A 221,341-nucleotide genomic window follows, 5' to 3' on the forward strand; every position below is an offset into this window, starting at 1 on the left:
GACCCATTCATCATCTATTGACCCTTCAGGTTAATCTGGTGACCCTTTGTTTCCATGTCAGGAACTACTGAACTGGATCCCTTATCAGTGACGCAGGTTGTGGTCCGAGGTAAAACAGGCCTGAAACTGTCAAGAGGGCAGCAGAGGGCTGCTTTCTGCGCCTGGTATGAAAAAACTCTTGAAGTTGACTTGTCGAACTTCGATCAGTTGCTTACACATTCAGCAGGTAAAGAGCAACATCAACACTCTTTTGAATCTTGTTTGTGTACACCTGGCTCCGTCTCCACCATGTCCTGAAGGAAATATCTTTCTCTTTAACTGCTCTATTCTGTCCCTTAGCTATTCAATAACTGTGTCTAACCGACGGCTTTGTGCTGAGCAGGTAGTGTAGAGCAGGGTTTTTAGAAATGTTTTGGCCTAAAATGAAGCTTTGAGAGTGAATAAAAAATATCTATTATAGCCACTTTAAGTACATTTCATCCCAATCCTTCTGTACTTTAACTCAATGAAAAGTCTTTAACTATAATAAAGCTTCTTTTTTTTACATTGTTGAATTGCTACTTTTACACAAGTGAAGGATCGGAGTACTTCCTCCCCCACTGGAGGGGGGCATGTTTTTTGCTCCATAGGCCAGCTGCTAAAACAATCAGTGAGTGTGTGGAGGTGGAGGAGACATGGGGAGAATAAAGAAAGGGAGACACACAGCAGGACAAGGAGGGGGGGGGGGCACCATGTAGACCACTACTCCCCATGGCCTTTTTTCTTTGAGTCAAGGGGAATCTAAAATGTATACCTCCATCCTTCTAGAATTCGGAAGCCATTCCCCCATCCTGTCTGTAGTCCCTATCTGTTGTAAAGAATCTACCACTGCATGTGCCCCCTCCTCCTCTGCCTCCTTACCCCGGGGAGTACGGCTGATATCTCTGTCAGATGGCTGGGAGTTTATGTCTGTAACAGTGAACTGACCCTCGAAGGAGAGGAAAGAAACATTACTGTGTAGGGAGAAGCTATCAAGTGCTGCCTGCAAAACACATCGCACAAGATGCGTTGACTTCATGTACTTTGTGGAGCCTCCACACGACTGTACGGAGCAGAGCCAAGAACCACACATGCCTGAATAATACTGTGGTGTTGTGGGCAGTAATATAAAGCTACTGAGGAAGTGATACTGTAGCCAAGCATAACGGATGTACAAGGATTTGTGTTTTTTTTTAAAGCGGTGTGTACACATACCTCCATGCACTTACAGAGATAAACACTGCATATGTAGTTTAACAAACTACTACATCCAAACACACACTTCAGCGAGCGGCTTCAAGCCAGCAGCACGCCCTTAGTGATTGGTTGATGGAGACGATTGGTGATGTTGTGCTCCCACCCCAGGGTGTTTGGGCCAAGTCATGTGTTCTAAGATTAGCCTGCTCCACAGCACAGCATGCTCAGTACAGTACGTCGGCCATCGATTGTTAATACGTTGACTATGTGTTCGTATATAAGTTGTAAATATTGAAGCAGTTGGAAGTGGACAGAGAGCATGTCATGTTAATTATACATGCAAGAATATAAGATGATAAGGTTTGGTTCATATTCATAATCATGTAGTAAAGATGTTATAATTCGGATAGGTTTTAATCGATGACTGGTTTTAATGATTTAAAATATATTACAATTATTTGATTTATGTGATTCTAAATGTAATATTTTGTAACTTTGGATTGTTGACAGGACAAGACATGATATTTTGAGGATATCACTTTGGACTTTAGGAAATTGTGATGGCTATCAGTCACAATTGTTTGAATTTGTATACATCAAATAGCCAATTGATGAGTCAAGAAGATAATCAGAACTTGAATCGTTAATGAAAGTGATTGGGTCAATATACCACCAGTGCAATTAAGGGTTAACTTTGCCCACTTTGCATGGTGTGTGACAAGGGGCAAAAACGGTTTTGTGCTTCGGAGAAAAGCACTAAGAAAAGCACTGTTGACAAGGGGTTGTTCTGACTCTGTGTAAGTGTTGTTTTTTTAAACAGTATTACTGCAAGGCTATTTTTAACCCCAACTTCGACTATGGCTACAAGCTGTTATAATGCACTCTAGTTCCTTTTAGAACAACACATAAAGTAGGTTAAAGAGATGAAGATATCAGCATAAACATGTTTTGATTAGGTTTTGTCTTGATATGTTTCTCTGTAGGGACGCTGAAGGAAGACTGAAAGAAAATAGCCCAAACTGACAGGAGAGGGAAGTCACACTTACAAAAAACAGATTGTGGGTGTTTGTGTGTGTGTGTGTGTGTGTGTGTGTGTGTGTGTGTGTGTGTGTGTGTGTGTGTGTGTGGTTGTGTTTGTGTTTGTGTTTGTGTTTGTGTTTGTGTTTGTGTTTGTGTTTGTGTGCGTGCGTGTGTGTCTGTGTGTGTGGAGAGAGCAAAAAAAAAGAAAGTGGGAAACTATGTAAACCTGCTTTAACAGTGAAGAAAAAGGAAAGAGGACAGCGGAAGGAAAAGACGAGGAGATGTAGACACAAGATTAGAAAAAAAATTGCAGATAAAGAGTAAGGATGAGAGAGGGTGGATCTGACATGGTGATAGAAGGAAGAGCAGAAGTCGGGGTCAGCAGTAATAGACCTCCTTCATTTACCTACTCTTAGATGTGTCCAACTCAGAGCAGCAGGTATGTGCCCTCCTGACCCTGATAACCTTGCCTCTCCCTGATGCGACACAAACCAATCTTGTCTGGGATTTTTATTTTTATTTTAAATCACTCCCGACGCTATGCAGCACTGCCAGAGAGGAGAGCGTCTCCCTCTGACTGTGATTAGCACACAGACAGACAGACAGACAGACATTATGAAGGGGGTCCTGATTCCAGACACTGATACAGCCGCCAACATGAAGCTGCCTGTGTGCGATGAGTTGATAGGAAAGCAGACATGGTGAGAGAGACGTCACTGAACTGTAACTGACCACTGCTTGCTTGTCAGTTTTATTTTTCTTCCACCGCTTCTGATAATGGAGGTAGCAGAGCCTCATCACACAGATAATAACAACATTAATTAGCGTGTCCTCTACCAGCAGGCTGTCCTCTCTCTTTCTCTCTCTCTCTTTCTCTCTCTCTCTCTCTCTGTCATGGTTTATCTGGCAAGCAGCGACAATGTAAATATTGAGTGAACTCAGGCATCCATATGGCAGCTGGTGATAAAGGACGGAGCGCGTGGGAGATGCGCATACTGCCACTGAATTCCATTTCCTGTCTCTCACCCACCAGGTCTAACTAATTTCACAGATGACCAGAGGCCTCTCTCGCAGAGGAGAAAATACCTTACAGTCTGTGTGAGCGTGGAATGTGACGCTCACCGGAATAGATGGGTTTTTAATTCGCTGTTGCAGAGTGAAGCTGATAATCAGCAGCCTAGTAATCATAGTGGTGGTATACCTGCATAGAGTGGACACAATATCATGTACTCTATATTACAGGATGTTTTGACATAATTTGTATTCATGGTGTTTGGATTTTGTACAAGACAACTAGGCCTATGCATTGATCACTGCCATTAATACTTGAATATTGTAGTCTTTTAGTAAATGAGCATAGCTATTTTGGTCAAAGTGTTGTAAAATCTTTGTAAAAATGCTTGAATATTAAAGGAACACAAACATCCATAATAGAGCATTAGACTGAATTAGTTATTAGTTAGCATTAGTTACTGAATTGGGCAACTAAATAGTATCCATCATGCCCTAGTCTTTGATTAGGGCACTATCAAATCATATCAAAGTGTCAGAGCATTATCAGAATACTATAGTGACGTAAAGGCATACATGCAAAGTCTCCATGTGGTGACATTGCATTTGATTGCATTGAACTGTAAGGTGATGTTCATGTTATTCTGTCCACCCCCCTGCACTGTACATCTGGCCATGGTGGACCTAGCACCATGTATGGTTGGAGCGAATGTGGCTCAGGTGGTAGAGCGAGGTCGGCCATTGATCCAAGGGTTGGCGGTTCGATTCCCGCCCAGCCACCTTTGTCATGGTTGTTGTGTCCTTGGGCAAGACACCTCTCCCACCTTGCCTCGTTTGAATGTGTATGACTGCTGTATGTTTGAGGTGGTAATCGGAGGGGCCGTTGGCGCGGAATGATGTGGCTACCATTGTAATTTACCACCACCGGTATGACTGTGTGTGAATGAATGGAACCTGGAACCCTGTAAAGCGCTTTGGGTCCCTAGGGAAAAAAGCCCTGTATAAATCCAATCCATTATTAGTATTATTATGTACAGTATGAGCTCAGAAGTGCTGACTTTTTAAACAAAAATTAATTGTATCCTTGTAAAAACTTAATTGTGGATCAATTCCACTAATTGACTAATATATCACATCAAAAGAACATCTTCTTAAGTTGTACAAAAAAAAAATATTTAAATTAAAATCACAAGATAGTGACAGAGACACAGAATAGGAGGATTATCATAACATTGCATTGATGTAAAAAAAGGCCTGTATAATGTTAATCAGATATATGAGAGGAAGTCAATAGCAGGCCTATACAGCAGGCCTATACTGCGGGCCCACAGAGCCTATTTAGAGCCCAACAGTGAACCGTTGTGCAGGATGCGTAACGTATAATTCATGAATGGGAATCGGCAGCAGCCTCCTGCTGAATGGCTGACAGCTCCGGGTCCAGAAAGCAGGAGATGAATGGGAGGCTGCGCGCAGAGTCACGAGACGGTACACTGATTCTGTATCATCTCGAGCGGCCCTGAACGTCAAATCACTTCACATCACATCACATCACATCAGGCCTGCTCTGAGCCGTTCTGTGACTGACCAGACTTTACTTCCTTTAAGGCTATTAAATGGATTACCTCTTGCAACGCGACCCTCCTCATGTCCAGGACGCCTCATTCACAGCTTATGTGCTCAACGTCACCTAGAAACAATGATCGTAATAGCCTAATAACGGAGCGCTATCCTCAGCCGCATGCACTTGCTCTCTGAAGCTGATTCTAAACGCAGGATTCATCACGGGGAGGGGGGGGGGGCTGACTTTGTGGGGATGAATCGGGTTTAATACCAAAACACAGCAGCCTCCCTCTCATCTTCCTCGGCACCTGGAGGTTTGTTGTTGTTCTCCTGATGCTCGCATGTAGCCTGCCTATCCCTTGACAACATCAACAAATGAAAGGGGCTCTGCAAAATGTCTGATTATAAATAGGCGCCAGGGTGGTCCAGACGAGCTAATAAGAAACAAAAACGCAGCGGCGACGGCGGCTCTCACCTCAATGCAGTGCTGGTTTCATCATGAAGCCGGTGTCTCTGGGGCTATCCTGGTTTGGCCTGTGAGGGTGTTTTCTATTCGCGACCCAACCTGGTTATTCCCTCTCCATCTGACGTTTCTCTCCTCCGGTTTATACGCACGCACGGTCGGCCAGCTCGCCCTCCATCTCTCCGCTCGACGGACTGGGCTTCTGTAGCTATGGCTCTGCTGTCCACAGACAAGAGACAAGTCAGAAGGACTCACGAAGTAGGCCAAATGCTACTTCCGGCAATACTGTCAGAATAAAGCCCCAAGAGGCTCATAGCCTTCATGCGTAGGCCTATTTGTTGTGTTTTGTTTTGGGGGCCCAGAGTGAGCTGTAGTCAGGCGATAACAATTTTAACAAGTTTTCTCACAATTTAGTAGGCTACAATTTGGAGATGTTATGTTAGGAAAACAGAGACAATATTCTTAGATAGTATGTTCATGTTAGCTATGGGCCTGCAACTACGTTTTTATTAGAAATATTATTGCCATGACTAGGCAATTAGAGGGAATTGACAAAGGGCTGCTTTAAGTCTTGAATTTAACTTTAGTATTAAATATCTATCTGTTACTGGCAGGCTGTTTTGGGATTTTGCAACATTCAAGTGGTTCAGAAATAGTTTATTTCATTAACTTTTTATTTTGTCTAGATTCTTTGATAAAGTTGGGGTTCGGTGAAATTACCAAATACTGACATACGGAAACCCTAACATGGTTTCCATGACGCTGACCTGTTATTTAATTTAGTTTCTGTTTCATCACTTGGATTACAGAACACATTGGAAATGTAAGTTAATGTTTTCTTCTAGCCTTAGATATTTCTGAGGCTTTGAAGCTGTCATGTAGTTGATAGTAGACAGGTAGATTCAATTAGCACATGAGGCACATTTTAACCTCAGACGACCTCTTAACTGATTAATCTGTCTGTGCTCTGTATATTACATGCTGCAATACAAATAGTCTAATAAATCTGATTTTCACACTTTTTTACTATTTTTAACTTACACAGTTCATGGGCTTTTGTAAGTTACTCAAGCTCACGTGGACATACTGTAGTGAACCGAGATTGTGGTCCACATAAAAAAAAACAAGTTGATTCTCAGTTCCTTAAAAGCTGACATTTAAAAGAGAACCTACCAGAGAGTCCTTAAACCAGATTAAGCAACCAGAAAAATCGTTATGTTGCTTAATTTTTTGTATAGTTATAAGTTCCCTAAAACACGAGTGGCCTAAAGGTGGAGTCAGCATTTCTGGAGAATGCTTGCTGTCAAAATAATTTCTTGTCAAAATCAGTCTATATCTCTTCATGATTCGCTACCTATCTGTACTGTTTGTGCGCTGAAAAAAAATACATCCTAGGCTCTGTAAACCATCAATCATATATTCCCTTATTTTGAAAGAAAAGTGATTTAAATGTTTTACAACAAGCTTTCTCCAGAGTAGCTGACTCCTTCTTTAATATGACTGTGAAAGCTTTTATTTTGAAAGCACACTCATATGCTGACATATACTGCATGTCTCTGTCAATTGACCATAGCTTCCTTCAATGGGGGGCGCTTGCATGTGTGTGTGTGTGTATGTGTGTATGTGTGTGTGTGTGTGTGTGTGTGTGTGTGTGTGTGTGTGTGTGTGTGTGTGTGTGTGTGTGTGTGTGTGTGTGTGTGTGTGTGTGTGTGTGTGTGTGTGTGTTTCACTGATCTATTTAACAGCCACAGATGACTGCCCTTAAAGGAGCCACGCCCTTTTATTGTTACCATAACTGACTGACACAACACAGTGTGTGTGTGTGTGTGTGTGTGTGTGTGTGTGTGTGTGTGTGTGTGTGTGTGTGTGTGTGTGTGTGTGTGTGTGTGTGTGTGTGTGTGTGTGTGTGTGTGTGTGTGTGTGTGTGTGTGTGTGTGTGTGTGTGTGTGTGTGTGTGTGTGTGCGTGAGAGAGAGAATTTGTATTAGCAAATTAATGAAAATTATATCACTGTCCATGATCCACTGAAATCTGCTTTATCTCACACACCAACACTTATCTCAATGTTTGCTCCTCCGTATCCTCTTGTGTTGATCCGATCAGTGTCGGTCATTGACATCAAACTATTAAACTAAGCCAGGCTGGAGGGGGGAAACACAACTAGATACAAAAACAACCAATAACAGAAAAAAAGTTACAGATACAAAAACAAATAGAAAGTCATTTTATATGAAACAAGCATATTTTCCCATATTACTTTAAAGGTGAAGTAAGCGGTTTATTTATGTTAATTTAAGTGTTAAATCGCTCTTTATTCATACAGTGATCAATTACATCATGTGCACGTTTCATAGAGCCGATCTCTCAGTCAGCTGCTGCATGTAATAGACAAATAAACTTTTCGGGGGATCCCGAAATTAATATCCAATCACAAGAGAGAACGCTTCAAACCGACACCCGTCTCCGTCTCACACATGGTCTCACTGCCGGTGCACGCCAGAGCCACAGATGGGTGAATGTTTATGCGCCTACAATGGCGGAGCAGGTAAAAATCCTTCCCAATGTCTGTTTTGATGGTTTTTATCATGTTTTATCACACTTATGGATCTGAGATGATGCTAGAGAACTCGCTGCTTGAAGACCACAGTGCATTAATGTGGTGACGTAGGGACGGGCAAGGGGACTGCTAACTGCAGTAACTGACAGGAAGTTAGCTAAAAGAACCATTCCGCTTACAGCACCTTTAAGTTTAAAAAAATACGTTTTCTTTTTTTCTTCTTCTGTTTTGTTGTTATTACTATTATCACATCATTGAAAAAACTCACATTTGAAACTAACAGTTTACAAGAGGATCAGGGTTAAGTTCTACAGACTGACACCTTCACATACATGTTGTTTGGCAGAATGAGACTTTTCACGTGGCTCAGTGTACTACTTGCACATCTCTATTACTAATCCTCCCTGAGAGGATTGACTCTGTGGCTTCCTGGTCATGCCGAAGGCTCATCATCTAATACCAGTGATTAAAATGCTGCCGGTTGTTTGTTTTTGTTGTTTTGTTTTTTTGCCCTCTATATTTAAAGTGTCTTCAAGAAAGCAGTTCAGAGATCACAGGGTCCAACCCATTACCACAAATATTTCTCTTAGTTGTGGAATTTAAGGCCAATGGACCTTGTTTATATAAAAGTATGCATGTTTTGATTTAGACAGTCAAACCAGGCGGGAAATGACCCCACCTGATTTGACTGTTTCCAAGGCAAAAAGTATAAATAATCACTAACCTCAGTGTATCAGCTTTTTACTCAACTTCATCCTAACTCATTACCTGACATAATAAACATTAGTTCAACTTTCAGAAATTTACTTTTTAGAATTAAGTCACTTAGGATGTGTCCCTCAGTTGTATGTGAGGCAGGTATGGAGTGATCTTTGCAGACATGCATTGCATTTAGTTGGCTTTTAAATGGCGCAAAGTCTGTGAGAAATTATCTGTTTGTGTGTTTTGTTTTCTTAACTATTGCTTGACCCCACACATCAAAGGCACAGGTGCGTGTCTGTGTGTGTGTGTGTGTGTGTGTGTGTGTGTTAGAAGCAGTATAGTGTGACATTTTGCCCCATTGCACCGTTGTGCGCTGCGGGGTCATATTGACCCCATAAGACAACCGGTGTTATTAAATAAAATAAAACACCCATAATTTGATCAAAAAACTTCAAATATTTTATTCATCAAACGCATAGTACTCAACAACCCCTGTCATTTTCAGACCATTTGGTGAATGAAAAACATATATTCACGCAAAAGATTTCTTGTGGGATCATATTGACCCCAGGACAACAGGAGGGTTAACCTTGAAAAGAAGAAAAACTAGCCTGCTAGAAAAAAAACACCCCCCTCAGTGTTGTCATGGAGATATGAACTAAACATACAGACTAGAATGCTTTTTTGGACCAGGCCTTAAATAGGTTTAATAATGCTGTGAAAATGGCATATTTACCATGGGAGTCAACGAGAAATTGCTCTGTTTTGAAACCTGCCCCTAGTGGCCATCTGGTGCAACTGCAATTTGTGTCACTTCCGCATTGGATGCTGGTAGAACTCGCTGTGGTTGGGTCTTGATTCAAATGCAGAGCAGAGCGAGGCGCTGCCTAATCAAACAAAGAGAGACCTGATGGGCTGGGCCAGGCTTCTCTCTCCAGAGGCCGTCGCTCCTTATTGATCCTCACACACTTCCTGCCGGAAGGATGAATGGAGCCTGGAGGGGGCAGCGGGCCGCTTCAATCTCCAATAGACCCTTCACTGTGTGTCTCCACATCACCTCAACATCTAAACCTCTCAGTTCATATTCAATCATCACCTGATCACATTATGACATCCCCCCATCTCACCTCTGAAGGGTGCAATATTCAATCCTTCACAGGAACTTTTCCATTTATTTTCTTTCTGTGCAGACATACAGTGCAGTCCAATGGATGAACAGGAACCTATAACATAACACTGCACACAAACAACACCGCCTGCTCAGTGGAGCGTCATCGATCCAGAGTTCAAATACATGCCTCATTTAGACCTAGAGAGGTGAGTCAGGGGAGGGTTTGGTGGGAGTTGAAAGACAAAAGAGAGAGAGAGAGAGAGAGAGAGAGAGAGAGAGAGAGAGAGAGAGAGAGAGAGAGAAAAAAAAATATGCTGATTTCCTGTGAAAGCATCTAAAGTGGTTGAGATGGCGATTGGTCTCCTGAGGCGGTTTGAGGATCAATGTGACAGCGGGCTTTAATAAGAACTGTCCCTTTTTGTTTCCTCGGCAGGAAAATACCCATGAGGTACACAGAAAACTCTTTGCTTTCATAGGATGTACTCCAAAACTGTGGCCTCTCCCTGCATTTTCGAGAAATGGAGTGAATGCACTGTCTTCCTGCTATGAACTGCTAAAAAGCATTTTAAATTCCGTAATCTGAAGCTCCAGGAAGAATACAGAGAATTATATGCCAGAGAAGGAATAAAAAAAAATTTAAATAAAAAATACAGTATATGCCTGACCCTGTACCTTATGTGCAACCTGCTGAATGCAGTGAACACAGGGGCTTTTGGAGACAGTTTCCCACTTTGCCTGGTTGGTATTTGAGCATTGCTTGCATGAGGAACTGGAGTATATACGGTATCTGATGACAAGTCATGTCTCTCCTGTACGTTATGTAGCCTACTAACTGGCTTCAGCCCCAGTCTCAGAAGTGTCAGTGTGCACGCTCAGTCCCTCCAACTTTCACTTATTGTCGCTTCAACGATGTGACAAACAAATTAGCAGCTCTGATCCTCAGATTACTATTACTGTGTGTGTGTGTGTGTGTGTGTGTGTGTGTGTGTGTGTGTGTGTGTGTGTGTGTGTGTGTGTGTGTGTGTGTGTGTGTGTGTGTGTGTGTGTGTGTGTGTGTGTGTGTGTGTGTGTGTGTGTGACCCCATACCTGAGGTTTTGGTCCCTCCCGCTGAGCTGGCAGAAGATGATGCATGACGTGTGGGGCAATGTCATCTGATCCACTCCAGAGCTGGAGCCCAAGATAGCTCAGCAAAGCACACTATCAGTGACACTGTAAACAACACGAGGAAAAAACATCAGGAAGCATAGCACGTGAGTCAACGCTCTGACAATACACTGTTTGGTACATCAGGAAACATAATGGATAGCCACTTACCACTTAAATATAGTTTTCAGGTATTTGTATTGTGAGTGTTTCTATTTTGTGTGACTTTATACCTATGCTCCTCTACATTTCAGATGAGTGATTATGTTCTTTTTAATTGGATACATTTATTCCACAGCTATAGTTACTGATTACTAAGTATAGTAAGATTGTACTAAGTGACAGGGAAAATAAGTACTAAAACAAGCTAAAGCAATAATATGCAAATGTATGATTCAATAATACATATCCACATTATCATATAACTCACATGTTGACATGTTACTGCAGATCGAGGACTTTACTTGAATACTTCTTATATTTATGAAAAACAACACTGTTAATTGGATATATGCAGGCAAAGTTAGATTAAAAGTCCAAACATGTTTCAAGACAAATACTTGGCTTTGAATTATAAATTGTATCCGATATGTTTTATTCACAGAAATGTAGGTATTGCATTTAAAATTCTTAAAATACAAATGCTACTTATCCCTGAATGAAGAACTAATTGTTTAACTGCTGACCTGAAACTACTAGATACTACTGAAACGTACATTTTTCAGTGTTTTTGTACTGGAGGTTTCAAGTTCACCACATCATACAACTTTCATATTGAACCAACATTTGAGTCATAATCTGCTCGTACACGCAGGTAATGAGCACCAGAGAAACTTTCCCCCTTTAGCAGGTGAGAATGAAAACAAACTTCTAGTATCAATCTCTGCACAATCATGGTCAAACATAAAGGTGGGAAGGAAGCAAAACAAAAAAATAAAAAATTAAAACTTGGCAAGACCCTTCAAATATTGTTTATAGTCTTCTGGTGTTAAAACTCAATTTATATAGAGAACTACAGATTATTATCATACTGTTTACCCATGAACTGGGCATCCACATTTCAAACAAAATGTCTTTACATGTTATGTACTGTATATACAGTCATATGAAAAAGTTTGGGAACCCCTCTCAGCCGGCATTATAATTGACTCTGCTTTCACAAAAAAAAAATATAAAAGTGGTATGTCTTTAATTTACCAGGAACAGCTAAGTACTGGGATGTTTTCCAAACAAAGATTTTTTGAAAAGCAGTATTTGGTTGTATGAAATAAAATAAAATGTGAAAAACTGGCTGTGCAAAAATATGGGTACCCTTGTGGTTTTGTTGATTTTAATGCCTGTAACAGCATGTAAAACTGATGACTTTAAACACAAAGTTGGTTGGATTATGTTGTTAAGCCTTGAACCTCATAGAAATGTCTGTTTAATCGTGAGAAAATTTATTTTAGATGCCTAAATGCAAGTTGCACTTCTCTTTGACTCTCTGCTGAAGTGAGACAGAATGGGATCATCAAAACAGCTCCCAAAAGATCTGAAAAACAAAGATTGTTCATTGTCATGGTTTAGGGGAAGGCTACAAGAAGCTTTCCCAAAGGTTTCAATTGTCAATTTCGACTGTAGGGAACGTTGTCAGGAAATGGAAGGACACAGGCATAGTGGCAGTTAAACCCAGGCATGGCAGACCAAGAAAAAAACAGGAGCGGCATAGGTGGAGGATTGTGAGAATGGTTGCACACAACCCACAGATCACCTCCAAAGACCTGCAAGAACATATGGCTGCAGATTGTGCTTCTGTACATCGTTCAACAATTCAGCGCAATTTGCACCAAAACATCTGCTTTTTATAAAGACCAAATAACTTAATTTTTGTCTCATAAGTCCGAAGCATTTTCTTCCAATATGAATCTGGCTTGTCTAAATGAGCTTTTGCATACTCCATGCAACTGTATCTGTGGCGTGGGCGCAGAAAGGGCTTCCTTCTCATCACCCGGCCATACAGATGTTTTGGTGCAAATTGCACTGAATTGTAGAACCATGTACAGATACACAATCTGCAGCCAGATGTTCTTGCAGGTCTTTGGAGGTGATCTTTGGGTTGTGTGCAACCATTCTCACAATCTGCCGCATATGCCGCTCTTGTACTTTTCTTGGTCTGCTAGACCTGGGTTTAACTGCAACTGTGCCTGTGTCCTTCCATTCCCTGACAACGTTCCTTACAGTAGAAATTGACAATTGAAACCTTTGGGAAAGCTTCTTGTAGCCTTCCCCTAAACCATGACAATGAATAATCTTTGTTTTTAAGATCTTTTGGGAGCTGTTTTGATGATCCCATTCTGTCTCACTTCAGCAGAGAGTCAAAGAGAAGTGCAACTTGCATTTAGGCACCTAAAATACATTTTCTCATGATTAAACAGACAATTCTATGAGGTTCAAGGCTTAACAACATAGTCCAACCAACTTTGTGTTTAAAATCATCAGTTTTACATGCTGTTACAGGCATTAAAATCAACAAAACCACAAGGGTACCCATATTTTTGCACAGCCAGTTTTTCACATTTTATTTTATTTCATACAACCAAATACTGCTTTTCAAAAAATCTTTGTTTGGAAAACATCCCAGTACTTAGCTGTTCCTGGTAAATTAAAGACATACCACTTTTATCTTTTTTGTGTGAAAGCAGAGTCAATTATAATGCCGGCTGAGAGGGGTTCCCAAACTTTTTCATATGATTGTATAAATACAAAAACATAGGCTACACATCTTCAGTTTGCTAAAAAAAATCAAAACCAAAAAAAACACTACATTGATTTGAGTATAGAAAAATCTATTGTTATTTATGATGTAATCATTCTTTCTCTCTCTGAGCCTCAATATGGATGAAATGCCATTTATAAGCATTTTTATGAAATTATGAAAAGTCATTAAGCCGACCCAACAGCTGTTAAAGAGGGTCCAGGAGCCCAAACAAACCATCAGGGTTAAATTATTATAGAATTGAAGATTTGAATTATATGATTCGAATAGGTTTTCTCCCACGTTCACAATGACTGTAGCCTACAGCCACATATTTTGTATGTGAATGAGCACGTTTTAAACCCACCCTTCACTTCCTGTCACCTTGCCCAGATGAGGTGAGACGGGGGTGGGGTGGAGAATCTATAGAGGTGGGGTGTGGGGAGGGGGGCCTGAAAGAGAGAGAGAGAGAGAGAGAGAGAGAGAGAGAGAGAGAGAGAGAGAGAGAGAGAGAGAGAGAGAGAGAGAGAGAGAGAGAGAGAGAGAGAGAGAGAGAGAGAGAGAGAGACCAGCTCCATATTCAACATCCGGACTTGCTGATCCGGGATCACGTGGCCGAGTGAATCAGCCAGACGATGTCAGAGCAAATCAGAGCGCAGGGAGAGCCTTCAGCATGGAGCCACCTGACAGAGGAGGCCTGTTTCCATAGCAACACCCATGGGGGGAATGGGGGAGGGAGGGGAGAAGAGAAGACAAGGGAACAGAGACACCTCCAAAGGGGATTATGAGAGGCTAAAATGTTACTGAATGATTTATCTAAAATAAACACCTCCCACACACAACACAACACAACACGCATGCGCACACACACGCACACACACACAGTATCCATGCAACAGTCCTTGTCAGTTTATGATCTGGGCTACTTAGCCACACAAAGGAGAAAATATCTGAATGGTGTGTTAGTTCAGTGAATGCACTGAATGAGATATTCTCAGCCATAGAGAAATGAATTGAGAAGTTTCCTCTGAATGGAAGCAGCAAGCTGGATTTATATGGAGGGCTTACATAGTTACTCAAACCAACCTTGGCTCAAGGTTTTGAGTAAGAAAATTACAAAAATCAACATTAGGGGAGACTTTTCTGCCTAAAAACAGTCGAAGTTCAAGATGTCTAGGCCAAAAAATAAAATAATCCATTTTGAAAAAAAGATGTGTAAATGCTGCATATAAAACTTCTCCTCGTGTGATTGAAAGTCCCACATGACATGACCTTAGTGTCCTCAGTGGAAGCTACTTTAAGCAATGAATGAAACAAATAAATCAACAAATCAAACAAAAGATAATTGTCCGTCACAGTCACAAAAAAGTTTCTTTCCTCATTCCAGACATCATTGGAGTCAGCTAGTTCACAGTCGATGCTAGAGGAAGGCAGCATAAAACTAAGTTCACACAAATGAGCCATTAAGAGAGTTTAAAGTAAATATCCTGTTTGTATGTCGAGCCACGTTGAAGATGATTTTCTGTTACGACAGACAATACATTTTTCTGAATCTGAAAGCCAGGACAGAGTAGGATATTTTATATGCTGAGTTGAGTCGAGGAGGAAAAAAAAAACTGTCTGAAAGACGTATGAGGCGAAGCAGGAAGAAGCTGCAAGCAGACACAGACATGAGGGAATCAGAGGAGTCAGCTAAATAATTCATATTCATAATGAAACATAACTTTACTGCCCTCTGCTGAACCCATGACGGAAATGAAAAAGCTGAACTATGGAGGAAAGATTGAATAATCCAATATTCTCATCTTTCTTCCACAATGCTACAGAATAGTTGTTTTTTCTCTGGCTGCAGGGTGACATTTGCTCCTTGGAACTTGGTCTAAAAATAAACATGACAGTGCAGAAAATTTAAAATGCTGACCCATCAGTGTGCCGTCGTTAAAGGAAGCTCTCCGGCCGAGGATCAGTCCACGTGAAATGACCCTTCTACTGCAGTAAAGGCCATTAGGCTTACATAAGACTTTCCTTAGTCCATAGATGGAGGTTGTTAATATTTATGGAGGCTGAGATTTAAGGATATGGAGGAAGGAAAGAAGGGGGAGGTAAAAAGGTGTGTGCGTCTAAGTTTGGGGTTAAAGGTGAACGGCGCTGTGGAGGTCAGAATGATGCTATAATTGTGCTGATATAGCTCAGTCTGCTCTGATTGATGAGCAAACATGGGGTTTAAGATAGGAGGAAGGTGGAGGATGTGTGTGTGTGTGTGTGGTGGTCTGCCAGTCTCTTTAGTCTTTAATGGCTACGAGCCGTGGCGCTCTTTAAAAGGAGGCCTCTCATGAATAATGCAGTCTAATCCAGTCATACTCAAATGCAGGCAGCCGTCAGTGAGACTGCTAAGGCCTACTCACTGATCAGCACATTCATTCCCTGTGTGTGTGTGAGTGTGTGTTTGTTACCCCATCATCCTCCTGGTTCAGCTGTTAAACAGGCCTCTCAGTCCCAACTGAGTGCTTACCATTGGCCCACATTCGTGTCTTTACCATCAATTCAAAATACAGAGAGACCATCATAATAAATGACTGATTCCATATTTGTCTGATTGTTTCTCAAGGGATTTTTTGACAAACACAATTAACTATGGACTTCAGCACTGAGCCCATTCCTACTAAACTCATTATCCTTTAAAAACTTGGTTATGAATATGCATTAAGTGCTACAAGACAACGTTTGGGTATTTTCATAAGAACAGCTGACAATAAGACAGCAGCACTTAAACCAAAAATGAATTAAATAGCCTTGCTGCGAAGCGCAAACCAATTCTTATTCATAGGGTCTTGTGCCGCGCAGTGTATCTTCACTGTTACACACAACCGGGAAAGGTATTCATTTGAAATGACAATGATGCAAGGAAAATCACTGCATAGTCTTTATTTGGAATAGATCAGTCAGAAAGGGAGGAAGTAAAGCAGGTAAACATGCACAGTCATTTGTCTTGGAGATGGATTTGAGCATAAGAGACTCAGTTACCCATTAGTGCTTTACTGCTGCAAACCTCATCTATCAGCTGAGGAAAAAAGGATCTCTTTATAGCAAGTAACAAGGTGAATTCTGCCCCAAAGACACAAGTCATTAGAAAACTTATCAATTAGTCATTATTATATGTTCAACTAAAGCAGGGCTAATTTCTAAGTTATTAACTTAACTTATAACTAGTGTTTATATATTGTTCCACCACCATAACCTCCCCAACTCATCTTTTACAGTTAACTCTCCAATCAATCAGTAAAACATAAAGTTTACCATATTACCTATAATGTTATATCAAGTTTATTTTAATCGATTAAAGTATTGCATATATTCCCTCATTAATTTAAAATTCCAGCTAAACCCCAAAGAAAATACAATATGATCTGACAATTGTGATCCCTCTAGTGTGGGAAGAATCTTAACTTCATATACTATAAATGATTGTTTTTTTTAGTATTATGTTAATCTGACAGTATAACCAGGAACCCATACACATATACTGATTGCAACTCTATAAAGATCAAGAATTTGGACATGTAAACAAGAAGCTACTTTGAAAACCAATCAACCGTTTGATTTATGGTTTACAACCCTACACTGCCCCCTAGTGGAAATGTTAGCTAATGCAAGAGGAAGAAGAAAAGTTAAAAGCTCTGTCTTTATGAGGAGCAATATGGTAATTAGGAAAGTTTAAACTTCAACTTTTATGTAGGACATGCACGCTGCTGAATGTTGAACCAGCTTCATCTCACTGGGCAGAATGGGTGACACTGCTGGACAGCTTAAAGGTTTTGGTCGTTCTCATGGAAGCGGTGGAGGTGGTCAGAGTACCTAAGGAGTAACGGACAAATGAAGAAAATAAGAAGCTTGCATCGGGAACTCGCAAAAATAGGGGAAAAAATGGTATATATGCAGTTCATTCAGGTGCAGGTTGCACGCTCACTCACTTCTTAGCACAGAAAGCGGAGCAGTCTCTGCCGATACTCTCGCTCCAAGCCGTCTTGTACAGCACCTGGAGAAAAAAAGACAAACAGTCAAACGGTTTGGGTTCATTCATTCCTCTGTGGCTGAGAGGAGACGTACCAAGAAGACCAGACAATGCAGGAACAGGGTGTAGAAGAAAGCAATGGTCCTGGCCATCTTGTTGGAGAGAATCACACGACCCTAAGAGACACGAAAACAGGAGCATTAGACAAGAGTGTGTGTGTGTGTGTGTGTGTGTGTGTGTGTGTGTGTGTGTGTGTGTGTGTGTGTGTGTGTGTGTGTGTGTGTGTGTGTCTGAGGGTTACCAGACTCAGGGTGGCCTTATCCCAGGGGCTGAGGCTCAGGTAACGGCGCTGACGCTCCTGCAAACAAGAAGTAGTTGGCATCAAAAAAATATATAATAAAGCACTGTCTTTGCTAAGAGTAAATGAAAAATTTTCTATCACTAATGGTACTAGTAAAACATCACTTGCAGACTGTGCTCACTGCACTGGTTACAGTCTTCTTTTTTAGCAATCAGGAAGAATTTACCTTTGTAGAATATTTTATTTTGTCTTTTGCAACCTGCCTCATCAACCCCTAATTCAGCTCCTATATAATTTCCCAGAATTACTTGCAACAAAGGCCCAGAAGTTGAGACAGTGCTTGTTGCTTCTAAGCCATCAACCCCAATTGCAAGACAGTGTTAAAAAATGGGAATAGTGAGTCATCCCCGCGAGGCTGATAAACTTGTCTCTTATTCCTAACAATCATAAATTATTTCTGGATGACTGTTGAATGTTTGTGAGTCTGTGGGACTGATGCTAGCTGGCAGTTGTTAGAGGAGAATACTAAAGACAGCAGTCAACAAAATGGGCGTTTAGGATTGTCATCAGTGTGGTCTTGTACCTTCTTGCTGAAGGAGGCAAACGGATCCAGTTTGTCCTCATACTGGGAGGAGTAGCGCATCACAGTGTCATCACTACCTCCAGCCTAAAGCACAGAGAAAAACAGACAGATCTATGTAAGTATTTCAGGGTTCAGGTTCCACTAACACAACAATGTATAACAAAAACAAGAACGTCGACCATGTAGCACATTCATCCCTTTCATTCATGAAAACGCACTCTGCCAGGGTAGCTCTGCAGGAATTTGATTTTCTCGTAGAGTTTGATGTTGTCTGCTCTCAGGCTGTCCAGTTCACTCTGCAGGGCCGCCATGGTCTGCTGCATGGAGCGGTTCTCCTGTGGAGAGCAGAGAACACACAGAGTTAAAGACATGAATTCTCCCAGTGTGTGTGTGTGTGTGTGTGTGTGTGTGTGTGTGTGTGTGTGTGTGTGTGTGTGTGTGTGTGAGTGTGTGTGAGTGAGTGAGTGAGTGAGATCTTGACTCACAGCTTCCAGCTCCTGATTGCGGGAGCGAAACCTCTCCCTTTGGCTGGAGATGATGGAAAGCAGAGAGTCCATCTGACCCTGAGGCAGCTCTGGATTGGGGCTCACACCTGAACCTGGACATCACACACACACACACACACACACACACACACACACACACACACACAGAAACAGACAGACACATACACACATTTACTTCCTCCAGAGATATCGTATAAAAAAATGGTGATATTTAAAATATACTATCTGGTTGGCCCTACAGAGCCTCAGCTCCGGGTTTCCTTTATTTCAATCAGAGAAGTTGTCAGACTTCAGCATCGTGGCTGTTTGTCCTGCGAGGACCGACGCTACATTCATGTGCTCTTTTTCAAACCAACACTTTTCGGTGTGGTCATTTCACATGAAATTAAAAAAACTATCTATCCAGCAATTTTTTTTTGCCTTTTTAGAGTTAGGATGCGGATAAGAGTCTGTGCCTGGTTTTCTTCAGAAGGCATGTTGGGATCGTACTCATGTTGTCGTGTTTACAGACCCCAAAAACCATAGTTAGAATAGTGTTTGTTATTGAATACATTCGGCAACTGCTAACTCCTCTCCTATAATGCTATGGTGGTGACAATACGACAATCATTATTTCAATCACAAACTTAACGCAATATAATAAAAAACGTTACAGCCTGAGGAGAAAACTCTTTTGCCTTCTATCTGAACCCTTAATAAGATTTAAATGAAGGAGTCTTACAGTCTGTTATTCTGTAATAATACAACATTCAAGTGTCTTATCATTATGAAGATATTGCTGGAAGACTATTGCAAGTTTCATCGCACCTAAAAGGGAAATGATTGGCTTGTGAGACCTACTTCATTGCCCAAATTATTTTAGTTCCTCAAAAATTTGAAAAAACGTTTTGAAATCCAAGGGTGGGGCGTACCAGCAAACATGGCGGTGGCCTCTTTGACGGGGTCTGGGATGTTTCCCATGTCGCCGACCTCTGAGCCGTCTGCAGCGGGGCGGGGCAGGGAGGACATGGCCTGGATGGTGCTCAGGTCCTGCTCCAGCTTCACGATCAGATCCTTCTGTTCACCACTGGTCCCCACAGCAGCCGAAAACTCCACCTGCAGCTCTGCATAGCGGCCTGTGGATAAAAGAGCAGTTTTTTATTATTATTATTATTTATCCAGAGTCTCTCGTTATGTCTTTAGATTGTATTTATGGTGTAAAAAATAACTCACCTGCAGAGGCTTATAAAGGGCAGAAGAAGTCCAACATGAATCCCAAACATGACTCTTTAAAAAAATCCCCCTGTCTATCTTTTCTTCCCTGGCTTTTCTAGCTAGATCTCTTTCTCTGAGAATACTTATTTTCACCATCCATGAGTTCAACAGAAAAATAATTCCACACATGAATATTTTTTTATATGGCACAGAAATAAAAACTACCAAAGCACACTTTCAGTATTTGTATAAAAGAGATTTACTTCAATTATCACACCTAGGGTGCATGTGAATAATAATGATGATGAATCAAATGTCAATCATAACAAATACATTGTGAAACGTTTCATACAGTGATATTGCTTTTCAATGTTGTAGAAGGGACTGTTTTACAGTGCTGAGAACAAACAACATGATACGTTTTAGTAAATAGAAAGATAAAGAAAACAATGATACATGAGGAGAAACGAAAGGGAGGGAAGACCCCGAAAAAAAGGGAGAATAAAAGCATCTCAGGAGTGACAGAAGTGCGAAGGGAAACAACTTTCAAAATAACATCTTGACCATCCCTTTACAGTCATGCAGCCTTTTGTACTACAACACACATGTACGCGCACACACTCACAGAAAAAATAAAAAATGCAGTGGGAGAATTTATGAGAATTATTACTTCCACATATGTTGATGACAGGTTGATAGAAAAAAAAGAAAATCATCTAAAAACACTCTGAACTCGCTAAAGCCTCAACAAGCATCTTAAAGCTTTCCAAAGGGGGGAGGGTGGGGGGAGAGGGGAAGGGGGGAGAATATCTCTCCCCTAGGTCATTTGGTTGTCAGACTACACTGTGGTTTGAAGCTATAGGGGTGAACTGAAGCGACTACACGAGGTATCAACATTCAGAAAAAAACACAGTCAGCAACCTTTCAACAGAGGTGTAGGAGATCTATTTCACTATTTGGCTTTTCGCTTCCTCTTTTTTTTCCTCCTTAGTTTTTTTAAGTCTTGCAAGCTTCTTTTATTTTTCGCTGAAATGTTTATTGTTCCAGAGTATTGTTCTCTGTGTTGTTACACATATAATACAGTTAAGCATAAAACAACTGAAGAGATGAGAGGAAATTCTTTAAGACTTAAAAAATGAGCTGGAGCCAATGTGAGCGAAAACGAAGAACAACACGCAGGTAAAGTGGACGGGGTGGTGGGGAAGGAGGGGTTGAAAGGATGAGTGTATTGTGCTGTATTATGTGTGTATGTATTACTGAGTGTGCTATGCATACAGCACCACTGATTCGGAAAAGTGTTTCCTTACAAAACCCACTTCATAAGATATATTCTAAAAGTATTACAAAAAACATCTGAGGTTTTTCCTTTCTTTCTTTCTTTCTGTTTTTTGTTTTCTTTTTTGTTTTCCTGAATATGGTGACCAGTGCTGCTGTTCGGGCTTCCATTACAACTAATATGTCAAATGAAAAACCACTACTTCAACAGATCATACAGTAAAGCTTTACAACTTCAGAAAACATGATATGATATACAGCATCTGTTACACCTTTACAATGTTATTCAACAGTGTATAGAATCATCTGATTTTAATTTGTAGAAAAATATCTGTGGATCATGGAAAAGTCCTGAATCGTCCCTTCTCTCCTCCTGCCTTCAAAACAAAAGCATACTGTGACAAAAGTGAATCAATAGCTACTTGATCGACCGTATTTACATGTCTCTTTTCCAAATAACCATTCGAATTGGCACACGTCATTATCAATACCTGTAGTGCCGTTATTAATGTCACAGCAAACCTGACACAAACAGAAAAAATACAAAATGCCCTATGAATAAATTCAGTGTTATTACAGTGTACGCTGTTTCTGCATGCTTCCTCCTTCATTCAATGCTCTGGCCTTTTTTAAATTGTATTATTCGCTGCTAAGTTAGGTTATGTACAACATAAGAAATGCATTGTGGGAAAACAACCGTCTGAAATAGGACCCGGAACAAAAAAAGTGTCTGCAGGTCAGTCATAAGAATATGCAAGTTCATTTATCCTCCTTTTACTCTTTTTCACGGCACTCCAGCGATTATATACAACCCTCTCCGGAGAGCAGAGAAAAGTCGACTTTAAAGTACCAACATGAAACGTGTGTGTGTGTGTGTTTGTGTGTGAAATAAATTTGGATTAAAGATGTGGGGATATATCACGTACAAATCCGGTGAAGTCGTCTACATCTAATGACATCACTAGTTTGGTGCCCTGCTTGGCAGTTAAAGGCACAAATCTGATGATCTCACATGGTTTAGGTGAGTAGATGGATCTGGCTATAAAATGGATAATGGGTTAAGTGCTTATACTTTTACAGTAGCAATTCGTCACCATAAACAAACTGTGGCTGTCCAGACCCAGCAATCCGAGAGAAAGGCAATGAGCCTTGAGGATTCTGTAGAAGACAGATGTTTCACATCAGTCGTCCACAGGAAGAGCCAATGTTTGTGGAGTTTTACAATTGGAGACATTAGAAAAATCCAATTTTAACTAATGCGTCTTCATGAGGTGCAGAGGTGTAATCAGTAACTTTTGACAGGCTGCCAATGGGAAAGGGGAGGAAGGCTTCGATTTGGGGCAGAGAAGATTTTGGATAGAAACCAAAACAAGCGATTACTCACAATATATCTACAATTGTACAGAACAATGGCCCTTTCAGTCACACAGTTATCTATAGTTTGAAATATGAGGGGGCTACAGTTTATCATGTAGAAAACATGGGTACAGTTATTTTATGTTTTTCTTTTTAGTGTTAAGATGCAGATAAGAGTCTGTGCTTGGTTCACAACCACTTTTTTTTTCTTAAAAAGGCATACATGTCCCAGGATCCCGGGATCATACTCGTGTTGTAGTGTTAACAGACCCTGTCCTAGGTACGTCTTCAAAAAAGAACCTAATAAGTGCTTTGTTACGGACTGCAATAGAAATTCTGCATAATCATAGGCTGGCTATCTGTTCAATCTGGCGTAGCACACCTGCTCGCTGGTACACTTCTCTAATCTCAATTTGGCAGATATGACCTCTTTCAAGTTAACTTGTGTTTTCAAGTTTAGGTGATTTCTTTTGACCTATTTGACAAAGTGTATACATTTGGACCTGTTAAATATGTTAATGTGATTAATGAGTGGGCGAGCGCCATCTAAAGGAAGCTGCGTGCCCTGCCGAGCGTTAGTGTCGGGGCTTGCCCAAGAAACAGCCAAAATAATAATAAAACATCATCGAAGAATAGAAAACAGGAAAAGAGATATGCTATAATATATTCACTGATCTTGATATGTCCTTTGATTCTCTAGCTAGCAATTTTAGAGCATAACTGTCGTGGTAAAAGCTTTATGCTTACGGGAGCATGAACTGTAGCAAAACGCGTTCTTTTTTTTCCCAAAGCTATTGAAATGACACTAACTTTAGGATTCATGAATATACAAACAAATGAGAACTAGTACATCTTTGTAAATATTAACCAATACTGCCGGCAGTCTATACGTCTAATAAAAATGTTACTTGCCCTCAGGAACAGTATAATCCCTTAAAAAATAGACAACTCAAATGATAAGACATTAAATGAAAAATACAGCACCTATAAATAAGCAGAATAAAAACCAAACTATAAATGCAAAATAGCAATAAAACCAAGCTACAGTAAATCATAGTATTACACTACTTTGTGAGAAGATTAATGTAATGGTAACGCATCAAACAGCTTAAAGAAGGGTGTCAGTTGTGCACTAGTAGTGTGTGCAAGTAGATACGAAATATGACCCCACTCATTGGAAACACTGAACACTCCTCAATCGCGCGCACACACACTTGTGCACACGCATGTTTTTGACAGGCATGTGTGTACATGCACCCATGCGCGCGCAACACACACAAATACACACACACACACACAAAGGGGAGGCAGTAGGCTGACAGGCACTGAGGGCTTGTGTGGGACAGGGAGGAGGTGATATGCCTTATAATTTGTAGTGTATACAGTAGAATTCAATGCAAAAAAGACTTACATCCCTGGACACAGGATAGACTGGAGGAGAGTGGTAACTACTCATACCGGGGTTGGGGTGAATTCACTTAGACAGATTATTCGAGTACTGTACATTGCAATTAATTCGCTTTTTCAGTCACAGAGTTTCCTCATTGATAAATCTACTTCAATTGATTTCTGAGTGAATTGACCTCGACCCTGACTTACATGCAGGCAAATACAAGACACACGGACAGACACACACACGCACGCACACACACTCTTCCTGATTTGGCCTATAAAAAGATGTGTGTTTGTGAACAGAGAAAAAATGTTTTCGGTGGTGCAGACACACACACAAACACCCAGCAGGTCCAGTGCTGGGTACAAGCTGTGACGTGCACAACCGTAAAACAAGAGACATGTATAGTATCACCATGTCAGACAGCTACAGTACTACGTGAATTCATTGTATCGTACTTCAACAACGCAACATTATTCCATTCTAATTTGTTTTTTTCTTTTAAACAGTAACTTGTTATTCTCTCATTTTCTGTTCTTATTTTTTGTACTAATTAAAAATGCTTTCTAAAATTCCCTATTTTGTACTCTTTAGAGTCAATAGACTGTGCAATCTCTTATTGGCAACCAAATTGCAATATCAAAAAAAGAGATCATCCTTCATCCTTAAAAGAAGGGTTTAAGGAGGCAAAAAGAGGGTTCCTTCCTTCCTCTTCAGATGAGTGCGTGTGTTTGTGAGGAATTAAGAAATCCTTCTGGCCATCACATGGCTGTCAGCAGGATAGGATATGGGACACAACAGGTCAAAGTTCATCTTTCTTACATCAGTAACCATGGCAGCTTAGCCGGCAGGCCTTCAACTACCCTCTTAAGAGTGTAGGAGTGAGATAAAAAAGAAAACATGCTGCCAGAAGAGAACACACACATGGGTGTGTATACACACACAGACAGGTGCACACTGACACAACCCCTGAAATACAAACACGCACACATACACACACACACACACGCAGTGAGTGAAAAAGGCAAAGGGTTTGTAACAGTCACTCTACAGTGTGAAAAATGAGGCATCTCACTGAGTGAGGGGAGGTTTGTGGACACTTGGGAGGTGAGAAGAAGAGCGGAAAAAATCTCCTTTAAGAAAGTGAGAGTTCTTGTAAGAGAGTTCCTGTCTCTATATATCATCTATCAGTGTCTATCACTGTGACAGCTGCTGTGTCAGGCCTTGCCTGTGTTACTGAGTCCAGGTTTCAACCCCAGCTGTGGGTCAGACCCCAGCTCAGGACTAACCAGTCTGGTGCACCAGTGGCTGGTGATAGGGGAGGTACAGCAGGGCCAGAGGCCAGCAGGACGGCTAAGTGCTTTTCTCAGTACAAAAACAAAACTCAGTTAAAAAAAAAAAAAAGGGAGAGACACATAAGTTCTCTCATTTTGTTCTTCTAGGTATTCAGTAAATCTTCTCTTGAAGGGTTTTGCCAACCACTCTTTGTTTCTTTCCTCTTTGCGGAAAGCTTATTTGTAATAAAAATGGCTGCTGAGCTTGACTTTGGCTGTGTCCACTCTCCAACTGGAACAGAGCAGGAGGGGTCCAAGGTTAGAGGTTGTGAGGTTATGAGACAAGAGGGATGAAGGATGGTCAGGAGGGAGCTAGAACTCCCACTCTGAGGGATCCTCTTTGCTGGCAGCCTTCTCCAGCCTGTGGATGATGTTATTGAGATTGGCTGCTTTCTTCTTGCGCAGATTGTTGTCCCTGGGGTTTCTGGCCGGGCCAGAGGCTTGGGGGTTAGTACTAGAGGCAGAACTACTGGAGGATGCCTCCGTGAGGCTGAAGAGCCCCACTCCACCCTGTCCACAGCTGGAGCCTGGCCCGGCTAAGCCTGAGGTGGTGCAGTCTAGCTGGGCAGGGGAGTTATTAGAGCCCCCTGCCTCAGACTCAGCCTCCATGTCGTGGTCTTTGCAAGCCCCTCTGTGATCCTCCAGGCCCATGCCTAGTCCCTGGCGTGTCTCCACTGTGCCCTCAGATTCTGTCCCATCACAGCTGTCCCCCTCTCCTGATTTGGAGCCACGTAGGGAAGGGGAACCACCCTCACTGCCAGGCCCTATCCCTCCAGCTGCCTGGATCTCCTCTATGAACAGCTCTCGTCGGATACGTGACCTAGTGGAGACACATGGGTTCAGTCACACTCACACTACTCAAATCCCGATATTCAATTTATCGAATGCAACACATCTTATACCCAACTTGTATAACAATATGTTATGAGCGTAACTGATAACTTAACGGATCAGGTTATGAGCTGCAATACTACAAATCCTCCAATCCATTAACCAATCAAACAAACAAGATCAAGCAACAGAAATATTTTCCTATGGAATATGATTTACTTAAATAATCTCAAATGCCCTTTGAATAACAGCCAGTGTTGCAAACACTAGAGGGAAATATGCAAGTGTGTCTCTTTCACAAATACTGACCTGTAATTATGGAACCAGTTGATGACAGTACTGGTCTTGAGGTTGAGCTGGGAGGCCAGCTCCTCTATAGTTTTGGGGGAGGGATAGGGCTTCTGCTGGTAGGCCCGTTTGAGCGCCTCCTTCTCCTCAGGGCCCAGCACCACCCTAGCCTTCTTCAGGTGCTGTTGTCCTGGGCTCTGGGAGCCTTGCATGTAGTCCTGACCCACTAAACCTGCGTCCACAGAATGGCCATCACTCAAGGAGCTCAGCCGCCTCTTCATGTAAGCTGAACAGTCACACAAAAACAATAGAGGGAAGGGATTCAGTATCTCAGAAAACACATTTATGTAATGAGCACATGTGGGGAATATCAATACTACAATCATATCATTGGTGATCTGTGACTCTGTGCTCCAGTTAAATAAAGCTGGTATCTTTTTTGTTGAGCGTGAAATTTAATAATCATCATATTTAAAACTAGTCAAGGGCATACAGCTATCATGAATGAGGTGAGAAGAGATGGAACAATGGCCTTTATTAGTTGATCAACATAAAATGAATCAACACCACTTCAATTTTATATACAGAAATGGTAAACCTTTGAAATAAAAAGTGGACAGTTTTAACAGTTTTCTGTCATTTTACAGACCAAAACATTTAATGGTAGTGTAAATATTAATCTTTAGTTGCAGATACATGGATTTTTTAGGCTGTGGTGGAATATTTTGCATTAGCAGCTTCAAACAGGAGTTTATTTTATATCATGAATCAGCATAAAAACACACTGTCCTGGGCTCAACTTCAGTCCCACATTAGACTGTGAGTAGAACATGTTTTCAAGATTTGGATCAGAGGTTCTTGTTCCTTAAAGTTGGTCACAGGGGATGTTTAATGTTTGACAAGTGCATGGCACCAGACACAGTTCTGAAAAGTAATCCTCTTAAACAGCCACTAGATGGTGCTATCGTCTTACGCACAAATTCTAACAATGAAAGCATCTCTTCCATTTTAAAGCACACAAGCAGCACCATCCACTCCGGGCACCAGCAGCTGAAAATGAACAGCTCATGGCATCTTTGCATGAGGTTGACATTTTCTCAACCCCAAAACACGCTGCCAGATATATTAATGTTGCAGGGAAAAACCCCTCAGAGCAAGGTTAGACCACTCGGAAAGTTGTGTGCTGCCTCACAGCCTTGCACCACAAGGGTGAGAGGTCAAATACGGTTACTCTAGACAAGGTCTGTGTCTTTGCTATGGGCCCTGCTGGAGGCCAGGACTCTTCCCCTTTGCTATTTGGATGCATTACTTTGGGGTCAATAATCTAAAATGAAGTTGAACGGAGAATTACCCCACTGGTCCAAGCCTCAAACACGCTGGTGTAAGGTCGGCTTGTTTTTTTTTGTTGCCCTTGTGTGTAGTTTGCGATATCAGGAGGGTAAACTGATCCCGGATGCTTGTGCCTACTGGCAGGTTCAACTATGTGTATCCCATCTCTACGGAGAAAGCTTCAAGTGGGCAGTCAGGGGTAGCTCTGAGTTCGCTCTTGGCTTGGCCCATTCTTAAACGCATCATGCAAACAGACGGGGGGAATAAAGAAATGATGGAGTGATGGGCTGATGATAAAAATACGAGCTTATAGACACTGGTGATTATTATGATGATGACGATGATGAAGAGGAGTGCTGATGAGTGTGAGTAAGCAGGCCCCGCGGCAGTCCCCTAGCTGTCACATCTAATCCAGTATGTGATGTCTGCGGGCCTGATGGGTACTGACATCACACCAAGATGACTGTGATCTGCACAACATGCTTTGCTGTCCTGCACAAAGGATATTTGTTGTGTGCAGATGTGCAATTCGAAGGCTGCTCTTTTGGTGTGTGAATGTATTTATAAAATAAATGCATATGAAGCAGATAACATGAAGAGTATTTATTTTGTTTGTATTTCTGAAGGCTTGCTGCTCTAGGTTACTGATGTCTACGTTTGTTTCTCATCATTGAGCTATGATGATGACTACACACCTTTCTTCTCCAGGCGTTTCATGTCCATGAGTTTCTCCACACTGTGTGGGTCCTGGAGCCAGAGCTGCATGCGGACAAAGGGCTCTCTGCCCTTCAGGCTCAGCTTGTGCCAGGGTTTGGGCCTGGCCAGCAGGTCTGAGACAGAACCCTGAGTCAGACCCAGGATCGTCTCCCCAAACAGACGCTGGCCTGGTTAGGCAAGAGAGAGAGGGGGAATAAAATGGTCAATTATTTATCCACAGACAGAAAAACACAAAGGCCAACTAGAACAAAGTAGACAGCATCCGTTGTGTTTCTTCTTACCGAGGTTATTATCAGTCAGCACCTCCTTAACCTTCTTGGTGATGGCGTACGTATCGAGCTCAGGAGACATTGCTACCATTTCCTGGATGCTGAGACCAGAGTGACCGGGTACAGGCAGCGGGGTGCCGGGTTGAGACTCCCCACCTGAGGGATCCTCACACAGAGACTTGAGACCAGAGGACTGTGAAGTGAGGGGGTCGCCTGCCAGACCGTTGACTGACTCCTCAGCTGAACTGAGGGGAGACTCTGGAGCAGGGCTGCAGCTTGCTGATGTCTTGGGGGTACCCTCTGCATGAGGAGAGGAGACAGGGACAATAGAGCGCACTGTTTAGTTACACATTCTCAGTCAGTTTCTCACTCTCTCCCATCTCCTCTCCCTGCTGCGCTTAGGTGGGACCTCAGTCACACGGCATCAACCATTTTGATTCCTTTTAAACAAACAGCAGAAAGGTGCTTAAGTTTTTTAGTTTGATGCTTTTTTGGCTTCCTCCTTCTATTCCTTCATCTCCCTGTCTCTGTCTGTGTAGTACTGCTGTGCAGCTCAGCAGGCTGGAAGAGAGCAGTCATGAGGAGCTGTCAGTGTACATTAGCTGCTGTTTACACCCCCAGAGAGAAAGAGAGACACGCACACTACACACACACACACACACAGAGCTGCCATCTGGCGCTGCAACACTAACTTGTCTATGACATGACAAACCAGCAGCTTGCTGGCTGACACTGCCACAGCACTGAGGATGGGGGGATGGTGGGAGGAGGAGGGAGCTGGGGGGGAGGGAGGGCAGGCGGGCGGGCGGGATGGGGTGAGTGACGGCCTGACAGTAACAACTAGCCACTAGCTCTAATCAGGCTTTTAGAGTAATGCTCTAGCCCAAGGAAGCTTGTTGTGTGAATCCATTGACTCTTGTGGGCATGTGATTTGATTTGTTTACCTTGGTTCTGGGCTTGCTGGCTGTGTGCGTTTTGCCCCTGGTCTCCATTGAGCCACGGCTGCATGCGGAGGTATGGCTCTCTGCTCCTCTGGTTCAACTTGTTCCACGGTTTGTGTCGAGACAGGCTGTCACTCAATATTCCCTGAAACACAAAAGCAGGAGAATGGCTCAGACAATTGCCGCCACTGCAGAGTTACATAACAGAGTAATAACAACAGAGCAAGAGGAGAAAAAAGAAAAAGCACACAGGCAAGCATTTATTTTTATTTATGTTTTGCCTCCCTCACCTCTTTGGAGTCCTCCTGGTTGTGGTTCTCCTCTCCTGTGTGGCTGCTGATGGCCCTGCGGGGGTCAGTGTGCATGTTGCTCCACCACTGCTCTCTCCAGTAGCCCCCGCCTCCGGAGCTTCCGGAGCGAGCCGCCGACGCCTCAGAGTTCCTTGCCAGTCTGAGAGCTCCGTCCAGGGACATGTCCAGCCCCGTAGACGCCCTGCCCTCCCTGTCCCTCTCCCTCTTCACACCGGAGCTGAAGTCCAGTATGGGAGACGGGGACGAAGGCGAGGACAGGAGGGAGCCGCCCGGAGGCTTCTTGAGGGAGAGTGCCAAGGGGTTGTAGGGGGGCAGCGGGGCCGTGAGGTGAGAGCTCAGCAGGTCCCTCTGAGACAGTGAGGCCATGGAGGAGGAAGACGAGGCTTTGAGGATAGGCTCCAGCGCCACCTGCTGGGCCTCCATCTCTCTGCGCGCTTGTTCCAGGATGGAGCGGATGGCTTCGTCCGATCCGCCGCCGCCGCCACCACCACCACACCCAAACCCGCCTCCGCCTTTCAGCCCCGTGTACAAGGGTTGAGAATGGGACAAGTCTGTAGAGGGAGGAGGGGGGAAACAAAGAAAAGAAAAGGGTCCTGTATGAGAGACACCAGCGACTAACACCCGCAGCCACAATGTATCATCTTCAAACGCTATGAATCCTCCAGAGAGGTGGAGAAACTAGCGACTCACCAGCTTTCTGCACCTGCAGCTCCCTCTTGGCCTGCTCCAGAATGGACTTGATGGCCTCATCTGAACCGGCCTCGGGGGTGCGCACGCGGGCAGTAATGTTACCTGGAGTGGAGGGGCAGAGGGAATGGGAGGATATGGAAACTCTCGGTCAGATTAAAAACGCAGAGATAACCAACAGGGGAGCATGTAGAGGGAACAAATTACGGAGCCTACGAGGACGTAGAATAATTACAACATGAGCACGGCACAAAGAACAACATTCCCACCACTGAGCTACAAGGCAACTGACACTGGAGGGGGTTTGTCATCATTTCTCTGGTCCCTTTGGAGCCCACACATGCACACGTGCTACAAGGGTTTCGTACAGTAAACGCTCCCCACAGAATAAAATCTACCAATAAAATCCCTAAATACACATGCTGGCTTTTCCTTTGACGCAAGTCACTGGAACTGTGCGGTTACCTTCAAGGCACGTGTATATCTGTATGTCTTCTCGCAAATTAATTAATAAGCGCCAACTCTCTCTCACACACACACACACTCTCACTCATACACACACAATAGACACAGTTTACCCCAACACAAACATGCCACACCGACAGAACGTGCTAGAATCTGTGTGTGTGAAGGGGGGGACAGACCTGTGTGTGAAGCTGTATTGGAGTAGGCTCTCCGCTTCGGAACATCCTGAAACATTCGGCTAAGCTGGGGCTGGCCTGAGCCCTCTGTTAAAAACAATATACCACACACTATGTTACAGCACTTGTGGGTTTTTTATATCTGTTCTTCTACAGCTAGACTATGGTGCCCTATTATGATCTGCAACTATATGGAATGTATGAACTCTTCCATCAAATGTACACATTAAAGTACTATAAATGCATTGATCTGCACTGTCTATGGCCTCGGTAGAAATCTCTTCCTTTAAAATGAATAATAAACTGCTGCAAAAACAGCACAGTGAGGTTCTTCTTTAACGGCACATATTAAACAGTACATATAAAACTGCAGCCTTCTTTTTAACACCGACATGTGGCTAGGACTAGGGTGGTAGACTTTGCTTTATTTATTTCATTTTTTATTTTTTGTACCACTGAGACCACCTTCACAAATCAGAAATGTCCTGATGCGTTAACAAAAGCAGGCCCAGGCAAATCGAATCTACCCGTAGTTAACAGTACCCCTGCCTTCCTCCTAGTTCCCACGGATCAATACTATTGATGTGTGAAAGGTTTCTGTATTGACCACGATGGCTACGAGAGGCTCTTGGGATCAGTGCGTGACTGGGAACTCACTCAGAAACACACAGGTGTGGCACAGGATGGGAGTCAGGAAAGAGAAAGCAAAAGAAAAAAGCTAGTCCATATTGACAAGCTAATCAATGGCTATGTGCAGGGCTGCAACACACACACACACACACACACACACACACACACACACACACACACACACACACACACACACACACACACACACACACACACACACACATGCAAGACACACACACACACAAACACGCACACTAAAGATAGCCAGACCCACCTCTCTGCCGTCCCTGTATGCTGCGCAGTGCGAGGATGTTCTGCTCATCGGCGAGGAACTGCCTCATCTTGTGGAAAGGCTCCTTTCCCCGGATGGTTAGCTTGTTCCAGGGCTTTGGTCTGGCCAGGATCTCACTGACTGAACCCTGGGACAGTCCCAGCACATAGTGGCCAAACACGCGCTGGCCTATGTTGTGCTTGATCAGCTGCTCTTTCACCTGCCGAGCGATCTCCGCCGTGTCCATGTCCTCCCCGTCCAGAATACTTCCCGTGGTGGCGTCGGAGTGGCTGGGGGACGGGGAGGGGGCGCTGCCGTTGACAGGGGCCGTGTCTGGGCTGGCTGGAGGGGGCTGGGGGCTGCTGGCTGCCAGAGGGATGGCAGCAGAGCCAGAGCCAGGGGTGGAGCTAGGCAGGGAGCTGAGGGTCGGGGTGAAGGGGGTGAACAGTAGAGCCCCACTGGGGATTCCAGAAGACTCCTGCAAGGCTTTGGAGTAGAAGGTCTGGAGCAGCTGCCGCTGGATCAGAGAGTTCAAAGCCATCTTACCACCCACCAGAGGGAAGACGGGGGAGTAAAAGTCTTGTCCAATGCCCGTAGGAGTGAAAGGGTGCGTTTCACTGCTGGTGGTGGTGGTGGCAGTGTTGAGGGGATCCATGTGGGCGCGAGACAGGGGACGATGGGAGGAGGAAGGGAGAGAGGGAGGGGGAGGAGGGGGTGAGGAAGACGGGTCGCTGGGCATCGTCTCCTCCTTCAGTGTGGACGCTTCTGTCCCTTTGCGCCCGGCTGACCCTACAAGAAAGGTCAAACACACCATGCATTATGGGGGAGTCAACAAAAAAGGGGTTCCAAAAAAAGAGAGAGAAAATAAATTAACAAAAGCTGAAAGTTATCTTAATCCAGTCTCTTCCAAATTAGTGAAACTTTGTTTTCCTTTTTTGCCAACCCCCCCAGACAAAAGTGCCCATGCATTTGTGATTTCAACCTTTCTTGTAAGCCACAGCCTGGAAGGAAAAAAAGGACAAACAAAACAATTGACACTGTGCCACTTAGGCAGATTAGCTTGGCCCAGAGCTCAGTTGCTCTGTCTCTCTCTCTCCCCCTGGCAGGCAAAGTGGAAGTTACTGGACAGGGTAAAGCGATGTCCTTAGATAGCCAAAAGTCCTCTTCCATGCAGCTGCGGAGTGTTCCTTAACGCTGGATTATTCCATTGTAGATGCAATATCATAGTCTTTAGTTCATAGAAAATACATCCAGGAAAAAATTGGAGCAATAAAAGTCTTTAAAAACATTGTTTATAGCTGAACAGAAAACAGATGCATTAAACAGTACAGCTGTTTTGACTCTGAGTAAAGGACTTACTGCATTCACTCATTTCCTGAATAAGACTGATCCAAGTTGTATATTCACCAAAACAAATAGAGAGAAAAAAAAGCATTTTCTTACTACAATAATCCATCTTGATTTAAAGTGCTGGTAGAAATATTATTCTAATGCATAACAATTGAGACTGAAGATGATTGAGTAAGACAGTAAGCTCCCTTTACTGTGAATGTTAATCAATTCAAAGCTTTTCAACTATTCAAGCCTAAAGCCATGACATTTCAAACCCATAAACACTGTTGCAGAGGGCACTAGGCCTGCTGTAGGGGAGGTAGTGTGTGGTGTCCTCATTTTGATGTACTGTTCAGGTTGAACTGCCCCTGGAGTATCCAAAGACACCAGATATGCCTTTTCCTCTTCTCCAGTAAGTGTGGGACTAAAGCAACACAATTCTGTACCATGGTGATTTTTTTTTTTTTTTTTTTTGCATATTGGAGGGCCCAATATTGCAAAACCTTCCAAAAACATTCATAAATGGTTAAGTATTCTCAGAGAAAAGGGATCTATATGCATGCATACAGTAGGTAGTATGCACAACCCTGATGCAATCTCAACCTTACCTGAGCACTCATCTAAGCTCCCGTGAAATCTGGACTCTTCTTTCACTTTTGCCTCTCTTGTGAGTGAAGGTTTTTGAGAAGACAGCCAGGCCAGCCAGCCAGCGCTGATGAACCCTTGACTTGATTATAACCTTCATATTGGGAAGACTTACCACTGAGCTCAGTGTTGGCAATGCGCAGAGCGGCACTCTCAGATTGAAGACTGCGGTTCCTCTCCAGCAACAGCACCTCCAGAGGTTTGGATGAGTCCTGATGAACGGAAACATTTGAAGGAAAAAAAAGTTTTCAAAATTACTTGACTCCCTTCAGATCAATTCAATTCCATTTCTATAGACAGTCACTTTTACCTGCATAGAGTCAGATGTTCCAAACTCCATGGACTTGAGGATACTGTGGAGAAAGAGGAGAGAAAATATTCTATAAAAATCCCCCCTAGAAAGACACATGCGCTTGCTTATCTATTTCTGTCTCTTGAAGGACAAAGAAAGGAGTGAGAGAAATGATAAAGCTACAGACATACTGTACAAGCTTCACCTTCATAGGGGCGCTCAATTGAGTTACACATTGTAAATAAAGACCCACGTCTTGTTAACATCATTATAGACATCAAACACATGCAATAAATAGATCTGTGCTAAAAACACACAAACAAAGAGACACACACACACACACACACACACACACACACACACACACACACACGTCCTCTGTGTGCTCCTCACCTCAACTCCTTCTTCACCTCCTCATAATCAGCTTGCTTCTGCATCTTCTCCTCCAGATCCTTTAGATTAGAGATGAAATGACATTACATTAAATAATAAAAGCAATCCTTAGATCTTCACGTTTCATGTACTCATCTTGGTGACTTATCTCTAGATACTAGATAGATATTAAACGTGTGAATATAGTTACAGGTGTGATCAGAACAACCAATAAAGCAGGGGAAAGACAAGGATACAAAAAAATAAGTGGTGTTGGAAATGAATTACTAAGCTAGTTGAAAACAACTTCCTTCTTTGCAAAAGCAAAAAAAAAAGAAAGAAAATGAAATAACTGCAGCTGTGTGTTGTGCTGGTACCTTGAGGGAGGCAGACTTGTCGTTAAGCTGCTGCTCTAGCAGTGCTATCTGGGAGGTGGTGGTCTCTCGTAGTTTGGTCAGGCTGGCCTGCAGTCTCTGGACGTCCTCCACCAGCTGGGCCGTCTCCCTCTCTTTGGCCCGTAGCTCCGCCTCCAGACCTGAGTGGGATGTGGCCTCGGCCGGCTGCTCCTAAGGGCCAAACAGTAGGGGAGAATGAATCTAATGGGATAAAACCTTCAGGAGTACTGATAAAAAACTCTCCATACAAATGTCCAGCCATCGGATCCAATCAATGAGTCTTCACAGCAATCAGTACTTTAAGAGGCGGATCTAATGTATTGGTTATTGTTCAGATCAATAATCAGCAGCAGTTTATCAACCAATCACAACCGCCCAACACTGAGGGATCAATGAAGCAGTCAGTGGAAGTCCATTTTTCAAGTTAACTAAGTCTCACCTCTCAATACAACATTCACCTATTGCCATCAGGGCAACTTCTCTCTGGAAAAATCAATACCTTACTGGTCAACAAATCAATGCGTTATTGGTGACCCAAATGCCTGACCTTTAAGATCAGTGACTACAGTGATCCATAAATTGAAGCTTTAAGCAGCTGATCGCCCCTAGCAGAAAAAGGCCAAGCTGATCTTCAGCCCCATCGATACCTCTGTGTCAGCCCATCCGGTAAATAAACCAAGCTGTGAAATGTGTTACCGTGTCGGGGTCGGCTGTGGCCGGGCTGCCGAGCGGCTGGGATTGGCTACTCAAGGTCATCTGATCTTTGAGTGACTCCGTCTCCCTCTGAGCTGCCTCTGCTCGCTGGAATGGAGGAGGAGGAGAAGTTAGTGGAGATTCCAACATCGTCAAAACATGATCAATCTAATGGTCAATTAAGTGCTACTGTGTGGTGTGCTTTTTTGGTGTAAACAAGTCTTAATTCTCCACTAGAGAACAGTTGGAAACCTACTTAATACGTGTGGATGGAAAGCGCAGACTGTAGCAGCAGGCTAATGGTCTTTGCAGGATGATGTCGTTAAGAGATACGTTTTTGGTGATGAAATGGAAACATTCATTGTTTTTAAGTGGCACCCAGAAAAAAGGCAATACAATTAAAAGGAATAAAGTTTTCTTCTACCAGCCAACTGTGCGTCTCTGTGTGGATAGTAAGCCCAGCATAAACAAATACACTAGTGTAAGAGCGGAGGAGGGCAGAGAGAATGCAAAGTGAGTAGTGTGAAACAGTGGCCGAGGACGGGTTTTTTCCTTAATTGAGAAATATTACATTAGTCCTGAGAATGGAGATGATACCCGATGCACTGTGTTTGTTGCCAAACTCCCATGCTCCGGTTGGGAATCATCGGCAACACTGGCCAACTTGCCATCATTAGGAGTTACAGGGAGCCGATCCCACAGTGTTCCTAATTGCAACCACATTGAGAGCTGTTATTGACTGGGTGGGAGTTGGACCGCTAGTCGCAACAACAAAAAAAGAAAAGAAAAATCCTGTTTTCCATTTTCTCTTTATAAAAGCATATAAAAAGTCTGTGACTGAGCTGGAGGCCATGCTGTCATCCTCTGTAAACCTCAAATCAGAAGTGTGAATAGTGTGTGTGTGGCATTATAGTCGGAGCGCTAACCTTTAGGCTAATATTAACATTACATGCCTATGCTACCCCTTTAGCCACAAATCATACTCTTGGGCTAATAATGAAAGTTAACAACAATGACATTAACAGATACCACAGGAATATTTACAACGCAGGGGCAGAGGGCGCGCTAGGGGGCTTTTAACCAGCTGGATGAGTTTAGAAGGTGTGTAATAAACATGTAAAACAAGCAGCAACCTCACAGCGATAAACAAGATGTTATTTGTTAAAAGACGCCACATTTCATATATTCTGAATGGAGAAGAATTTTTATTTTAAGGATAATATAAGTTGTACTTCAACAAATCAATTTATTTAAAAAACACCAAAACAAACTTGACTTTTATCGCCATATATCGCCTATATCACCCCAAGTATGCTTGTTCCTATTGAAAATGGGAATCATAAAAAAAAAAAAAAATGTGTCAAGAATACTTAGCTTAATTTTAAGACAAAGCTATGTATATATTCTAATTTTATAAACACTTTATAACTTATAAACTGGCCAGTATCATTTTTTAACAAATGCCAGTCAAACAGGAGTAAATAGTGTAATTTTTGGGGACTATTTTCTGACATAAATCAAAACATTTGGTGCTGAAGTGGATATGAACAGCAGCAGGACTGTGTCTGTATATGTGGGACTAGCTCAAAATAAACTACAATACTTAACATTATGACGAAAAACAAAAACAACTATAGCGGATCCTTCAAATCCAATTTATTTGCATCAGTAAACACACATTTGTTACGCAACAATTTTATTTGATAAAAAAAAAAATTAAGATAGCCTGGTGTGATGGACAAATCGGGCAATGCTGTGTAAATATGTACAGTTAGGATGTTGGGCAAGTTACCTGATTCGCTCTTTCCAGGTCTGTCATCACCATCTCAATCTCATCAGCCCTGAGAAAAAGAAATACTTTTGTGATTATGTGACACCACAAATACTATCAAGGGATGGATGAATGAATGGATGATTCCCAGGATGAAGGGTGGACACGCACCACGTGTGTGTGATTGTTCATAGAGAAACACGTTGAGAGAGCCCCTGTGTCGTGTCCATTAAGCGACCGTCTATATTTCACCTTAATCCATTGATCGCAAACTCCATAACCCAAACAGCTTGTATGTGTGCGTGCATACATGTATTTAAGTGCGTGTGTTGTCTATGTGTGTGGGTGTGCACGAGTAAGCCCCTAAACCCCGGCCACACTAAAACAGAGGGATTACATTAATAGAGCTCTAAGTCCTAATACAGCAGACTAATCTGCTATGAAGCTGTGTGATTGTGTCTGACTAATGGTCTGGATGGAGGCCATGGTTCACCTCTCACTTGGCTAGAGGTCAGATGGCAGGAACACATCCCCGTAATACCACGTATCATTGGAATTTGGGAAGAATTGTTTAGTAAGCCCCTATAATGAGCGACTTGAATATTCAACACTTCTCTGCAAAGAAATGACAGGAGGTGTGGAAGGAGCTTGGGGGACAAGGACGAAAACAACACTGAACACGGACACGCAAGGAATGTACATTTTTCTAGTTAGATTTGCATTAGCATTTAGGTTACACATCGTGCCTAAATATGATTGCCCTCGCTATTAATTAGTTTCAGTGTGTGTTTGTCGAGATACATTTTGAATACATTTCACAGCGGGAGGAACAACAACAAACAAGCGCATAAGAGTCCTGAAAAGACAACTTGGATGGTGTTCAATGCCGCGCAGAGCAGTGTGTGCACGTCAAACATATCTTGTTGATAAGAACACACTGGTGGCATTGAATGCAAAGAGGAGAGAGCGTGTATGTGCACTGCTGTGTCCATTAGGACCTTTTGATTTCACTGCAGTCCCTTTGATAGTGAACCCAATAACCCACGCAGCTTTTGTATTTGTGTGTCACAGTATGAGAAACAGTGTTATGTCCCATAGGCTTGCGTACGACTGATTTTAACATGTTTAACAAAACAGACACAGTTGATATTAGGTCAACATTGTGCCACGGGCAATGCAGCAGAAAAAAATGAATCCAATGTGGGTGGGAGAGCTTTTCACTCTCCGCTTTTATTCTTTCCCTAACAGTTAAAAGGATCTGGTGTGCATTTAAGCAACATAATAGCTACCTCGCCAGCTTTTATCCAGTCTTAAGCTATAGTGTGCGGGACCCACGTGCGCACTCAATCGCGCTCCCGCACACTCACAAATGTTAGGGTCAGAGAGCCAACAAGCCAGCAAAGCTTGTAATGGAGAGCGTTTATGGGTAGTAATGCAACCCAAATACATCACCACTCCTGCTCCAAATGTGATCATTTAATCAAAGTACAGATGCACAAAGTCTTCTTAAATAACCTTTGGATTTGGCTGTATTTGGGAATTATAAAGGCAAAGCTAGGGCTGAGGGCCAAAGCAGATCACAGGGAAGGGATTTTCTGCATATCCTGATACAGTCAGTCGCTGGGCAGGGCAGGAACTGTCCACAGCCAGCCAATGCACCCATAGGGATTAATTCATCAAACACTGAACAGTAAAGGGAGGGTCCACCGTATTAGCAAATCCCCCATTTTGGTGCCACCAAAAAACACTTATTTACAAACCTCTATGTAGCAGCCACAGGGAGGAGCCAAGGAGTAAATGCACAGCTGCACTTGAACATTTGAACACACAAACAAAAACATACTCACACACACTCTTTTGTACCATGAAAGCAAAATGGGTGCACCCAGTGACATCAGTTAGTACTGTAGGACTTCTGAAACAAGCCCAGAGCCTCTAAGCCCCTACTGTACTTCCTCCATCTCAGACAGGCCTTTTCATCTCATCATCTTCTCTCTCTCTCTCTCCTCACTCAACCGCTCCTTTTCTTTTTCAACCCGGTTCCTGCCTCTTTCCTTTCCCCTCAAACCCGTTCACTTCCCACTGCCCTACACTTTTTGTCCTTTCATCTTTTCTTCCCCCTTCCACCTCTCTCTCTCTCTCTCTCTCTCATCTCTGGCCCTCTCTTTCTCGGCCTCTGTCCTCGGTGCCAGCAGGATATTCCCCTGATTTAGATTTTCATTTCCCTCCTCTATCACACTCTTATCCCCTTTTCCTCGCTGTAGCCTCCAGCCCTGACGCGCTTTTTGCCCTCCAGCTTTCATCACTCCATTCCTTTTCTTTTCCCTGGCTTTCTCCACATTGCGTTTTCACAGTGTGTTACCTTGGGGATTTCAAGGAGGCTTAAAAAGAAGCTAGCTGGTCGAGTGTGTCAGTGTGTGTGCAGTACGTGGCCCCCCATTTTGTGTCTGTGTGCAGTTAAGAGATGGACACAGGAAAGAAAAAAAGCCTATTGACTGTTGCCTAATTATCAGCAATTAAATGCGTTTTCCCCCCAAAATGGTAACAAGCCTTTACATGAATAATAAAGCGCACACACACACACACACACACACACACACACACACACACACACACACACACACACACACACACACACACACACACACACACACACACACACACACACACACACACACACACACACACACACACACACACACACACACACACACACACACACACACACACACACACACACACACACACACACACACACACACACACACACACACACACACACACACACACACACACACACACACACACACACACACACACACACACACACACACTCCTGTGGGGCAGTGGATCAATATATGATTAATCTTTAACAGAGACTAAACGGGTAAAACGCGGCCAGCCAGACCCTCACCGCGCCAACACAGGGAGGGGGCTACGCTGCATCTGCAGGCACGCCTCCCGCTGAAGCTCACACACTCTGGGCTCTGCAACATCGACCAAATTCGACTGTGTGTGTGTGTGTGTGTGTGTGTGTGTGTTAGTGAGTTTTTTTTTTTTAAAGGCAGATTACCCGAATGCAGCAAGAGGATGGGGGATTTGTCACGCAATGTCCTCCTTAGTGGGAAGTTTAGAGCAAGTGTGGGTGTGAGTGTGTGTGCGTGTGTGTGAGAATAAAAAGTGCATGATATCTGCGCCGTTTGTGTTTTGCAGTGCCAAAATATATGCAGTCAAAGGGTTAAGAGTTGTGTTCAGCCAAACACTGGCGATTTGCTCAGCCAAGCAGTAAACGGGGGAAGGACTCCAAGGACTGGGAGGGTGCAGGGTTAGAGAGGGTTTGTGTGTGCTTTAAAGCGTTGCATTAAAATTTCAGATCACAGCACGCCACATAGTCAAGGACCCTGACTGCCGCAGGCTCACAAGTGTGAGTGTGTGTATTTGTATGGGTTGTGTGTTGTGTGTTGTGTGTGTGTGGATGGCATGCGTTTATTAGCTTCTGTAAGCAAATGGGGGCCTACTGTATGTGTCTTTCTCTTTCTCTTTTTTTTCCGACATAAAAGGAATAGACGGGGAAAAAGGAAGAACCAAAGTGTAAAGTAACGGAGGAACCATGGGGGCAAGAAATGAAGAGGAAAGGGGGGGAGGTCTCTTTGATAAACATATTGATTAGTGTCATTACACTGCATGTAATATCTTCCTGTATGTAATATCTGGCCTTTCCTCTCACACTCACAAACACACACTGTAGCATAGAAAAGACAAAGTGCGGGCGTGAGAGGGAGGCAGTGGGAAAAAAGGTGGGGGGAGTACTGTGAGAGAGGGTAGGGGGATCGATCTGTTTTTAACAGCCAATCAATTTAACAACTCTGTTAATGGAGAGACGGTAGGTTTGGGGCATGGTAAATGGGGTGGGGGGGGGGATACTTGAAAGCCAAGTTGATACTCTGGCATACAATGTGTGTGTAGGGCCCATGCAGGACTCCTTTGACTATTTTATGAAAACAATATTTGAATTTTGAAGAAAGAGATCATGCTTTTGCTGTACATCGGTTACAAATAAAATGCCACCACAGGCCTTTGTTCATTTTCTCAGCATTTGAAACTTTCTGAATGCGTTTTTTGTCGAAATGTTCTGGTTCCCACTGCTGAACCCCCGAGGGAAAGGAGGGAGTGTGAATGTCATAAAGTGCCACTTCACAGTGTGGAGTGCCGACATGGAAAAGCTTCTGTTCTCGACTATTAGATCAATAATGATAGATGCCCACAGCTCAAGTAATTGAAGCCACTCTATCTTACAGGTCCTGTTAAAGAGGGCCCTGGCGCGTGCCGGCTTTAATGCCACAGATCTCAAAGTGACCCTGAGTCAGCCCTCTCTTCCCTTGCCATGACCTGGATGAATCAGAGAGAGAGCAACGCTTTATCCTACGCCACACACAAAAACAAAAATCTATCTATTTTGGTGCTTGCTGTGGCGGCAGAATGCATTACAATCCCCTGTCAGTATTTACAGTGCGTGGGTAATGCTGGGATTTTGGATGGCCGCTGAGTGTTGTGGGAGACAATCCAGCTGTTAGGGAGAGAGACAGAAAGGGGGGAGTTTCCAGGCAAAAGAGAGAATTCACTTAACAGGATGATTATGTCAGGGAACGGAGTGTATGGAGGAGCCAGAAGGGGAGAAGTCGCACACAAACACACACACACACACAGACAGATCAGCAAGACACGTACTTTGCTGTGGATTCCTCGTCATACTTGGTCTTCAAATCAAAGAGCTCGGCCTGAGTTGTTTCAAGTGCTGTGAAAGAGGGGAAGAGAGTCAGTCATTGAGTGAGTTAGTTTCTGTGCTACAAATACGTTTTCCACTTCTATCCAAGTATGACCAACACTTTTTTTAAACGGCCCCTGAAAATATGTTTTCTTAAACAGCTTCTTGCTATGGGCAACGGGCTCCTTACATGAACACACAGTTTCCTCCTGACAAAGACAAATTCAGTTTTTTTCACATGAGAGATTTTACAGTTTGCCGTTGCCTTTGCTTCTCTCACCGTTTTAAAAAAAGTGACCGTTTTTTTTTTTTTTGCTTATGTTTCCCGGCTATTGTCTATTCAATCGAACCACAACCCCCAAGACCAGATAGGGCAGACTAGGTTTAAGAACAAATACATATTTGAATGAGAAAAAGTTAAGGATTAAAAGTGTAGTTTAGTGGCTTTGGAGCCAGCAGTAAAATCATATTCAGTGATGAGGTTGCCACTGTATCCAAGCTGTTTAAAACCTGTGCCCAGATGTGTGCAGCAGTCTGGTACCTGTCTGTAGGGACTGGGCCTTGTGTTCGGCCTCTTCCAACCTTGAGGACATGGAGTCCTGGCTCTCCTGGAGTTTCCTACAGAGGTAGACAGAAGTCAAGAGGAAAAAAAGAGAAAGAAAAGCGGGGAGCAGAAAGTCACAGAAAGAGATACTGAGTCAGTAAATGTCGGGTTCACACTTTGTGGCCACTGCAACTATTCTCCTATTCTCCATTTTCCCACCATTTTCTGAAGTGTTTTCCCCACTAAAAAAATCCTCCCAACACAACCCACTCCTCATTAAGCAGCCCTATTAGGCAGGAATGTCTGGCCACTGGGGCACACTGCACCCGGGGGGAGAGAGAGAGCGAGCGAGAGAGCGAGCATGGGTTGAATAAGAGAGAGAGAGGGAGGAGGGGTGAAGGGTGGGGGGGTGGGGCTGCGTCGACAGAAAACCACAAGGATAAAATAGATTCATTCTTGGCATATAAAAAGTTGGGCTCTGCTGAGAAATTGCCACTGCGTGTGAAAACATCAATAATCTCGCACAAAGACGGTCTTTATGGCACTCTTTGATGCCCCCCTTCTCCGCCAATCTGTCTCTCCTGTCATCTCTATTTTTCTGCCCTCTCCTTTCGGCCTTTCATCTCTCGCCCTCCTTCCCTCACTCGCTTGCTCCTTTGCCGGATAAAAACGCGGCAGCAGAGGTGCCATCCATTTGCTGCCCCCTCTCAGACACAGGAAGTCAGGCTCTCTGCCGACAGGAAGGGGCCTATAAAAACGCTGACGTAAAGGAAATACAGTCGGGACAATTGATCTTCTATTGTACGTAGGAAAAAGGGGCAACAAGCTTCAGCGCAAGTCAGCGGCAAACAAGATGAGTGACACCAGGGGAGATAGGAGCTCTGTACTGTAACATTTAGTAAAACCAGACTTCTTCTAAAAGTGTCTAAATGACTGTAGTAGTGGAGTGTGGAAAAATGAGGAGCGCTCGTTGGCAGAGTGCTTAGGATTTAAAGCAGAGCATGACACAACTCTAAGGAAGTCATTTAAAAAGGACTGCCAATAGTTTCTTAAGATAAATGATGACAATGACATTTTAATAAGCTATATTCAAGGTGACTGAAAAGGGGGGATCGCACCAGAGCATTCCAAATGCTGCTCAATAATCAACCACCACAGAGGAAGTCATTTCCTGTGTAAACAAATAAACCGACGCAGTGGAAAACACAGGAGACTATCTTCCACTTTACTTTTTTTTTTTAAAGGACATGTGGAGCCCATCTATGTCTGTTTGGAGCAATTCAGAAAATTAGTCTTAAACACTTAGTATAACAGCCACAATCTGGAGTTAATGTAAAAGCATTACATGTGCATGGTGGAGTGTAAACTAAAAGCTGAACATGTGCATAACCGGAGGAGCTTTTCTGTGTTGTCGAGCTCGACGATGTTACACATTTTATCTGTTGCTCCAGAGTCTACTGGTCTAAAGAATTTGGCTATTCTTTCTTTGCTAGTGAAGATACCCTTCCAGGTTTGATATATCCATCATAGCTTTTAGCTGTATCTTTATGCCCGGAGGCTGCACCAAATATCATATGAGTGCACATCATTTTTCATCTCAGCAGGACATGTTTATTGATTCCCCAATAATTCAAAATAGGAGCGGATAGTTATCCTAGATAACTACATTTAAAGAATTGGTCATGATTTACAGAGCTGATGCAGCATTAAAAAGGTGCCCAAATCCTGTGTCTAGTGAAACAGTGTCATAGCTGCATACTTTACGCTACGTTGAATGAGTTCCATCCCCCAGAAAGGACAGTATCAGAGTGACTCTAGGTAATTCAAGCCTTTGTAAGAGTCAATAGAGCATTTCCGAAGTCACGGTTCTTTATGCATGTTCCTAAAATATCTAGCAACAATTTTTGAGTTTATTTATTGCTGCCTCAAGCTGCTTGCTAATCTGAAAATCACACCCTTCAAAAAATGCTTTGAAAATGGGGTTTGAAAAGGAAGTAACCTATTAAATCAAAATATATTACTTTGAGTCAAAAAATAAAGAGACACGTCGGCACATTTTTTTTGTCATTACGGTTATTGGGCGGGTTTCATTCAGTTACTGTATATTTTCAGTCCCAGTAGAAGGCTGTGGCAGCAATTATCCCAGACAAAAGGGCTGAACCGTATTGTGGTTAAGACAGAAAATAGGAGTATGAGGTGTTGATTCCCATCAACGCAAGAATGGCAAGCACCCACATGACAAAAATGCTGGCATTGTCGTTTATGTAGGTTATTTTCCATTCCTGCATTCATCTGCAAAAACAGGGAGGTGATATCGGGAAAGCAATAATTTGTTGATTTAACCGATAACCATGAGGAAAAGGACTATTAGCTCAGAAGAAGTTATTAAGTTGCGAATAGGTCTGCTAAATAAAGTCAGAAAACGTATCATTCAAAGATTAGAATCAGAGCAGTTCTGCCTGGGGGCACAATGACCAAAAGGTTTTAAAATGGCAACATAATGCAGAGGTTATTACTTGAAACAAAAACACATGTCTACCTCTCCTTCTCTGCATAGTCGTTGTGTAGCTGGAGCTGCTTTTCTTGGGCCAGGTTCTCGGCTTGGTTCTTCAGAGACTGCTCGTACTCGCGGATCTTCTCCTTCAAGGCCTTAATGGTCACCTCTGTAGATACATTAAAAGAAAAGAGAAGAAAAACGTCAGGGGTTGCGAGAAAAAAAAAAGGAAGGAAGGGTTGAAATATGAAGTAATTTGATAAATATGTAGAAAGCAGACTCTGGCGGTTTCCCTAGATGTGATAAATGGCAGTGATGACGATAAGGCGTTTGACGGGAGGGTTTGACCTTTGCTTAAGGAACAGCGCTTCATATCCAGCATTCTTCCTCTGTCAGCACGGACCAGGGCCTTGACCCCCCCCCCCCCCCCCTTCCCTCTCCCCATGGCTCCAGCCTAATCTTCACCTCCACGACTGGTATAGAATATTCGCCCGTTCACCAACAGCAGATATGCTGTATTCATTAGGACTGCATTAGAGCTGAAACCCCATAACCTGTTGACGGCTGAGCCCTGTATGGGGCAGCCTGAAATAAATCTAACACATAACTGGGGTAATAAATAGGCCTTCGTGTGTGTGTGTTTCTCGGAGAAAGATATAAGTGAGTGAGACAATGATAAAGAGAATTGCTGCTTGCTGCCTTTGACTGAGGGCTCTTAGCACTGTGTGTGTGTGTGTGTGTGTGTGTGTGTGTGTGTGTGTGTGTGTGTGTGTGTGTGTGTGTGTGTGTGTGTGTGTGTGTGTGTGTGTGTGTGTGTGTGTGTGTGTGTGTGTGATTTAAACTCCAGTCTCACTCCTCTGACACATAATCAATAGAGGAGAGTCCCCTCAGAGCCCTCTTACCCCTTAACTGCTTAACTGAACTTTAAACATTTAGGTTGCGGGGATCAATGGCCCCTGCACTTGCTGCACGTGTGTGTGTGCGTGCGCGGGCAAGCGTGCGGGTGGGTCCGTGTGTTTAACAGGAGTGGGAGTTCCACAGTGTGTTTTGGGGTTTAAATATCCCCCATCTATTGAGGCGGGAAGGAGGGATAAAGGATGAGGGAACAGAAAAATCAATGGCAGAATGGAACCCTGCCGCTATCGAGCGGTTCCAATTAACTCTCGCTGAGGAAAAGGGGGATTCCAAAACATTCGCCCGCTCGCTCGCTCACTCGTCCTTTTCAACTGAAATTACAGCACTTTTATTACGGCTTCTCACTCATCTCTCCGCCTTTGTCACTTTTTCCATCTTTCTTTACCCTGAGGTGGCCTGTCGTTTTTTATTCATGAAACAGTGCCTCGTGTTTCCCCCCCCCCCTGAAAACACGAGGCACTGTTTGAAAATGTAAAACCGTGTACAATTTTTTTGTGTTTCTCAAACATTTATGAGGCATTAAAATATGTTCGAATGTGGCCTCTTCCTTTCACACACGGTTTATAATTTGTCTGTGTGATCTTCTATTGCACAAAAGAATCATTTACATATCATCAACACAGACATAATGGTGAGGTACTCCTCGAGTATGTTAATATTATCAATAATTGTTCATTATTTTTGTTCAGAAATAGAGACTATTTGTCTCCGTTTCAAACAAAACTTTTGCATTTATAGTTATAGTTTATATATATATAGTTTTTTACACATTAAAAAATGTATTACTTTTTTTGTTGTAGCCAAAACCCAAATTGAAAATTTGCAATTGTGCAAAATGCACTAATTGTTTGTCATCTTACGTACATTATTTCCAAATAACAGCCAGTGATAATCCAAACCTTTATATGACAGAACCTTTCACTCTTGGAGTGTGTAGATCTTGTCGTTTGACTTTCACACCACATCACTGACTTTAATATATTTTTACAGGGACGGTGTATATCGATCAACTTCAGTGTAAATGTGCTAGTGTGAGCCAAAAGACAAAGTTTTAACTGCTGTCCATTGGCCAGATGGTAAATTGAACAAATTGTGCATTATGTGGTTGTAACTGGTCATAATATAAAAGGGAGATTCAGTATACAATTCAATATAACATTAAAAAGACAGCAGAACTACGAAAAAATTGGTGGTCAATCTTTGATTAATTGCGTGGCCTAGATCCATGGCCCTCTCTCTCAAAGTCAGTCCCAAAATGTGTGTTCCTCTGCATGTGTCCTTGTGTCCTAACCTTGGTTTTTGACCTCTGCAAACTCTTTGTTGTAGTCCTCCAGTGTCTCCCGGAGTTTGGTGTTCTCTGTCTCAATGTCGTGCATCCTCTGGAGCTTCAGCTGCAGCTGCTGAGCCAGCTCCAGCACAGGTACAGGATCTGGTGGAGACAAACGCAACAACACCACGTTAACAACACACACACACACACACACACACACGGCCAAAGCAGATCACACAAACAAGGGCGTTAGGGCACGGGCGCGTTGGCGTAGCGAGCTAGGAATAACCACACTCAAGGCCCCTGTGAGAGCAAGCGCTCGCTGGCCCGGGTGACGTGTCCTTGAGCAAGGCAATGAATCTCTCTCACACAGCTCCAGGAGAACTTCTTTCTGAGCTGACCCTGACCTTTGATCTCCCTGTGGAGAATTACTGGTTCTATCAAATATCAAAACATTTTATTAGCAATATCATAACATGGTGAGTTATATTTAAAAGTGACGGGTGCGTATTATCACAGATTATTAAATGATCTGTCTATTTTCAAAAGATATGCAAAGAGAAACGGAAGTACATTAAATTGAGCAGTATATATTTCACAAGTCATATGATATAAATATGTAATAATTTATTTTCAAGCCAGGTTTACCGTTGCCTGTGGTCCTCTATTTAAGATACTGTCATAAATATTCCACCATGGAAATGGCTTAAGCATGAACCAGCCAACAGCCACATTGTAATAGTGGCCAACATATTGTTATTGGATTTGAACTATTCCCACATACTGATATTGACCTTTCATTGGTCAGGTTCGCTGTCTAAAATGTAAGGGCACTCAACTGATAAGAAAGAAAAGAACAGAACAGAGATTTGATCGCTACAACAGTTTACAACACACAACACGAAAAGGTCATGGTTAGTTTTTACATTCTGTATCAACAAAACTTTATTAAGGTTATTGAATGATACACTATCAGTCATTGTATCAACAGAGACTATTGTCGGCGATCCAGATAAAATTTGGTTTTGTTAGGGGGACAAAAAAACAAAGAAATGCGTCAACTGCTGACACAGCAAGAGAACCGGATAAGCGATATTTGTCGAGAGACACAGACAGTGCCGTAGATGAGACAAATTAACAACAGAGATTACAGGGCTGTGATCACTTAAACATGCTCACTGTGATGAAGCTTGAAAGCACCAAAAAAGAAAAGAAACAGACGGACGGACAAAGTGGAAGCCGTGAAATAGGCGATGTAAAATAGGTAAACAAGAGATTAAAGAAGCGGAGACAGAAGCAAGGAAGGCCACTTTCTGGAGGCATTTTACCAACGATTCGGTGAACACACAGCGGGGTTAACTGTCAGTGTGATGAAGAGAGCCCTGTCAGTCAGGCCAATCACATCTGATTGGTGCTCATGGGTGGCAGACTGGTGACAGGCAGCCAAGAGACGCAGGCGACGCTCATCAGCATGCCAGCTAAAAGAGCAGTTTGTGTGTGTGTGTGTGTGTGTGTGTGTGTGTGTGTGTGTGTGTGTGTGTGTGTGTGTTGTACAGATAAGAGGAACTGACAGCTTACAGCTGGGGGTAAGGGCTGTGTGTGTGTGTGTGTGTGTGTGTGTGTGTGCGTGTGTGTGTGTGTGTGTGTGTGTGTGTGTGTCTCATGTCTGACGCAGTTAGATATCTTAACTATGCTAATGAGAGATCAGCAGAGAACGATTGGGGAATTTCATGCTGATTTTGTGCTGTCAAGGTGACATACCATGCAGGGTTAAAGCTCTGATACACACACACACACACACACACACACACACACACACACACACACACACAGGCACGCACGCACACGTATATAGAGTCTCAAACAAATATACACAAGTACAAACACACACTAAGGAACATAACTGTATGCCTTGAATTTGGACTGCTATCTTCTTGGACGCCCTTGAAAACCAGCTTTCTCTGCCTCTTATCAAACCTTTGTCCTTCACTTAGGCCCGCACTCCACATCAACTGCACAGCCTGTTAAAAGCAGTTTGACTCGTGGGCCACTGGTGCTGAGCGCTCTTGCCAGACACCTTTAATCTAAAGCAGAGCACACTGGGCTGACTAACCAGGCCTTCAGCTGATAGAAGACAGAACAAAACACACTGTTTCCTCTTTCAAGACTGCTGCATTAGTCAGGCTGGTCTGTGTCTGTGTGCGTGTGTGTGCATCAGGCATTACATCATTGTCTCGCTGCAAGTTAAGAATAGCCCCGTCAGAGCTGGCGCTGACTTATTGGGAGCAGTACAATCCAAAGATATTACTGTAGGTCTATCCATGTGGGAATATGATGACCTCCTTACGCTATAGATGAACTCAACTCCTCCTTTCTTCCCACATACAGCAGCCCCTCCTCCAGGGCTATACCGCACAGCTGAAAAGCTCCAACCAGTAGCTCCCTGACTGTATGTGTGTTCTGTGACACTGCACGGGCCTCAGTGCGTCGAACGTGACTGCTCATGTGTGCGCTCCTCGCCGAGCTAATCGTGGGCGCACTTGTCATCCATATCAGGACGCACCTTCGGTTAAGACCCTCTAAAGGCAGAACCAGTGGGGTTGAGATCTCGTGGGGACATATTAAGGCGTCGCGCACGCCTGGATGCACAGTGAAGGAACACCAGAGGGATGGTGTCATGCTTTTTTTTCCCTCTCTTCCCCTGTTGGTGCTGTCTGCATGGATAAAAGGGGAGTGGGTGAGAGTGCGTGGGGGGGCTCTTGATCACGTTCCTTGGACTCTGGGTGGTGTCTAGAAGTTAACACTTACACAGACATCTGCAGAAAGAGGCACACAGCACAGAAATCAAACGTGATCTTACCTGGGACATCGATTATTTTCTTGTACACGTTCAAAAAGGCGGCCTCCGCTTCTTTACTTCTCTTGCTCAACGCATCGATCTGCAAGGAGAGAAGAAAAACAAATTAATGGTTAATTGTCAGCTTTGCCAACCTCTTATCCGGGTGTCACACCCATAACCCTCCAAACAGGCTGGCCCATTAATTTCACAGTACGACTAGTCTACATATCTGTCTATCCTCACTATGCGTCGGTATGTCGCATGAGATCCCTGTCGTCTTGACAGTGGCTGCGTTGGTGTTTCCTTCCCGTAAAGTCACTTCAGCTGTTCGGCCGATGACGGATGCATTGCGTTTGCCGTTTGCTGCGTGCCCGTGCGTGTCTGCGTCCGTCTGTCCTCAAGCGTGTGTGCCTAAGTCTGTCAGTCGGCTGTGTGTGTGTGTGTGCGTGGATGTGTGTGTGTTTGTGTGTGTGTGAGAGAGTGTGTATGTGTGTGTGTGTGCGTGTGTGTGTGTGTGAGTGCGTTTTCCCCTCCAGCACGCTGACATCATTAAACAGCTGGCTCAGTCTTTCCAGCCACAGCAGGGGCAGATTATTCAGTCAGCTTTTAGCAGCAATACAGTGTGTGGATCCATTACTGATGCAGCCATTAACACAAGAGGGCACGGCATGCATTCCATCACTGATATTATTGAAATGGACAGCATTAGAAAGGATCCATAAGAGATTAATTCTAAAATCAAACTGGAGGGGTGGGGGGGGGGGGGACTTTTACACTTTTTTCAAACGCTGAAACACGAGGCAGCGAGCTCAACTGTAGTCTCTGTGTCACGCGTCAATATGAGAGGCAGACGGAGTAGGCGAAACGCATCTGAAAAATCAAGTCTAAATCCAGGGAAACAGATGCCAAATAAAGACATTCAGAGGGTGCTACTGTACTGGGCAGAGCTACAGCTGACTTCTCTGGCTCACGCACTCAGACTAAACAGCCTTGTGTTTCTCTTCCAGCTCCTCCAGCACACTCGCAGGGAGAGAAAAGGAATAAAAGACAAAAGCCTATATAAGTCCAAATATAAAGTCTTCACATTCCCAGCCAAGCCAGTAGTGTAGTTGATGGGTGGTTTAGGGGTTCTTGCCACTGTAAACAGAGCGGGCTACATGTAATACTGCCTGGGCTCCTATGGGAACCTAATAAATCTCTTCACATGGCTTTGATTCATCTCTAGTTTTTTAGCCGCAAAACATCTGGCCCTGCGTAGGCTGGTGCCAGCACCCCTCCCTCTCCCCCCCACACTTTATTTCTCTATGTCTTTCTCTCCGTCTCTCTCTCTCTCTCTCTCTCTCTCTCTCTCTCTCTCTAAAATTCTCCCTCTTGTCACTTCCACGTTCTCTGACTCACTTATTTTTTTTCTTTTCCCCCATCTTTTTCAGTGTGAGTGTTTCTCACAAGTTTTTCTGTCACAGGCTCGTCTAACCGGCATGCAGGGGGCTGCTACTGTCTTGCTAACTCTCACACAAACACATGTATGTATACATACATACAGGTCCACTACTAGATGTCACTCTCACAGCATGCTACATCATTTCCTCTACCCTCTTCATGTGCTGTGTTGAGCGATCGGGAGCCTCAAATGCACGTCCGCTAATGGGAGATTACTGATGCCGAGTACTAATACCTCTCACACACACCAACACTAAACCTGTTCATCAGGGTCTGAAATGTGTGTGCATCGTGTGCGTACAAGAACGTATATGTGACCAGAGGACAGGGTTATCGCAACATGATCCACGCGATGAAGAAAATAAAATAAAATGATCTGCCAATGGCGGTGAAGGAAGCTGGCTGCGTGACTGTACAATGACTAGGCCAAGGTCAGTGGTACAGCAGCTTTATATAGCCCAACATGGGAGGCAGGAAATAGACATTTAATGTAGGACACACCCTACAGTTAGAGGCAGGTTAACTGCAGGACCAGAGCCATTAGAAGACCACCCAGGATTTGCAAATACAACCCTGCTGTTCCAAACTGCAGCTCTTTCAACCAATCCCAATGACATCTGCTATTACACGCTCCCCTGCCCCCATCCCACACACACACACACACACACACACAGAGACCAAGCAAAACAAATGAAGTGACACAAATGATACCTCACCAGTATCAGTAGGTTACCAATGAGAAGTGCTTGCAATTGCAAAAGGTATCCCTGACACATACACACACACAAACCCATACGTACATACGTCAGCACCTTGTGCCACCATCACTCAGCACCGCCTCGCTCCCCTATCTAACCCATAGTGTGTGAAGGGCATCGGGCTGACCTGCGAGTGTGTGTGTGTGCGCATGGGCGTGTGCGTGCCTGTGTGTGTGTGTGTGTGTGTGGCCCCGGTGGAGTCTGATAAGGGGTGGCTATGGGAAGCAGAGACTGAAGCCTTGGATAATGGAAAAGCTTATCTGATCGATGGACCAACAAGAACACTGAGCATGCAACATATACACACAAACACAAGCACACAAACACACATAACCCGTTTACCAAAACTAAGGAGGCCTAGTGGAAAACTGTGCTGTTATTGGTAATAATTATGACCAGAGGACATCCACCTTTCAATGACAAAGATTAAACAGAGAATCAAGACCTCCAAGTTCCTGGGCTAAAACTTTTTTATTGTGCTGCCGTGGTCCCACATTCAGTAAAGATTCACGCCCCTGGGTAAAGAAAAAAAAAAGTTACTGTGGGACTTCCAGCAGGAAGACCCTCTGCTTTTCTGGTGCTGTCTTGTCCTTGATCAAAGCACTGAGGGGTAAGCAAACAAAGCCGGGCTAAAATTACACATTCTGAGAGCTGCTCATGTTGTGGCATGCAAGCGTGCAGAATAGACGACTGATTGATGGGCTGCTCTAAGACTGGCGCGGGTGTACAGTATTATCTCAATAATCATAAGATAATGTCTTTCTCAGTTCCTCGACCACCCACTACGCGCCTCGCCGTGTTCTGGTGTGCACGCCGCCGAGGTGTGTCAACACGGGGATGGTGGAAACAGCTGACAAAGCCCCAATTATATTGCTGCCGTTTCTATTCTCTAAATAGACTGTGGATCATCAGCAGAACATGGTGGAACCGCTAGAAATTACAGCATTTTTTTAACATAACCACTGGCTGTGGTCGCTGCTCTAACACAAGAATATGGAAAACTAACCCAGTGTTAAACTGTAATATTCTATGGCCAGTAGCAAAGAGGCCCTGTCACTATCCATAGAGATGATTTTTGTGTGCGTGCTTATGGATGCGCTTGTGTGTGTGTGTGTGTGTGTGTGTGTGTGTGTGTGTGTGTGTGTGTGTGTGTGTGTGTGTGTGTGTGTGTGTGTGTGTGTGTGTGTGTGTGTGTGTGTGTGTGTGTGTGTGTGTGTGTGTGTGTGTGTGTGTGATGGGGTAAAGATACTGTGGGCTGAATGTCTACCGACTCTAACCCCAAATAACGGCCCAGTCTAAACCAGACGCTTCCACTCCTTGCCTCAGACTTTCACATATGGGAGTGAACTGGAAATGCATGGCTGCCAGAGAGGAGGAGTCATGATGGAAATAGGCCAAAATGATGGAGGGGAGAGATAGAGAGAAACCATGGGAGTACACACACACACACACACACACACACACACACACACCATATAGGTGAAGGTAGATAGAAACTAAGGGCACAACATTATATCGAAAGTAATTAAATGCGTGGCAATGAACAAAAATGGCCCATGATTCACCAAATCAACAAAAAACTAAACAAATAAGCCCACCGAATCATGCAGATAAACAAAGTCTGAGGAAATAGCGTTCGGTGAGTTGTGACTGGCTACAGCCAGGGTTTGTGGTGCTTTTTTTTTCTCGCAGGATGCAATTTAAACACACCCTCGGGCAACAGGACTTCATGAATAGGACAGAAAATCAAGAGCAGAGCAGAGAAGAGAAAAGAGGGAGAGGAAAGAGGGGAAATGAGATAGTGGCAAGAGAAAGAGTATGAGATGGAACAGAGGAGAGAGAGAGAGAGAGAGACAGAGAACTTAGTGAGGAGAGATGGCGATTCAAGAGGAACGACAAAATTGGTTAAAACAGGATAGGAGAGAGGGAGAGAGAGAAATAGAGAGAGAGAGAGCGCAAGACCAAGTTACCAAATGTCATACTGGGTTCATAAAAAAAGAAAAAGAATTGTTGTAATGCTGTGCTTGAGTGTGCAAGTCTATCAATAAGTCAATGTTAATTCCCAATGACACACTCACCTCTCCTTGGAAGCTCTTGAGCAAAGGGGCAACCTGTTTCCGAAAATCCTAAAGAAAAAAAAAAAAGAGGGAGAAGAGGAGGTTAGTGAGACTCATAATTGTATAGATAATTAACGGATCGACAGTAATCCAAAAAAACTGAATGAATACAGAAATAAATAATACTAAAAACTAATTCTATAATTATTTACTTGATCATGTTGTGATCAAACGAGATGCTCATTGAATTAGCAATCATTTGATGTGAAGAGAAAGCATTTTCTCGCCAAAGCCGGCGAATCCTGAGTGATGCGTGAGCGAGTGATGAACATGATGGTGGGTGGAGGAGGCCATGTTAGTAGCCTGAGGTGCACTGGCGGACTGCGCTCCCCATCAGAACAGGTGCAGCACCACCTGGGCCACCCAGAGGCACCAATAGTGCGTGTGAGGCAGAGAGAGTGAGTGAGCAGGCCTGCAGTTCATGCAAATTGCCTCAGTCTCCACGCACCAAATATATATATTTTTTTAAATTGTAAAAGCAAATGTTTTCATCCCGCTAGTAGTCCCATTGCATGACTTTCCAGTACGAGTCAGCGGTTTCAGATTAGATAGCCAGTCGAGTATGTATCAGGGGAACATGCAAATCACCATGCTGCTAGCTCTGCCTACATCCTGACAAACTGAACTGGAGCGTATGGTGAGCCGCGTAGGACATTCTGTACACTACTACAGGAACATTTGATATGCACAGTTTGTGGATACTACACATACACACACTCTCACACCAAACTGCCTAATGAAGATGTGAATCAGGGCAACGACAGATGTGCTTGCGGGGATTACTCTGCGCCTTTTAGAAAAAAAAACTCCACCCAAAAGATGCTGCGCAGAAGCGTGCATCTCAAACTGGCCTGGGACCAGTGTCTGGGGGCCAGGGTTGGTCCAGACAGGCCGCTTGTCTGGGCATGAGGACAGGTCATGACCTATGGTGACCCTGCCCCATTGTTACCTCATCAGGGGTCGTTGTGGCTGTTTGTCTCGGGCCAATTCAATATTCCCCTGCTGGAGATAATGACATCCAACCCCACCCCCTCTGCGCGAACACACACACACACACACACACACACACACACACACACACACACACACACACACACACACACACACACACACACACACACACACACACACACACACACACACACACACACACACACACACACACACACACACACACACACACACACACACACACACACACACACACACACACACACACACACACACACACACACACACACACACACACACACACACACACTACCAGAGAAATGGCAGTTGTCAGTAATTTGCATTAGATTTTGATTATATCCTTATTGTCGATGTATTTCCCTTCAGTTAGTATTAGATTACCTGGATTAGTTATTGTTCATATTCATGAAAATAATCTTTGCTTTTATCTTATTTTGTTTCAGTTTAGGTTCCATTGTGTAAATTGGCAAAGAATCTCTCGTTTATTTTCACTACTGTTCACTTACAGTTTGCTACTATCACTGTGAATATGTAAATATAAACATATGCACAGTGTGCAACGAAAGGAACCTATAATGCAAACCAGTCTAGTGTAATCATAAATGTTCAACTTTTGTTGAGACTGCATCTGCACTGCCTCCATTTATTTTTAACAATAGTTTGAAGTTGCTGTTTTAATCATATTGATTTCTTAAGGTAAATAAAAACCTAATGTGGTTGAGTTTAGATGTTTACCCTTTCATCTTGTATTTTTGTAGTGGGTGTTTTGGAGGTCACAAACACTGGGGCTTGATAAGCACAATGTACATACAAACTCACTGAACACTAAACACACTGCACCCAAAAACAACAACAAGAAACGCATTCAAATAAAATGTAGAGCCACTGCTTCTGCAGAGCTCTGAACCCCTCAGGTCCACTCTCTGCTGCTCCACCCCCCTGCCCCCTCCACTTCCAAAGATTTATGACCATATAACATAACAATGCACACAGACACCATGGTCAATCTGTGTGTGTGTGCGTGTGCGTGTGCGTGTGCGTGTGTGTGTGCGTGTGTGTGTGTGTGTGTGTGTGTGTGTGTGTGTGTGTGTGTGTGTGTGTGAGTGAGTGAGGGGAGTGAGAGGAGTGGAGGGGGCCAGGCAGCAGGAGATGGATGGCTGGTGTGTGAGCTGCCGGCAGACAGCAGACAGGCCAGCCCGAGGAATCCTCCAGGGAGTATGGAACTCCCATTCGCTGTCTGTCTGCCCTGCAGCTAAACACAAACGTGTGTATGTGCGTGCCTGCGCGCACATACGAGCGCGCACAAAGTTGTTTTACTACCACTGCCTCTGGCTAGCAATCTTTGGGACATTTTACAACCATTCCCACCAAAGCCTTTATAACCGTGCGGTAGAGGAGTCTTGACTAACTAAAAGGAAATTAAGAACTGGATGAATAATTCAAGCAACTTAGGAGGCACAGTGAGATGTAGTCTCAAAAGAAAAAAAAAACTCCACACTGTGTCGGTCCTAATGAATAATGAAACTTTGTTTTCACGCCGCATTTCTTTGCACTACTTTCAAAACGCTACAAAAGCCTGCGTGTGTGTGTGTGGATGTGTGTTATTATGCAGACCATGAGTGCAGTTCAAGCCGAGTACAGCTCGGCAGACTAGACACAGTCAACGTGGGCCGGTCTCCTGGTTGTTGAATAATGGATCAGAGACGGACTCCCGCTCAGCCTAATGCAGTCTGATCTGATGTGACTGTGATCTCCGCTGACTGCTGCAGACCACAGAGAGCTGACAGCCCCGCTCTATAGGCTGGTCAACCACACACACACACACGCACACACACACACACACACACACACACACACACACACACACACACACTGACAGAGCCACAGCCACGCAAGAGGCAGAACACACAGCTCGGCGAATGCACACAAGGCGGTCGGAGCATTATTTTTTTTCTTTTTAATCAAGCGCAGGCCATGGCGCGGTACGAAGCGGCCTGTTTGGTATAGGCAGCCTGGATGCTTATACACCTCCAAACGCCTGGAGTTTTTTAGTGCTGATTCCCATTGAGCCTGTTACAGCCCTGTAATGAATCCTGTCGCTCGTCTGGCCTGGCTCAGATTCCTCCTCCACATACCAGGGAGATGCCAGGGGCCACACAGACGCCAGAGGAGCCTTCCTAAATCACAGCCTTGTTACACTGATGAATGTGTGTGTCCTGTTCTGTGATCTAGGTTATCTGCCTCTGTGTGTTTGTGTGCGCCTCTGCATGTTTTCTTTGTGCTTCATGTTTCTCTCTGCCTGTGTGTGTGTGTGTGTGTGTGTGTGTGTGTGCGTGTGGTGTGTGTGTGTGTGTGTGTGTGTGTGTGTGTGTGTGTGTGTGTGTGTGTGTGTGTGTGTGTGTGTGTGTGTGTGTGTGTGTGTGTGTGTGTGTGTGTGTGTGTGTGTGTGTGTGTGTGTGTGTGTGTGTGTGTGTGTTGCTAGGTATGTGGTTATACCTGAAAGGAGATTACAGATGAATGTGAAGGGTAAAGTGAAATTAGCGTCTTTCCTATGCAGGTAGATTTCCCTCTGGTGTGTGTTCCTCTACACAGGGTGGGCTACTGCTAGGAGCCCAAGTCAATAGTCGCAATCCTCATCCATTGGTAACTATAATAGGCCTACTGTCAACTCCACTGAGAGTTGACGATTTTTCTATCCACCGTCTACTCCGTTCATACATAATTCATGGTACCATCAATAATTCACAATGGTGACATTACCAATAATAACACAACAATACTTTGTTTTCGCTGTGTGGTTTAAAAATGCGTTGCCTTGGTAACAGAGATGAAACAAAATATTCCCAGGAGGAGTGATGGGAACACAGGAACAGGACAGAATTCCCTCCTGATCCCACTTAGTAGTGTTGTCACACTCTCTTTCTTTCTCTCCCTGCTGCACTGCCTCTCTCTCTCTCTCTCTCTCTCTCTCTCTCTTTCTCTTTCCTCGTTCTCTCTCTCTCTCTCTGTCTCTCTCTCACACACACACACAGTCGCGGAACACACTTTTCTGCACACATAAAAAAACTAGGTCAGATAATACAAACTCCTGAGGGGTTTTCTGTTTTGTCTCTTTAGGATTTCAGGGAAACTAATGGAGACTATTTTTGGGAGCCGAGCCCGCATCTCTGCGCCGTGTACTCCTCCCCTGTTTTCTCAGTAAATAATCATGGCTGCATTAACAGTAGGAGAAAAGATTCAGGGAAACGCTGAGACAAACCATGATTGCCCAAAAAAAAGGATCGCATGCTTGTGTGTATCGGTGCGTTATCTTCAGATCTGGGATTTTTTCTCACCTCCGGTGTGTTCTTCTTGAAGTCGCGGCTCAGGTCGATGAGTTTCTTGCGGGACTGTTCGCTCTCGTCCTGTCGGTTGGCAAGCTGTGTGGCGGTGGCGTCTAGTTCTTTCTGCAACACAAAACACACAACTTATATTTTATATCAAACTTTTTACTATATGTCCACTTGTCATTACATTCAGCACCATTCAGGATATAAAGACAGGAGTTGTTTTTGTGATTCGGCAGCAGACTCCTTGACCCATCTGGCATGCAATGCAGCAGATTACCCATCCTGCCTCAGCTGAACTCGCAGCGGCACACAGGCAGAGAAAAGAACCACAACGGAGATGTCCCGCAAAAAGGAAAAACCCATCTACACCAGCAGTTTGAACTGCTACTAGCACAAGCAATATCTAAGCCACTCAGCAGCCTGTCAGTCTATCAGTTACCACTGTGCTGGCCATGACAGCCTGTGCAGCAATGGACTACTACTATCACTCCTCCCACTACAACTGCAGACACTCTTCACTACAATTATTGACTGTCTTGCTCCAGTCAGACGACCCCTCCCCTGCTCCACCACATAACGACAACAGTGCAATTATCAACAACAGCAGTGTTGTCAAGGCTAAGGCAGGGCCCGCCTTTATCCACATCCATTTTGCATTGTTATTAATAGCTATTTATGGGACTTGTTCCAGATGATGGGCCAAGTGCTGACATTAACAAGACGTTCAGGCCTTGTAAAGATTGTATCTCTCTCCGTTGAGTGTGTGAGTGTTGCTGGATTATGTTTCTGTTGGATTCTTGCCTGCTGTCACGCTCACTCCTCTTTTTTTTCTCCCCCTACCTCTTCATTTTTCCATACTCTCTGCAGATCATCCACTCACTCATTCAACCAGCAGTAGCCTCTCCTCCATTTAAATCTCTCTTTTCTCCCTTCACTCCGCCCTCTCCCCCTTTTTTTTACCCCCTCCCCTCCCTTCCCATCCACCTCCTGTGAGGCCGCCCACCCCTGAGAGTGATTAAACGCTGCTGAAGGGCCGTTATGCTAACTAACACACTAATCATTTAATACACACATTACCACAGGGGCCCTTGTGGCTCAGTCTGCTGACAAGGTCCCAAAACACACTCACGCGCACATGCCCACCCCCCCCCCCCCCCCCCCCCAAAACACACTCGCACAAAAAAAATACAACCCTCTTAAGAAATAGTGTAATCAAGTACTAATTAGGGAGTCGTTATACTTTTTTATCCTATCAGCGTTAAATTGAATTCCCTGACCAGCTGTGATCTGGTCTTATCCACAAACAAAATAAAATATATATATTTTAACAAATGCCGGTCGACTGTACTCTGCAATGGATTTTATTTTACACAGTAGCACAGGACGTTTGGGAGGGAAAAAAACTGCTCACTTGCTTACATGCCATCTTGCTCTGGCTGCCCATGGAGCAGTTGATGTAGCAGCCTGTCCGCCCGTGGCCATGGAGCAGATGCACTATCTGTTAGTGAATTCGAGCGTGCGCAGAAGCTTGTGCAACGCTTGATGAAAGGAGGAACCTAATACATTTTAATCATGTTAAATTAATTGTCAAAAAAAAACGAGTGCTGTAGTTCACGAATAGAAGGTGTAATTATTATAGTGGTGAAGATTAGCTACAGGAGCAAGAATACAAGGCCCATACGGTTCATGATATGAACAGATATATTAGGCGCTGGCAGATCACAAATCATTTATCATAAGTCATAAATCAATGTATTAAGGTTACTTTATTAGATCCTTTCAATATTATAAGCTCAGTGGAAGTGACACGTTAGTTTGAATCTTGTTCTGAAATAAAAACGCATACGCAAGCAACCACGACAATTTTAGGTACATCCCAGCAGGGATAATGCTATTAATCATCAAAGCTATGCCGTTAAACACTAGGAATTATTTTTGGAAAATATATAATTTCCATGATCCTAACCACAAGAGAAGTATAATAACGCGGATGACTAATAGCAGGTGTTTGATTATGTTACACACATCAATGCCTGCATCAACTTGAAGAGTAAAGTTTGCATAAGTGCATTAAAATAAAATATATTTTTAAATTGAGTTTGGTTTGCATTGCTCCATCTTAAATCATTTTTGAAAGATGGTGCGGCTCATATATATTTTAATCCTATCTCATGGAATTTTTTAGAAATTTAGGACATGGCCTTCAGGTCACACTACATCACAATACTATTACATTGTTCATGTAGGTCTTTCTAGTGAATGCACAGCTCATACCATTGCCGATTGAGTTTAAATAAATAACCTTGTAAGCAATACCTGACATGCGAAATAGCCCATGCAAACTTGATGTACATTTATTTTCAGCTAAATAAGAGTTATCGGAAATGTCTAAAGGAATTCATCCCAATTAGCCAAACTATTCATTTGATATTGATTAATGAGTTCTGTTTCACAGCAAAAACACAAATAACCACAATCCACCACGGGGTTGTGCTTTAGGAGGTCATGTGCCAATCCCTGACGCCCTTGATTCTGTCCAATCCCCTTTCAAAACCCTGCACATATCCCAGTGTGTTACCAAATCCTCATCGCCAACAACATTTTTAAAAAAAATGCTCACCACTAAGCTAAATAAACACAACACACATGGAAGAGGATTGATTCAATGCCAAGTGGGCAAGTAATTATGGGCATGGTCTCATGGTCTCAGTTCAAAAAAGAAAAAGGAGGACCCTCAGACCCAGTCAGGTTTTGACTATGCAGCAAACTCTCTCTGCCCACATCAGCAGACACAGGCAGACTTTACACTCATCTTGCTGATGGAGCGTAACATCCGAAAGTGCACAATCCCCACTGCCTGCCCCTTGTTCACGCACACATCAAAATCATATTGACCATTAGGAGAGCAACACTATTCCCATTTTTCTTTTACTAACAAGCAGGATAATAAGTTGTCATATTTTAAGTACCTTTCGTCAATCACTGAACAAATATATTTGAGCATTTTTTTCCTCTACTGAATGCTGCTTTTGTGGTTCTTTGGGAATGAATACTGGACTGCACCGTGGCCGGTTTACATGCTACAAAAGATGCCGACTCAAGCTAGAAACACACAGAAGACGTTCTTTTTACCCTTAAACGTTTGTTCTCTGTTTCAACCAACTATAAAATCTGTTAGATGGGGGTTATTTTATGAGTTTATAAAAAAATATATATTAATAACATATTGAAATACAGCTCCATTGCTCACGCCTAAAATTGGTTGATATGGAATACCAGATTGGAGGTATATCATCATACTACGGATAACCCTTCTGAATTCTATGCAGTGAGGACTGTCAGTGCCCAATTGGTCCAGCTACTTGATCCTTGAAGTTTATATTACGGCTGACTCAAGATAGCAAATTAATAGATAGTTAAATAGGAAGATGAAGACCTTATATTTGTATAATAACAGCTGGCATCTGTCACTATCCATCTATTGCACGTTTCAGTTTGAACAACGAGGTCAGCAGTGCAAACAAGCCAGTTTGAACAAAAATATCAATACATCCCCAATTTGGGAGTTAAGCATGTCTTAGTTTGTGTTGCAACAACATTTCCAACTAGGAGTAGTAGTGCATTACAGGGTTTGTTTGGATTGTATTAAGAAGCATCAACTAACAGTAAGTCAATTCGGCTATTTTGTTGGCCTCGTCAAGATCTACATTTTTGGAGGGGAAAAACTGTTAACTTTGGGCAAGGCTGCTCCACAGGGGCTCTGCCATCTGGCATACCACTGGGGTTTTCTCGCTGTCATGTTTGACATCAATGATTGACATCATGCTTGTTTGAAAAAGCAAACAAATAGTTGATGAGGAGCCAAGACACAAATAAAGAAAATAATAAAGAAAATTAAACAATACATGGTAAGAGATAGAATGGGAGTCTATATTTTACAATACATGACTAATGTTATTATAAGAGATATAATTGCATTGGCAATTGCAAATACCAGTTTACTCTTCTATTTTAAGGCCTCTAGTGCACCAAACACCATGCATGAGGAACTCTGGCCTTCAAGCTCCGAAGTCAACACTCTCCGGCTCTCCTTGGCCCGACTTTGAAATGTTTTACTTTTCCAATCTGAAATCTGAAAACAGTTTAATTGACCAGTTGTTTAATCAATTTAACCATTCACATTAACTACAGAGCTATTTTTGCATCTGGCGAGGGCTGGTTGGGACTGCGCTGTCTAGTTTAGCAGACGATGGAATATGGTGTGTGCAGGGGAGCATTAAGTGGGCTGTAATGTCTGTGTGATTGCTGTAACAGCCCTGCTTGGCTTGGCTGGACTGGCCCACAGCAGCAGTCCCTGTCCTGGTTCATTTGGTCGTCTGGTCAGCTGTAAAGACGATTGGAACAGATTGCCAACACTCCCTAGAGAGACTTCAACACCGACTTGGCCAAGAAGCCTCCCGCACGCTGCTCCACGCGCGTGTGCTCTCACATGAATAAACAGACAGCCCAGCCGTCGCAGTAACTTGGGGAGCCCAGTCTTTCCACATTCTTTTGAACTCAAAAAAAGGAGGAAGTCCACTAACATGTTCGGCCCGGCGAAAATTTGGCATAGGGAGCCATGTTTCGCAGCTAGGAAGGACGATGGGCCAAAACCAAAATGAGTATCTCTCTGTCCTAGCCACTGTGGGTGATAATACTAATCAACGATAACAGCCATGGGTAAACAAATCCTGTTAGGACCGGCCATCAGACCTAAGGTGTATGCGTGTGTGTTCATCTCTCCTAATGAAATCCCTTCCACTCGTCTGCAGGCAGAGAAGAGGCTTTCTATCTGAGCAAATCGCTCTAATTACTCTAATGAGCCACAGGTGACGATACAGTGAGACTGATTAATTAAATGGGAGGCACCAATCAGGCATGTCTGATTATGCCAATCATATCGACTACAGACTAAATTGAGATAACCGGAGACAGACACACTTTAATTGAGGTATCAAAACTTTGTTGAATTCCTTACGCCCTCACGCTCCGACGATGCCGAGACAGATAGGCTGCTGGAATGACAACAAGGTTATTGTTATGTACACAGTATGAAGTCAAATCCGCAGCTGCTGTCTGTGCTGCCACGGTGACCACGGGTGCACACGGAGGAGAGGGAGAGAGCACGGGCATGAGCACTTTGCCTTCAGATCTCATTCCCTGGAGAATAATTGGGAATGTAACTGCAAGAAACGCTTTGTTTACACCTCGTCTGCCGTCACACATGCCAAGTAGTCTGCCACTACTCCTTTAGTCCAAACACAATGTAGGTTAACTGCTCCACATGCGGCACATGCTTTACACATTGATCTAATGGAGTACCACTCTTGAATTAGAGCCAGGCATAGGAGGACACAGACAAAAATACATTCACATCTTCTCAGTAATAATAACATCATATTAGTCACACTGCGGAAGAGGCTAATATTTAAAAACAAAACTCGCCTGTGTGCATTATTACAAAGTAGTGAGAAGTCTTGTACAGCCTCTTCACTTGGCATCATGACATAGATGTTTAAGAGATGAAGTTCTCAGTGCTGCCAATGCAGTCACTAATCTCTCCTTTTATCTCTGACATGTCTGAGGCTGTTATGTGGTTATGATAGTAAACACTAAAGGCGTCTGGAAAGATGTTTTATCTAAAATCTACAAGGCCTACCTCTGAACCCCCCCTCCTCTGTCTCCCCTCATGGCGTTTCCTCCTCCTATGCGGCTGACTGTTGTGTATACCAGAACCTACTGTGTGGGGGTGGAGTCGTGTGGTGGCGGCTCAGTCAGGAGCGACAGCCACGCTTGCTACAACGACACGGTACATGATCACAGATCACAGGCACGCCCCCTCAAAACACAGCACAGCAGCGGCGCAGATAACATACTACAATCCCGGCTGCCTGTATATCTTCCTACCTTTGACATGGCGGGGTGCGGAGCTTTAAATGTGCCAGCACGAAACCACACAGGATCTGAAGAGGCATGCCACATCCTACCGAGTCTTTTTTTTGTGTGTGTGTGTGTTGCTTTTCCTCTCACCAATTGGAGTCGTAGCCGCAAAGTTTTCCTAACCACAAGCTAACACAATAGTTTCACCGTGACAACTGAAGCCTTAACACTTTTGTGTGCGAGTGTGTGTTCTGCGTGTGCACCTGTGTTTGTGCGAAAAGCGGTTGGGGGCAGGAGGTCAGCCTAACACTCTCCACAGCCTAACAAGACGCTTGTGGTCCCTGAGCGTTTTGCTCCTTTTTTTTGAAACACAGATCCATATCTAGCAACAGCAGAGGAGCTGTCAAGACTCACCTCAGTGACGCTGACGCAAGCCTGGATCAAAAACAACCTTTTTACACCGCGGCCTCGTTTGTATTGATCCGTGTTTCTCTGCTGAGAGACTGGTTGTTGTTTTATCTCCCCAACATCCATGCCTTAACTCTCCCGAAGCTCGCTGAGAGCTAGTCATTATTTCGCCCGACCTATTGTCTGACAAGGGGTTTCAGAGGCCAGGCCTGAGCCTAAACACAAATATAATGAGACTAAGATGGTTTCTGGCATGGAGGAAGTGAAGCTCGCTTGGTCTCATTTTGCGGACTTTGAATTCAGCTAGAGGCCTGTGTCACGAAGGGTGAGTGGTGTGGAGGGTGCAACTTGGAGGAGAGAGGGGCATGGCGATATGCTAGGGTGTAATGCCTTGGTGAAAGGGCAAGATTTTTCATCCTTGCGTTTACAGGGTGGAACGGCTAGGATATTGAGATCCGAGATAGGATCAGAGGGTAGTGAGCTGTTTCAGCCACGATAAAGGCCACGCATTACAAATAGAGAGAGGGAGAGAGAGAAAGAGAGAGAGAGAGAGGGATAGTATCACACCTCTCATCCCTGAATTAATGCTTCCATTCTGCCAGGAAGCCATTCTGTGCCAGTGAGAGGAGATTGGGGAGGGGATGAGTGCACAGATACGGACAAAAAAAATGGATACTGCGATTGTGGAGAGGGGCGATAGGGATTAATCAAGTCTGGGAGAAGAGTGGGGCTCTCTCTCCGGGCCCTGTAGCACACGTACAAACCTAGGCCCCGACAATTTAACAATTGACATCGCCACTATTTGTTTATATTGCACCAAATACACACACAGTTACACACACAGACACACAGTTACACACACACACACACACACACAGACACACACACACACACACACACACACACGTGGATAATGAGAGTCACAGGTGCAGGGCTAGCAACGTTGCAGACGTCCACTCATCATCCCACACTTGTATGCGAGCTAGTCCATCTGGCCTAGAAAGTCTGTGACCCTTGACAATGGATCAGTGTTCAAAGTTGCACTGATTTAGTTACGATCCGATCTATTCTCAATCCGTCAGCCTATTTGATTTGCTGTAATTCACTTAGCCGTCCATTTAAGGTATTTAAGCAGCTTCCAGTTTTCTGGCACAGTCGCCGGACAGTAAGGATGGTCTGCATCACTCTCATGTGCCTCTGGTACATTAAATCTTTGCGCTGCATGGTGCCCTTTTCCAACGTTTTAATTTAGCCTTGTTTATCCGTTGCATCCAGTAATTTTCTAGACGCCTGATGATGACACATCAGCAGGCCAGTGCCTATAAAAGCTGCATGCTGACTGCTGTGCATAAATCAAAAGCACATATCAAAATGCCCCATTACGTTAGATATATCCGGAGAATGTGTCAGGTTAATGTGCTGTCACTATTTTCCAGCGTGGCCCAGCCTTCTGACTGAGTTTGACACCCATGGTCTATACGATCAACGTCAACAGAGCATGTCCCGGGGCTAAAGGCTTACTCAGCCTTTATGAATAAGAGTTTTCTGTTCTGCTTGCATGACTTTTTTTTTTGTTGATGGAGGAACAGGCAGAGAAACGCAGAGAGAGGAGAGAATGAGCATAGCTAATCCTTACAGTAATGACAGAATAATTAGCTTGCATTAGGCTATGTAATGTGCTGTAATTATGTCATTTATTCTGTGTTGCGAGAATGTGATATGAAGCCGGTACAATGAGAGAAGAGGCATCAAGCTCAGTGGGAAGTAGGATGGAGCATGTGTAAGAGCTCAGGCTCTTTCTATTGATTGATCCAAACATCAAACGAAACCACTGGAGTAATGGGGGGGGGGGGTGGGGGGGGGAGTGAAGGACAGCTAAAAGCTATTTGGAGCTTTCACTGCATAAAAGACTTGACCTGTTCCACACAGCCTACATATCAAAACCATCAAACAGCAATCAATAGACCAAAGCGGTCAACTCAACAAACCGTCACCCTACTAAAACATCAAACCCGCGGCCCAAGCGTCAGATGATAGGCTACACTCAGCTTATCCATTACCATCAGATAAAGAGGAGATAAAACACAGAGCCTAATCCTTTCATGTGTCGTGACAGCCACAGCAGCCTCCGAGGCATTCCTTCAGTCTGGCTCTCAAATAGTTTTATGGCGGAAGGCAGCCATTCAGCCAGCCAGCCAGCGAGTCAGGGCTGTTCTGGTCTGTTTGTCTTATTTCACAGTTTACACGCTGTTTTATAGGTAGTTATTATGGTCACCATGGTGATGCCATACGTTTTTATGGTCTTTTGGTCTGAGGGCAGAGAGTGTAATAAACGGGAAAACACACACACATGAAAACAAAAGACTCACAAAACACACCCCTGCTGTGGAAAGGTCTCCTCTCACTCCCCTCCCCTCCCTCGCTCTTTTCCCTCACTCTTTATCAGTCTCACCAAATGCCTATCTCCCTGCTTTCGGCTTCATGTGAAACATGGATGGGCTAACGTCAAAGAATTGTCCTCTCTCATTCCACATCTGGAGCTGATCAGAGGGCCTCCTGGAAGTTGAGGCCTCTGGGCCTATTAATAACCATACCGCTGAACTCAGGGTCAGACAGCAGTCAGCGGATGAGCCTGTGTCTACTAAACACATAGTCCCTTTCGCCCTTCCCCCCTTCCTCAAGAGGACCGCTCTTACTTTTAAAAACGAGAAGCCAGAGCTGCCGAGCTTAACAGTGTAGCACATCTAGCACTGCGCCTCTGATATAGGGGCATACAGGGACCCATCCAACTCAAAAAAGATATTAGTCACACAAAAATAGTAAAGGTTTTACTTTGAATTTGGACATCATTTAAAAATTAAACAATACATTAGCATATAACCAGCCTGGGATAATTGTGAGACAATTTTCTCTCTCCAGTTTGTTTTTCTTTCCACGTCCAGGCAAGTTCAAGTTCAAGGGGGCTAGACCTGTTAAAAGGCCAGACAGATGGTAAAGTCATCATGGGTTGGCTCTGAAGGTTAGGCCAGTCAGACAGCCCAGGTCATAGCAGGGTCTGTGGGGTCAGACCACCTCTCAACCCTGGCTCCAGTCTGACAGCTGCTAAGGTCAAATGTCAGGAAGAGGTTAAGGTACCGTCTGAGGACGACCAATGAATTTAACAGATACTGGACTGTGTCATTTGGATGGAATTTCTCCCATGTTTTGGTAGTCGTAGCCATTGACCCGTCCTACGCCAATTAATCGTGCATTAGGCAAAGCCTTTATGGGTAATTTTAGCAGGGTGCTTGTAGTTAAAACTATTTAATCTCTTTCCTAGTGCAATTTCAATGAGTCCATCAAGCATGACAATGATTCTGGTTCACTAAACTTAAATGACACATCCATCCTTTCCCTCCTTAAATGATCAGACCTAAAAAACTGAAAACACACTTCAGCTGTTTCAAAGATCCTCTGCAAGTTTGCCACCGTTAAACTAGATCAGCGAGTATGGCACGAATGCAGAGAACAATTTGTTAATAAACCACCCCCATCACGCGCGCGCACACACACACACACACACACACACACACACACACACACACACACACACACACACACACACACACACACACACACACACACACACACACACACACACACACACACACACACACACACACACACACACACACACACACACACACACACACACACACACACCTGTGAATATCGGGTAGTTGAATCATCATAATCGGTGGTAGTTTTCTGCTGAGCCCAGCCAGCAGTTGATGTTATTTTTAGAGGGCTGACACAGAAGCAGGCCGTCCATTTACTCTGTGAGCTGGCAGCAAGACCATCACAGCTCTGGTTGCTTTTAAACTACGAAAACGGGAATGAGCTCAACATAAACACTGCATAGGTGTGGACACTTACAGAAATGAAGTTAGCCCAGATTTAGAGCCATTACTCTAACATTAGGGCTCTTTATAAACACAAGGTGGTGTGTGCAAATGCCACATCCGCACACACATTAAACCATCAAACCGTTCATCATCTTTGGCCTGTGAGGATGACATGTGAAAAGTTTGTTCCATCGCCTATTTCAAAAGCTAAGCGAGAGGGCAATACTAGGAGACACTGCTCGCCTTTGCATTACTTCAAGTGTGATAGAATTCCTGGCAGAAGCTGATCACAGACTTATGGATGAATTAAAACACAAGACAAGACAAAAGCAAGCGAGAGAGAGAGAGAGAGAGAGAGAGAGAGAGAGAGAGAGAGAGAGAGAGAGAGAGAGAGTATCAGAAATTGCAGCGAGAGCTGAGGCTAAAGGTTGAAGGCTGTTCCTATCAGCCGTGACGGATGGCTTGAGCCTGAAGGCCGGCTATGGATCTAGCAACTGAAGCCATGATTGACATAGAAAATTACACAGAGTGAGCTATTAGCAGATAGCAAGCCATATCATAATTCAATCCCTACACCATCAAAGTGCACCAATATCATAACTCAATACTAAGAACCATTAGCCTGCAGAACACCAATATCATAATTCAATCCTGAGGCCATCAGCCCATGCCAATATCATAATTCAATACTTGGACCATTAGGACACACCAATAGGCCCTATTAGAATTCAATACCTATGGTCAATGATCTAACAGGACATTGATACCGGAGTCATGGGTTGCTAAGGGATGAGGTTTTGGCTCATAAGGATCCTCACAGGCCTTATTTAGCCCAGACTCCTTGATAACAGTGAGATAAACAACACTAAAATTAGGTAGGGCAAGTGGTTCACCAATAAGCTTGGCTACACCAGCAGCTGAAGACCACAGAGTGTTTGCCAACAGGAACAACAACTCATTGAGAGGGACACGTTTGTTGAGCAAAACTAAGCGCTGCATTAGCTTCAAACTCCGCAGTGCGCTCAGCCAAACTTGTCAAAAATTGTTTCGAACACTGGCCCCTACTGTGCGACCGGTCTGCAGTCGGTCTAAATTTTCTCATTGCGGTACCTCGTGGAAACGGGACTCTCATTTTCGCTCTCTGGTCCATTGCCTCTGTTTATTTTTCCATGTTAACATCTTGTTTAACTCCTCCAAATACTGAAAATCTCATCCAGACTGGGCTTGCTGGGTCATCAGAAAAAATGTGCACCGTAACAAACCAATCAAATGGTTTTAAAAAAAACAGCTCAGGTTTCTTCGTCTGCTTTCAGTCAATTTCTCAACTAAATTGTCGTTGTCATTATTCAAAGTTATTCTCACCACACATTTCTTAGGTTCCCTCACTTCACTATACTCCTTGTGTAGTGAAAAATGACACCCAGGGGTGGAAAAATATAGGAGAGAATGATGTATTACTGAAAAATACTGGAATGATTAATGAGCATCTATTTTGACAATCGATTTACTGTTTTTATAGCAAACGATGGTACCACGGTCATTGGTTCCACCTCCTCAGTTGTGGGGATTTTATGATGTTCTGCATTTGATATCATTGTGAACTAAATATATTTTGTTTTTTGATTGTTGACAAAAAACGTATGAAGATGTCAACCTGGGCTTTTTAAGACTACTTCTAATACTTTATTACACTGTGCTACACATATACACTGCATGAATGTGAAAAATGTTTTAGTTATTTGCAGGTCTGAAAAAAACAACATGTATTGACTTTTCAGTAAAAAGCTGGCATTTGAAATGAGATCACCCTGATGAAGGTGAGATAGCTGAAAGCATGTGGTGGAGGAGTAAAAAAATAAGAACAAAAGCAACAAGAGTGTGTGACGGGATGTAAGCCCAGTGCTGGACTTCACCTCGCTGTTTGGGCACTTTTACTTTACCAGTCAACCACAGACAAGAACAGAAATTTTTTCCATGATTTTTGTTTACAGAAAACCCTGGATTTAATATTACAAAGATGAACAATAGACTATACAAGATTACGTCAGCCTTGGAGACACATTTTCAGGCCTAAGGTTGATTTTTAAATAAATTGGACATCATCCTCAAATGGTAACAACAACAGCTAGCGTATTCCAAAGCCAGCCAAAAGAGAAGTGTCCAGTCACTGACGCCAAGGCCCCTCTCCACTGGAATACAGAGCAGCAGAATAATGGATGCTTCTGTCATGAGATACGGTGAAACTCTATGATGCTGTAGGTGAGAGAGACTCCAAGTGGGTCTGTAAATAATGCCTGCCACTTGAAAATAGGTCTCTGGAAAATGCCCCCCCTGTGCTCTTGTTGCTGGTTGTTGGGTGGAAGTTTTGACTGTGCCGTGCCGTTGCATTAAGGTGTTTTAGTATTGTATGTGGTGGGGAATACTAAAAAAATTAAGCAACGTTTCTGTCACATGCTGTTGCACAATTAGTCTATCTGAATGTTGCCTTAACTAAAGAGCTGCTTTAGGTTTATTTTGTAAGACAAACTACTAGCTGGTAAAGATAGAGTACCATCCATACACACATTTAGAAGATTTTCATTCAGGTATTGATTGAGTTATAGCTCATTTTACTAGCTGTCGAAACCCCTAAAAGACATGTTAATGACTTCTTTATAGAGATTAACTACTGTACTAAAACTGGACGCTGGACGTCTCAGTGTGTTTTACTGTGGCAGTAGTAGCAGTATTTTTGCTTATACAGTATATGATACAGGAATTTCACATAGGCCCCTCTAATATACAGTGATGTCCACAATCGGCCCCTGGAGGAATAGTGCAGCTTAAATCTAAACTGCTTATAATGAGCCTGTACTGAAATCAGTTGTGATGATGAATCATTATAAAGTGTAAGAAGACATAAAAGTTACTGCGGCAAAAAGTCAGTCTAATGTGTTTGTGGTGTCAATTGGCCGAGTTTTCGGCCAATAACTAAGTAGTTATAATACATACTACATGTTATAACCAGAATTATTATTAGGGATTTCTATACTGGACAAGACAGGAGAAAATTACTTAAAATGTGCATTGTGTATTAACATTTGGACCATCTTCATCACTACGGGCTGTTCAAATGAAATGCAGCCACTCTTAAAGCTTTAGGGTTTTGCTAAGTCTTAAATTACCAACTGTTGAAAAAAAAAAGCAGATCTGTGGAATATTTTTTTTATCAGGAAGCAGAGCCTTCCACACCTTCGAAATGTATTAGGGAACATGTCGACTTGTCTCACACACGTTTGCATGAAGCCTGCATTAAGAGCTGCTGACTCCATCTGTTTGGGTACCCCTATTTTTAGACATCTGGTTAAGTGCTTCTTATCTTTTGTTAAAACATCAGACGACATCGGTCAAAATCTATTTTTCCCATGAAAGGTGAATTTGTTTAGTTGACCACTTGCGATATTGACTTTCACACAGTAAACTAGATTTACTTTCTGTATGAAAATCGGTCGAGTGTGTTGGAGACACTCCTTGGAGCAGAGGGAGGGTGAAGAAAAGTGAGCATTAAAGTGGGACGTTCACTAAATCACTGAAGGGTTTGGGGAGTAGGGGCCTCCACTGAGAATTAGCCACTGATAAGGTAGATGAGGAAAAGTTTTTTTTTTTTTTTTTACTTTTCCAGTTTTCTGAGGGGCTGCACATTCCTCCCAGTCGTACGGACAGAGTGTATCGTCCACACGGATAAACTATAACCTCTTCGGAACAAAACGTGGGATGACATAGCCCTGACCAGAGTAGACCGAGAGGGCAGACCTGACATGCACTCGTCCCTCTCTCTGACTCATGCTTAGTCGCTCACCACCCACCGACACACAGTGAAACCTCAGTCCCAATGCCAGGTTTTGTCACTGGGCAGAGAAGTGGTTGGCTACAGTAAAAGCATGACGTGATGCCCCTTCCTCTATGCTCCCCCAGCCTGTGCAGCAACAGAGGGGTAAAAATATCCCACCAGTGAGTTCAGACAACCAGCTCATAAATTAACACTAAAACTCCTACAGACAACAGTGGGACAGTCGCTGAGAGATTTTAAAACAACTCAGGTTGCCGCTGACCATGGCTCTGCAATCAGCTTTAAAAAAAAAAACCTTTCCCCAAAATTTGGCGGTGTTCAAAATAGACAAGCTCTAGATCAGTCTTCATCGAAGTCCCTTTTTAACCAAACGCTTACATAGTGAACTATTTTTCAAAATGGCTCTAGGGGTGCTTTGTTCCTGGAAATGTTATGAGGTGAGACGTAGGCTATTAGGGTCTAAACTGGGAAATTGTGTATAGCAGAAGGTCTGTTCTCAATTTTACAAGCTTACACAGAAAAAAATAAAGTATAGGTTAAGCCTCAGCTATTCCCTCATATCTTATTAAGGCTTGCCCTTAATGAAGCGCAATCTCTCGGCGCTCCCGAGCAGAAACACAATGTTCTAGCAAACTGCTTGACTGGGTCAAAAAAAAAGAGGAAAAAACAACAGGAGAGAAGAGTGATGATCCCCTCTAAAGAAACTCAACTCTGTAATGGACGGACAGGGATTACAGACGTTAAAGCCTCCTCCATCTGTAATTCACTGTAACCCTGCCATCATCTCTGAATCACTGATCCATTTTGCAAGTGTGCAGGACCTTGCTAAAAGCATCACTGTTGCACCCATTTGTGTTTGTAGTGATGGTGGGGAGAGAATTTTTTTTTTTTTAAAGGCTCACAGAGAAGACAAGTTAACAGCTTGCTGTGCTGTTTCAAAGCACTCTCTGTCCTGTAACAACCACCTAGCTAGTCTCCCCACACAGGGAACGGGACACGCTGATCAAATAGGATTTTAATGAACATCAGCAGTCGGAGCCTGAGGAATAGATGCTAGGATGGCTTAAAGCTACCGACATCTAGGTTGGGTCGGATTTTCATCATCAAAAAAGAAACGGGGGGGGGGAATAAATTCCTTTACTGGTGGCCACACACAGGCCTGCGAATGTGAAGTGAACACTGTCTGTTCGATCACTCGGAAGAAGCAAGTGACAAAGCAATTGGCTGACGAGGCCACGTGTAGACAATGATCATATCATACTAACCCCGCATTATCCTCAGAAACCGGATGAGAAAGAAAAAAAGGTTCTTCTCTGAAGGCTTTCCTCTAGGAGCCTCTCAGTGGGAGGGAGAGTAAATAAGATGTCATCAATAATAGACAGTGAATGTTCTGAGCAGCACAGCACGCACACATATTTACACCACACACACATACTAAGGCTCACGCACGCACACACACACACACGCTCTGACTGATTTCTATCCTGCAGACAGGCCTGCCAACCGCCAGGCTTTTTGCACACGCTCAGATTCACTGTCCTGACTAATCGCTTGTGATAGGGGCCTTTGCCATAATTACCCAGGGCCTTATCACAAACTTATGCGATGCATTTTTCATGTCCTGGCTGCTGGCAGTGCCTTCACTGTCCGTGCTGGCAGTCAATCTACGAAAAAGACTGATCTCGGAAGAAATTCTCACACACACACACACACACACACACACGTTCTAGCAGGGCGAAATGGGTGAAGGCAGGGTGAAGGGCCAGGGAGGAGAGAGGGGGAAAAAAAATAAAAAGAGGGAGGGAAAGAGGGGGGGATATTGTAGGGGGGCAGGAAGAGGGTGGGAGAAAGATAGTGAGGACAGAAAAGAGAAAGTAGTCTCAATTTTTTTTCTTCTTTTTTACATAATGCATGAACAAGGGGGCACGAGTAGGAGGACCAAACAGGATCAAATAAATAGGAGAAGTGAAGCCTTGATGATGTGGCATAAGTGCGACACAAAGCCCGCTGGGAAGACTTGTTCACTGTCCTTTTGTCTACCCAGTCATAGGGGCATCATGACCCAAATAAAAGTTTAAATCCCAAGCCTGCGCGACTCAATTTACACAAACAAAAAAAATATGTATGAACAATTGGGGCTAGTCAACACAATGCAATCTTATGTTAATGACGACGGCGGCTGGACTACTAATATTCATAAATTGTGATTTGAAATTCAGCAATGCACGTTAAATGCCACGGGGGAAAACACAACAGTGCCATTGTCTCCGTGTCTTGTGATAGGTCAAACACGCTCTAGTATACACAGGGCCATATTCACACACAGTGAAAAAAGGGCCCCAATATTTCCTGTTCATATCCTTCACTGCTGTGTGCCGTGGATCTCCCGCGTGCACGCCGAGATTAGCTGCGTGCGCGCGAGACTGGGACATTTCTGGAGTTCATCATAATCAACAAGGTCATGATATTTCACATTTCCTACAACCAATTTTTTAAATATTTTCATTACTATAATTTTAATTGCATTGCGTCAACAAACCAAGCACTGTCGCCGTCCCGTCTACTTTCACAGACGTGGCAATGTCTGTGTGTAAAGAAGAAGAAGAAGAAAAAAAAAAAAAAAAAAAAAAAAAAAAACTCACTGTGTATAATTGCCGTCAAGGGAAACCGAGAAAAAACGGCCGAGTTGATCAACCACAATCCCGGAGACGACTTCAATATAAACTGCTTCAAACCCGTTAGCCGATAAGGTTGCTAATGTTTTCATTCGCCTTCAAATAAACTTAACATTTCACAGTTAAAAAGCAATAAAAGAAGAAAAAACACACAAGCCAAAGCGCTGTTGTGTGTCTGGGCTGCCCGTCTCCACGGTCGGTGTCACCACAGCGCCACCGTATAATGAGTCGCACTTATTTTTTTCCCCCAAATTATCCAACCTTACCTCGGCTAAAGCGACGGGCTAACTACGGCTACTCGCTCCGGTAAAAGTTGAAGAACACGCAATAAAGATAGCTGACCGAAAGCTTTCCGCCAAAGCCCCGCCGCTTTGTATTTATTTCGGCGCATCCCCGCGGCGTCGCCCCGGCTTTGCCCAATTCCAGTGTCCGATCGATGTTGAATTGAACAAAGAGGATCAATTTCTGATCAGCGAGAGGAGCCACTTTCATCAATGTGAGGAAGAGGGGTCTTGTATTTCTCTTCCCGAAACACCTAGCGAGCCGAGAGCCGGGGAAAAAACGCCAAAACACAGCAATCGAAAGAGACGAGACGTCCGAAGCGAATAGAGGACATACGGTGTTGAACAGAGGTTGAACTGACCTGTAGTTGTTGTAAGTCAAAGAGCTTCCAATATTGAAACATCGATCCTGCATTGGCCGCCATCTTGAGACATATTGAGACAGGAATGAGATGCTGATAGAGAGCGCGGGGGTTGGAGTTCAGTGGAGAGGACCGGGCGGCGGCAACACCCGGACCGGATCACTCCCAGCGTTCAACCGGGGTAACAGCTGGCGTACGGAAGGGAGTCAGCTTACACGAGTGTTGCCTTAATAACGCCATTATAATTGCTTAAATAGCTTTTTATCAACATTCAGTTATTACAGGTAAATAACCGCAATGGCATTACATTACTCTTCGTTTTTGTTACGTTTGAAATTACACGACATTGAGAGCGACGGACGAGTCCATGTTTAATGTGGTGGGTTCCGTGTGATCATTATGTATTATGGAGATCAAAGATCATACAAAAATAATGCCAGAGAGGAAGCCATAGCCTATCTAAAGAAGAATAAATAAATAAATCCCACCAGCGGAGCTTTCAGGAACAGTCTTTCCTCTGAGCTGTGCACGAGAAGATCATTTATAACAACATCTCTCATAATGTATTACATCAATGATAATTAGGCTACTCCTCCTTAATCAGCATGTCCTACAAATAAAATAAAAAGTTGATTGGTAAGAGGTGATTTGTTGTCCCTTTCATAGGCTCACATTTATGCTTATTTTGTTAAGCTATAGGCTACATTCATACCGGTCACTTTTCTCAGCCTACACCTGAATAACTGCCGGCTAAAAAAACAAAACTGACATTGATTTAATGAATAGGCTACTAGCCTATATTGTTTTTGTCTTGTATATTTTTGTTGTTGTTTTGTTCCATTATAAAAATGTGTTAGTAAATGTAAACCTTATGTATATAATCCGGGCTAAAAGTGTCTATTTGTTAAAACAAAGCATTAAACTCTAATCAATAATATTTATAAAAAAAACACAATAAATGAATCTTCCATGACAAATTTAGCCTACTCTATGTTATTCTGTAAAAGGGTGGATCTACAGACTCAGCATAAGCAACAAAGCAGAGCTGAGGACCTGCTGAACTTGGCCTTTTAAAGAACAGGTAAAAGATGGAGTGGAATAACACCGGGCACACAAGGCATTTCCAAGTTCAGGATTTCCTTCAGTTTATAATAATATTGAGGAGAAAGAACACCTGATATTCTCACGTATGGCATTCTTTTGCCAGACTAGGTATTAATAAGGTTTTCCGTGTTGTGAATACAGACGAGTCAGTGCACTGCAGCTGGGCAGCCCATGTGCTCAGACAGTGTCAATGTGCGTATACATATCTTTTGTTGAAGTGACCTTGAGCAACACACTGAACCCAGGCTGCTCCTGAGGCGTCACTCCTACTGACCATGTCCTCTGTCCTCCCCCCCTTTCAGTTTGTGGATATGCAGAGAATTTTTAATTACATTACTGTACTGTAGTATGAATGGGGAAATGCCTGTGCCGCCTTGTGCACCTTAAAACCCAGCACGCCTCAGCTTCGGGCCCCCAATTTGCTCGGCACACCAGCCCAGAGCCGGAGCCGCACAGGGTTTATCAGGGTGACACATCTGTTGTGCACATTGTTTTCATTTTTAGCTTTTTGTGGGTTCCCAAATTTGACGATTTGTCGAGTGTGCTGTCGAGGCCCCGGATATGTGGAAAATCCACGCCTGCATTCTCACTAGGGAGGGGTTTGTTTTTTACCCCCCTTTTCTTGAATGCTCAGAACCTGGCGCATTTCTATGAGCTCAGACTTTAACGAAAATATTTAGCTTTTCTCTCTCCAATAATTTTTATTTCTTTACACCCATTGCACCTAATTGCATTCATTTAAAAATAAAACACACATACAAGAATTTGCCATGGATAATAAGGCCTCTTTCACATGCCCTTGTGTGTATACAAAGGTGGGCATTTTTGTGCCTTGAATTAGCTCAACGTTCAGGTCATTACTTGATTTGATTTGAAGCTGTTTGTGTCTCCCTCCTTCTCCATGTATGAATGGTGCTCAGTGCTCCAGTGATATGTAGCCTCAATAGCTTTGCCTTATTTTATACTCCAATTACAGACATAATACAGTGAATTAAAGGCTAGCTTAAATTCACCCACCACACCCAGTCACGTTCTTTTGATCGAATGTACTGAATTACGCTGCACACAACAAACAGGAACAGCTGCTTTAAAAGAATTACAATGAATAAGGACATAACAGCAGCATGATGTGTACTCCAGTGAGAACAGAGGCTTTTTTTCAACATGATTGTCTTTTTCGAACGGGAGTGCCTGCACTATGAGAAACATAATTAATACTTTTTAGACAAAATGCTGAATCTATAAATCCTCGGTTTAATCCTCTCATTTCCTTAGCTCGGCCTGCATGACTTGTGATGCTACCTATCATTCAGCCAAACCAGAAATACAGGTCTGAGATAATCTGTACAGGCTTAGCAGCTTTGCAGCTTGTCCATTATGCTGTGTTTGTATAGTTTTCTCTTACTATCATACAAAGAAAGTGCATAACTAAAATACAATATATTTATTATGACGCTGATAATACTATAAAAGGGGAAGTAGTCAACAAGAATTTTTTCAATCCATAATACATTTTACTTTGGACCTTAAATGTTTTAAATGTTGTATTAATTACTTTACAATGCTATTATTCGTGTCACGCACATACAAGCAACCAGTCCACAATCATGTATCAGGCATGAACATGATTTCTTCCATGTGAAATTGTACCGCAAACTAAGAACTTGACATTCGGTTTTAAGCTCTAAAAAAAAAAAAAAAAAAACCTATCCCTTTTATAATCATCCATCCAAAAGAATTCTTTAGAAATGAAGAAGATTTTACTTAACAAAAGTGCGACCCTTAAATCAACGCACCATGAATGATTAAACATGAAATGGATTTCATCCTTGACCTCACCTAAAACACATAACAAACTAAACATTTTCTTTTGAGGGAGACCATTAAACCTGTCTGTTTTCTATGGGTAATGGTGAATGAAATGTACTACACGCAGACATCTTTGACTTCACATAAGACTTGTGTGCACTGCACATCCGCATGTTGATGCTAAATTACATTAAATAGTAATTTTATATTGTGAAAATATCTTAATACAAATGTTAGCAAGGACATGAGAAATCTGTTGGTTTTGTACTGCCAGGCGCTCCTTTCAAACTTGTCTCTCCATAAGGATTTGACTGTAGCTTCACTAGGCTCTGGATTACTTTGAAGCAGTAGGGGGTACACGGTATAAGTCAGAACAAGTTAGAGTGTGACGTTATCAATCCGGGTAGAAATTATAATGTTCTTGCTACAGACGCTCATGCATGTCTGGCATGAATGGCTTGAGATGGGTTTTTTTTCCCTCTCTTTTTCCCATCGCTTGTGTCTTTTTATTACAATCTACAGCTAAATTACAGAGGAGGAAAATAAACGACGTAAATTATTCTTGACAAGGACAACAGAGGAAACATGTTGGTGTCCACAGATTTAGCCTCTAAAAGCCTCATCAGTTCATGTACATTTGGTTAAAGTTTAAAGATGGAGAAATGAACACACATTCTTTGTGTCAGCGCCATTACACAGCTGGATGCATTGTATACACCACAACAGAGCTACAGGGCACTATTAAGTAAAAAAAAAGAAAATTATAAAAAAAAGCCCTTCTGTCCTTTAGCTTTCCCAATTTTCCCTGTTTGTGTCCCTGTTCCTCCTGCTCATTTGACTCTGCCTACAAGGTGCTTTTAGCGGGCCCTTGTGTGGCCGGGTTTAGGGATGGATGCGTGGCCCTTGGGAGCCGCAGGCAGAGAGAGCAACACTGATCATGTCAGACAGGCTGGGGAGGCTGCATAAGATCATCATCACCCAGCAGTGGAGTGAATCGCCGCGGTGGCACTTTCACACAACCTCTGACCTCCGGGGCAACCTCCGAGGTCATGATCAAGGTCAGGGGTCAGCCAGGGCCTCTGTGATCAGGGAGCTCGCAGCCCCCCCCCACCCTCCTGCCGCTATCGTCCTCCTTTTTTCTCTCTCTGCATTGAGTGTATTCTCTCCCTTATTTATTTTTATGCCTTACCCCTTCTCTTCTCACTCGTCTTCTATCTGTTCCTCTATCGCTCACACTCTCCTTCGCCGGGCCGGGACCAATTGAGACATCCCATCCCCTGGGAGAGCAAAAAAAGGAAAGCAAGAGAAAATCAATAGGGAAGATGAGTGAAGACCTGGGGGTCCCATCAAGAACTGAATGCCTCTCTCTGTGCTGGTATGATTCACACACACACACACACGCACTCACAGACACACATAGACACACACACACACACACACACACAAACACACACACACTTGTATTACCTCAGACAAACAGGAAGGTATAAACATGGTCATGGAAAAAGTATAAACTACAGAGAAAGATGCTTAGTTTTTTTGGTGGATAAGAAGGCTGATATTTTCCAAATGAAATGACCTGAAGAGCCCTTTTTTCCTGTCTAGCTGCCTGTGTTGCATCCAGCCTCCGCAGTGATGTTTGACCAAAGAAAGATGCATTCTCAATCTCAATCCCTCCACGAAGATTCAAGTCTTGCGAAAGCAAATTTGAAGAGGTTTGCTTGATGACAAAATGTAATTTTCCAGCAAGAAAGAAGAGGGAAAAAATAGAGCAAACATAAATGCCAAGCTTTGTGTATCGTCCCGGCTGTAATTTGAGCTGAACTAAATGTCACCATATCACCAATCAGTGCAACTTTAATTATAGCATATTTCCAGCAACACTTTGCCCAGCTCCATGCTGCCTAAAAGAGAAAAAAAGCTATTAAAATAAACAAGACGGAATGGAGAGAAGACAAACAAAACTCATTCCAGTGTGTCATTTCCTGACCTCAGCCACCTCTGCTATTTTCTGAGGAAAGACACACATGTGTTTATAATGTTGGGCCTCCTCGCCATGTATCCATAACTCATGAGTTTGCTGTGCTTCTTCCCAACACAAGATAACCCCGGGCAGGACATTAAATGATCAGCCGAAAATAGAACTAGTTCAGATGAAAGGGAGGATAAATAATTCAGAAAGAATACAAAACCTCTTATGGGGATAACTAGTCGCACACACACTAACACGCACGCACATAAACACAAAAAGAAAGAGGCTTTTTTTTCTTTTCTCTCTCTTCCCTTCACGGTGAAGAAAAGTGAATGGATGTAACAGGAAGGAGGAGGGCCCAGTGGAGACACACATGCTTCTTGCTTCATCTCCTCCCACTCCTCCTCGTCTGCCATTTTTTTCCACTCACATTCAGACTTCATGACATACTCAGTGTCTGTGGGGAGGAATAATGTTGTCCCAGTCACGCCGTGTTTTTCCTGCCCACCAGAGATCAGACACAACACACTACAGCGCAGGATTTCCAACCCCGCTGCCTCATCATTTTTTCATTAGTCTTGATCAGAATAACCCATAACGACGACCTGGACTGCTGGCTTTTATACACCGAAAGACTATAGTGTGACACTGTCTGAGGGCTTTTGAATTTTTTCATGTGTGTTTGTTTTTTTAACTCCTGTATTTGTTCAGGTTAGATCACCACATTAAAACTGTGAGTCATTTATTAGGACTTCTGGTTAGAGGGTGGGTCATAGCTGAAAAATAAAACATCCGAGACAAACCTTTTCAAAGCCTAGGCAGCTCCCTGCCTAATTTCCAGCTGAAATGTTTATTCATTGGACAAATTAAACATGCATGTTGTGTTGAAAAAATTACAACGTTCACTTCACTGCACATGCAGGCCACCTCACAGGGTTGCGCTTGCTTGTGTAGGGAGACACCTGGTGGTGAATGATGTGTGTGGCGTTTGTAGCCTATAGAGAGAAATGTAAGATTGGGGTCCTCTTAGCAGGGTTCATTTTGACAACAAAAAAGTTGCTAATAATAAGCCAATGGGATCCGAGGACTTTTTGCTAATCAACTCAATGACTCAAGCTATAGCACTCCAAAATAGGCTCCAATAAATCCTATTCTCATAATCCCCAGGCTCCTCCTTTGACCAATAGCCTCCATCCTAAAACAAAATGCTTTTATTGTAGGCCTACTCATTTACAAACTCAACGAAAATATGATTGACCTCTGTTTATTTCATCGCCAGGACACCGCACCCTGAGCCAAAGTGTTTACCCAACCTTAAAGAGCCTGGGAGGCCAACGGGTAGTCAGCAGGCCTTCACAAAAGACCCATTCACCGGTAACAGGAACCCAGACCAACGCTGCCACGTCAAAATGTTTGAGCATACAGCGCTGCTGCTTCTGCAAATGTTTCCTGTTTGGACCAAGCGTGATATTTAACTCACTGCCACTATGGAAAACGGGTAGGACGACAACAACGCAGAGAGGCTTAGCGGAGTATATTGGACTGACGCACACTATATTGTTAAACAAGTTTGACGTCACGTGACCTTCTTATCTCACCTGAAACAACAATAACGATTAAGTATTTAGGTAAGGTGTGTCCGCGGGCTGCATTGACAGCAGGGGCAGGTGTTTGCCTTTATGGCTACTACATATCCTGGAAAAGTTTCAAGATGTCTGCACCGGACAAAATGTAATTATCTTATAAAAGAGATTGTTGAGCTTCTTGGGGAGGAGTGGGGAAACCTGTAGGGTGAAGGGCGTCGATGGAAGCTTGGGCTGATTTGAGAGCAGCCAGGCGCCCCGGTTTGTCCCAGCTGAGGAAATGTTGTGTGCTTGTTCTCAAAGGGACCTGCTCCTCTGTGTGCGCGGCTACCGTGTTTTTTTTGTTCCTCCTTGGAGTCTGCCTTCTCCACCTACCGGAGCCGTTCACGTTGGAACCGTTGGTTTCAGAAGAGGACGGCGCGGTGACGCTGCTGATATGGACGCATCCATTCAGTCGGCACCGGAATCTTCCGGACTGTTTTGCGCTCTATCAGATTGGCGGGTGCGCGCTCACCGACGACAGGCGCGCGTACCCGCAGGCTGATGGTGTGATCATTCACCACCGGGAAGTTGCCACGGGGAACGCTGATCTGCCCCCGGAACCGCGGCCACATTCGCAAAAGTGGATATGGATGAACTTCGAGTCCCCCGTGCACACTCCCAAATTGTGGCGTTTCGAGGGCGTTTTCAATCTCACCATGACCTACCGGACTGATTCAGACATTTTCCTGCCGTACGGGTATCTGGTCCCCCGTGATGAAAACGGGCAGCGTTTTGCGCAGCCTCTGCACGCATCCTTGCGCTCACGCCTTCTCCGGCCCCGCCTACTGGCCTGGGTCATCAGCAATTGGTCAGAGTCGCACGCACGCGTGGGTCTCTACTACCAGCTCCGACAGTATATCCAGGTGGATGTGTTTGGGCATGCGGGCCGCCCGGTACCGGAAGATACCGGCGGCAGCAGCGTGCTGCGGCTGATCGAACGGTACCAGTTCTACCTGGCGCTGGAGAACTCGCAGCACACCGACTACATCACGGAGAAGCTGTGGAACGCCGTGCGCGCCGGTGCCATCCCGGTGGTCCTGGGTCCGTCCAGGCAGAACTATGAGCGCTTCCTGCCCCCAGAGGCCTTCATCCACGTGGACGACTTTCCCACAGTGCGAGGGCTGGCCCGCTACCTGCTGGTGCTGAGGGGAGACCCTGCCCGGCTGAGAAGACACTTGGACTGGAGAGGGAGCTACAGCGTGCAGCAGCCCACCTTCTGGGCTGAACACTACTGTACGGCCTGTAGGGCGGTTAGGAGGACCAGAGACAGGACTGATGTTGTCACAGACTTGACGCGCTGGTTCCGATCGTGAAAAACAAACATCAGTAGTGACGTCGCATCCAGCACGTGACTGAACTGATGGGAAAGCCGAGAGATACTTTTTTTCCTCACTTGATGAACATCAGCTTTTAAGTTTACAACACAATCTATGTATTGTTAAAAACGTGATTGTTTGGGTTACCAATCATTTATTTGATGACATTATCTAAGCGATGCTACTAGGGAATGATGGTGAGTGGGCCTGTTCCAGTAGCCTACTGTTGTCTGTTTGAAGAACACCCCCTCATAGTAAATCCTCCTATGGATCTCATGACGCACACACTGTCTCCACAAGACAACCTCTGTCCTAAGACCCTGTTTTCAAAAAATATCATTATGGATATTTTCTTCATGTGCTTTAAGGTTGTTTTGAGGCATCTCAAATCTACAATTGAACTGTTACAGTACACCTTACTAGCAAATAAGAAAGGTTGTCAAACGTTAACTGTCTGATACATTCTCTATCTCGGGCAGCTTTTACAATGTGCTGAGGTGGAACTTGGGGTTTGAAAGGTAGAGTGAAATGCATTATTTAAAAAAAATGCTTTTCGGTGGTATCAAGAAAGTATAATTTCTCATGTGAAGGTGAGGGGTTTGCATTAAATTATTTTAATCATAGCCCATGTTTCATGTAAGCACATCATTGACTGGCTGATTGCAACACTGCTCTCACTCAAACTGAGGCCAAACTGAATGACCTTGTGTTTTAAGTGTACTTACCTTGGACTGACTTGCTGTCCAACACTCACATCCTCTAGTGTTTCATAACATAACATACCATGTTTTTTTTTAACTTATATATTGTATTAGACTACAGCAAGAAAGGCTTGGAATGGGAGATGGGAGGAGGAGGTGAACATGTGTGCTTGTGTGGTGTGAAAGGAATCACTCCATCGGAATCAGAAGCTGTGATGCGGATCATTTACATTTACACCTCTATGTTAGTGCCCTGGACACAGAATTAACACTTCACCCTGTCAAATGAGACGTTTCCTGCAGGCAGCTACTCGGGCAGCCAATAATGCTGTTCCCCCCCCCCCCATAATGAGCTGATGCCCCGGCTAGGCAGCTGTTGAAAGCATTGACGTCTATCAGCAATAATGTTTTCAGACAGCCAGAACAGCCAGACCCCGTCATTCCTGTCATAATCCCATTCATGCACATGAGGGAATTATTAGCATATCTAGTTACTGTGAGTAAATTCATATTCAGTCTTTTAATGCTTTCAAACATATATCCACCACATGTATGGGAGCATGTTTGGCATCTCCTTTCAAGGGTTCAACATATCTTCCACCATACTGTATACCTTTCCACTAGGGAGAAGAATGTAAAGCATGGCCTCTATTGTCTGTGCAGAACAGGGGCTGGCAAGTTGACCTAGTATATCATAAAGGAAAGGCACACCTCTTATTCTTTCATCTGTAAGAGAATCCCCCACGATGGTAACAGGTTGCCCAGGTAGCATGTATATTGCACTCACTAACTAAAGCAAATACTGTGCTGCTTAAAAACTCTCATCATGTATTGTTTGCAGTTGTAATGCAATTCATGGCCAGTTATAGTGATTTATCAACTAAGTGATCAGGGTTTGGAAGACTGATAATCTTTTGAGAAAACAAAACAGCCTTTCAAAGCAGATTCTGAAGTTCAAAGAGGTTAGGGTGCAGGTGATGCACAGCATACTCTTGTTATGTGGAGCTGTACTGCCTCCCCTGGCAACCTGTGCAACTGTCCCTTGCTTGCAGGCTTTCACAGTCAGGGGCCAGAGCACAGACTGGGAGCGATACCTAAGAGGGACACCATATCGGCTCTGGGTGAGAATTTATTAGCAGATTTGTCATAAAGGCACAGATTTGGAAATTGGTAACATGACAATCCACATTAATATTTTATTTTATTTTATTTTATTTTTTAAGATTTTTTTTGGCATTTTTATGCTTTATTGATAGTGTAGAGACAGAGTTGAAATGGGGCAGAGAGGAGACGACCGCGGGCTGGAATCGAACCCGGGTCCACTGCTGGCCGAGGCCCATGGGGGACGCCCTACCAACTGAGCTAAGGGCGCCCCCATCCACATTAATCATTAAGTCATATATTATTTTTGTGTCTCATTTTGTATTTCATTAATGCAATTGTCCACATGTAAGAAGTATGATGTGTTTGATGGCAGGGTGCTGGTGATGATGAGCTTGATGACATGATGTAGGCGTGTCTAGGATTTTATATCCTCAACATGTTCAGAAAAAAACTCAAAGGTCAGTACTGATTGTGCAGTTTGCATTTATTATTATTTTTTTTAACTAATTTGTCTTTAACTTTACTTACTTTTTCCCATCATTTTTTGAGGGATGCTTGTATTTGCAATATTATTTGATCTATCATCAGTTATGTGTTTCCATTTTTCTATGTGTGCAGTGCTGAAAACACCACATAATAATCATAGATTCTTAGGATCTACTGTTAGTAGCTACACTGCTCTTTAGCTGTTACTCGTATCTGACTGGGAACCATATTTTAAAGTGAATATTCACATATCTGCTTTTATTTTGGTTTGTGTTATTGTATTATGTGATCCTTTATTAATGCTTACTAGTTTCAGTTTTCAGGTCTGTTTTGTGGTCTCCCAAAACGTAAAACTTGTCTTGGATTGAAAGAACTGCTGTAACACATCAGAGAAGAAATTCAGTCAACTGTAAACTTTACTTGTGCAACATAACCTTCATTTTCCTGTGTGTGAGTTTCTTCACAGTTCTACACAAATACAGCAGAAAATGACTCAGTGACTCGTGAGGCATTCATCCCTCGCATAACTATGAATTACTTTGTACAGTGCAAAAACGTAAATCACTAAAGTTCCCGATAATGGATCTCATGTTCGGTGAATTACAGTTCACAGTTAATTCAAAGTCGTGATTCTCCTTTCATGTTCCTCTCCTGCAGGATGAGATATCACCTTGTGTCACCGGCTGACAAGTTTACAGAGGATGAGGTGAGTTGTTGCTTGGCAACGAGGTGAAATATTGGATGTATCAATATGAGATATGCGATTCAAAAGGTGCGGGCGGTGGCGAACCCGCTGAGCAAGTTGAAGGTGAGCGTTGATGAATACCCAGATTCTGAAGCAATTTGATTTGATTTAAACCCCTTAACTACCAGCTACAGCTTATTACAAAGATCCTTCTCAGCTCCTTTCCAGAACCCCCCCCCCCCCCCCCTCCTCAGTAACTGTGCCATTCATAACCTACATGGCCCCTGGCTAGAGACACAGTAATCTCATTTGTGCAGCAACAGATGTTTCTCTTAAAAACATCCGTTGACTGGGGGAAGTAAAAAAAAAAGTCTGCCTCTCATTCTCTCGAGGGATCAAAGAGACCAGTGTAATCGCTATGAAATCTGTCACATTTGTACTGGTTTGAAGAGGCATATTGACTTACAGTAGGCCTACTACCTCGTCAAAACATGCTCACTCTCCTTCTCCTGTCCCTCTCTCCCAACAGCTTACACTTTTTTTATGAGGAAGCTTTCTTGCTCTGTACATCAAGAAGCCTCATAGGGGAGAAGGGGAGGGAGGGGGGGAAGAGAGGAGAGAAAAAATGCATATGAAACAACAAAACCCCCAGACAAATAAACAGCGCTGTGTTCCCATGGCAGCCGCGCGGCGCAGTAATCTGACGGCTGGTTTCCCATGGCTGTGTCTCACTGCCCCATAGACCTCCACTCTGTCTCACTGATGGCTCCTGTGATTGCAATCATCCATCTTTCTGTCAAAGGCAAAAAAGGGGGCAAGAAAGGGGAAATCACACACACCATCTCTCTCTCTCTCACTCCCTTGTGTCCAGCAAACAAGCCACCCCACTGTGAGCGGAGCCAACACATGGACCACAGCCCCTACATAGGGTGTGTGTGTAAGAGTGTGTGTGTGTGTGTGTGTGTGTGTGTGTGTGTGTGTGTGTGTGTGTGTGTACGTGCTTGTGTGTGTACGTGCTTGTGTGTGTGTGTGTGCCCCCATACTTATATGATCTACAAAGAGAACATGTGTGGGTGTGTGCATCTTTGGTTGTCTGTGCCTCCCCCATTATACTGCATGATCAGTCACTGGAGTGTACACGGGGGAGTGGTGGACATGTCTGATCTTGCAGCTGATCAAAAGCACCAGAGACTTGTTCCCTTGTGGCCGAGCGAGAAGCGGGCCTCATATCAACACGTCTCTGTTCAGTAGACAGGAAAAACAAGAGAGAAACAGGCAGACACAGAGGAGGAGGAGGAGGAGGAGGAGGGGGGGGGGGGGGAGAACAAGACAGAAACAGGCAGGCAACGCGCAGATGAAAGAGTGTACAAAGAGGCCAGAGTGGAATATGTGACAATGATACATAACTGCACTTATCTGCCGGTTTCTGATGAGCTAATTGAATGGCAAAAGTCAGCTCAGTGTTTGTAGATAGATGCGATAGCATGTGTGATCTCCTAACTCTCTGCAAACCTGCTGACAGCTCTCCTCGGGAAAAAAAGGAAAGCGCCACAAACCCTTTACCTGTTTGCTTACAGGTAAAAAGGATGTTTACAAGCGTCCATCTGGATGTCGCTATGGTAACCTTGAATACAAGAAGTTTGTGATCACCCACAGAGAGGATGAAAAGAAGAAGAGCCTGTAAATAAGTCTAGGCACGCTGTGTGGTGTGGCTTGTGCAAATGTAATTACGTGCAATAAAGTGGTGACTCTACGAAATGAATCCCTTTGTTGTTGTTGACTTTAATCTTGCTTCAGTAATCAACACAGATAAATATCTGTTGGGCATAATTTCCCACAAATTGAACAACAAAATGCACAAAAAGATAATGAAACATGCACAGGACACAACAAAGCAGCAGCTTTGTAGAAGACTCAACCCTATGTAACATATAGCCTAACTTAGTCTATCTGTGACTGAACAACAGATAAAGACAGGTCCATCTTTTTTTCTATAGCCTACGGTGAAAGGACAAGTTTGACATTTTGGGAAAATGTATTTGGTCTCTTTCTGAGTTAGAGGAGAAGATTTGTATGGTCTAAGTGCAAGTTAGTTGGAAACGGGAAAACGGCTAGTCTGGATCTTTCCGAAGCCAACAAAATCCACCCACCAGCACCTGAAGCTCACTCATTAACACATCATGTCTTGGTTGTTTTATCCATTCAAAAAAACAAAGAGTAAAAACGTCACATTGTGGTTTTATGGGGTGCTTTATGTACCAGACTGTTTCTTGGCCGGGTGCAATGGCTTTGTGGAGTCTCTATTCAAGCGGTGGGTAAACCAGGAAATACAGGAAAACCTCCTGTTATTCTGCTTTGAGGGTTACCACCACTGGAATTAGATGTTGCTTTCGATAACAGATTTGCAGCCATTTCCTCACAGCTATGGTGACACCTCTGTATCATCACCATGCTGTCAGAAATCCCCCCAAATCAAGTTTTACCTCAAAGGCTGACAGGAAAACATTTTTACCACTCAGCTGTTCATAATTTTGGTCTGGCTCCAGTTTCATATTTAGTGTACAGGCCTGACAATGGTATTGCTCTTCTTATCTATCTCTTGAGAATAAGTTAATATTCCAAAATGCAAAAAAAAATCCTTTTGCAAATGAACCTTGTAATGGAGAAAACAAAGATTGTACCAGACATGGTAAAAGCTTTACTCTCAGAGCAACAGGCTCGCTCTCTGAGACTTATAATACAATAATCATATCAGAGTGGAAACAAATCTCAGAGGCGGTTTGTGAAGAAGTCAATGTAATCCTGTCAGATTCAGTTCAGTCGTGTGAAGGTACACTGGAGACGAATAAGGTTTACAGTTTCAGCATCTCTTCCCCTTTTCGCTTTCCAGATGTGCGCTCTCCAGCTGCTATTCATTTCACCTAACGTTATTTTCGGCAGATATTCTTGGCAGCTTATCTTGTCTTACCTCAGCTTTAACAAGGCAGAGCAACCAAGGAGAGACAGAGAGAGGAGAGAAAGGAAGAAATACGTTTGACAGGCTAACACGAGTTGAACCCAGAGGTCTTTCCAAAAATGTGTTCAACACTAAATAGCATATTTTGGATCCAGCTCTCGGGAACTCGCAACAACGGCCTGAGGGGCCAAGGAAACTGATGTGTTTACTAGGCAGGCCTCTTATCTGTGAAAAGAGAAATGCCAAAACCTTCATAACACTTTATGAGATTATATTTCATCGTACAACATTTCTACAATCGCTGCTGCTAAGATTACGTATGTATAATGCAGCAATAGGCTCAAAAAAAGCCTCTCATTCTGATGAAATGCTCAACATCTCATGTCTCCAAAGAGCTTAATTTTTTTTGTACATCTGTACTCATTTGTGACAAAAAAAAACACCACAATAAAAGGCAAATCAATTGTAATAATAAAAAAAGATATGAGAAACATGAAATAAACAAAAATGTAATGTTTGTTCAAGCAAAATCCGCCACATCTATCACAATTATACAATTACATACAGATTTGGACTTGAACTCTCAAAGGGGAGCTCGTCTCTGTCTCTCCTCGAGTGCTGCAGTTAGAGGAGGGGTTCGAAAAGGCTGCCGACGCTTGATCTTTACAGAAGAGAACGACAGGGGGTCCAAAATGCTGCCAAATCCAGAGCCTTCAGAGTTGTCTGTGTGAGAGACACGGATGGAAGAAAAGACCAATCATCCAAAGAAGTACTATCCCCCACATGACTGCTTTAAAAAGGAATAGTTTGACATTTTTGGGTAACATGCTTGTTCGCTTTGGTTGATAGTTGGACGAGAGGACTGATTCCCCTCGTTAAATATGAAGCATAAAACAGACAGCACAGTGGAAACAGCTAACCTGGCTCTTTTTTGATGGTGACTAAATCCTCCTACCGGCACTTCTAAAAAGCTCTTGTGTGCAACTACTCGGTGCTCTGTTTCAGTACAGATAAAACAAGTGATAACTCGTCAGGTGAGCTTAGGAGGTGCTGGTAGGTGGATTTTGTTACCTTTTGTCCGAGGCTGAGTGTAGCTGCCAACTGTTGCTTTAAATTTGAAGGACACATTTGAGAGTGGTATCGATCTTCTAAATTGAACTCTCTGCCAGAAAGTGAACAAACCAATTTACCCCACAAAAAGTCAAAGTACTCCTTTAACATAATCACTTTTGAGGCATGGGGAAAAAAATGTATTCCCGCTCATCTCTGTTTTTTCTGCTCACCGTGAACACCTATCATGTGCTCCAGGATCAGGACCCGCTCTGCCAGGATCTTCAGGGCCTCCCTGAGCTGCTGCACGGCCTCGCCCTGTGTAACACCAACACAGGGTTTTTTTTAAATTTCCCTACAATTTTTCAAATCAGCATCAGGAGGGAAAAATATAGAAATGCCTCTTACCTCGTTCAAACCGTCTCCCGGGTCCCCTTTTGGCCCTGGTGCCCCCTGTGAAAACACATTAAAATAATCTTTGTCATCAGTCAGTGCGTTTACATGCAGACTCATAATCGGGTAAATAAACGAATAAGACTTCAACAGGACTTGTAAACTGCATGTCAACACCTTTATTCTATCTACTTCGCACACAAATCGGCACATGAACGGACAAGCGAAGTCGGATAAGAACACCTAGATAACTCTGCTTGAGAATCCCTGCGAAGGATTTCACAAGGAAGTGGAAGGAGACGAAGTAAAAAAATAGTAGGGTTATTGCATAGATAGTATATAAAAATATAAATAAATATTTATATATATATATAATAATTTATATATATAAATATATATATAAAAATTATTGCCGGAAGGGAACCGGGCATGGCTCGATAACCACTTGTTGAAAGGGCTACAGCGCCACCTAGCATAGTGGAGACAGCCATGCATCGGACATTTATCCGATTACTGAAAGGCCATGTATACTCAGACAAGTAACACTGTCCGTTCGAGTGTCTAGTTCGGTCTTAATCCAATCTAGTTGTGCTATGGAAACGCACTGTGTGTGTGTGTGTGTGTGTATGGATTTTTGAGTGCCGATGCTTTTCTGAGAAAATTACGATAATGATTACATCCCCAAAACGCTATTGTAACGCTGTCAAAAACTTTTTTTTTATAGAAATATGCATTGCCAAAAAAAAAGTGTTACAAATATGTCTTAACTCAATACACATTTTATCTTACTGCACCCAACCCTCGGGAACTCCCTCCCTCTAAACATTAGTATCTCAGACTCAATAAACTCATTCAGACACCTGACTTCACTCCAAACCTTATTTTAAAAGTTTCTGTATTTTGTTTTCTGTTTCTATATGTATGATTTTTGCCGATTAAATCGTCCGTCCAATACATTGGTCGGGCCCAAATGTGTGTGTGTGTGTGTGTGTGTGTGTGTGTGCGCGCGCGTGCGTGTGTGTGTGTGTGTGTGCGCGCGTGTGTGTTTTATGCAACAACAACTATGTCAATACTTACAGGTAGGCCCAGCTCACCTGCAAGCCCCTGGTAGAGAAAGAACAGAGAGAAATAATAATTGTAGGACTGCTCTCTGCTCACTCTCACATTCTTTATGCTCCATGCTAATCTGCCTCTTGACCAGATCTCCATCCTTAAATCATGCTAGTAGAGGAAAGGGGTCAGGTTTAAAAGACAGAGGCCCACCAGAGAGCCAGATAAAAGAGGGGACCCGACATGGCCGCCCTGATTAGTGAGGCCTGGCCTCGGACGAGAGAGAGAGAGAGGAGGATTAGTCTTGGCTTGGAGAAAGTCTTTGAAGAAAAGCTTGTTCACCTTTAACGTGTTTAAGATTGCATGACAGCTAGGAACACTTACAAACCATAGAACAAAAAAAAATGTTTAATAGTCCGTCGGATTCAAATATGTTCAGTCAGCCTGCAAATCTAACATCGGGGAGGATTTAAAAAATCAGCCTCACCCTTTCCCCTGGATCTCCTTTATGCCCAGCGTCCCCAGGCTTGCCTTGGAGTCCCTCCTGGCCCTAATGTCAGTAAAACAAAGGAGAAAGTATTAATTAAGTTCCCTTTCATTGATTTTTCATTGATAAACAGATACAGTCAGGTACTCACATTGTGTCCAGACAGGCCTGGTATCCCTGTCGGTCCTCTCAGTCCCGCAGGGCCTGAAAAATGTTCACAATGTTCAAACAAAATGTTTTATGTTGGAGTTGATTATTTTACAATGTCAAAATTCAATTCAGTTAATTTAACACAGTTTAATTGAGTTCATAAATGATATTGTCCTGAGAGGTAGATCAGGGTTTACAAAATAAACACGGCGAGGCACTTGAACCACCCTGCTTCTCAATGTTTCACTTTCCCTCAGATACAGTGGCTATATGTTTTCATGTGATGCATTTGGTATCTAATTCTACCAGTGTTACATTGAATGGTCACAATGCATATTTTCAAATTGAATCAGTTACTAGATAACTTAATTGTTTCAATCAAATCAAATTTGATGTTTACATGTTGAAGTGCTTCTTTCAAAGCGTTCCCCCAGTAAATTAGACCTTAATGGACAAATGAGGTTAAATCTTAAGCACACACACACACACACACACACAGGCAGGAAACAGATCATATTTGTACCTGAGGGGCCGACAGGACCAGGTGGACCAGTTGGACCAGGAGGCCCCACTACGATCTGAGGAGCTGAATGGACGGGTGTCTCCTCTGGGGGAAACAAAAACCTTTAATTCAACCTTTGCGCAAAAGATTTAAGACTGTGTGAGGACAGATTAAAAACATTCAAATGAATAGCTGACTGAGGGTCATTATAAATCAGAGGGGGATTTACAGTTTATCATTTAGATCGCGTTTTTAATTTAACAAAATAGATTCACTGCCAACAATCTGGAACATTTTAGTAAAGTCCTTTACATTTTTCTCCTGGATTCCAAAGAATCAAACAGATTCACGCACACACGCACACACACACACACACACACACACACACACACACACACACACACACACACACACACACACACACACACACACACACACACACACACACACAAGCAGACTTAGAAACAACCTTCATATGAAGATGCTAAATCCTCTGCGTTTTATTCATCTTGGGCAGGTCTATGGGATGTTTCTTTGGATTTCAAAAATGTTCTTTTAATTTTAAATGGTCTCTCTACATATACTATTACGGTGTGAAGCAGTCTAAACCTCAGTGGGGAACAGAAGAGTTAGGACATCAATGGTCACCAGTCAAACTTCAGAGTTTCCTCAGCAGTCAGCAGTAGGATTAAATCCAGTGTGATCGACTGGAACAGCTGTCGGTGTGGAGAGAGGTCCCATTTAATAGAGCAGTAAAGCTTTGGACAATGCTTCCTAGAAAACATTCAGGAAGGGGAAGTTGTTCCGCTGTGCCTTGTTCTCAGCATGTAGGATATTTGAAAGAATACTTGTAAGAATTCATTTTGCACCACACTTCCACTTCCTCACCACTTTAACATATGCTGGGAATCAGTCTTCACTCGTGTTGAGACAGCGCTGTTACATTATGGCTGCAGTCCACAGAAAAAAAGGGTCTAGAAGGAGCAGATTTCCCTCTGGAACTAATTTTCTAATGTTACAGTCTCCTCGAGCCTGGCTGCCTCCCCAAGAAACTCCACATGAGTGGCAGACTATCTCCTCCCTGGTTCAAAGCTAGCCCAGATTTTGGCTCCGGGGGCCCGCGGCCTGTTCCCCCATACGCAGACTGTTGTGCTGACAGCTAACAAATTAGGCCTGATTTACAGCCAGTTGGCCCCCCCTCAGCTTACATGGTCCCACAGACCCAAATCTACATAGTTCCAGACCCGCAGACACAGTCCCAGCTCAGAAAGGCAGACGCAGCCAAAAAGCCTAATCGGAGCCAGCAGTCTTCATGAGGTAATGATTATAGCATGGCCTTCTACTGCCTCCCTGTGGTGAAACAGAGGCTTTTCAAACAATAAGATTCAAACAACGAGGAAACTGTTATTTACGTGTTTGATTGTGCAAATCTTTGTGTGGACTTAAAGAAGAAGACAAGTGAAAACATCTGAATGTATTTTTCATATCCATTCAGTCGTTTTAAAACCACCTGAGCTAATCTTGTGATTTATATGGGCGCCATTTGGCTCCATTGTTGGTGATGGTGCAAAATGAGGTTGCTGTAAACGGTGGCTCGGCAGCAGCAAAAAACACACGGTAACAATTAAGCTAAATCTAAGCCAGCCCTGCTGCTGCTGCACAGAAAGAAACTGTCCATTATGAATCCAAGCCTGTCGCTAAAAGCTAAAGACGCATATTGCTCACTTAAACACTTGGCAGCAGCTATAGTTTGGTTTAGCATGTGCTTCCACCTGTGTCCCTTTTTAAAACCATTTTCAAGGTTCATGTTCTGCCTGACAAAATGATTGCGAGAGAATGGTGTTTGAAGCCCATGACTCACTGTAGGATGAACTGTGAAAATGGGCCCGGGTTCTTGGCATCAATTCAGACCGTCCAAAAAACTGAACAATTGACTGGTTCCAAAATTGTTCTCGGGTCAGACCTCATCAAGCATGTGTGTGTGCAAGATCTAGTTATATCTTTTTCTCATTGGAAGCCATCTGGACAACATAGCCCTGAGCTACTGCAGAAGAGGCAGTGAGGGAGGAGACAGACTAATTCACTCACCTTGAGTGTCCACATGAAAAACGTCACCCCGCACTCGGACAGGGGAGGAGCTGGACCCTGGAAGACCCGGTGGACCAGGAGGACCGGGGAGACCTATTCCTCCTTGTAGACCTCTGTCCCCCTTTGGTCCTGAGCACAGTTAAACACAAAATAAAATGAATCAATCAATTACTCAGTCGTCTTGGGACAAGGATTTTTGTCAATTGTCTAAAGTACAGTATTTTACCAATAGGACCAGGGATGCCTGCTCTTCCAACCGGACCTGCAGGTCCAGCAGAACCTGGAAGTCCTGGTGGTCCGATGGGCCCTTGAAGCCCTCTGCCTCCTGGCACTCCAAAAACAATGAGAGAAATGTACCAATCAAGGAATAGTTATACGGGGCACTTCATCAATTTAACATATGAGACTGAATAGTCATCAAAAGAACTCAAACTCTGAAATCGTCAACAGGGATATTTCTACTCAGGCTGAGGACGTAAAAAAAAAAAGCTTATGTTACAACCTGGAGTTGTGGCTCTAATAAAAGGAACAATTTGGAATTGCACTACATGAAATTCAGCATCCAGCGTTTTTGGAGCTTGACTCATTATAGGTACTAAAAGTCTGGTATTTCTCATCCTCTGCGGCTTCAAAAGTCACCCAAGTTTATGGAAGTGCAGTACTCAATTGCCGGACAAGCCCTTTAACCTCACTGCAATTGCTCATCAAATTGATGAAAAAAAAAGTGAAAAACTAACAAAATGTTTATTATATTATCCAAACGTCCACCAAATAAATAAAATAATGTTAACCCTTTCTAGAACAGGCATTGCCAGCCAAATAAAGCCAGTGAAAATGTAGGACTATTGGACCCACAGCGTGTTGATTTAACATAAAAGTTATAATAAGTTGATTTGTATGTGTTATTCCAACAAAATAGAACTTCCATCCCAATAAAAGTGAACTTCTCTTTAAATAATTTCAAATGCAGACATGAATAAGAAATAGCTCTCTAATATCTCCTTTACATATTTCAGAGAAAGCATCAAGATTTTCATGAAGTGTCGACACCTGGTGGCAGATATGACGGCGGTCCAACGGGAGTGGGTTGGGGTGCGTCAACCTCATTGTATCTTGAGCCTTCTGGTAAACTGCTGGCTGTCAGCCTGGATGAACCCCCGTCTTCTAACAGCTTGATCTGGAAATAGCAGGTTTTAGACACATCAGCCCTCTGGCACGTATAAAGTCATCTGTGCAAAAGCTTACAATCAAATTATTCTCAAGAAGACAAGACAGGCTCGTGGGGGGTGTATCAGAGATGGATCTTCTTTACCTTTGATTCAATGACATTAATTCTGCTGTTCATGTCAGAGAAACTTGTACAGTTCAGACACTCTGCGAGAGAGAAAGACAAGACAAAGATGGGTTTAGTTTCCAGGGATATACATGCTGCATCAATCTTTTCCTTTCCCTCTGTCTCTTTCATCCCTGTTTCTTTTTTTAGTCCTGGCATCCCTTAGTAGTATTTCTCTGTCTCACACTGAGCAGGTCAAGCCAATATACACAAGTAACGATGTCCATCAAACCAGACCCAAGAATTTATTAGGAATTCCTCCTTAAATCATGTCACTCACTGACAGAATAAATATTATTAGACCTTTCGTGCAATTCTCACACTCACACTCATACTCACACTCATACTCACACACACACGCCAGACACACACCTGCTTAACTCCTGACTCTGCATGTTTTCTGTCTGCCTGCCCAGCGATAGCCTGTGTGCCCACGTTCCCATCCCTGTCCAGATACCAAAACCCAAAACCATTAAGCAGTGTAGCACATGGAAACGCAAACAAATACAGTTATACACACACAGTTACATACACACACACAAACACACACACACACACACACACACACACACACACACACACACACACACACACACAGTAACAAACACACACACACACAGTAACAAACACACACACACACACAGTAACAAACACACACACACACACACACACACACACACACATTCCCTGTAATTTCCAAGTGTCTACAAGGAGAATTTAATTTATGGACTTTTTCAAGGCACAATTTATCACAGGGTTTACCAGGTTGTCTTCTGTTCAAGTCTTTTTATATTTTCCTACTGACAACAAATCCCATGAAGTCCAAAATCAATGAATTAAACAGAGCCAAAGCCTGAAATATCTTATTCCTTGTGGCCACATATGACCATTGAAGTTCAAAAACCATTAAAAACTGGGAAACATATTTCTTTATAATGATGAAAATGTGCGCAGTAGTTAGTTAATCCAACATATACCTAGCAGCATCATATCATATTAGTCTGTGACTGCATGTTACTATTGAAATTCTTGTTTGCCACCAAATTTTCTTCGGCCTGTTCTAAAGACTTTGGTCACCTCTCTCACAAATTATACCATTCTAGCTACCACTAAAGCCGCGGATAGCTTTTACATTCCTTCAGAACAATTTTGGAATCCACAATTTCAAAGCACAGAATAGCACAGCTTTGTAGAAAGCCCAGTGTTTGCCTAAATGTGAGCCTTCCACTGGTCTATGGCTCATAAGACGTCTGGAATGTCAGCTGTCAGTCCCACAGATGGGACCCACCCACATTGTGGTCATAGTAGGGATACCTAGAAGGAGGAACAACTGGTGCTCGTAAAAACGCGACAACAAAAATGACCCTAACAGCTCTGGTTTGCCTACATTTTTTCTCCGACCGCAGCACACAGGGCACTAATGGCAGCCGTTGAGATTTCTGCTTGGCTGAAATAGGACAGCGTGAACTTCTGTACCAAGTCTGTGTGTCTGCATGCAACCATGTACATCCAGCCCAGTGTTGTGTATTGGACTGCGTGGGTTGGGTTTTCTCAATGCTTCATTTTAACATCTTGGATCTCGGCCTGGAGCGCAGGCACGAGCGGAAAACAACAATCAACAGCTCAACCCTGGAACACATTCCTCGGGATTCATCAAGCCAAAACACTGAGAGATCTTCAACCAGCCAATGGCCAAAATTACCCCACATGAGCAGTTTGTTGTGTCTAACTGCACTGAGGTTTCTCCAGTGACTGCACACCAAGCACATCACACAGCACAACAGGTGAGACTGTGGACAATCATTGGGCTCCACAATGTGAGAGAACTGATGAGTTGATATGCCTTCATCTCTCTCCCACAGTTATTAATCATCAGCCCAGAGGAAGTCTCCACCCTCCGACACTCTCTCTCTCTCTCTCTCTCTCTCCCTCTCTTATATACAGTACATCAATCTGTGATGCATTCCAGAAGTCATTCTCCGATGATGTGGTGACAATTTGTTTTTAAGCCATGCGAGCGGTGTTGACCTGGGAATGGCAATGTCGGCATCTCAGTCAGTCAGTTGGCCCACCACTAACAACTATTCAATGGACTGCCATGAATTTGGTAGATCATTTCATACTTCCCTGAGAATGTACAGTGATACTTCTGGTGACCCCCCTTGAATTTTAGTATAATGGCTCAACAGCTATGGAATGGGTCGTAATGGAGTTTGAAGCAGATTTTCATGGTGCCCAGATGATAAATCGTAATGACTTTTGCACCCCCATAAGTCTTTGTCCAATGCAACCAGCAAGTCCCAATAAAATATTGGATCAGCAGAAGATGGATTGGCACAACATTTTGTGCAGACAGTCGTGGTATCCAGAGGATAATTTCCACAGATACTGTTTTAAAAAAGGGACTTTTCCTATCGTCACCATTAGATTCAAAGTCTTGGTCAAATGTTGCATGATCCAATACTTTAGTTGATGACAAAATACATGCAATACAAAATAAATTCATGTCATCCTCAGATGTACTATGTGTTGAGTGTAAATTAGCAATTGCTAAGCTAAGACTACGAACATGGTATACAGAGTTTGAGTGAAACTGGAACAATCGGGTTCTATTCAAGAAGAAAGAAAATCTCTTTCAAAATCACACTGACATTTGTGGTTGACATTGATGATGCAAATTATTGTAAATTCAGCCTAAGAACATCATTTTAGTCAACAGTATGCCATGTGATTCATTCATCTAGATAAGAACTCTATAAAACAAATTAAATTATCTAATGTCGTTGTTTATTCAATAATTCTGTTTTTAGCAGCCTTCAAGGAACACCCTTTCCCATAAGCCCTAGACCATCACATCATGGCTCCACTAAAGTGTCCATGTGCGAGTCAGGGTACCGCGGCGAGTTCAGACATGTCTGCGGTGACAGCAGTACAGAGGACCAAATGCTTCAGACAGCAGAGATTACAGCTATAGTGTTGGGAAACTTCCTTTAGAAGAGAGATATTATAGATAGGGACAGAACCAAGTTATGACGCTATACCACATAGCCTACTGATACATTTTACTTGGGAAACCTTTAGTTTGTGATTATTCAAAAGATTTAGATTTCTATTATCAAGTTAATTCCAATTTTTCTAAGAATAGAGAAAGTAAGCCTAAGGAACACACTTCTGTTCAGAAAGGCAGATTGCAAAAAGACACAGAAGCTAGTGGAACAGAGGCTAGCCCGAATGTGATGTAGGGACTTCAAATCACTAATCCACGTTACCATTGTCAAGTGATGTTAGCATGTAGTTTAAAGCGCCGTCACTTTTGTAAGTTCAGCCTCAAAGAGATGCTATCATGGCCATAGTTGTTCCAATTTGGACTAATTTCAGATCAAAGCAGGTAGACAAACTGAACGTGACAGTGTATTATTTCATCATGTCTAGTGCTAGCGCTTTGCTCTACCCTGAATTGACAATAAAATAGGCACAAGCTCTCTGCTCCTCTGAAACACAAGTAAAGGCTTCTCCAGGTCCAGTCTTCACAAATAATAATAAAAGTTTTTCAATCGTCATGTCTTGTTCAACAAGAGTCCGAAATAAACCAGCCATAGGCTATCTTATTATGTCATACACACACACCACAGGAAAACACCACAACCGAGTCAATTTACCATAGAAGTGAACCAGAGCAAAACAACAGCGTTTTTTTCTTTTCTTAAGGCGATGGGAGGGATTTCTGTTCCTGCAGTTGGAATTTAATTATGTTGGGTTAGAAAACCAAACTTCCGCTGTGCTCGAGCTGATGTTTAGAACGGGACCGCAGCTATAGAGTCTGTTTGGATCCATAATTACACCATGGCAACATAAGACAGGGTTATTTTTCTTGGATTGTACTCAGCTCATGGGAAATATTCAGAATTGTGTTGTCTTTTGTGGGAAACCAAATAAACAGAGAGTATTTTGCTCAAAAGAGAAAAGAGGGAAGGATTTGTATGTTTGAGCTGTTCAGAGGCTACGTCTTATCAGACATTATTGGAAATGTATAGAGAAATAGGCCCAGACTAGCGTTTTGTTGATTAAAGGAAAGCCTTTGTTAAATTTCTCTCGATTTTTATTTACAGTAAAAAAGACAGCGAATGCAACATTACAGTAGGCTACAAGTGAACATCACTTTAAGTGAACACAGACCACAGAATACTTAAATCACAAAAATGATAATACATTTAATTAAAATATCAGATTTCGGGGTAAAGCACCATGCAAAGGGATTACATGTCCATAGATAACATGATACGGAAGCAAAGTTGACGTTAGTCTTATGTAATCACCTCAATTGTGAAGTCTGGCAATGAAAACTTAGAGACAAGAGCAGACTGGCTGCTCACTCCAGCCAGGAAAAGCACAGAGAGGGAATAAGATTGGAAGATCTTGGAAGATAAATCTTCATTTAAACATTAGAGGAACCAAATCAAAGAGCATACATTAATCTCGGCAAACTACAGAAACATCAACCGGTTTAATGAATCATCCTTTCCATTATTGTGTGATCCAAAGTGCAAGCATTGGATAATTTGGCATGAGTGCAAGTCAGACTGTGGGCATCATCTGTTGAGACAGCTACATTTCCTACATTAGACCTGGGTATAGAACAAATAAATCACTCTTGTTCTTGCAGGTTTTTTTTGTACACACACACACACACACACACACACACACACACACACACACACACACACACACCACAAAATAAACCATGACGCACACAACTGGGGATAGTCATTTTAATTGCTACAAAATACTAGCACTGTCTATGAATGAGCCCGACAGAAAGGATGATGTATTGAAACATCTCATTGGCCCAAACTAAGAGTCACTGTCAGATCTTTGAGACACACAGACAAGTGTGTGCCCAGTCTGTGTGTGTGTGTGTGTGTGTGTGTGTGTGTGTGTGTGTGTGTGTGTGTGTGTGTGTGTGTGTGTGTGTGCACACGCACGCAGACCACAGTCTGCCTCCAAGAACTGGCTGCGTCCCAGGACCCTGTTGTATGTCGGCCCCAGAGCCAGCAAGTGGTCGGCTATTGCTGGCATGGAGAGCAGCTGGCACAAAACACACACCCACACATGCTCAGACAGACGGACACACACACACACACACACACGTTAAGACAGACAGACGCACACACACATGCACACACTCCTACTGTCACAAACTCTTTCACTCACTAAATCACACACCCACTTTGACTGCGGTGGCTGGTGGAGGACGATGAACGAAGCATTTTTTATTTTTCAAAACCAAAATGTCTGGTAGTCCACAGTGGAACCATTTAGCATGTATCAACCTGATGCCAGCTGACAGGTGTTATGGGCCACACACAATTTCTTTAAAATACTTTGAAACATGTTGCAACTCAGACACACTTGTCAACTAGTGCAATTTGCCCTTAAATTTGAGGCATGGTGACATTATTATTTTTTTTTTAAAGATACGGTCAAAGACTAAATAGTGCGCAGTAAAACCACAACAAGGCATCAGATCAATCTGACCTCCTCATGAGGCCTAGTCATGAAACAATGACCAACACAATGGGGCCAAAGTAGGGGTCATAGCCAATGGGGTCATAGAGTTAAAGATGGATGCACAGAAATACAGTCATAGTCATGCTAGGAGATGATGTTGTGTGAATTTGATGAAGAGAGAGAACTGAGCAGGGATCAGCTGAAATAACTGAAACATGTTTGAGGTTCAAAAGTATTTGCAGCGGTGTCTGATGAAATGGAGAGAAGAGCATTGGTGGAGACACATAGACAGAAAGGGGGAGGGTCTCAGAACAATTCTGCTTACAAATGACATTAGAAAATATCGTATGAGCACGAGAGCAAAATACATGAATGCCACAGCAAAGTTGGAACTGCTAGAGATACATAGAAATTTGGGAAGACAACAGCCAGCCAGATATATTGAGGTTATTTATAATGTGTCGATGTAAGAGTGTAAACGTCTAGTTTTTAGGGCTTAAAGGGTTAGGGTGGGGAGAGCCTCACAGATTGAATCCTCCTTAGTATGGGTTTCCAACTTTTCTTCTAGCACTATCAAAAAGCTTGACCTTTTCGGTTTGGAGTAAAGAATCTCAAAAACTTTTGGATGAACTATTTTCATAAAATTTAACTCAGATATTCATGTTCCCCTCAGGATGAATCAGATAATTCCTTCATTTTTCCTCTAGGAGAATTAGGTCAAAATGTGTAATAGTTTGTTTTATCACCATATAAAATTAAATTCAAATGACATTCCAAACCTTCTCTGCTGTACTCTCTATCTAGGGCTAAATAGTAGATTTTAAGTACATCATTAATAGCATGTTAGAATTTAGCTAAATGCCTTGAAGTGCCTACGGAAGGAGTTGCTAGCATGGTTGTAGTCTTGTTTGTATTTTTTGCACAATTTGCACCAGTGTTGATAAGAGAAACAAACACAAACAATAGTCATTTGTAACTTAGCAAAAACTAAACAAAACATTTCATACAGCTTTCCCAGTGGGGCGTGGAGGCATGCAGACAGATGGTCATACACACCATTACACTATAATAACAGGCCAAGCTCCTGCCAGCAAAAACCTACAGATTATAACACAAACCTTGATGGACACATATGGCTCTTATGGACTTTTAGAAAACCTTTTCCAGGACTATTTTTTTAGGAACTCAGCTTTTATACCTGCTTAGACTCAGCACAAACAGATGTATGGAGTTGCAGAAAGAAAGATGGATGGACAGACGGAGGCAGGAAGGCCTGGTGATAAGCCGAGGAAAGAAATGAAAAACCACTTAAGGAGCACCAACAGAAAGATCACCATCCATCAGGCAGATCAGACCAGGGCCAGGAACAGCTGAGCCATCCCTTCGCTCTCAGCAGGTCAAAGGGCAACGTCCTGACCTATATTTCAGCACAGCCAGGGATGTAACAGAGACATCGCTCATATCCTCACACTGTGGAGATTGCTTTCTGAAGGAGCACATGTGGGATATACGCTTTGGTTTTATCACCTACACTCCGAGGAGGGGAAAGTGGCAGATCTAAAGGACATAGGAAGTTAGATAAGTGGAAAGCACTGAGGAATAAAGAAGATAAAGAGCCAGGAAGTGAGAAAAATTAAAGGGCAAGGCAAGGGCAAAACAGCAAAGGCCTGCAAGAGGATGAGAGAAGATGATTAAATGGAAAAATGGAAGAGAGGTATTTTCTAAACGATATAATATAGCTGGTGTTCTAGATAATCCTTCCAACAATGGGCTTTATGACACGTCCCTAACCTCCTCCACATCCAACTGCAGAGTGGAAAAAAGTGACTTTAGCAGCTTGATAGCCGCAGCATTAACTAATGAGCACATTTGACATCCTAAACTTTCAGCCACCTTTTAACTTTTTCAATTAAATCCCTCGCTAACTTCACACCCGTGCTGACACACTCAGTATTAAACTTTGTTAAACCTCTTTCCCTGAGCTTTTGCCTGAGATCAAAGGTTACTGCTCTCATCAGGGGAGGTCCAGGCGCTTATTTCTTTTTAAATTAAGCTCCATCATACTCATACATTAACCACAGTCCCTCCCGTTAATAGAATCATTTGTGCAGATAGGTGACAGGGTGGCTGCTGCGACAGAAGGAGTCCGGGAGGAAGGGGAGCAGGGGCCAAGAGTCTGGAAATTACCGGCACATTTATCCCCAAATGTGTTCCATGCCGTCATGTGTTAGCACAACTCTGCTGAAAGCAAAATGTAAATCATGGGATGCACTCTACACAACCAGTACAAACCAGACTGTCAGAATTATTGACTAGTCAGGGTGAAACAAAATGCATTCAGAAAACGCCCACTTTCCATTAGCAAACACAGAAAAATTTCGGCTCTGCGACAGGCTCGGCCAAAAGCTCCACGATATTTCTTAATGGAGGAGTGAACAAACACACTAGGGGACTTGTAAAAGCCAAAGCCAACTGTGAAAACACTTGTCTGTACACATTTAAGGACTGATTAATTTATCAGCTCAAACTATACAGCATCACTCGTTCACATACTGTATGTACAGTGTCAAGCTCTGAACGTCAAACATGTTTAGGGGCTGCAACTAATTATTATGGTCACTGTTGCTGATAATATTCTCTGTCAAAATGAGTAATATATGTCCATCGCAGTTTGCAACATGCCCAAGGCGATAAATTCAAATTGCAAAATGATATTCAGTTTATCACATAAAACAAAGAAAAGCCCAAGACTCCTCACGGTTGAGAAGCTGTATGTTTTTAGCATGTTTTGCTTGAAAAACCGCCTGATTAGGCAACTAATCATTTCAGTTGTAGGCATTATGAGAAATATGAAGCATCCATTCGGTCTGATTTTTTATTTAATTATTTTATTTCTGGAAAAGAACAGAAACTTGAACCCGACATACCTCATGGACCTAAAGATGAGAACAACAAGAGTTGTGTGCTGAGGTAAGATGAACAAGCATCTCCTCAGCTTACACGGACTTTGCTTCAACTCCAGAGTTCTTTATGTTTCTTTATCTACATCTCTGAGGGCCTATGAAGTAGAGCCAGGACCCCATCAAACTTATACCAGAGGTGATGTCATCTTCATTGGTTAAGGCTGTCCTCTCTCGCTCAGATAAAACAGCTGGCTCAAAGTCTCCATTGCGGCTGTTTTTTCTGCTTCACAGAGCTGCATGTACAGTGTTGGCTGAGTGACATTTAGACACACGATTCAATGCGCGCAAACACACACACACACACACACACACACACACACACACACACACACACACACACACACACACACTTAGGCAAGAAAGCCGAACGTTAGATGAGAAGATTAAAACAACTTTAACCGTCGCACACACACAATCTGAAGCTGGCACCAACAGACAATTAGCTTAGCACAAAGACAGCTAGTCCGGCTATGTCAGGTCAGCCTAACATCACCTCACTAATAACACATAATATCTTGTTTGTTTAAGACCAAACAAAAAGGGAAGAATTGACTAGTTGACTTTGGGTCTATGCCTAGCTAATCTAATCTTTAACGGACAGACATGGTGTGGGATCAATCCAACTCTCGACAAGAAAGAGAGTTCTATAAATGTCCCATAAACGTCAACTTCTTTCTCTGGAGGTGATATAAACAAGGGTATAGCTTCATGATAATGCCATATGTAAGCCTCTTTTAGTTCTGTATTACATCTTTTACATATCCATCCAAAGAAAAACTCTCGTGAAAAGCTTAAAGGACCCTGTGAAGTTCCTACACATGAAGCGTGCTTATCATTACTTTACTGTCAAACAGAAACATGTCTGTATTCATTTAACAAATAGCCTATGTGTTCAGGGAAGAATATACTTCAAATGAATGGCCTTTCATGTATTTCAACCATTTCATGCAAACTGTGAAAAAGATTGAACTGAAAAAGCTTGTGGCGTAACTTTATAATGTTCTCCTGTGATGCTAATTTTTAGAGCAACCTTTATTGTAACTGTTTCTCCTGATATATTTGGTGTACAGCTTTGTTGTACAGAGGTTAATCCACATGAGGAGAAGCAGCCCTTTTGCTTGGGAGCTGCAGCCTGATCTTAGCACGGTCACGTATGTTACAAAGAGCTAGTGGAGGAGTGTCATGCTCATTAATCTCAGCGGGGCCTCTTTCCCACAGAACCGGCTCTCTGCTCCGCTGCCGTCTGGCCAGCTTGCAGCAGCTGGAGTCCTGTGGGACAGAAAAACACTCCTCATACATACACTACGCTCTTCTTTTCTCCACTGCCAATTCTAACACCTTGTTGTTTCTCCTGCACTGGCCCTAACTTTCTCCCCTCTGGGTCTTCTCTTTTCCTTGTCTCTGACACACTGACCCCAGGCCAGCTCGGCCTCAACTCCTCAGTGTGAAGCCCTCTGTCCGGTGACATCAGCCTATGTCCTCAAGGTCACATCGCTTGGCCTTATGTCTCTCAATGTCTCTCTCCCTCTCTCTCTCTCTCCCTCTCTCTCCCTCTCTCCCCATATGGAGGCAATTTCCCTCCTGCTCGACAGCCATTAGAACTTGCAAATACATTTTCAGCAAACGTTAAATAAACAGACAGATTACTTCTTCGCACTCCTGCAACCACTTTGGTCTCAACTGAACCGTAATCTCCAGCATTTTCAGACTCAGCGGATATGGCTATACGTGTTAATCCTCCTGTGGAATAATATCCACGGCCGGGCAAATAATGGTTTCCAAAGGCTTTGTAATAACGTCTGTGTTTATCCCATTAGCATTAATGTGTGTTTTTTTAACTTGTGGTCAATCTTGCCCATCCAAGTGCAACAATGAATAATTTTGCAAAACGGAACAAGGTGTGGTAATTATGACCAATAAGCAAAACTTGCTCATTGAGGTAACTGTTAACCTTGGACAAATGTGAAAAGACCGTGCCAGTGTTTTTCAGCTACACACGACTTGCTTTGTTCCCCAGCCTCAAAAGAATATCTACCAAAATGCCTGGTGTACTAGATTATTTGAAAATAACTGTGTACTTTAAAATTGCCGTATCTCAGCCAATGCTGCCCCAAGCACCCATTCCACAATGTTTAAAATACAAAATGCAAAAACATGTTTGTCAGTGTGGTTGTGCGCAGTGGACACATTTATATATAAATATAACAGCAGAGTTAAGGCAGCCCGATGTTAGACCTCCATCCGCCCTCCGGCTGTGTTTCTTCAGGCTGGCTGTGGTGGCTCGCCCCTGGGTGAAAACGTTTTGGTGTCTACTGGGCTCAGAGGCTGCGGTCTGTGGGATCCAGGAGCATTGCTGCCCATCACCAAGACCCAGACAACCTCCCACTTTACAAGCTGTTTTGCTGGATGTTGCCCTCTGAGCCTTTTTTTTCATTCATTCTTTTTACTGTAATAGCCATGCTGATGTTCAGAGAGGCAGGCTAAACTGTTCAGTTAACAGAGCAGTATGGCTGTGTGTGAGGTGAACACACAGACACACACACACACACACACACACACACACACACACACACACACACACACACACACACACACACACACACACACACACACACACACACACACACACAATGAAAGTTGGATACAGAGGGAGACTGTTGGTGGTTCTTACAGGCACAGAATCGGTCTGTGAAAAGCAACAAAAAAGGTACAAAACCACAAAGCACAGGATCCCTTTCAACTGTTGTTTTACTGCAGTCTGTGTTTCCAAAAGTAATGCAAAACAGGCTTTCAATCTTAATTCAGAACAACTTTACAATCATATCAAAAGGGCCAACTCCTGCACAGAAGCCCGATTAGCACGCTACCCCAACTACACACCACCAAACATTAAACTAAGGCAGTGATGTGGCTAAACACTGCCTGGTGCAGCTAAAAAGACACAGATGAACACATGGCCTTTATTTTCCCGACCTCGAGAGAACTTGGCCCTTCCAACCACATTTTCTCTTGCCATGTTGGAGAAAGTTGCATCATGGGAAAGAGAAATAAGAAACTCACCTTGGCGACACTCATCTCCCACGAACCCTGGGCAGCATCTCCACTCCAGCGCGGTGACCTGCTTGTAGGTGACCTTGAACGACGGCCTGATCACAGTCCTGTAGCTGGGGAAACAACAGCACACGGTCGTTGCCGGCTTCAGGGACATTTTGTCACAATTACCACAGTTTGTTTTCATCTGGTTTTGTTTTCACGCCGTATCAACTAACTCTCCTGTCGTTTCAGATCCCACCATTACCCTCTGCCTCGCAATCACTTCAATCCCCTCACCTGGAGTCAATTCCCCACATCAGTTCCCTCAGCATAATACACCAGCCTTCTTTCATTGAGTCCCTGCCAGATTGTCTTGTGTTCCCAAAGTCAAGCTTTCCAGCATTAATATCCTGATTACCTGACCAACCTGTTCTGACCCTATACTCGCTTGTTTTTGGACTTGGTCCTCTTCAGATTTGCCTGCCTGTTTTACTTCTGTCGCCTGGTTTTGACCCTGCCTGAAATGCTAGTAAAGATAATATTGATCAAGAATTTGACCATTTCATTGTAGTGCTTTTGCGTTCACATATCTGCCAGTATACCAGCGGACTTAACAAGTGTACTGCATCGACATGCAGAAACACACACAAACAAACAAATGCACACACATGATCAAGTAGAGCTTTAGTGGACAGTGGAGTAGAGGAGAGGAGAGAGGAGGTCAATGGCAGGCAGAAAAAAGGTTGAGTACCAGATTTGAATAGTAAAAATGGCAAATATTTGTAACTTACTTGAATTTCGCATTTACATGCAGTCCCTTCTATTTCTAAATGGGAAACACTTTTAAAAGTGAATCTTAATAACTGTACCTAAAGATCTTCTTCTATAATCGTCAATACCAACATTTCAAATTACAGAAAAAACCTTTAAGTTACGAGAAAGGCCCAATGTCTTTTTTTTCTTTTACTAAATGACTAAATCTGCCCGTGCACACCTTGCAGGACACCTCATATGTACATCAGCATCAGAGCATAAGGACTCGAGGGTACCTGACGACATTAGAGCAGGGTCCAGGCCATCGACAGCCCTGTAACACTCTCTGCACTGAGGTTGATGTCCCGTTGTGCACCTGACAGGACACCGTTCTGGAAACAGTATACTGACACCAGTTCCTAAAGTACAAATGAAATACATTTGACAATACATATGACATGAGGGAAATCCAACCCAATCAATGCTATTAAGAAATCATGTGAAAATGTTTAAGCATTTACCAAAACATAGCCTAATGTTTCTGCTCAGGACACAGAATCGGAATTTCATTTTAAATGCACACGTACTCACCTGAGTTGGGAGCCGGTACCTGGCGGTCCGGTGCTGCCGCTCTGTTCTGATTTGATGCGCTGCCGCTGCACAGTGATGCCTGGAAAGCGATAAACAAACCCTGTTCCCAGCGAGGGACGCACTAAACTCATCCACATGCACAGCGCGTAGAGGAGTGAAAAAGCCATTATGTCCCTTTGATTCATCCCTGACAGAGATACCGACGATTTAAGTAAATCCTGTTAAGTTATAAATCCCTCTTAGAACAGTATCTGCAGTGGAGTGGGGAAAGACTAAGTCTAAGCAAACCCCGCTGAACCCGTTAATGAGTTGGTCATTTTTTTTTCTTCCCGACGAGAAACAAACTGGCCCTCTCAAGAGCCCAAAATGAATGACACACAGCCTCTTCCTATAGAATAATGCGGTCTTCTGACGTTTGACATCGTTCCGGGGACTGAGGAGTCAAATATCCAGTGTGCGTAAAAGGCGCGCTAAGTGCGAGGGCAGGAGACTGAGTGCGTAAAAGCGCATCTGGTCCCGATAATTTTTTTTCTTCTAACTACGACCCTTCAGTTGTTCTCATGATACAGGTCATATGATGTGAAAGTGATGGCCAATAGCGAATTATCTCTCTTTGCCTAATTCCCGAACTGATAGAACAATAAGATATGTCCTACGGGACGTATTTTAAGCCTATCCGTTAAGCCGTTTGACGTAGGCTAAATTACTGTATAATAGAAGCACGTTTGATGCCTTTAACAAAAAAACTGATCACCAAGCATCGTAGCCAGGAGGTTTTCTTTATCTGAGTCCTTAAACCTCTTTACGCACTGAAATAAATGAACAAAAGAGTTTAATAGAGTTCCAAAGAAAAGTTTCTGGGAATTAGCTGGATATGAAGTTATAAACATGGGAAGAGTTGATAAAAGGAATTAAAATGACCAACGGTCAATCAAATTATGTTATTATAATTATCTTTTTTTTTAACTTACTGTCTTATGATTTCAAATTATGTCAAATATCTAACTAATTATCTCTAATTTTGACTATACTTTTTTGTTTATTGCGTCAACGTTTTGACATTGTCTGGCAGTATAATTATGAATGGTATTACCTCATCATTTTGACTTAACATCTCACAGTTTTGATTTACTAAGCCAGGTTTATGACTTATTACCTCATAATTTTGAATTCAATTTGGAAGTCAAAAGTAGGCTATTTTTTTTTTTTTTTTTTTTTGTCTTACCTCATAGACTATTTTTTAAATATTTTTTTTCCCCTGGAGGTGTTTTTTCCCCCTGGAGGTAGCTGTCTTGCATATTTGTACGACAATGGAGAAAAACAAAAGGTGAAATCAAACTGTATTTTTTCTGGGACACACTGACTGGTCCCAGACCAGTTCATGAACCACCATAAGCCGCTAGACAGAGACAGACTAGTCCTGTTCTGCAGCGCCCCCTTTCGGCAACGGAGGCTCCGTGCAAGCCGTAGAAGGAAGCAGACGTGTCCCACTGTCAGATTAGCTTTCGAGCGGACAGATGGAGGCAGACAGCACCGGTGGCAACAACATGGAGGAAAAGATGGACGCGGAAATGGCAGAAAACCCGTTTGAACCGTACGTTGAAGCCGTTCGCCAGCAGCTGGAAGACCAGGACCCTGTTTTACTAATTGGACTCATCGTCGCTCTCGCGGTCGTTATCATCACGTGCGGTAAGAAGTTTGGGCCTAGCCTTTAGCTTAGCGCAGTTAGCTACAACGACAGGACTTGTTCAGTATTATTGACTATCTTTGCTTCGTTGACATACGTGCTTTCTTATTGTATTTCCTCCAGTTTTCCTGAAATACTTCCTCACCAGCAAAACCGTCAGAAGCGCCGTGCTGCTGGTCGGACTGTGTGACTCCGGGAAAACCCTCCTCTTCAGCCGGGTGAGTGGTAACCTAACGTGGGTCGCCACGTCTCCCAAACATAGGCTACATGCGTGACAAATTCGCGGTTAATCTGCCTTATTTTGAGTGATTTGGTGTGTTTTTGGCAGCTGTTGTCAGGAAAGTTCAGGCGCACACAGACCTCCATCACGGACAGTAGTGCTCCATACAGAGCCAAGAACGACAGGGTAAGAAAAAGCATCTTCTGTCTCTTCTCATCATCGTCATCATTTTATGAGAAGCATGGTCCGCAGCTGTCCCCTCTGCTTCTCTTTCACAGGGCAGCACCTGGACTCTCATAGACCTGCCAGGACATGACAGCCTTCGCCCTCAGTACCTGGAGAAGTTCAAATCCGCAGCCAGGTGAGAACAGGACAGGACAGCCTGTCTGACCTACATATGTACTCTACTTTCCATCTGCTAAGCAGGGTACTTAAAACATTTTTTTTATTTAAATCTTCCCAAAAGAAGAATGGCCTTTATTACCGTAGTATTAAAAGCTTTCAAAGCAATTCTGGAGTACGATTGATGTCGAAATCTCCTCATGATCCGCTACCTGTCCTTACTGTGCATCCGCTGAAATATTTAGTATTAATAAACAACCTAGGCTCTGTAAACTGGTGGTATGTAAACAAACCGTCGATAGCAACATGACAGTTTACAGAGCGTAGGCTGTGTATTACCAGTTTTTTTTTTCTCTCCGGCTAACACACAGTACGGAGAGGTAGCAGTTTGTGAGGAGATATTCCCTGATTTTGACAAGTGTTCTCCGGAAACACTTTTAAACTGCAGGAGTACTGCTCCCGATCACATCCTCCTCATTATTGCTCTCTCTCGCTTGTCTCTCCAGAGCCATTGTGTTCGTAGTGGACAGCGCCATCTTCCAGAAGGAGGTGAGAGATGTGGCTGAGTTCCTGTACGTCCTGCTGACTGACACCGTCATCTCCAGGAATGCCCCAGCTCTCCTGCTGGCGTGCAACAAACAAGGTTCAACACTGTGTACCTCTTGTCTGCATGTAAAGTTGCTTATTTGTTAAATGGTGCCATTATTTACTGTTTTTGTTTTGTATACTTCAGATATAACCATGGCTAAATCGGCTAAACTGATTCAGCAGCAGCTGGAAAAGGAAATGTAAGTTAACGATTGATGGTGTATATTTTGGGCTGTGTTTCAGAAGTTTCAAGTACCTTTCAGTAACATTCACAGCAATGTCTCACTAATTAGGATTCAGGGATCAAACCACCCCTGCTGCGATCCAAACCCGGACCGTCACTACCTTCTCCTGAGCCTTTCTTTTGATGTATAACCCTGTTTTGTTTCCCGTAGGAACACCTTGCGGGTGACGCGCTCTGCAGCCCTGAGCTCTCAGGACGGATCGGTGGGCGGCAGCGTGTACCTGGGGAAAAAGGGCAAAGACTTTGAGTTCAGCCAGTTGCCCTTGAAGGTGGAGTTCCTGGAGTGCAGCGCCCGCGGCAGCAAGGGTGAAGAAGGGGATGCAGACATCGAGAGCCTAGAGAAGAGCCTGGCTAAACTGTAAATATCAGCAACATCCTTAGGGCAAGATACTGCCTGAAAGACAAAGCCCTGGGACCAATGTCCACTCCCCACCTTCAGTAATCGAACGAGGGATGGAGGATGCGTGTCTCGGTGGAGAATTTTTTCCGGCAGGAGAAAGCTGTCAGACATGGTCCTATATGTGCTGCATTTCGATGTAGTAAGTTAAATGACGTAAACGAAAAGGTGGAAGAACTTTGGAGACCCATTCAATCAAAACACACCAAAAAGACTGACGATTATGAAGCAGTTTGCTGACAAATGGTCATGAGCTTATAAATCTTACTGTGAACCTTGAAGCGCTGAGATTCTGCTTGTCTGTTTAAAGAAATGAAGTGTTAAAATTGCAGTTTAAATTAAGTAATCACGATAGGCCGTCTCGTATTTTTCATAATTTCAGTTTAAAACTTCTTTTCTGACCTTAAAGCTGCTGAATTGCATTTATTGATGATCTGTAACATTCAGTCTTGTGCCTTGCCTCCTTCCCCTTGTATTCTTATAGAAAAGTGTTTTGTTCATTTGCAAAAAGGAATGGCGGATTACTTGTTTGAAAGTGTTGAGTGAATACAGTGCATTTGCAATGAATGTATGATTTTGTGTTTGTATTCGTCTTGCTTCAAAATAAAGCTTTGAGTTTAAAGTTTATTATATGGCGATTTAAAATAGGCAAATAAGATTAATAGTAAATCAGAAATTATTGATACAGTTAAGCAGCAAACATGATTGTTTTACTAACACCTCTACCTACAGAAACCAAACTTAAAGGGGTAGTTCAGGATTTTAGACATAGGGCCTTATTCCCAAGTTAGTCTTGGTGTTCTTTATCAGTGGAGACAGTTTTCAACACATTTAATTCAGTCCTTCTAGTTGCAGAGTGCGCTCGTGCTAAGCTAGCGCACGGCATCGGGGGGATACCTAGCCTGCTACTAAAACAGTCTTACCCACTCCACAGTACACCCGAGGCCAATCAATTATAACGCCAGACTATCGATGTAAATGTCTGTGTTGATAGAATAATTTTAGAAATAAAACCAACCTCGCATATTGCATTTTGAGGGACTTTATTCCTTGTAGGCTGCGGCAGCGGCGGACTAATACCTAGGTTACAGGCTCTATAATAGTTGGGCCGTGTCTGAACTGCCATACTAACGTCCTACTCATACTCATTTTGACTTCAATTTGAGTATGTGACGGTTGGGTATGCGAGTTTGGGTATGTGAGAAATTCCCGGATGAGTACTAACTTCCGGGAAGATTTTGGGTATGAATCGATCGTATACTTTTCCTACTCAACCGCCCCACAATGCACTGGGTCAATTCTACCCGCCCAGGAAAATGAAATATTTTCGAGCAAGTTGCTAGGCAACAACATTGTTTGGGGTTCCGCGATCTGACAACTGTACGTGCAGTCATTCATACACTCTTACAATAGATAAGAGATGAAGATAAATACCTAACAACATTAGAGTCACTAAGTGAAATGAGTGTTGTGAGTCTGATAGTGGAGAGAGATCAGAACAGATCGCTGTCCCACACACCGCGGCTCGTCCAGCTCAACTCACAGACAGCTGAGTGCTGATGAGCCGGACAGAGAGCGTCGGAGGGATCCTCCGCCTCAAAACATCATTATTATAAAACAAGAGGTCTAAAACACAGATGATGAACACAGGACTGTAAAAATCTAGTTCAATATCTAACCTGTAGAGGGCGGTTATAAGCTTAACAATGTCTAAACTGCCTGAATCTTATAAGAAGAAGAAGAAATTCTTCATTGCTTGAGTATACTTCAACTGAGAACGTTTAGACGCAGCTCGCATACACAATCGATCTTTGAGTAGAGAGTATGCATGAGTATGTAGGATGTAGGACGCTAGTATGGCAGTTCAGACACGGCCTTGGTTTACCTGCTGCTGCCCGTACCTGTACGAGCCGGAATACACTGATGAAGAATTGAGAGGGATGCTCAAAGGGCAGAAAGAGAAAGAGCGTCTGTAGAGACAGCCCCCGCTGGAGCTGCAGCAGAGAACCGGGACAGAATGACGGTAGACTGGTGGCAGTGCAGTTTCAGTTTCTGTCCCACGCTGCTCTGTTTACTTTCTGCTGTAGTGATTCGGTTACACAGCAAAGTAAAAGTCCGCTGCTGCTAAGAAAGTAGTCCCTCAAAATGCCATAATTCATGCGATGCAAGGTTGGTTTTATTTCTAAAATTATTTTATCAACACAGACATTTACATCGATAGTCTGGCGTTATAATTGATTGGCCTCGGGTGTACTGTGGAGTGGGTAAGACTTTTAGTAGCAGGCTGGTATCCCCCCGATGCCGTGCGCTACCTTAGCACGAGCGCACTCTGCAACTAGAAGGACTGAATTAAATGTGTTGAAAACGGTCTCCACTGATAAAGAACACCAAGGCTAACTTGGGAATAAGGCCCTATGTCTAAAATCCTGAACTACCCCTTTAACTGTACAGCCAGTAGTAAGCTGGTGCTTACCATTATTTGGGGCATTTTTATGCTTTATTGATAGTGCAGAGACAGTGGTGAAATGGGGCAGAGAGTGGAGTGACATGCAGAGAATGACCACAGGCGGGAATCGAACCCGGGTCTGCTGCTGGGCACGGGGGGAGGGGGGGACGCCCTACCAACTGAGCGAAGGCCGCCCCCTTCACTGTTAGAAGTGTGGCTGTTATTTGTGTTTCTAAGTCTCTAGCCCCAGAAAGAGGATTGCGTAGCAAAATGTTTCATCTTGGAAGAGCTCACACTTTTCATTCTTCATCTTTCTGTCTGGCACCTGGTTTGGATTGAGATGATTTGAGTTTAAAAACATCGCCGACTCAAGATGAAAATTTCTCTCTTGTGGTAATTTTTATAGTCCCCAAAAATGCACATATTGCAAAATATATTTCAAAGGTTTTTTTATAGGACCACACACGCAAAAAAAAAACTCACTGAGCCATAACTAGAGTAGAGCTTAAATAAATGAGGGAAAACAATCACACATTCACTTTGTTAAAGGCTGTGTGAAAACTCATCAAATAAGATGTTTTGAGATGTTTGTCTGCTTCTGTAGAGATTGGTTTCTGCCCACAGTTCAGACTTTATTAAAAGATCCTACCGTCAGGTAATACACCAATCACCATTTAACCTAGAAGTACAAATAACGATGTAGCTTAGTGGTAACCCTGCATGCCACATATAGCAATGACGCCGGATCGACTTTAGCAGGCGACATTTGTTGCAAGATACCCCCCCACACACACACAAAATGTTCTAGCCTCTCCAGATTTACTCGATCCATTAAAAAGGCAAAAAATACCCCAAAAATATATAAGAAAAAATTCACACAAGGAGTGTATACCATTTCATTTGAAACCTTTTTTAAATGCTTTTAAACTAAAAATAAAGCAAGTCAAACTAATATGCTGCTATGACCAGAACACAAGATTAAAGAGCATGTTGTAAAGTATGTGACTATAGTTGAGACAGAGGGTAGACCGTCAGATTGGAGCTCTGATCTGCGACTACCACACTGGGTTCTCCTTTCAGCACGGCGGGACACAACCAGTTGACCTTGTCCCCGTGACTGATGCTCAGTTTGGGCCCGGGCTTCTCCTCCGTGGCCTCCCCTGCACCTGCTGCCACCTTATCTTCCACATCGGCTTCTTCTTCTTCTTTCGGTAAGGTCTTTGCTTTATCCTGGGATTGTTCTTTCCTTTTTGCCTTGCTCTTTACTTTCCTACGTGGGGCTGCAGCCGTTGCAGTTTTGGCCTTGGCGTCCGGTGAAACCACGGGGTGTTTGCTGAGGTCCCACAGTGCGACCAGGCCGTCGTTGCCCCCGCTCAGGATCCAGTAAGGGTGGGAGAGGAAGCTGATGAAGTGGGCTTGTGAGGCCCCCTGACTGTGGGCCTTCACCGCTCCCTGCTGCTCCAGTTTGGAGCCACTGCCAATCCGCATCAGATGCACCTGGCCGTCCTCTGCCGCGCAGCCCAAAATGTTCCCACAAGTCGCCACGGAAACACAGTGAACCAGCGGCGGGTTGAAGAGCTGACCGGGACGCTGCTGATGGTCGCCTTCTTCCTCCGCTACATCCTGGAGGTTGAGGGTCCAAAGAGGACGCGTCTTCTGCAGACCCCACAGCATCACCTGAAGCCACAGAAGAAGAAAAAAATTGCTGGATTTTCTTAAAGTGGAAGTCTCCTGTACCTTCCTTTAATTCTTCATGGATCAAGGACATTCTTTACTTTGTGAAGATGGAGAAAGTTAGGTTTGTACAGTAAACGGCTCGCTTGCTAAATTGAATAACATTTAGGGACCAATTTTTGAACATGCTGAGGGACTGGAGTTCACTGCAATTGTTTTTGTTTGTTCTCTTAATTTGATATGCATTATATACATATATATTTTTTTATTTATTGCTATTCTTGACATTGCATTGACACTCGAAATGCTACTTCCTGATATTTGTACATCACTGAAAATTCAATAAACAAACAAAATAGCTGAAACAAAGACATGCTCTGGTACAGAAGTGAATAAAATTCTCCCTGTCCCTTACCTGCATGTCCAGACCGGCAGACAGAAGGTTATTGGGCCTGTGAGGGCGGAAAGCCACAGAGGAGCAAATGTTAGTGTGTCTACGAAGAGTCCTGCAGACTTTCCCCCCAGGAAGCTCCAGTACCCGGACGGCCCCCGAGTCATCAGCCAGTGCCAGGGCCGACCCCGTGTCGTTCAGGGTCAGAGAGTTGATCTCGTCCTCTCCTGCACCCTCGAACTCCTCTAGACGGGCCTTCAGGTTCCGGGGGTCCAATACACTCACCGTGTCTCCGTGGGATACGTACAGCTGAGTGGGCGCCGCTGCCGGCGAAAACACAACACTGGTGCTGTCCTCTCCGCCCGGGAGAGTGAGGCGGCCCACGATGGAGCCATCTTGGCTCCACACTGTGACCTCTCCGCCCTCAGAGCCTGAAGCCAGGACACCTTCAGGGCCCGAAGAGGCTCCAACGCACAGGATGGATGTGGAGTGGCCACCAGCCCACTGCCTGGCCATGCTGACCCTGTGAAATGTAAGTAGACTGTGACTCAGTTGGTAGAGCTGGTCGGCCGATGATCAAAGGGTTGGAGGTTCGATTCCTGCCCTGCCACCTGTGTCATAGTTGTTGTGTCCTTGGGCAAGACACTTCACCCACCTTGCCTCGTGTGAATGTCGATAGTTATCCTGCTATCGGTGTATGAATGTGTGTGTGAATGGTAACGTGGGAATGGAAAACAGGTCTCCCTTGCAAAAGAGTCTCCGGTCTCAATGGGATATACCTGTATAAATAAAGGTAAGAAAAGACAAAAGGAAAAAGATTTGCTAACAGACCAAAGACTAATTCATTATATTTATTGATTACACACTTTTTTAAAGGACTGGTCACGTTTAGAATAACTTGTCTACCTCTTTCATATCGATGAACGCTGAATGAATATTAAAAACTGACCTTTGTATGATGCTATCTCAAATGACAATTAAGTTGAATCAACACTTTCAGACCAAAGTGATCTTTAACTGAGGTAATACTCAAATAATCAATGTCATTGACAGAAAGTGACACAGCTTCCATAATAGTAACATTAACAGCTTTTATTGTTGTTGTTTACCATGTGAAAAAACTGAATATATCTTTATTGTGGGCAGTTGGTTGAGCAAACTAATAGATCAGAAAATATAAATGTGTACTCTTTAAGGGTATTTTTATAACATGAAATCGATTATTGAGTCAAATAAATAACCATAAAATAATTGAAAATAGAATAATTGCAACAGTATAACCACTACTTGTGTAACCTAACCCTGGCTAACAATTTAAACATGCTTGATTTATGAAGGTAGCACTTGACATCAGAATAGACAGACTGATTAAACAGTAAACAGAAATATACCAAAGAGAAAATAATCAGATTGTCTTCAATATATTTCCATTCTTAAACATGTTTGAAGAAGAGAGCTTTCATGAGCGGTTTCTGTCTCGCTCAATGGAAATTCACAAACATACAAAGGGGGAGCTTTACGTTGGGTAACTTGTTAATCTCCCAGTTGCCAGAGTAAATGCTGAAGAACCAAAGATCTGGAACCAGATCATGTCAAACCAGCTCTGCTAACCTGTTAGCCTGAAAGCTAACACGTGACTCCCATTCAGCCGCTCCGAAAACAAGCATATTGTTGTTGATCTTCTGATTTTAAATAATGTTAAGCACTGTTGTAACATTACTGATAACTTGATATGTAAGGAATAACGCTACCTTAGCAAGTGCCGTCAAACTTTAGCAGGTTGCCCATGTGAGGCTGGGTCCCTCATTGATGACATCATATAAATATCCGATGACAGTGCCCTGAGTTCAGCCTGACAGACCAATTTGTTTACATGCTCTGCGTTTTATATAGGCCTACTATCTATGATTGGGACATCCTTAATCTCTTTCTGGCATACTAAATAGTATGGAAGTATGGGTATTGGAACGCAGGGATGATTTCGCCAAGAGTGGTCGCCCTTAAACACTTACCATTAATGCTGGATGGTAGAACACTGGTAGAAAATTCTGCATGACAGGATAAAGGCTAAATATCCCAAATTTAGACACAATTGATTTCTCCTGAAAAACACTTAATTTCTTTGCATGCACTGTGCTGTATTTATTTACAATTTTAGTGAGCCAGAAGTTATGTAATATATATTTTAAATAATTTAATGTGGAAATGCATGAGCTAAGATTTAAATCTTAGCTCATGCTAAGTTTATTTGTCCTGAGGGAAAATGTTGCACAGCAGTTGCAGTACAAGGTAATATATTTTTATTGCTCCAACAATACAGTTTGAGAAGGAATATCTGTCTATCTATCTATCTATCTATCTATCTATCTATCTATCTATCTATCTATCTATCTATCTATCTATCTATCTATCTATCTATCTATATATATATACAAAATATACAAAATGCTCAAATTATAAAGAAGGTAAGCATAGGCCTAATACTATAGTAGCTGTAGTTTGGTTTGGCTGTGCGAGACTAGCTCAAGAGTAATATCTTGCTGGTGTTAGTTGCATATAGATATGTATGAAAAGTATACAGCTATGCATATCACAGGTTAGTGTGGTTAATTCAAAAGTTCAATGATTATGTCCATGAGATTGCACATATTGTTTCATAGTATATCCTGCACTATGTCTCATAGAATTAATGTGAAACCAAAGCAAAGGGTAGAAGCAGCAGTCCCTACACGTATTGCAGAAAATGAAGCACAGACGGAGGCATATCATCGAATCATTGTTCAGCAGGTGCCCCATCCCAGCCCTTCATGTCCACAATGGCTGCTCTCCGCTGATTCATCCAAAGCTGTAGATCTGATGAGTGTGGTCCATTTCAGGGTCAGTGAACAGCGTGACACACTGAATGGGGAACAGAGACAAGAGGCTACAGCTTTCAGACACTCAACACACATACACACTTACTACCCACACACACACAATCACACACACACACACACACACACACACACACCCACTTCAAACTTTCAACCCAACATTCAAACGCTGACACATCCTGTAAATCCTCACAAAGAAGCAGCAATTCTCACAGAGCACTTTGAATGTAAGTACCAGGCAGTCATTCATCTTTTTTTTCTGCTTGTGCATTAAATGCTCTTTATAATGCACGTACATAGAAATGTTTCACTAAGCTGGTGGATATGTGTTAAATGGAGTGGCTAAAAATAGGAAGTGTGAATATGTCACCAGAACTCTTACACGTTACACCAGAAGGTTTCTGGTGTAATTTCTGTTAAGCAACTCCTCCACAGGACACAAGTGAGAGGATGGTTTTTCTATGTCTAGTAATGAGGCTTGTTGAAGCCGGTCTAAAGGTTGAAGGAAGGTGAGTGGCAGAGTTAAACGCTTATTTAGGATGTTGTGCTTGAATTTAAATGTATTTGATGTTTTAAATGTTTTGTATGCAAAGATCAAGAAGATGAAAATTAATTCAATCATCCCACTGAATGTGATGTTCAATCACTTAAAAAAGAAGTAGCAGCCAGAGGAATGTGCGTAACTCTGGTGCGATTGAAGAGATGTCAAACAGTATTCACATTAGTCACAGTTGAATTATCTTCTCCTGACACTGGTACTTTTTCAGAGGTTGTTTCATGAGATAAAGACTCTTATCAGACTCTGATGCCTCATATCTTTAGTTGATGTCAAAAAATGTATCCCGGTGCAACAAAAAAAAACATTACACCTAGTATACAAGATTAATAATATGCAGTACAAGCTGTGAAATAAAATGTACAAATAATCCTTTATTTTCAAAGTCTAAGCATGTCGTATATTGTTTGTACATATACTGTACTTGTATACGTGCATGGTGCACATTGACCACTTGCTGTATGTATATATAGATCCACTTTCTTTGCACTTGTTCAAAATAACAGTTTGACCTGCATATAGATATACACCTACAACTAAACAATATAGGTATGCATGCAACTACTTTCCTGTAAATAATCAACCTATGTCTTTGATTTCTTTCTTCCTTGTAGCAGGTGATTCTGATTCTGATTCTCTGTGTCAGAAGATCTGGGTTGACTTGTTTTGAATTCTTCGAACACACAGAGAGAGCATGAGGTCGCCCTATTTCCCGGCAAGGTCGGCGCTTTTCCGCAAGGAGGCAAACGGAGTGACGTACAGAGTCCCAGCACTGCTCTACCTGTCTCGCTCCAGCTCCTTCCTGGCCTTCTGTGAGGAGAGACTCAGCCCATCCGACTCTCAGGCTCACCTGCTGGTCCTGAGGAAAGGCACTTTCTACAGGAACTATGTGGAGGTCAGTGTCTCAACTCTCTACCTGTCCTTTTATTGTTATTTGAGTATCTAAGAGAAAAAGCACTGGACTAGATAAAGTGATTTCTTCTAAACACACAGCTAACATTTAAGCTACTGAATTAATTGTACTCCAACACATAGAATAGGTCTTTAAGGGCAACCACTTTCTTTATGGCTCATAACAAACACATCAAAAGCCAATTAGAAAATATGTGAACCGACACTTTGTGTTTTTAATTTTTTCCGGAAACACCTTGTTTCTCAGGTATTAAGTTAAGTCACTTTATTTATCAATTTACATCGAAATTCGTTCTTGCATATCCCCTCTCAAGATACCACGCTTCGGAGGGGGTCAGAGCACAGGGTCAGCCATTACGGCGCCCTGGAGCAGTTTGGGGTTAAGTGCCTTGGTCAAGGACACAATGGTAGAGATGGTGGGCACCGTAGATGTAATACCAGCCACCACTTGTTTTACAAATAACACCCTCCTGTCCTATGCCGGGGATCGTACCAGCAACCTCATGGTTACTGGTCGGCTTCTCCTCTAAGCCATCCTACAACCCTGGTGATATTTTATCTACTGTATCTTTTATAATGTTAAGTGTATCTTTCTCTCTTATCTGCTTTTGCCTTTGGTTTGTCCTCAGTGGGAGGACATGCTAGTCCTGGGCACCGCTGTCTTGCCAGGTCACCGGTCCATGAACCCGTGCCCGGTGTACGATGAGTTCACAGGAACCCTCTTCTTGTTCTTCATCGCGGTGCTGGGCCACACCTCAGAGTCCTACCAGCTGGTGACAGGGAAGAACGTGACTCGACTCTGCTACATCAGCAGCACAGACCACGGAGACACCTGGAGCCCTGTCACCGACCTGACCAAGAGGGTCATAGGAGACAATATCAAAGGTCAGGAGAAATCCACCCTTTACCGCAACTTCCAACTGTGTTATTCTGACTATTATTTCTGATTAATACAAACAAAGAGAGCTGTATTTTTAAAGGGTTACTACTTTGGTCGACGTTACACATAAGAGTCTGATTATAGTGATGAGATGTGATAACTAAAACTGTTAAAGGAGAGGTTCACATTTTTTCAAGTCCAGAACTTTCCATTTTGACCTTGAAATGATCCCTTTGTCACTTAATGAGACTGGAGAGCAAAATTCAGTCCCCATTGTGTGCAAAAATACAATGCAAAGTTCAGCTGGAGTTCAGTAACTAGTCTGTAATAGTTGAATCAAGTGGAAACCCATCAAAATTACAGCTTTTTTGTACAAAATTCCACCTTTTACCTTCTATCTCTCTGAGGCCTGGTACCAATTTAAGAAAGAGGACATAACCTAGATTGCCTGTTACTTTACTATAGAGAAAAGAAGGGATCTAACCAAGGCCTGTGGTGACCATAATCAGTATTGTTCACGTCTGTGTGTCACTCCTGTGATGGAAGTTCTGTTAAGGTTGGAGGTCAACTCAGGTGGAAGAATATTTCAGGAGACTTGGATGAATTATGAAGCAATATTTATTACAGACTTGGCCAAGGAGAACCGGACTGCAACTCTCGTGACTTGCACTTCAATTCTGCCAAACTCATGCTTAGAGCTGTGTCTTAACCTCGCGCTATCTCTATCACCTCCCCGATTCGGGCACCAAGCGTACCAATGTTTTGGTTCAGAGCTGAACACAGTGAACCATAACATTCTGGAGTCTAAGGAGATGAGACTGTAACTGCCCTAAGTGTCTCCTAACAGGCTCCAAGGCTGACCTAGAGTCTGAGAAACATAGGAAAGATAGGCATATATGGCCTATTAATCTTTCCCATTAATATTACAACTAAAGACCCAAAATTCCCTCACAACTCCCTCTTTCTGTCTCTACAGAATGGGCCACTTTTGCTCTGGGCCCCGGCCACGGCATCCAGCTGAAGTCGGGCCGTTTGCTGATTCCCGCCTACGCCTACCACATCGAGTGCAAGGAGTGCTTCGGCCAGGTCTGCCAGACCACTCCGCACGCCTTCTGCTTCCACAGTGACACACACGGGCGGAGCTGGCGTTTCGGGGAGGCGGTGCCGGGCCCGGACAGCGTGGAGTGTCAGATGGTGTCCGTGGACCAAGAGGACGGCACCAACGTGTTGTACTGTAACGCGCGCAGCCCCCTGGGATACAGGGTGCAGGCGCTCAGTATGGACGACGGCGCTGCCTTCCAGGAGGGCCAGCTGGTGCAGCGGCTGGTGGAGCCTCGGAACGGATGCCATGGTAGCACCGTGGGATTTCCCGCTCCTTTACATTTATGTCATTCCCCTCTTCATCAGTTACAGTTACATCAACCTGGACTACATCACTCTAGACACTGGACATCCTGTAGGCCTACAATGGACTCAAATCACACTAGCTCTCCTTCACAGAGCATCACCTCTTCTGTTCCAGCCACCAGCCACATCTCAACCAATCACAGCTCTCCTCCAGATTTCCTCACCCCCACCTGGGTGGTTTATTCACACCCACCATGGACCACCGCACGCAAGGACCTGGGTGTGTTTCTCAGCCTGTTTCCCCGTGATCCGGACAGCTGGCGCGGCCCCTGGGTGATCTATGAGGGCCCCAGCGCCTACTCTGACCTGGCCTATCTAGAGCTGCCACCCTCACCCGGTGCCCCGCCGGCTGTGGTCTTCGCCTGCCTCTTTGAGTGTGGCACCAAAACGGCCTACGACGAAATCTGCTTCTGCATCTTCAGCCTGTACGAACTCATCGACAATCTGCCCCAAAATGTGCAGAAAAATTACAACGATGAATGTCAAATACAGAGTCAGGTGTCCAAGGCGGGCCAGAGTTGTACGGGCAGACATGATGCTCAAGGTACGCCAGTTTTCCAAAAGGTGAAGAAGAAGAGAAAGTTGGCAGAGATGTGTTCTGTGGCCTAAATGTAGTTTTTAAGCTTGTAACACAGAGTTAAAAAGCCTGCCAAAAACTGCCATAAAGTCTCCATTTAAATTGCCTATAAATGTTCACTTTTTTGAGACCGTCACAGATGTTTGTTATTATATAATATGTGATCACACTGAGGTGTTCAAAGAGGTGTCGCACTGGACTCTGTTATATTTAGATGTGTTTCAAACAATTAGAAAAACCTCCAAATATAATTTAATCCAGAGCAACACATTGAACTATGACCTCAGTAGTAAAAAAATTTGCAGAATGTATGGATTTGCTAGCCTGGCACTACATACTTCCGCTCAATTTTCATTTAGGACCAGGCTATGGATTAGCAACAATGTCACCAAAAACTAAACGAGATGAGCTTTGCGAAAAGTTGACGCAGAATGTTCAAACTTTTGAACTGTGATTATGCAGCAAAAAGTAACTTTCGGCATCTAATTTCAGGGAGACTATAGAGTGTATTATCAATCAGTCTGATACTGTTTTTGAAACCATGAAGCAATATCCAACACATCGTTTGAAATATAAGAAAGTAATTCATTTTATGAATCCCATCACTCCCTCCTTATAACTCAGACTAAACGAGGAGAAAAGATAAAGGAAAATAGACCCAATGGAGAGATTATTTTTGTTTTTTGAACAATTAATCTACTTTGAATCTCAAAGGGAATTGTATTTTTACCTGCTTTTACCAAACAAAAACACACCATTCATTCATTTGGATTCAGGCATTTCAGTAACAAAAAACACAGACACTCATACCGAGATACAGCAGAACAGATCAAACCCCCAGTGGCTTATCATGATCTCATCTTTGCGAAATTACTTTAGAAAAGAGAGTGGAAGTGTTTCCTATGAAAATATTATAATATCCTCGTGATGTTGCATAAATATCCGTTTTTAATCCTGAATCTGATAGTTTGTTGATGTTGAGTTTTAACTACAACCAAATAGCCACAACACGGTTCATTTGCTCTCGCTCCACTTTAAATTGAATCCAGCAGGCAAGGCTGCAGCCCATCAAGCTCTTATATTAATCACAGCTGCTTCAAGAGGAGCCGCACTGACTGAATGACTGTCCCTAAACTAATCAGTTGTCCTTACGAGGTTACCGACACATCTCCGGGGGCTGATTGCTTAAGTGAGTTGCATTGCATGAGAGCATACGAAGAACAGAGTAAACAGATAAAGGGGAACAGTTTGTTTGGTTAAGAGGACAAAAAAATAAACAGGAAGACAGCAGGATCTGGACAGTCTCTTCTTTAGGCTCCCTCCCCTCCTGCCTCTCTCCCTCCTCTGTTGCATAACTCCACACACTGACAGGAGTTTCATTTTCCTGCCTGCACTCTTCCAAAGAAGTTGCCTTTTCCACCTTTTTTCTCTGCCCTCTGCGTGCGTTTTACGGTTAACTAGAATGACTCTAATGATGGTGGTCGTTCTGGCTGTGTTGACTGGAGTAACCGGGAGCCCCAATGTGAAGATCAGACCTGGAGCTGAGTCAGAGGACGCGTCAGTTCATCCCAACAGCGTACCAGAGACGGTGGAGCAAACCGAGTCCTTTGGACAGGTGAGAAGGAGCTATCTCTACTAGGTTTGGAGTTGTATCATGTTGTCGTTCAGCTCATTTTGTTTTTGTCCTTTGTAACGTATTGCTCAAGTTTCCCCACACAGAACCGTGCTGTGCAAGAAGAGATTGTTGTTTCCACAAAACGAGCGTTTGTAAGAAGTTGTTGACACAGAAAAGGATCTACACTTTAAAAAGACTGAAATACATGTTTGTTGAATACATTGTTACATCAAGACCGTCCTGTACATAGTACAAAAACCATTTATAAGCTCAGGTGAAAACACAGAGCTTTCCATACTAACAATTGGGGCAAATGCTTTGATGGCTAAAATTAAGATAATAAATACGTTCTCCAGAAGGGGTCAAACATTAGGGTGTAAAGGTAACTTAGACTACCAAATGGTGTATGGCTCCTGAAATTAAAGCCATATATATTGTCCAGTCACGATTGATAATGGTCAGAAAAGTAGAGGTGCAGTGCTCCTGTCAAAGTTCAAAAGCAGGCTGTGTCAGTTTTTAGCTCTTCCAGTGTTCTTTTTTGCAGGCAGCTGCCCTGTAGCCTCCAAGTGTTTGTGGACGAGTTCCTCCTGTGTGGCAGGCAGGCAGGGCTCGTATCTGCTGTAGTCCATGGTGTACTCGCCTTTTCCCTGAAAATACAATGATAGAAGATGTTGTGTTTTTGGACGCCACTTTAAAAGTTTGTTTGATTTCCTCGCTAAATAACATAGATCATAGTTATCATGTTGAACCTCATACAAGCCTCTTTTAGTTCTGCCTTTGGGCTCAGAGAAATAAGATTTCTTAGAAGCAGAAATGGATTTGAACTTCATTTGCCCTAGGTTTCAGAGTCTACAAATAGGATACTGCCCTTCTATCTGATAGGAAGAACTTACACCAACAGCCACAGAGAAAGACTGCAGTCATCCAGGGCTAAATAATACTGCAGATTCCTGCATGTTTTATTTTCGGTAAAAAAAGAATCTACATTCTTATTCACAATCAATTTTCTTCACAACCCTCCTTGTTAGATCGCAACTAACCTGTTTGTTTACAATGAAACTAAAAGACTGATATGTAAACAAAAGGGAATAGCCTTTTGATTGTACGTTTACATTTTTTAAGAAGCTTTGACTCTACATAGACCACAGAAATGACATGTGTGTAGTTGTACTTACTTCAGTGCAGGAGCGTAGCTCTGTGGCATATCCGAACATGTCGTTAAGTGGAATCTGTTGTGAGAAACGGCTGAAATTAGTCAATGTACTGTAGGCGAAGAAGTTGAAATGCTGTGAGTGAAACAAAAAGGAGAAGAAACTGGACTCACATCAGCATAGAGAGTGAAGTATCCCTCAGCTCCGTCCTGTCCGGTGATGACACCGTGCCGACGGTTTACACCAGCGATGACCGTTCCCTGAAACTCCTGAGGTGCTACGATTTCCACGCCCATGATTGGCTCCAAGATGGCAGAGTTGGCCTTTTCCATAGCTGAGGAGAGCATGTAGTAAACCAGTGTTAGCGTGCACAGACAACAGAGATTAAAGCTGGGGTATGTGATTTCTGATTGGTCAAAATTAACATGAGCTGTACACTTTGACCAATCAGAGCGAGGCTCCGATTCTCTGTTCTTATTGGCTGTTGGGACTGTCCATTCACTTTGGCACAACTTTGTTGGTGTAGAGCGTGTCAGGGAGGGACCATAGGGGAGGGACCAAAGAGAACAAGTGGACAACAACAATCTCTAGCCCAACTGCCATTTTCTCCCCAAATCCTCCACCGCAGCTTAAAGTACACACACACACACATGCAGACTGAAATATAATGAAACGGGAGGTAAAATATTACAGAACATCTTGTAACCCCTCACCTTGTTTTAGAGCACCCTCTCCTGCACGTATGAAGGAGATCTCATTGGAGTCCACCATGTGATTGGCTCCGTCTTCTAGGAGGAATCTAACCCCGGAGATCTTATGTCCACTCAGGGGTCCCTTCTCACAGGCCTCCCTGAAGCCCTGCAGCATGACAGGAGAAAAGAAACAACAAGCAATGAAAGACAGTCAAGCACTTGGTTTTCAGCTCAACTCAAATATTTTTTAGGATATGTATTCTTATTTAACCGTTACTACATTAAAAGTCAGGAAAATGAACCTTTTCCACAGCCGGAACAAACTGCTTGGGGACGTTGGTTCCAACAGTCTGGTCTTCAAACTCCAGCTTGGTGGAATGCTCTGAATCAAGAGGCTCAAGGACTCCTGTGACTTTCCCGTACTGCCCGGAGCCACCGCTCTGTTTCTTATGAGTGAAGTCGAACCTGCAAGGAGAATGGGACAACACATCCACATTTTTAAAGCATCTGTTGTTGACCAGGGTCCACTCTGTTTAAGCATCATTAAGAAGTGTTTTGCCTGCTAGTGGATGTCGTACGTTCTGGCCCAAGTGATAATGTAAACGCATTTTTGTTTCCGCCACAAAACAGTTGCACCAGTCAAATTACAGCAACGTCAGCATCAAATACAATTTTCATGATTCAAATTTTGACCAAATAACTACACAAGTCAATACAAACACCAGGCATATATACACACTCATTTCAGTTATACTTTGAAAGTATTAAAAGCAATATTATCTAATAAAATGTGTGGGGTATTTCACTAAAGAAGTAGGCTATGGTGTCTTTAATTAAACACTTACACAAAGGCTGACACCTCTTTGTAACCTGACTTTTGAATAACCATGTAGGTACAGTCAATTTCACTAAAATTAGATATGTCCAGTGAAATTAAATTGAAACAAACAGTTGAAACACTGCAGCATCAAAATGTATAGATCCATTACAGAAATAATATGTCCATGCTTGCATTGCCTGGTTGTTTAAGCTGACTAAATGGTGGCGGATGAGAAAAGACAGAAAAGAGGCCTGTCTCTTTAAAAAGGGGCCGTCCTCACAGAGCTGTGGTGTGGCAGGAAGTGGGAAATAATGTTTCCATTCGCATGAGGAGCAGCTGAGACTGTGTACACCAGACACAGATCAAACTCTCCACCTGCCGAGTTACAGGCAAGATCAGAATCCCCGATTTAATACATTATTCTTTTCCTTGGACTTGGACATATTTTTGGACTTCTACACATTCTACTCATGCTTTCCTTTCTGATTTGCTCATTGGATCTCTTCCTTGTGTCAGAGACGCAAACCAAACCCTGCTGACACACCTGAGGGTCAAAGTCCTTCAAGAGCTTGGACGCCCATCCCTGATTCATTACAGCACCTTATGTTCTAAAGTTTGTTCATGTCTTTCCATTAACCCCCCTCTCCTCGTTCTGTATTTTTCTCTGGGATTACAGCAAAACGTTTCATCGCAAGAGGAGCTGGAACAGCATGTGATGGAGACCGGAGAGCTTAACCCAAGCCACTACCCGGCTCAGAGGGCAGCCAAAGTGATCCAACACTACCTCAACACGCGCTACGGCTCTCCATATAAGGTGTTTGGACTGCAGACGGTCCACAGTGGAAACGCAGAGGTATGCTCAACTTTTTAACTGCTGTGGTTTAGTTACAGTGAAGGGGATACAAGTTTTAACTAATAGATATATTAATATGGTTATTTTTGACTTCTGTTTTGAAAGGACGTGGCAGACTCTGGGAGAAAGTATCAGCTGGAGATCTCGGTGCAGGAGCTGATCAGCAATGTAAGATATGACTGAGACGGGGGCTTTTACACCAGGTCATATACAGCCAAGATTCCTTTATTTAATTAGACTAGAGTACTTTATTTAATTAAATTAATGACAAATTTATGTTCCTGTTTCGGGAGCCCGATGGCCCGGGGCCAGAAAAATCATATGCAGGGCAAGTTGATTGGCCAGTCACTGTCCCGCCCGGGCCAGTGACTGGCCAATCACAGTTCAGTATCTTTTTGTAGACTACATCATGGTTCATTGAAATGCGCGTTCAGAGTCGTAATGAAAGCAGTGTTTATTTAAGACTCAATATAATAAACCTAATATAAAATATATTTTTTAATGAAAGGCCAGTGGACAACCGATGCGTGGGCGTTTTGACAGGCGGAGCAACAAGGGGTTGCACTCTCGCTCCGTTGGCAGAGCTGCCTACCGTCCGCCTGCGAGTCGACAAATCAATCGACTTACTCTGCCCCCTTTCTTTCTTCCCACAGCAGAGGTTGAGGTGCAGAAAATGATAACTGCGCTTTTCCTTTATCTGCCGCCGTAATGTTACAGTATTTGCATCCAAGCCCCAATGGTACAAATGAGAGGCGTTATTTAAACGCTGTGAATGCGTCTCCGGTGATTGTGTCGGTTGTAGACAGAAACGAACGGAGGGACTCCGCTCACTGTACAGTTCCTATAGTCGCGCAGTTTGGCACTGTGTTTTCAGGCTCGAGACATTCAATCAGATCGCGGAAGTCTTTCCCATTGAAATCGCTAACGGGGAGAATATCCCCGGTTATTATTTTAGCCACAAACCACAGTTCATCTGCGCGGCGGCTCACTCGCTGGCGAGATCTCACGGTGAAACGCTGCTGTGATTGGACGAAGGCATTGTGTGTTTCTAAGGTGATTTAACGTCATAGTCTTAGACGAGCGTTTAACTTGTGCTGCATATTTTGCACTGCATTGTTTTTTATCAATAGTTTAAAAAAATGGTCCCACACCGGACTCTTAAGGTGAGAACACACCGGGCACGTTGGGTGTGGTGGGGTGTGGTGGGCGCGTTGAAAAATCCTATTTTTGCATAGGGAACCATTGGTTGGGGCGCGAGGATCCGTTGGCCGCGGCAAAGCGTTGCTTTGGGCACTTTGGGCGCGTTGCCAAAGCGTCACCGCGCCGGCAAAGCGTCAAAAAGCGTCACCGCGCCGGCAAAGCTTCAAAAAAAAGATGAAAATATTGAACTTTCAACGCTCCGGCGCGTGACGTTTAGCCGCGTTGGCCAATCAGCGGTAAGCTTGACCCTACGTCACTGGCAGAGAGCCGGAGGACAGAAAAATCTGAGACATAATGGAGGCGCAAATAATCACCGCTGTGTGTGCGAGACCGTGACAACACAGAGGCAAACACCGAGTAGGAAATGTATTTACGGCTGGCTGCCTGGTGCTGTATGAAGCCGCTCGGGGTTACAAGACGTGGGGAAAGTGAACCAGGAGCAAATAATCACCGCTGTGTGTGCGAGACTGTATAAACACCGTGGAGTTAATGCGGCTGGCTGGTGATATGAAGCCGCTCGGGTGGGGAAAGTGAGCCAGGAGAATGGGCTTCCTGGTTAATTCAGTGAATAAGTGTGGCTGTGCTTAAGCCGATAAACCAAGTTAGCACCGGTCGGATAGCGTTAGCTAACTCACCCGGCTGTGTGCGGCCACCACCTCCTTATAATGAACCCAAACATAACGGCTAAATCCGGGGAACTTTCACAACGAGTACAGCGAAGCACCGGTGTTTATGCCTGCCCTATAGGCTATCTACGCCAGCCACGGTCCCGTCACAGCCAGGTAATGTAGGCTACTTGCCTTTATTTTCTACTGCCCTGTGCACAATGCTGCTGTAAATGTGTTTGGTATGGTGCTGCCTTGCTGTTTGTGTTCATTTCCGAGTGGCGTGAATCTGCAATGCTGTTTTAAGGCTATTTGTTCCGTTCACTTGCTGTTTATTTGTTTTTTGGCACAATTGTTGGCCGTGTAGGTGTTGTTTTTGTGTGGACATGAACGCTGTTGTGTCGGGTCGGATCTGATCGCAGCCATGGTTGATTAGGGGAATAAATATATCGGGGGAGACTAGCTGCGTAGCTCCGTTCCTCGGACTCCCACAAAAGATAGAGCGCAGCGATGGGGATTATCTCAGCCATGGTTGATCAGCAATAGAAAAAGCGGGGGGAAATAAGTTTCGTGCGGGCTCATCTACGTAGGCCATGACGTAGGCGCGTTGCTTTTGGGCGCGTTGGACCATTTTTTGACACAAAATGACCACGCGCCAGATCGGGCGCGTTGGTCGCTTTGGCCCAAAGCGCCAACGCGCCCGGTGTGTTCTCAGCTATATGTGAAGGTGACACTTCATGGAGAAGTGACACTCCTGCAGCGCGCTCACGACCAGACGTGAACTCACATACACGGTGAAATCTCCCATTAAAAAAACGGCATAACCCACTGATATTCGGATTTCTATTCTATTTTTAAAGTCAACTTGAGCGCAAGTGGAAAACCGGTCATTCGGTCGACACATTCACATCCCTAATGCATATAGAGAAAGTAATAAAAACAGCCTACCACAACACAAAGAATGATCAGACCTTCATCTCTTATTTTTTTTTTATGTTTGAACATGACTTCTGCAGGTGAACTATTCATTAAACTGCCCAAATTCAAGAATAAAAACAACCATCAAACTACTGGACTTTAAAATACTGGCCGACTCTTTCAACATACTTTCAGTTGTAGGCTTCTAATTCAATATGTTTGCCTGGTTTTATATTATGTGTATGAGCAATATCAACATTTCATATAATTAACTAAAAGAAAAATAACCAAATCTAAAGGGAATATCTATACTGTTACAGTATAGATATTCCCTTTAGATCTGGTTATCTTTCTTTATTTTTCTAATACAGGTATTATAATTATTGACACTAAATTATGAAGAAAAAAAAAGTGTGTGCAGGGCCAGTGAAAATATACAAGGGGCCAGTAAAACTCGGATCCACTGGCCCGGCGGGCCAGTAGGAAAAAAAAGTTATGTTGAACCCTGCACTGCATTGGAAAAAATACACTTTTGAGTGCCTCTGTAAAGACTTTTTTTGCATCCAAAATGACTTTCAAATTGGGATACTTGGCTGCAGTAGCCTGGAAATCCAGACCCTGATATCTTGAACGATAGAGGTGCCGCAAATTTAATTTGCCAGCGCCTAGTGGCAGGTCTGGGAATGCCAGGCTATGGCTGCAGTGCATTTACTCAACATTTCAAGAGTGATTGGCATTCACTCTTACTGTTCCTATGGCCAAAATATTTTTAAATCAAATGTTACATACGTTTTTGTTTAAAGTGTGCTGCCTCATCTCTGGCTTTAGTTTAGTGAGCAGGTCAGACAAGAACTGCAATAAGGCAGTGTGACGCAAGCATGACTCACTGGATGCAACTCTAAACTACGCCTTTCTTTTGATAACTTCCAATTGACTCCTTATTAACTTAACTTAATTAACTAAATATTATTATTATTTACTCCCACTCCCTCCTCCTATGTATTCCTCCAGGCTACAGAAAAATGCTCTGCAGAGGTTTTGTTTCCGCGAGGAGAGGGGCAGCACTCGCCCCAGGTTCAGGCCTCGTGTGAGGGGCTCCTTAAGATCAACACTAAAGCTCAAGAGGAAGCCCTGTTCCAAAAATACAAGATGAACCAAAGTCAGCTGTCGGCACAATATCTACCTGGTAAATACACTCACGATTGCCTATCGTTCACACACACAAAGTCAGATATTTGCACTACACGTTTTGGGATTTCAACGCTGCCCAGGTGTGTGTTCTTTTGAATGAGCTCAGTGTTCCTCTCTTTACACAATGTCGTGGAGCCTGTCAATGTAATCCCCCTGCACACTGTGAGCACACGCAGTACGACAAATGACAAGATCTATGTGGCATAATTAAGCACCATGCATATGATCTAACACACTGACTTTTTTTGACCAACAGACAGCTACGGTCACATTGAGCACGACATGGAGCCTTTCTGGCACCTGGGCCAAGTGGCCGCCAGCTTTGTCATGCTGAAGGAATCCACTGAAAACTCTCTGTACAACATGGCTCAGGTGGCCAACGTCACACAGCTGGTGGGTCCTCTCGACTGCTGTTCTCAGATACTATTTAAATGAATGCCAGCGTGTATGTAACAAACATGTTCTCCCTTTTTCTAAAGGGCATAATCCATAATTCATGTACAGCAAAGTTATTTGATTACTTTTTTCCCTGGTCTGCTGCAGGCAACTGAGAACGACCGGCTGAAGTTTGACTATCACATATTGTTGCATGATATGGTGTCCCAGGTAACAAATTGTTGTTCAACTATTTTAATATGCAACTCACCATCACCCTAAAATTAATTGATTAATCGATAAAATGACTGATGGGATCTAATGTCCAAAGCTTTGTTAATATGTAACTATGGAAGAAAAAATAAAGATTTTAATAATTTTACAAGGATTTGAAAATATAAAACTTATCAATACCTAATCAGAAAAAAATTATTCCAGCACTGGTAGCATCTGACAGTAAACTGGTCTGGTACCAGTTAGTTGAAAAGAGAATTACACTCCTGCTAAATATGCACAAGATGAGGTACAATTGTACTATAATAATCTGAAAAACTTTGCTATGTATTGCAGGAAATCATTCACTGGAAACTGCTGTTCACTTGGTCACCTCCAGAGGGTGTTAAAGTGCTGCACATGGAACAGCTGCCTCACTGCCATGGTTGTGACAAACCTCCAAACACAAACTGAAATACTACTTCTTCACATCACACTGCTGTAACAACCAGAGCAACATCTTATATTCATCTTGTAAGAAGCCGTTGATGCTTGCAGCGCAAACCTTTAAGCCACAGAACAATGTCTGTACCATTGATACTATTAACATTGTGCTACTTTTGCAATACCCTAGTATTCAAGCAAAAATAAACAAGTTTATTTGGACTATGGGCTCAATTTGTGTGTGTGAGGAGATCAGCACTTACGTTACGGGGCTGGTGATCGTCTCTCTGAAAGCCACTTTGGGCTTTCCCATCACGCAGGGACAGTTGTATTCCCTCTCCATCCTCTGAAACAACAAAACCGAGTCATGGAAGGAGGAGTAAACCAAGTGAAACACAACTCCGATTGATCAGTTCCCTTCTAACATGGGGAATAACATTTGTTTTTTTAATGCAGTCTGCTGTCCTGAGGTTTAGAGCTCAAACTCCAAAAACATTAAAGCTCAGTAACTTTTGGTCTTAACATCAACAGTTAAAATGTGTCTCTTCATAGCGATTAGACAAAGCTGAAAAAGGAGTACTGAAACTGTTTTATATATGCCATGACATGGGTTATGCATCAGACCTCCACACAGCATAAATGAACCTTATGTAAACTAAAGCAACATCAGTAAAAGATGGGATATGTCCTAATCAAAGCCACAACTTGCATTAAACATAACAGACACATTCTCTGACTGGGTGGGTACCTGAGAGTAGATTTCGAGATGCAGCTCGCCCATGCCGGAGATGATGGTTTCTTTGCTCTCGGTGTCAAAGTGCACCCTGAACGTGGGATCTTCCCTGGTGAAACGGTTTATACCTTTGGAGAACTTATCCGTGTCATTCTGGAGGGAAGCCAGTTAATGACAAGAGTTAAAAGATGCAGTTTAACCTTTTGGAGTTAAGATTTTTACAGCACATATTGGTAAATAAGACTTTTCTTTCTTTTACCTTGTTGGCTGGCTTCATTGACATGGAAATGACCGCTTCTGGGATGTGAATGGACTCCTGTTGGGACAAAATGAGAAATTAGCAAAAAGTTTGCCTCATATCCTGGAGTAAAGAATAAAATGAGCATGTATCTTGCTCTTTCACAGGTGAAAAGAGTTGCTCACCATGGAGAGGTCAGAGGAGGTCTTAGATGTAAAAGTGTCTCCGCTGGCGCAGTCGATGCCAAACAGAGCACAAATATCTCCCGCGTAGACCTCATCGACATCCTATAATAACAGCGTGGAGAGAGAAAGGAAACAAATAAGTGATGGAAATACGAGAATGAGGTGTTCATTTTTAGGACTGAGTTAATTGACTGACTGAGGTATTTTTTTTTAAGACTGAAATAACAGAGTGAATATTAAACAGTTGCAAGTCTTGTTTTGATGAAAACATGTTGTTCTTGTATCGCAGGGGAAGTGGTTGTTATCTTAACACTTGAGTGAAGCCAAAAGAGGAACCCAAACGGTCTGACCAGTCACATCTAAACTGCAAACCACAATATGGAAACTGGTGACCTGATAGGCAGTGACGCACGCCGGCTGGTTTTCTCACCTCCATCTGGTCTGCGTGGAGACGCACCAGCCTCTGCACTCTGACTTTCTTGCTGGTGCGCGTGTTGTAGATGTATTCGCCCTTTTTCAAGCAGCCCTGATACACGCGCACATACGTCAGCTGGCCGAACCTCCCCGCCTGTTAGAGAGAAGGCACCACAGGAAGCATCAAAGCACGACAATTTGAGACCTTCCTGTTGAGCAGAAATAAAAAAAAGATAAAGAATAATATCTTACCTCCAGTTTGAAAGCCAGACCAACATAGGGGTGTGTAGAGTCTCTTGTAGGGTCCATTTCAATCTTTGTTTTCTCGCTGGCGTCTCTAACATGATGAAAAACCACTGACTTTAGCACAGAACATTTCTCCGGAAAGATTTGAATGTGCCATTGATCTGATTTTACTGAGATACTCACTCGTTGTTGTGGTTAGCATAGTTTTTGACTTCAGTGGGGTTAGGCAGGAAATCCAGCACAGCGTCCAGTAGAGGCTGAACGCCCTTGTTCTTCAGTGCAGTGCCCACCAACACTGGGGAGAAAAGACGCTGCACAGTGGCTCTGCGGATTGCAGCCTGGAAGAGGGCCAGGAGACAAGATGCTGAGTTTTTCGTGCAACAGAATGATTTTACTTCTCTATTCACACACAGGGTTCACGTCCCAGATGAGATATAACTTTATAAAAGTTTTGAAGGTCTTGTTCGTCATGATTTGAACGAAGAGTGGTCAAAATTAGATCTCAAAGGTGAAGGTCTTGAAAATGATTGCGTATGCATATATTGCGGCATCATCAGGCAAAAAGATTTATTATATATCCCCATTAGCCTCAGCTTTACTTTGTTTATGCACTAAGATGTTAGACATGGTTTACATTATACACGCTAAATATCCGCATGTTATCATTGGAAGGCTGGTGGCCTGCTGCTCAAGCATATCATGGGGAGTCTTTGGTCTTGTTTACTTGAAAAGTCGAGAAGGGATTTTGAAAGCTATTTTCAAACCAAAGAGGAATCAATTAAACGTCATAGTTTATTTGCAGGAAGTGAGGTGCTTATCCTTCGTAAAGAGAGAGGTAAAAACATTTGAGGGTTTTTCTTAAAATACAAGTAGTCTGAAGATCTTCCATTGAGTTTTAAGAAACACTGACCTGTCCTTGTTATCATTTTCTGAATCATAACGGCTTTAACGGCTACACAAACCTTTAGGTCTTGGTTGGTCGGAAGCTTTTCCTCCAAGAACATCTCTCCCAGGATTTCATCAGCGTTAGCCACACACTCCACCAGCTCCTGCCTCCGCTCTGCAGCCTCGGCACGGAAATCTGCCGGGATCTCGTCACAGCGGATAGACTGACTGTGGAGAGAGGGAGACACTGTTTGAATCAGCCTCATTCTATTATTCTATTCAAGACGCCGTGAAGATGGGGGATAGAAAATTATGCTTATATGGTGACAGATGCTGGTTTTGAGGATTTCTGTCAACGATAATTCTACCGTCTTTCAGGTTTTCATACATACAACATAAACAAGAAGTGATTAAAACTGACAATTGCACTGCAGATTTTTTTTTTTTTTAATTTACAATGTAAACTAAATCTTTTTTATTATATCTTTGTGGTCAAGCCACCAAAGGGCAAATCCCTCACCCAAAAGGTCCCTCGAAGTACATGCTCCTCTCCTCTACCAGGTCAATGATGCCACGCATGTTCCCCTCCAGGCCGATTGGGATGCTCACAAAGGCTGCGTTGTGGTTCAGTTTGGTTCTGCAGAAGACAAAGAATTTAAAAAAAAAGTTTAAGTGTTAAAAAAGGAAGAAAGCAAAGTACAGAAAGGAAAACCTCTGCAAAAAAAAATAAAAATACTGTTAAAACTGCACCATGTATATTTGGGTGCATCAAAGAAGTGAAAATGTTCTGAGGTCTATCCTCATAACTGAATAAACAAACTTTCGCATCAGGAAAAATGGTATCCCTGGTTTACAAACATATTCTAGTCTTACGTTTGGTTCCAGGTTCCTCAAAATTATTTTTTGATGATGCGAGTTATTCAATTCTAAGATGTACATGCAAAGACAACATGTGTTATAAACTAACTGTTCTGCAAATGGAAACAAATCCCCTTACCCTGAAACTGCATGGTGCACCTTTAAATGAACAATTCTGTGGTATCTAAGGTGTAAAATCATCACGGCCGTACCTCAACTGCTGCAGGGCTCGGGCAGGGTTGGCGCCCATGCGGTCTAGCTTGTTGATGAAGGTAAGGAAAGGGACGTTGTAGCGTTTCATCTGTCGGTTCACCGTCAAGGTCTGACACTGGACGCCTCCCACCGCACACAGGACCAGCACGGCTCCGTCCAGCACACGCAGGGCTCGCTCCACCTCGATAGTGAAGTCCACGTGACCTGAAGGGAAACAGGGAGACATGGAGATGTTTTAACCTTTATTTACACCAAAGAGATCAATTGAGGGGTGAACCTCATTTGCAATGATGTCGAGTCAAACAAATGAACGAAACAATTGAAACATTTAGACAGCGGTGTCGAATGGCTGCAATTAAAATGAAATGGGTGAAAGTACAATATGGCCTATACAGTTACAGGTAGAGTTCGTCAGATTTAAGATAATATGTCTAAATTTGTTTACATTTATTTTATTTTGCACATTTTACTAAATTGTTGGTGCAATTCACTTTGATATCTTCAGCACTTTTTAAATGTGTTTTATAAACAAAGCCTTAAGGCAAGTTAGATTTGAGACTTTTTTATGTCAATTTTGAGTACCTGGTGTGTCAATGATGTTGATGTTGTGATCCTTCCACACAGTGTAGGTAGCAGCTGATTGGATGGTGATGCCTCTCTGTCTCTCCAGCTCCATGGAGTCCATGGTGGCCCCTACACCGTCCTTCCCCTTCACCTACACACCGCCACAGGGGAACCAAAACAGCTCAGGATCAGGTGGACACAAGTAGCAACACCTGTAAACCTTCACCTGGCATGTACCAGGGTTCCTTCAGTTTTAGGCAAATTAGATTTAGGACTAAGCTTTTGAATGCCACTCTCAATCTTTCCCATATCGTGGTGGCTGTGGTTCATCATTTGCAACGCCAGAAAAAAATTAAAAAATACTTCCCATGTCTTAACATTTTTAAGACATTTGAAACAACGATTTAAGACATCGTATGACCAATTCAGGCCTTACAGATTTCAGATGAATGAATGCATCGCCTCTCAAGGCTTGTTAAGGATGTGTAGGAGCCCTATGCATTAACATGAGCTCGATTAATACAAATAAAAACCTCAGTCCTGTCCTAACGTGCACTGCGCACCTCGTGAATCTCTTTTATCCTGCCGGTGTAGTAGAGGACCCTCTCGGTGAGGGTGGTCTTCCCCGAGTCGATGTGCGCTGAGATTCCGATGTTGCGGATCCTCTCGTTGGGAACGAAACCGGAGGAGCATGCCCGACAGCTGTTGATGAGCACCTAAAACACAGGGGGATCAATATGCAGTCCTCTATTTCTCTCTGTTTACCGATTGTGAAATGCAAAAACGGACTATGTGGCTCAGTATGACTATGAGGGGCTTCGATGTCAAACCTCGGATTACCTTTTTAAGAGTGACACTTCCCGGAGCCAAAAGATGCGATTTGGCTAAACACACGCCCGCTTGTAGGACTCTCATTTTGACAACAGTTTTGTCGGGCACAGGGTGGTCGTAATCCTCCCTTTTTCACAGCCTCCGACTCTGACAACCCAGCTGAATGTCACGCCGGTGCCCTGGTGGTAGTTGTGAAACAGCTTCTTCCGGGTCTACGGATACACAGACGTGCCACAATTAGAATAAATAAATAACAGTTTGCGTTTGTTGTATAAATGATCCTGCTGCAAAGAAAAGCAGAGTGGGCAAAATGAAAACATATATTTATTCAGTTTGAAGATCAAAATCCAAATGCATCAAAAAGCCAAAACAACAAAATTACCAAGAAAACGCCAATGAACTCGAAGGCAGCATTTGCCTTTCATGCTGCTTTCAAGTGCTGTCGGAGAACTCATGACACATTGAGGCCCAAGCAGCTAGAATGCATAATTTACAGTCTGTTATCACGAAAACAAGTGTGATGTAAAACATTTCAAAGTATTGGTTCATGTAGATATAAATCCAATGTTAGACCATCTTGATGAAACTGAGGGAATTTCACCATTGATTCAATGTCACCCCGATGTTATTTAGGGTGTCACTTTTAACGTTATAGGCCTGCCCCCTTCCTCTTTTACTCTTCAACCACATGCTGATACTACACTACACACACGCTGACAGATAAAGCCGTCACACATCCCCTTTCACACCGCTGTGTTAGCCTAGCCATATAAACATCCACATCACAGCCAGCCTTTAACACACAGCAGAGGAGGAACTCGGGATCTGTCTGGTGAGTTTTACCATTAGTTTTAGCATGTTTAATATGATTTTAGCTGTCTATAGATCAGATTTTATCAAATAGTTTTTTATCACAGTAATAGGCTTTGAGAAATAGCCCAGTGCCTGTTTAAAGTCAGCTTTGGGAAGTCGAAGGCTATATTGTTTTGTGTCTGCATTGCCACACAGGCTTAACATTTCACCATCTATTGTATATGCCTACATTTGAGAGAAACATTTCCCCCATTCAATTTATTAGGCAACTAAAAACAACTTTCGGTTCTCAAAACAGTTACCTCAGTGATTACTAACTCCTACCCTTCATACAGCAATTAATTTCCTTTAAAGATGATAGCAGGCTATTTGTTTTCCACTGTGTGATATTTACCCATATGTGTGATTACACATAAAGCTGCTAGGTGACATGCATAACGGAATGCAATGTGTGTATGTGTAAATCATTTAATCATGGATACATTTTTTTTTGTGCATTTACACTTGGTTTATTATAATCCGAATGGCACAAGAATGTCACTCCAACATGAGTCATTGTGTAAGATTATCCATTTAATGATCTGATTACACAATGTACTCAAGTGTATGTGTGTTGACCTGTTCTTTCCATTGGTATCCTTCCTGTCTCATTTCCTTTCTGAGAGCATTCCACTCTGACAGCAGCTCAAACTGTGTTTAATGTAAAACGCTTTTAGATTTTCACAGAAGGAAGCTTTTTATTTTGTAATTTACATGTACAGTATTGACATGAAAGAAGTTTTGGGATTGTCAATGCAAAGAGTTGGAGACATTTCCAGTTTTTCATTTGAATTGATATTGTTTGTATTTGCTTTGTTTTTGCCCATGGTTTAAACGTGCCTAGATTTGTGTGGAACACTTAATGCTGAAATCTATTTGTCGATCCACAGAAAATGAAATCACCAAGTTTAATAACAGACTAGTTAAAGTAATTTATAGGGGCAATAAAAGGCACAATATTTTGATGGTTCCAGCATCTTTATTTCCAGCATTTTTATTGTTAATATATGAGAAGTATTAAATATATAGCCTATAGCCTATGGTTTTGACTGTGGTTCATATGAAATCAGCAACTTGGAAACATAATTAGATCTTCTAGGAAACTGGCACTGTTTTAACGAAACATTGTTTATGCAAAAAAATAAGTTTGAGTGAAAGATAAATGGAAAATTAAAATAATCACTAGTTTCAGCATTATCAAGTGTAAAAGTAGGCTAGTGTAGGCCAATTGGTTTCGGTTTCTTCCCGTAGTTTAACTGGGAAACTTTAATGCTTTTTTTCAAACAATAGGCCTAAACTTTTACAGGTAGCTATTGTTGTCGAATTGAAAATGCTAGGCTATACACAGGTGTAACTCATATTATTAGAATATCATGGAAAAGCTCCTTTTTTAATCTAATTTGATTCAAAAAGTGAGGCTTCAATATATTCTAGATGTATTAGACATATAGTGTCATATTCAACTCTGGCTTAAAGCTCATGAAAATCAAAAATCCAGCATCAAAATATCAGAATATTCCATAAGGCCAATGAAAACAATTATTTATAATACAGAAATGTTGCGCTGTATCTACTGTACACTTGGTCTGGGATCTGATTTTGCATGAATTTTGGCATTAATGCGGCATGGCATGGATGCTATCAGTCTGTGGCACTACTGAGGTGTTCTGAAGCCCAGGTTGCTTCGATAGAGGCCTTCAGCTCGTCTGTATTGTTGGGTCTGGTCTCATCTGCCTCTTGAAAATAAGTTCCGGTCAGGAGAGTTGTCTGGCCATTCTACAGTAATACCATGGTGAGGTAACCAGTTACGAGTGGTTTCTGGCACTGTGGTGCCAAGTCTTGCTGGAAAAGGAAATTGTCAACTCCATAAAGCTTGTCAGCAGACAGAAGCATGAAGTGCTCTAAAATCTTCTGGTATGGCTGTGTTGACTTTGGACTTGATAACAAATTGGACCAACACCAGCAGATGACATGATACCTCAAATCATCACTGATCCAAATTAAATGTTGCGTTTTATTTGGAAATCAAGGTCCCAGAGCCTAGAGGAAGAGTGTAGGGGCACAAAATTCAAGTTGCTTGAAGACCACTGTCAAGTTTCAACAGTCAGTGATGATTTGAGGCACCATGTCATCTGATGGTGTTGGTCCACTCTGTTTTCAAGTCCAAAGTCACCACAGCCATCTAACAGGAGATTTTAGTGCACTTCATGCTTCCGTCTGTTGACAAGCTTTAGGGAGATGCTGATTTCCTTTTTCCAGCAAGACTTGACAACTGTCCACAGTGCCAAAACCACTAGTAACTGGTTGACTGACCATGGTATTACTGTGCTTGATTGACCATTCAACTCTGATGAGAAGATGAGACACACCAGACCCAAAAATACAGACGAGCTGAAGGCCACTATCGAAGCAACCTGGGCTTCCATAACACCTCAGCAGTGCCACAGACTGATAGCATCCATGCCACGCCACATTGAGGCAGGAATTCATGCAAAAGGGGCTCAAACCAAGTACTGAGTACAAATGGATGATTATACTTTCTAGAGGGCCGCTATTTCTGTATTGAAAATCCTTTTTTTATTGATTTCATGTAATATTCAAATTTTCTGATATTTTGAATGTGGGGTTTTCATAAGCTGTAAACCATAATCATAAAAATAATAACAAGTACAGGCTTGAAATATTTCACTTTACATGTAATGAGCCTATATAATTAGGCTCTTATTTTAATTAATTTCTTATTTATTTATTTTTTTGAATTTTCCTGTTATAATGTTATTTATATATATAACATTGTTTTTATTGAAGCTGACTCAGGGAGATTCGCACAAGAATCCCAATGCACTTGTACTTGTACCTGTGCAAATGGCAATAAATATATTCTATTCTATTCTATAATATATTAGTTTCACCTTTTAAGTTGAATTACTGAAATAAATGAACTTTTGCACGATATTCAAATTTTTTCGAGTTTCACCTGTAGAGCTGCAACAAGCCTATACTGCATGGGACAATGAAGGGCATTGTGTCCAGACACAGGAGGGCAGCATCACACTGAGTAACCCATACTGAAACTGAGGCTGAAACTTTCTCTTGCACTCAACTCTTTTTCCTGTAATATTGAAATCAATGTCCTGTCATATCTTCCTGTAATCGTACTGTCATATCTTCCCATATAGGCTAGGCCTATGTACTCTCAGCGGTGGATTTGACTTTCCCCTTGTCAGTTTATTTGCCTGTTCCAGGAAATAACATCTGCCTTTCAGGACAGATACATCCCAGATTTATTATTGTGATTAATATTAGTATCAGTGTTTTTACTGTGGCAATTGAGAACATGCAGTTTCAATATTATTAGCCTATTATCAGTCTGATAAATGGGCTCCAGAATGAGGGTGTGAGTGTAACCTATGCCAATGTTCATGCAGGTAATTGTGTTGACTGAGTTAATCATCCTCTGTTTGTTTTCACAGATATGAACAAAACCGACGTGGGAAAAAAAGATGGAGATATGTAAGACTTCCCAGGCTTAATAAATGGACCGTGTGACTAATGGCTTACTGTACATTGTAGGAGTCAGGACCTGACACGAGCGGTTTCAGTCATTTTCATAATCAGCCACTGAGGGTGTGTCTGGGACTCTGTTACTACTACTACGGCGTGCAGGATGGGCCAAACTCGCTCGGATCTATCGCGCAGCACTGCCACCACCCCAGCAGGCAGAGCGAAATGGAAAGCAGACGAGACAGCCCGACGACCCAGAAGCGGCGAGAAGCGACGGAGTGAGCATCTAAGCAGGAACCCGATGAAAAATAAAGTGCTGTCGTGTTTGGGACGGAGAAAGCGAGACTCGAGCGAGACAGAGGAGGATTTTGGGTGCGGAAACGAATCCGCGGATCCAGCGACGCGCCGCGATCACAGAGTGGGAAAGTTGGCGCGGGACGAGGTGGTAGTCTCGGCCGCTGGTGAACACACAGCATTCCCTGGTTGTTCAGAGACACTGTCCGGCATAGATGCCGCCGTGAACCGAGACGCAGCGGCTGGCCCGTCCGATGCGTCGGGCTGGGGAACGCGGAGTGGTGAAGTCAGCGGCGCGGGCTGCGAGGTGCCGAAACCCGAGCGAGAGGACAATGCCTTGGAACCCCAGACGAGGGCCATGGAAAATCAGCCACTGGGGGGAAACTACCGGGAGTGTGTTGTGTGTGAGGTTAGGGAATTAACGGGGACTAGTCTGCTAACCTTTGACCCAGACGCTGAGCTACTGAGGTTGTCCCCGGATCAACCTCTGGCTAGTGGACTGTCCATTACAAACGAGGCTAAAATGACTAAAACAGACTGCTTACCTAAAACAGCCGGGCACCTCAACGAGTCTATCCTTGTTAACACTGAGAGCCGTAAGGTATCTGATCAACCCCCACAGAGTACCCCCGGAGGCCTAAGTTTCCAAGGAACCATACCGAAACTAATCATAACGAGAGACCCGAGTCCGACCCGCTCTCAAGGGACACCTTCACCGGCCCCGCGGTCGGATCTCGGCAGCGTCTCTTGTCTGGAACTTCACCCCGATGACGAGTCTCCTTGCTCGGACAGCGGCTGCGGAGGCTCCCCGGCTCTCATGCGCTCCCCGCGGAAGCTGTCCAATTCCTCGTCCATTGGCCTGTCCTCCGCCTCGTCCTTCGAGGAGTCCGAGGACGACTTCACCGGGAGCGACATCGAGTCCAGCCTGTCTCCGTCCCGGTCTCTGTGCAGCCCGGACGATGGGACTGGGGTGAGTGTCTTTTTTTCAAGTGATTCTCACAACAAACCATTGGTTGAATTTTTTTATTTTTTTTTGCAGTTCAATTGGAAAAAAATACCTACAATGTTACATTTAGGCTATATTTATGGACTTTATTTATGGACTGCTTTAGTAACCAATGAATTACAAATGCAAACATTGCGCAATCGGCTGTCATGACAGATTTACAGTGTGTGGTGAAGGGCCATTCCATAACTGAACAAACCATGCAGCCACAATGAACACACAGCTATAAAATAAGTAGTTTAGGGGAAAATGATGCAATAGAATAGACTATAGATGTTAAGTGCAGTCTACAAAGGAGGGGATGATGCACTCACACAAAACTGTGTGAGTGCATGGAGCACACAGGTCAATAACACAATGGCTATGTCCTGCAGCAACCTTTGCCTCAGGCCCTTTTAATTATCAGATGGTTCGGACAAGCATAAAGATGCACATGTATTTACTGGTGCATGGCGCATTACACAGTGACGATCACTGTTGATATAGGCAGCTCAGAGCTGTTCAAACTTTGTCATCTTGATATTTTAAGGTAGTTAAGTCCCAGGATGTGATGATCCTTTAAGTTGATGCTGTGCATCATCAAGAGGTTTGCTGCACATGAATGTGTGCCTCATGCGGTTTTTGGCAAATCCCTGTCACAAAGAAAATTTGAGTGGGGATACCTGAAAGCATGTGTGAAATATATATGAAATACATTGTTGAAAGCGTTCACGGTTGGACTCGCACCATCCCTGTTAGTGACACACTACTACTAGGATACTACTATAACACATTTAAATGAAAGAAGAGGAAAGTGGCTCTTATCTCCAAACCCCACACAGCTGCGTCTCTTTACTCTTATGGCTCATGATCACATGGCTGTGATGAGCTTAGCTGTGGGGCCATTTAAACATTGTCTAAGTGCATTTTGGAACCATTTGTCATCCCATTACTGGCCACCCTGCAGCAACACTTCAGGGACCAGCTCATTCACAAAAAGACTAAACAGACACTCTCAAGGCAATCTAGAGGCTAGTTTATTGTCCCCAGAGTCTTGGGGCTTCCTCTCCCCTCCAGACAGGAAGTTGTGTTGTCCCTGTGCCCCCTCCCTCTCCTGAGTCAGGAGGCTTTGACGTGCTGTTGACTGGAAAATGTTTGGAATGAGACATGTCTTCAAAACAGGATGTCTCCACTAGAGACAGCCTTCCAGTGGCTCCGCTTTTCTTTTCAGGCACAATTGTAAATCCTGTATGTTCAGGCCACGTCACCAAGCATGCATGTTGAAAGAAGTTCAACTGCAGCATTCACATTGTGTTGCCTGCCCTAAACTTCTAACCTGGCCGATATGAAACTTGTTAACTTTAATGACGCAATTGCTGTTATTCCACAGCGGACAGTCCACACTTGTTTTAATTTCATGTTTTGAGAAAGACATGACTGAATCAAATTCCAGGCAGTGGGGGTGATGCACTATGATTAGATTCACTGTAAATGGGGTGGCATTACAGTCGAGAGAAACATTTTCTTGCCACATTATTATCTTCCTATTGTGTATGTTAGAGTTTCTGATGATAACATTTAAAGTCTCTCAATTTCTACAGCCACAGCCTGAGGATTGTTATCATTATCGATTATTCTGACAGTTACATTTTTGACCATAACATGTCAGAAAAGGACGACATCTTAAAATGTCTTTTTGCCACCATTAGTCTAAAACACAGAGGGACTTGTTCATGTCATGGAGGTTTATGTTATAAAAACAGATACATTGGAGAAGCTGAAATCCGAGTGTTCGGAGTCACTTATCAAAATAGAAGCTTGCTTGAATCATAGTTCCATCTCTATACACAGCTCTTTTCCATATTCAGTAATTATGCATTTCCCTTTCCCGTCTTTTGTAGTGTCAGGTGGCACCTGGATTTCCACTGTTTAAGCTTTTTAAACACAATGATAGGGGAAAAAAGAATAATCGACTCCCATTATAGCATTTGACCCTTTTGTGCTTTGAGTTTAGTCACATGGCAAATGTACCCATTTACTGCCAGTTACCGTTATGACCAAGAGCAGGTCAGTGGCCAGCGCAATTTCCAGGATATTACATTGGACAGCCAGGAAATGAGCAACCTGAGGAGTTGCACTCGAGCTGTTGTAACAAACAGGAGGACGCTGGCCTGTGTTTTTTTTTATAAGAGCTGGGTTTTTTTTGGACACGTTTTGTCCTATCTCTTGTCGCAGTCTAGTAAAAAGTGCAGGCATCCAATGTACAGTACTTAATGAAAGGGAGAGGGCGTGTGTTGTTGTTTTGTTGGCTTTTTAAAGGCTGTGGCCATGCTGACAGCTCCCCGGCCAAACCAGTTACATGCTGTGCTCTTGGGTGACGTGAGCAGATACTTGCTCAAACATGCACACTCAGTGGAGTATGCAGCGATGTTGTCTTGCATTCAGGGTTAAGTGTGTGTCATGGAAAATTGGGCTGAAGGCAGAGCCGGTTGCTATGCGACATTTGCCATATAAGGTACTTCTCTCTCTCTCTCTCGCTCTCTCGCTCTCTCTCTCTCTCTCTCTCTCTCTCTCTCTCTCTCTCTCTCTCTCTCTCTCTCATTCTGTTTCTCGCACTGACAGTATCTACTTTGTGCCTGGCATTTGAATGTTAGATATACATTCCTACAAACGTCAAGTGCACATCTGCTGACAATCATATTTTATCAATTATTTTAATAACTACCCCTCCTGCCTCCTCCCATGTGGGAAACTTTCCCCCCACCCCACATGCTTGTCTCTGCACATAAAAATTAATTTTAATTTGCCCCAAAAACCCCTATGAGACACACCGTGGAACAGAAGTCAAAAGGAAAATGAGCGTGCAGACGGACGAAAACATGCACTAAAACTTCAAACACGCATTAGCCTACACGTTCTTCTTACCCATGCCATTATGCTTATTCACATGAGCCACAATCGTACACTTGTTTTTCCACGGCAGCCATTATTCACAGTCCCACACATCACTCCCACAGCACTTGTACACTCCATGCTGCGGGCGAGACAAAAATAAAAGAAATACTGTTTGTTTGGATCCACATTCCCATGTTATTTACTACATTTCTGCAGCATGAAAATCAACACTTACACACAACAAGTCATAATTACTTGATGTCAGTGACAGTCCAACACATGACAGAGAGCCAGTCTGTGTCAAATTTAAAAAAAATCACTCATAAGGAACTGGCGTTCTATCATTATAAAATCGCTATTATAATATAATGAAGGTTTTTATTCCCTCAGTCTTCCCTTGGCCCAGCTGTCCTGTTGTCACACATGGGAAAATGTAGGGTTAGACAGTTTGACCATAAAACACTCTTTTTGCCTTTTCTCAGGCTAGGTTAAACCGATTTCTAAAATGTTTTCATATCCTACATAGGATCTCAGAGTTCAATACACCTTCATATTTCCACCGCTGAAGTAGGTCTTTAAGTTTGATAAACCTTTTTAAAGATTAAAAAATACATTGTTTGTTGTCACAAAGCTGAAAGTGTTTTGAAAAGAAATGTTTGAATAAACAGCATGCAATATCCTATCATGATATTAATATCACAATAAGATGAATAAAGTAAACTTTATTTGTATAGCAAATGTTCATACAAGAAACACAGCTCAAAGGGGGTTAGCAATCGGGAAATAACAGGCAGTCAGTGCTTCACGCTAAAATAGACACAATGCCATAATTATGGAGAATAAGAATGACAATGAAGCCCAACTTCATAATATTTGTAAACAAATATATATAAGAAAGTCAACATGCAAAAGTCTCCACACACATATTATGTTCCAGATTTTCTGTTGATTGTTTCTTTTAACAAATTAGGTTATCTATAAATCCCAATTATGAATGTGAAGGTGAAAAACACCCATCACATGTTGAAGGAGCACTTGGTAACAGACAAGTTGTTTTGTCTGACCCACTAACCAACAAATGCCTTGCATTTTTCCTTGATAAATGACAGCCACCTATTCATTCGCCAGCTTGCTGCTGATTTATCTTCTGATAGATGGATTCATTGTATCAGCACTAGTGTGCATGCAATGGATGATTACATACAATTTCTGATGGAGAAGAATCACACGCACAAGCTCAGATTTTTTTTTCAGTTGTTTTGTTTTTATTTGTCTCTTTTCTGGAGGTGTTTTTTTACTAATGTTTTAAAGCTGTGCATTTTCTGTGCGTTCGATGGCCCATCACAGCTGAGCTGCTCAAACGCTGAAGACCTGAGTTAAGGGAAAGGGATGTGGTTTTATCTAAACTAGTTTTTGAAAAAAAGAGTTGTCATGGTACCTGAAAACACCCTGTAGCGTATGTACTGTATGTAGTCACTCCTGTAGCTGATCATAGTTGCCTGACGGGTTTCACACACACACACACACACACACACACACACACACACACACACACACACACACACACACACACACACACCTACCTGTGTAGGTCACATAGTACTGAGGAATTTGTCATCAAGACAAAAGGAGAGCACTAGGAGAGGGTATCGGAAGGCCTGTTGTCCTACAGTGCCAGTTGGTCATGAATCTGGCAGGAGATTGGCTCAGACTGGGGCTCAGGATAGGCCCTGTGGGGATTAGAGGATGAGCGAAAGAGAGAGAGAGAGATAGACGGTGAGAGAGCGAGGAACAAAGGTTAGACTGAAAAGAGAGAGAAGAAGCTCATTGTGTGGATGTTCATATACCTCTAGGCAGTCAGGATGAAATATTTTAGGGGAGGGAGCCCAAGGATAGGGAACTAGTTCAAGCAGGTAGACGGTAGGGTCAAAGAGATAAACGACATCTTAGGGTTGCCTGGTTGCTGGATATGCTTGATGGCAGCAAAGAACATATCGGGTATTGAGAAAGTGTCAAGTAAGGGCGGAGTCACAGGATGTTGAAACAGGAGGAGTTGTTGTGACCTGGGATGACAAAAACACAGGCCTCAGAGCGAGATAAGGAGATGGGCTCAGGGTGAGAAAATAAGTGTGAGCTTATAACAGAGGAGGATTATCAGGCAACGCAAGCCTCGCTTCACATAGCAAAGCACCACAGACCGGCTGAAGCTATAGAATAAGGAATACGGAATAAGACAGATCAGTAGCTTTAGGGAGCTGACAATAAAGGATCTCTGGCAGAAAATCCCTGGTGGTGTTTTTGCCTCATGGAGACTCTGCGCTGATGGTGCGGAGTATTCTGTACTGGCTGCGTTCCCGGGTCCTCTCTGGCGCTGTATGCGCGTGTTTTAGCGCCTGCATCCTCCTCCACTACTGCTCTGTCTGCCAGGTAAGGTAAATGGAAAGTGGAAAGTTTTAAAATTCAACCGACATTAGCCCTAGATTGTGGAAATGTGTTTGCTTATGTTTTAGAAAGGTGACATTAGGATAAGATAATATCAAATCCGGGTATCCCAGTGTATTGTTATTGGTACAGTATGTGATGGTTTGATGGGCACACAGTATGTTGTTGGTCCTCCTGTGTAGCCGTGACGATCTCTATCAGAGTTAAGAAGCCAGTAAGCCAACTAGCAGGATCATCGTCCTCCTTGAGCCTGCCCTTCTTTAGCTCTGTTGCTTTAATTTGACAAACTCACTCAGGTGCCATTTTATTCATTACACTTATCTAAAATGAGTGCTTTACACTGATAGGTAGCCTACTTCTAATATAGCCACTATTAGAGACATGAATTGCAGACTAAATATTAGAAACACCTCTCATTATGTTGAGGCACAAATAAGCAGCACAGTTAAATCAACGCCTCTAAAACAAACCTTATAACCGTGAAGGAAGTATTAAGCGCAAGATTGTTGTATTAGTATTTAGTAGTAGGGTTATTAGGTGTACCTAGGTGAAGTGTGTTTGCCTCCCTCTTCCTTTAATTTACATTAATGTGTGATAACATCTGAGTTTACTACAACAGCAAACTAATGAACGAAAGAGCACATCAGATGAGTTACAGTGGACTGCATCTAAATAACCCCCTTCCCCACCAGTGTAGAGTTACATTTATGAACTTTTAGCAAACTAATTTTAACTCTGAAAGCTGAAAAGGGTGCTAAGTAAATGTTTGAAAACCTAGTCATTGTACGATATGATCGCAATTCTTCTTGCCAAAATAATTGCGATTCACAATATTATACCAATAATCATCAAAATATTCTTAAATCTCTTTAAAATTCCTCTAAAGCATACTCCCTTGACCTTGTATTTTGTTAAGAAACATACTTTAATTGCATCACAGATATAGGATTACCATCTTTTTTTGTGTGTGTGAAAATCAATCCATCTTAAAATATTAACTTTGTTGTCAGAGATAAAATGGATTCAGGAATGACTGGAGAGATACAGCCTCCCCTCGAAACAATTTACATTAAATCAGGAAATCAATAAAGGACTGTCATTTAAGGAACTATACCACTTATGTGAGTCACTCGTGAGGATATTCAAGATCATCCCAATAAGGAAGATTTAACCAGGAGCAATAGTGTGTGCTCTTATTACAATTTAAAAAATAAATCTTCTAGTTCTAGTTCTAGTTCTAGCACTAGTATACTATTTTGGTCAAGCAAGTGATGCTTTGTAACGAGCATAAGAGACATTACCAGCATTCCCAGAATGGGGAGGAGGCCTACCAATAATAGATAGATAGATAGATAGATAGATAGATAGATAGATAGATAGATTTTTTTTAAAACATGAGAAAGGAAGGGTTGATGGAGGACGGTCAAAAGCATCACAGCTTTGGGGAATGAGGAGAAAGTCTATAAAAACAAAGGATGACACAATCGCTGTTTTTATAAATTCCTGAGTTATATAAACAGTGGAAGCAGAGATGGTGAAGGTGGACTGTGAGAGGTGAGATGTGAACTGTGTGTTTTTAAAAAGCTAGGCTGCGTGGGAGGAAAGAGAGAGGATGAGACAGCAGTGTACCAAACTGTTAGCGGAGTTTTTTAAATGAAAACAACAGTTCAGTCTCTCACCTCTGTGTCCTGAGTGCCGACCATCAGCAGCATTAGCCTCTGCTGTGGCTGGTCATTTCAATCAGATACTTGAGCCTATGGAGGGGAAACGCATTAAGCTGTCAGCTTGATGCAATTAGGGAGAGAGCCAGATAAAAAAAAAAGTGAAAGTAGAGAGGCTGGAGGTTCAGGTGTCTGTCTCACTGTCCTCTCCTGTCAAACCCTTGCCCCCTGGACTTTCATCGGTCCCTATTGAGGACAAATTCAGCTAATAATAGCAGAATGAAAAGAAACCAAGTTGGTTTTGGTGTGAAGGGTAAACACGGTTGTGTTTTGACCACAAGCTGATATACATCAGTCTTTGGCAGTTTCACAGTGACACAGGACATTCATAGTGTAACGATCTGACTTAATGACATTTATGTTTGCGTGTAATACATATACAGGACAGAATAAGACTTCAGAGCCAAATACTCTTCAAACAGATTTAAAATGTCAAGTACAACCCTGAGATGATGGATTAAATAAGAAGGTAAATTTGTGTAATGTGCATGTATGTACTTTGGAGAGCCGAGTCCACCTACTGTCTATAGACTTGTGTTGTGAACTTTACATAACGGGTACATAATAATCCCTTGCAGCAGCACGTTGGAGGCCTACCGCTGACAGTTTTACTGCACTGGTCGGGTGGAGTGTCTGAAGGGGGAGTGCTTGTTGTCTTTTGTGCGGTGTGAGGCTAGGGAGGGTGGTTGGTGCTCATCTGACATTTATTCTGCTCGGTTTGAATACAGCTGTTCTGGAAACACAAGGAAATGTTTGTTTCCGAAGGGGTTTAAAGGCATGGTTACAGCCTAATACAACTAGACAGGTATTAATGAAGGCATGCATAGACACAAGACACTCCCCATCAATACAGACTGGATATCGGAGAAGGCAGGGGGGGGGGGGGGTGTTGCTTTTCAAATTCCAGGTGGTGCTATTCGCTGCCAAGAAGTAAAATAACTAAGACATCAGGAAATCAGAAAAAGGACCATGTTGTCTTTCCACTAACCAGGCCAAAAAATGTCCACTGATGTTTGCAGAAGTTTGTGGAAAATGGAAAGCATAAAGCATGTCCAGAAAATGGTTCTACCCACCTTGGAAAACTCTGATTAGTGATATGTGGAAATAAGCGAGAGGAAATTGTCTGGGGTTGCAAATTTGGTGAAATGCCAGTGGCCCCCTGGCCCTTGTCTCTCCTGACGTTGAACAGTCTCCTTGACACAGCAAAATTTAGACTTTTATTTTGTATCTCGTTAATGCAATGACGTTTTGGTCACTTTTGCTCGAGAACGTGGCAAATAAATAGCCTATAAAAAAAAGTGAAAGCTCTTTCCTGTCTTTACTCAGGTGAATGGTCAGAAAGAATCCTTTTCAGCCGATTCTTTTTCTACACCAAGACACATAGTTTCCGCACTGTGTGTGTGTGTGTGTGTGTGTGTGTGTGTGTGTGTGTGTGTGTGTGTGTGTGTGTGTGTGTGTGTGTGTGTGTGTGTGTGTGTGTGTGTGTGTGTGTGTGTGTGTGTGTGTGTGTGTGTGTGTGTGTGTGTGTGTGTGTGTGTGTGTGTGTGTGTGTGTGTGTGTGTGTGTGTGTGTGTGTGTGTGTGTGTGTGTGTGTGTGTATGTGTGTGTTCCTCCATTAACACTGTTTTATTGTGACATAGTTTCAACAGAGCAGCTATGGAAAGAATGCATGTGATGATAGGCTGACATGTAAACACAGCGAGAGATAGGCTAGGCGAGGGAGCAGCACAGTCACTCACAGCCGTTTTTGAGTTATAAAAGGATTTGTTTTATTGCTGTAGTGTTTTATCGCTCGCATGCTCGTATCAGTCACGCTCCTGCTTTCTCATTCTGTGTTTCTATCATCTATGTTTCTGTATGAGACATTTATGGGTGCACTTACACAAAAATGCTGTATGGATGAATTAAAAAAGGACTGCGAATGGAGAAGGAGCCAAAATAAATTCTCAATTATGTGGTTTGCCTTTCAATATGAAGTCTACTCTAATCTAACTCATGTGTTCGCCGACACACACACACACACACACACACGCACACACACACACAAAGACATTCCTCTCCTAACTGGCTGTCGGTTTGTTGTGATTTCCCACACACTTGTGTTCTAATCAGTCGATGTCATGTTCTTCTCACACTGCTTGCGTCAAAGCCGCAGTTGCACACTGTCCTTGTTCTGGGGTTTCTGAACACAAACACCCCCACACCCCCACCCTTTCACACACATTTGGAGACAGTGAGGTTCTGGTTTACGACACCACAGTGGTGGCTCTGGTAAATGTTTCATGAATGGGCTTTGTGTCATGTACGTTTTGTGTCACCTGGCCTTGGCTAAAGGGGAGGATCTGTCCAATGTCTACTGAGGTGTGTTTGCGTGTGTGTGTGTGTGTGTGTGTGTGTGTGTGTGTGTGTGTGTGTGTGTGTGTGTGTGTGTGTGTGTGTGTGTGTGTGTGTGTGTGTGTGTGTGTGTGTGTGTGTGTGTGTGTGTGTGTGTGTGTGTGTGTGTGTGTGTGTGTGTGTGTGTGTGTGTGTGTGTGTGTGTGTGTGTGTGTGTGTGTGTGTGTGTGTGTGTGTGTGTGTGTGTGTGTGTGTGTGTGTGTGTGTGTGTGTGTGTGTGTGTGTGTGTGTGTGTGTGCAGTGCACAGTACTGGGTGTGTTTTCCATGTAATGAATAATCATTCCATTGGCCGGTATTTAGCTCAGTGCTATGTTTGAGCATAAAAGAGTCCCTCACGCTGATTAAGCAGAGCTTCAGATTCCTCCTTTGTATGACGATCCACACCTTTTTTCTCCTTCTTATTTTAAACAACTGGATGATGACAGCCTTTGTTTTTATTCTCTCCCCCAGAGTAAGTCTTGGCACAAATTGAAGAACATGGTTCACTGGTCCCCCTTCGTCGTGTCCTTCAAGAAGCGTTACCCATGGGTGCAGCTAGCCGGACATGCAGGTATGCATAACTGTGAACAACTTCGTACACATGTTTTTTTTTTTTTCTGTTTTTTAATCTTGAATTCTGTGCGTCTTCCTCTCCAAGGCAACTTCCACGCGGGGGAGTACGGACGCTTGTTGAAGCGATACTGTGAGTGCGAGCAGCAGTGCCTGCAGAAGCTGATGAAGGACATTCTGAGCCCCTATGTGCCTGGTTATTATGGAGTAGTGCAGCGGGACGAGCAGGACTATAACCTGATGGATGACCTGCTGGCTGACTTTGACTCGCCCTCCATCATGGACTGTAAGATGGGTAGCAGGTGAGACTCGCACAGGAGGAAGACATTTTAATTGTGTGGCAAATATATGGACAGCAGAAGCCATTTCATCAGAGCTTATGTTGCATGCTTGTGTGAATTGACAGTTTCCTGCTCCTCTTTCATATTTATATTATAATAATAATGGCTGTTTTTGTGATCAACAAAAGGCTTTGCAGAGTGCAGAAAGACCAAACCATTAGAAAATTACAATAAGGATATGAAATAATTGATGCAGACTATAATAGTCTGCATCAATTAGTATAAAAACCTTGACTTTGCAGGACATACTTGGAGGAGGAGCTGATAAAAGCCAGGGAGCGTCCGCGCTTGCGGAAGGACATGTATGAGAAGATGGTGGCAGTGGACCCCGGGGCCCCCACCGAGCAGGAGAGGGCCCAGCAGGGGGTCCTCAAACCCAGATACATGCAGTGGAGGGAGACGCTCAGCTCCACAGCCACCATGGGCTTCCGCATCGAAGGCATTAAGGTCAGACTCGGAGGTCAACCCTGGACATCCAAATAGTGTCTACAAAAAGTAAACCAATCAATGGGAGTAAATATTTATTGGCCCATTCGCTGGATAGACCACACACACGCCGGAGTGGATATAGAACAGGCAGTCCATTTGTTTTTAGAAGCCAGAAAAGGCAACTGTTTGTTCTTCCAGAATGAAATCCAGGTCTGAAACAATAACTGTAGATTTGCATGTTGCTCCGACGTATATAGGAATATCTGATGAAACACCCAGTGTCTAAAGCAGCGTGCTATGGCTTTATTTTCCAGTTAAACAAGTATCGGTATCCGAGCTGTGGGGCAGTGAAATCTATTTTAGGTTAATATGTGTTGTTTTTTACCATCCTGACAAAATTAGGATGTTTACTTGTACTGCTTTACTGCACTGAACTGGAATGAATCAGAACGCTTTAAATGGATCAATGAATTTAATTAATGTAGATTGAAAATGGTAGATATGTAATGTTTTCTTTATTCTTTTTTTACAGAAATCGGATGGAACTTGTAACACCAACTTCAAGAAGACAAAGCACAGGGAGCAGGTGAAGCAGGCCTTGGAAGACTTTGTGGACGGCAACATTGAGATTCTGGTATGTTACTATACTATTACAATATACAATATTGAACATTTTTCAACTTTACAACCTCCTTTCTGTTTCCGTCCTACATTTCTTTATTCTTCCTCTTTTTTTCAGAAACTCTACATGCAGCGGTTGGAGGAGCTACGATCGGTCCTTGAGCAGTCAAACTTCTTCAGGACACATGAGGTGAGAAACCTTGACACAACTTGTTTTAATGTTTTTTTTTTAAGGATACTTGAACAAACCTGTTTGCCAGATCGATGATCTGTGACATCATCATCCCGTCAATGGCTTCTGTGTTGAATCGCTCTCACAAATCTCAATGCAGTGAATGTCTCAAATGTCTCACTGGTTTTCTCCATTGCAGGTGGTGGGCAGCTCTCTGCTGTTTGTGCATGATGCCTCAGGGAAGGCCAGAGTGTGGATGATCGACTTTGGGAAGACGGTCCCTCTGACGCCCCCCCAGACCCTGGATCACCGGACAGCCTGGGTGGAGGGCAACAGGGAGGACGGCTACCTGTGGGGACTGGACAACCTCATAGACATCTTCAACAGCATGTTCCCACAAACTCCTTGAGAGGGAGACTAGAGAGACTGCAGCCAAAGATTGCCCCATGTCCAGAATGTGGGAAAGATGCATGGATCGGGAGAAAACATAAACTGAGACTGACGGAGGAAGGGACGGACCCGAAGAGGGCCACTGGCTCGATAACTTATATTAGGTCCCAACCTCCATGATCCAAGTGTCTTTATCCAACTATACTCTGTGTGAGAGGACGTTGAATGAAGACAAGTACAGGATTTTCTATTGCATAGTGGAATAAGCCAAAGACATCATGCATTATGCCCCATCCGTGGGGACTGATGTCCTGCAAAAGACAAAGAGGGAGAATTTAAGGCAGAATTTTAACTTTTGTCACATTGGATCTTGGTTTATTTTGAGAGAAAAGAGTCCTCTGAATTCATTGACCTTTTGAATCTGTCACCCTTTCCTGCACAGACATTTATCAACATTTCTCACCCCCTCTGTTGGTTGGAGTGGCACATTGCACTCGATGCAGAGGTTTGAAACCTTTCCACATGGCCCTTCGAGGAGCCATTTGGTTATTAATGGGAGTCTTATTGTTTTTATCATGGACCACTTCTGATGTTAAAGTATACAGCAACACTAAAACACTGGTCAGACCATGTGTGAACTAACTCAAGTTTGTAAATACAATTTAAATTAATTTTGTTTTTTGTTGTTGGCCTTGGTATAACCTCCTTACCTTGTTTGTACAATTTCTGTGCCTCACATTTTTAATGGCAGAGATGCTTTAATCATTCCAGTGCAGTGAACTCCAGCTATTTTCTCCTTCCAAAAAGTTCACCCAAGTGTAAACTTTTTCATATTTAATCCCAAAGTTTAAATTCTAGTGGAATCTGTGTTTCTGAACTTGGATTTTTTTTTATGATAATGCAGTGTAAATTTTTTTCCCATCTTTTTCTCATTTTAACTGTACAGTAAGCTAGTCTGGAATTTGTTGCACTACGTATCCTCACAAAGCCATTGAACAAATCAAGCGATGCCTCTGTGTGTCTTAATACGGGAAGCAGCAGTCAAGTACTGGGTTTACAGATGCCGACCTTTAACGTTTGGTGTTATGACTTTCATCTCTCTGATCAGTGTTTGCTTTGGATTTGCGGGGAGTTATTTTTTCTTTCCAGGGAAGCGGTGGTATAAAGGGTGAAAGAAAACTGGAATAACATGATTTAACCCATCAGGCTTTCATGCGGTGTCTCTTATGCATCTGCTTCATTTTTAAACTGGAATTTTTTTATTATAATTCCAAGGTTGAAATACAATTACACACAAGGGTGTTGCTGCAAACCTCGCTTAGCTACACTAAATAGGTTTGAATTTTTGTATGCAAGATGGGAGTGTTTACAGAGAAGCGCTGACTTACATTTAGTAAGTCAGCGCTTAATATCTGTGGTTCCTTGACTGGAAGGTCAGTGAACCAACATAAGTCTTGAGTCTTCCAGACGTCCTTCGATGGAGTAAGGCAGCACTGGTTGTGTGGGGATTTCATTCATACACTTTCTGCACCAATGCTGCAAATTTCTGACCATGAAATTGAAATTCAGGCATTTGGGTTTTCCCCCTCCCCTTTCTAAAAAGTAAATGCCCTGGAGAAAAAGAGAGGAATAATAAGTGTTTACAAAGTATTATATTTTTCTTTGCCCATTAATTCTCTTTATTTGTAAAATGGCATATATAAGGTTTTCAAACTGGGTGCTGCTTTACAAGTAAATAACTGGATTCATAACCACATTTTATATATTTTTTATTTTTTAAAGCAGTGTACTTTAAAACACAGACTGCTGAAAACTGAGTTCCCAGCTTTGTCCAGGTCATGGATTGCAATAAACTGGAAAAAAGCATTTTCAGAGTCTTGTTTTTTGTTCTCAGAATCTCTCCACACACACAACTCGGACCATACACTTGTCGGCAGTGAATGAAGATGACGAAATATTTAAATCAGATCTTTGACCTTTTTATCGTGTAAAAATATTCCATTTAGGAGCAAAAAATATAATCTTTCAGAAAAACTCACATCTCGGTTTAGACCAAGTCAATTAAATTAGGACGGCTGCGTCCTGCGTCACTCATATCTGTGTCCTTGTGTGGAGCAAAACGGCCCGTCCAGCCAACCCTGCTTCCACCCCTCCTAGAGGAACCACATACTGGGACCCGTCGTTAGCTCGCTGAGGGTCCATGGTCCTCAGCTGCTGGTTGCTCAGAGCTACGCTGTCCAAACTCCACAGCTGGTAGCGCAGGCTTTTCCCCTGCTTGGCCAGGATATAAACGGCTCTGACTGTGTCGCTAGCTACAGGACAGGGAGGGATGCTGTGGTCTGTAGTGACAGAGAGCCAGGGCAGAGTTGGGTCAGGGTGAACATACTCTTTGCTCACGCTCCCCTGCTCCAAACCCAGGAGGACACCTGGAACAAATAGGACATGGTTACTGACTGGGTGGCATGTTGATGTTTTTTGAGAGAGATGAGGTATGTTTTTTCTTCATAAAGTAATTTTCCTATTTATTTCCGGAAATTCCCAGGGAAACATATCCCTCAAGCTGAGGCCTAAACAGTTAACAATCAATCTACAAGACTGAGGCAGCGGTTCCTCCCCCAGAGGTTCTTCTTTATTGCCGCATCGAGAGTGAGTTTTTTAAGCCAATGAAAATGTCTTGTTTCCTCCTCAAATATTTAATTGAAAACTGTGGCCTGATCTGTTTCATTTGTTTATATCTGAATATTATTTCAGTCAACATATGCACTTGTATGGGGCATAGGGTTTGTGCACTGTACTTTGCAGCCAGAAGTTCTCCTTTGCTATGTTAATTGTGTAATTAATTACTTTTTAATGTGAAATTTGAGTCTCCATTTAAGGTTACTACTGTGTTGCATCAATGTCTCATGTCTGTCTTAGACTCCTCCCAAATGCCCCTAACCAGCTTCATGAAACAGACTGATCCTGGTTCAGTTTATTAAGTTATCTATATAATGTCTCATGTCTTACCTGAAGCGACCGCCCAGTGCGCCCTGTGGCCACTGCGCTGGCATGGCTCATGGTTGTAGTCCTCATCATATCTGCACATCATTGTCAAGGAAACATTTGTTTTATGACATAAAAAACAGAAAGTGATGAAGTAATTTCCTTCAGTAAACCCCTCATGGCAGTTCTGTTTGTGTCTCTATGGGATACGGGATGAGGACCGGCTGTCTCTCCCACAGGTGTGTGATGATGGTTGCAGCATTGTTACCAGTTAAACCCCCTGACAGCAGCTCTGCCTTGCAGCAACACACCTCTTCTGCCAGCAGGGCCATGTTGTCCGCTGTCAAAATAAAAACGATTAATGAGAACAAAAAGTAACCAGCATGAAGTCAACACAGTGTGAAATTGCCTTTTTAAATGTTTCTGAAACATAGAGACTGAATTACTGCTAAAACACATTTTAGCTGCAAACCTGGTTATAAAACTTCCACATTTTACACATCTTACATCTGTTTAATGTAATATTTGAACATCTGGCAAAACCCAGTGATGTGAAGGTAAGTTTTTTTTACGAAATTGAATGATGCATTATGACAAAAGCACATCCCTCTTTGCTCTTGTTTAATTTTTATAACACTTCTGTTACCTGAAAACATTTCCCCCTGCGCGGTGTATCCTCTGCTCAGCGCTGTGTGAACCACAGTTTCCATGTCAACACTCAGCTGTGGCTGACGAAGGTGAGCAGACATCCACAAAGCCACCAGACCACACCTAAAAGGTAAATGAACAACGCAGTCACTGTCACACCTTGGCAAATATTTCATGTTTATTGATTTAAGCATCAAAGCCTTCAGGACAAACTATAAAAACAAAAGCCCCATTACACATGAGACAGTAGTACTAACAGTTTAGTTTGTTTTATACAAGTGTTTTCACAGTAACATGGAGATCGAGGTGTTACTTGACTGACAGTATGGTTTCCTGACTTACTGTGGACCATCTTGGATGAGCGAGGGCACATACGTGTTCACCAGTATCCACTGCAGGTCTGTCCTAAAACTGAAGCACCCACAAAACAAAACAAAAACAACCAAGAATACACATTATTACATTTGAATCCAGTATAAAAGCGCTTCAAAAGACCTTTTCTTAAAAGTAGGCACTTTGTCTTTGTGTCAGAGATGTTGATTCTGTAGTTAGTGTTGGTCCAAGATGATTATGTATCGAGAGGTGTTTCCAATATTCTGTCGATCTTGTGTACAAAACAATACACCTTAATAACAAAGCAGCCACTGCAAACATAATTAGGGCTGCACCTCAATTATCAATCAATTAAACGTTTGGTTTAGTGGCAGATCATGGTGGAAGAAGCCGTGGCTGATGTCTTTAAACTGTGTTTTTTTGGGGGGGTGCGAAATGAACAGTCAAAAACGGACTAAATCAAATTAACTATAAGATAAGATTTTAAAAAAATGCAAGAAAACCTCATGGCTGAGAACATCACCAAATATTTGGTAACATTTGTTACTGAAAAATGACTTAGAATATTGCTTATCAAAATAGTCACACAATGACTGTGACTGTACATCGCTATGACAATGGATTGTACAGGTGAACACTATTGTGTTCATCTGAATCATTGGTCGAAGGACAGAGATTACTGTGTACTAGAGACTACAAACTGTTAATTGTGATGTTTTTGCGCCGCCACACCTCAATGGTGAAGGCAGGAATAGCATGCATGCCTGAATCGTTCTTAAAATACTTGCACACAAACTATGTGCACCTGCCACGACATGCCACAGCAACAATATGTGACGCTTCTGAAGACTGCAAGAACTTGAGCATTTGAAACATGTCAAGGTACACAAAGTAATACTAGTCTGAACTCTGTACACAAGAACATTTAGGTTAATTATGAAGTTAAGCTTAATCATAAATTAACCTTTTTGGACTTTTATTAAATTAGACTCACCCCTTGATGAATCAATCATGAATAAATATGACCTAATTAAGGCATGGTGGATAATTATGGGGATTCAGATTTTTTTAAATGCACTGCAAATAAAGCACAATTTTTGTTTGCAAACACAACGTTTATAAACATGCGTAAATAAATATAGAAATAAATGTTTTTGCTTGTTGTTGTTAATCTGACCTGCTCTCCCTCTGACTGAGCAGTAAGATGGCCTCTGTGTGGTTCCCCTCAACAGGACTCCTGCCACTGGCTATAGTCTGATACAACTTCTTCTTGGGTGCTGAGGCTGGAGGTGGAGGACCTCGTGAAGGTGGAGGAGGGGGTGGCGGTGGTGGTGGACTGGGACCTCGTGGACGTGCCATCAGGGGGCGCTCCTCTAACATTTTTGCTGGGTTCCTTTTGTTTGAAAAAAAAGAAGAAGCGGTGTATTTTGGTTAGAATGGTGCGGTTGTGTATGTACCTCTTTGCAGCAGCCCCAGACCATGCCCTAGACTGAATTTTCCAAAAACACTCGACAAACACTGACTGTAACTCTCAATGGCTTACCTTTCACTCTCATTCCTCTTACAACTCAGCTTGCAGCTCTGCAGCCCCAAAGCAGGGCGTTAAACTAGCGACGTTATCTTAATGTTATAGGCTAGCTGTTTAGCGAAGTGCAACGGTCTCTTGGTTATGGCTCACAGAAAGTACATTGCTTGACATCCTACATCCGCTAACGTAGCAGAGCAAACAGCACCGGTGTTTTATCCATTTATGGCAGCGTCTACCTCTTCTTCTTCCTCGGTGACGGGACCTATTAATACTACCCCTATCGACCTAGGTCCCTCCACTGCCTCTACCGATTTAAGTGTAGGCTATACAATAAGCATTATTGTGTGGGCTCATGGAACTTATTTATTTGAATATTACACTGAACAGGTAATAGGCATAGCCTACACGTCTGACATATGAGAACTCTGATCTGTCTAGGAGGCAAACTGCGTTTTAAAAAAGCGATAACAATCTGAACCGGAACAGCTGTTACATCATATTCCGTCACCTGAGATATAAAAATGTGTCTCTTATATCTCTTTTACAGTCTATCTCTGAATGAGTGAAAACAAATCTTAACAGCCATTTAAATGTGTCGTCATTTCTAAATACTATGCGGTCACTATGTTCGGTAATAGCAGCTCACTGTCAAAATACCGAAAATATGATATAAAAATAATGCAGTGGTCACAGAATCTGATGGGTTGCATATTAACCTTAACACCGGAAACTGCCTCTGTGTTCTTTATTAACGCGAGAACAGAGCGCGAGTTTTGGGAAGGCACGGGTTTTCAGTTTTCATTCAGTATTTCGAGGTGAGTTTTCCTTCCGAGCTGAACAATTAAATCATTATTTTGGTTATTTAGACCTTTTTAAACCATGTGTGGAGTAAGGTGCTGTATTTGAGCGTTATTGTAACAACGAGGGTAATCAGACGAAAGCGGTTAATGAACGAAATAATATAAATGTGTTAGCTACAGCTAGTTAGCTTTAGCGTTCACCACACGTTGGTGAAGCTGGACGGTCGTTTGCATGGTAGGCGCTTTTACTGACTGTGAAGTGGTTGTTTTTCTTTCCAACCACTTGTCCACAGGTTAGAAAATGGCTACTCCGGAGGTACGGCCCAATCATACAATTTACATCAACAACTTGAACGAGAAAATCAAGAAAGATGGTAAGTTTATCGCTATGGTTTATCCTCCTCACTGTCCTGCAGTGAAATGCACACACAGGTTTCCGACAGATCCCGAAAACCAATGCGATTCCTGTTGCTGTTAAACATTTTCTAAGTTCTAAGTATATTTTAAGGCTTAACTAAGTATTCCAAATGTTAACCCGATATGGAGTAAGTTTTTATCAATCCGTATTTGAACTTATTCAACTTTGAAAATAATAGGTAACACCCATTTCATTTGAATGTTTATGGCATTAACGTCAATCCGATATGGACACGTTGGGACAATTTAAGTGACTTATTACTATGGCATTCTACCTGTGTGTTTTTGAATGAACAGAAATAAAATATTAACACATTAAAAATCACTTTGAGGATCTTCTTACATTTTCACCGGACCAAAGAAGTCATGTTTTATGCAGAATTGTCCCTAAGCCAAAGTAATTTTTATTTATTTATTTTTCTTGTTGTTGTAATTCATTTCATTAAGCATTCAAGTCCCTTACAAGCAGCATTCAGGGCCTCTCAAATCAGAATGTTTATTTTTTCTTAAATATTTGTTTGTTTGTTTGTTTGTTTCTGCAGAGTTGAAGAAGTCGCTGTACGCCATCTTTTCTCAGTTCGGGCAGATTTTGGACATTTGGGTCGCACGAACCCTGAAGATGAAGGGTCAGGCTTTTGTTATTTTCAAAGAGGTTAACAGCGCCTCCAATGCTCTGAGATCTATGCAGGGCTTTCCTTTCTATGACAAACCCATGGTAAGTAGATCACACAGTTAATACCAGATCACTGATAATAAAATATGGATTCCAAGTAATGTTTGCATTAATTTTATTTGACACAATATAACACACTGAAACATACTTCATTTAGCCTCTGTAATGCTTAGAGTTGTTACTTTCTTTGTCCTCCCCTTACAGCGTATCCAGTATTCCAAGCAGGACTCTGACATCATAGCTAAAATGAAGGGGACTTATGTGGAGCGTGACCGTAAAAAGGAGAAGAGGGTGAAGGTCAAAGGAGCTGATGCAGGCGGAGCAAAGAAGGGTGTACCGGGAGCTGCTGCACCCATGGTCGCTGGGGTGCCTGCTGCCATGCCTGTAAGTGGGGCAATCAATGTTCTGTTTTAAAATGAAAGTTAGCAACAGAATTTAAGTAATTAAACTTACACAACAGTTTTCACTATTCACAGTTAAGGCTTTATTTTTATGCATCAACGACAACAAATTGGAACTACAGTAGATATATATTTGCAGCTAAATACTTTTTAGAGCTTGCTATATCAAATAGCTATGGAATTTTCTTTCATAGTTAAAAAAAATTATGTTTTAAAACTGACTTGAATTTGGATCGATATGTAGATCGGTGGCGTCAGTCCGATGTCCTATGAATGGATTGCAGCCATATTGGATCGGCCCTGTCCCTTTCCCTTTTTGTAATTCTTCAGTTTGCTATGGAATGAAAATCATGGAATGATAAGATAACTGATGTACTTCACTCTGTAGGGAATGCCTCCTATGAGCCAGGCTCCTCGTATGATGCACATGCCGGGCCAGCCGCCCTACATGCCACCTCCTGGCATGATGCCTCCTCCGGGCATGGCACCTGGTCAGATGCCCCCCGGAGCCATGCCTCCTGGACAGATGATGCCCGGACAGATGCCTGGAATGCCCCAGCAGGTAGTGTGTGTCTGCTACCTTCTTAAACATGGTTGATTTCTCCTGTTGGTGCTATTCCGATCTCTTCTGTCTTCTTTCCCTTACAGGTTGCGGAAAATCCTCCCAATCACATCCTCTTCCTCACCAACCTCCCAGAAGAGACCAACGAGCTCATGCTCTCAATGCTCTTCAACCAGTCAGTAACTTACTTGTTTCTGCACGTCATTTTATGTTTTTCGAGCGCTGAAACTGACTGTAGTATTGTGTGTTCAGGTTCCCCGGGTTCAAGGAGGTGCGTCTGGTCCCCGGTCGCCACGACATCGCCTTCGTGGAGTTTGAGAATGAAGGGCAGGCCGGCGCCGCACGGGACGCACTACAAGGCTTTAAAATCACACAGGCGAATGCCATGAAGATCTCTTTTGCAAAGAAGTAACACTTTTCAGGGGTGCCCTCTTTTTTACATGCACATGCAGGTTTTCTTAAAAATGTACAGCAGTGATTACAACACTTCGTTTTTTTAATTGTTTGTTGATCGATGCAGCACAAGTGGTGTATTTTTCAACCCAGGATTACGTGTAAGTATAATTTCTTTGCATCAAGTTGCTGTAATTTGGCGTTTCACACTGACATAACTCTTTACATACGAAAGTGGAGGAGTTCTGAATTTCCACTGATATGAAATTCAAAAAGGAATCCCAGCTGGTATACCTTTTTCAATGAGCAACTTGATGTATCTTCTGTTCTTTTATTCTTTCTTTTTATGTAATGTTGGTAACTGTTTAAGCATTGCACCCAGAGTCTGGTCTGCCAGACATTTCACCTGGAGCGTTTTCTGTTTTTTATAATTAAACATTTCTTTGAAACAATGTTCTGCCTCACTTCTAATGTGTTTATGTTGCAGTGGGAGTGTGTCATAGGCCGACAGATGGTGCTATGAATCTTTATTCTTCCCCTGACATTGAGCTGTGTTTCATAATTATAGGTGGGTAAAAGGATTGATGGATGGATCAAAACAGTAAATTATTTTTTCCCATTTCTTGTGCCAACTTTTTCTGATTTGCCTGTTATGAATTTTGATTAAACTAGATATTCAACAATCAATTTTAGAACTGGGTATTAAGACAGGTCTGCTCATGTTCCAAAAAATACACCACAAGGTCCCATCATCAACCACAAATGATACATGTTTTGGGGAAATTATGTCTGTAGGTTTTCTCAGAGCATAAAACGGCCAATTCTCAGCACTCTATAGTATAAAAATTATAATCACAATTGTTGTCTTTTACCGTATAATACAGCAGTATAGCTCAAGTGAAATGTAGGGAGGCAAAAAAGGGCAATGGCAGCAACAAATCCTAGACTGGCCTTGATAGGTAAACAAGGTAAACACTTCAGACTCATTGTTGCCCCACATTCTCCACAAAAATTCAAACTCAGTAGAAAAATTGGATTCTTCCCTCAGGTAAAATAGAAATATTCCAAAAATATTAATTAGAAAGCATTCCAGTCTTTGTTCAAATTATTATGCCATTCCTGCTTGCAAAGTAAACCAATTGGAAGTCTCATTCGATTTGTGCCTACAGTGCCTTACAAGGTACATGCCCCAAAAAAGCAATTTTTGTCTTTATTTGGCCTTTGTGATGTGCTGTGCTGTGCTCTGCTCGATGCACTTAAACAAAACCAGATAAAAAAAAATTATCAATTAGATTACATCACTAAGTGGCTGGGCTTGTGACTATCTGTCTGTTAGAAGGCTTAATGGCTTTTTAATCGCAAGAATAATGATTTAGTGGAAATACGCTGACACTGAATTCGACGTAAAAAAAAATATTCAGCCCTGGAAACATACAAATCATTATGCCTGGTTTGGGTAGAAAAACAAATTCTACTATTTAACACTAAATCTGTCTCCTGGTTTTGAAAGTTTCTCACATAAAGCTTATAGATTTGACACAATGATCACTGGAGTAAAAGGAAATAAGCACATTTTTCACGCATTGTAGTTTGTGATGGGGAAGCATAGATGCCATGTAAGAATACACGTTATGAGTTAAATGTTATTATTTTTTCTTATTTAAAAGTTTTGTATTTTACAGTACTCGTATTATTACTCATTTATTTTTTGGTAGCTACATTTACTAACTTCATTGCAATCTACACTCACCGGCCACTTTATTAGGTACACCTGTTTAATAGGGTTAGGCTTATAACAACAAAAAGCTTATCAGCCAATCACATGGCAGCAATTTTATGCATTAAGACGTGGTCAAGACAATGTACTGAAGTCAAACCGAGCATCAGAATGGGGAAGAAAGGGGGTTTAGGTGACTTTGAACATGGCGTGGTTGATGGTGCACGGCAGGACGGATCCATATGTTCATGTTGTTTAAGCCAAATTCTGAACCTGCCATCTGAATGTCGCAACTGAAATTGAGGCTCATCAGAACAGACATGATTTTTCAATCTTCTATTGTTTAATATTGGTGATCCTGTGAGAATTGTAGCCTCATTTTCCTGTTTTTAACTGACAGGAGTGGCACCCGGTGGGGTCTTCTGTTGCTGTAGCCCATCTGCTTCAAGGTTGGCCGTGTTTTGCGTTCAGAGATGGTATTAGATGGCATACCCTGGTTGTAACAAGGGGTTATTTGAGTTACTGTTGCCTTTCTATCATCTCGAACCAGTATGCCCAACCTCCACTGACCTCTGACTTCAACAAGGCATTTTACGTCCACACAAATGCCGCTCACTGGATATTTTTTTCTTTTTCGGACCTCTCTGTAAACCCTAGAGACTGTTAGTTTGTTTTGTAATTGCAAGCCAAACAAGAACCACCACCACCTCCTGTACAAGAAGAGATGTGTGGAGATTGAGATGTGTGAATTAGACCTGAAAAGCCTGATTTAGACTTTCAATATTAAACTACACACAGGGGCCTCCCTGCTGTTGATTTAAACTGTGCCCTTAGTAATTGTCTACAGGTCAGCTCAACAGTGTACACAGAAATGCTAATTCTTATGTAGTTTCACAAGCCTTTCCACACTCCCTTATTTTGCCTTGAGAAAGCGCTGACCTTAGCCACCAGGGCGCCAAGTGTGTTGCATGCTCTTGGCAGCATGCCTGGTTCCTTCCTATTCACCAACACAGTGATCTTTCAGTTGCAGGGACTGAAAGGCAACAAATCTGGTGGGTCCGTAATTGTCAGTTAAGAGTGAGATAAAAAATCAGTTTGTGACTGATGGCTCTGTGACGTCTGTAAGGACTGGTGTTATGTGTCAATGGTCATAGATCACTTTAAAAAAACGTGTCTTCCTCTTGTGAAGGGTCAACATGTGTGCTGTCAAAGGATGCTGTTTCCTTTTTTAAAGAATGTTTTTCACATTTGAGGACATCAACCCCAACTTATACCGGACCAGTCCTAGTCATACACACTCCTATTTGGCAAGACATTATTCAACACCTCATAACTTAACTTTCAATTCATGGTAACAATTCTGCATTTTGGTTGGATGTATATGAAAAGTTTGCACATGGCATCCTAAATATCTCCATCTGATCATTTTATTATCTTATATCTTATTTCAATGAAGAGTGACGCAGCTGATGTAGGCTACTGTTAGAATAAAGGGATTTTAACTAGCCGTTAGCTATTAAATATGTGAAAGATTTGCACTTAGCTTAATAGATTGTTAAGATGCTCACTTCTATTGACTGTTTACAATAGATATAGAGAGAAACATTTCCTTTCAATGAAGCGTTCGCTGCTTTTGTTTGAGAAAAGAATAGGAAGACGTTCTAATTATTGACTGACTACATTGTGAACAAGCGCTGCTTCAATACTACTCAATACTGAAATGAAGTACGATGGTCTGGTTGCCCCAGGCTACCTAAAATATCCGACACTCGTAGTATTCATTTGAAGCATGTGACCATTAGATGGAGCCAAATACACAACTCAAGAGATTATACCGTTTAAATTAAACGTGACCCAGAGTGGAAGAGGTCGCAGGTGGCGTCTTCTCCTCAGGTGAAGCGCGCACAGCGTCCCCTGAGCAGACGCAGACGACCCAGTGATAACTGTGCGCTTCCTGCATGGTCGATTTAAGATTCAGCTCGTGTTTTGAGGTCACTGCTTCGCTATGCAAATCAATCCCTCTGCTCCTCAAGAGCCCTCTGTTCTGCTCCGGGGTCACGGCAGAGTGCCAGGCCCCGCGGAAACACCAGCGGTTGTCAGGGAAGCTCTTGAGCAACAAGCCCGTGATAGACCTTAAGATGGAGGAGGGAGCCAGCAGCATCTCATTAGATTGCCCCCCGATGAAGAAGGTACATTGTGTGGAAGTCAAACAAGACGAGCACTGGCAGCTTCAATGTGGAAAATATGCCATGTGACCGGTGCCAATAATTAAAAGATCCCCGTACATCCTACAGTTCTCTCTTATAGGCCTATTTATGTGCTAATCCGGGTAGAAGTTTGCAGCTCCAAGCCGCGGCATGTGTGCACAGGCTGCAGGAACAAGCATCATAAATGTGGCATTGACGGTCACATTCCATAAAATGCGCCACGTGATTGCTAATCACCATCGGGAGAAAACTCTTTCCTAAATTAGGCCTTCTGGCAGCGAGTGTTCTTTATTGTGAATAACATCGGTCCCATCAACCGTAGCATGAGCGGTAGCTATTTTAATTATGGAGGGTTTCGGCTCCAAACCTCCCCATTCATAGGCCACTCGAGCAAAACGATTTAAAGAACAACTGTTAATTGGGACGGCGGAGCTTTGAAGTGAGCCGGGGACAGCAGAGGCCTGAAACTGGAGGAGAGGAACCGGCGAGGTGCCTCGAAAGTAAAGATGAAACAAAGGAAAACAAAGAAAGGGGAACTGACACATTCAGGGTAATCCCGTGAGTAGCCTAAATGTGACGTAGGCTATAAAATAAAGTTTTTGGGCTTGGTCTGCAGGATGCTCAAAGTGCTATAGAAGAAGTGAAAGGGATGAGCACATTGGTGAGCGCTGGGAACCATCTGAGCAGAGAGACGGATATATTCCGTGCCTCAGGACACACCCTCCATTCTCTCTCTCTCTCTCTCTCTCTCTCTCTCTCTCTCTCTCTCTCTCTCTCTCTCTCTCTCTCTCTCTCTCTCTCTCTCTCTCTCTCTCTCTCTCTCTCATTGTTTCCTACACTGACTCTTTCGCCACCGGGCTTAATATCGTATCGGATTTACAAATGACCAACCAGCGCTTGGATGAGAGCGCAAAGTGAAATCGTTCAGTTTGAGAGACGCAACTTCGGTGGCTGCTTCGGCGACACGCTCCTCGTCTAGTAGGCTATATGAATATCATAGATGTTTTTTTTTAAATGTTTTTTTTCTGTGCGCGGATGAGGCTTGAAGGGAGATAGCAGAAGAAATAGAGAGAGTGTGTCAGCTAATTGGGATGAGAGTTCAAGTCAAGTGAGCCGGCAGATTGGACCTTTAAAGCCTCTTAACGCAGGCGGCGTGGGACGAATACAGCGCGAGGGCAGTGTGTTTGTGTGCCGCGTTTGTGTGTTTGTGTGCCTGTGTCATCCCCAGTGGAAATCCACCCTGGACACAGAGGCAAGGGGATCAGGTGTGTGTGTGTGTGTGTGTGTGTGTGTGTGTGTGTGTGTGTGTGTGTGTGTGTGTGTGTGTGTGTGTGTGTGTGTGTGTGTGTGTGCGTGTGTGCGTCTGTGTGTGTGTGTGTGCGTGTGTGTGTTTGTGTGGTGGATACATCCAAGCGGAGACAGCTGGTTGTTATGGTTTCTTTGACTTGGACGCGATGAAGTGGCTCTGCGGGAGTTTCAGTGTTTAAGACCGGGAGAGGAGGAGAGCTGGGCGGACGGACGGACGCTGGGAGGGAGGAGGAGGAGGGGGACACCAGCACCGCCAAAGCGCGCAGCACGGTCCCCTATCCCCTGACACAGGGATGGAGAGCACAGGAGCGCACAGGTCAACTCGGCTCGATGGGAGCGGAAAGAGCACCGGCAAGCCAGATATGAGGAGTGACCGACACCGGGGACACCTCCACCTGCAACGGACTGTGATTTTTCTCGTCGCCCTCACGATACAACCGCAGGTAAGCCACCGATTAAGTGCTATTTCGGGCGTTATGCTTCTTAAACCCCTGTAGACACTGACTTTCCAATGTAGTTCAGCCTGTGTTGCTTATCACAGCTCTGCGTAAAAACAGTCCAAGCACTCGGTCCCTTCTTTCCTCTTTGTGCTGCCCTCTTTTTGCTCCATGGCGCTGTGCCCACCTGTTGTTTCAGCCCAGCCGTCGCAACAGAGAACTAATGTAATCCTGTTTCAGACGCATGGGATGCATATCGCCTCATCACAACAAAAATGTGGTGTTTACATGGGAATATTATAGTAAAATCAGATTTTTTTTATTATCATAAGGAAGTCACGGTTTAGTATCACTGTTTGTATACCAAATAAAGATTATAATGATAATCATATCAATCATGATAATAGCACAGCTGCTGCAAATGATTTATTTGGGTAATTTTAAAACCCCTTAATTCTGTCTGAGGGACTGTGATGGCTACTAAATGGACTAATGGAGGATAAATACAACCGTAATTACCCACCACACCCCCTCTGTTCAGTCCACTCCTTGTTCATTGGTTACTAGATGAGCATTCCTCTGCATCTCCATCTTTAGCAATAAGCTGGTGCATTGTTTCATAGCCACTTTGTGACTGTTTCCTCCATCCTCATAGCTCATGGTTGCACAGATGCAGACTTTCTTTTGTGTGTTTTCTTGCTCTGTAAATGACAGCAGGGTTCAGTAGTCACTGCACTAACATGTAGCCTATGAATGATTGTGACAAACCGCCTATGGTGTTATTACAGCAGCATGGAGAGCTTTGGAATGTATGCCAACAGAATATTGGGCATGAAGGTCTAAAATCACAAACTATTTTCCTTTATGCCTCCTGTGAGCTTGTGTGAGATTTGTGACAGGACTTAGCGGCAAGAAAAGGCCCAGAGGTGTTCCACATTGTGTGTGTGTGTGTGTGTGTGTGTGTGTGTGTGTGTGTGTGTGTGTGTGTGTGTGTGTGTGTGTGTGTGTGTGTGTGTGTGTATGTGTGTGTATGTGTGTGTGTGTGACTGTGACTGTGTGTGTGTTTGCATGTTTTTTCTGAACACTGAGCTCACATCCAGCATCTGTGTCTTGGGTGTGTGTGGAGCCAGGGGGGGCCCCAGCCGAATAAGCTCCGGGTCGTGTGAATGTTGAACGTTCGGGTTGATCTGCGCGTCTCTCTCTGCACCTCTGCAACCCCGTCACAGCTATAGAACAACACACTCCACTCCCTCCATTCTCTAACTGCACTGCAGTGAGAAACACACTCAGGATCCCTACGCCGCTGCTGCCGCCGGTGGTGCCTAATGCAAAAAACAGGAGACCATGTTCATGAAGACATACCCAGACCTGCTCTTAGTAAAGCCATTCACAAGTGAAGCTTATTGACTGGCCAGCTGTCACTACATCTTGTCATGTTGTCCAGTTTTATTGTCAAATGATTCTGCAATGTGAGCCTTGGGAAATACTGTTACAATGGGATTTTCAGCTTCAGGAAACCTGTTTTACATCTTCCTAACCAGAGTTTAAGAAATCCGTCCAGATATAGTTTCAATGACATACTGAAACTCACTCTAATACTGTGAAACTCATTGGTATGCTGACAGGCTGCAACTAGGAATAACCAGTTATATTGTCACGATCACTTAATCAGCCGAATACTTAATTATTTGGTCCATAAAACTAAAGTGACTTATACGAAACGCTTGTTTTAAAACCAAAAGGCTGGTGCAAGGAAGTTTCTGTCATTTTCCCATGAAAAAAAATTGTTGCCCATTCATTGTTTCAGCTGTACAGCAGTGGAATACCAAGGGCCAACAAATTATATTTGACGCCAATATTGTCTTATAGATTTATATGTAATATTCAGGTACAAACTCTCAATCAAAATGCTCAAAGTGAGGTCTGTTTAGTTACCAATCCTCACAGACAGTAACCCTGTCATATTTGAAATATTTAATAAGTGAAACATATTGAACCTACAAAGCTATTTAAGTATGCACCGTTCAGTACTTATTAATGTGAACAACAGCCGCCTTTTCTAAGCTTACTGAAAAGACAAAGGTGTGCTATTATTTGCAATTAATTACCATTTTTTAAAAAACATTTGGAACTTTTTTTTGAAACCCTGTTGTCTTCTCTAAGATTCTGGATTTCCTGTTTCAACTAGACCTTGCACAGTTTCATAGAGTTCAGGTACTGACCCATGACAGTGAGTCTTTAGACTGAGAGGATTTGTTGTGAGCCACACTGAGTTTTGGGTGTAGCCATTCAGAGCTCTCCCGCAGAGACGATCTGACTCCGCTTGGACCCCCCACCCCATCTCTCTTTCTCTCTCTATCTCTCCCTCTCTCTCTTTCTCTCTCGGTCTCTTTCTGTGTCCCTCCCTCTCTCTCTCGCTCTTTCTCTCTGTCTGTCTCTCACTCTCCCTGGTCAGACTGAGCGCTGAAATGCTGGTATGTCGGGAATGGCCCGGGCAGCGAGAGGAGGAGAGGAAGAAAGGAGGATGTAGAGTGATGAGCGCCACTGTATCTCCATGAGCCTTTTGATGTAGATGTGCCCCCCCCCCCCCCCTCTCTTCTGCTCCCCCTGACCCCTCCCACCTCACCCCCTCTCAGCTCAGGGACAGGGGGCAGGAGGGGGACACGCAGCCAAACACAATGGGGCGACTGAGGTTCTGGCTCAGCGTTGGGCGGCTTCGGTGAAGACAGCTGACACACAAGACCTTGTCGTACACACTGATTTTCTAGGGGGTACATGAATCTGATTCTTGACTTAATGAGCAATCATCAAGTTAAGTGTTTGTGCAAAAATGCCAAATGGGCTACGAATTATTCAGATTTATTCATCGGTGGAGGTTTATGTTTTGTGTGTGTTTGTAGTTCTTGGGAGAAGAAGCCATTTTTTCCCGTTCTACTAGAGTGACATAAAGACACATGCACACACACATTCTCACTTGCACGCACATACCTGACCCTGGTGCTCCGGGACTCTCAAGGGGTCTTGTTAACTCTGGAGTGTGTGTGTGTGTGTGTGTGTGTGTGTGTGTGTGTGTGTGTGTGTGTGTGTGTGTGTGTGTGTGTGTGTGTGTGTGTGTGTGTGTGTCTCTCCACCCATCTTTAAACAGGGAGGGACCACATAGAAAGGAAAGGGAGGCGGATGAAAGGGAGAATGGCAACAATGCAGGAAAGATTTGATGGCCACAGAAAGAGAAATGACAGGAGCGTTACGGCTTGTTCCCAGATAGAGAAAGAAGGGAGGAGGAGGAGGAAGAGTGGGTCTGTCTAAACAAATCGCATATCAGCACCTCTAAAGCTCACTAATAAACAGACCACATATAAAGATGGAGTCAGCGATTCTGGAGAATCCTTGTTGTCCAAATCACTTTTTGTCAAAATCTGGGAATATCTCCTCACGATCTGCTACTTGTCCGTATCTGGTGTATATGCAAGCCTAGGCTCTTTAAATCTAGTATGTTTCTAGCTGTTGTGGGCCCCCTTCGTTTACATACCCTTTTACATAGCAGGCTGTGTATTGACACCAGATTATTTTTCAGTTCATTCTACAGAATCGCTGGCTGCAACTTTTAATTTGTGTAATCAATGCAAAATATTAAGTGTTAAAAAATGACAAATTGCACATGTTCACATGTAACTCTAGCAAAAACCCTTAAATTGAATTGACGTTTTGGCTTTCTCTTATAACACATAATAATTCTCCCTCCCCTCTTCCTCTTCTCTCTGTGGACTCAGGCTGTGTGTGCGGTCGGGATGTTCGAGCTTCAGATCCTTCACTTCCAGAACCCGCAAGGACTTCTGAAGAGCGGCGACTGCTGCGACCTCCAGGCCAGCGAGGGGCAGCGCTGCTCCTCCAGGGACCAGTGTGAAACCTTCTTCCAAGCCTGCCTCAAGGAGTACCAGGCCCGGGTCGCCCCAACCGGAGCCTGCACCTTCGGCTCGGGAAACACTGGGATCCTGGGAGGAAATACCCAGCTGCTACGCCACCGAGGCCACGATAGAGGAGGAGGAGGGGGAGGAGAGGATGGGACTAATGGACACATTGTCATTCCCTTCAAATACGCCTGGCCAGTGAGTACGGGGGGCATTGCTAGTTATCAGTATGGTTACCAAGGGAACAGGCTAAGCTTCAAGTACGACAATATACTTTAACCGCAGCGAGAGTGGAATAACAATGAGAGTCAGAGTTCACACTTAGCTTTTATTCCTTTTTCTGTCGTCCTCTGTGTATAGGGGTTAAAGTACTGGAGGGCTAGACAAAGACACACAATAATCAGAGGCTGGATGGAGAAAACAACCCTTTTTTACATTTATATAGCATATCAAAGTATCTGTTTGTGTCCCTTGTTAAATTGACTAGGTTTTACTTCTACTCTGTAATGTTTTTCATCCCTTGATCTCCTCAGAGACACAATTTCTCCCTCTTCTGCATTTATACAGTATAGTGTACTGTCTTCTGTCTCTACCTCCTTTTCCCCTATCCATCAGTCCTCTCTCCACAACAAAAAAAGTTGGTCTTTTCGTTGCTTTCCTCTGGGGTTGTATCGAGCGATTTGCGTCTGGTTGAAACCTCACGCCGCTGGACGCTCCATCTTGCGTCCTCGTTAAAGAGCAAAGTAATCAATCCACTATTAGCACAACAGTTTGCAAGTGTGGCCAGGAGAGAGATATCGATTGGTTAATCAACCTTTCCTTTTCCTCCTCCAGTCCTTCAAAGCTCTTTTTATTTAGTTTTTTCCCCCCCAATTATGCACAAAAAAGCTTAAAGAAAGTGGGGATTGAAAGGCCAAACTAGTGTTTATTGTGCATTGTTCTTCATTGTTATCTGATTTACATACACTATCACACATAAGAGCTGAAACCATTAGCCGTTTAAATTAGCCTCTCAAATATTAGTATTCTGTGGTTTTCATAATTCTTATGATATTAAATCAAACCTTACCCTTTAAAACGACTTGGTAAAAGCACAAGCAGGAGTGACCCTAATTTGTATAGAGATTGTAGAGTTTTTTTTTGCTTTCTTAGTTTTCTCAGAAAACCTCCAGCATTATTTACTTTCTTTCTTTGATCCCTGCCAGCATGGTTGACTCCTTTCTCATAATGAAAGTATTACAGAAATGGCAACGAAAGGCCTTGTGGTTTAACTATATTCATATTGGGTTGTAATAATGTTTTCTAATATTGTACAAATCCCAGGTGAAGCTTAAGATACCACACACACACACACACACACACACACACACACACATACACACACACACACACACACACACACACACACACACACACACACACATGCACACACACACACACACACACACACACACACACACACACACACACACACACACACTCCTAATGTAGCCACACTGACCTGAGCACACACATGAATGTAACACACAGCTGTCTTATGTTTCTCCTTTTTGATCAGTATCAGCAGATGTACCTGTGAGACTCTCTGTCCCAGAGCCAATTACCTTCCCTTATCTGTGTACCGTTTGCTTTAGTGTGCGTGTCAATGTGTGTGTGTGTGTGTGTGTGTGTGTGTGTGTGTGTATGTGTGTTTTTTCCTCCCCTCCTGTACATTGAGGAGGTGTATGATTGACAGCTTACGAGTGTGTGAAAGTTCTCCATCAGGAAAACTACCTAGGATCAGTTTCAGGGCCCGGCTGCGAGGCGGGGCAGGCTGGGCTGTGTGGGGAGGGAGAGAGAGAGGAGAGAGAGCTGGGACACACAGGGGACGGCGTCAGTGTATTTTGGCCTGAAAGACTGGCTTTATCTGGCCATCTCTGGGAGGTAGAGGGGGTGGAGGAGGGCAAGAGGGTTATCCCCTGCCCCAGGTGAGGGGATGAACAGGTGAGCATAGTCATTATGAGGAAAGGTGAGCTCTCTCACTTGTTCCGCCTTTCTTTCTCTCTCTCTCTCTTTCTCCCACTAATCTCTTCAGGGGAATGTGTGTGTGTGTGTGTGTGTGTGTGTGTGTGTGTGTGTGTGTGGACCTCAGTAATCTTATAGATAGTCTGAGGGACATGGCTTCATTTTGACCTCAGCTTAACAATCACAGACACTCAGCGGTCTGGGATGTTTTAGCTGCGGCGCCTCCGCGGAGATGGGAAGAGTTCAAAGACTTCATAACTGCGAGGTCATTTCTTCAAGCTGTCTCTCTGTTGGTGGTTTAACTGCTGAATCTGTTTGGATGACGAAGGGAAACAGAGCGAACTGCCAAAAGAGAGAGAGAGAGAGAGAGAGAGAGAGAGAGAGAGAGAGAGAGAGAGAGAGAGAGAGAGAGAGAGAGAGTTTCTGATGAATTTGTTTATCTGAGAGAAGTCAGGAACAAGGCTATAAATGAATCAGGAGGATGAATGAAAAGCTAAAGTTAGCACCCAGGTAAACAGTGCAGAACGAATGAGCAGGTGCTGATAGTACAGGGACATACCGTAGCTTATTCCTCTATACAGCATGTATACATGCAGCGTAAGACCACCGCTTACCAGACATTGTGGGAACTGAAACTGATGCTTCTTGATCTTTTGTCACTCAGAAAGAGTTCTTCCAGGTCTGGTTAGGGCCTGTTCTTTTGTCAAAACGACCCGTGACAAACGACTATATGAAAGGTGCTATAGAAATCAGTTAACATGAAATGAATGGGTGAAGTCCCCACCGTTTTCAATCCTCATGTCAAGTGCTCAAAACCCATTCATGTTCGGGTTCATGGCCAGAGGCCATCGCTGTCTGTTCCTGGGAAAGACTCACATTGGACTGAGACTGTGTGCACAAATGTGTGTGTTCTTTGAGTTTTCAATGCACACAAAAACTTTTGTTCCTCTTGACTTGTCTCCGGTTGTTCCTGGTGAATTTATCTTGAGCATTTGCATAGATATGAGTCCGATATATCTCATGTTATCACAAACGGTCACGCAGCACATTAAGAACATATGCAGTCTATAAACTTATCTCACTTTGTTCACAATGTAATGACACAATGTTCATTATCCATACGCCAAGAGGAGTTTGAGCCAAAAATCTCTTATTTCTGTTATAATGTATTTTTAATGTAAAAGTAGAAGCATTAAAGCTTTCTATTTACTGTAACTTTTGCTGAAATTGGGGGCGCCCTTGGCTCAGGTGGTAGGGCGTCCCCCCCATGGGCCTCGGCCAGCAGCGGACCCGGGTTTGATTCCAGCCCGCGGTCGTTCTCCGCATGTCACTCCCCTCTCTGCCCCATTTCAACTCTGTCTCTACACTATCAATAAAGCATAAAAATGCCAAAAAATATATTTAGAAAAAAAATAACTTTTGCTGAAATCAATAGTTGTTTTAATATTGCGAAAAAGAGACTGCAGTTACTCTCAGGTTTACTGTTTTGGATTGACTCTCTAGGCTCTCATCTGCATTGTATTGTATTCGGCAGCAGAAGGCAGCTCTTTTCAAGAAGCATTTTGTCCACCCAGAGCACCGAGTTCAATATGCAAAGTGAGGCCGTCATGCAAATATGTTCAGGTGTTACTACAGTGGTCAGAGTCTTCCGATCAGTCCCTGTCTGCTATACACAAAATATTATTTGACTTATAACCATGTAAAAATACTAGTTTCATCAAATAGACACTTTGAGTGATACGTTATTATATTTTATGAAATTGTCAAATCTGATGCATCAGTGCAAGCTTTAAGTATTATTTCACTGATGTAGGTGGAGAATTTATTTCTAATTACTTTATATGGTTCAGTAATTTAGAATAGTGGGCCCCCTCCTGTCAGTCACAGGATACATGTAAGAGGTTGTGAGATGATTAAATGGAAGCCGAGAAAAGCTGTAATTGCAATTATTTTTTAATGCTGTTATCTAGTGATAACTTGTTTATTATTTCATGATCTTGAAAAAATGGGATTATCTACATGCTAAATGCATAAAATGTTTGCGCTTTTGTTCATTATCTTCATAATTACTGTACTTGAAAAACACAAGAGTGGTGTCGAGCTTTACATCTTACTCTTGACAAAAAAGCAAATAGGCTTTTTTTTCTCCAAAAATGTCTTCAAACTTTTAATTAAAATTTTAAATCTCTCTTCGGGAGAAAAAGGGGAAAAAATGTGTACTCGCTGTGCTACAATTCCGTTGTTACTAACATTTAATAAAAAAACCTTTGAAAGAAATTTGAAATCTCTCAGATAAATCTTGTAGATGAGCATAATATTTCCCTAAAAGTAAATGTATAAAGTCAAGTAGGTACATCAGAATTTAGCTTAAATACTGTGTATGTGTCTAGTTACTTCCCACCAATGAATTTACCGTCTTTTACCGCGTCTCATCTGAAATTTATCAGATGAGACGCGCTATACCACCATACAGGACACAAACACACACGAGTCGTTGTAACCTGTGCATTCCTGGTGTGTGGGAGCCGAAACAGGGGGAAGTCAGTGAAGGGAAACGAAAGGAGAAGAGAATAGTTGGAGCTTTCTTTCTCTCCCCAGTCTCTCTTTCACTCTTTCTCCTCCCATCGTTTGTGCTCTCCTCTCTTTTGTCCCCTAATTGACTCTCCTACGCAGACTTGCATACCTGTGTGTACGCTGATACTGTTGTGCACATCTCATTTCATACAAATAAACCTGCAGGCTTGTACACACACACACACTCACTCCAACACACACACACACACACACACACACACACACACACACACACACACACACACACACACACACACACACACACACACACACACACACACACACACACACACACACACACACACACACACACACACACACACACACACACACACACACACACACACACACGCACACACGCACACACGCACACACGCACACACGCACACAGACATATACTTTTCTCTTTGCAACCTTTTCTCAATGGACCCACCCCAAAAACACACAGAATACAAAGAAGGTTAATTCCATCAGGATCTGGAGCTTGTGTTTTTGAGAGATAAGTTAATAACTCGGGGGGGTAAACGTCTCAAGGGATGCGTGTTTTAATGATTTCATATGTGTGCAAATTGGATAGAAGAGTAGGAGTCTCTTTATTAGAGGAGAAAAGAGGCAAAGGAAGCACGATTTACATGATCACTGTGAACGTGCAGTCACCCTGCCTCTGGGTGTCATTGTGTCATTGAATGCAGATGGCAGGTAAACAATTGTTTTAAATTGATACACAGGACAGATGTAATCGCAGCAAATACTTTCCTTTCTTTGCCATCGATCTCCCTCTCATCTTGTCATATCTCATTGCCCTCCTCCCTAAACATTTTTCTCCCACACACCCTCTAGCAATCTCTCTCTCTCTCAATCTCATCACTCATTGTGAAGCCCTATTTGTTCTCAGTGTCACTGCCCTCCAGTGATGTTCAGCCACATCACGTCCCGGTGGATTACACTGGGCAAGCAAGCAAGAGTTGCAGCACAGAAATCAGAAATCCTTCTCTTCCCTCTGAGGTCTGTTGTGTTGCCTGAGTTGTCAGTAACAAACCACAAACCATTTTGAGCCATTGCATTGTCCCTGTGTTAACCTACACATGACTTATGAAACTGAAACAAAACAAGAAAATACATTCCACCACTGATGTTTGGACTTCTCGAGCGGAGGCATGATTCACTGTCTTCCCCTTGTTGTTCTTCAATATTTCTCCCACACTAAATCAAGACCGCCACGCTTAGGTCCATTGGGAGCTCTGAAGATTTATGAATTTTGTTTCTTGTCGTTGTAAGGTTTGGATTTTAGTGTTTGGAACAGGACCAGCTCTGAGCACACAGAGAGGAGGCTGTGTCTGAGATTGTGATGTTTTTTTTACCAGAAATGTTAATTCTCTGATACAATTTAATTTCAAACAGTTCAAATGAAACCTTTGTGAGAATTCCTGGATAAAATCCCGTTATCATTAATATATTTTTGCACTGCAATTTGTTTATCAAAGAGACTAAGTCTTAATAGTCACAAACAATTACTACACTGTAGTACATACACACCACTGGCAGACTTGTTTTATTTTCGGACTCATAAGGCCTCTATCTGTAAGTGCAGCCGTGGATGTAAAACATCTAGCGGCTAGACAAGGTAATTTCCTGCGGAAAGAAGGGGGGATGGAGGGTATGAGGTCTGTCTGGGTTGTGTGGGTAGATGCAAATGGGTGGGAGGGAGGTGGTACAAAGAGATTAATGAGCAGAAGGGTAGAGTTGATGTAAGCGCTGTGGAGGGCAGGCCGAGTGAAGAAGGAAGTGAGAGTCTGGAGGGGTGTAGGGGCGGTTAGTGGATGAACTCAGTGTGGGGCACAGGTGTTTTAGGTGGAGATGCAGATGCAGACGGGGAGGTGTGTGTGTGTGTGTGTGTGTGTGTGTGTGTGTCATCATAACGGCTTACTCACTCTGTTGAGAGAATCATAGGCAGATGGTGGTAAAGGAGGGGGAGAGATGACGGGAGGACAGGATGGAGATGGGGCAGGGCGACATGGAGGAAGAGGGCCTGTCATGTCAAGAGGCCTCTGTTGTTCCTCGGCGTTTGAAGTTGCCGCAGAGTTTGGGCTAAGCCAATTAACCCCGTAGGAATGTGACTGTCAGACGGACAGAGAGCGAGCGAGGCTGCATAGAGAGGGAAAGTTACTTTGAGCTATACTTAACATGCTACTTTTGACTTTTTTACTCCACCACATTTCAGAGGGGAATACTGTACTTTGCACCCCTCTACTCTGGAGAAATAGACTCAACTAATGCTGTAATACTAGGTAACTTAAAGATTACAATTGTAACTTGAAGAACAGAAAACTTTGGATCCCCTGTCACCCTTACCACCAAAGAGGGATTTCTTCTTTCAAACTCTTCAGATAACAAGTCTTCCAAATTAAACACTCCCTAGAATGACATGAAAATTTATTTTTCTCTGGTTTAAGTTTGAATAAGTTAAGGGCAAAAAAAATCATGGTTTTGATTAAATAGATTAATTTGTAAAGGTTAAAGAGGACCTATGATGCTTTTTGACTTTTATGACCTATAAACGTTGTTATGATGATTCATAGTCATGCTTAACCATACTAAATTATCAAATAATGACTTACATGCATTTCGACGTATTCCCTGCTGACCGTCTGGGGTGTCTGTGCAGAGCACTAAACACTATTCTAGCCAGTCGAGAAGTCACGTCTTCAAAGCGGTCTACCCTTTCATAATTTGTGACGTCGCATAAAAATTTGTGACGTGACCACGCGGATGTTTCCATGTATGGTAATGCTGTCACTTCCCTGTTCGCGTCTGCCTCGCGCCCTTATAGGTCCATGCTCGCGCTTCCCGCCACTGAAAGTGTTCCGGAAGGAAGGTAACCAATCACAACGGAGTGGGGTTTGCAGGAGGGGGGGGAGGGTAGCGGAGATGGCCGATGCACAGGCGGAGGGAGCGGAGATTGCCGAAGCACACACACTCAAGTGTTGACAGGATGTGCTGGATCGCCAAAATAAGAGAAAGAGCTTCCCGAAAATCTACATCGTTTTTTGTGATGTGATTCGTGTCAGGTTGCTCTATAGCAGTGTAAAACAAGAAATTAAGACCAGAAAAGTAGTATAATAGGTCCTCTTTAAGGGACTTTTCAAAACCATCTTTAAAATAATAGCTAAACAGTTAGTTTTATTTTATTGGTCAATGCCCAAAGACAAATCCATATTTGACAAAAAGACAATATTGAGAGACGAGTCTCCAAAAGTGATACAGAGGTGTGTGTGGCACTCAAAATTACCAATCTAATGATAAAGAATAATAAATTATCACTTCATTGTCATGCACAAACTACATTGAAATGGGGGTTGAAGCTCTCAAATGTAGTGCAAGACGGGGCTAGATGAGGAGGTGGTGGTGGTGGTGGGTAGGTAGAAGGTGAGTGAGGGCAAAGAGAGGACGTAGCAGACTGATAATTATGTCCAGAATGAAAGAAAAACAGAAGAGACGGCTTTAAGGCGAGAACAGAGACATTTAATTATAGGGACGGGGTCATAGGAGCAGGGTGTGGTGGACGGCTGCACACCGGGGGTCTAATTCCACTGTGTGTGTGTGTGTGTGTGTGTGTGTGTGTGTGTGTGTGTGTGTGTGTGTGTGTATGTGTGTGTGTGTGTGTGTGTGTGTGTGTGTGTGTGTGTGTGTGTGTGTGTGTGTGTGTGTGTGTGTGTTCACCCGAGATGGCCGACATTGGCTTATATCCGCATAGAGTTTTTGAAAATACGCACTAATGTATTGTCTCATGCCCTCTCCTCTCCCCTGGCAACTCCTTGATCCATTGAGATAGATTTTTCTTTCTTTTTGTTGTTTTCAGCCAAGAATCAATCAATAACTCAACAATCATGTTTGACAGGAGGATCCTTAGATTGCGGGGAGCCTCAGTGGCCAGATAACCTTTCATTTTATTCTTCAGCGGAGCGAAAATCAATCTGAAAGTGTATTGCTTTTTCAGCTTTTTGACTTTATAGTCTAATACACACAACATGAAACTGACAACATGCTTCAAACATCCATTTACTCTCATATTTACTGTATGCAATTACGATGATGTAAGCTTTGTCACTGGAATAGTAATGGCATTGTTACTGTGGTTACCTACTCTACTAATTTGTAGTGCAGGTGAGGTGTCAGCCATCGAATCAGGCTCAGGCACAGCTGCTCTCATGACAACCGTTTGCATGTTTATATATGTGTGTGTGTGTGTGTGTGTGTTTTTCAATGCGAGTTGTCTTTTGTGTTTGTACATGTGCAAGTCTGTAATTACTTGAGCTTTCCGATGTAAAAGGGTGAAAATTGGCAGGTATTTGAAAACAACAAATGTCAGTGTGTGTGTGTGTGTGTGTGTGTGTGTGTGTGTGTGTGTGTGTGCACGTGTCTATTGTGCCTATCGTTAAGTGTTGTATGTGTGCATTAAGGCTTAAGTGCATTTGTTTAATTACTGCATGAAGGCTTTCCTTTATTTTGAGGCATTCAATTAGGATATACAGTATACTATGAAAATTCAAACAATACTGTTTGTTATATAATTAAAATAGAGCTTAAAGATATAAGAAATAAAGAATAAAGATTCATACATTTTCTTTAACCTCCAATACATTTCTAATTTAAAACAGCAACTCCCACCATTAAGTGAGCACTGCTCTGGACGTATACATGAAAATGTACATGTCATATGCGTATATGAGGAAACATAAATGCTGCATGGCTAATAGGGAAAAGGAAAATGATTATATGTGTGGCAAGACCAAAATAAAATGAGTCATCCAATTAATCAATTCTAGTTTATTACTGGGACTGCAGGTGAGCTGAACATGCAAACATGTGAAATGAGACAAATACACCATTCAACATCAATTAAAGATGAATTAAAGTCTTTAATAGAAATCTTTTTGAAACCAATGTGAAAGGTGTCACTTGTAGTGATGAACTTGTAGAGAATCATCAAGTGAATTTCCAGCTCCCCTCAGATTTATGGAGCTTCATAGGGAGCCTCAGCTCTTTTGTTTTTCTGTCTGTCACGGAAACACAAATTCAAAATAATTATATTGTGGGTTAGTTTTTAAATAAGATGTTGCCAACAAGTTCAAAATATTGACTTAAATGTGATAATACTGTTTGTCAGTGTTGACTCATTTGATGATTTAGTTATTTCCGTGAATCTGTGTTTCTTTCTAGTTTGTGCCAAATTTTGGAAATTCTCTACAAGAAACATATTTATTCTTTGGAAACTACAGACCAGTAATATAAAGTATTATGAATTCTGTCAGTTTCGGGGAAACTATTGTTAAATGATTAAAGCACCGAATCCTGTTGTCTAAAATGATAAATGTCAGTCATGCCCACAGTCTCCATTGAAAGTACACTAATATTTTCAGGGCTGAATGAATGGAAGCATTGTACAGTATATGGAAAAATAAAGATTGCTACCAGGGTAATAATTGATGCCTGTTTGTGTGTCTGAACCGCCTGTGCACCAGCATGCGGGTGTGTGGTTGTGTGCGCGTGTGAGTGTGTATACGCATTAGTGTGTGAGCTCTGAGGGGAAATTCCTCTCTCAGGGCTGGGAGCTCTTCCTGTCGTAGAGCTGTGTTTGTACAGCCTGGCTTTGTCGGGATATCCTACCCTGTTCATGTCTGAGGCAGCGAGAGGGAGAGATGGAGGGAAGGGGGGAGAGAGGGGCACCGATAGGGGGCAGGGAGGGAGAGAGAGTGAGGGGTCAGGCTGAGAAACCAGAGGCAATGCTAGGAGTTTGAAGGATGTAAAGAAGCAAGTTTTGTCATTTAAAGGTGCAGTGTGTGTTTAGAACTGACTTGATAGAAATGGAATATAATATTCACAAGTATGTTTTAACTAGTGTATATGCTTGAAATTAAAAGTGGTTGTTTCCTTTATTTCCTCAGAATTAGCATTTTTATAGCTGCATAGTAGCTGGTCACCCTATGGAAGCAGCCATGTTGCACTGCCATGTTTCTACAGTAGCACAGAATGGACCAACCTAATAGCCATTTGCGTTTTTGGGTGTCCTGACTCCTGAGGAAATGCACCGGTTGGAAGACGTAGAAGTAGTAGTACTAGAATAAATAACTATCTTCTCCTCATCAATTGCTATTGTGGAAAGACTTGAGGCAATGGTGGATGATGCCACCTTTAATAACTAGCTTATTGTCCTTGAAAGCCACTGTATCTTCTGTTTCAAAAGGGAGTGGTTACCAAGGGAGTGTTGCAATCGAAAACCTTTACCCCTTGATGTAATATTCAGATTTTACACACTGCACCTTTAATGTAATTTGGTATGCCATCACAGTGGTCTGAATGAGCAAAGTCTGCTCTAATCCTTAGCTTTAACACTGTTGGACTGGTGTGAGGCTGGAGGTGAAGGGACAGGGCCAAGCGACCAGACAGCCTCCAGCCTGAGGGAAGGGGCCATTTATCACTAATTCACCCTGTTTTGATGTTGTCTTGTTTTTTCAATGTCAGGCTCAGACCATTCCTAGCAAACATCAGAGTGAGGAGCCTAAGTGTCTGAAAGTGAATTGTTTTTGTAGAGGAGCCCCAGTCACTGACCTGAGCTCACAGAGATATTATCAGGCTCCGATGTTGATGCGTGGAGACGGGTTTCAGCTAAAAATGAACCCCAATCACACTGCATTTCATTGGAACATAATCATTAATAAACAAGAGAGATACAAGGCTAGCAAGGCTTTAATGGTTCAGGTTACATCTATTCTGACTAAAACAAAATTGAATGTGCAAAATAGAGTGTTTCTTGACTGAGCGTCCTCTAAACAGAAACTAATTCAAATATGGAATAAATATGCAGTGTATGTCCTTGACAACTGGTATTTCATTAAAATTCAACTTGGCTCCTTTTGTTTCCCCTTGACTCTTATGCATTGATAAGTTAACACAAACAGCTTTGGGCAAGGATTGTGGGTTCAATTAGTTGATAGTCAATTGGTAACATAAACAAGCATATCAATTAGCTTGTAGCATTTTAAAGGTGCTGTAAGCAAAATGGTTATTTTAGCTAACTTCCTGTCAGTGACTGCAGTTAGCAGTCTCCTCCTTCGTCCCAGCGTCCCCACATTAATGCACTGCGGTTTTCAAGCAGCGAGTTAACTAGCATCATCTCAGATCTGTAAGTGCGATAAAACATGATAAAAACCATCAAAACAGACATTGGGAAGGATTTTTACCTGCTCCGCTATTGTAAGCGCATAACCATTCTCCTATCTGTCGCTCTGCACGTGCACCGGCAGTGAGACGTGCCGGTTTGTAGCGTTCTCTCTTCTGATTGGATATCAGCTGTGGGATCCCAGAAAAGTTTATTTGCCGATTACATGCAGAGCGGGTGACTGAGAGATCGGAGTTATGAAACGTGCATGCTATATACGTGATCACTGTATAAATATAGAGCGATTTAACATAAATATTAACATAAATATATCGCTTACACCTTTAACTAAATAATAAGTATGTTGAGATTGTGACCTTGTCATTCATCTTCTAAGAAATATTAATCGGGAGCGCTTTCGTGATCAAGTGGTTACTGCCTGTGCATACCACATCTCCGCAACGTCACCGCTCCAATTCCTGCCGCTGACCTCTGTAGCATGTCACACCCATGTTTACTGTCTGCCTCTTTGTTTTCAAACTGACCAACAAAAGTGAAAACTACCCCAAAACTAACATTTAGGTAACACTCAGTAGCCCTATATGCACGAGCCAAGGTGCCAACATTTAAATGGGAATGATCCATAGAACCATTAGCTTGTCGAGAACATATGAAAGGTTTCTAGTTTTAGTCTGCCGTTTCTCCAATGTGAAGTATAAATAGAGGAAGAACATTTTTCCGTCTTAACTGTATGTTTCAGTTTTTGTTTTGAGAAGGACTATTGTCCTCTGCCGGGCCAATCTCCTCTACATCTCCTCCATAATGATCTGCTCACCTTTCCCATTATGTCATTTCCCCTCGCTGTCATCACGTTGGCCATTATCTCCGCAAATGGCACAGACAACATTGAGATGTTGTTTGTGTCAGAACGAGGTAAAAATATCACTGCACCCCTGTCTGCGATCTTATCGGCCCCCTCTTTGTGATGTTTACTGTTTGATTTTCCTCCGTCTGCGAGTTGTTGTTTTTTTCTCAACGTGAGGTCACTTTGCCTCCTCCCGGCCTCTAATGGCCGCGGGCCTCCCTGACATCACATACTCAGTGGTTGCAAAACAATTTCTATGGTGTCCGTGTGTGTATGTGTGGGTGTCGGTTTTGGAAAGGTTGCCAGGAAGTGGTTTATTGTTGGTGATTCTCTTAATCTTTTCACACGTATACTCAGAGTCTTATCAGTCATTGTTGTTGTGATTTTAACTCAGTAACCGTGGTTGGTTTGACCCCTCCTGGACGCCAGACAGGACCCCAACCTTTGCAACAGGGCTTACCTCAGATACACCCTTCCTGTATCGATGACAATATCATGACTTACCTGGCTGTGCGCGTGTATGGGTGAAGAGGTGAAAAAAAGGGAAAGAAAAAAGTGGCTGGACCTCCGACAGTTCTTAACCTGCCGTGACAGTTGGCAGAGGGTGCGGGCATAAAGAGGGAGAGGTGCACAAAGTGTATGGAAGGAAGGGTGAGGAGAGGGGGAGGGAAGAGGGAGGGCGATTGGAACCACGATAAGGCTAAGAGGTCTGTGAGCAGGCCAACAGTGACGTAAAGCTGCGTGTGTGAGCCTTTTTAGGCAGTAGACAGTTCATCATAACTGTTTTGAAACAATGTTTTATTAGCTGAACGTCTATCGATCTGCTGCAGTAACTTAGTACATTTCCTCAGTATAGACTACCATACTTTATTATAACTCTGACTCTGTCACTTCCTTTCTCATTCATCATTGCACGACCCTCACCATGGGGACCCAACTTGATCTAACTTAATTGTTAGTTAACTCCACCTCAGCCGGATACAGAAAAAGTATTTATTTTACCTCTGAAACTATAAGTGATTTGGGACTTTATAAGTCCTAAGTTAAGTATCAGAATACTTCTTTACCACTGATTCTATATGGAACAAATTGTATAATAATCAACTGCAGGATTTTATAGTGGAAAGATGAAAATCATGAATACTTAACATCACTTCAGGTGAGAGTTTTAAGCCCAAGCTTAATGACTGGTCAGTCTGTGGGCTACCTGCTATCACGCTGACCTTGATGAACTGGCTGGGAGCCCTCAGCCCGGCACATCTAATTAGAATTGTGACTTTTAAGCAGTGTGTGGGTGTGTGTGTGTGTGTGTGTGTGTGTGTGTGTGTGTGTGTGCATGTGTGTTCTTCCCCTTCCAACCTTTTTTCTTATCTTATCACCTCTCTTTTAGTTTGTGCTCTCCACTAATCTCTTCTATCTCATTGCCCTGTTTCACATCCCTTTAACCTCTTTGTTCTCTTTCTCTGTCAGATATCTGGATATCTGACAAACTCCTGCAAATCTTTATGCTGCCACACTTCTTCTCCTCTCACCTTTCTTTGCCCTTTTTCTTTTACATTCTCTGTGTGATTATCCACCCCTTCTCTCAGTCCTTTTTATCCTTCTATACCGTCACTATTCTGGCCTTTTCCTCCCATCTGTTGCAGTGCAGATATTCTGTATATACCTCCACTTAAAGCAAATACCTGACTCAGTGCTTTCTGACACACCAATTTTCCCCCCTTGGACATTTTGCACCTTCACTGCAACCCTTCATCTTCTCTTCTCCCCATGTGTTGCCTCCAGCTAATACTAGTGCTGCTGCCAACCTCCCGCCTTTAACCTCCCTCCAAAAAATCCATCTCTCTCTCACTTCACACCTCGCTCACCTCCTGTGCGGCTCCTGCTTTCTATTTCTATTCCTCCCTTACCTCAGCACCTTGCTTTCTCTCATCCCGCCTCTGGCAGTATACACTCTCGTAGCAAAGACGTGACCGCACATCTATGGAGCCCTTTAGGAGAAAGCCTACCCACAAGGCACACGGTGGAGCGATTTGCATGTCAGGCGTTGGTGTGTTTCACGGAGGAAGGGAGGGAAGATATTGTGTTGGACTGAATTATTCATCGCTGATCTATAGGTTGAACAAATGCATTGGGAAAGCGGCAGGAAGAAGATAAAAACACCTGTCCTCTGTTATCTCTCCAGAGTGTGATATCTTTGTGAGCTCAAAGTCATCATTGGAAGAAGTCCACCTCGTCCCCTGCGTGGGTACTGCAGGATGGGGTTGTAAGGACTTGTTTTACCTCAACACAAGGCTCTGAATTGTATTAAAAGTTTTGATTTAGATAGATAGACTTTACATGCAGAATTATTCTGTTCCTAATTAACCAGTGTGTGTGTGTGTGTGTGTGTGTGTGTGTGTGTGTGTGTGTGTGTGTGTGTGTGTGTGTGTGTGTGTGTGTGTGTGTGCAAACCACAAAGACTTGTCAGACATTAAAAAAGAACACAATAAAGCATCACACCTGGTCCATTAGTTTGTTCAGTAAATTGAACTCTCTCCGCATGACTGCGGGTGGAGGTACCTGCAAGTGAATGAGCACTCAGCTGCAGACATTGCTTGTTCAGGCAGTGAGTCACAACGATGCTGTGAGGCTGAGGGCAACGATAGAAACACATCTTTTCACACAGGTGGAATGGAAATAGGTCATTAAGTCAAGTACTTTGTTTGTGTCCAGTTTTGATGTACTTGTACTTGAGTGTTTTTATTTTAAGCTACTTTATACATCGACACTACATTTATTTCAATTTGTGTAGGTTCCATTTTTTTCTGCCTAGAATCCCAGGATGACTCACATAGTATATTGTTTGTATCGCACAGAAAATGTACAGGGGTTAACTTTGCCTCCTGGTTTGCTGCTCAATTGGTCTTCATGATAAAAGATGTAACAAAACAGTTAATAAGAGAAATTGAATAAATCTGACTAAACACACACACACACACACACACACACACACACACACTAGGCACATGTTTGATGGATGCCTTCTCTGTGTTTTCTTTACAGAAGTCCTTCTCTCTGGTGTTGGAGGCTCTGGACTTTGATAACGACACATCAGAGTCAGGTGAGGCTGCAGCTTGTGTGTTTGTATGCCTGTCTATCCATTATATTATCAACTCACTGCCTCCTCAGTGTGTTGTAACAGCTCAATTACTAAAATGTTGGAGCATCATTATAGATTTTTCAAATACTGGAAACAGGTTGGAAAAAATTCTGACCGCACTCCAACAAGCTCAAGGGCAGTCTGGGTGCCATGTTGTGTTTTGAAGTACCTGAGAAATCCTATTCTCCCCCTTTTTTCCCAAGAGAACATATCCATCTTATCTTTATGTTTCCTTCTCGACAAGCAACATTTTCATTGAGATAAACTCAACCCTAAGTACTGTACTTGTTTACGAGTCATGTGTGGTTCAACATGGTGAAACAATGTGAAAACTAACGGCTGCGAACATACGAAGCTGGAAGGTCTTTTTTATCCCGACCCTTTAATTTCCTGCTTGTCTCCTTGTTGGTTCCCCTCGTAATCAGTTAAAGCTCCATGACAGGGAATGTGAGCCGCATGCTATAAAAAGTATTAACACACACACACACACACACACACACACACACACACACACACACACACACACACACACACACACACACACACACACACAATACACAATACACAGATGGAGACAGATGTTCCTATGCCTTCCTCATTCCTATCATGCCACCATGGTCCCTTTCATCCCACTGTCCCTAGTCGTATCCAAAAGATGACTGAGATAATGAGAAACTGGGAACTGCTCCAGAGATCCATTCTCCTTAACTGTGTTAGTCTCTTCCTGTCCTCCAGCGCTGCTCTTACGTCTTGTCTGCATTATCTGACGTCTTTTTTTGCAAGCCCCTTGTATTGGGGACTAAAGCCGGTCAGCTTAGCTCTGCCAAAACACGGGCGTCCTGTAGCAGTCTGAACGGATTTATCGGACCTGGCTGCTAATCAGAAAGGATTACCAAGCATGACTGTTACCTTCTGAAACAGTCCTTGGAAAATAGTGATGAAAATATGATGTCCTTTGAGCACCGACTGTACAACCTTCGCTGAGTTTTGTGTAGATTAAACGTGGCTTGTGTTACTGTCCTGGAGCGTACCTTTGTCTATTGAGTGATATATCACAGTTTATTACTACTTTGGTCTTATAGTTTTGGTCCTCGTTTTAATTGGATGTGATAACATTTCACTATCCTAATGTAATTGCTGAGATCTAAGGATTGTAAACACGCCAACAGTCTAGCCATCTTCTGTTTAAACTTTCACTGAACTCCGTATGTAGCAGTTTGGCTAACCTCGGGCCCATTTCACAAAAATAATTTCTGGAGCTGCCTCTTTTAAATTAGGCTTTTTTTATTTGCCCTGAAATTAATTCTACCTTCATGAAGGTTTTAATGTTCCCTTTCGATTACCTGTTTGAATAAAGGTGTTGATTTAATAGTCTGGTCAGTACGGAGGCTGAACAGCTTGTAGTGCTGTTGAACTGTATCATTGAACTGAAAATTTTTTGAGTAGTGAAACATGTCAAAATGAGCTAGAGAAAAAAAATCTACATTGCAGATTGTGGTTTGAATGTGGCAAATGTGACAAAAGGAACCCTTGGAAGTTTGTTTCAAATCTCTTTAATCTTGTTTAGTCATATTTTCCTTCTTATTTTCCTGCCTGATCTTTTAAGCAATGTCGCCATCTCCCCAGATCAAGGTATCTTTTCATTTTAAAGCTCACTGTTTCTCACCAAAACGTGTATATAAACTTGCTGAATGTCTATCCTTTGTCATTAAACATTTCAAGATAGGATTTTTAGAAGAAGGTGAAACCATACAGTACTAGCAGTCCTCCTCTTATTTATGTTTGCCACATTCCTCTGCACATTTACCTCCACCAACTGTGGATTGGTGGAAGGAAATCCATTGGCGAGACCAAAGATTAAAAAAATAGCACTACCACTTAGGGTATCATTAACTTTGAAGGTACATTGTTATAATGAACCAGAATTTACTTTGAAATAGCAGAAGTTTCATTGCCTTTGTTTTCTTCCTTACATATCTATAGTGGCGTTTCCAGTGCAGATTTGCTGTGTTCACCCGTTCTTCAACCGTATTGACATAGCTCTCACAGCCACAAAATTGCCACCACTGCCTCGAAAGGACGGAAAATTCAATAAGAGAAGGGTTATAAAACTCAAAACACATGTTTAGACTTTAGTGTTTTTATACACATGAGAATAATTTCTGAATCAACGCTGAAACCAAACAACAAAAACTCTGTGTGCTCTTAGAAATACACCCTTATAAATCAAATATGGGGGAGACGCAAACACAGTCCTGCTGATCTCTTGGTTTCCATACTTCTACTATGTGGATTCTTCAGTTCAGGTGATATGGAAAAGTCAAAAGGAGGCGTTTTGCTCTCCTGCAGTGCTGTCTCAGCTATACTGTCAAGGGAAAGCACTTCCCAGTGGCAGGCAGTGGGGGGACAATCACCTGAGGCCACAGACGGAGATATAAAGTGTTACCTGCAGAAACAGTCCCAGGTGTGTCTGCTGCTTACATTCTCTTTACTCCTCTGTGAAGTGTGATTTCAAAAGCAGCTGAAGGTTGCTTTTTGTTGCTGCTTCTTACCAACATATTTTTGAGCCTTATTCTCCATCTTTCTCTCATACAGTTTGCCTCTTCAAATAAATGATCTTATCTATCTTTCTACCAATTGTGCCATCTCATCGAATCACGTCAGAGAGGAAATTGGACTATGTTATACACCTTTCCTGCTGTGCTGCCCGATCATGTGGTTATTTTTCTCCTCTTCTCCTTGCTATTTCTTCTCTTCTTCATCTGGCAAAGTAATGGCGATGACATGCCAGAGTCATACAATAATGAAATCCCCATTATATGCACTGCAGAAGCGCAATGAACCGGACACTCGGATTTGACTACGGCCAGGGGACAGTGCTGGAACGGGGTGACGGCTTATCTAACTGGGCTCTCAGTTTCCACTCTGTTCCCACTCCTCTTTTACTCTCTTAAACACACACACACACACACACACACACACACACACACACACACACACACACACACACACACACACACACACACACACACAAACACACCACCCAATATGTGCCCTGTTTTCATTCCTTTGTGTCAAACCACACAGTGATCTCATCTCACCATCAGGCGGTTTGTTATGTGTGTGCGTTAATAGCTGCCTCCCTTCCTCTTTGGCTCTGTTGGCTTCTGTCTGTCACGCACACACGCGCACACACACACACACACACACACACACACACACACACACACACACACACACACACACACACACACACACACACACACACACTTCATACCCTCTCCCCATCACTGACTAACTTCCAATGAGGCTTCCTTTTTCTGGGTTACTATCCCGCAAATCATTCCATTTATCCTCACCACCATCTCTTAAAAACACAACTATGTACATTAAGACACACACACACACACACACACACACACACACACATTCGCAGTGCTTTGTGTGTGTTAATACCCCGTCATAGGAGATTAGAAACTGAGTTGGGGATGACAGTGCCTGGGAAAGCCCCTCTGGGGGTCATTAGCCGCCGCCTCAGGGCCTCATTTGGTCCTGTCTGGTGTTCAGGCTGCGCCCTCTCCTCTCTGCAGACCTCCACCTCCTTTTTCCTGGTCTTGTAGTAACTCCTTGGAATATTGAAGATCAGATACATATGAAATTGCACCTTATATTTCTTTTGAACCTGTTCTCAGTGGAATTGCTGAAAACTTATTTATCCAAAAACACTAAATGCATGGCTCACATGATTGTTTGGAGCGGGAAAACACAGATATCAGATTGTCATGGTATCCAATATTATGCCAAATATCTCGAACAAGTTGATGTTACACACAAAAATTAAGTTTAAAGCTGCGCTATAATAGTATATATATTGATAATATTTTTTTAATTATGTAGTGTGAAAGGAGTGAAAAACAAACTGATATGTATTCACCTGCAGTCATTATTTTGGTGTTATGGGCTTCATCCTCACTGCCACATGTTTTGCTCTGTCTCATCAGCGTATAGTTTCCAGCAGCAGGCAGAGGTGTTCAGTGTACGTTATCTGTTCAGCACCAGGCAGCGGTCTGGCACTGTGAGCTACTAGCTGATGAGCACATGAAGCATTTAGCAGCTAAAGAGACGTTACAATTCCCTCAGGAGTTGGTAGAGAACCGAAAAAATTTTCCTCTCGGGTTTGCCTCAGTCCCATCCGCTAAAGGCGAAATGATCAAGTTGTGTTGCATCTTAACCTGAATCTTCCTACCCTCAGGTGAGCTGATTGAGCGAGTCCTCCTTTCCTCCATGCTGAACCCCAGTGAACAGTGGCAGACATACAGGCACCACGGACGGACTCTCAGCCTGGAGTATCGGCTTCGCTTCCGCTGTGACTCAAACTACTACGGCCCCTTCTGCAACAAGTTCTGCAGGGTCCGGGATGACTTCTTCGGTCACTTCAACTGTGATCCAAGTGGCATCAAGGTCTGCATGGAGGGTTGGACAGGACCTGAGTGCAAAGGAGGTGAGAGAGGAAAGTTAAATGTATTCATGTACACAGTGAGGAGGTTGGTTAAGACACACAGCGCTTCGTGGCTCATATCATAACTTTATGTGTTTTCCAGTTTTAGGCAATTAGATTACAAACCATGTTTATAAAAGCAAAAAATATATATTGAAAGAAATTGTTTGACAATTCTGATAAGGGTTGATTCAAAATTGATTCCGCTTTCTTACAGATGAACTCATGCCGGCACGGTTTATATGAAGATACAAGCTATCTGAGTTTAGCATGCAGACTGGAAACAGGGGGAACAGCTAGCACAGCACAGGTAGACAATGTAACAAAATAGAACATGGTAGTACGTGTGTATTTGGGGGACTAGTGCAACTGCTGCACTAGTATCTGCCTTAGGTTGACTTGAAAAAAAATGAGTTTTTGCTCTCCATTTATTTTCCCACTGTCCCTAGAAGGGGGTTTTCTTTGTAGTGATCATCTCTGAGGTTTTCTTAAAAGCGTTTTCCACAAGGGTCGTCCTTCCTTTCCTTCCTAGTGTTGGCCTCCAAAGCCCTTTTGAAATGTATGACTGTGTTTAAGGGCTATTCAAATACATTTTTCACACAGACTAGTGTCATAAGCTTTAATTGATAGACTAAAACCAAGTTGACACTCTCAAGGATCCACATGATTGTTCACACTTTTTTTTTGCATAATAACAAACATCCACCACTGTTAATGACATTCTTAGGACTCATTACACTGACAGTAACTACAGACAGCTTCTGTGGCCGTTTATGTGTTGTGGGTGGTTATTCACGGTCAGTCTGTGACTCATCAGCTGGACGACCTCACTGTATGACCTCGGAGCGCTGCCATCAGGCCGCTGCGATGGTGAAAGTAAATGGAGGAAACCAGAGTGGAAACCATTGGAACCCTGAAGGACATGCTGCTAGTTTTTTTACGGACATCCTAACTTCGTCTAACTTCCTACACAGCAGGTCGCTGATTGGACTGCAGAGAAGCAGGAAGTCTGAAGAATTAGCTTCCCTCTGTTACCCCCTGCAGGTTAATGACCATGATGAAGTTAGGGGAGGGGGGGGGGGGGGTTCAGACTCAGGTTCTCCTCCTGGAAAAATGAACTGTTGGAGTAAATAATCCCACACTCAAATACAAGGGAGTGTAACCTCAGTCAGAGGAAACACTTTCCAGCAGCTGTCCAACATTTGTTAAGTTGTGTGTTTGTATAATTGGTGATAACTGGGGTCGTTTCGTGTAGAAGATTGTTGTTATTCAGATGTTTTAATCTGGTCTAAATTCAGGTATCCTTCTGTTAGTGGCCTTTTTATTGTCTCTAAAGTCAGAAAAAGAAAAGAAAAACATGGGGAGGGTTCTTTTAATTATTATGGTCTATGTCTCTGGAAAAGCCTTCCAGAAGACATGGGGACGGCAGAGAATGTTGATATTTTATCATGCAAATGCAATACATACCTTCATAGTTTGTCTTTTACTTTGATTTGACTTAAGTTATTTATTCATTTTATTTGTGCTTATTGTACGCTTGAAAAATTATCTCAAAAGTACACACATACCGACACAATACATAAAATAAATACAAGTGTTATTATTCATTTTTAATGATTTATTTTATTTTATCACTTTAATACATCTACTTTCTTTCAGTATTGTTTTATTTTATGTTGCACTTTTACCTTTCTTTCTTTATATCTACTGCTCATCCTTGCCTCTGTTATTTCCTCAATGGAAATCCATTAGATTTATGATAAGTGCTGTTATTATTGAGTGTTTTATTAAATGTAACTTCATTTAATGCTCTGTGTGGCGGGGGTAGTGGTTTTTATTGCGTGAAGCTCTTTGATGTATGAACAAGGCTATACATATAAAGTCTAATTGATTGATTGGTCTATAATGCCCAGTAAATAAACTGCGGATCTCTTCTCTTCCAGAGTTACTGTTTCCTCATATCTAATATCTCTCATCGTGTGCTTGTGTGTATGTTTTGTTCACAGCTGTGTGTAAGCAGGGGTGTCATCACGTCCATGGCTCTTGTAATGAACCTGGAGAATGCAAGTGAGTCATAGGAATGCTTAAGAAAAGTATTAAGTCACAACGTTATAGAATGCTCTGTGAGGCAGATTCAGCCCATCAGTCAATACCAGACTGCACCAGAATTTAGCAATACATTACAGTGTAGTGTAACACATGGCACTACAGACAGTGATTTAAAGCCTGACGTAATTTCTTGAAACAATCTCTTCCTCCAGTCATTATTGACAGATGTTGCCCAGTCTTCCTGGTGGGGTCAGAATGCATTGTCAATATTGTGCTTTTTTAGTTTTTTGTTTGTTTTTTAACCTTAGCCCGGATTAGATGTCTACAATGGGTCTGAAATCCTACAGCAGCAGGGAGGTGCCTGGGGGCAAACCTGCACTGATGGGGCCATTTCCACTCTTAAATCGCTGTAGGCCTAGTCGTTGCCAGAGCAATGATCTCTGCTCATTATGACCTGTGAAACCTAAAGGAAGTTAGAATTAGCGCAAATGTAATTTAAGCAAATACTGTCAAAGCAACAACAGGTTAAGAGGCTATTTAAATAGAAGTTCCAACGTTCAATAAAAATCAATTTTAATCCTTCAGCAGTTAAGGTAATTGAACAGCAAAAGCAGCTACAATATGCACATGAAGTTATGGAGCTGCTTCTAAACAGTTACCATCAGCCCTATAAGCATGATACAAACAAACATCTCCTCTTTTCTCTCCCGGTCTTCATCTTAAGGTGTCATTATGGCTGGAAGGGCCCGCTCTGCGACCAGTGTGTGACGTTCCCCGGCTGTGTGTACGGCAGCTGCAGTGAACCCTGGCAGTGTGTGTGTGATGTCAACTGGGGAGGACTGCTGTGTGACAAAGGTCAGATACGTGAAGTCCATTGTAGTTGTTTGTTGATCTGTTTCCCTTCGTACACATACCAAATGTCTTTTGTATTGAGGTTATCAGACATGCATTGCCCTCACTTTGGTTGTGTGTGAGAGAGAGATAGAGAGAGAGAGACAGAAAAAGGGAAAACCTTGTGTGTGCGGTATATTTGTTTGTCAGGCGTGGTTCTTCACACCTTATGAGTTAAGACACAGCTCCCTCAGGGCTTCACTGACTTTAACGTTTTCCACCACCACCAAACTATAGCTAAGTTTCTCCAACATTATCCCGCCCCACCTCTTTCCTAGTGTGGGAGCTGGGATCCATGGGAGCATAACGAGTGCCCACGGGACGCTGTATTGTGCAGAGGAAAGTTGATAGCCTTGGGTAAGGGGAATGAGAGCGGGGCTGGGCTGGGCGCTCTTGCCTAGGTGGGGTCCTGAACTTTTTCTGTGTTCAGAAAAATTTCTGTATAGAGCTGTGTTGAGACAAAGAGGCTGGGGACACACAGGAGATCATTAGAAAAAGCAAAGCTTTAATCAGCCTCAATACTGTTGACAACATGCCCTGCAGCTACTGGCCTGCACAGTCAGCACACTGAGCCGATCTGGATGCACTTCGGCCTCTGTGCTGTGTGTGTGTGTGTGTGTGTGTGTGTGTGTGTGTGTGTGTGCGTGCGTGTGTGCGTGCGTGCGTGCGTGTATGCGCTTTGCCCTTTACCTGAGACAAAGTCAACCTGAAGCAACCCATGATCAATCTGCATCGTCATTCTTTCATATTTTCTTCAAAGTGTGATTTATTCAAAACATAAATTATTATTATTGACTTTTTTCATGGTTTTAGATCTGAACTACTGTGGCACCCACCAGCCCTGTAAGAACAGCGGAACCTGCACCAACACAGAGCCAAACGAGTACCAGTGTGAGTGCCAGGAAGGATTCAAAGGGCGCAACTGTGACATTGGTGAGGGAGGATTCAAAAAGAAAAGTTTATTTAACTTCTGTATGTGGATACAGAAGATGGTGAAATTAAATCCACATTTGCTTGTTTACCCAAATGTAAGAAAAGAAGGGAGATAACACTTTGTGGCATTGGGATAAAAAACTAAATGTATACAATATGTATTGAACTTTTAATTGACTTCATTCCAAAAAGTTTTTTTTCAAATTTGTATTATGTTAAATACATGTATTTTCTCTCTTCTGTCTTGCCTCCATCTTTCTCTTCTAATCAGTGGAACATGCATGTCTGTCATCCCCGTGTGTTAACGGAGCCACCTGTGTGGAAGACCCAACGGGCTTTACTTGCATCTGTGCCGACGGCTGGACCGGACACACCTGCGCCGATGGTGATTGTCAATGCCACACACACACACACACACACACACACACACACACACACACACACACACACACACACACACACACACACACACACATACAAACAAACAAAAAAACTCTGAGCCCGGGGGCTGGGCAGTGTGCAATTGTTCATTATGGTTGTTATTGGATCAAAGCCAGTGAATGATTAATCAATTCGCCAGAGGAAGTAAAATTAGCCTAAACACAAAATAGTATCACGGCAATCAGTGGTTGATGTCGGCTTCACACTCACAGTCTGGCTTTTTGTGTATGTGTGTTTGTGTGTGTGTGCATTTCCACAGGTATTAACCTTTTCCAAGATAATTAAGCATCTTATGCAAGGGAATCATGGTTTTATTTGTTGAGTATTTTACTCTTGGTGGCCTTGGGCATACATGGTGTCATGCATCCAGATACATCCAGCCAAGATCCAAATGAGGTGATCAGAGGTGTCTCTGGAGCAGTGGCCACTTGTGATTCTTGTTTGTTGCAGTAGTTGGTTGGGTCCGGAGAATACTGAGACTGGGCCAATTACGCAGGATCCTCAAAAGGTTGTGGTCTGCGTCTTGCTTCATCTTTTATATTTTTGTGCATCAGCCGAAAGGTTTTGGGTTTTCGTAGCTTGTGACCGAGCTGCCTGGTTGTGCAATAAACCAACCATCTCTCCTGCCCTCTCCTTTACCCTGTGTGTTAGCTGAAGGCTCACACTAAGCTTTTGTGATTTATTTTCGGAGGGCAATTAAGATTTTATTTTCTTCATCACAGCAAAGATTCCTCAGTGTTTACCTTGAGATCATGTCATCAGTTCTTGTATTTACATGCACTTTAGCTGATGCTGACTTTCTACAACAACTTGATTTCCTAACTGTCAGGTATTTAATATACACAGCCTCTGTAATCAGGGTAAAAGACCTAAGAAACTTTACGATGGCTACACTGCTGCTGACAATCCATAAACAGGGTATGGTAAAGAATAAGCACGACAAAGACTTAAGAGAATACAGTGATGGCATAGTGGAGGGATGAAAGCGTCCTTGTAATCGCAATAAATAAATTCAAGTTTGACCCAATCCCATAATCCAATAGAGGACATTATGTAATCTTAATGACGAGTGAAGTGACCTTTAAAGTGTAAAAAGTGTAAACAGAGCACTCATTGAAGACACATTTGTAAGCAGAAGCCGTTAGAGGGGAATTTTTTGAAAGAAATCCCACTTTTTTATACATATAAATCCCTTTAAAAGACCTATGCAACTCCAGTGGTTTCCTTTTACAGGTTTTATTGTAGACTTCTCCTCCAACTTCACCATGAAAACTATAATAAACACACACAGTACAACAGAAATCACAAGATTAGCTTTACATAAAATCACAAATCACACAGAACACAAATCACACAGAACACAAATAGCCAAATAAGCCAAATAAAATACAGGAAAGAAGGAAACAACAACAAAAAATACCTCGTTGGCTGCGTGCTATTAACAGGGACTTAATTATTCTTGTTTGCGATGCATGTCAGAAGCCGATTGCCTCTTCTGCCGCATCTCTTACTTTCAAAGAGTAATCTTTTCGCACAAGAGAACAATCCGCCTTTCGAGTGACGTCATTTAACAAACTATTGATTAAATAAAGTTTTAAACTAAATAATGAACACAATTATGAAATTATTCATATAAACAAAAAGGAATTCCCTTAAGGCTTATCTTATAATATGAAAATACAAATTAAATTACAGCATATTTTTAATGATGACAGTTACAATACAGTTTGATCTTTTTTTCTAGGACGCTCTATGTTACATTGGCCCACAGCCAACCTCACACCTCGTAAGATCTCCCACTGCAATGGTTTGGAGCGTGAGTGAAGGTCAAACATGTTTCTGGCTGCACGTCAACAACTTCTGTCACAGCAGTCCGTCTGGGCTTGATCGTGTGTGTGTGTGTGTGTGTGTGTGTGTGTGTGTGTGTGCGTGCGTGCGTGCGTGCGTGCGTGCGTGCGTGCGTGCGTGCGTGCGTGCGTGCGTGCGTGTGTTTGTGCGTGAGTGAGTGAGTGTTACATATACAGCATGTTTGAGCTCCTGGTTTGTGTGGCTACAGGTGAGATCAGATCGTACAGGTTATGGTCTGTCAGAGCTGCGTGTGTAAACAAGCAACGTTCCACATCCTTTGCTTTAACCTCCATCGGGATAAACAGCAGCTATTTGCCAGGCATGTGAACACTTCAGCAGGATGCATTTCTATCAGAGAGAGAGAGAGAGAGAGAGAAAGATGAGAGGGACACACAGTTTATTTGTGCTCATGTTATTTGTCACTGGCTTGATTTAAAGTCAGAGAGGCGGTCTATATCTGTCCACTGTATGTGTTGTGGGGTGCTCTCCGGGAAATACACAGTGAGAGGATTGTAAGGCTGGCTGGGAATGACGACCACAACACATATACGACCATATATACAGTATATATACACACATAAACACAATATTAATTAGAGGCTTCTTTGTTTGTTATGAATTCCCTGTCTAGTTATGCCTGGGTTATTATTGCTCAGGGTTTGAGTTGGGGTCAGGAGGATGGAAACTGTTTGTTCTGCAGGGTTATGTAAATAAAAGAAAGGGTTATGAGAGAGACAGAGCGAAAGATGTACACCACAGTGTCACTCATGGGAAAAGCAATTATGCTACTGCTGCACAAATATGTCATATGTAATAAGAAGCAATGCATGGTTAACCCCTAAAAAGAAGAGCCTCTGTCTGTTTGTGCTCCCTTTCCTCACATTCCCACATTTTTATCTGTTTTTTAATTCCTTTTCAAAGGAGTGGAACCAGGCGTGGCAGCCTGGTTTTTCTATTTCTACTTTACCCCCCTCTTTTCTTCCCTTCATCCTCATTTCATTTCTCCTCATTCCTCCCTCCTCTCCTCTCTGGGAAAAGGTTTGAGGTGTCAGCCATGTGCGTGCAGCGGACGATTATATTTATCACTGTTTGCACAGGAACCAGAGCAGCAGAAAGGAGAGTGAAAACAAACCGCCGCCAAAGCATCCGCATACCAATGCTACCGTACTGTTAGGATCAAACACGGTGGCATCACACAGACTCAGTGACACACACACACAAATTGTCCCTTTTGATATTCACACACACATTCCCATTACACAGACCAGTAGTTCACATGAAATATTTTCTCTTTTGTCTTCCCAGCGGTGAGGCAGTGCGATCTGAGCCCCTGTGGCCGTGGTGCAACATGTCAGGAGGCTCCTGGAGGTTACCGCTGTCTCTGCCCAACTGAATGGACAGGCAGGACGTGCCAGCTGGGTCAGTGGGTCAATAATCAAATACAGCTGGTCAAGAAATCTGAGACCATTAGTCAAGATATTTCTATTTTAAATGTGGGCGGGTGTCCAACTGCAGAGCAGCAAAACAACCACAGAAAACTCTCACCACCAGGTTTCACTGTTGGTTCGATACACTGCGATATAATCCTGAATCAATCTCTTGATAGAAAACATTCTTACAGTGTGTTACTGCAATAAATCTAAAATTTACTAGTAAATAGGATTGTTTTTCCCAGTCATCCACAGTGAAATTCTGCTATTTCGTAGCCCATCCCAAGCGTTTGGCTGAGTTAATCTGAGATGTGATACACGTCCTGTTTTCAAATGCCACATTTCAATGAGCAATGTGTGATGATGGGCTCCGTCTGAGTTGAAAATATGCATTTAAAGCACAAGTTCTTTTCTCTAGTCTGTGACTGAATGAGTATTCTCTACATGCACTGTCAGGTATCATTGGCTCATATTGACGAGTGTTACTCCCACAGGCTTGTTGTGTTAGATGGAACTAGAGCAGAGGGGAAATTGTATAGGATCCACTCTCACAAACACACACACACACACACAGGACAAACTATACACTGATACAGAGGCTCGGGGGTTATATAGTAAAAACTGAGACATATTTCAGGATGACAGTCTCTCCTGCTCCCCTGTGTTACAGTGATATGTCAATCTGACACTTGATAATCCCCCATAGTTCCACATCACAGGTCAGCAGCTCACAGTATAACACACACACACACACACACACACACACACACACACACACACACACACACACACACGCATAGTGTTTAAACACACAATATAAAACTCTTTATAGCCTGGGCCGAGAAGCAGAGCATCAGTGCTTCAAATGGTGAAAGGCAATTATGCTTTTTTTTTTTGGCCGATTGCTGTTTCCATGCATTTTCTCCCATTCCCGGCAGAATCCAACGGCTTTTTCACGTTGATAACACACAAGCACACACACACACACACACACACACTTCTAAATCCTCATAGGCCTTTCATTGACTGTAACCGGTATAGATTACCTATAAGTGACTGACTACTTCCTCTTTATTCATTCGGCGTTTCTTTTTAATCCTCTTTCTCTGCTATCAGTGCCGAGCCCTGAGGGCTTTCTTGAGGTTTACACTCCCAATGTGACAGAGGATGGGAATCGGAACACATTAACTCAACAGAAGCAATGGTTCTGCAGGGGGATCTGCACATAAACAAAGCTGAGGATCAGATCATCCCTACAGGATGCTGCCAGGCATTCATTTGGATGTGCTGTGCATTTGTAAACATAATATTTGACAAGCACTCTCTCTACTAGTGTTGGAGTGCACCCTGCTGCCGCCTGCACTTCACGCTTCAATTCAAGCTTCCCCTTCGACATTTAATAGAACTTTCTGTTTGACTGGTGGTTAAATATTGTCTGGGGGCGTACGGGATTAGATTCAGTAGTTTAATGGGATGTTTCCATCTTATTTTAGTGAGACGTTGAATTAGTCGAGCGCTGTTTGGTAGTTCTGCAACAATGGTAGACTGATATTTAAGTTAATTTACTTATATTGGACATTTTTCTTTACATAATATTACATTTATTTATCTGACACTTTTACGGTATCTACAAACGACTTACAATAAGTGCATTCAACCATGTGGATACAACCTAAATATTCCAGGAATTATGCAAGCCACCACCATTTTCAAATATTTTAAAACTCCAGGGGCCTCATTTATCAACAGTGCGTAGAAAAGGTTCTAAATTCACTCTTACGAATGAAATTTAGTATGTGCCTAAGTACAAAAAAATCGGTATTTATCAAACGTGCGCTGGCCTATCGTACGCACACCAGTAAGTCATCAATCTTGATAAATCCCACATGTTCTTAAGTGTCATGCTCGTTCACGCTCAGCCCATTTGCATTCACAAACGCCTCCAATTAACCATATATGGTCACAACACATCCCTTTATCAACCATCTGAATGTGTTTTACCCCTCTCCGCCACAATGGTAAAGAGCCGAGGGTAACGAAAAGAAACTTCTCCAACACAGAAATGGAAACCCTTGTAAACGAGGTTGAATCGAAGCAAAACATATTTTGTTGGCGCACTTAGTGCAGGCATTAAAACAAAAGAAAGCTTGCTGCATGGTAAAATGTGATATTTTCGAGCAAGTTGTAAGGCAACGGCATTGTTTGCCGCGATCTGACAACTTTACGTGCAGTCATTCATAAACTCTTTCAATAAAAAAGAGATGAAGATAAGCTCCTAACAACAATAGAGTTAGCCTACTAAGTGAAATGAGTGATTGGCGAGTCTGGCGAGTCACCGCGGCTCGTCCAGCTCACAGCTGAGTGCTGAGACGCACAGAGAGCATCGGAGGGATCCTCCGCTTCAAAACATGTAAACGTGACACATTTAATGAATAATCAATTAGAGCTTACCTAAAAATAAGTGTGCCATATAACTATTTATTGCATTTAGGATGTTAGCTCATTTGGACGCTGTTTTGACCATCTGTTTTCATTGATGTATTGGCGATATTATATCTACTTCAGTTTCATTACTGAGTCGTGATCAGTGTTCTTAAAGAAACTTAGATTATAAAACAAGAGGTCCAAAACACAGATGATGATTAAACAAACAAATGTATGACTTTATATTACCCTAGAAATGCACGGGTGGATTTGACGCGTGGCGATTGTAGATATAAAGAGAACGCTGGCGGTTCTAGTGTTAATGCAGACGTTGAAACTCTTAAATGCTTTGCTTTGTGCTTGTAATATCGCTATTCTACCACTAGATTATGTTCGTAAGCATGGTCAGAGTTGTGCTTACATTTACACACATTCATAAGTCTAAGTACATTTTGGTAAATGCCATACTTTGCGTGGCAATGTTCTTACGCCCTACTTACGCACAGATTTGTGCGTAAGTACGGTTGATAAATGAGGCCCCAGGTGTTATATAAAGCAACGATACGACGAGATGAAGAAAGTTTTCTGGAACGGTAGACTATGAATAACAATGAATAGTGTATAGTTTGTAGTTTTTCTTTAAAAAATGAAAACTAGAGACAGCTTATTCTAGAATTTTAAAGGAAAGTATCTTGAGATGTCAGTCATAAGGAGGCACAAACACATCCGTACTCCCCGTACACGCCTGCTCTGCTATCTTACTCTACATAAGGAAAAGCATTTGTGTCTGAAATGTTTAATCTCCTTGGGGAAATTAAAGATGAACTGTAAAGATAATACTTATATAAAATGTTGGTATCAGCAGCTGTATTAGCATTAGTCTTTAAAATACTGTTATCATTCAAACCCCCCATGTAGCAGATGCTCAGTTTATCACTGGTTTAGATCTACCAGAAACGCTATAGAGGAAATCCTTCTATCCCAGACATTTTTATTCCTATTTCTTTCTGCCTTCAGACACCAACGAGTGTGAAATGAGTATATGCATCCACGCCCGCTCCTGTCGTAACCTGATCGGTGGATACCTGTGTGACTGCCTCCCTGGATGGACTGGACCTAACTGTGACATCAGTGAGTATAAAAGGGGAAAGGAAAAAAGGAAAGATAATGAAAAGAAGGAAGATGAGGCAGGTTGTGAAACATGAGGAGCCTCTGCGGCTTGTGTTTTAAACAGCGAGTCCCTGCAGGACTAGAGATCATTTTACTCCCAACACCAGCTCCATCAATCATCTATCACAGGGGATCACTTTAATACTTTTGACAATACTGTAAGAAGCTACACTAAGACATCCTGGTTGCATCCGTCAGTCTGTTGTCTTTTTTCTAAGTATATCGTAAATATATTGTTTAAAGCACTATAGTTGCATACATTGGGGCGACCGTGGCTCAGGTGGTTAAGCGGGTTGGCCAATGATCCAAGGGTTGGCGGTTCGATCTCCGCTCTGCCACCTGTGTCATGGTTGTTGTGTCCTTGGGCAAGACACTTCACCCACATTGCCTCGTGTGAATGTGTATGACTGCTGTATGTTTGAGGTGGTGGTGGTCGGAGGGGCCGTAGGCGCTGAATGGCAGCCATGCTTCCGTCAGTCTGCCCCAGGGCAGCTGTGGCTACTATGGTAGTTTACCACCACCAGTATGACTGTGTGTGAATGAATGGAACCTGGAACCCTGTAAAGCATCTTTGAGTGCCTTGAAAAGCGCTATATAAATCCAATCCATTATTATTATTATTACACAACCTGTCTATATGTAACAGATTAATATAGTGTTTCTGTTTTTTTACTCTGATTTTAGGGAACAGCAGCTGTCAGGGTTTGTGTTTGAATGGCGGACGTTGTGAGGTGAGAGTCTGGTTTGCGCCGCTGCCCTCCTCTCTGTCATCTCTGCAGTCACCACACTGACCTGCTCCATCGTCTTCTTGTCACTCTATCTCCTATTCACGTCCATCGTTCATTTAAGATGAAGAATTCTCGTACAACTGGAAAAGCTAATTTTTTAAAGAGAGAGGGGAAACATTGCAATCGTGTTAACACCTGAAAGCTTTTCACGCATTCGGCTGGGAATAACAAATGTCTTTAAAATGATTTAGCCTCCAGATGTGAGGAGGGGCAACTATTTTATTCCAGCAGCCAATCCAAGAGAATTCGCCCCTATCTCTCTCTCTCTCTCTCTGGTGCACTATTTTCATTTCTCCCTCTCTTTTTTTACATACAGTACATATACATAACAAACACTGTACACTGTCCCACATAGGACCAGGTGTCAGGGTCCAGATGCTTCTGTCTACCAGGCTTCTCGGGGAAATATTGCCAAACTGGTCAAAGTCCCTGTGACAGCGCGCCCTGTCTGCACGGAGGACAGTGTGTGGAGAAGGACGGAAGGAGCTTTGCCTGCAACTGTCCCACGGGATACTCAGGAATCTTCTGTGAGGTCAGACAACCTTCATTTATGTTAATGTTAGCTTAGTCTGTAGAACAAAATCATCACAGTGAAAGACATAGAGTGATTAAACTAAATGGATGTGTGCAGTGCAGCTTTGCTTAGTCACAGACCTGAAATAATTGATGTAACAATGTACGTTGAACTGCAACTGGACTTTTTTTCCTTTCCATGATTTCAGATTGTGTCGGATCAGTGCAATCCCAACCCCTGTCAGCAGGGGGTATCCTGTCACAGCATCGATGGAAGATACAGGTGCGTCTGCCCTGAGGGTTACTACGGCAACGACTGCACAGACCTCAGAAATCCTTGCATTGGTCAACACTGTCCAGGTAGGAAAAGTGTGTGTGTGTTGTGTGTGTACTTGTACAGCAATTTTTTTTTTGAGAATCAATTTGAGTTTTAGACCCTAGAAGTGAGGACATCTTTGGAAAGTGAGGACGTTTTGGCAGGTTCTCACTTTAGGACAGGCCTTTAAAGGGCTGTTTGAGGGTTAACACTAGGTTTTAAGGTTCAGGTATAAAAAAAGGTTTACATTAGGGTTAGTATAAGGGTTATGTGTGTCAAAGTACAAAACCTCACTGAGGACCTGTCTTACCTCGTCTGCAGGTGCCATGTCCGACGGGGCACACGGTGGCATCAGCTTCTACATCATCCTGGTGGGCGTCTTGGCTTTGGTGATGGTGTGCGGCTGCGTGGCCTGTGTCTTCGTCCTCTCCCACCTCCATAGGAAGCGGAAGAAGCAACAGGCCGTCCCCCAGGAGGAAGGCATCAACAACCAGAGGGAGTTTGTCAACCTCATCAGAAACGTGGAGCGTCCCGTGCCCCTCGCCACCGCGCCTCCTCCCACGCACCCTCAAGCCCCTGCCCCCGTCTCGCGGTGCTATGAGGAGATTGAACTGACCATGCCTCCCTCCCCGGCACCGTCACAGCCATCTCCAGCACTCAAACCCATGGCACATGCTCCCAAACTGGACATTTCAAACCGGGAGAGGGAGAAGTTGAACCGCTTCCACTACACAGACAACCATGAACTGGAGGCCTGACCCCTAAACTTTTGGGTTGTTGTTTTTTCTATATGATTTTTGCGTTCTTGGCACTCTCTCGCTCACAGGGACCTGTTCCCAGTTTCTTGCACTGTGCCACTGTTGCAGTCATGAAAATGGTTTGACCCAGTGACCTTTAGCTGCCTGACGAGCAAAAAGGCTGCTAAGTAGAAGGGTCAAAAAGTCTTACTGTGTTGTCCTCTTTGACCTTATTCTGAGGCCTATGAAAAGAGGCAGGGGCATTATATTTGACTGAAAAAGACTCATTCTGGAGACTTAACTACTTGCCTTGGAGTGCCTGAGATACTGTCAGATGAAATAGTGGATCAACCTCTGGTCCATGACGTTCAGACCTCCGTTTCTGTTTCAAACTGTAATCGGACAAACATACAGAGAGATTAATGCATGGAAGCTTATTTAACACTTGTGTGTTTCCGCGTCTGGTTGTGTGTAAATGTGCGTAAAACAGTAAAATAGAGAATGTATATTATGAGTGTGTGTGTGTGTGTGTGTGTGTGTGTGTGTGTGTGTGTGTGTGTGTGTGTGTGTGTGTGTGCGTGTGCGTGTGCGTGTGTGTGTGTGTGCGTGTGTGTGTGTATTGAGGGGAAAAGAAAAGACGGATACAGTTTACTTTAAAAAAGAAGAAAACAAAGTTGATATACTTGTCAAAGAGAGTGCATACTCCTTTTAAAAAACGTTGTAAAACTATACACTGTTGCCTGTTTTGTCTCTGTAATATTACAGTTTTTCAAAGATGTATGATTTTTTTTCATACCTGCGTGTAAAATAGCTTTTTTTGTACATGGATATATTGTACATATTGATGCCCTTTTTGTACTGTGGTTTGGTCTGGAAGTATCACTGTATTACATTTGCTCTATTTGTCCCATTTCACTTTCCATTTGGAGCATTGGATTGTAATAAAAGTGCATTTACCAACTCTATTTTTTGCCTATTATCATGACCACATATCTTAGAGTTGATGCTAGAGGGGGTTTTCACAGCTGCTACACAGAAATGAATAACTATGGTCTTTGTAGGAGGGAGTGAAGTGCTTCTTGACATTTTTGCCTGCATAAGAAGTGCATATTGCAGGATGTTATAACCAGCTTTGATGTTATTTCAAAGGGAGCAAAAAGGAATATACAGTCTTTTGAAGTTTTCATTTGCTTTGTAATAATCCAATCGAATTACAAAATCAAAAGTAACTGTGTCTGTCGGAGTATCCAACCTCATTTAGCCTCCTAACCTCTGAAGGGCCCACAGGTGGGTCTTTCTTTACATTTCATTTCCTTTATTTAACCTCGAAAGATCAATTGAGGGGTGACCCTCTTTTACAATGATGTCGAGTTAGTACAGATACACAATATACAATGAAAATACACAACAAGTTTACAAAGAGACAACAACAATTAAAACATTCAGATCAATTGAATGAAAGAGACAATAATTTAATTAAAACAGTTACAAGTGGAGTGGGGCTGATTCAAAATAATAAGTTTAAATTGGTTAATTATTTTTTGATTTGATTTGATTTGATTCAATTTATTTCAGACATATCAAAAAAAAGAAAAATTAAAAGCATGAAAATACAATAAAAAAATATGTTCAAATGATTTCACAAAAGAAATAAAAATAAACAAAATAAACAAATAACATATTGAATTGATATGCCTGAAAAGGAGTAGGAAGAAGTATAAACTTATTTGATCCTACCCCTTTTCCACAGCTCAATAACTTATATTTATTATATTAGCTTCCTGTGTTCTTTATGATCCTTTTTACAAATCTATACAATTGGTTATACTATATTTGATACAATCCATACAAATATACAATTTGATACTATAATTTTTTTTTTTTATATTTATATAATCCATATATCTATATCTATTATATACATACATCTATACAAAAATATATCCATTATATGCATTTATACAATCCATATATCTATATCTTTATATTTGTACAATTCACATATCTATATACATGTATCCACATATCTATACAATCAATATATCTATATACAAATATTCATTCAATATGATGCACCATAATTACACTTTAAATATATATATAATATATACAATCTAAAAAAAAACAAAAAAACATATGTATTTTTTATTATTACTATTTTTTATTTTTTAATATGCTTTCCTTCTTAAATCTCTCCCTCATCCCTGTACCTTTTAAAAATCATTGCTTTGAATTTTCTTTTGAACTGAATCATGTTTGGACATTGCTTTAGCTCCGTGCTCATACCATTCCACAGTTTCACACCACCAATAGAGATGCAATGACATTTTAAAGTCATGCGTGCAGCCAGTGTCTTAAAGTTTAACTGTCCCCTCAAATTATAACCACCCTCTCTGTCAAAAAAAAGTTTTTGAATGTTACCTGGTAGCAGTTTGTTTCTAGCTTTGAACATGATTTGTGTAACTTGATATTCAACCAGGTCCTTGAACTTTATGATGCGGGAATGTAAAAAGAGGAGGTTGGTGTGATCATAATATCCAGCTTTATTGATTATTCTTACGGCTCGTTTTTGAAGTGTGACTAGTGGTTGCAGTGAGCTTTTGTAAGTGGTCCCCCAGACCTCCACACAGTAATTTAAATAAGGTAAGATCATTGAACAGTAGAGAATATGCAATGATTTGTGATCCAATATATGCTTTGCTTTACCCAGGACTGAGATGCTTCGTGACAGTTTAGATTTAACATGTTTTATGTGAGGTTTCCAGCATATGTGGTCTATTGTCACACCCAGGAATTTATTTACATACACTCTTTCAATATTAACACCATCTATCTTAACATTTACATCACTATTTAAATTACAATTTCCAAACAACATGATTTTTGTTTTGCTTAAATTCAATGATAATTTATTATTGTCAAACCACCTTTTTAATTTGCTCATTTCAGATGTAATTGACTCCAGAAGCTGCTGCAAGTCCTCTCCCGTACAAAAAATATTTGTGTCATCTGCAAATAACACAAATTGTAAAATATTTGATGTTTTACACATGTCATTTATGTAGAGAATAAAAAGAATTGGCCCTAACACTGACCCCTGGGGGACCCCACAAGCAATGTCCAAACAAGCTGACACGTATTCACCCATCTTCACAAACTGTTGCCTGTTCTGTAGATAGCTCCTCAGCCAGTTTAATACAACCCCCCTGATACCATACCGTTCTAATTTATTAATTAGTATATCATGATTTATGGTATCAAATGCTTTTTTGAGATCAATAAAAACACCAGCTGCATATTTCTTTTGGTCCAGGGAATTTGTAATATTTTCAATTAGCTCAATGACTGCTAATGAAGTGGATCGGTTGGGTCTGAAGCCGTATTGGCTATCAGTTAGTATATTGTGTTTATTGATGAATTTGTTAAGTCTAGCAGCAAATACTTTTTCTAAGATTTTTGAGAATTGAGGAAGCAGTGAAATAGGCCTGTAGTTTGTGAAGTGGTGTTTGTCTCCAGTTTTGTACAGCGGTATGACTTTTGCAATTTTCATTTTTCTTGGGAATTTACCAGTTTTAAATGATAAATTACAGATGTGCGTTAATGGTTTCGAAATTCCGTGAATTACCTCTTTGACTATTCTCATATCAATGTCACTGTAGTCAGTAGAAGTTTTATTTTTGCATTTATGGACAATCTCTATAATTTCACTCTCTTCCACTGCTGTTAGAAACATTGATTTTGGATTAATGTCTATGAAATCATTAATCCTGTCATCAGATCTCACAGGAACAGGTATTTTTTCAGCCAGTATTGGTCCAACATTTACAAAATATTGGTTGAAGCCATTTACTGCATCATCCATATTATCAATAGTCATATCATTTTCAATAAACTCATGTGGATAATTAACTTGTCTAGAACCATTTCCAATAACATTATTCAGTATATTCCATAGACCTTTAATATTGTTTTTATTATTATCTAATAATTTTCTATAATATTCTTTCTTACTAATTCTCATAATGTTAGTTAGTTTATTTTTATATTTCTTATATTTATGTTCTGCGTCTTTGAGTGTATTTATTTTAATTTGATGTTGTAGGCTGTTCCAGGTACAACTGTATGTTGTACCCCAAACATTGCCTAAAGAGCTCCTGCAGCTCCCAAATAGATGCCAAATATGTCTGAATTTCATTTTTAAAAAAAGTGTAAATTATCAAGAAGACAGCTACAATAGGTACAGCTTTACGATACGAAACTATACAGCCATTAAAAAACATGAAGTTTGGATATTTTTCTCACTGCCGGCGGGATTTTGTTTTCTCTAAACAACTGAAGAAAAATATTGACGGATTAAGTAGTTAAACGGGGACGTCATGTTTGGTTCACTGCAGAGTGAGGCAGTACAGAGACTAAAGGATAAAGAAAATTAGCATCACTTGTCAAAAGGGAAACTTACGTTTTATGTAATATGACTAATCAGGCAGCTCTGCAAGTCAGGATGATGTGCTACTTAGCCTCTGAGTGTGTGTGTATGTATGTGTGTGTGTGTGTGTGTGTGTGTGTGTGTGTGTGTGTGTGTGTGTGTGTGTGTGTGTGTGTGTGTGTGTGTGTGTGTGTGTGTGTGTGCACTTTTCCTATGCTATGACAAGCTTTCATGTCATTTTTGGAGGGTTGAGGGAGGATATATAATGAAGCACATTGTTCATTGTCAGCATAAGGTCCCTCTCTCTCTCTCTCTCTCTCTCTCTCTCTCTCTCTCTCTCTCTCTCTCTCTCTCTCTCTCTCTCTCAAAAAACATTCAGAGAAAACGATGTTCACAATGTGACATCTGCAAACAGCATCAGGCTGGACATGAACTCAGGCTTCCTGTCACCACCCTGGTCAGGAGGAAATGTAGGAAGTAGAGTTAACACACGCATGATTACACTATACTGTATGCACAGGAACCTCTCTACACCTGCTGAAACTCGCAGATCAGAAATTTTTCATTCAGCCAAATTTGTTCCCCTATAAGACAAAACTTTCTAGACCTTCTGTTTAAGGGTAGTTGCCCAGAGAGTTGTAATTTATTAATGTTGAAAAAACTCCAAATGTATTTAATTGTTTCATTATGTTGCTCAGATTTAGATAACTATAACATAATACTCATTTCACTAGCACATACAGCAGCCTATGTGGCTCTACACTGTTTTCTCCTCTGGAGGGGCTCGTCATCATGTTTTATCCAATTTAAAGGACGATTGATATAGATGCACAGCTAAAACTAAGGTCAGCAGAGCCGTACAAAGATTTGAAAAAACAACAACATTATGTTCACACAAAAGGTGAAAAAATAGAGATGTAAAGCAACACTGAACAACAAGATACAATGTATCAGTCAAACGGTATATGTAAGTTGTAATCAAGAATTTAACATCCCTGGGGTAGCCTTAATATTGAGTGATTAATGTGACGGATTCATTTACATGAAGTAGGTGAATGTGTGCGATATATGCATGTTTACATGTCTCTTTCCAGTATGCCTCCTTTAATTTGTATTTGACTCTGTGTAATTCAACTATAGAATAAATCATGTTTAAGGTACGTTGAATATCTGAGGGGTGTTTTCAGACTCTAAATTACTGATTTAGCTCACCATCAGAGTAATGGCGAAGGGAAAGACCATATTCAGTTAACTCATCTGGGTTGAAACTACGTTTTTTTTCAGAAAATAGTGTATTGAGGTTTAGTCTTTTTTTTTATTTAATGCAATTTAACTTTATTCAACCAGTGTAATCTAAAACCGTAAAGTTGACTTCAGAGTTACTGGGGCATCTCTGCTGTCTTACAGGGACATCTTGTGGCCACAGCAGGTACACAAACTTTAAAAACACTGACTCATTTGAATGATGTGATTTTTTTATTCTATTCTCACTTTTCATATTGTTATTGAATATGATGAATCATCCAAACCTATATATTATATGCACATTTGCACGTAGGTGTTCAAACTCCTAAATGTTGAGATTGTGATGAACAAACTAGCTAGTGGCCTGAAAACAGGTTATACTACTGTGGCTCAAGGGAAGTAATAAATGCTATGACAGCTTCAGTTAAAAAAAACATTCACATGAGGTCAAATGCTGTAAACATTAAATTAAATACAAGTCAATCTAAATGGACATTTTTATTAAAGGAAAATAATTAAGTCTATAGGCCTACCAACAAATTCAACAAGCAGTGCAGTTCTTGCTTGACATCGACAAGACTAGTTCCAAAACTGTCACCCCCAAGGTTCACTCTCCAGCTTTTCTTCATCAGTAGTCTGCATCAGTTTCCATTGAGATGGATCTTGAAAAACTAAAGGTCACTTTAGCTGATATTAAGTTGTAAATGTTTTCTCAAACTACTTTGAGGATTAAGGAAGAAGTTTGTGATTGTTTTTTTGTCAAGTTTTGTCGGCTTCATTGGTGTGAGTCAACAGAACCAACAGATTTAAAAATTAATCAACATTTATGGGATCTTGAGACTAAAACTTGCAACATTTGTTACAACATTGTACATAGATAGGCCTATAGGCTTAAGCTATAGTTTTGGGTACTTCTAAGAGGAAAACATTTTCAGACATTGTAGCCTATTAAACTTTATATCAGGGCAAATGATCAGAATCCAGTTTTGTTACCAAAGTAAAGGCCAATATATCTAGGCTAACTGGTAAATTATCTATTGACAATCTTTGTACCATGGTGAAAAATTTATAAGTATTAACAATAATAATGTGTTAGGGGGCTTTCTCTGCTGTTAAACAGTGGGCGTGTCATTTTTGACCCTGCCAGTGTGTATAGTAGGGAGGTTAAGTGACTTTTGACTTCAAGTCATGATGCAAAAGTCCCCTTTGGTATGGAAGTACCTTAGGGTCATAGAAATACATTTATCCAAAGACACAAGTGAGATCACCCTTTTTTTCTGAAATACACACCTTTTTCGAAAATGGCCGCGGAATGTTATGACAATAAACAGTGCAATACACCAGAGCTCATATATTTGCTTCTGTTTTAGCTATAATGACAAACCTATTGTCAAAATGTACATTGGTTTGGTCAAGGAATGCAATTTGATAGGTTTCAAGGCAAAAAAAAAAAAATCTCCTTTTCTCCGGCTATTCTATTTTCCGCCATAGCTTAATTATGCATTTCGCATCATAACTCCTGAACCAAACATGATAACACATAACAGGTGATGCCTACCCCCATGTTTTCATGGTCAGGGATTACAATGATACCACATACAACATCAGAAACTGTTCAGGTCAATAGTTAAGGTTGAATTAATTGATTTTTGGAAAATTACATTTTTTTAGTAACCCAGAAATAGGCTTAGGTGTCTGTAAAAGAGTATAACAGTATCAATATTAAAACATATATTTTTGTCTGTTGTCTACACAAAGTGCCACATCCACTAAGAATGGATTGCACATGCTAATAGTTCGACGCATTGTGGAGAAACAGTGGGCGCAATCTGCCCCTGTTTTAGCACAGTATCCACAAAGTATATATTTATATACCGGTGCTTACACCCACAAAGTTTGACAGCTGGGCGCTGTTTGCCATTGTTTATCGTTTACTTGAGTAAACTAGTTTTGAGGTTGAGGTGCAATCTGCAACGAGTTCTATTTGCAGAGGAAGGGAGTAATTTTGCGCTGGATTTTGAATATTCACTCATTTAAATACATTCAAATGGGACAAGCACCGTCGGCGCTGTCTGCTTGGCAGGGCCATTTCATTGCAGTCTGCGTGAATTTCAGCCTTTGTGAGTCATCTGTGCAAAGCTATTTTTTCTCACATTTGCACCGGTTTAGCGGCCGAAAAAGCAGCTCAATCTTTTAATGGATGTGGCCAAAAGAGTTCTGTACTGTCCAAATAGACTGGAAAATTGGCACAGTGTGGTAGCCTGGAAATCCAGATCTGCCGCTGGCCAATTTAAATTTGCTCAGCTTGTTGGTCAAGGCACTCTGCATTGAAGCTCATTAAATATGTCAGAAAATTCTGAGCAACGTTTCAATTAGTTCTATCTGATATGGGCAGGCCAGAGCCCTATGTATGGTGCTCTGGGGCGAACATAACCGGATGACGACAGTGACGTGCATGCGCCGCCGAAGCCGTGATAGTAAACATCAAAGATGGCTGTGGATATGTTGTTTGAGTTTCAGACGGCTTTGGCCTCGACCCTTTACAATTTGGAAGACGGCACTCAAATCTTTTATTAGCAAGAAAGAGCATGTTCTGTTTTGCCGACCGATCACGGCAAAAGTTTAACTTACCAGTTAACCCCGCTGTTCGCTAAACAAACAGGGCTTAATACGTCACCTTGTGCATCGCTCTGATTGGTTGTAGTGCAATCCAATTGTGTGCACTGATATTTGAAATGCATGCGTAGGAGCCGCCCCTTGAGTTGGGAAGGTCTATTGATCGTGGCCAGACCCTCTATCAGTCTAGATATGGGTCTGGATTTACAGGCTAACAGTGTGGCACTCACTCAGTGAAATCCTCCTTCGTCTTTCTCCCAAATGTTGATATTCTACCCCCATCATCACATTTGATCAACTGCTTTGATGGAAGGCCCTTTTGATCATAGAAGCTGTGCCACAGGGAAGTGACTTGGGCAGCGTGGTTTTGGGGTCTGTTGCACATTTCATGGCTGGTGCTGAGTTGCAGGAGGAAATGGAGCTTTTCTAACTTTTCTTTTTGCTAATATCAGTAATATTTCCCTTATCTATGTGCAGTGGATGTGCAAGCTCCTATTGGATCATCCAGATATTTACCAGAAATGTGTGAACACTGGCGAACAGAACAAGCACATGGCGGATGCAAGGCGAGCATGCGACATGAAGGATACACTGATCTGAACTACCTCCAAGAAAGACACCATTTCTACTTGGATCCATTCTTATGCAGTGTCTCTACTGGGGTCAATGCATACCTCTATGGAATGTTGATAAGGGAAAGATCATCCCAAACACCATTTTGGCCAGCATGGATGGACAGACTACTGTCAAGTAGTGGGTTCAGGCGGTCAACAACAGTACAAAGAATGTCAAGATCGATTGTGGAGTAGTGGAGGTCGATCTTCACCTGCTTTTCCAGCGCTCACAATTGCTGCAAAAGGTTCATCCAGAACCGTTTGACACCTTCTTGTTGCTTCAACAGCCAGAAAAGCCACTATTAGCAGATGCCATTTGGGCGCTCCACACACCTGACCTTCCAGGAGTCACAGGTCAATTTCAGTATTTGGTGGTCCTGGTGGATTGTGAAGCACTTGTTCAGTCTAACTCGGACACGTAGATCAACATTCAAAGACATCAGTTAACCATACAGTAAATATTTCAAAAGAAGGTATGGAGAGTCAGTTGTCGTATTTCAGGTTATCAGGGCACATCCACCGAAGACATGGCACACTGTAGGCGCGCACATGCCAGGACCGGAGCAACTGTCACCATAGGGGAGGACATGCTGATCTGCTCATAGTACAGAAAGTAGTATCTGCTAGTCTTCTTTATTTACCACACCAACCTCCAGTTCTGATTTCAACAAGCTACAGTGTTTGACCCACTGTCAGAGAGAATGCTTTGCTGTGCCTTTATGATGGAAGACTGGGGAGGGACTTGACTCACTACAAGTGCTTTTGAGAGATGGACTCCAATGCGTCATACAACTATATCTGAATACTCATGGTTTGCATTGAATTACGCCTTTGACGTTGCAGTATTACTGCTCTGGATGCGCCTTGAATTAACAGTACAGCTTTGCACCAATATTTTAATATTAAAGTTTATGTTCATCAGTGTGCACATTTATGTGAGTTTGTGGCAGTTTGGCATTCAAAAACATATTATGGTGTTATAAAAGTAGTATTACATTTTATTATTTAGTCTTGATTAATGAACACAATTAAAGTTTATAAAACTCAAAGTTCATGCAGCATAAGCTACAACATTATAAGGTCACAGCGAGGTTAGATACTGTGATCATTTTCACAAAATCATTGAATTCACCCTTAACTATTGACCTAAACTGTTTCTGATGTTGTATGTGGTATCATAGTAATCACTGACCATGAAAACATAGGGGTAGATGTCACCTGTTATCATGATTAGTTCAGGAGTTATGATGCAAAATGCATAATTAGGCTATGGCGGAAAGTAAAATGGCCGCCTCGGCCGCCATGATTCGATTACGTGATTGCTCAATATCTGCAAAGGTTCAGGACCCTGAACTGTATGAGTTTACCAAGTTTCATGTTTTCTAAGAAGGGTAAGCAATTTGGCACTTACCTCAACCATTAAACATTTTTTAGGAATCCGAAAAATTGGTACAAAAGTATGGTAAAGAAACCCCTTAGAGAATGACATTCCTCCACTAGGATTCCCTAGGTCTTTGAGTATGTTATGAATTACAATTTCATGAGACAAGAACAGTTGAAATAGTTTCTTTTGCAATTTGTGGGAGGTCCACACTATTTTTCTCATACAATGAGTGGACTTTTGAAAGCATGCATTTTTAATAAAATGTGTGAATTTTATCCCCAATTGTTATGGGAGGGAGAAAAATATTGTTTTTTTAGTCTTGAAACCTCTCAAATTGCATTCCTTGACCCAAACAATGTACATTTTGACACTAAGTTTGTCATTATAGCTAAAACAGAAGCAAATATATGAGCTCTGGTGTATTGCACTGTTTATTGTCATAACATTCCGCGGCCATTTTCGAAAAAGGTGTGTATTTCAGAAAAAAAGGGTGATCTCACTTGTGTCTTTGGATAAATGTATTTCTATGACCCTAAGGTACTTCCATACCAAAGGGGACTTTTGCATCATGACTTGAAGTCAACGCC

At 42.6% G+C, this 221,341-nt stretch overlaps 12 protein-coding genes across 15 annotated transcripts; 7 read left to right on the forward strand and 5 right to left on the reverse strand.

Annotated features, from left to right (window-relative positions):
* Positions 1–20,395: 20,395 nt before the first annotated feature.
* Positions 20,396–76,759, reverse strand: cux1b (cut-like homeobox 1b). Its single transcript, XM_080025265.1, has 22 exons — positions 76,687–76,759; positions 59,335–59,445; positions 54,989–55,036; positions 50,734–50,812; positions 47,895–48,032; positions 45,734–45,857; positions 43,192–43,268; positions 42,614–42,680; positions 37,907–37,955; positions 36,118–36,222; positions 35,404–35,592; positions 35,048–35,106; positions 34,673–34,715; positions 34,478–34,574; positions 32,389–33,174; positions 30,847–30,948; positions 30,136–30,707; positions 29,849–29,990; positions 28,917–29,204; positions 28,614–28,802; positions 26,611–26,875; positions 20,396–26,290 (listed from the first exon to the last, which is right to left on the reverse strand). Exons 1-22 carry the CDS (start codon positions 76,747–76,749, stop codon positions 25,783–25,785), a joined length of 4,101 nt encoding a protein of 1,366 aa, XP_079881391.1. The 5' UTR covers positions 76,750–76,759; the 3' UTR covers positions 20,396–25,782.
* Positions 76,760–83,301: 6,542 nt separating this feature from the next.
* On the forward strand, positions 83,302–85,066 carry LOC307271235 (alpha-(1,3)-fucosyltransferase 4-like). The gene has a single exon (XM_080053648.1). The coding sequence runs from the start codon at positions 83,376–83,378 to the stop codon at positions 84,507–84,509; it is 1,134 nt and encodes a 377-aa protein (XP_079909774.1). The 5' UTR covers positions 83,302–83,375; the 3' UTR covers positions 84,510–85,066.
* Positions 85,067–89,256: 4,190 nt separating this feature from the next.
* Positions 89,257–110,791, reverse strand: col26a1 (collagen, type XXVI, alpha 1). 2 transcript variants are annotated; one of them, XM_080053944.1, is made up of 14 exons: positions 110,346–110,791; positions 110,051–110,173; positions 109,029–109,132; positions 97,477–97,538; positions 97,215–97,341; positions 96,391–96,489; positions 96,165–96,293; positions 94,098–94,181; positions 93,576–93,628; positions 93,425–93,487; positions 92,965–92,991; positions 91,903–91,947; positions 91,728–91,812; positions 89,257–91,167 (listed from the first exon to the last, which is right to left on the reverse strand). In XM_080053944.1, the coding sequence occupies exons 1-14, from the start codon at positions 110,528–110,530 to the stop codon at positions 91,028–91,030; spliced, it is 1,326 nt and encodes a 441-aa protein (XP_079910070.1). In that variant the 5' UTR covers positions 110,531–110,791; the 3' UTR covers positions 89,257–91,027. The 2 variants fall into 2 exon arrangements, with proteins under 2 accessions (XP_079910070.1, XP_079910069.1); XM_080053943.1 differs by having other exon boundaries at positions 96,391–96,495.
* Positions 110,792–111,826: 1,035 nt separating this feature from the next.
* srprb (SRP receptor subunit beta) lies at positions 111,827–114,450 on the forward strand. Its single transcript, XM_080053783.1, has 7 exons — positions 111,827–112,034; positions 112,156–112,250; positions 112,361–112,438; positions 112,531–112,613; positions 113,101–113,237; positions 113,328–113,382; positions 113,578–114,450. Exons 1-7 carry the CDS (start codon positions 111,863–111,865, stop codon positions 113,786–113,788), a joined length of 831 nt encoding a protein of 276 aa, XP_079909909.1. The 5' UTR covers positions 111,827–111,862; the 3' UTR covers positions 113,789–114,450.
* A 2,295-nt stretch (positions 114,451–116,745) lies between these two features.
* On the reverse strand, positions 116,746–120,135 carry wdr53 (WD repeat domain 53). 2 transcript variants are annotated; one of them, XM_080053570.1, is made up of 4 exons: positions 120,086–120,135; positions 118,990–119,113; positions 118,359–118,857; positions 116,746–117,946 (listed from the first exon to the last, which is right to left on the reverse strand). In XM_080053570.1, exons 3-4 carry the CDS (start codon positions 118,848–118,850, stop codon positions 117,275–117,277), a joined length of 1,164 nt encoding a protein of 387 aa, XP_079909696.1. In that variant the 5' UTR covers positions 118,851–118,857; positions 118,990–119,113; positions 120,086–120,135; the 3' UTR covers positions 116,746–117,274. The 2 variants fall into 2 exon arrangements, with proteins under 2 accessions (XP_079909696.1, XP_079909697.1); XM_080053571.1 differs by lacking the exon at positions 118,990–119,113 and having other exon boundaries at positions 120,086–120,131.
* Positions 120,136–122,457: 2,322 nt separating this feature from the next.
* neu4 (sialidase 4) lies at positions 122,458–125,571 on the forward strand (the record flags this gene model as incomplete). Its single annotated transcript, XM_080024801.1, has 4 exons — positions 122,458–122,658; positions 123,305–123,560; positions 124,532–125,011; positions 125,078–125,571. 4 exons carry the CDS (start codon positions 122,458–122,460, stop codon positions 125,569–125,571), a joined length of 1,431 nt encoding a protein of 476 aa, XP_079880927.1.
* Positions 125,572–126,266: 695 nt separating this feature from the next.
* lxn (latexin) lies at positions 126,267–135,808 on the forward strand. The gene is made up of 7 exons (XM_080025092.1): positions 126,267–127,154; positions 130,494–130,670; positions 130,776–130,838; positions 134,405–134,579; positions 134,841–134,977; positions 135,128–135,190; positions 135,530–135,808. Exons 1-7 carry the CDS (start codon positions 127,002–127,004, stop codon positions 135,644–135,646), a joined length of 885 nt encoding a protein of 294 aa, XP_079881218.1. The 5' UTR covers positions 126,267–127,001; the 3' UTR covers positions 135,647–135,808.
* On the reverse strand, positions 127,212–140,955 carry gfm1 (G elongation factor, mitochondrial 1). The gene is made up of 18 exons (XM_080025091.1): positions 140,793–140,955; positions 140,516–140,668; positions 139,971–140,103; positions 139,388–139,592; positions 138,838–138,954; positions 138,395–138,545; positions 137,616–137,770; positions 137,439–137,523; positions 137,203–137,340; positions 136,773–136,874; positions 136,609–136,665; positions 136,365–136,502; positions 135,880–135,962; positions 129,300–129,462; positions 129,019–129,163; positions 128,479–128,639; positions 128,330–128,383; positions 127,212–127,801 (listed from the first exon to the last, which is right to left on the reverse strand). The coding sequence occupies exons 1-18, from the start codon at positions 140,865–140,867 to the stop codon at positions 127,664–127,666; spliced, it is 2,253 nt and encodes a 750-aa protein (XP_079881217.1). The 5' UTR covers positions 140,868–140,955; the 3' UTR covers positions 127,212–127,663.
* A 4,332-nt stretch (positions 140,956–145,287) lies between these two features.
* Positions 145,288–159,985, forward strand: LOC307271444 (inositol-trisphosphate 3-kinase A-like). Its single transcript, XM_080053908.1, has 7 exons — positions 145,288–146,403; positions 156,322–156,421; positions 156,509–156,722; positions 157,004–157,208; positions 157,723–157,824; positions 157,930–158,001; positions 158,183–159,985. Exons 1-7 carry the CDS (start codon positions 145,303–145,305, stop codon positions 158,390–158,392), a joined length of 2,004 nt encoding a protein of 667 aa, XP_079910034.1. The 5' UTR covers positions 145,288–145,302; the 3' UTR covers positions 158,393–159,985.
* A 140-nt stretch (positions 159,986–160,125) lies between these two features.
* actmap (actin maturation protease) lies at positions 160,126–164,070 on the reverse strand. Its single transcript, XM_080053909.1, has 7 exons — positions 163,880–164,070; positions 163,514–163,729; positions 162,346–162,414; positions 162,002–162,126; positions 161,566–161,695; positions 161,380–161,450; positions 160,126–160,799 (listed from the first exon to the last, which is right to left on the reverse strand). The coding sequence occupies exons 2-7, from the start codon at positions 163,714–163,716 to the stop codon at positions 160,465–160,467; spliced, it is 933 nt and encodes a 310-aa protein (XP_079910035.1). The 5' UTR covers positions 163,717–163,729; positions 163,880–164,070; the 3' UTR covers positions 160,126–160,464.
* Positions 164,071–164,627: 557 nt separating this feature from the next.
* snrpa (small nuclear ribonucleoprotein polypeptide A) lies at positions 164,628–167,556 on the forward strand. 2 transcript variants are annotated; one of them, XM_080024968.1, is made up of 7 exons: positions 164,628–164,679; positions 164,958–165,038; positions 165,624–165,796; positions 165,959–166,138; positions 166,544–166,717; positions 166,804–166,892; positions 166,970–167,556. In XM_080024968.1, exons 2-7 carry the CDS (start codon positions 164,966–164,968, stop codon positions 167,127–167,129), a joined length of 849 nt encoding a protein of 282 aa, XP_079881094.1. In that variant the 5' UTR covers positions 164,628–164,679; positions 164,958–164,965; the 3' UTR covers positions 167,130–167,556. The 2 variants fall into 2 exon arrangements, with proteins under 2 accessions (XP_079881094.1, XP_079881093.1); XM_080024967.1 differs by having other exon boundaries at positions 164,631–164,679; positions 164,944–165,038.
* Positions 167,557–170,785: 3,229 nt separating this feature from the next.
* LOC307248404 (uncharacterized protein) lies at positions 170,786–210,490 on the forward strand (the record flags this gene model as incomplete). Its single annotated transcript, XM_080024802.1, has 16 exons — positions 170,786–171,016; positions 172,263–172,299; positions 175,416–175,498; positions 176,550–176,885; positions 192,335–192,392; positions 196,684–196,932; positions 198,936–198,996; positions 199,703–199,833; positions 200,683–200,802; positions 201,074–201,187; positions 204,397–204,510; positions 207,963–208,076; positions 208,800–208,846; positions 209,259–209,435; positions 209,626–209,776; positions 210,054–210,490. The coding sequence occupies 16 exons, from the start codon at positions 170,786–170,788 to the stop codon at positions 210,488–210,490; spliced, it is 2,460 nt and encodes an 819-aa protein (XP_079880928.1).
* Between the last annotated feature and the right edge of the window lie 10,851 nt (positions 210,491–221,341).

This window comes from Ammodytes marinus (genome assembly GCF_949987685.1).
Source record: "Ammodytes marinus genome assembly, chromosome: 3".
NCBI classification, from domain to species: Eukaryota; Metazoa; Chordata; class Actinopteri; order Uranoscopiformes; family Ammodytidae; genus Ammodytes; species Ammodytes marinus.

Excerpts from the sequence above, each read along its gene's own strand:
- cux1b (XM_080025265.1), bottom strand. The coding sequence starts at position 76,749 with ATGGCGGCCAATGCAGGATCGATGTTTCAATATTGGAAGCTCTTTGAC. Across the intron at positions 37,956-42,613 it reads GACGAGGAATCCACAGCAAA|GGCTGATGAGATTGAGATGG; the intron begins GTACGTGTCTTG and ends TCTTTTTCTCAG. Across the intron at positions 30,708-30,846 it reads GCTGCAGGTGCAGAAAGCTG|ACTTGTCCCATTCTCAACCC; the intron begins GTGAGTCGCTAG and ends CTCCCTCTACAG.
- LOC307271235 (XM_080053648.1), top strand. The coding sequence starts at position 83,376 with ATGGAAGCTTGGGCTGATTTGAGAGCAGCCAGGCGCCCCGGTTTGTCC.
- col26a1 (XM_080053943.1), bottom strand. The coding sequence starts at position 110,530 with ATGAATCAAAGGGACATAATGGCTTTTTCACTCCTCTACGCGCTGTGC. Across the intron at positions 109,133-110,050 it reads CCCTGCTCTAATGTCGTCAG|CTACAGGACTGTGATCAGGC; the intron begins GTACCCTCGAGT and ends TTGTTTCCCCAG. Across the intron at positions 93,629-94,097 it reads TGGTCCTGTCGGCCCCTCAG|GCCCTGCGGGACTGAGAGGA; the intron begins GTACAAATATGA and ends AACATTTTTCAG.
- srprb (XM_080053783.1), top strand. The coding sequence starts at position 111,863 with ATGGAGGCAGACAGCACCGGTGGCAACAACATGGAGGAAAAGATGGAC. Across the intron at positions 112,035-112,155 it reads GGTCGTTATCATCACGTGCG|TTTTCCTGAAATACTTCCTC; the intron begins GTAAGAAGTTTG and ends TATTTCCTCCAG. Across the intron at positions 112,251-112,360 it reads AAACCCTCCTCTTCAGCCGG|CTGTTGTCAGGAAAGTTCAG; the intron begins GTGAGTGGTAAC and ends TGTTTTTGGCAG.
- wdr53 (XM_080053570.1), bottom strand. The coding sequence starts at position 118,850 with ATGGCCAGGCAGTGGGCTGGTGGCCACTCCACATCCATCCTGTGCGTT. Across the intron at positions 117,947-118,358 it reads CTGCCGGTCTGGACATGCAG|GTGATGCTGTGGGGTCTGCA; the intron begins GTAAGGGACAGG and ends CTGTGGCTTCAG.
- lxn (XM_080025092.1), top strand. The coding sequence starts at position 127,002 with ATGACTCTAATGATGGTGGTCGTTCTGGCTGTGTTGACTGGAGTAACC. Across the intron at positions 130,839-134,404 it reads TGCAGGAGCTGATCAGCAAT|GCTACAGAAAAATGCTCTGC; the intron begins GTAAGATATGAC and ends GTATTCCTCCAG. Across the intron at positions 134,580-134,840 it reads GTCGGCACAATATCTACCTG|ACAGCTACGGTCACATTGAG; the intron begins GTAAATACACTC and ends TTTGACCAACAG.
- gfm1 (XM_080025091.1), bottom strand. The coding sequence starts at position 140,867 with ATGAGAGTCCTACAAGCGGGCGTGTGTTTAGCCAAATCGCATCTTTTG. Across the intron at positions 138,546-138,837 it reads TACTTCGAGGGACCTTTTGG|TCAGTCTATCCGCTGTGACG; the intron begins GTGAGGGATTTG and ends CTCTCTCCACAG. Across the intron at positions 137,341-137,438 it reads GTCTGGCTTTCAAACTGGAG|GCGGGGAGGTTCGGCCAGCT; the intron begins GTAAGATATTAT and ends TCTCTCTAACAG.
- LOC307271444 (XM_080053908.1), top strand. The coding sequence starts at position 145,303 with ATGGGCCAAACTCGCTCGGATCTATCGCGCAGCACTGCCACCACCCCA. Across the intron at positions 156,422-156,508 it reads GCAGCTAGCCGGACATGCAG|GCAACTTCCACGCGGGGGAG; the intron begins GTATGCATAACT and ends TTCCTCTCCAAG. Across the intron at positions 157,209-157,722 it reads TCCGCATCGAAGGCATTAAG|AAATCGGATGGAACTTGTAA; the intron begins GTCAGACTCGGA and ends CTTTTTTTACAG.
- actmap (XM_080053909.1), bottom strand. The coding sequence starts at position 163,716 with ATGTTAGAGGAGCGCCCCCTGATGGCACGTCCACGAGGTCCCAGTCCA. Across the intron at positions 162,127-162,345 it reads CTCATCCAAGATGGTCCACA|GTGTGGTCTGGTGGCTTTGT; the intron begins GTAAGTCAGGAA and ends TTTACCTTTTAG. Across the intron at positions 161,451-161,565 it reads AGACAGCCGGTCCTCATCCC|ATATGATGAGGACTACAACC; the intron begins GTATCCCATAGA and ends AATGATGTGCAG.
- snrpa (XM_080024968.1), top strand. The coding sequence starts at position 164,966 with ATGGCTACTCCGGAGGTACGGCCCAATCATACAATTTACATCAACAAC. Across the intron at positions 165,039-165,623 it reads CGAGAAAATCAAGAAAGATG|AGTTGAAGAAGTCGCTGTAC; the intron begins GTAAGTTTATCG and ends TTGTTTCTGCAG. Across the intron at positions 166,718-166,803 it reads TGCCTGGAATGCCCCAGCAG|GTTGCGGAAAATCCTCCCAA; the intron begins GTAGTGTGTGTC and ends TTTCCCTTACAG.